Source organism: Protopterus annectens, chromosome 5.part0 (genome assembly GCF_019279795.1).
Source record: "Protopterus annectens isolate FY-2018-M chromosome 5.part0, PAN1.0, whole genome shotgun sequence".
Taxonomy (NCBI): domain Eukaryota; kingdom Metazoa; phylum Chordata; order Ceratodontiformes; family Protopteridae; genus Protopterus; species Protopterus annectens.
The window spans coordinates 411,323,771-411,612,128 of NC_056735.1; the positions used below are offsets into that span (position 1 = coordinate 411,323,771).

At 38.6% G+C, this 288,358-nt stretch overlaps 1 protein-coding gene across 2 annotated transcripts; it reads left to right on the plus strand.

Moving 5' to 3' along the window:
- Positions 1-25,690: 25,690 nt before the first annotated feature.
- DIPK2B (divergent protein kinase domain 2B) lies at positions 25,691-226,208 on the plus strand. Of its 2 annotated transcripts, XM_044072371.1 has the most exons (5): positions 25,691-26,065; positions 65,679-65,943; positions 167,991-168,164; positions 202,963-203,251; positions 224,660-226,208. In XM_044072371.1, the coding sequence occupies exons 1-5, from the start codon at positions 25,770-25,772 to the stop codon at positions 224,998-225,000; spliced, it is 1,365 nt and encodes a 454-aa protein (XP_043928306.1). In that variant the 5' UTR covers positions 25,691-25,769; the 3' UTR covers positions 225,001-226,208. The 2 variants fall into 2 exon arrangements, with proteins under 2 accessions (XP_043928306.1, XP_043928307.1); XM_044072372.1 differs by lacking the exon at positions 167,991-168,164.
- Positions 226,209-288,358: the final 62,150 nt, after the last annotated feature.

Consider the following 288,358-nt stretch of genomic DNA (forward strand, 5'->3'; position numbering starts at 1 on the left):
TAAATATAACCTAATAAAATCAATAACTTCATCCTAAGGTATACAAATAAAAAGGGAAATTATATCAACTGCTAACATGACTAAGTTATCATGTATACCATATGTAAAACTGTCATTAAATTTCTTGATTTGAGACAAAAAGTACCAAGAATCTCATAAATACGAAGACAAACCTTGAACTAATGGATTTAAAATGGTATTGATATATAGGCAAATTCCCGCAGCAAAAGAATTTGGAGCAGAAACTCTCAGTCGAAAAGGGGGGTTATTTTCGTTCTTATGTAGCTTAGGTATTCCAAATAGAACCACTATGTTAGGGAATTCTATATTCATAAACTCATACAAGTTGTAATCCAATTGCCCATTCATTAATAATTCATATAAAAAGGCCTTAATAAAATTATAACCTCTAGTAATATGTCAGTGTGAACTCTTTATATTCATCACTGTTAGTTAATATCTGTTCCATGGTCTTAATATAATCTTTCTGATACATAAGAACCAGTCACCCTTCTTTATCTTTTCTCATAGTTCTCAGTTCTTAATTTCATTTAAAGCTGCTCTTTCTTCAGCCAATAAATTATAATAACAATAATTGTAGTCAATTTGTTCCCAATAATAATCTGATATTTTCACAACTTTTTTCAAAAACTTCTTAACTATTGTGGAGTCCAGGATTATAACTTCACATTGTCAAATAAAAATTGTAAATTCAGTTTCCTAGTAAAACTTTTTAAATCCAGTATAGTGCTAGTCACATCAGCCCTCCTCAAGGGCACAAAATTTAACCTTAACCTCAATACTTTTAACTGGTTGGCATCAAAACAAAAATCAGTCAGGTTAAAAATCTTACAATATGCACATAAATCTACCCCTAACGTTAGCCCTTTTTTCCATGTTCTTTGTTTTTTGGATGAAAAGCGGAGTGAATAAAGTTTAGTATGCTTAAAAGACATTGTTCTCGTATTGTTCCTGCACTGGTTTGGCCTCTGGTGGTGTGAACCTTTGTTTGCCCATCCAAATATCAAAACTTGATTTAAAGACAGCTAAAATAGTACTTTGTTTGAACTGTAGTGGTGACTTATTCCATGGGCTGTTAATATGTTGATTGAGGAACCCTTCAATTCAACAAGTCTTATTTATTCTTAAGTGTACATTTAAGTCCTTAATGCAGGTGTTTCTAGAGTTACTGTTTTTGAAGAAACAGGAATTTTATATAGGATTTGGATGGCTCTAAAAGTGAGACATGAGTAATCTCAGAATACCTAATAGTCTACTAAGTATAAAGACAGTCATTTAAAGGATTTTAATTTTCTTGGTTAGAAATGTTAGGCATTTCCAGTCGTGTGATGTGCTTGGATTTGTGCATACCAAAGATGGCACTGTATTCAATGACAGGTCTGATAAGGGAAGTGTACAACAGTAGGATGACTTCTTTGTTACTTAAAGATATTCCCCTGGACATTAACTGGGCAAGATAAAAGGATTTCTTGACTACAGTGAAATATGACAATCAAATAAGATAGAGATGTCTACATACATACCCAGGTCTTTCATGACCATGTCTGTCTGAAGAAGAGCACCGGTGGAAGCAATTTCTTTTCTGAACACTACTGTGCTGCACTTTTCTGAATTTAGCTTGAGACCATTTTCAGTACATCAGGTATATGCAAATCTCAGCACTTGTCAGAACTGTTTATTATCAGTAGATGAGGTGATAATAGTGCCCAGTTTATACTAATCAGCAATATTGGCCTACCACTTTCCTGGGATATTGATTCAGATATGCAAAATAAATGGCAAACAGGAAAAGGTCCATCACCAATCCCTGTGGCACCCCACTCGTTGTAATTTTACAATTTAGTTCAGAGATGGTGCCAGCAAATTTTACAATTTAGGATCTGTTAGACTGACAGTTTACAATCCAACAGATACTATATGGATATGCATTAAGTTTATCTATTTTTTTTTCAGTAATACCAGGATGGGGACAGTATCAACTTTTAGGCAAGGTTTTTCCAAGATGGCTGTACAGTGATCAACAACTTAACTTCATCTCTACCAGTGTGAAAAAGAAACTGAGGGATAAGGGTCAGGAACTCTTTTACCATTAGTAAGTTCAGTCACTGGCTGGTTAAATACACTGCATGGATGCAAAGAAGAAACTAAGAGAGCCGGAAAGAAAATCAACCAGAAAGGGTGAAGAGAAAACAATGATTGGGAAAAATCCTGTAGCTCTTCAGCAAAAAGGAGTTCAAGCCACAGCTTTGGTGCAAGACATGGCTTCCCGTAACTTAAAGGAAAAAATAATTAAAATGTGCTTAGAGCTGATTAAAATAAACAAAACATTGAAGGAGTATATCATCTCTAATAAAAAAGGCTGGCTGAATATGAGACTGCTTAAAAAGAGATGTTTCAAAAAATGGTAGACTTAGAGGACAGAGCTCACAAGAAAAACCTGAGATATCCTGCTGTAACAAAGAAACTGGAAGTAAGACTGTATTAATTTTATGAAGGCACATATAAGCAACTGGACTGGTATTCCGCAACAAAGTTTGATAATTAAAAGGGTACATTGTGTGTAGGCTCCAAACTGGACTTGAGAAAGCTACCAAGACCTGTATTAGTAAAGATGCAATCCTACCAGCAGAAAGAGTTGATCCTGACAAAACTGTGGCAAAAGGGCAAAGTATTGAAAGTTGGAGACAGTAGAGTGTTTGTGGGAAATTATTATGAACTGTACAGCAGGCAGAAGAGAAGCAAGTGTATTCCAGCAATCAGGGAATGTTGAGCGGTAGGTGTAAGATTCAAGCTGCTGTATCCAGCTAGCTTCAGAATACTTTCTCCTGGAGGATCACAGTCATTTTTAATGCAGAAAAAGCAAAGGAGGAAATGCAAAAGTTTATCCAACAAAAGTTGAGTCATGTAGCAGAAGGGGATTCTGTTTCTCATTCTTCGGATAACAAAGTTCACAGAGAGACTTTGCTAGTGAAACATTTTGCAATGTGAATCGGGAGTACTTTGGAAATGAACCAGAGTCTGTTGTTGGGAAATGGAGATGAACAGGAAGAAGACTAGCAACACAGAAATTATTGAATAAATATGAGATTACAAAGCATCAATAACATTTGTGAAGTACAGCTGTACAAGAAAAAGTGAAAAGAATTGAGTTGTTGACTTTGTTAAACTTCTGCTTTTGCCTCACTTCATATCATTAATGTTTGGATGGACACTGAGAGGAGGGAAAGAGTGAGAAAAAAGGAAACTGTAAGTAAAATTATTTCTGTTCTTAATATTTGTAAAAAGGTTTTCTTGATACTATGCTAAAAGGATACAAGGCCTAAACAATATGTACTACATGGACCGACTCAAAGCCCGCCACTATACTCTGTATCCTACAGACTACTAAAAAGGTGACCTGTGTCTGGAATACAAGGCATCCTCCATCCCATTACTGATGAATTAACTGCACATCAGCAAGTCAAATGGTATCAGAAGTACTTGGTCTATGGATCTAAACCTGTTTTGCAACATCAATAGAATGGTATGGAGAGACAGATATATCTCGCAGAGGATACCACTGCTATGGAACAGACTTCCCATCCACATAAAGCAAAGTTCATTCCTGTCTATTTTTAAGTACAACTTAGATCTATGAATGGGAAATAGAAAATTTAACACAGGACTGCACCGTGTATTACTAATGGACAGAGGTAGCTCCTAAATGGTTTGCCTCATGCATGGGTCCTCTCAAAGTATCTATGGTATGATCCCAGTTTTTCTCATTAGGAATAATATATAATTATCAATCATGGGATGGGTAAGGCCACTCTCTAATGAAATGGGATAAGTAATTTTGAGCACAAAAAGAGAACCTGGCTACTTTTAATACGGCCTACAAGGGCAGATAGTTGGGTCCCTATTAAAAGAACGAAAGACTAAAATGTTGAGCACTATTAACAGCGAAAATGCCGGACATCGATGTGTGTTTTGTGAGATTGCAAATCAGTGAAGATTGGGAAATTTGCCATTTCCTCACTGTAGTGCGATCTCAGAGTTGGTATATATAATTAGCGGGGGGGGGGCACAGCCCCCCACAATAAAGGTTTCGATGTTATGCATTTTCGCTGTTTACAGCGTTCAAGTTTTTGAACTTTCATTCATATAATATAGACCCAGATAGCCTAGTACTTAGCTATGAACATATGAACCTATATCAATTACATGATATATAATAAAGCGTTTTTAGATATGGTTGTATATGATAAAGCTATTAAAGTAAATTGATACATTTTTCCTTTCATTCTTCTTTTTTGATATTAAGAAATGTAGTCATCACAGTGAAAAAAGAAAAAAAAAGACTGGACAAAAGCATGTTTAGGTTACCAGGCTGTAATTTTGGGTTGTTGAGGTGGGGAATGGGATGTAAAAGTACATAGATCCCAATATATGTAGAGATGATATGTTTTCTCTTACTTATGCACAGGTGTATGTCTACATTAAGACCCTTGGCTTAATCAGATAACAAGTTTGCCTTGGTACTTCAGTTCAATAGGGAGATATATTCCTTAAGAAAGATTATTATCATAGTAGGGCTATGGTGAGGGCAGTGTGTGTGCATGGGCCATAACCCATTCATCTAGGGGTTGACACGCCACATGCGGGCACAAACAGGGTCATATTTCACAGGCACATGTATACAGCTGCTAGATGACTACTTCCTTGTGCAGTCATGTCGCACAGCTAGCACGTGCACCACATAGTCTGTAATGTTGACAGATACTAATGGCTAGTATCTGCAGTGAGTGACATCTGACCCTCATGTGGTTGTGGCCCTTTGACTGTGTGCTGAGTGGGACAGGCCTGGATGGCTCCTTGTCACAGTCACCCTCTTCCACACATCTATGTACATCTACCTTTGGCTTATTATAGTGTGTTGTCCTTACATATATGCCTGTATTCCTATCCACTGTGTGTGCAAAGCATGAGTGGTGCATACTGAGGAGTGTCTGCACTAACATCTGCGACTGCCAGATATGTCTGGTCCACTGGTGTTTGCAGACATGGCCTTCATGTGTTTGTGTGTGAGCATGCCCAGTATGCCCATCTGCATTGAATGTGTGGATCGAGTCCAGGTAGTTTGTATTGCAGTGCTGACCTTTGTGTTGTACACCTACAGGTAGCATGCTGTCTCTGCAGGGTAACCATCAATCATTTGGCATTGACTGTTACTACATTTCTGCATAGGATGGGGGGGCACACCTGACTATTTCTATATTTCTATACATGATTAGGGGGCACACCTGACTGTTATTACATTACTACGTAGGATTGGGGGGAACACCTGACTGTTATTACATTACTACGAAGGATGGGTGGGGCACGCTTGACTATTTCTACATTTCTACACAGGATTGGGGGCACACCTGACTGTTACTACATTTCCTACGTAGGATGGGGGGCACACCTGACACTTGTACACATTTGCTAGGACTGTATTGCTATGTCAGGTACTCCATTTCATTCTGTAGTCTTACCTATCATGCTGACTAGAGGCATATCAGTGTACTACAGATTTTAGCTTTTATTTACCTACATATTAGTTTCTGACTTCCTACCCTTCAGAACTGACATCCCACTGCCTGACCTTCTGTGGTCTGTCTGTGTAGGCCTGGGGGGGGTTACCCACAGGCCTCATTCAAAGGCCATAGCACAGCCTTTGTTTGTGTTTGTCTACACCTGTCCTGCTGGCTGTGACTGTTGTTGGATATGTGAACCCCCCTGACTGGCATGTGTGAGTCACTTACCTTGTGGGTGTCCCAGTATTGAGGGTGGTGCTGCAGATCTGCATATGTCAAATGCACATAGTACACTCCCTACACATGGTTGAGCACAGGTAGTGTAATGTCTGGCATCCCTTTTACTGTATGTGAGAGTCAGAGAGAGGTGTTATTCCCTGGGTCCCTCCTGTGTCAATGCATGTGCTATGTCTTGCCTCTTTGCCAAGGCCAGGGCATACTGGGCATGCCTCCTTCTGCCTACTGGGGAAGGCTCAGGTTATTCCTCCTCTGAGTCACTCTGTGCCTGTGCAGGCCTTGGCAATGGTAGGGTGCTGTGTGGCCCTGCCCTGTGCTGTTTCTGCTGCAGCTGTTTCTGCAGGATCATATTGTGTAGCATGGCACATACAAGGACAATTTGGGTACATGTAGCTGGTGAGTACTGCAAGGCTCCACCGGATGTGCCCAGGCAGCGGAACCATGACTTGAGCATCCCAAACACACACTCTACTATAATTCTGGTCTGTGCATGTGCTTCATTATGGAGTTCTTGTTCGGGTGTGTGTGCATTTCTGATGGGTGTCATCAGCCATGACGCTAGTGCGTATCCAGCCTCCCCCACTAGGTGACCATCAGGGATGTCCCCATTGTCAAATCTCTGGTACAGCTGCATCAGATGCCAGATGTGGGAATTGTAATAGCTTCCAGGGAAGCCACCACACATTCATTATTATTCCCTAGGCATCACACATGACCTGGCAGTTGATGGAGGGGAAGCCCTCGCAGTTGATGTAGACCCTACCCCGCTCAACGGGTGGTGCTTTGATGCATATGTGCGTGCAGTCTATAGCACCCACCACCTCAGGGTATTCTGCTATTTGGTGGAACAGTTGCATATGATTGGTCAACACCTCACGGGTGTTGGGGAAATATACGTGCTCACCGACATGTGCAGACATGGCATCCAGGAACTGGTGGAGTACCCTGAATGCTGATGCCTGTAAAATCCAGATCATATCCCCAGTTGGCCTTTGGAAGGTACCTGTAGCTAGTTTTCTTAGGCCTACACATACCTTGGTATCCACTGGGATGGGTTGCCCTCTGTTAGTTCTGTGTGTTAGGTTTGGCTGGCACAGCTCAACAATTTGCTGTAGAAGGTCCCTGTCCAACCTATAGTGCTCCACTATCTCCAGCTCATGTAGCCTTTGTTAGGTTACCCTGGGTGTGTACACTCTTCTCCATCTCCTCACTGTGGGTTGATCAACAGTACTTACATCCTCACCACCCTCAGCCTCTTCCACAAGTTGTTGTATGATAGCTATTGCAGTCCCTATCATTTTGCTGTTGTGAGTGTTAAAAGTTCCCTGCTTGTTTACACCGATGGTGCAGAGTGTGGGAAAAACCAGAGGGGAAGGTGTTTGCATAGTTTATAGTAGTGTTCTGGGCTGGTCTGGTGCCTGTGTAATTGGCTGATTCTGATACATTTCACCTGCCAGCTATGCTAGTTCTCCTTGATTACCTTCCTACTGCTGTTTTCCCTTCCCATTGCCTTTCTGTTTAGGCCCAGGTGCGCTCCGCACAAACAGAGTGCTCAAATGTGCACAGTGCTGCTATTTCCTGGTTTAACTTCTTTTTTCTTCCTTTAACACCCAGTGCGTGGCACGCACATCCGCTTTGGCAATGTAAAGAGTGCTAGGCAGCTTCAGACACACCCCCTAGCATAGCTGTGCTAAGCTAGGAGCAAACCTAAGCTCCAGTCTGCTTACAGTATGGCTGACATACCTCCCCATGATGTCACCTAACTCCTAAGCTTGCACCAAGCTATTCCTACTCTCACACTGTTGGGAACTGACTAGCATTCTGAGGAAAACTGGGATTCACTATCATTCCCCTCATTTGCATATGATTGCCTGCTAATGCATAGTTTCATGTCTCACACTGAGCCTCCCCCCTTAGCAACCACTACTCACTGACCATGTTGTCTTCTGCCTGCCATTGACTTGCATGGCAGACTAGTGATTTTAGTTAAAATGTTTAATTTAGGTTTATTTTGTTATGTTCCCCCCGATCCCGTTTGCACACTGCTGCCCTATGCTTAAACAGCCGAGATTAGCTAAAAAAAATAATAGTTGATTTTTGTATTTTTTTCACTGTTTACAATGTCAATGACCTTATACTTGGCCATTGGCATGCTTACTACATGATATGCAGCCTTTATTTGGAGCTGTCACAGCTCCATTTTGGATTTTGCAGAAATTTACTCGGTTACTAACTGAGTACATTTCTGCAGATTGCACTAGTCCTGCACGACCAGGTGCAAGCTTCCTATATTGCAAAATCACCACATTTGAATAGATTTCTCCTGCAAATGGGGTGATTTGCATACAGGGGCTTAGTCCGTGCAAGATTAGTGCAGGAGCGCTAGTGTACGCCCCTGCAGGCTGTTCCTGGATTACACGGCAGACATATTGCCTGCTAGAGCTCCTGCACCGATCTTGCACGCCATGCAATGTATAGAGAATCCGGGGGAGTATCTTGGACCCTTGCTTAAAAGAACTATTTATGACTTAGATGACACTGCCAGTTATTTATAATTTGCTAATATATTTTTGTTGCTATTTTTGTAACATGACATTCAATCTCTGAAAGTTTATATGGCACTTCCAGTAGTATGCTTTTATTTGTTTTCAATACCAGTTTACTTATCAATGGTTTAACATACATGCTCTGCTCAGTTTGCACATACATAGTATTATCTTTTTTTTTAGATGAGTAACTATGGTGATCAGATCAAGTTCAAAACATTAGATGATACAGTAGAATGTCTTTACATTATATTGTTTTGTATCCACTGAGGTACATAACAGTGGATATAAAAAGTGCACGCACCCCTGTTAAAATGCCAGGTTTTTGTGATATAAAAAAATAAGACCACAATAAATCATTTCAAAACTTTTCCCAGCTTTAATGTGACCTATAACCTGTACAATTCAATTGAAAAACAAACAAATCTGTTAGAGGAAAAATATAAAAAAATAAAAAACACAGAATAAGCTGGTTGCATAAGTATGCTCACCCTTAAACTAATACTTTGTTGAAGCACCTTTTGATTCAATTACAGCATTCAGTCTTACTGCAGTAATAATCATTATAACAGGAATTAGAGAAATGCACATCTGGGGAAGCAGGGGTTGCAACAACAAAATAATTTAAACTTGACTGGCAGTGACAACTGCTGACACTAGCATAATAAATAAAGTCTGCCTGACAGAGGAAACAGTGGTTCCTCTCAAAGACAGAAGCCAAAATCCTTTAAAGCCAAACAATTATCTTTATCTTTCATTTGCAATGTACATTCACACATATATAGAAGGGAATAGTATCTTGGCTGTTATTTTTTATTTATTTTTCTTTTTCTTTTCATTTCTATTACTGAAAATAGCACCCAGCACTTTAGGAATAACATATTGGCCAGTATTCATAGACAGTAAAACTATAACGCAATTCACCCCACAGAGATGAGCTGATTTGTGAATGCAGTGTTATGTACCAATTCATAGTAATCCAAATTCCTTAAAGAGCAATATTTAATTAACTGGGAATTTGCATGTCTATTAATCCCTCCACTCTACAGCTGGACCATGTACATCCTGCGCTGTAATGCAGGTACCAAGAAAAGTACACACATGCAAACACACACACACACACACACATATAAACACACACACACACACAAAATCCCACACACACTCACACTCACAAACATGCACACACATATACACTCACTCAGACCTAAAAGCACTCTAAATAGCCACTCACATACAGACAATGATAAAGTCACAAACACATTGTCCCATTGTTCACACACAGACAATGATAGAGTCACAAACACTTTGTCCCATTGTTCACACACACACACACACACACACACACACACACACACACACACACACACACACACAGAGCACATACAAATGCATAAGCATATAGTATTATTCACACACAGCGTGACTTTCCTCCACCAGCTCACTGTGCAGAGTGAGGTGGTTCAGATTTGGCTTGCACAAATTCCCACCAATGGAAAACATAACTGTATACCACAAGAATGTGGAGCACACTTACACATTTTAAAAACCCTACCTTGCTGCACACTTGCATAGGGTTGTGAAGTTGGAACAACACAAATACAGTAACTAAATGGACACCTTTCCAGTAGAGTAACATATCTGTATATGATGCTCCAAGCCTTGCTGCCTAGAGTGCATAGCAGTGATTTTAGGAAGTGAGAGGGGTTTCTAAATCAGACTTGTATTGCAGCTTCAACTTGTTGCTGAAGTAACATTTTGTAAGCTTTTATCCTTGCAAAATAAGAATCAGTCAAGCAATATTACTCACCTGCTTCATGAGAAATTAATCAACCATTTATTTTTTAAACCATTCCCTGCTCATTAACCACCGAAGAGTTATTTTGGAACATTAAATTTCTGCTTTGGTTCATAAGGATTAGTTCTCACATTTTCACACAAATTTGAATTACATTACAAGACATGTTTAAGTGCTTCTGTAGCAAGAATTTAAACCAGCCAAAGGGGAAGTCATAGAAAAGCAATGAGGGAAGGATCCTGACCATTTTCTTCAAAATATCAAAGTACAGAACAAGCGCAACAAAAGATAGGTGGTAGGTGGGGAAAAAGTAAAGATAATGGCCAGGATTCAGAATCCCATATAGCAATGTGCAGCCCTGTCTTGGATGGCATACAGACATCCTGGTTATCCTAAAAAAAGTAAAATATTTCTGGTACCCTTAAACAGTCTGCCATGAAACAGAACTTGTAGCTCTAATGGGAATTCAGAAACCTGTGCTTCTCACTTGCCCTGTGCCACCTAAGAATCCCCAGATGATGATGGAGAATCTAGAACTTTGGAAAGAATTTTGTCAACTGGGGTATTCTACTCTGACAAAAATGCTCCTTTAAATTTGATTGGACCGCAAATATTAAAGTTGAAGATGGCAGTATCATCATGCAGACAACAAGCCCACATGCACAACAGTACACAGTAACACATTATGATTGTCAAGACCATACAGTTCCAATATCATCAATAATGACTAACCATAACTGACTTCAAAGCCTCTAATAATTAGGGTTCCAGGGAAAAAAAAGACAAACCTACCAGATGGAGAAGCAATAAATGACACCAAAGTTAGTGTCATAGTTTAGAAAGCTGTACTCAAACAATGGATCTATACACAATTAAAGAAGTATTTATGTAAGCTTTTTGCAAGGTGTTAAGTTTGCATTCTTAACAGAGACCTGGCTGGACCTCAGTTTTGGCCCTTTCAATGTAGCTTTTCCTCCAGTAGTCTCTGTTATACACCACTCTAAATGCAACACAATTCCAGTAATGAGTCAGTAGGGTGTTGAGCAGGAAAAACCTGAAACTGAGGACAGTGAGAGCTTAAGAAAACAATATTTCATTTCAATTAATGAATTGTCACAATATCAGAGGACGAAGGCCCTGTGAATAAGTGGCAAGAACAATAGGAAGATACTAGAGGTTTTACTTTCTCAAGAGCTAATAACAAATCAGCCGGCCAGTTGGAAAAATTCTCAATAGGACACAGGGACAATACCAGACAACCAAACACAGGAACCATAATATGCTTACTCATATAAAAATTTAAGAAAATATTCTTGTCACCCTTTCCCTTTACTTAATAGTGCTCGCCTGCCAAACTGTGTAGGATACATGATAACCCTGATATGAATTTTTATAAACCAAAAACCAAAAAATGGCCAAAAGGTGACTGGAAAAAATATAGACCATCCACCAGAGGCCAAACCAATGTAGGAATAATACGAGAACAATTTCTTTTAAGCGTACTAAACTTTATTCATTCCACTTTTCATCCAAAAGGACTTCTTCAGAAACAACAAACCATCACAATACAAACTAAATTAATTACCTTCAGTTATTTGCCTTCAAATTAACTTCTTGAACCATTAATTAACATTTAAAAATATACCATCATATAAAGGCACTTTATAAACCATAATACATAAAACTCTATAAACATTCATAATTACTCAACATTATATTGAGTGTTCAGTCTGACCTTACGTCTCCTATTTTTCAAAAAACATTTAATATCGATGGTTCCATTCAAACCTGGATACTCATCAGCCTTGAACCTAATTTGACACAAAGTCTCTCACCTTTCTACATCATCTTTATACTCCCCACCCCTTTTGCCTTCAGGGACTTGTTCCAAGACATAAAATAAACCTTTTTTGAAATGTTTATATGATATAGTATGTTTATAAAGGGCATTATCTGTGTTAATATGTTCTTTAATTCTCTTATTAGGTGCTCTGATGGTCATCCCAACATAAAATGCCTGACAACCTGTACATACGCTGATGTAAACTACACCAACACTATTGCAGTTGAACCTACCCTTACTGGAAATGATTTTGTCAAGATGACCCAATAAAAGAAATGGCCCCTGATAGATGAACCTGCACATAGGGCAAAAAACACATTTCTGTGTACCCCAGGTATTTTCAGTGGATGTTGGCCCTATCTTAGTATTATCATGTTGCAAAAAGGTTTTCATACATATATTCTTTTTAAAAACAAAAGAGGGATGGTTCCCCAAAATCTTGACCATATCAACATTGCTTTTCAAAATCCACCAATTATTATATATAATTTTCCTAATAGCATAACTATCCACCAACATATCCAAATTGAAAACTATAGTGTTGATAACACTAGAATTAATACCCACTTTCTTCACATCACAATCCTGAAACAATAAAGAGGTGAAACCAGTAGCTCTCTTCTCCATAATTTCTAAGGCACTGGACACCAAACAGGTATCAATATGGCCCCTATCTAAATATAAGGAAATAATAAAAGATACTTCTTCCTTAAAAAACAATTCACTAATCGTGAGTCTAGATGCTTGAATAAATTGTCCCCCTCGGTATATTCTTTTTAATAAAATGGGGATGATTGCTCTTAAAATATAAATATTGGTTGAGAAAAAGTACTTTTTCTATAAATCATACTGTCAAAACATAGATTCATCAAATTCCATTTCAAGGTGATATCTAAAAAATTGGACAGTAAGACCAACATCTCCAACAGAAATTAAAAAAAATTAGTACTGGCATTAAGTCCACTTACAAATAATTGACATTCTTGAACAGTTCCTCTAAAAATAAAAAAAAAATAAAAAATCATCTACAAATCTTTTAAAACATAAAACTCTATCAAACAAGGCAATGGTAGGTAGGACTTCATTCTCCCACCATCCAAAAACTAGATTCGCAAAGGCCGGGCCCATAACGGACCCCATAGAAGCACTTTTTACTTGTTAAAAATACTTATCATTAAATATAAAATAATTATGTTCTAATAAAACTTCCAATAGGGAACAAAATAAATTTATTTCAGAAGTGGACTAAGTAATCATTTTATATATAACCTAATAAAATCAATAACTTCATCCTAAGGTATACAAATAAAAAGGGAAATTATATCAACTGCTAACATGACATATCATGTATACCATATGTAAAACTGTCATTAAATTTCTTGATTTGAGACAAAAAGTACCAAGAATCTCATAAATACGAAGACAAATCTTGAACTAATGGATTTAAAATGGTATTGATATATAGGCAAATTCCCGCAGCAGCAGAATTTGGAGCAGAAACTCTCAGTCGAAAAGGGGGGTTATTTTCGTTCTTATGTAACTTAGTTATTCCAAATAGAACCACTATCTTAGGGAATTCTATATTCATAAACTCATACAAGTTGTAATCCAATTGCCCATTCATTAATAATTCATATAAAAAGGCCTTAATAAAATTATAACCTCTAGTAATATGTCAGTGTGAACTCTTTATATTCATCACTGTTAGTTAATATCTGTTCCATGGCCTTAATATAATCTTTCTGATACATAAGAACCAGTCACCCTCCTTTATCTTCTCTCATAGTTCTCAGTTTTTAATTTCATTTAAAGCTGCCCTTTCTTCAGCCAATAAATTATAATAACAATAATTGTAGTCAATTTGTTCCCCAATAATAATCTGATATCATTTTCACAACTTTTTTCAAAAACTTCTTAACTATTGTGGAGTCCAGGATTATAACTTCACATTGTCAAATAAAAATTGTAAATTCAATTTCCTAGTAAAACTTTTTAAATCCAGTATAGTGCTAGTTACATCAGCCCTCTTCAAGGGCACAAAATGTAACCCTAACTTCAATACTTTTAACTGGTTGGCATCAAAACAAAAATCAGTCAGGTTAAAAATCTTACAACATGCACATAAATCTACCCCTAATGTTAGCCCTTTTTTCTCAAGTTCTTTGTTTTTTGGATGAAAAGTGGAGTGAATAAAGTTTAGTATGCTTAAAAGACATTGTTCTCGTATTGTTCCTGCACTGGTTTGGCCTCTGGTGGTGTGAACTTTTGTTTGCCCATCCAAATATCAAAACTTGATTTAAAGACAGCTAAAATAGTACTTTGTTTGAACTGTAGTGGTGACGTATTCCATGGGCTGTTAATATGTTGATTGAGGAAACCTTCTTTATTCTTAAGTGTACATTTAAGTCCCTAATGCAGGTGTTTCTAGAGTTACTGTTTTTGAAGAAACAGGAATTTTATATAGGATTTGGATGGCTCTAAAAGTGAGACATGAGTAATCTCAGAATACCTAATAGTCTACTAAGTATAAAGACAGTCATTTAAAGGATTTTAATTTTCTTGGTTAGAAATGTTAGGCATTTCCAGTCGTGTGGTGTGCTTGGATTTGTGCATACCAAAGATGGCACTGTATTCAATGACAGGTCTGATAAGGGAAGTGTACAACAGTAGGATGACTTCTTTGTGACTTAAAGATATTCCCCTGGACATTAACTGGGCAAGATAAAAGGATTTCTTGACTACAGTGAAATATGACAATCAAATAAGAGAGAGATGTCTACATACATACCCAGGTCTTTCATGACCATGTCTGTCTGAAGAAGAGCACCGGTGGAAGCAATTTCTTTTCTGAACACTACTGTGCTGCACTTTTCTGAATTTAGCTTGAGACCATTTTCAGTACATCAGGTATATGCATATCTCAGCACTTGTCAGAACTGTTTATTATCAGTAGATGAGGGGATAATAGTGCCCAGTTTATACTAATCAGCAATATTGGCCTACCACTTTTCTGGAATATTGATTCAGATATGCAAAATAAATGGCAAACAGGAAAGGGTCCATCACCAATCCCTGTGGCACCCCACTGGTTATAATTTTACAATTTAGTTCAGAGATGGTGCCAGCAAATTTTACAATTTAGGATCTGTTAGACTGACAGTTTACAATCCAACAGATACTATATGGATATACATTAAGTTTATCTATTTTTTTTCAGTAATACCAGGATGGGGGACAGTATAAAATTTTAGGCAAGGTTTTTCCAAGATGGCTGTACAATGATCAACAACTTAACTTCATCTCTACCAGTGTGAAAAAGAAACTGAGGGATAAGGGTCAGGAACTCTTTTACCATTAGTAAGTTCAGTCACTGGCTGGTTAAATACACTGCATGGATGCTAGCAAAGAAGAAACTAAGACAGCCGGAAAGAAAATCAACCAGAAAGGGTGAAGAGAAAACAATGACTGGGAAAAATCCTGTAGCTCTTCAGCAAAAAGGAGTTTAAGCCACAGCTTTGGTGCAAAACATGGCTTCCCGTAACTTAAAGGAAAAAATAATTAAAATGTGCTTAGAGCTGATTAAAATAAACAAAACATTGAAAGAGTATATCATCTCTAATAAAAAAGGCTGGCTGAATATGAGACTGCTTAAAAAGAGATGTTTCAAAAAATGGTAGACTTAGAGGACAGAGCTCACAAGAAAAACCTGAGATATCCTGCTGTAACAAAGAAACTGGAAGTAACAGACTGTATTAATTTTATGAAGGCACATATAAGCAACTGGACTGGTATTCCGCAACAAAGTTTGATAATTAAAAGGGTACATTGTGTGTAGGCTCCATACTGGAGTTGAGAAAGCTACCAAGACCTGTATTAGTAAAGATGCAATCCTACCGGCAGAAATAGTTGATCCTGACAAAACTGTGGCAAAAGGGCAAAGTATTGAAAGTTGGATACAGTAGAGTGTTTGTGGGAAATTATTATGAACTGTACAGCAGGCAGAAGAGAAGCAAGTGTATTCCAGCAATCAGGGAATGTTGAGAGGTAGGTGTGAGATTCAAGCTGCTGTATCCAGCTAGCTTCAGAATACTTTCTCCTGGAGGATCACAGTCATTTTAATGCAGAAAAAGCAAAGGAGGAAATGCAAAAGTTTATCCAACAAAAGTTGAGTCATGTAGCAGAAGGGGATTCTGCTTCTCCTTCTTCTGATAACAAAGTTCACAGAGAGACTTTGCTAGTGAAACATTTTGCAATGTGAATCGGGAGTACTTTGGAAATGAACCAGAGTCTGTTGTTGGGAAATGGAGATGAACAGGAAGAAGACTAGCAACACAGAAATTATTGAATAAATATGAGATTACAAAGCATCAATAACATTTGTGAAGTACAGCTGTACAAGAAAAACTGAAACTAATTGAGTTGTTGACTTTGTTAAACTTCTGCTTTTGCCTCACTTCATGTCATTAATGTTTGGATGGACACTGAGAGGAGGGAAAGAGTGAGAAAAAAGGCAACTGTAAGTAAAATTATTTCTGTTCTTAATATTTGTAAAAAAGTTTTCTTGATACTATGCTAAAAGGATACAAGGCCTAAACAATATGTACTACATGGACCGACTCAAAGCCCGCCACTAAACTCTGTATCCTACAGACTACTAAAAAGGTGACCTGTGTCTGGAATACAAGGCATCCTCCATCTCATTACTGATGAATTAACTGCACATCAGCAAGTCAAATGGTATCAGAAGTACTTGGTCTATGGATCTAAACCTCTTTTGCAACATCAATAGAATGGTATGGAGAGACAGGTATATCTCGCAGAGGATACCACTGCTATGGAACAGACTTCCCATCCACATAAAGCAAAGTTCATTCCTGTCTATTTTTAAGTACAACTTAGAGCTATGAATGGGAAATAGAAAATTTACCACAGAACTGCACCGTGTATTATTAATGGACAGAGGCAGCTCCTAAATGGTTTGCCTCATGCATGGGTCCTCTCAAAGTATCTATGGTATGATCCCAGTTTTTCTCATTAGGAATAATATATAATTATCAATCATGGGATGGGTAAGGCCACTCTATAATGAAATAGGATAAGTAATTTTGAGCACAAAAAGAGAACCTGGCTACTTTTAATATGGCCTACAAGGGCAGATAGTTGGGTCCCTATTAAAAGAACGAAAGACTAAAATGTTGAGCACTATTAACAGCAAAAATGCCGGACATCGATGTGTGTTTTTTGAGATTGCAAATCAGTGAAGATTGGGAAATTTGCCATTTCCTCACTGTAGTGCGATCTCAGCGTTGGTGTATATAATTAGCGGGGGGGCACAGCCCCTCACAATAAAGGTTTCGATGTTATGCATTTTCGCTGTTTACAGCATTCAAGTTTTTGAACTTTCATTCATATAATATAGACCCAGATAGCCTAGTACTTAGCTATGAACATATAAACCTATATCAATTACATGATATATAATAAAGCGTTTTTAGATATGGTTGTATATGATAAAGCTATTAAAGTAAATAGATACCTTTTTCCTTTCATTCTTCTTTTTTAATATTAAGAAATGTATTCATCACAGTGAAAAAAGAAAAAAAAGACTGGACAAAAGCATGTTTAGGTTACCAGGCTGTAATTTTGGGTTGTTGAGGTGGGGAATGGGATGTAAAAGTACATAGATCCCAATATATGTAGAGATGATATGTTTTTTCTTACTTATGCACAGGTGTATGTCTACATTAAGACCCTTGGCTTAATCAGATAACAAGTTTGCCTTGGTACTTCAGTTCAATAGGGAGATATATTCCTTAAGAAAGATTATTAGTGACCATTGGTGCACTGTTTTTGGTGCGTTTGATCTCTTAAAGAAATTTGGTACTACTCCTAGCTTTGTTTATAAAACAATAGAAATTTAAAATCAATTTTTGAGGCACACCAGAACAGTATTGTTAGCTCCACAAAAAATCAAGGTTTGAGAAGTTGCAGAGCTTGTAAACAATGTAGATATATTTTTCATGGTTTCATGGTACTCATGCCTCTATCCCTGGTCTTTCTAAGCTTATTTCCCTTAAGAATTATTATGATTGTAATGCTAAAGGTGCTGTATACATTGCTTTCTGTTCCACCTGCCTTGCTTTTTATGTAGGAAAGATAGAAAGACCTTTAAAAACAGAATATATCAACATTAATATGTTATTCGTAAAAACATTTCCAATGCTTTGTTTAAGCACAGTACTTCTTGCAATGATTTTAGTAAATTTTCCTTTGTTGTATTGGAATTGTGTTTTAAGGAATAAAGCTAGCTCATTGTGGATTTTAACGAAGTCTGATGGTATTATATTCTAATATATATTATTTATCTTTTAACAATTTTTTAACATGGTTCATTATATGGTTATGTGTTATGTGTTAGGTCTTTTTATTTAATTCTTTATTTTTGGCACCAGAAATTTACATTTATTGAACATGAATGTTGCATTTTTTTTTACCTCTGATGAAGTTTTGTTTCTTGTAGGAATGAAAGCACTTGGGCTTATTAAAGTATTTTTATGCTGTTGATTTTCACAGAGTGGTGTTTACTTTTAGTGTTTTTAAACAGAACACTATTTGCAGAATGGTTCTCTAGTTTTGCGCTGTGGTTACTACTCTCCATGATGTCTTAGCTGGAATTATTTTCTGGAGTTGAAACAGGATGCAAAGTCATAAACTTACCCTACTTTTGCAGTGTATGGAACAAATGAAAAGTCAGGTGGACTACTTGCTCAGTTTGGTAACATTCGACCAGAGTATGTGGCCAGTAATGTGAATGTGAGCGGGTCTGAACCTCTTGCAATTGCAGCCACTTATGCAGAGGTCTGTTCTAAAGGATCATCCAATGCCCACAAAATGGCATTGTTAGTGATTGTTCAGTTAGCCAAGCTGGGGTTAAAGCACTTGACACTAACATAAACCAATGGTTTATGTGGAGATTCAAGTTTGGGAGTTTCGGGAATATTTCTGATGCCCCGGACAAAGGAAAGATAAATCATGAGCAACTTACTTTGAGTGAGCAAATAAAAAATTTTGTGAGACTGCTCAAAAAATATCATGCTCTTCAATTGGATAATACTTGTTTAACTGTTGTATTCACACTAAGCATGTGCCTAAAGGTCTGCTTGTGTACAAGTTTCCCAATGGCCTTATTTCAGGCTCCATCCTGCATTCAGAATTACTTGAACTATTTGACCTAATAGGTCTTGAACTGATGGAGTTAATGGTAAGGGATAACCTGGAGCATATGAAGAAATTTGAGAAAGAGATACAAGTTTTGGATTAATTGATTAATAATGACTCATTATTTCCTGAATATGCTGGTGAGGTTTGTACAGTTTTTGAGTGGGTGGATGATTATAGTTCAACAATTTTTAAGAGGAAGCAAAAGAAGATTGCTAGAGATGAAAGGGATTATACAAATAAGATGGCATATCCTGATCCCCCCCCCCCCAATCTGGTTAGAAAAACAAGAAGCATGTAGGGTTTTGTGAGCCTACTTCCTTTAATAACCATTGTAACCAAAAGGATGCAGACCTTGATTTATTTTTTTCAGAGGAAGGGGTTCTATACAGATTGAGGAGGTTGGATGAGAAGAAACTAAGGGAACACAAGGTAGACGTTTGATCCACCATGAATCAATGTGAGGCAAAATTGCCAGAGGGGGAACTTTGTAAAAAGACAACCCCATTGGTAACATCAACATTAGATCATTTGAATTCTTTGACATCTTCCAACCAGCTGACAGATACTGTTGTAAAATTTGGTGACTTAATGTTTATAACTATTCTTACAAGGAAATTACACCTGTATACGGTTCTCTTTTCAAGAAAGGTTTTAAATATGTTTCTTCTTGTTATCCTAATGTGACTGATGTTTTATTAGAGCTTAAATTATTTGTGAGAAAATTAAATCTCAAATGTATTATGACATCCAGGACATATTTTTTACCCAATGGAATGCATAGAAGGAGTATTTTTAATCCACCGTTACCACCTATTTCTCTTTTTGAAAAATTATGTGAGAATGACATCAGGGCTTGGCGTAATAGAAAAAAAATATATAATCTTACTTGTGAAGAAAAAAGGTTTTGGATCAAATTACCAATGACAGAAATCTAGGAATAATGAAAATTGATAAAGGTGTGGAGGTTGCCAATTATGGACCATTTTATGTATTTTTCTAAAATGTTGGATTATTTGACTAATGGGGAATTTTTTTCAGATGTTACCTTGAATGAGATTAACATTGTATTCCATAAGATAGACTTGATATTAGAAGATATATACATTACACATGACTTACCTGACAAATTAATGGCTTTTTTTTAAGTTTTAAAGTTAGAGATCCCAAAATCCCTTCAGTCTTTTATTTACCAAAAATTCATAGGTTGGTATTAGACCTGCTGGTCAGACCAATAGAGGCTCCAGCAGGGTCTAACACAGAGCTTGTGGCTAAAAATGTTGATTTTAAATTAAAACTTTGTTTTAACAGATAAAGGACATCTTTTAAGGGACTCTTGGCACTTTTTAGAAGTTTTAGCCAAAACTATTTACTTAACTGATGCCCATTTTGTGACTATCTATATTAAAGATTTATTCTTAGTAATACTTCATGAAGAAGGACTTGAAAGGATTTTAGAAGCAATGGTTATTGGTAATAACTTAAAATCAGAGACTAATATTATACATCAATGCATGGGGATGGTTTTAATGTTTAATTTTGTTTATTATGAAGACAAATTTTTTAAACAAATCAAAGGTGTTGCCATGGAAGCGGCATCAGTGCCTATTTTTGCCAACTTAGTTTTATGGCATTGGGAGACTAATGTGTTTTTTCTTCCCCATTTTAGACCAAGATACACATTTATATGACATATTTGGATGATATTTCCATTATATGGAATGGGGGAGTGGATGATTTATTGTTTATTGAGTACATTAACCATTCGACTATGTTTTTGCAATTCACTTACCAAACGGATGAAAAGTCCAAAGGAGTGAGCCACTAAGCCACCAAAGACACGCACCATGCAAAACCAACAAAGAAACAAAAAATAATAATGAAGCACAGTGCTGTCACCACATAAAAGAACATATAACTTTAATAAAACAAAAACACAAGACTGCCACCAAAGCTTTAGAACTCACTTGTCCTACACAAAACAGATACAGAATAAAAAGTGAAACACCAAGACTTGGAGATGGCTGTAGAATCCAGTATAAAACTTTTTATTCGACACAAGCACTTTCGTGGGTAACCCCACTAGTTCAGATGTCTAATACATTTTAAAAACAGCTCTTAGTTTAAATATCCTCTTGAGACACATGATTAAAACCAACCAATACATTGTTCTAGTGTGAGCAAGCAAATTTAAAGCAACATCCTGCAAGGTACATGCCATTAAATGAACTAGAAATCTGAATGTATATATATATATATATATATATATATATATATATATATATATATATATATATATATATATATATATATATATATATATATATATATATGTATATATATATATATATATATATATATATATATATATACACACACTTCTAAAAGCCTATTCATAAAGTATCTAGATTAAAATTTCCATAACATTTCAGTTTACAGTCACAAGCACAGAATATATCTGCACATATTTACATTTTCCACTTCAGTTCTCCAAAACACATACAAGCATGTGAGAAGTCAGTAATTTATCATACAAACAACTCCACAGCACATCTTGCCTAAAAAGCTGACTAAGCTTTCACTTAAGACATTTCAATTCACAAACAAGAAATATATTTGCAAGTTTGCATTTTCCTCTTATGTTTATAACATTTCAATTTGCAATCACAAGCACAGAATATAACTGCACATATTAACATTTTCCACTTCTGTTCTCCAGAACACATACAAACCTGTAACAAGAAGTCAGTAATTTATCATACAAATGACTCCACAACACATCTTGCTTAAAAAACTGCCTAAGCTTTCATTTAGGACATTTCTATTTACAATCACAAGCAAAGAATATATCCGCACATGTTTATATTTTCCTCTGCTGTTCTCCAAAACACATACAAACCTGTAACAAGAAGTCAGTTATTTATCATACGAACAATTCCGCAGCAGATCTTACCTAAAAAGCTGCCTAGACTTTAACTTGGGATGCAAGGGTATATATTCATTTAATCAATGACCTCTATCAGCCCTTAATCTTACTATCCACTTAGCTTCAAGCTCTTCAGTGATGTTCCGTAGACCCCCCCCTTATACTCTCGTATGAAAGGAAAGAATACGTGAACACATTTATGCCATCCATAAAAAGAACAAAGTGACTGCTTTGGCCAGACACACTATTAATAATGTTATGAAACATGTCTTTAAATTTCTAGTTATAGGGAGAACATATGAGAGTATAAGAGGGACATCACTGAAGAGCTTGAAGCTAAATGGATAGTAAGATTAAGGGCTGATAGAGGTCATGGATTATTCCTGAATTTATCATTATATTTATAGCAGATTGATATAGACTTTTCTATGCAGGTATTTAGGTGCTATAGATAAATAGGGATGGAGTAGCTAGAGGTGATCTTTTTAAGGGAAATATGGTTTCTAGCCATGCCATACTAGATTTATGGTAGAATGAGGGGAGTCAAAAGGAATACAGATAGATATTTAATTCAGGAAGTCAGAGGGAGGTGTAGAGCACAGGAGTTCAGCATACTAATGGAGGGAAGAAGAGGTTAGGGGAAGGGGTGATAGAATTAAGGTGACATTGGGGAACATATTGATGGAAAATTGAGGAGTAATGAAGAAAAAAAAGAAGAAACATCTCCTATTTTGGAAAACACAGTTTCAAGATACTAATCAAGGAAAAGGGTAGAGAAACTATAATGAGGTAGCTAACTATATTACAGGAGGAATGGGTGAAAAGTGGATTCAATACCTAACTGCATCATTAATAGAATTAAGTAGGGGCAGGCAAAGGGGAAAACTGGAGGCAAGGTTACTGGGAAATGGTTAAGGTTTCCAAGAGTGGGCAGTATAGTGATAGCGCTAAATGGTATGCAGAGTTGGATGGTGAGAAACAAAGAAGGCACTTTGGGAGCTGTCACCAAATTTTATGAGATGATTCAGTCAAGAAACCATGAAGAATGTTACTAGGTGGCATGTGAGGTAAAGGAAGGGGTTATCACTGAATTAGGAAAAAGTCTTAGAAACATTGCCAGGGAATAGTGAAATATTTGAGAAGACTAAGAATGAACAATCACATTTCTGTATGCTACAGTGCTTTTAGACACCCCACAAAAAAATGTGAAGTATAAAAGTAGGCTCATATTTATGTACACAAGTGCGTGCATGAGTTTAGGCACCTAGGCACTGAGACATTTCCCTGTGGTACATTTGGTTGGGGACACATGGCTGAAGTGACATTTAGCTTCAGAGAAATATGCCCTTTTAGTGAATTCCCTGTGGGCAAAGAGAATACGCACTGCCTTGTCCACAGCTTTAATGACAAAGTGCATGAGGGCAGAAGAAGTGAAGAGTGTTGTGGTCAGTGTACAGTACATACTTATGTAACTACAGCATGAAGAGGTATATTAAAGCATGGAGAAAATCCTGCATGCTACTGTAGTCACATTTATGCTCCAGTATGCATCTTAGGTAATATTCCCTAGACACTGTGCAGGAAATAGTGGTCCACACACACACAGATTATAAAGGCACCGACTATTGTGCACTGCATTTTTACTGCCATTGACATGACCACTGGCCAGACTACTGCTGATGCTTGCCATGCTGCCAGCTGTCTCTGTTGACTTGGGTGCCATGGACATCACTTCCCCCTATGCATTTGGTTATTGATGTTGTGGGCATGGAACCACATTCTTCTCTTTCCCCACAGGGAATTCACAACAGCCATATTTCTCTGCAGCTGAATGTCATTTCAGCCATGTGTCCTCAACTCCTCAACCAAATGTACCACAGGGAAAAGTCACGCTGCCTAGGTGCCTGAACCAGCTTGCGTGCGCGCGCGCGCACACACACACACACACACACACACACACACACACACACACACACACACACACACACACACACACACTCACACAACACAAACACAAAACAAAAGACTAAAATTAATAGGCAATACCTATTAAATTATTCCTTGCACAGCTGATTTGCAATCAGCTTCTTGTATGCTTTGACTATTTTACATCAGTATTTAGCCCAAGCCTCCATAAAAACAGTAGCAAATTAATAATGTTTTAGATGCTCATTTTCATACTCTTCCTGAAACTGAGATGCTGAGGTGCCAGGATTATATTTGCAAGTCTCTGCAGGTCCTTCATTTACTGTCCATCTGTTATTTTAAACGATTGTCCAGGCCTTTTTCAAGGAGATTGGTCTCATCATCTGAGAAATGTTATTGTTAAGTCTGCAGCCTGGGCAAATGCAGGTGACAAAGTGGCATCAAAAAAGGTACATAATTCATAAAACAGGAGTGCAGCATGCACGCTCTTCAATAAAAAAATAAATAATGAAGAGAAGGACATGACAGAAATTTTAAGCACAGAGGCCAAGTGAGTAAGGGGGTAGTATAAAAAATTGGCTATTAATTCAATAATATTTCCAGCTTTGTCAGCAGATGGGAAGAGAACAGATTAGGTTACATAACTGTTTCTTATCTGTTAACAAAATATATGACCTTATGTAAATGTTAGAGTCAGACATAACTACTTTGAATCATTAGTCACTTTAAAGTTGCCTGCCATTATGTGAAACCTTCATGCAAAAAAAAAAAAAAGCAGAACTGATATAGGGTTGAAATGGCATGCTTTAATCTAGCAAAAAAATGTATTTTTTTCTTATCAGGAGTTTACTTTATATTATATGGATAGGCGTAACCTGTTGTTCTGTAATTTCCAGGAACCTCGGTTACTGTAAACTTTCCACCACAGCTGTCTATGACCGACTCTATGCTAAAGCTATGTATATACCTACTGTATCTACAACGTGACATTGCCAAAATTGTCTCCTTTATGTCTGTATTTATATCTACCCACAGATGTATTTAATTATGATCTTATATTTGTTCTTACAAAGGAATGTACCCTCACAAAAAGCTTTACTATCTGCCAAAACTAATAAACTAGAACACATTTCCACTTACCATCCTTCACAAAAATATGGTACGTATTTTTTTACCAATCAACACATTTTAGTGCAAACAGTAAATGTACCCAATAAATATCATGGCATGTAATTTAACACACAAAAAATATGGTGCATATATTTAAGGCACACAAAATTGCTAAATAAATGAATCACAAATTCATCAAATTTAAAATGGCATTTTAAAAGCAGAATAGGTATTTCAGTACATTCATCATGGTAAAAAAAAATTGTATAGATTTAAAATGAGGAACTGCTGAAATCTAAAGTGTAAATGTACATATTTTAAGGCATGTCAGCTGTATAAATATGTCAGGATATCCTACCTCTCTCTCTACAGAAGTTCTGATGAAGGTTGATAGCCTGTAGAAGGGTGGGGTCAGCAACAGTGCCAATTGGAGGAAAGGTAACCATAGCAGCCGTAGTTATCTGCATCCTCCATGTACTTCCTCACTGTAAAACAGAAAATAAGTACAGGATAGGAACTGCTCAAAAGGGATTGTCCACATAAATACAAGCTCAGTGCTGCTTTCAACTCATTTCATGATCTTCACATGATCTTTTGCTGTAACTTTTCCCTCTACAAAGAAGGTATTTCAGGGCACACTTGCACATGGATTAAGGATAGGACAATGGATTATCAACTGAGGTGTTGGCTTTATCATCTGTACATGCTACTATCCCATTTGCTGATCTTGAATTGCAGCTGTCTCCCCAAACCTTCCTTGTCTCTGGAGTCTCCCCCGATCACGGCAAACAGTACTTTTGACAAAAGTTTCTTGGGTCTTGATAAATGCAATGCATGTATTGGCACATCTATCTGCAAGAAGTTCTTTAAAGAAGAAATCAGGTAGGACATTGAGGTGAAAAGTAATAATAAGTTATGTGTTTAATCTGAAATAGTGTTTTTTCCATATTTACAGCTTATTGGAAGGTGTCTATCCAGAAGCTTAATGCATACATCTGGGAACTATGTATTTTTAATGAAATCAGGTTCACATGCTGTTGCAACCTGGCTGTTAAGTCAAACTTAATAAATGTATATTATATGCACACATACAACACAACAAACCAGCACCCAGACACACACACCCCTGCCTGCATGCTTACACACACACACACACACACACACACACACACACACACACACACACACACACACACACACACACACTGCAGATAATGCAGCACATGAAAATGGGTATCTAGACAATATTTACGGATAACATGTGCAATTTGTCAGCATCAACAGTTCAAAGAGTCGATTTCATTGTTTTCATTTATGGCAGCTGTAGGTAAAATATTCAGATTCAAACAGCCAAAACCATAAAAAGGAGTTGCATTGAAGGTATGTTATTCTGCACTGTACTATCTACAAAATGAGTTTCTTTTATTGATAGATGTATTGTCAGAATTTGTAAATTGGTAAAGAAATCTATAAAAGGTAATTACTTTTTATAATTACAACTTTATAGTGAAACAAAATAAAATGATACTGTCTGTGCTGAAGTTGCTCAGCATACACTTATGTAAAAAAGGACTGGCATTTGCCCTCTGTTTTTATATATGGGGGGAAAACACCATAAAATATATTTACTAATTTAGTTAAACAAACATATAATGAACATTTTTTTTTCTCCCTCCTGCATCATCTTACTGCATTCAGTCCAGTGCCCCATATCCATGGCTGGGTCTGCCAGCCATCTCCTTTACCCCCACATACTGTCTCTGGTAGGGATGGGACCAACAGAGAATTTACTGGTGTCCTATGGGTCTGGTTATTCATATCCACTTGGGGGGTCTTATTTTATCCCCTAACCTGTTGCTTCCCTCCTCATGATTCCATATGCTATGATCAAGTAAATGGGCATGCAATGGGGATGTGCAGCATATTGCCCTGCCTCTGTGGCAGCTCAGCCTTATTCACACCCATTTTTTCTATTTGACCCATGCCTCTTGGCATGACATCCCCAGCATCCATCAAGGATTATCAGAGGAGACTCCCACTCACCCAACAATCAGGCTGGTAATGTCATTCCTGCCATGCCTCTCAGACGCCCAAGCCACTAACTGACCTAGGTCAACTGAGCTATAGTCAGAATGCCTCATGTATATGAACAAACTTAAAATAAAAAATTCTAACAATGCAACATAATCAATGCAACATAATGCAAAAGTTATTCCTTACAGGACTAACTATAAAACGAAAATAATCTCTTTCACATAGACCTTTCAGATTATTTTTAATACTTCAAAACAAAAAAGTATACCTATACTTTTTTTTAATAAATGCAGTAAGATTAAATAATATATATATATATATATATATATATATATATATATATATATATGTGTGTGTGTGTGTGTGTGTGTTTATTATTTCTCCATCAAATGGGCTGCTCATCAATGGAGTGTATGACTGTAAAATGTGGCTGACTGTTCTGTTCGTTGAAATTTAATTTTAAGATTTCAGATGAACGGAACATCAGATGTTTGCAGGGAAGGTAAGCATTGGTTTGAGAAACTAATGCTGAAATGTTTGAATACCCTGTAAGGTTAGGATTAGTAGTGTTAAGGAAAGGATTTTTCAAAGGTAAATTGAATTGTTTCAATGCTCTACATAAGTGATGTGCATTTGACATTTGCAGTTCAGAACTGCAAATGTATACGGGAACATGACAACTTTCTGAAGGTAGTTTGTGTAGTCAAAACAGGCAGAAAACTGTGGTGTTAGTGTATGTAACTTAGGGGGGTGTGGGGGGAAGCCCCACCAAGGGGCTTCATATGTGGACTTGGCCCCCAGCAAAAATACTTTGTTTGTGGTTCACTGAAAGTGGCAGACATCTCAACTGTTCCTGTTTTGGAAGAACATTTCTATTTTCAGGCTTGATTTACCCCAGTACAAGATGTACCTATTTTTGGAGGTATGTCCTAATTTTCAGGCTTGATTTACTCTTTAGCACACCTTTCTGAATCTCCTTCATCGCACTTGAATTTTGAAGATGTCTAGTACATGGAAAACCACAGTGAATGACTAACATACTAGTTGCACCAATAAAGAAAAGAAAGGGGGCACATATCTTACATCTCCCTTTTGTCAGAAGCAAAAATAAATGACACTGTGTGGTAGAATTTGCAATATAGATCATTAAAGTCTACAGATGTTTTGCTGTCACTTTGTTTTTTAAACATGGGTTTCTGAGTAGTGTCCCACATTACTACTAGAAGGGGGAAGAAGTATGTGCCATTTGATTGAGAGCTGGTATGATGGTCAGTTTACTTCATAGTCACAAGATATAGAGTTTGATTCTCACATTTGAAAGGAAAATTGGCTGGGTTTAAAATGACCCTCAAGGGCAGCTTGCCTAGTATATGCATACAGTTTTTATGCTAATTAGATGTCCAGATATTTGGATGGCTGTACCTACTTTTCAAGGGTCTTTCTACCTATTTTAAATGTCTGCAGGTTGAGCGGTATGGAAAGTGGTTTTCACTACAACTGCTTCACACTATCAGTGGTCAATGTAATGGAAACTATAGATTAATCAGGAACCCAGTTGATGTATATATGTATCTGACTTACACAGACACACAGACACAGACACACACACACACACACACACACACACACACACACACACACACACACACACACACGCACATACACACACAATATACATACACATACACATAATGTGCACATATGCATGTATTAAGTATAGGTAGCAAAGGTTCAAAAGTTATCATAATTATTTCCCTGACTGTCCTCCATCTGGTCCAGGTCCAGATAGTGCTCAACACAATGGAGAAGCAGCCTGAGGAGCGATGGAAGTAAGCAGCCAATTCTGACTCATATATCAGATGATTAGGTCCCATGACAGCAGCCCCCTCTTGGGGAAGACTAAGAAATTTATTTCATATGAACAGCGACTCAGGAGCACAAAACTAGCTGAGCATAGTAGGTGAGTAGGAGCATGCACCCGTAGTGGGCCTCAGCATAGTGAGCACTGCACTCTGCTTGTCAGCCAATCAGAGTAGAGCTGCAGGACCATGTAAAAATGTCCTTGTTCACCCCCAACAAGATGACATCTGCGATCCTTGGCTCTTAACTCTCCCTCCAGGTATGCTCCAGTGTTTGAAGAAGGGATGAATGAATGAACCTATCTATGAAAAGTCTGAATGATCACAGAGGAGTATGGAGGCCAAAATCAGAATACAAAAAGTTAGCCTAGTACTGGGTGACAGCTGGCAGAGAAACCGTAAATAAACTTCAGATGTATCTCTTCATTTGGAGTTATAAATCACTCATATAACATCATCCAGCTGACATACAGATCCAAATATTCATGTTATCCTAAGTTTTGTAGCACTGTATGCAGGAAATGTCATGATATTAGTGAAGACCTGCAGATCATGATATCATAGGTAGTAGAACAGTGGCTTAATTTAACCTCTGAAAAATACAAAAATGATCAAAATATATGATTAACTCTACAAACAATTGCACCATTTTAACACTGGATCCCTTCAAGCTTTTGGATTCACATTTAGATGACTGGTAGTATTGAAACTGTATGTGGGGGTGGGGGATAATGGCTGAGTATGCAGGAAGACTCTTTTCCTTAAAGGTTAGTTGTTTGCCTGATGACTTGGGGAGTATACTTCTCATGACACACACAGGCAAAATCACAGTGGTAAAGATGCAAGCTAATATTGCATGTAAGTCTTCATGAGGGAATAGAAAACATAACTGCAAAAAATCTCAGCCTACCCAGAACATTAGAGATTCCGGCTATTAGGTATGTTCACTATAAGCATCCAAACTTACATTTTAAAGACATAAAGAAAGTCTAAACATTTGTTGCTTTATTAAACAATGAACACCAAGAAATATGCCATTCAAAAGTTCATGCAAGGGACACAATTGAACTGAAGGAATTTAACTAAAATAAATGGGGCATAACATAAAATATACAAACCATTCAGACTCTTCTAGTAATGTAACATATATTAATAGGTTAATAGTGATCCTTTGATATAATCTTCACATTAGTGATGAAGGTACTTGTTTGCATTAGGTACTCATAACATTATTCAGTAGTTCAAAGTTTTTTTTTTACCAACAAGACTCACATTTAACTGTGCCAACAAAATTCCAGTTATGACCACTCTACATGTATAGCAGAACCAACATAAGCAGAATCCCATGACACCACTCTGCTCTGCATATTCCTTGCATCATTTTTATAAGTCATCCAAGGCAGTTGCAGTTTGGAGAAATGTTATATATACTACTGGCAGGTGTAGACCTGTTTCTATACACAAAGTAGTCACAATCATGACTCTTTAGTGCAGTTCCATGCAAATACAGCATTCTGAAACAGAGAGTTGTGCATTTTTGTAGCACATGTAACAGTCTTTTCTTACCAGTTCAGAGAAAGAGGCTTTATTTACAGTGGATAGTTGAAATGGGTCTGCTTAGTGACGTTATTTACAGGCATTATGTGCAAGCAGTATGTGTCTCAGCTAAGACTGGAATATGTGTTACTAATGGGGTGTATTAGTAATGGGGTAGTATAATTCAATAGGGGCCTAAAGACACTCTGAGACACTGACTCACATCATTATTTATATGGTAACTGAAAACATGATCACCAGTGACCACCTGCAGAGCCAGAGTACAGGAATACAACTAAAGCCGTTGTCTGACTGCCAATTAAACCAGACATGTGCAGTATGTAACATGTAAGATTTGGGGACTGTGTAGACTAAAGCCAAATGTTGTAGACTGCAATAATTCTTATGATGTAAGCCAAGAAGAGAACCATAAAGACATATGCTTTAAGCAGTGTTCTTACTGGCATTGGGTAAATACTGAAGATATCCCTGTAGTCAGGGGGTCTGCGGTAATGAGTTTTGCTGTACTAGTGAGAAAAAGTATTAAAGTTAATGACAGAACTTTAAGACAAATGCAGTGGTGTAATGGCATACGAAAGTAAATCCATTAGCTCAGGAAACACTACAGTTAAATATTAATTTAAAACTATGCCTGGGGCAATGGCTATAAGGAGAAAAGCATCTCCTTTCAGACAGCAGGCTAAAATATGCCACTGCAATACAACCCACAATATCATTTAATAAGAGGGAAAAGTACATTGTTTAGAAGAGCTTGGGACAGGGACACACCCCTTCTTTGTCAAATATGCCTACAGAGATATTCATGTCACTGTGTTCAGTCACACATGACACCTTAAATGTACATTCTCACTAGTAAATTTAAAAAATAAGCATAACTCAAATGTACAGAAAGACAAGAGGTCAATAAACTCAAGATCTGTTAAACAGAAAGGTGTTAAACAAGAGACAATCAGAGGTTAACTCTGAGAAATAAGTGATGTGAGTTTCATAACTATACATGACACAATTAAGGAAGGGACACTGTCCTGACACTGTGATGATATCTGATATTACAATGTGCCTGCTTCATATGCTTTGATGTGTACTTATCGATGGAAGCCATGTTCTATTTTTCGGCCACTTTTTTGTGCCCTCTAGCTGACCATATGCTGTCCTACATGTGCTCCCTTTGCTCCTTTTTCCCCTAATGTCCACAGTACTATCTGTTGGGGTTGGGAGCACTCTATCAGCAGGATGGGAAGGGAAAATGGATCTGAGCAGAGAAGTCTACTCTGTCACATATTCCTACACAGAAGGAATGTTTTTATTTATTTATTTATTTTTTTTTTTTTGCACATCCTAAATGGGCAGAGCTATTGACATCACTTGCATCAATGCATGCAGTGTCAGCTAGGGTTCCTATCAGTTCGTCGAAACTTCAGCAGTTCGAACACCATATGTTCGAACTGTGAAGTTCAAAAACTGATTATCGCGAAGCCACTGAACATCAAATTCTTTCCCAGGGAAAGAATTCGGTGGGCCGTTTCTGTGGCTTTGCTATTTTCAGCACTGTGGTGGAAAGTTACGGCTCGGGTTCAGGTAAGTGTGCAATTGTGCGGATGTTAGGGCGCGGGTTAGGTGAGTTAGGGTTAGGGTGAGGTGTGTGCGCGATAGTGACAGACTTTAGGGTTAGGGCGGGATAGATGAGTTAGGGTTAGGGTGCGGGTCAGGTGAGTGTGCGATAGTGACGAACCTTAGGGTTAGGATTTGGGCTAAGGTAAGTGAATAGATAGTAGTGTATGTACAGTTTAGTGTAGGGTTAGATGTAGGATTTTAAGTGTATGTGTGTGGATTGCTGTTTTTTTTGGTGTGCTTGTGTTGTGTGTGTGTTTCTTGGAACAGCAATTTTTTTTCCCTGGGAAGATGACAAAAAATCTGCTGCTTTCAATCCCCCTGTTTGGTTCTTCCAACACCTAAAACACTATCTGAATCTTGTCATGGAAGCTATACTCTCCCAGTATCATTATTAAACAGAGCACTATTGCAAACTGCATCTGAAGAATTTATTCTTAAATAGTATTTAAAATAGTGTTTCAGAGTAAAGCAGCAAGAAAAAGGGGTGACAATGCAGTGTGCCCTCTTCTGACAAATACCAGTATCACAGCCTTAGAGTAGGACTGAACATTAATTAATTCTGTGAACAATGTTTTTTTTTTTCAGCAGATTTTCAGAAAAGTCTTCATAAAATGTTAGCCTTCAGATGACAGAAAATGTAAAGGAGTGCTTAGGATAAAAGTTTTGTGTGTGTGTGTGTGTGTGTGTGTGTGTGTGTGTGTGTGTGTGTGTGTGTGTGTGTGTGAATGCCAATTCAAGCATTTTATACCCAAGTGCCATTGATAAGTAATTATGAAAGTTAATATTTTGTACTAAAAACATGTTTAAAAGATTTATCACCAGACCTTTTCTCAGAAATACTTCATAGATATTTCCTGTTATTGAAGTGTGAAGTTTGCTTGGCTGTGCAATTGTCTATTTCTGCTTACACAGCTCTTTAACTATTAATAAAAAGCTTTACTCGTATATTTTGTTTCCTGTTAGAACAGAAGAGTCTTGCCTGCATCTGATCTCCCAAAATGCATGCTGATGACCAAAGTACAACAGTCAGACAAGGCTTCTGGGTTTTCTGAGTGTTTTACAGCATTCCAGCTGCAGTTGATTTGAGACAGTCTGCAGGGCTGAAGAATACACAGGATTTGGTGTAGTAGGTACTTATCAGATCTCTAAAGAGTTAATAATCTGATATCAGTGGCAGATAGGTTTTCACATACCTCGACCTTAAAATAAGGCCACAAAACCTTTCTTTACTGAAATGTAAGAACACTAACCCAACACTTTCCCTTTTATCAAGCCATTCACTTCCTGCGAGATTTTAGAGCTACAACAACTGTATAGACTTATAATTGTTGTTGTAAATACTTTACTGTATATAACTACCTTGTAGTTAGATTTTTTTTTCTGAGAAATGTAACTGTTTATTTTTTTCTGAGAACTGACTGAAATTCACTTGTTAATATAAATAAACTGTGGTGGAGCTTTTCTCCCTGGACCTCCACTGAAAATGGCTCTGTCCACTCAGACTTTCCCAGCTAACAAAGAAAAATAAATAAATAAATATCACTGATGCTACACTCCAGCAATGTTTACAGACTTGATCAGTTTTCTGAAGTCTGTTCCTCAAGCGATATTTGAAGCAAACTGCATCATCTGACACTCATTCTGTAGTATTGATTACTTGGCTTCAAGGGCAACAAAGACAAAGTAGTAAATACAGCGTACCCCAACAAGGTTGGGTAATGGTTACTGCCCTAATAGGTGTGCTTCTACCTCAGGCTACTGTGATAAACATGTTTAGTTTCTCCCTTAGTTTGTTGGGTCTAAACTGCATACCTTTAGAAATCCAAGATGTCTGATCTTTCACTCCTTCAAACTCTTACCAGCGAGAGTTACATAACCTGTATGTAGGATATCAGGAAGTCTTACTATGTCCCTTCAAAAGCATAAAATCCATAATAATGAGTCTTGCAATGACAAAACAAAAACAGAGTCTGACTGCTAGGGGGAAATACAGCAAATCTTGAAACGTGCCGTGATGTAGGCTTGATGTCATTAAGGTGCTTTTATAGAAAGGCTCCACCCTTTTGCATTCCCTGATGTGGGTAGCTTCAGCCCTTAACTCCGAGATCACAGTACCTCAGAGTAAGGGGAATAGAATACCCTGAGGTACCACTACCCCAGACTTTATATTAGCCATATTAACACTGTCTTGCTATTCTGAGGATTGCTTCCATAGTTCTCGAAATTTCAACAGGAACCCTATCCTTTTCCACTTGTGTAGTAGTAAATGGATTCCTCATTGACATTTCCTAGCTCATGTCAGAGCTGTAACTTTAAGTTCACTGCACATATCTGCTGTACAGAGTTTTAACATCCAAGTGTATAGTTTTAGTGAGAGAATTGCCAAAAATACTGCTGCAGTCTAAAAGCAGATTTGGAGTCTTTCATGCAATGGGTACTACATTAGGTCATTACCACTTTCTGCTAGTCAGATAGGCAGGCAGTTACTTGTATATGAATGTCTGAGCATTTATAAAAGTATCTTCAAGTGCTTTATGTCCACTGCAGTGTCGAGGAGATGTGCAAAATATTATCTAATGAAGATCAGGTAGTCTAAATATTTGTGTCGCTGAGATTTCACTTACAACAAAAGGCTCAACCTGATTTCTCAGAATTTAGCCTTAATTTGTCATTCTGACTTTGACTGTTTCCTAACTTTGTTCCATTGCCTTTCAGCATTCTCTGTTGTCTTTACACATACCTCTTTCTCATGAAGTCCCGATGCCATTGTGTAAGTATACTGCCCACAAGGAACTTACTACTGAGTAATCTGCTAACATTTGGCCTCCCCACTTCAGTTTATACTCACAGTTAAGGTTTCATGTGGAACTGAAGAAGAGCTGCACATTTATTTTCTTTGTGCTTTTCATGTAAGGTAATGTGTTATTTCTTACACTTTCCTTAGCAGTTTCCTCGTAATAATAGCATGCTTTAGTTATTTTAATCCGTTATTATTTTTCTTTTCCTACTAAATTTTAACTCTTTATATGCCTACTTTAGGACCCCCCCCACACACACACACACACACACACACACAGGCTAATATCCTTTTAAATGTAAACATAGTATGTTATTTGGCAAAGAAATGCACCAGAGATCTATACAGAGAATTTCAGTCTCAAAATAATATCACCTCCAAATAAAGCCAACTATTTTGATTACCATATCAATTATATCCTTTAATTTCTCATTCCCTTATTTTCTTTGCCAATTGCTGTAAAAACAACACAAATAACAAAGGGGAAAGTGGACTGCCTGTCTGGTTCCTCTATTCAGACACAACTAATCAGAGATTAACCTACCCATTTTAATTTTTACCTCTAATTCTTCATATATTCTTCTAATTAATCTTATTATTGTGTCAAGGAATGCAAATGCTTGTATTGCCCTACTCATAAAATCCCAGCCTACTCTGTCAAATGTTTTTTTCTGTGCCAAGATTCACCAACAACAGCAGTATTTTCTTACATTTTGCATTCCCTCTGGATCATCAGTGTGCTGTTAATGTTGTCAAATGTTGGCTCCCTTTCACAAGACCACACTGATCAATATTTATCAATTTTGGCAACACCTTTGACATTCTTGTAGCTATTTTAGATATAAACACTTTATAATCATAGTTTAAAATTGAAATGTGCCTATATGAAGCTGGGTCTGATTGATTTTCACCATCTTTAGGTATTACAGCCACCACAGCTTTCTCCCAGGATATTGCTTCTCCTCCTTTTAAAATACTGCTAAGAAAAACCTTTCATATCTTTATCACATTCATCCATCCTAGCTTCCAAACATCCACAGGAATATCATCTATTCCTGAAGACTCTTTTTCCTCCTATCTTAAAAGTTAATTGTTGAGGCTCATCTACCTGTAAACTTGACATGCTTAGTCTTCCTTAAATATTTCCATTTGTGCTTTTACTTGATTTCCACATTTCTCTGCTTTATAGATATTTTCATAAAATTTCCATAACATCTCTAATACCTCTACAAGATCTCTGGTTATTTTCTTGTTATAGGCTCCCTAGGTTTGGCAACAACCCTTTCTACTTTCTGTTGTCTGCATCTTTGTACTAAAAGTTTTTGTGCTCTGGAGTTATTATCAAAAACCAGTTGCTTAACAACAATCTTTCTAAATTCATGCACATTATCCAAATACTCTTTTATTTTCTCTTTAACGCTATGCAGTTGCACCTCTTCTTTTGTTAGAGTCTCCATATTCTACAATACTTTAAATGTGACTGTCCCTCCAAGTAATTCTTGTTACTTCTTAACCATAGCTCTTTTTCTTTTCTTTCTACCCCATTTTAAACTCCACTTTCATTTTATCCCACTGAGTAGCTAAAACTTCATAGGTTCATAGGTAGGTACTAGGCTATTGGCCCTAGGGCCTTTATAAGCCTAGCCAAAAGGTACCCTGGCTTTCGCCACCCAAGAAAAGTATTTTCCTGTGCCACTGTCGAGCAGAGCCACAGAAGTGATACCCGGGGTGAATTTCCTATCTCCCATCCAATCATCAAGATTTTTCTTGAAGAGTGGTAATGAGGAGCTTTGTTTGATATAGATAGGTAGTTTGTTCCAGAGTATGGGAAGTCTCTGGGACAGGAATCTATCCCTCCAACATGTTCTGTTTATTGTGGTGACAAGGTTTAGGTCCCTAGAGCATGTAGCTCGTAGGGATTGGGATTTCTTTAAGTGGAGCATGTCCAAAAGCTCTGGGTTTGACATAACTTTGTGTGTTAGGCAGAGATCACCTCTGAGTAGGCGATATGTGATGGAGTAAAGCTGCAGTTTTTTGAGACGGTCTGCGTAGAGCATCTGCTTGAGGCAGGTAATCCTCTTTGTGAGGTATTTCTGCAGCCTTTACAGTTGTTGTAGATGTCTTGTGAGGTACATACCAAAAGGGGCATTGTACTCTATAATGGGTCTAATGAGTGATGAGTAGAGGGGAACAATTACCTCTTTTTTCCTGGATGAGAAACCTTTTGTGATGAGGTGTGCCACGTAGAATGATTTCCTGACTACTGTGGCGATGTGATTATCAAAGGAGAGACTACTGTCCACCTGTGTCCCAAGGTCTCTTATCACACTTTCGGTGTTAATTAGACTACCGCCTATGTGGTAGTTCATGGGTACAGAGTTTTTACCAAAAGGGATGACAATGCACTTTTTGGCATTGAGCTTGAGGCCATGGCTTTGACACCAGGTATCTGTCTCAGCAAGGCCCTTTTGTAGGAGGTCCACATTTTTGAAGTTTTGATTATGGCTCCTAGTTTGCAGTCATCTGCGAACTTCGTTAGGCAAAGACCTTCTGTGTTAGCATGTACTTCAGAGAAGTAGATACCAAACAGGAGAAGAACCAGGATGGAACCCTGTGGCACTCCACTTGTCACTGGTCTGAAGTTGGATTTGGAGTCTGCTACTTTCACAGTGTGGATTCTGTCAGTGAGCCAGTTGGCAACCCATCTTGTGACATAGGGATTTATACCTAGTTTAGTGAGTTTATGTATAATTCCAGAGTGGAGGATGGTGTCGAAAGCCTTGGCGAGATCTAGATAGGCTGTGTGAACCACCTTACCCTTATCTACAGCTTTGGTGACTGCTTCAAATAAGTCTATCAGGTTTAGGAGACATGATCTGCCTTTTACAAACCTGAACTGGGTGGGGTCCTGAGTTTGGAGATTACCAGTGTCATTGTTTATAAGTTCCATGACGATACGTTCCATAGCCTTGCAGACCAGGCTCATCAGGCTAATGGGGCAGTAGTTTCCGGGGTCCGTGGTGGCTCCCCCTTTGTGGAGTGGGATAACCATCACTGTGCACCATTTTGTGGGCACATAGCCTGAAGTGAGGCTATGATTGAACATGGTACTTAGGTGGGGTGTCAGTTCATTCTGTAGTTCATGTAGAACACAGCCCGGGATGTTGTCAGGTCCCATGGATGCTGTGTTCTTGGCTTTGGAGAGTGTGTTTTTTACCTGTGCAGCCGTGATTACAGGACCTTTCCATTCTTCTGGTATAGAGATGAGCCCTTTACGGGATGAGAGGTGGGTAAAGTTAGCACAGAACCTATCTGCATGGATGTTGGCAATATCAGTTGGTTCTGTATATTTAGTGCCATTGTGATGTAACTCAGAGCAGATATGAGTGTTGCCATTGAGATTATTGACATAGCTATAGAATGCTTTTTGGTTGTCTTTAGAGTCAGTGGCGATTTTGTTTTCGTAACTAGCTTTGGAAGATTTTATGAGGGATCTCAGCTTCTTACTGAGGCTGACCAGGGATTTTCTCCAATCATGGGATTTTACTCTTTTTTGCAACAGTTTCTTTCTTTTGTTGTAGAGTTTGTTTATGGCAGGGGACCACCAGATTGGCTTCCTTTTTTTAGAGGATAGCATCTTGGTTCTGTTAGGGATTGCACGATCCATGCACTCGTGTAAGTGCTTATAAAGTGCATTTGTGTAGGATTCAGTAGTCATACCTCTATTGTCCGTCAGCATGGGTGTCGTGACGTTTGCCACTTCTGTCTTAAGAAGCGTGAAGTTGGCTTTGGAGAAATATTTTACTGTGGTTTCCCTAATGAGGGGTGGGGGAGGGATGTGGATGTCTAGGGTGATTAGCTTGTGGGCGGATCTGACCAAGGAGGAATTGACCTCTGGTGTGGAGCATCAGTGTCCATGTTGGTAATAACCAGGTCTATCTTCCCTAATAATTTTCACTGTCCATTCCTTAAATTCTTCTCTTTTTAGCAGGTAGGTGGGGAACCACCAGTGCCTCATTTTACTTCATTACCCTGCATTTTTTATCTTAGTTGTTATTGGTGCATGATTTGAAATAGCAATTGGATGTGTTGAAGCTTTCAATTAAATGCACATATTCCTATGAAATATAATTTCTGTTTAGTCTAGCCGAGTTTTTGTACCTTGGGGAAATATTGAAAATTTTCTCTTAGTTCATACTACTGCATTCACTCCTTTCAAACCCAATATTTTCAAAATTTTCTTCAGAAATCTACCCTCTTTTGTTATATTTTCTTTTTTAGGTTCCCCACTGTTGCAAACCAAGTTCCAGTCCCCACCTATAAGTAATATTCCCTGCTAAAAGCTAATTATTTCTCCCTAAAGTTTCTTAAGCTCCACAATAGCAGTTTTAGATGGAATATAAATACATGCCAGTGTAATGCTCCTCCCTTGCTAGTAGCCCATACTACCACAAATCTACCATTACCATCTTTTTTTTCTATTGTTCTATCACTATTAGAGGTCCACTAACAGTTAATATAATTACTCCCTATTTCCTTTGTCCCTGATATTCTGCTGAATATCCATCCAAAAATCCTTTATATATCAAATTCACATGCTCAACTCCTTCCATATACGTCTCCTGCAGCATTGATGGTTGCACTCTGCATTTCTTAATATAATTCAATACATGTACCTTTTTGTCTATACCTGTGAGGTCATTCACATTCCAAAATAATATGAATAGTGCAGCCATTATGATAAGAAGTTATTATTCCCACCTATTATATATGACAGCTTTTAAACATGTTTATTCTCAGCTTTTGTGTTGCATGTTTATATGTTTGGCATGTTGATGCTTTATACAGTTTTTTCTTGTCATCTTCATTTGAAACTATATCACATTTTAAAAGAGTTTTTGTTTTAATGAAGTCCCTCAAACCTCCAAGAATACCCTCATAACCTATTAACATAAAACAAACACATAAAACTTTGAACAAGTTTAATCCTCCTGATAGGAACAGTTTTCCCATATTGACAGCTGCACCCACAGGCCTTACATAATGTAAAATTAAAGTTATCCATGCTAAGTCACATGTTACAGCCTCTGCTCCTAATTAGACTAATGTCTGTTCTTGTCTTATGTTTATCCCCACCCCCACCCACTCCCACCAGATGTGAAAAACCACTTGTATGCCTACAGAAAACATTAACTTTTAGCCTTAAGAAAAAATGCACTGGCTATCCTTAAATAAAACTAAATTATGCACTGTTCTAGTAAATGCGTTGAAATGTTTTAGTACCAGAAAAGCTGCTATCTCTTATTCACTTCCAATAATTTTAAACGTTGTACTTTACTAAGCTGCTTGCCATTGCACCTTTTAATTTTGCTTTTCTATCAGTAAACAATGTCCACATCTCTCAAGAAGTATTGCCTTCACCAGTAGCCAGATTGCTTCCATTGAAACAGAAGGTCAGAATATACAGATGCCCACAGAGGCAGACTTCTGAACTCACACTGAATATCTATTTGCTAAAAGAAATATTGTGGTCTCTTAATTTTAAAGCCCACTTGTTTATACAAGAAGTGTATTATTAGATTAATCCCAGGGCATTAATCTAGTTACTCACTATTGTAAAACTAAAAGAAAACATCTCAGCTTTACATAAATTATAATCAGTGCACTTCTACCCTCCATCTCCCACCCCAACAGCTCAAGACTACAGTCTAGTAACTGAAATGTGCGTTCTTCTCTTTTTATATTCTAATGCCTACATTTCTTAGAACTAAAAAAGAAAAAAGTACTTGTTGACTTTAGTATCTTTACCACATACATGAATCACTGAAAAAGCATATTATATAACATGCAATTTATATCATTAAATGTTTTATAGAAATACTGTTAAGAAAAAAAATGGTTTTACTCACAGTTATGTTTTCTTTTTCCCCTTTTAGTGTCCTTCCAAATGTTAATGACATGAAATGTAATATATGCCTTCAGTCCCCCCACAAGTTTAACAAAGTAAACAAAAACCCAATCGTTCTCAGCTACTTTTTCTTGTAAAGCCAAATTTCTCAAACATGATTGATGTTTTATTGCCTCACATTTATTTACTAATTTCACTGTTGCTGGTCTTCTTCCTGTTCATGTCCATCTCCCAACCCCAGACTCCAGTTCAAGTCCAAGGTACTCCTGATTCTTCTAGTCAAGTCATGTTCTTTTATCTAACTCTCGAGTATTTCTCTTTGAAACACTATAAAAGCTTTGACTGAATAAGTTTCTCTAGAAGATTTTTTATCAGAAGAAATTACTTTGATCCTCCAGGAAATAATATTCTGAAGACAGTGGGATACAATAGCTTCAAACTCACACCTGCTTCTTGACATTCCTGATTGATGGGATAAATTAGCTTCTCGTCTGCCTGGTGTACAGTGGATAATCATTTCCACAAACACTCTACCATCTCCAGTTTTTAATGCTTTGTCATTCTGCTGCAGCTTTGTCAAGATAAACCTCTTCTGCTGGTATGATTACATATTTACTACTATAGGTCTTGGCTGCTTTCTCATGGCCAGGTTTGGAGAATACACCCAATGAGTCATTTCAATTAAGAAATCCTGATGTGTTATACCAGTCCAGTTATTTTTTTGTGTTGTCATAAAATTAATACAGACTGTCCCTTACAATTTCTCTTGTACAGTAGAAAATCACAGGTTTTCTATGTGGGCATGGTCCTCTAACTATCATTTTTTGAAACAGCTCTTCTTGAGCAGTCTCACACTCAGCCAGCCTTTTCTTCATTTTCATCCTGATTTTTGCAGTTTTATCAGTTCATCTGAATAGCTGTTTAACGTTTCTTCCATTTTTTCCAGCCTTTGGTTATTTGAATTGATTGATATACTCCTTTAAGGTTTCATTTATTTTAATTAGCTCTAAGCATATCTGAATTTTTTCCCTCTAAATTACTGGAAGCCATCTCTTGTACCAGAGCTGGAGCTTGATGTGTTTTTTTTGCTGACCAGCTGCAGGATTCTTCCCAGTCAGGTTTTCTCTTCAACTTTTCTTTTTTCAGGCTCTCCATGGTTTTTCTTTGCTGGCATCTAGACAGTGTACTTATTAACTAATAAGTGAATTTTACTGAAACTGACAGAATTACTGGCCCTTATCTATCAGTTTTTTTTTTTCACACTGGCAGAGATGAAATTAAGCTATTTATCAGTGTGCAGTCATCATGGAAATTCTTGTCCAGAATTCCTAGGCAAACAAATTGAGAATTCATTTGGTCTGTTCCTAGAAAAATGTGTGGATTTCTCGCAAATTGTTCTAGAAGAGTCACTAAATGTCAGTCATGTGTTTCAGACTTTAGCTAACGTAACTTTCTAAGTAAATCTGAGAATTTTAAAATCTCTTCCTGATTACTGGGTCTTTGTCTCTGATCCTTAAGTTATGAGTTTGAGAGGCCATGGGAGGTGTGCAAAGGGATGCACTGCATGGTTGTCACAACAGTGAGCAGAAATATACTTCTTGGTCATTATGGATTTGTTCATTCATTTTGTTTTGTAAGCAAACATACGAACTCTCTTTCCACATACCAACACACCACAATTGTTGTCCCCAAGGCTCTGTACTTGGCCCCCTTTTATTCAATACATTTATAAATGACTTAAATAGCTACTCCTGCCAGACTATGCTCATACAATGTGCTGATGACTCAGCTGTCATCTATTCTTCTGACACTCTGTCTCATATTCAACAAACCACCCAAGCTGCCTTTACTTCCATTGAAAACTGGCTTATCAATAATTGACTGCTATTTAACTGCTCAAAAACTAAACTTCTTCTTTTCATCCCTAAACCACACTCTCTAAATAAAAGTAAATTCACTATTTTCTCACAGAATAATACAAAAATTGAAGTTGCTCCCTATACAAACAACTAGGTGTCACCATTGATGAACATCTTAAGTTTGACCTACATATGAAGGAAACACATCATAAACATGGTATTCTCTACCAGCAGAGACAATTTCTAGATATACCCACTAAGCACACTCTGACTACTTCTTACCTTCTGCCCACACTCTTGGATGGTGCCCCAATACTTGCAAACTTACAAACTACTCTAAATCTAAGCTTGAAACTTGCTACAATAAAATTTCAAAATTGTCCACCAATGCAAAAGATTCCACACATCACTGTATACCCCTCCTCACTCTCAAGCGGCTTGAACTCCACCAATACCTTACCTTCCTTCAGCTTAAAATGGCATGCAAAATCATTTATGGAGCCATGGCCTGCCTAGCTCTTAATACTATATTCCATAGCTACATACCAAAGAAATCTCACAGGTCAGAAAATAATCAATTTCTCACTGAGTATCATCCCAGCAAACTACCCGGCCAAAGTCTATACTCTTTCTCCATAGCCAAAATCTGGAATACCCTTCCCTTAGCTATCAGATCAGACCAAAAACACACATCCTTTAAACTCTCACTTAAGGAATATTTTTCCAAATCTTGGATCTGCTCCTGCTTGACCGCAGGATAATATCCCTAATTCTAGATACTTCTACTGCTTACCTCTGTTCCACTCTTTTTGCTCTCTTTCTTCTTTTTTGCTTCTCTTCTTTTTTTCAGTTTTCCTTTTTCTGCCCTCTATTCATTCTGCTCACATCCTACATCGTATCTTTCCAAATAGCTATCATTTTATGCTTTGATAAGTTATCCTATGTTTGTAATGTAAATTTACATTTTCAGCAACTGTTATACCAACTTAGTCCACTTTGTATTTTTTTCTTTACTACAATACTACTTGTATGTTTTCAAGGTCATATGTATACAATTTGTATTAATGGAGCTTCTCTCTCCGGGCCTCCACTGAAAATGGGTTCTTGCTGGCCTCGTTGGACTTTACAGGTAAACAAATGTTAAATAAATAAATTAATGCACTCAGTCCTTCAAGGGCCTGTAACTGATAGTCATGTTTGTGTGTATGTATATTATGCATTCCATAGTTTTATGGTGTAGATGTAAGAAGTGATTGCAGTAAACAGGGGCTTCATTATATGAACCATGTTTTTTGGATATGATCCTTGGTTTTCTTGTTTTGCTAACTGTGACAGTGTGCTTATTTGACTGTGAATCAGCTGCATAGCATGGTGCTTGAGTTTAATGTTAAAACATTAACTGTGAATGCCTTTTTTAATTTAACTTTTTTACAAGCACAAGGGTGTAAAATGCATTGTGTTGGGCTACAGCAGTTTGGTAGTTAGTGTAGATGAGTTAAAGCTATCAGTTGTTAATGACCTGCTTCTGGCAGTTCAGCTTTTGATTCACTCAGCCTTTGTTTGTCTAGGGTGAGCCTGACCAATATATTTCATCAGATAGTGCTCTTTGGCTGTCCTTGAGAAAAGACTTCATGTCCAGTATGCTGTCCCTAGCTGTTAGCAAACTGATTGCAAATTTGTCTTTAGAATTCCTTTACCATTCAGATAGCCCTTGACTATGGCTTCAGTATATGCTGTTTTATTGTGAATCCCTGCATGTTTGTTGTACTTTGCCAGATGCATTTTCAATAAATGTCAGTTTCAAAGGAAGAGAAGTTTACTGTTGCTCATGCTGTCCATTTTCAAAGTGAGGGTCTTTTGCTTTGTTCATTAAATGACTGTCAGTGTTTTTGCTGTAATTTTTTAAATAAAGCTTTTAAAATAAATCCAATTCTCTGTGATCATTGCAAAAGTAAAGATGAAGATAGTATGCACACTGACAGGTGTCATCTGTGTTTTATGGTAACTGAGGAGGGACAGCCAAGTAACAAGATACCGGTACAGCTGCAGAGAATGGGGTCTGGACCATTACTCTGTCTAGGGTCATATTTGACCATGATCTGGCTCTTCTATTATTGTTAAGTAACAGCACATGTGTATTTAGCCTCATACATATGCCCTAAATATTTGTTTTTCTATCTTTTAAACCAGGTAAAGGAACAACCCAGGAGCACTATCTAGTTAAGCAACTTAAAGTCATGCAGTAGAAAAAAATGAGGTAATCAAACTATGTAACTTTGACTACAAAAAGCAGCTTGCCATGAGTTTAAAGCCTTAATCTCTGCAGTAACTGCCAGACCTTCTCTTGTTTCTTCATTTTCTGATAAGCCACTGAAAGTTAAAAATAGTTAAGATTTATAGTCAGTCAGTAATGCCAATTATTAAAATATCACATTTTTTTTGTTCAAATGTTCAGAAAATGCATGTTGCTGGAAAACCCTGTTCTATTAACATTTTAAGTGAATTAGAGTAGTTTGCCTACTATCTGTCTCAAGTTTTGCAGAACATCATTGATTTTGTCTCATACCTATGCCCTGTCTCTCATTAAGGTAGTTAGTGTCAGTAGCATAACAAGTAGCACCCTCACTCTAGGTGCAGAAGAGTCTGGGTTCTATTCAAACACCAGGTCGATGTATTGCTGTCATTATAGGCCAGCTTGAGGGGATGTTGCACTTCTGAGTGTGTTGTCCTTTGGGTGAGATATTAAACAGAGGTTCCATCTGCTTGAGATGATGGTTGCTCAGTTGGATTTGAAAGACCACATGTCAAAATAAGTAATGGAAGTTCCCTGATGCACTGGATAAATTTTGGATAGTAGTATGAATACCATCTCAGGTCTCCCCTGAAAAGAGGGCACTAGCCTAGTAGGGCTCACTGAGGATTGCTATCATTCAATAATCCTAGTCATTACAGTTCCATAGTTTTTATTGTTCAGAGAATTGACATCCATGCAATGCTTATTGTTCAGTTAAAATGTTAAGTGATTTGGAGTTGTCTGGACTTATGTTAATGTACTGCTTCCTGTTGTCAAAGGTACAGGATTTGAAAAGTTTTCACCTCCATTTGCCTATTTTGTGACTTTGAGAAAGTCACTTAACCAGACAGCCCTCTCAAATTACCCCTGAAAAACAACACTTTGTTCATTGGGTTTACCGAGTTGACAAATACATAACATAATAATAAAATAATATTTAAAATTTATCCCTTTTTGTCCCTCATTATTTTTGGCTTTGTCCAGAATTCTTAAGCAAGAACTTGATCATTATAAAATGTGTGGCTTCTGGCAAACTGTTGTAGATAACTTTCAAGCATGTGAGATTTAGATTATGTATTCTTCAGAAAATGCTTGATAATGCAAAGTTTTCTGCTCTATCAACTTTCTAAGTATAAGTGAAATATTTAAAAGCTGCTCCTTGTTTCTGACTCAAACTAAGAATTTGAGAGGGTAGAGAGGAGTTGCACTGTATGGTTCTGATATCAGCAAGCTGAGATATTTTTGGGCTATTATTTATGAATTTATTCATTCACTTCATCTCAAGCAGATATCTGAGGCATACAGTCATACAAGTGGCTGTAATTAATGGGTGGATGTGTACATCTGTGTTTGTGTGCGCACTCATGTGTGTCAGTCAAAGATCAAAGTATTAGCAATGTAATGTGCAGAATTAAATAATAACAATAATAATGACACGCACACAGAGTAATATAGCTGCTCAGGGCTTGCAATATTGCCCTTCCACCCAGTCTCAAAAGTCATCAGTTTTCTCATCTTTCTACATAAAATTATTTCTGTTCAGCTAGGTGGATATGTAGCCTGGGAAAATCATTTTCAGTGCATACAGTATATAAAACTGCCACTAGGCTTGCAAGATTGTCCCTTCTACCCAGCCTCAAAAGCTGTTGGTTCCCTATCTTTCTGCATAAAATTATCTCTGTGGGTATATAAGACTCCCACTAGGTAAGCTGCTAAAACCATCTGTACAACTGAACTTTTAGCCAGTGCTACTACTAAGTAAAAAGTACACTCGTATGTTAATGTACTTCAGGCTTATTAAAGCCATTTTACTTTAATACACTATCCTGTTGAGTTATTCACATTATTTTAGCAAAGCCACTCACAATGCTGTTTAAACCCTCCCTTACCCCCATTGTCACTGATTGTTTTTCTTGGGGTAATACCACCATCTGTGAGGGGTTTTAAACTGCTCCATTCACCCTGTCCACTCTCGGACTCACTATGCTCCCCTACCCACCCCAATTTTCCATCCACCCCCATCTTATGTAAATTTATACTGAACATATCCACTCCCCTTTCTCATTCCTATCTCCCTGTCTTCCTGTGTAGCCTAAACAAGCCCTGCTACTACCTCATTACCAAATAGCATTCCTGCAAACCCTTTACAATCTTATGTCACCTTCCCTCCACACCTATTCGTCTCTACTTCCTCATTTAAGTTTACTCTTCTCTATTGTTCTAACTTTACAATCTATATTTTTATTCTCCTTCCCCCTTTGTACAATAGTCACTTCTTCCTGGTCATGAAGTTCTTCTTCAATACTACCCCTCCTTTATAATTTTGACAGAAAACATAATACCCAAAAACATTTTATTATACACATCACTCACTTAATCACTCAATCATTTTCCTAATATTCCCTTAATTCACAATTTCACCCTACCACACTGTGGTATATGCTACATTTCTCTGACTATACTCTATTAAAATCTTAATCTTTCTCCAGCTCCATAATAAGGGACCACCCTTACCTGGAATCTCTAGAAAACCATTTCTACTTTCATTTATTTTTCCCTCATATTCCTCAATTATTTAATGTCTTTTCCTTTTCATTCAACTACATTCTCCCCTTAACTGCTCCCTAATTCTTACTATCTACCATGTTACCCTTTTGCATCTTTACTTCTCTACTATTCATTTTTGGCCACCTTACTAATTGCCATGGTGTTCTGACATTTTATTCATACTCACACATTCCCAGCTAATCTTCTTATACTCAGGCTAAATCCTCCTTCATATCTATTTTCTCAAATTTATTTAATGCCTAACCTATTCACCTTTTCAGTACAAAACATCTAAGTATTCAGTTCACTTTGGCATAACTTGGAATAAATTCATATACTTTATAAAAAAAAACTAACTAGTCTTAATCCTCTCTTCTCTAAAATCACTCTTTGTGGTGACATCCATCCCAACCCAGGCCCTTCAGCTTCATCCATGCCATTGTTCTCTGCTTGTAACTCCTAAACAACATCCACAAAACTTTTCCTTACTTCCTTTAACTTTCATAGTATTCTAAACAAAGTTACAGGCCTACAAGCATGGTTTCTTCAACACTAACCAGATATTACTGTCATTACTGAAATATGGCTAAAACCCCTAAAGATTCAAAAATTCTATCCCCTGGCTACAATTTAATTCAATGTGACTGACTGCATAAAAAAGGGCAAGGCATTGCAATTGTGTAAAATAACTGTCTAAGTTACTCACCCCTCAAAACTAGCATGCCAGCCTTCCAAAATGCAAAACTAATGTTATCTGTCTTTTCTCAATATTAATAAACATAAGAAGCATTGTATAGTTGCCCTGTACATACCACTAGGTAATAATATTAGCTTATTAGTAGAAATTCTTTGCTGGATAACTACAAATACTACTATTGAAATCATTATTTTAGGCAACTTTAACATTGACTGGTCTTAATGTGTATGGGTTCAACAGCTGATCTCTTCCCCTACTCGACTCAACAAAGCAAATCATAAAAATTCTATCCTTGACTGGGTACTTGTCTCCAACCACAACATATATGTTATTGCAGGAGTACTGCTTGATTCTCTTAGTGTCTGGCACCCTATTTTCACCAATAGAGAAATCAGCCACCTGCTAAAAAAAAGCATAGACACAGAACTACCGGAAATATTTCTACTTTTCATCATGATACACTCAGTAATCTACTAAAACCTGTCAAGTGGAATACTTTAAATACCCTTGCACCTACTAGAAATCAAAGAGTAAAAATACTCAACGTCTGTGTCTGTCTCATTCTACAAGAATTCTTATGCAAAAATGTGACAAAGTATGGAAACAATGATACAAAGCTAAAACCCCCTCAAACCTGACATCTATACAAGGAGTTGTTGAACCTCACTAAGAAGCTAACTCACCTAGACAAAAAAATACATGAGTCTGGCCCACAAGATAATAAAAAAAGCAAAGAAATTCTGGAGCTCAGTTAGGAAAATGTTTCAACTTGGCTCTCCTTCCACACCAAACCCCTATTTAGACTTATCCACCTCTGAAACAGATATCAAATTTAACACTTTCTTCAACATCTTAGCCTATCTTACCTCCAACTCTCCAAAATCATTTAATTTACCTCAAAACTCTACTAGTCCTAATATCAATACCTACAATCTCCAACCCGTCTCCACATCATATGTTACACAGTTATTAAGGAAACTTAAACCCTGCTCTCCTTCTGCTGCTGATCTCACTGCTACGTACCTTAAGCTCACTGCTACGTACCTTAAGCTCACTGCTACGTACCTTAAGCTCACTGCAGACTCTATAGCATACCCAGTCTCAGTTCTCATCAACAGATCTATTCAAGACTCCCATATCCCTGCCGTGTGAAAATAAATTCTTCATTATTCCCCTCCATAAAGGAGGTAACTCCTCAGAATTCTCTAACTTTAGACCATTTGCTGTCTTTTCCACCCTTTCTAAGATCCTGGAAAAGTATATTCATAAACAACTCCTTCAGTACATCATGCAAAATGATACCCTATCCCCAATACAACATGGTTTCTGACCAGACCATCACACCACTACAGCTCTCCTCAGCTTTTCCAACATCATTAATAAGGCTAGAGACCAAGGAAAGGTTATCGCTTATGTTTTTCTAAATCTCTCAAAAGCCTTTGACACAGTGTCACATGAGAGACTTCTAGCTCAAATGTTTGATCTGGGCATTTTCAAACCAACTCTTCCATGGTTCTCTAACCACTTATCTGAAAGATACCAATCTGTCAAAATGGCTCTGTTCTTTCACCCTTTTTCTCCTACTTAAAATAGATGTTTCTCAAGGCTCTATTTTCGATGCACTCGTCTTTAATATTTTCATCAGTAATCTATGTACATCCTCTCAACAAGCTTGCCTTATTTATTAGGCAGATGACTCAACTCTCATCTGGTCATCCAACAGCCCAATACAACTACAATCCATAACACAAAATGCTGTTAACCTAGTCAAACTATGGCTACATCAAAACTAACTTTTACTTAATCCCAAAAAGACTAAACTACTACTTTTTTTTTCCAAAGCCCCATGCCAATGCTAAAAGTAATTTCCATATTACATCTTTAAACATTTTAGTTGGAGTTACCATAGATGACAACCTACAGTTTGATCTTCACATACAAAACTGTATAAAAACAACTCATCAAAAGTTAGGTCTACAATATAGAGCAAAAAAAAAATTCCTTACTCCTAGTGGAATCACCATTTCTAACATTCTTTTACCTCTCTCCTCTATGGCTCCCTGTTTTGACTAACATCCAAATCCCTCTTATATCACAACTGGAGCAATACCATAATAAGAGAGCTAAATTTGCAGCTGAAGCGCCACATAAAACTCATCATTGCTCTGCATTACATGCTCTTAAATGGTTGGAACTCCCACAACAACTAGCCCATAAACATCTTCTTCTAACTCATAAAATACTATATAACCCCTCTACCTACACTTCTGCCTCCTCAGTACTTCATTACTATCTCCCAAATCACCTTTTGTGCTCCCAAGATAAAAATATGTTGAAATCTATAAAAAACAAAAACGAAAAGTATAGGGCAAAGTCTATATTCACACTGCATATCCAAGCTGTGGAATTATATCCTAGAATCAGTCAGAACTATATCTAGCCTCCATGTATTAAAGTCCTCTCTCAAATATGTTCGCACTAACTTATGGCTGTGCCCGTGCATATCACCTGTATGATCTAGATTAACAAATACTTTGCATTCTTACTAACCTCACCTCTCATTATACTATCTATACGTTTCAATACCTGCCCTCTCCTCACTCTTAGGGTGGACTTGTATTACTTTATTTTTTTACCTAGCATTAGTAGTAACACAGCTTCACAGAGTTAGGCAATCAGCCACTGCTCTGCGGTATTCATCTTTGCAATCCAAGGAATCTTTTGCATTCTGATAACCATAAGTACAATTTCATACTGTATTTTGAACATTTAAACTGCATTTTTGTTATATTGCTGATATTTTAAAACTGTTCTTGCTAATTTGTTGCACTTTTTGTCTGCTGCAGTATAGGCTAGATTCAGGCCTGCTGAATCTGGTTCTGTTTGCTAAATTGATGACTAAACCAGGCCATTTTTTGTTGGAGATTTTGCCCCTACACCCTTGTGACAGGAGAGTGCAGTTAAGACTCATATGATTGAAGGCTGCTGGCACAGGGCTCAGTTTTGAGATTTTTTTATTGGTGAAATTGTTTAATTAGTTTGCTCACTGTTTCCCCGTGTTTGTGCAGGTTTGCTTGTTTCAACACAGCTCCACAGAGTTAGGTGACCAGCCACTGCTTTTCTGTATCGCACACTACCGTGTAGTGGGGTTAATCATTGGTGGTTATAGAGGCAAAAACTTCAGTAGGTAACTTTTCCCTTAGTAGCTGCCTGTGATCTAGCCGAGAAGTCCTTAAATTGTACTTATCAGCTGCACTTTTGCCCCTGAAATGGTCCTACATCCACCAAATCTACAATACTACAATACTCTCATGCCATTTAGAGAACCCCCACTAGTATACACCCTTTAAAGAGCACCCCATTAGTACAGACCCCATTTAGAGAACCCAGTTATACCACACCCCTCCATTTTCCCTCCACAATGTGAAAACAGGATTTAACCTAGCATTGTGAATGGTCAGTTTCCCTCCATTTCTCCTACTAGCCTGATTGACATGGGTATCCTGAGGCAGTGTAGCAACTGCCTCATGTACACTTACAACCCTCTACTACTAAATCACCCAAGTACAATTTGTGAGAGATGCATCTACACTAAGAATCTGGAATCCTTGCTCTCTCACTGACAGAACAGTAACACTGAACAGGTTGTCAGCTCACATGCTATATCTCCTATGCAAACCATGCACTCAACACATAAACCATTATATGTGGTGGTACTCACCAAAAGCCTACCTAAACACCAGAGACCTTCCAAACACAAACATGCTACACCTAATACAGCACCTACAGTACTCAATAGACATAAAAACACAAGCACCAGTGTCTCACCAAATAAGCCTCTAAGACAAAGCACATCCAAACCAAATGTTTTAGTCACAAGTGCCTCCATTGTGAGACACACAGATGTCCCACTTACCAGGCTGGAAAAGGTTACAGTCAGCTGTCTATCAGGTGACAGCATCTGTCAGATCACACGTACACTAAAGTTTCTCACCAACAAGTACCATTATGACTCTGTCATAGTCCATGTTGGTGTGAATGACTTGAGACATACCTCAATGGACTATATGAAGAGAGACATGATTGAGCTCTATGAATATGTGTCCCAGGCAGGTATGTCTCTAGCCTTGAGCAGCATTCTACCCTCACCTAGGATGATACCACAATATAAACACAAAAACTCATTGACTTCAACAATTGGCTTACATTCTGATGTCATTCTAAGGGGATCCAGTTCCTGTCAGCCTGGGATGACATGGTCCATAGAGCACACTGCTTTGCCAGACATGGTCTTCATCTGTCACCTCTAGGCTTTTGGTTACTGGCTAAGGCATTTGCCTCCCCCATAGTGCCTTTTTAGGCAAGATCTCAAGAACAAAATTTCTGGTGTAAAAATATCACTCACAAATAAATTAAAGGTTATGCTGCTAAATGCTAGGAATTTAAATCAGAAACTGCACTCTGTGGAAGCACTCCTCTCCCTGGAGGATGTTGACGTCTGTGCAGTTACAGAAACTTGGTTCAGGGCTGCAAAGATTACTCTGGCCTTGCAAGGCTACAATGCCTTCCACACTTTCAGACTGCAAAATGAACATGTGAGAACAAAGGAGGAGGAGTATCTATCTTCATCAAAGAAAAATACACTTATAGACTGATTAGACGGGAAAACTCCAAAGAGTTACCCCAAGTTCAACTAACTGTGGGTAAGACCCTTCCCTTCAAGTCATTGTTACATATAGGCCCCCTTCAATGAACCAAGATACCCACACTGCTTATTTGGACCTACTTGAGTCAATCAAATTACAACTAAACATTCTAGTCATGGGTGATTTTAACTATCCCTCCATTGACTGGGAAACATTTACGAGTACCAACATGCTCACACAAAGGTTCCGGGACTTTGAAAACACTAATGCCCTGGAACAAATAGTATGCAACCCCACAAGGGGCACAAATATTCTCGACGTGGTCCTCACCAACATGGGTGATCATTGCACCACCACAAGTCTAAGACCCTCACTGGTTATATCTGATCACAAATCAATCACATTTGAAGTGACTATAACACCTGAACCCCTCTAAGGTAAAATCAGGCTAAAAAATTTCACCAAAGCTAATTATACCCTCAAATTGGATGGCATAAATAATTTCCAAGCTCCTGTTCCCACAGATGGCATTGACAACTATACTAAGGTATACACAAATGCCCTATACAAACACTTAAACAAACATATTGACACAACTGTACCTAATGGGATGAAAACAAGATCGTCAGAAAAAACAAGCCTCCCTGGTGGACATCTAACATTACTAAGTTATATAACAAGAGGAATAAGTTGTTGTCTAAGAATAAAAAAGAGGTCCCAGCACTGGAAGAACACCCTCCTCTGCTTGAACAAACAAATAAGACATCTTGTAAAATCATCTAAGGGCAACTTCGAAAAGAAATTTAGCAACCATAGCTAAGGATAACCATAAGGCATTCTTCAGCTTTATCTGTAACCTAAAAGGTAGGACCCAGGCATGTGTTGATCTAGCTGTAGAAGGCATCATATACACTGATCCTGTGAAAATAGCTAACATATTAGCCAACAGGTTTGATGAAAATTTCACTGCCTGTCCCCTCCAAACATACCACAAAACATTCCCTCTACATCTCCCTCACCTTGCATCTCCAAAGAGTAAGTCATTAATGCTCTCTCTAAGGCCAAAAACACAGCCTCTATAGAACTGGATGGCATCCCAGGTTGCATTTTAAATGGTCTAAAACATGAGTTAACAACTCTGTTAGGTACTCTCTTCAACCACAGCTGACTGCTGGTTTTGTTTCTGCTGAATGGAAAACAGCAACCGTCATCCCCGTTCATAAAGAAACATACCCTGGGAACTACAGATCCATAAGTTTAACCAGCCTTATCTGTAAGGCCATGGAACAAATCACCATGGACCTTATAAATAAGGATATTAGTGATCTCCAAACCGTTCATCCGACACAGTTTGGTTTTGGCAAAGGTAGGTCATGCCTGTTAAACCTGGTGGACTTCTTCAAAAACATCACCAGAGCCATAGACAAAGGCAAATCTGTGCATACATCCTACCCTGACTTAGCCAAGGTCTTCAACTCAATCCCACATTCAGCCATCATTGATAAAGTCTCCCATTTGAATATCAACCCCTATGTCATCAGGTGGTTTGCTAACTGACTCACCGACAAATAAAGTTGGGGACTTTACCCCGACCAGCAGACCTGTCACCAGTGGGGTTCCACAGGGGTCAGTGCTCAGCCCCCTCTTGTTTAGAATATACTCCTCAGAAGTTCAGGCCAAAACAGAGGGCCTGTGGCTGACTAAGTTTGCTGATGACTGCAAATTAGGTGCAATCACTGAATCCCCAAACGATGTTAATATACATCAAGAGGGACTTATACAAACCAATGAATGGTGTCAAAGCCATGGACTCAAACTCAGTGTTAAAAGATGTATTATCATCTCCTTCAGTAAAAATGATGTCCCTGCAGACTATCATATAAATAATAATACCCTAAGTAACAACTCAGTAATGACAGACTTGAGAACACAAGTTGACTGTAGCCTAAACTTTGACCACCATGTGTCTACTGTGGTAAGGAAGGCATTCTATGTCACACCTCATTAGCAAAGGCATTGCCTCAAGAATGAAAGAGATCATAACACCCCTGTATTCAACCCTCATCAGGCTAATAATTGAGAACAATACTCCCTTTGGTATGGACCTTACCGGGCATCTGCAGCAATTTGAGAGACCTCAGAGATTTCTAACCAAGAAAACTCAGGGTCTCCAGTACATGTCTTACACTGAACTGAATTCACTGTCACTGTACTCAGTAGCATACAGACTACTTAGAGGAGACTTGTGCCTGTTCTACAGAAGAATCCTGGATCCAAACCTAATAGAAATGCTGCACATCTGCAAGTAAAATAGGACAAGGGTCACCCACTCCAGGGACCTTAACCTGGTCTGCGACATAAATAGGACCTACTGGAGAGATAGATATGTCTCTCAGAGGTTACCACTCCTTTGGAATAGGCTACCAATTCACATTAAACAAAGCCCCTCTATGATCCTCTTTAAGTGTAGCCTGGATGACTGGATGGGAAACCATAAATCCCTGCCAGGGTTTCACTTATGACCATCGTAGATATGGACAGTCATTGCTAACTAAGATCTTGAGTTTAAGCAAGATCTTTATACTGGGTTTCTCTAGTATTATATCGGGTACACACGGTTAGGCTTTTAAAACCTTTGGGTCAATATCCCAGTAATCACCTATGAACCTATGATCCTATACGTCTAATATTTTTATATATACTGATTGTCATACTTAATCGTCATTTTTTGTATTTCCTTTTATTTTTACATCACTGGTGTCTCCACATTTTATTGTATCCAGTGTATAATACTACCAAACTACATGCATATAGGTTTTTTTTAAGTACATTTGTACTAGTGTCTTATTTGATGTTATTTAACTCACCAGAGCTTTTCTCCCCAGACCTCTGCTGAAAATGGGTATTTATTACCTAGTCAGATGTTCCCAGTAAACAAATGTCAATAAATGAATAATAAATAAATAAATAAGAAGTTTGTCAATGAGAATGTATAACTAGAAATGCTAAGAACAAATGTGTGTGTGTGTGTGTGTGTGTGTACATGTGTGTGTGTGTGTGTGTGTGTGTGTGTGTGTGTGTGTGTGTGTGTGTGTGTGTGTGTGTGTGTGTGTGTGTGTGTGTGCGCGCGTGCGCTGGGAGGAGTTGTCCTGGACCTTGTTCAACTTACTCTTAAGCTTCTAATGTTTGAAGGAGCTGGCTATGTGATAAAACAATATATTACAAGTGCTGTATAACTTTTTTTGTTTTTTAAACAGTGTAATAGAAAAATTTCGTATTGTAACTAAGTGATTGTTCTGGTAAGCATAGGGAGTATGAAAAGAACTTAAAATATACAGTTTAACCATGGTGTGAGCATCCCTCCTAGTTGTTAATAAATGTGTCAAATTTTGCCCATTTATTCTACATTGTGCAAGACAGTATAGTACTCTGCATTTTGAAGATGGTGGGTTGGCTAAAGCTGTAGTTTCTTTAATTCTTTTATTTGTTGATATTGTGGATGTTATGATATTCATGATGTTGCAAGCCTGTTCTTATTTGTATTGCTTACTTGTTCTATACAGACTGAAGCTGCTTGTGTTTTTTTTTTGTTTTTTTGTTTTGTTTTGGGGGAGTTGCTTGGCTTTCCCATCTGGAGTCTCATTTGCAACTTCAGTTGTTTCTCCCTCGAGTCTGTAATGGATAAAGAAATCGGTATGTGGCAAAGCAGGTATAAAGTAACATTTTAGCCTTGCCGTGAGCTCCCTCCCTAGCTGTTAGTAAATGTTCCACATTTTGTCCATTGTACCACCTTATTTTGAAGATGAAAAGATGACTATGGCTGCACTTTCTTTAATTTTTATGCTTGTTGGTATTGTAAATGTTATTGTAATTTCAAGCCATAATAAACTGCCTGAAAATGTCCATAATAAACTGTCTGAAATTGAAGAAGCCACAGCTTAAGAACTTAAGAATATGTGCTTTTAATTATCTCAGTCAATAAAACTACAAATTCTTAAATTCTTCTGCTGACACTTGTTCGCAGACGGTTATAAATTAAAATAGGGCACATCCAAAAAAGTATTCAAATCCTGGAATGGATTACTGTGACCAGAGATTACCTTTTGAGTGTGACCCATTCGTCTGAACTGTCCATCTTTTGTCAGAATGTCCCTGATATCGCTCCTGATCTTTTTCTTGTCCCTCATAACATCTATGATTTACTGGTAAATTATTCACAATTACAATCAGTCAGCAATACCAGTCATGAGAGTTGTATTTTTGCTAAAAATGCACATTGATGCAAAACTTGTCATTCTTTTAACTTTTAAGTGAATTAGAGCAATGTTTAAAAACTATTCCTAATTTTATCCCTGTCCTCTGTTGTTTTTAGCTTTTTCCAGAATTCTTGTCCAAATAAGATGGAATTTAGGGTTCTACCACAAAACATTCAGATTAAAATTATTTCTATTGGTATTATTTCAACAAACTGAAACAGAGTACTAGGCGGTTCATGTTGCTACATCTGCTTGTTACAGTTTTTGTCTTTTAATGCTGTTTTTCTTGGAGAAGGCTAGAAAACTATCATGTTTATTTGCAGTCTCAGCATAGCAGGTAGCACACTCACCTTTGGTTCAGAAGGTGGTAGGCTCTATTTAGACACCAGCTACTTGGATTAATTTCCCAATACTATCACTGTAGTGGAGCATAAGGGGGGTGCTACACTCCTGGGTTTGCCACTCTTAAGATGAGACTTTAAACAGAGACTCCATCAGCATGAGTTGGTGGTAGCTCATGTGAATGTAAAAGATCCCATGGCACTTATCAAAAAGCGCAGTGGAAGTTCCCCAGTATTGTGGCCAAATTTCTCCCTAGGTGGTATGAATATTACCTTTTGTCTCCCTGAAAAGAGGCCATTGATCTAGTGGGACTAACCCAGTCAACAAAAAGTATAAATAAGTTAATTAAATAATGATTGTCACTATATTTTAACTATTTAATTAGATCTTTGTACTCTGACTATTTTAATGTAGCTGAATCATTTAGTGGTTATGGTTATCACATCTCAATGGACTTGTTGCTGTAAAGTGATTTGGAGTCTTTCCCTAGCATCCATTTCAAGCCCCCTTTTTATGTGAGTCATGCTAGGCATAAGGAAATTATTTTTAACTTCCATGTAAATAGAATGGCAGTAGTGTGAGTCACAGGCATCTTGCACAGCTTCTGGAACCTATTTTTAATTTTCACATTTTTGCTTAAATTACTCTGATTTCTGTTCTCATAGCAGTTAATACCTCTTTAACAGTAGTTGTAAATGCTCAAGAAAATAAATAGCTGAACTGCATGTTTTAAAGCTTCTGATTTCCGGTCCAGCCAGTGACAGATCCTCTCCCACATTGTTTCTCGGGTATCAAAACTGTCATTGTAATCCACTAACTGTTAAATGACCACTCTTGCTTCTACATCAAATAACTTCTAACAGATATATAAATTACTTTTCTGTTTACCAGTGTCTGCAGTATGCTGAATGTTGGCAAAATATGCTGTATTTCTTTTAAAGATATTTTACTTACTATGCAGAACAGGACAAGTCCAACTTTCTGTTCTTGAATTTGGATTCATGATTTTTTTTTCTCTTTCTACTCAGGCACAAACGTCTTTGCACATGACATTTTCCTACCTCTGTTGTACTGGTAGCTACACCCTTGACTTGGTTGTAACATACCAACACTTCATACAAACTATAATCCTTGAGCATGACAAATTATTAGTTTTTCTGTGTCATGACCATTACCAGGATTTGTAAGATTATGGTATTCACATTTTTGGAGGGAAATGGCATTTCATTTTTAACAGTGGATTATGGGCAATTCGTTATCATGTAATCATGTGTTCTATACTTTACTGGTATGGTGTTTTTTCCTTCTTTTTCTTCTTCACATGTCCTATGTGCACCTCCACCTCCCTACTATTCCCCTATTGTACCCTGGTAAAAAAAGGGAACCTGGAGCCACTACTGTGGGGGGGTTATTATAAGCTGTTTAAAGCCAAAATAAATAAATAATGTATCTGTTTTTGTGCATGAGATTATCTTATCAAGTTACTAGCCAAGCTGATGACGAATATTTAAATATCTAGCAGGATTTCTTATTCTCTTGCTTTGAAAAGTAGACAGGGAGCAGAATATCCGGATTTAAGATTCTTTTAGATTAAAAAATGAAGTAAGAAGTTGTCTTCATTGAACTTCTTTCACTGTTAGACACCAAAATAGGTTAGGAATACATCAAGGTCTTTAATGCAGAAATTTCCCTATTCAGTGTAACTGCCATTAGAAATGCTATCTTCTGTGAAACAAATTTAACGTCAACCAAATTTGTAGGTTCAAATGAATGCAAATATGAATTTTGTAATATAAATTTCAAATCACAAAGTAGAATAATATTGATCTCTATTGGCCTTAAATATAAAATGTCTCTGAAGAAGATTTTTACTTGTACCGATGATGTTAGTGGTATGGGCCAATATAAACATGGACAAACTTGTCTCGTAGTGTAATGAATGAGTAGACTAGTCCTGACATGCATGAAGAATGCAAACACTACACAAAAAAGATATAGTGATTCTACTGTCCACACAGAAACTGATGCCCCTCATTATTTAAGATTTTCAACTAGTAGGCTTCCTTGTCTCTTTATGAATAACAAAGCTACATCAGAGCCACTTCAGCTTTTGAAATCAATAATCCAGGCTGCTAATCTGATAGGCAATTGGTCTGAATGAAGGTCTCTGGCTCCAAAGTTTGGATCTGCAGAGTTTCCAGGGATGCTTGTCAATCATTTGTAAGAAAAAGAGCATCTATAGTCTCCCCTTTTTATTTTGGGTGTATCATAATCAGGTGAAAGGTATTTTTTTTTTTTTGCTTTCAGGACTTTGTGGATACAAAAAGTAGGGAGACGCACATAAGGGACCCATTTTTTTGTTCATGTTGTTTCCTGTACAGTTCTTGAGTAGAACTTTGGAAGCTGTACTCTCTGTTGAGAAACAGCCAAGTCTGTCTATGAACAGCCTCACTTCTGGACTGAAGAACAGATCACATACATCCCAGTTTCCACAAAAAAGACAAATTCCAAAACTTGCTTTTAAATCTATAAAACGTGTTTGCAGAAGCTTCACCTCCCTTCAGCTCCAGCCTTCCACACCAGTGCTACATTCACATACTGAACATTTTTATAAAGACAACATACTCTAATTCTATGCTTCATTTTATAAGTTGCCACCCTGGATGTCAAAAGAAGGCCATAGTAAAGTGTCACTTTGTCAAAATGTCCAGAATAGTGTCCAAACGGGAATCCTTTCTACCTGAATGAGACAAACTGACAAAAATGTTTGCCAGTAGAAGATATCCTTTATGGCTTGTAAACCCACTTAGGCATGAAGTGGTTACAAAAAGAAACACTTGGGGTTGTGTGCCCTTAATTTATGGTATGGGCAGGGGATGACAATATGTATAAGACAAACAATGGTGTTACGAGTAAGTATGAAAAAGCTATAGTTATGACTTTCTCACTTGACAGTTTTACTGTTAAGAATATTTTGGAAAAATTCGGGGGCTATTTTATTTTAATAATGATTAGCATGAAAAAGTAGGTTTGAGACCCTCAATTGTTTATGAGGGTCAAATGCTTTAAAGATTTACAGGAGCAGGGCAAGGGAATTCTCAACAAAACTTTAAGGACAAGTGTGGTTCATGTTCCAATGTCCTTTTATTTTGGTGAATGACAGTATCTAGGTACAAGGTCGCAAGGTGACCTCGAAGGGTCGCTTTAACTGTAGTAGTAAAGGTGTGGTGTATATAGCTAAATGCCAACAATGCCCCTCTTTTTATGTGGGTAAAACTGCGAGAAAAATAAAAGAACATATTTAAGAAAATCTACATGATATCTCTAATTGTAAGGATACTAATGTTCTGTATAAACACATATTGAAGTTTACCTCACACTGTTTTCTTATTTTTTATCGTGGAGAGGGTTGATAGACACCTGAAGGAAGGACCATGGAGCCAAATGTTAGAAAAGAGGGAATTGTACTGGCAGATTGTTTTGAATGGGTACAAATTCCCTGGACTTAATGAAATGGTTTTGCTAGCTTGTATTTTAAAATTATGTGCCCTTAATTTCTAACGTGTATGGGTTTAATGTCTGCTGTTTACTATTTTATCTAGTTTGGTATGGGAGTTTTTAAATTGTTTTAAATGCATTTGTGTTCCGGATAGGGTAAATTTGATTTTTATTGGTTGATTTGTATCATGTGCTTCTTGGGGGTGTTATTTAAACAGGATGTGACAAGGAAATGTTTTTTACTTGTTCTGAGGAAGTTCCTGTTCTAGGGATGAAAGCAGTTAACTATGTATATTTGCATATGGATTAAATTTTATTTTTGAACTGACTCAAGTGTGCCTCCAGGGAATAGGTTTTATTTTTGAAGTTTGTTTTTTCACCCTGTTGAACACTGTATTTGTGTGGTTCTTATGCTAGGAAGTTGAGAGAGTGGAGGTGAGTTGCAGTGGTTTTCACTGTATGGTTCCGAGAGAAGTGTTCTGAGCAACATTTCTGGATCATTATTTCTGCACTATATGGTTCTGTCAGCAGTGAGCTGAGAAATATTTCTGAGCCATTATTTATTTATTTTCTCATTCACTTGATTTCAAGCAGATATCTGAGTTGTGCATTCACATATATGGCTGTAGTTGATGGTCATCTTCTGTGTGTGTGTGTGTGTGTGTGTGTGTGTGTGTGTGTGTGTGTGTGTGTGTGTGTGTGTATACACACATGCTCACAGAAGGCAAAGTTCTTAGCTGTCCTTGTAGTTGCCTCATATTTGTGATAGTTTCCTTGTAAAATTTCTGTTTTTTGTGTGTGTTTGTGTGTGTGTGTGTGTGTGTGTGTGTGTGTGTGTGTGTGTGTGTGTGTGTGTGTGTGTGTGTGTGTGTGTATTTACTTGATTCCTATATCCTAAAGTAATTATAGTACAAAGGAAGAAATTTATTGTAGTACATAGGAGCATCATCATATGAACCATGTTATTTGGGTATAGTCCTTGGTTTCCTTGTTTTGCTGACTGATAGCTGTGTGTTTATTATTTGGTTGTGAATAATCTTGACAGCATGAAGTGTACCAGTATAAGATTAATATTTTAACTATGAATACATTTTTAATTTAGCTTGTTTTTGTGGGCACATTGCTGCAAAATATGCTGCTCTTGGCGACAACAGTGCTTTTCTAGGATTTAGTATAGATGAATAAGGTTATAAGCTTATAATCAGCTGCTTCCTGTAGTACAGGGTTTGAAGCCCTCAGCCTTTGTTTGTCTACCTCATGACTATGTCCAGTTTACTCAACCATTCAGTGCTCCTCAGATGCTCCTGAAAAATAAATTTGTGTCCAGTGGGCTATCCAATGCTATTAGTAAATTTATTAATCATCGTCTTTTAAATCCCTGCACCCTTCACATATCTGCTAACTAATGTTTTATTGCTTGCTATTTGACTATGAATCCCAGTACCTCTCTTGTAGATGAATGATTTGCCAGATGCTCTATCAATAAATGTGAGTTTCGAGGGAAGAGAAGATTAGTATAGCTCATGCTAAATGTGTTTTCAGTGCAAGAGTTGTTTGCTTTGTTTAGCAAATGTCTGTCATTGTTTTTGCTGAAACTTAAAAAAAATAAATCCAAATTTTTGTTATCATTGTACAAGTATAAATGAAAATAGTATGCACATTGACATGACTGAACGTTGTTTAATGCTAACTGTGGGGAGATAGTCAAACAATAGGATATTTGTATGGCTTGGGGAGCCCAGATCATTACCCTGCCTATGGTCCCATTTGACTATGATCCATCTCTTACTTAAGCCATTTCTATGCTTTATACTTACAACCAGAGTGTTTGCCAAATAATGATATAGAATGGAGTAATCATATTTGTAATAGCATTATGATCTTAAAATGATATTGCTCATTTCTTTACAGTGAAAGGGGTTGTGTATCCAGTGAGATTTATAGCAATAATCACCATTAAGCCTGTTGGCCATGCTGATTTACTGATATGAGGGTGAGGCCTGAGTGGTTAAATTGCACTGGGACTGGGTAAATCTGCATGACCAGCAGGCTTAACAGTGTTTACTGGCATTTTGCAACAGACTTATTAAAAATAATCTATTACTGCATTCTATAGCTCTTCCCACAGAGATTTCTGATTGGAAATATAGTTGTGATGTGTTGTACATGCATACTTTTATGTGCAGGCATTTGCACATACAGAACAGTGTACAGAGAGTACAGTCTGTGCCATTTAAGCTGTGACTATTTCATGTTGAAATTGGAATTTTAAAATAAAATAAAAGCCCTAGCAAAGGATTTTAGATGGTGAGATACACTGTTTCAAGCATCCAGTACTAAAGTCTGATTTTTGTTTTAATAGCTCTGTTTTTCTAAACTTGCCATTGGTTTGTTAATAGTGACAAGTTAGATTTTTTTTTCAGCAAAATGGATCTTTGTGCAATTCTACACATAATGTGCCACTGCTAAAAAGATACTGTTTAGCCAGTGTTATTTTTAAAAACACTATATAATACCTAGATACTGTACTCGAATGAAGGAATAACTAAAATGAATAGATAAAACAGTTGACTAACTTGAAAAAAATAGAGAAAGATATGGAAGATACCGAATATCTTATTTTTTAAATGTTACAGTCTGCTTAATCCATAACTTAAACCAAGATTTCCATGACTATTCTCTTTCTGTAGACCATGTTTGCAAGTATTTAACAGATTAGTTATCCAATTCATTATGAGTACCAGTCTTATTTATTTACTCAGTCATTCCATTTCTGCTCATAAAATGAGACTCACTGAGCACAAGGATTGTTTATTCAGGATACCCATGAAGAACAATTCTACAGTTTAGATATACTATGTCTATGGTAACAACATCTCTAGACTAGGCTTGAACCCCAGATCCTCAAGCTGAGACACAGTTTCACTTATAGCTGCAACACATGCTTAGTCACCTTGAATGCCTACCTTCATACATCCTGACTTCTCTTTGAAAGTAGAGCTGGAATAGTTGCAGCCCAGTATGAAGTAGCTGGCCAGCTTGTAATACTAAAACTGGCAACACAAAGTACTAGATCAAAATGTGGGCTGAAAAAAAAGTTTCCAATCAAGAGTTGCTTTAGTTAAATCTGTAATGGCATTTATCCACAATGTATTCTAGAAGGTATCACTTTTATAAAAGAACCAGACTTTGTGAGAATGAGGAAGCAACATTAATAAAGTAGAGTAGGATATATGCAATAATACAGAAGCTAAACAAGCTAAACATGCCAGTCTAACATTTGGCAGGAGATACAAAGGAGATTTTGAAAGCAACTGAGGTGTTCCAGTCCTATTCAGCATTTTGGGAAAGAAACTAAAAACTCACATATTGGGAAGTAAAAATTGTCACAACTGAAGAAGTTGAAAAAATCCCATATCACTAATAACATGAATGTCTATCTTAGTCATGGATTAAGTGGTTGATTTGTATTTGTAAAGCAATAATGTATTGTGTATCTTCCATTATCTTCATCATAAGCTATAACACCCAGTAGTTTCAAGGAAATCATTGTAGTACTGCTGAAAGAAGGAAGTACTCCAAACATGTCATGCATGCAAGTAGAATCTACCTTTAGAAGTGTGAAATTTCCATTTTGCAGAGTAAGATGGTTTCAAAACATAGTCACTCTCTTTGCAAGCTTTATGTGTATTATTTAGTTGGTCATGCAATTTTTAGTTTTTTTTAATATGATATTTGCTTAGTTACTTATTAATATATTTTTGTTTATAATTGTTTTTAGTTTTGATATGAGTTCTGTGATATTGTTTTACACTGCAAATCAGTAGGTTCTTAATTCAGTGAAGCCATTTTGTATGGAAAGTTTCTTGAAGTGTGTTATAGCTTTATCTTCATCTTCTTGCTTTCAAAAGGGTATACATTTGTTACAGTATGAAGTAAATAAAACATCACTGGATGAAAACAAACATGGGGCTATTCAGAAACAAATAACATTGTGTATTAAGTGAAATAGCTTGATGAGCATTGACTCACAGGAAGGACATATATACCAAGACCATGCTAGCAAGAAAATCAGCATGGCATGCATCACAGTACAAATGGCTGGATAATGATATGTACATGAATGCCAATATGCTGACAGACATTGTGTATGCAAATGAAAGCAAACTTGGCAGTGCAATTCAGAAACATATAAATTTGCACAATAATCCACAGAGTATAACATGTGCTAAGATGCCAGGAGTAGCTTCTACATTTACTGGTCAACATGTGTTAAGTAGCCACTTTAGAATCCAGTGTCCACAATATTATATGCCTTCACATATCATAGAAAACTCCATCAGTGGTTGACATGTAGTTACCTCCATTGGACATAGTTGACTGCTGTTATGTGGACAAAGGCATCCTATTAGAGCTAGTAAATGTGTCATCCTCATGTGGTATCAAGGAGAATGCATTGACTGCCTATCCCAATGTACACAAATGTTTGTGTAGCATTAACCAACCTTGCTACAGAAACTATTCAGTATCTTCATATGATTTATTTTCTGTATTTGTTGAGTATGACAGTAATTTCTTGTTCTTGCAGGTTTGAAAGCTGGCTTTCCTTTCATTTAAAACTACCTTCCAACTACCAGACATATTATTTGGGCAGCTACACAGATGATGGTAAGAAGTGGAAGCCAATTATTATTTCTAGGCTGCTTTCACAAAAACAAAGTGTGGAGTCGGACAAAAGAATTTGTGATTTTGGTTTAAAAAAGGACACCTGTAGTATTGAAAACATCTTGAGGGGCACTGACCGTGTTTACAAGTGGATGAAAGCAGATCGCCTCACTCCTGATCTTGTGCGGGTATGGCTCATTTTCTGCATCATAAAGTGGGGAATGTATTGCTTTACTTTATCTTATTTTTTTGTTTGGTTGTTTGTTTGTTTGTTCAGAAAACACACCAGCATTTTATTACCTAGTTTACAAGAAGGGATGGGGAACTAAGGAAGATTTGCTGCATAAGTTGAGCAGCAATGATCATGATTTAAGATCAGGGAGAAGGATGGTCTCAGTTTGTAATTCATATCACCTCTCATCAGTGAGTCTTTAATATTAAGAACTAATGGGTGCTAGTTCTACTTTAAGTCATATTAGTATGTCTATCTTGCAGATTTCTGAAAAAAAGATGGAAATAATTCTGTAGGGAAAATCAAAGTAACAAATTAAGAGTTAGAAAACTTCACTATTTAAAAGTTTTACTGTTTAGAATTCTTTGTTCAGTCCTTCAGATAAAACAACTTCAGCTTTAAATCTAATAACATGCTTAATCACCTAAGCACATGAACAACAACTTAATTAGAACAGATAACATAAGTAATAAAACAACACATTAAGCCCCCTGCATGCTTGATGTGAATGAGATGTACCCATATCCCTGCTACTTATATATTCTAAGATTACTGTATTTTGGAGAAAAGGCAGTTTTATTACCTTTAGATGCACTGCAACATTCACACACACACACACACATACATAAAGGAGGTAATAAGTTGGCTATCATTTCTATTAAATTTCATCACGGTTGAACATCAGTATTGTGCATAGTAAGTGGCTTTGGTGGATGTGTGAAATAGCAGCTGATCACTGGCACAGTGGCATAGCAAGCAGCATTGCTCTCACAATGCTTGGTTCTCTTGTTGAGTTCTTGGCTGTGGTTCTTTTGCTGTGGTGTCTGCATGTCCACGCTATCTACAACAGCCCAAAGATATGACATAGGTGAATTCGCATTCCTCTAATTTGCCTGTAGGTATGTAATTAAGCAGTGAGAGAGAGAGAGAGAGAGAGAGTGAGACAGTCTGTGTGTGTGTGTGTGTGTGTGTGTGTGTGTGTGTGTGTGTGTGTGTGTGTGTGTGTGTGTGTGTGTGTAAATATCAATTTTATCTGTGGACATACCTCTCAGCTGTACAGATTTTTGCAGAATGTCCAGATTTTTGCCTTATATTTTTCGTCCATTTTTCATAAAATTGTGGCTTTCTGGCAAATTAGTGACACATCATTAAAGATTGAAGTTAGAAAATAATGACAGACATTTGAGTTTTAGACTTCATACATTTCAGAAAATTCATGCTAATGCAAAACCTGTTATTCTATCAACTTTATGTTTGTAAGAGCAATATTTAAAAATTGCCCCTATCTGAACCACTTTTTTATGGCTTTGTCCAGATTTCTTACTCCAAGAGGTTGAGTGGTACGTCTGTGGATATATGTAGTACTTGAGGCATACACCTAAGCTTCTGACTATCAGTGAAAAAAAAAATAGGTCTATATTATATGCTCGAAGGTTTAAAACTTCGACTCTCATATGATCGGCACCATATGAGCGAAGTTTTAAAACTTAGAACAAATAATAAAAAAATTTAAAAAAAAACACAAAAACTTACCTGAGTGCTTCAGGCAGGGAGGCAAGCCCCCCTGCACCCACAATGCCCCTGCTACTTAAATATACCAACTCTGAGATCGCACTACATTGAAGTAAAGATAAATATTCCCTACGGCGATCTCCATTGAAACTTGCGAGCTTTCAATGGTTTGCTCATATGGTGTCGACCATATGAGGCTTGAACTTTTGAATGTTCGTGATTTCTAATGGAACCCGAAAAAAACAGGTATCAAGTAATTATCTTTCAAAAATGAATGCATAAAGTGTATCACAGAACATGGAGACCCTCAGAACTTCTAGGACCCACCAAAATCTTCAGTTTTATAAGAGGATTTTTGACACAGGCTTAGTAGTGGAAATTATCTTCAATATCTGCCCTGGACCCCACTTATTCTAAAACTAGCCCTATTTCCATAGTGTGCACAGAAGGTCACTATAGTATATGCAGCTAGAAACATTGTCATTATTTATTTGACAAACATCAGACATATGCATAGAAGGTCCCTCTAGCTTGTTTATGAAAAGTCTACAGTCTATTTGTAACACGTTGAAATATGTTAATGCGCTCGTTATTTTTTCACTTTCCTCACAGTCAGAGATTAGACATATACAGGTGACTAATTTTTGTGGATATGGGTAAGGAGGCACGCTGTGTATGCACGTCTCACAGCAGTAAGTTGAATTATTTTGTTATGCCCATTTATATTTCACTTTCATCCCAGTCTAATACCAGAGGGAGTAACAGCAAAAATGACAGCATTTTGAGGTAGGTGTGAAAAGGCATGCTATTCATACATATGACAAACAAACAACTTAAATATATAACTATGGCCATATGGATAGGGCAGTACGTGACTCAAATGAATGCTCAGTAGTTTAGAAACAAAGTAAAAAATAATGGTTGCCTGTTAGAAAAGCTACAATGTATCAATAGCATGTAATATAATACCATTTGCTGGGGCATGACTTGTGTGAGTGCTAAATAGTTTTAAGAGTTATTTAAAGGTTAGCAAATTATTTTTTAATGTCCATACAAGTTCACTACTACTACAATATATAAAGATCAATGTAGTCTTTTTAGGCTGCTTAAAAATGCATGTAAAGTGAAGAAAATATGTAAAACATTCATATACAATTGCATCTGTAAGTTATCCATTTTTTTCTTTCAGCCTCTTAGACTGAAGAGTGTTGTGATTTAAAGGCAAGAAGTGGGTTTTGCTAGAAATCATTGATTTTCAAAGGAGGAGCTATAGATGACCAACAGCAGTAATTAAATCTTAAAAGGCAATGACAGGCAACTTATTTAGCATAAGAAATAAACAAAAAGTAAATGCTAGTGAAATGTCTGTATCTAAAATGGGGCACCATTTTGTAGCAACTGGAAATGGATGAAGTTAAGTTAGGAGTTCAATAAACATATATGTTAAATGTCAGACAGTGAATTGCTTAAATAGCAAACCAAGAAAGTAACATATTTGAACAAATGCAAGTTATTTCCCATGTGTGGGAGGGAACAGAGATAAACTTTAAACAAACTAATATCATCTCTAATGTCTATGCCAATGGCATTGAAGAATAAAGTCCTGACTAGGTCTAGGCTACCCAAATTTGAATACTATCTTGGGCACTTTACAGCACAGGCAGAGAGGATGGGAGTGTCCATCCTTGGGGGAGGAAGGAGGCATGCATGCTTGAAACACACTCAGGTAGTTTGATTTCCTTGATGGAAACTAGGGAAATATTCATGTGGTGCTGTCTTGCAGAAGTGAAGGGCAATTCAGCTTTGATCCCCATTGTACACTCCACTCTTGAGGTGTTACTGTTTATGCACAAGGGTGGAGAAAAATATGTCAAAAAGTACTCCCTTTGGAGTACTACAATACTACAATACTGCCGCAGGACTCCTTGATCTCACTGTAAAAGGATTAGACTGGACAGATGATGAAATAAGCAAGAAAAGAAGAGTAGTATTGTTAGAGCTGAATTCATCTTCAAGTCTTGGTGAGTACCTTGACATTGTAGACCCTGTTTTCACAACATTTCACCTAGATGACATTGATATATAGACTGCATTTTTATACAACATTCATCTTGGAAAACAGTAGATTAAAAATAAAAAAGACAGCTGGGAGCACAGGTCCCAGGACAAAAAAGTACCCAATCATGATGTACACACTGGTGCCAGGACTAGAAAATAAGGCAATGTAGTTTCCTCAAGACATGGAAATATTCCTACAATAGAGTTAGGCCAAGCTTGGGGGATGCCTCCTGTGGTAGAAGGAAGTAGTAGTACACAAAAATCACAAAAACTAACAGTTCAAAAAAGATCCATAAATATGACAAAGTGAACTATTAAGAGTAAGAAAGAAATGTAGTGCTACTATTATGCAAGAAGCCCAGAATTCCCAGACATAAAATATTCAGAAAGATTAAAAAAGAAAAATACTTGCATGTGAAAGATAAAAATTTGAATTCATTAATACAATAGATCCACAAAAACATTACATAGACAACGAAACTTGGGGCCATCTTGAAAAAGAAGCAACAGAGGAAATGTGAAAACATGAAGAGCAAAACCCAGAGATTTGTGAAGGTATAAAAAAATGGGTGTGGGAAAGAAAAATAGACTTGGTATGGTACAATAGTTATGCAAAGGAAAAAGCAAAACTAATCAATAAAAAAGCAGCTCCAAAGATATTTGAAGAGAAATACAGGCAAACGCATGAGATATGAACAATTTCACAACACACTGAATTTACAGATTATCTGCAAAGTGAAGGATTTAGTATGGAGAATCCAACACAGGCAATGTCACCACATGAAAGAATAATGGATCCCCAGATTAAGGAGCAGCAGGTGGAGCAGGAGGCATCTGTGGAACATGATGATGCTCTGAAGACTTGTGTAGGAGATCGGTGGAAAAGTCTAGCTGAAGTTCCACAGTAAAGGAAAGAGCAGGAAAAGCAGGCAACTCTGATGTAGGTAATGTTATGGAGTGATGAGCCAAAGGGTTCCCATATGAAGGAGCAGCAGATGAAGCAGGGTGCATCTGAACAGGATATGTCACAAAAAGATGTTCTGGAACTTTCTGTGAAATACTCATGGGGAGTGGAGTCCAAAGAAGATGCTCTCAGTCCACAAGAAAGTGATTTAAGGAAGACCTTGATTTAATAGAGATGGATAAACATATTAAGACATATGAAAGGAATAGATTATGGAAAGTAAATAAGACACAAAATGTTAGAAGATTGGTAAAACAGATGAATCCGGTAATCAGGACTATTAAGAGAAGTGCATGTTATATAACAGAAGTAAATACAATAAATTACTGTGCAGCTAAATTAATAATGGATAAAGTGTTACTACAAAAACATAGAGTAACAAAGGAAAGGAAGAGAGCAAGAAGAATGCTACCATGGAAGCATCAAACAGAGAAAACTATAAAGGAATTAAGACAAGTAGTATCACTGTTAGAAAAGGAACAGATCATCAGAAAGGCTTAAAAAGATAGATGTGATAAAAGCAACACACAGTACTAAAACATACCAGGACTATTACACACTATTGCCAATAATTAACTAAAAATATCAGTACAGCTAGCCTAGTACTTACCTATGAACCTAATAACCTATGAACCTTATCAAATGATATATAATGGAGAAGATAATACTGGATAAGTTATTGTCAGAACTGGATAGGTTGGGACTTGAAACCATATATCAGCATGCATATGCTGAAAATAGATCTATTACCACCTGTAACATGATGTTCTATAACAATATAATAACAGCTATGAATGAAAATTTGTGCCGTGATGTGATTTATATAGATTTAACTTCAGCATTTGACAGGGTCATACACAAAATACTGATCAATAAATTAGTACAACTAGGTATTGATGTACTGTTGATAAGATGGATAGCTGCATGGCTTACAAATAGGACATGGGAAGTATCACACACCAACTGGTCAGGTGAAATCCTTGGTTACAGTCAAGGTGCCCCACAGGGCTCTGTACTAGGCCCTTACTTGCTTAGATTGTATCTTTCAGACCTTACTTTTTCATTGGAGGTGTTCTACAGTCTATATGCTGATTACCTGAAACTGGGTAAACTGATTACAAGTGTTACAGATAAGGCATGTCTGCAAAATAATTTGACTAAATTGACATTTGGGCACAAGAGAATAATATGTTGATAAATACATCATAAACTAAGCATATGAAATTTGGGAGACATAAACTGAAAGGTGAATATTTAATACAGCACACAGTGATTGAAACTGTAGACTCTTTTAAGGACCTGGGTATATGGGTAGATTCAGCTATGAGTTTTTCTAATCATAATTGGCTAATGATAGTTACAGAACTATAAGTTGTATAAAAAGATTTATAAAGTCTAGGAAACCAGACATAATTAAGTCATTGTTTGTTAGTTACATTAGACCCAAACTTGGGTATGGAATAACAATATGAAAACCCTATAGGAAAACAAGCATGAATAAACTGGAAAGAGTACAGCAGAAATATACTAAGGGCATCCATGGATGTGAAAATATAAGTTATTATGAAAGACTAAAATATCTGAACTTGTCCAGTGTCTCTTATAGATATTTAAGAGGAGATATTATTCAGGTATATAGGGCATTTAGGGGCAACTACCTCTGGGAATGTTTGGGGTTATCAAAACATACTAGAGAATCGTCAGTTGACCTTTTTTTTCCTGCTACTACCTGGGCGACTGTACGATCTATCTAAACTGCAAGTATTTCTGCTTCTTTAACTGTTTTAAACTGTTTAAAGTTGTTTTTGCACCTGCACTTTTAAAGTTTGTCCTGTTTGTTGCATTTACCTGTTGAGGCTACACACTCAAGTGTGCTAGCCTGTGTTACATATTTATTGCATTTTCCTGTTGTTTGTTGCAAAAAAGAAAAAAACAAAACAATTATCCTTGTTTCCCATCTTTCCTGACCTAGAGTAGTCCAAATACAGGCTTTGCTGTATTCTGGACTTTTGAAAAGTTCCTGTGTTGCCCATTTCCTTTCTTGGATAAAGGGAGGCTTCTTTGTTCACCAGTGGCAATAGGGAGCTTAGAGCAGCCTATCTGTCCCTGGAGGAATGTTCCCAGCACAAGAATCTGGTAGTCTATTGGCCATTTTGGGCCATTTTCTAGCTCTTTCAAGTCCCCCTGTATAAAACCTGTTTTGGCACGGTTTTTGTGCTTGTTACTACTCAGCCAAGCTCCTTGTGGTCCTGCAGAGTGGTGTTAGCAGCAGAGAGGCTAAAAGAATGACAGCTAACCTGATAAAAGTGCTTCTTTTTTCCTGCTACTACCTGGGTGACTGTCCAATCTAGATAAACTGCAAGTATTTCTGCTTCTTGAACTGTTTTAAACTGTTTAAAGTTGTTTTTGCACCTGCACTTTTAAAGTTTGTCCTGTTTGTTGCATATACTTGTTGAGGCTACACACTCAAGTGCACTAGCCTGTGTTACATAGTTTTGCATTTTCCTGCTGTTTGTTGCAAAAAAGAAAAAAAAAATGATCCTTGTTTCCCGTCTTTCCTGACCTAGAGTAGTCCAAATACAGGCTTTGCTGTATTCTGGACTTTTGGAAAGTTCCTGTGTTGCCCATTTACTTTCTTGGATAAAGGGAGGCTTCTTTGTTCACCAGTGGTAGTGGGGAGCTTAGAGCAGCCTATCTATCCCTGGAGGAGTGTTTCCAGCACAAGAATCTGGTAGTCTATTGGCTGTTTTGGGCCAATTTCTAGCTCTTTCAAGTCCCCCTGTATAAAACCTGCTTTGGTGCGTTTTTTGCACTTTTTACTACTCAGCCAAGCTCCTCGTGGTCCTGCAGAGTGGTGCTAGCAGCAGAGAGGCTAAAAGAGCGACTGATAACCTGATAAAAGTGTTTTTTTCCTGCTACTACCTGGGCGACTGTCCAATCTAGCTAAACTGCAAGTATTTCTGCTTCTTGAACTGTTTTAAACAGTTTAAAGTTGTTTTTGCACCTGCACTTTTAAAGTTTGTCCTGTTTGCTGCATTTACCTGTTGAGGCTACACACTCAAGTGCGCTAGCCTGTGTTACATATTTATTGCATTTTCCTGCTATTTGTTGCAAAAAAGAAAAAAAAACTAAAAAATTATCCTTGTTTCCCATCTTTCCTGACCTAGAGTAGTCCAAATACAGGCTTTGCTGTATTCTGGACTTTTGGAAAGTTCCTGTGTTGCCCATTTCCTTTCTTGGATAAAGGGAGGCTTCTTTGTTCACCAGTGGCAGTGGGGAGCTTAGAGCAGCCTATCTATCCCTGGAGGAGTGTTCCCAGCGCAAGAATCTGGTAGTCTATTGGCCATTTTGGGCCAATTTCTAGCTCTTTCAAGTCCCCCTGTATAAAACCTGCTTTGGCGCGTCTTTGCGCGATTTTGCGCATAGCGCAGCATCAGGCAGCTCCGTTTAATTGGGTTTAAACCATTGTCGGCTCCACAAAGTCTGCTCTTCACTTTTTCCCTTAGAACTGATCTAGTTCTCATAATAAACACCCTATTCCTACTCTAAAGCCTGGCACTTGCTCACTAAAGCAATTATATAAGTCAGCACTAAAAAATTAAAAGCACTACACCCTCACAAACTCCACTTGAGTACCTTGTTCCCCATTGGCCCTTTTTTTCAATTATAAAGGAATTCCCAATACTATTCTAGCATGTCCAAAGGTCAGTTGTCAATCTCCTCTCCGGTCCAGCTGGTGAATCTGGGAATCTTGAGGCAATGTTACAACTGCCTCATGTACACAGACAACCCTCTCCTCCTCCCAACAAATTCCAACACATGTGAGAGATGTGACCATACAGCCAAACTGGAGGATAAGCTCTCTCAACTCAGTACTGGCGTAACCAGACAGGAGAAGAAGGAAACCACACTCACTACAATTACAGTCTCACATAGACCTACCACGACAGCAAACCAAACACATAAACACGCAAAAACATACTCGGAGGCTCTAAATAAAAATCTGCCTAAGCAGCAGAGACCTCCAAAGCAGACACCCAAGCAACCGCTACCCCAAAACAAAACATGTGCAACACATAGCTCAGTGTGCCGAACAGTCACAGCCCTTAAGGCTAAACAACACACCTGATACACTTGTAATAGGTGACTCTATCGTCAGGCACACTGATGTCCCGCTCACCAGGCTGAACAAGGAGAAGGTCAAGGTGAGCTGCCTGATGGGCACCAGGATTTGCCACATAACACAAACACTCAGGTCACTCCAAGGCAAGTACAAATATGGCTCAGTCATTATCCATGCTGGTGTGAATGACCTGAGACGTACCTCCCTGGACTACATGAAAAGAGACATAGAGGAGCTCTCTGAGCATGTAGCCCAGGCTGGTATGACCCTGACCTTGAGTAGCATCTTACCCTCACCAAGAATGATGCCACAATATGAAGACAAGATGATCAGTTTCAACAATTGGCTTAAGTACTGGTGTCATTCAAAGGGGATCCAATGCCTGTCAGCCTGGGATGACATGCTCGACATGCCATGATGCTTTGCTAGGGACGGCTTGCACATGTCACCCCTGGGCTTTCGGATATTGGCAAAGGCGCTTGCCACCCCCACAGTGCCTTTTTTAGGCAAGGCTCAAAAGACAAACCCACCTCCATAGGTATCACAAGGGATAAGAAACTAAGAGTAATGCTACTCAATGCCAGAAGCCTAAACCTCAAGATGCACGCACTCAAAACTCTCCTTAGCATGGAGAACATCGATATCTGTGCAGTAGCAGAAACCTGGTTCAAGGCTCCCGAGAGCACCCCAGCACTACCAAGTTATACCTCATACCATGCTTTTCGGCCCCAAAACTTGGACCGAACCACAAAAGGAGGGGGAGTATCAATATTCATTAAAGATACCCACACTTCCAGGTTGGTGGTAGTATTAGTGAGGTGGTCACCAAAGGAAGGGGTACAAATTTTGTCCCCCTAGGTAAGGGTTTGAATAGAATGAAATCTAATATGAGAGCTTATCAGGAACCCAGTGTGAACCACACAAGGCTGTTTATACTTGAATACAATACTATAGCACCTGATGTGAAAAATATAGTGATTAAGAATTGGTGTATTTTTAGGGGGACCCCTGAAATGTTTAGAATACTTGTTTGTAAATAGTAAAGGTAGAAATATAAAAATGTTATGCAAAAAGACAGGTGAAAGTAATATGTGCATTGTTGAAAAAGTTAACAGTACTATAAAAAAATTAAGGGGACACACAGATGTGGGCATTGTACCCAATGCCATTTCATTTTTGAGGGAGGACAAATAAATATTGGCAGTAACATTAAAACCTATTCTTCTCCAAAACAGCAATTGTGCTTCTACGTGTTTTGTTTATTTGGTTGTTTACATGGGCTGTAAAGCATTTTACGTTGGCAAAACTGAGTGTATGTTTAGAAGAAGGATTTAGGAGTATACTAGTGATATGAAAACAAAAAATATTAACAACGCCCTTTATAAAACACAGTATTATTTGTCAAAGTCTGAATGTTTTTCAGTTTGCAATTCTGAAAATTATTCCTGTGAGTCCTAGAGGCGGAGCATGAAAACAATGTATTAAGCACAAGGATTAGTATGGCGGTTTCGATTAAATAATAGTGTTAGTATTTCTAGTATTTTAAAATTATGTGCAGCAAAGTTATAATTAATATTTTATATATATATATATATATATATATATATATATATATATATATATATATATATATGGGCCTACTACTGTAGATCGAAATTACACTAGCTCGAAATAGGATAGTAGTGTCCCACTAACGTGAAAGTGCACTTCAATGAAAGTGCACTTTCGCAAAAGTCACTAAGTCGAATGGGACATTTCTTGCACTGTGGTGCGGTAGTGATGGACCTTAGGGTTAGGGTTTGGGTAAAGGATAGTGGATAGCTAGTAGGGCTATCCACTATCCTTAACCCAAGCCCTAACCCTAAGGTCCGTGACTACCACACCACAGTGCAGGAAATAGGTCCATAACTATTGCTCAGTTGAGGAAATACAATTTCCTGCACTGTGGTGCAGTAGTCACGGATCTTAAGGTTAGGGCTTGGGTTAAGGATAGAGGATAGCCCTATTAGCTATCCACTATCCATAACCCAAGCCCTAACCCTTTGTTTGTTCTAGCGACTTTCGCGAAAGTGCACTTTCATTGAAGTGTACTTTCGCGTTAGTGGGATACTACTATCGTATTTCGAAATAGTGTAATTTCAATCTATGGTAGTAGACCCATATATATACATATATATATATATATATATATATATATATATATATATATATATATATAATAGATAGTTATAGATATATAGATATATATATATATATAGAGAGAGAGAGAGAGAGAGAGAGATTATTTAAATTTGGAAATGCTATTGAACACGTGCAGTGAATTTTTATGGAATGTGTAGTGTGTTTAAGATATTCCATTGTATTGCTTGGTTTGTTAGTAATAAGTGGGGCTGATTCATTTAGCCCAATTAAGTGTGAGTAGAAGGGCTAGACGGATATAATTAATTGTCTATGTAAGTTAGTTCTGATGAAGTCTGTGGTAAAGACTGTATGGATGAAAGCGCTTAACTAACTTTTTCTATTAAATCCTTTTGTATATAGAATTTCATCACTCTCTTGTTGATTCTATGTGTTTCTAGTATTTTAAAATTACATGCAGCAAAGTTATAATTAATAGCAACTTATATATATATATATATATATATATATATATATATATATATATATATATATATATATATATACATATGGGTCTACTTTCTTTCGTTGAATCTCATTTCAATGAATTTCATTTCACTCTGACCACATCACTGAAAACACAAATTACTGAAAACTCATTTCAGTGAATCTCATTTCACTGAACTGCAGTTAGTATATATGGCCCTGTATCGAGTACTGTAAGACAAGTAAAAGGTACATGCCCTTTTCCCTACTGTAGTGCGATCATGGAGTCAGTATATATAGTTAGGGGATGTGGGGGGCATAGCCCCTGCCACATTGGGAGGTGTGCAGGGTGAAGCCCCCACCTTGTTTGTTTTATATTGTATTTTACCAAAAACTTCAAAACAATACATTTGAAGCAATAGGCATACATAGTTTCAACAACAATGACTAGCTCTCTCCAGAAGACAATATGTACTCAAACTAAGTGGGGGCTACACCCACCACACCCCCAGTACACCTCCTCCTAACTATATATAGTAACTCCAGGATCACACTACAGTGGGGAAAAGGGCATATATCTTTTACTTGCTTTATAGTACTCTACACAGTGCCATATATACTAACTGCAGTTCAGTGAAATGAGATTCAGTGAAATGAGTTTTCAGTAATTTGAGTTTTCAGCTAAATGGTCGGGGTGAAATGAAATTCAGTGAAATGAGATTCAACAAAACAAAGTAGACCCCCTATATATATATATATATATATATATATATATATATATATATATATATATATACTCTGCTATTTAAATTTTGAAATTCTATCGAACACATGCAATGAATTTTTATGAAATGTGTGGTATGTTTAAGATTTTCTATTGTATTGTTTTGTTTGTTAGTAGTAAGTGGGACTGATTCATTTAGCCCAATTAACTGTGAGTAGAAGGGCTAGACAGATATCATTAATTGTCTATGTAAGTTAGTTCTGATGAAGTCTGTGGCAAAGACTGTATGGACGAAAGCCCTTAACTAACTTTTGCTATTAAATCCTTTTATATATAGAATTTCATCATTCTCTTGTTGATTCTACATGCTTACACTCAGTTTGTGTACTAAGATTTTCATTAAAGGTCAGTAATACACATAATGATAGGTAAGGTTCACAGGCAGCACACATATAGTCTATACAATATCGGTGAAGGATAAATGACAAACAGGGTAGGAATGCATACCAGCCATGATGCACATCAGAAGTACATATGTACCGATGCACAAAGCAGTGATGAGATGTTGCAAACTGTGTGACATTATACCAGAGTGAGTATGACCAATGGTAGGTATATGTCAGAGAACAGTGCACAATGAATATCAAATACCATCATCTACTAAGCTGTCAGCCAAGCAACAGCAAGGATGATCAAATCCAGGCAAGGAAATACCCGAACAGACAAGCAGGGAGCAGAACAGAACCTCCAACCCTGCATGCAAAATGCAAACAATTAAGCACAGTGCCAAATAGTAGTACTACAACAAAAGAAGTGATGAGACTGTGTAATAAATCATTAAGTATACACACCACCAACATGGGAAAAACAGGATTCGTATGTCAAAGAACACATTCCATGTCAGAGGCAACACATATGAGTGTTCAGGTGTACAACTTACATGACATTCACTGATATTACATAAGTGAAACAGAAACAGGGCTCATCACACATACTCGCAGCAATGGCATAGAATATGAAGTAAAAGCTGATACATATATGAATAACAAAAGGTAAGGAAAGCAAGCCTGTGCACAGGCAGAAAACATACCAATGTCTGGGTAAAGCACAATACACAAATACAACATAAACACTGATGTAATATACACAATTGCTACCACCTTGTGTGCATATGCCTTGCATGTGGATGATACCAAACACATGCAAGGCATGTGTTGTGTATGATCTCTAACATGGTGAAACAAGGTCATATTCTATGAGTACACCTACATTACAATTATGATACATTACATGAAGGTGAGCATATGGGTCTACTTTGGAAGCTCGAAGTTTCAAAACTTCAAACTTCATGTAGTCGAGATCATAAGATCAAAGTTTTGAAACTTTAAATGGTTTTAATGGAAATCTCTGTACAGTGCGGAACAGGAAATTTACCGTTCTCTTCACTGTAGTGTGATCTCGGAGTTGGTATATTTAATTATCAGGGGGTGTGGGGTGCAGGGGCATGAATGTAATTTTTTTTTTTTTTTTTTTTTTATTGAAGTTTTAAACTTTAAAAATGTCAATGTTATGATCTCAACCATGTGAAGTTCAATGTTTTGCAAGTTAGAGCTTCCAAAGTAGATCCAAGCATACAAATGTACATATGCCATGTATATGTTAAAAATATAGGCCAACACTAAAAGGGGAAAAGGAGATAGACAACATAAGTCCACATCAGTGAGGAAATGCTAGCAAGAGAAAGTAGGCACAGAATAAAACTGGACAACCATAGCTAAGAAGAGATATTGCACATGTAAGTGTCCACAACACAAGATGGACTGGAAGTCCTTGCAAGCAAATGGCCAATGTCTGACACATATGCATAGTGCAATGGCCATGACTATAAACATGTCTGTGCACAAATGACAAACAACACAGAAACATGCAATACTTAAACAGCAAATGGCACAGGTACACAACAAAAGTAGGTTTGAATATCACATGTCCCTATACACTGCCATGCAAACATAATACAACAGGTTTCACGTTCAAAGTAAGTCATATAAATATCACTGTACATGTGTAAGACTGATCAAAGGATAGTCTTGTATACACAAGTATAGCACAGCAAAATGAAATATTTAAACATAACTAAATATGTATTACAAGGACAATTGTGTCAATCATATTATGTCCATACCCATGTACATCCACGTAAATCAGTGCATATGTACTACAAATGCATGCACAAGGACATGTATTCTAACCTGTGTATACATATCTTAATATAAGCTATGTGCAACAAGACTTGATAGTGCCATAAGCAATATATTGGCAAAAAAGGGAGTCATGAATGATGCTGTATAAAGCTTCATCTCTGTATATTCAACAAGGGGTCACTAAATGCCAATGCAGTACATGAAGGATACATGTGCAGATGTATATCTCACAATACTCTAAAACAACAGAAGTATTAATTTGTATAGTACATTGCACAGTGATTGCCTGTACATGGCACACACAAGGTCATTGTTCTAGTGGGACAGCATGACCCACCAATGTTACATAACATACATAATTATGTCATGTTGTTGAATAAATCTATGATAGCAAAAATCAACGCACAAATTGGTATAATGCATGCACATAGATTCCATGCATATATAAACATACCTGACTGACCACACTGTGTTATCTGAAAGGAATAAAAATAATGTAGTATATGAGTTGTTGTTATCCCTTCTAAGTACATATGTGAACAGCATAAGCAGAACATTTGTGCCCAGTTCGCATTATACTAACTGTGACAGTCATATCTGTCACATACAAGGCTAGAGTGTATTGGAAAGAACAATATTTGCTGCGCTGCATACATAAGGAGTACACACCCACATACAGATTTAAGGAATAGCACCCATGCCCATATGGAGTATGTATGCAGTAATGGGAGTATATGATGATTAAGTAAATAATATTGATAATGCATATACCATTTGCTAATGTATGTCATACTTCAGCAGCAAGATAAAGCCATATATGACCTGATATGGGCAGTGCTCATCATGATGCATGTCTGAAAAGGATGCCAGCAGTATGGGATATATGCATAATTGTGCCTATGCCATACAAATTGGAATACACAAAACACCATGGTAGCAGCATTACGTAAGTGTATAACTCAGATGATAGTTACATCCCTGAGAGACCACCATGATGGGGTCAAACATCACAAAAGATCTCTCTAGCAATCTCCCAGAAGGAGTCAAGCATGCCCCATCCTATGTCCCGAAAAATTTTACCATTAGGTCCCTCATCTGTGTCTGGAATATGTCAGTCTTCACATCCCAGATTTGGCCCCAAAGGTCTTAGCCCTGGTGCAGTGGTGGACTTCTTTGGTGCTGATTTGCAGGAACAATGGCACAAGCAGGTCCTGTTCTGTTGTCATTATCAATGTTATCATCTCTGTTTTGATCCCCATCCTGTTCCTCGGAGTCCATCTTGGCTGTCAGTGGTCTGGAGCATCACTGTTGTTGTCGTTGTCTGATCAGTAAAGCAGCACTGGTCCCATGCTCTGACAAATTACAACACAGGAACAAAATATTATACATACATAAGAAGTAGTAATTTCAAAATAATGAATATCTGCAGACTAATAACCTAGTATTTACCTATGAAGGTTTACCTATCTGAAAATTTTGACAAAAAGTACACAGTCTACATTTTTTAACTGTTATATATGTGATTTTACACTACAGTCTGACCTTATCCAATTATAATCACTTATTTGAGGACAGGCATACATTTAATCCATAATAAATTACAAAAAGGTATGTCACATACATCACATATTTATGCCAAACATATCCAAAATAAAGCACAATCTTTGATAAGGCATGTATAAAAATGCATAACCCCATTAATATACAGATGCATTACCTATGTAAATAAGCAGGTATCACGTACGTTGTGTGACACTCTACAATGTATTGCTGTTACAAAAACTGCTGTTTGTCATATGTGTATGCAGAGATTACACAATGCACAATAAATATTATTACAGCATTATGAAGGGCCTGAAAAGGAGGACACTCTCACAGTAGTGAGCCACAACTAGCTAATGCTTTACATTATGCATTTATGTATCATATAACACAATCAGTCTTTCAGGCAGACATCTGCAACAACTAATTATTACTATAATGTCAGATGGGCACCAGCATAACTTTACAGAGATTATATGATATGCAAGTGACAACATGAAAATGTATTAAACAGGATGTGTAATGCTGCCCAAGTTACATCACAGTACAGTACATTCAAACTGCCAAAGTAACAGTCATCAGATCTAGCCTGTAAGGTTTAATTATACATTATATGACAAATGATACAAAGTTGTAATAATAACAAAGTGTAATATAATCATAAAGCAATATTCTAAATGTAATAATATTCATATATCAATGATATAAATAGAAGACAATGTCTGTGTAAGTGTGCCCATTATATATTTTCATTAAGTTACTCAAGCAATGTATATATTGTACAGAACACAGTTTAGCAAACATACTTCTGTTGTTACATATACCCGTTTGATGTATCAGCCATCCATATGCATGCAAAGCATGCATGAACAGCAGACAAATATTCCATTAATTTGCAAGACACATGCCATGCCACTCTAGCATGCAACAATGAAATGAGGTCCATTTCCAAAACACTTGCTCCAGTGTAAGTGATAACTGACAGCAAGGTGGGACCAGGTCTTTTGGAATGTGGTCCCTGATATATACTTATTTCTAGGTAGGCCTTACACCAATATCGATCATATACACAGAGAGCAATTCTTTAGGAAAATGACCCTTAGGGGTTGGGACAGGCATAATGGTTAAAGTGTGTATTTTACAGACACAAGGTACAGGGTTTGAGTCTCATCTTGGGAAAAATAACTAGGCTTAAATAGGCCCCTAGGATTGTTAGTCTAGTAGTTATCTATAAATCAATGAATCTATTTATTACTCAATGTGTGTCTCACATATTTATGTTGAGTTGCCAATATAACAGTAAAAGTGACACTATAAAGTTGTATTATGTGCAACTATATAGGTATATACATAGCACAAGCAGAAAGCTATAATTGAAAGTGGAAAGGGATGATGATGATGAAATGGGGGCAAGCTCAAGAAATAAGAAGAGATTGGGATTTTAGATGCAGATCCTTAAGAAGAATAGCAATAACAATACAGAATATTATATTCTTAAGGCAGCAGAATGTATTCTAAGAACTAAACTAGCATGGGAATGGAGAAAGGGGATTCTCCAATAGGGATGACTGCAATTAGGGATACAAAGGATAGGCAAGGGGGGATGAAAATTACTATAGAAACCTGGCAAATTAACCAAGGTATTGGGAGCAAATAATTAGGGAGGGAAAGGTAATACAATGGAATGAGACCAATAATTAATTTGGACTGCAGGCTAGATATTGCCTTCCCTATCAAGGTTTGATATCCGAGTATAGGCAAAAAAAAAAAAAAAAAAGAAATAGGGGGATCCTTAGTGAAAGACCAGCAATGTTAGAGTTTTCATTGACTCTAGAATATAAACTGCTGCTAAGAAAGGGATAATCAGTAGGGGGTATAAAATGTTGAATGATATCTATAGGAATCAATCAGAGGACATTAGAATGGATTTGGGAAAAGAGACTGGATAAGCAATTCACAAAGAAATAATGGGAGAATATATATATATATATATATATATATATATATATATATATATATATGTATATATATATATATATATATATATATATATATATATATATATATATATAGATGTATATATATGGGTCCCCTTCACATGGTCGACAGTTCATTTGATCGACATTTATTTGGTCAACAATTCATATGGTCGACAGGCAGATTTGCCCCCTCCCCAATGTTGTGCGACCCTGGAGTTGATATATATAGTTGGGGGGGCACAGCCCCCCACATTGGGGGGTGTGGGGGGCAAAGCCCCCCACATAAAACTGCTTGTCGATCAAATGAATTGTCGACCAAATAAAAGTCGGTCAAATGAACTGTCGACCATGAGAAGTAGACCCATATATATATATATATATATATATATATATATATATATATATATATATATATATGGCTCCCAAATATGCAACAAAGTATAGAAGATTATGATCTTTGCTTGGAAGTGGTTGCATCAGAATTTTTTTACCCCAAGCAGACTCCAAAGAATTTTTCCTCAAGTATATTGCAAATGTTGGAGGTATCACAGGGAAGAAAAAGGTAACTGGGAACACATTTTTTGCGAGTTTAATGAGTTTGCAGACTACAGAAATCAGGATGAGCAAACTGGTGTGACTAAGGAAATGATTTGATTTTTTTTTTTTGAGCTATGATACAAAATCAGAATTTTAAGTGTTTTAGCTAATTAGAACTTGGGCGTGAATATTTAAATGTTAGAAATGCACTTGCATGTTGTCTGATGAAGTTTATATTGATAAACGAAACCGGTAACCTGCTATCTGTTGTGTGCGATGTTGATGGATTGTTTTGTCCTATTAAATAACATTTTTTCTACTTTGGCAAGTGTTTCTGGATTTATTTGCCCCTAGGAACAAGGCACAGTCTGTTTGTCTTTCTGCACTTTGTTTCAGTCGGTTCTTTACAAACATCAGAATTGCATAGACATAGTAAGGCCTTGTTCATTTTAATTCTGGTGGCTGTCAAATAAACAATTACTAGAAAATGGAAATCAAAGTGTAAAGCAAATGTACTAGAAGTAGTGAATATAGTAACATAAATACAAGGATTGAAGTGGGATCTTTAGAAAAAAAGGAGGCACAAATTACATAGAAAACATGGGAATTGTGGGAACAATACAAGCAGAATAATGTTTTGAAGGAGGAATGAGGTTTAAGGGAAGGCAGGGATTGAATGAGCTTTGCTAATGTTTAACTAACAATGACTGTACAGAAGACTTTAAGTGATGTATAATATTTGCAACTGAAAATATGTCAATATGGTTTGTTTTCATTTATATAAATGCATGACTGCCAATGTCATAAGTGATAATACAATGAAGATGTTTCTTGCTTAAAAAATATCAATGTTCAGTTCAAACTGATATGCAAATGAGATGAGCAATGCCATGTGGTTAATAGGTGACATCACAACATGATATAATCAGAATGGAATTTGAATGGTTCAGAACACCTATACACAGAAGCACAGCAACAGCATGTAACAGCTAGAAAGTATGTGCATTATACACGTGCATACATTTCTGTTAACAAATATATCACTGTCTGCATTGGTATGACGCCTACAGATGTACTTGAAGATATGAAAAAAATGTATTGATGATCATGAGCATGCTGTGTAGCACCTCAAAAACATAAAAGGTAGGAATGGTTGTGGCACAATAAAACAGAAAATTGTATGTAAGGTAGTGTTACACAAACGATTAGAGTACAGTTATACAATCTTACAAAACCAGTGGACTTCAAGCAGCACATGCCAATCAAGGTCTGCCAACAGCTCAAAGCCTGCAAGTCAGTAGACAACCATTCAAAAACAGAAAAGGCAATCTATGCACAGCATACAATTCATCAAGAATTACTGCATTACATATAAGTTAGCAACTGTCCACTGTCCAAAGTGCTTAATAGTAGCAAAAGTATTTTATTCTGTGCTAAACAACTAGCAATATAGTCTTGTGTACACACACAAACTATACATATATATATATATATATATATATATATATATATATATATATATATATATATATATATATATATATATATATATACATATATATATATATATATATATATATATATATATATATATATATACACATATATATATATCTCAGAGTAATGACAAAGTCAATATGCCAGTTGACCACAGATGTGTATCATTTAGGTTGTGTCAACAAACAGAACATAACCTCAGTGTAAGAAAAACAGTTAATAACACATGAAACATTTCAAATAAAATTATGTACACATTAATGTTATTCACAATAAAGCAATACATATTACACATACCTCACAGATGTATCATGGGAAGTCTGATATAGTATTAGCAGGCCTGAAAGTCATAGGACTACACATCTAAACCTGCAGAATTAAATATGTTTCTGGAGATATAAAAGTGGAAATTAATAACACATACCTCTTTCTCTGTTCCTCAAGCCTGTGCATTTGTTCTATGCAAAGATCTCGATTTCTGGCATGATCTTCAGCAGCTGCAAACGTAAAAAGGATTGTTTTATTGGTACTTTTCCGTTATTGGAGCAACAGTGTCAACACGATCGTTCAGCTGTAATCCATTTCTTTAACATATGTATTAACCACATGCTCTCTTAATCTGTTTAAATAATAAATTTTAAAATAAAGAAATTAACTGTATTACCTTTCATAGGTTCATAGGTTCATAGGTTGGTACTAGGCTATCAGCCCTAGGGCCTATACAAGCCTAGCCATAACAATTCCCTGGCTATTTCTTCCCACATTATTTACTTTCCTGGACCCCTGTCTAGCAGGGTGACTGACGTGATCCCTGGGGTGAATTTCCTTTCTCCCATCCAATCGTCAAGGTTCCTCTTGAAGAGGTCCAAAGAGGCACTCTGCTTGACATGTCTGGGCAATGTATTCCAGAGTCTGAGGAGTCTCTGGGTCAGGAACCTATCCCTCCAGCATGTTTTGTTTATTGTGATGACAAGGTTTAGATCCCTGGAGCATGTAGCTTTGAGGGATTGGGATTTCTTTAAGTGTAGCATGTCCAACAGCTCTGGGTTTGACATGGCATTGTATGTTAAGCAGAGATCGCCTCTGAGTAGACGATATGCAACAGAGTATAGCTGGAGTTTTTTAAGGCGGTCAGCGTAGGGCATCTGCTTTAGGCCTGTGATTCTTTTAGTGAGGTATTTCTGAGGCCTTTCCAGTTGTTGCAGATGTCTTGAGAGGTACATACCAAATGGGGCATTGTATTCTATAATGGGTCTAATGAGGGATGAGTACAGTGGGACAATGACCTCCTTTTTCTGGATGAAAAGCCCTTCATGATGAGGTGTGCCACATAGAAGGATTTCCTGACTGTTGTGGTGATGTGGTTATCGAAGGTGAGACCACTGTCCACCTGTGTCCCTAAGTCTCTTATCACACTTTCTGTGTTTAGTGTACTGCCACCTATATGGTAATTCATGGATATATGTTTTTTCCAAAAGGGGATAACAATACATTTCTTGGCATTGAGCTTGAGCCCATGGCTCTGGCACCAAGCATCTGTTTCTGTAAGGCCCTTTTGTAGAGTATCCACATCATTTGGGGATTCAATAATGGCTCCCAGTTTGCAGTCATCTGCAAACTTTGTTAGCCAGAGTCCCTTAGTGTTGACCTGTACTTCAGAGAAGTAGATGCCAAACAAGAGCAGCCCCAGGACTGAACCCTGAGGTACTCCACTTGTCACTTGTCTGGAGCTGGATTTGGAGTCGGCTACTTTTACAGTGTGGGTTCTATCAGTAAGCCATTTAGCAACCCATTGGGTGACATAGGGATTAATGCCCAACTTAGTAAGTTTATCTATGATTCCAGAGTGGGGGTGGTGTCAAAGGCCTTGGCAAGGTCTAGATAGGCTGTGTGGACCACCTTACCCTTGTCCATGGCTCTGGAGACTGATTCAAAGAAGTCAATCAGGTTCAGGAGACAAGATCGGCACTTTACAAACCCAAACTGGGTGGGGTCCAGTGTTTGAAGGTTGCCAATGTCTTTGTTTATAAGTTCCATGATAATACGCTCCATGGCCTTGCAGATAAGGCTTGTCAGACTGATGGCACAGTAGTTTCCGGGATCCAAGGTGGATTCCCCCCTTGTGGATTGGGATAACTGTAGCTCTGCACCACTCAGTGGGCACGAAACCTGAGGTGAGGCTATGATTAAACATGACACTTAGGTGAGGTGCCAGTTCATATTGTATTTCATGTAGTACACAGCTCGGGATGTCATCTGGTCCCATGGATGCTGTATTCTTGGCTTTAGAGAGTGTGTTTTGTACCTGTGTGGCCGTTATTACTGGAATTTGGCAATCTTCCGGTATTGAGATGGGCCATTTAGGGGGTGAGAGGGGGGTGAAGTTGGCACTGAATCGATCTGCCAGGATATTGGCAATATCCTTCGGATCAGTATATTTAATGCCATTCTGTTTTAGATCAGAGCAGATCTGAGCATTGCCATTTAGATTCTTGACATAGTTATACAATGCTTTGTGGTTGTCTTTGGAATCTTTGGCAATTTTATTTTCGTAACTAGCTTTGGAGGATTTTATGAGGCATCTCAGTTTCTTACTGAGGCTAGTAAGGGAGTTTTTGCATCCTGGGATTTTCCTCTTTTCTGCAAAAGTTTCTTCCTTTTGTTGTAAAGTTTGTTTATGGCAGGGGACCACCAGATTGGCTTCCTTTTTTTGGATGAGAGCATTTTGGTTCTATTTGGGATGGCATGATTCATGCATGAGTGGATGTGCTCGTACAGTGCCTTAGTGTAGGATTCAGCAGTTGAACTTTCAGTTCCCGTCTGCATGGGTGTCATGAAGTTTGTCACTTCTGACTTGAGTAGCATGAAGTTGGCTTTGGAGATGTTTTTTATGGTGGTTTCTTTACTGGGGGGTGGGGGTGGGATGTGGATGTTAAGGGTGATTATCTTATGGTCAGACCTGACTAACGAGGGAGTAACCATAGGTATGGAGCATTGATTTCCCATGTTGGTAATGACCAGGTCTAGGATATTGGAGCTTAGGATATTTATTCACTTTATTTATATCTGGCTAACAAATATGTGACAGAACTACATTACAGCTGAACGATCATGCTGAAACTGTTCTCCCGATAAGTTACACAGAGAAAAATGCATAAGAAAATGTCTTCAGACAGAATGTTTTAATTATTAATTATTGGTTTCGAAGACATTTGCCACTAAAAATCAGAATGTAGTTAAATGAATGGCAACTTTAAGCTATCATACTTTCTTTATTCAAACGGATTTTTGTTCTCTAAGGAGCTAGTGGAATGTTGTTCATATCACTTGAAAATTTCTATCTACATGTTTTTTCTTTTTTCTGAAGTGCTTAGAAGACACAACATTTAGGATTGGGCTTAGGCTTTCAATTACATGTTTAGTAAGTTTGTAAAATAAAAACATACATGAATTTATATACAACAGTTGTTCCCGTTGTCAAGGAATCCTTTTTCAAGCAGTAGATGACACTTTGCAAAAAAAAACACTTACTACCGAACAGCTGTTTCTAGGATGACGATCGCATCTTTTCATCTGTCTTTATGGCTCAATGACTGTATGTGCGCCCTATTTCTACATTTTTATTTTGTGTGTATGGAGAAAAGGCTTCACCTTATCACGAATGTCTTTTTTTTTTACTGTTATTTTAAGGGGCAAACAATGTAAATGCGGTTGATGAGCTCTGAATACAATGTCTTGCCATGCATTTTTTATGTTAATCAGAACACATATGTCTTTAAAAAAATAAATGTATAATATGTATCCAAAAGAGAAATAACTTTTATATTTTACAATTACCTACTTATATTACCACAGAAATACATGAAAAGACACTACATTCGGAGCTGTCTAACCGCATTTAAAGTGTTGCCCCGATAACAGAAAAGTACCATTTTATTCTAGTACTTAATAACTGCTATGTACGACAAAAGAACAGTGAAAAATGTAGTCATTAATGCATGTCAGCAAGCAGTGCTATACATCATCACATATTGCAGAGTCAGCTATTGATTCTTCATGCTCACTACTGTGCACGCATGAGGAAAACTGCTGACAGACTGGAGGAAGCTAGATTCAAACCTACAACTCTCACTTATGTTCACAGTACATAACTAAACTCTACCTACCTAGCTAATTAATCTTTACTGTAGTTACAAGAAGTGATGGAAGTCAAATACCTTACATCTGTGAATATGCAGCATTACACACACTAACAAGTGTGCTATTCTAAGAAGAAGTTATGGAAATGTACAAATCTACCTAACCATGTAGACAAAGACCTACAAATGGGCACAGTTATGGTATGCTGAACTTAGTGTGGTGTTACATAATAATAAATAAAATGTGTGCACATGTATATAATAAATGTTAGCTCAACCTTGCAATCTCCCTGTATATGCATATGCATGCATACAAATAAATGCATATGTATGAGTACAGCTATATATATATATATATATATATATATATATATATATATATATATATATATATATATATATATATATATATATATCGATAGATATCCCTAGATGTGTAGCTGTACATCTGTTTGTCTATTATGTGGACACTCACATACATATTTTAGCCAAATGTGAATGTGTGTGCGTATATAATATCAGAAATAAAATTAAATTATGGGTATTGCCATGTGCATTACATTAGCTCCTATACATCACAATGTCCATAATAATATATTCAAATTGCATTGTGCGACATGAAATGTTGAAATCCTTAACATAACTGACTAACAGAGTAGAACAAAAACACTACCTCTCATAACACATTTTGTGCAAGTCAATCATGCCATGTAAAAATATTCAAACTGGCAATTCTGTACGTAATGTCTGAGGTGTGATTCGAACACCAAAACTATCCAACTGTGACTGCATCTCATCACATTGCCTACAGCAATATCCCTCAGCGATAACAATTCAGGTATCCAATATATATCATTTAATGTAGTCATTTGTAATATCATCATTCTCAGAAAGGACAGGCATTTTATTATGCAGTATTGTCATTTATACCCAACTAGTTTTTACATTATGCTAACCTCAAGAGTAAAAGTTTACATTTAATTTTAAGTACACCTAGCCATAAATCATATCTATATGTAAACAAAAATAAATACACCATTCTACATATATATCATAACAGGTCTATATCATATAATTGAAAAACCTATTTGTCAAACGCTTATTAGTTGAATACTAATAAGCGAAAACTCTAAATATCGAACGTACGTTTAAGCAAAAACTTTCACTGGGTTAAAAAACAGTTGGCCAATCCAGCAAACTACATAAAAACATCACCAAGTAAAACCTATTCTAGTGGGGGTTGAATGACCCCCCCACACACACACCCCCCACTGTGGGGGGGGGGTGCCCTTCATACCCCCAACCTAACTAAATATACCAACTCTGAGATCTCACTACAGTGGGGAAAAGGGCAAATCCCCAATGATGGACAACTGGTTGTTTTCCCCAGCAAAACTTTTCATTTAAACAGAAGTTCGATGTTTTGCAGTTCACTGATTAGTGCTCGACTAATAAGCGTTTGACAAATAGGTTTTTTGATTTTATGATATAGACCCTATAATAACATGCAATAATCCAGAAAATCTACAAATATTGACAAAATGTGCATTTATCCGTGATATAAAAGTAATATGTCAGCACACTGAGTTTAACTTTTTTTTTTCCTTAGTTTGCAAGAAAACATTTGTCTGTACTTGAAACACATAAATAGCCATTAAATGAATTAGTATAAACCTGTGGAATCCAAACCTACACATATAAAGTAGGTAGAAGGGTAGTCAATGATTCCACATACAGTGCTAACCCTACAGCTATAATACAGTATAAGGATTATGGATCCACACTTCTTGTACTTGCATTGTGTTTACAAGACTCACACATATTTCAGCCATGATGACATGCATTGTTCTTAAATTCATTAAACAGATGAAAAAAACTTTTGTGAATTTTACACTTTAGAATACACTAATGTATGTAGCACTCAGCATTCACACATACAATAGTATTAACAGAAGTATATTGCATGATGCTTCTAGAAGCTTTACGGGTAACAGAGAAATGCAGGTTATATTATATGCTCGAAGGTGTAAAACTTTGACTCTCATATGATCGACACCATATAAGCAAAGTTTTAAAACTTTGAACAAATAATAAAAAATTAAAAAAAAACAAAAAAATTACCTGAACGCTCTGGGTAGGGGGGCAAGACCCCTGCACCCCCCACACCCCCTGCTACTTAAATATACCAACTCCGAGATCGCACTACATTGAAGTAAAGGAAAATATTCCCTATGGTGATCTCCATTGAAACTTGCGAGCTTTCAAAAGTTTGCTCATACAGTGTCGACCATATGAGGCTCGAATTTTTGAATGTTCGCGATTTCTAATGGAACCCAAGAAATACATACTCATCTGCTGCCTAAGTACTATAGGCATCAGTGCACCATGACCGTGCTAAATATGTAAAAATCTGTAATGTTTATGTTACTAAACAACTATAGATCTTTCATATTTGATATGCAATATCAAATTAATTGCTGCTATGAATTCATCTAAAATTTGAACCCACACATAGCTGAACAATAGTAACCTTCTTACTGTAGGCATCAGATGACTGGCATTGGACCTATGTGACCTTCTGGTGATGATCCTCCATGCTCCTCCAGTGCAGATCATCATAGCAGTGGTGGACCTTCATGCAAGTCTGGTATATTCCAGTCCGTCCCTCAATATCCAGTTCTAGATGCTGATCATCGCAAAGTTCCTAGGGAGTGCTTGCATCATCTTCTCATATCCAGCATAGATAGTGAGCATCTGCATTGTCTCTTCTGTGTAGTTCAGCACCCAGACTTGCAGAAACCTCCTTTCAGTTGACATCCTCAGTATGGTAGTGGATGCCTTTTTTCGAAAGTGTTCTAAAATATGCTAACTGAAGTCCCACTCAGTTTGCAAGGAACAATGGCATGCTAAGAATATGTATTAGTATTACATTTTAAAGTTGGCACACATAGGATGGTGGCAGATTATTGGAGAGCATCAGGCAGGTGTTACTGATAATACTGTTTATTGATACCTATTGGACAATTGTACTCAGCACTGTACACTTATGCCAAGCTATTGGTTAATGTGCCGATATTCAAGAACTTGTTGCCTGGGTCTGTGCCTTGCTGGCTGCCTTCTGGAATGCCTCTGCAGACTGTCCTCTGTTATGGCTTACAGTACCCCAGCCTGCTGTAGTGCATTATATGTCAGTAGTATTTTTTCCTAGGAATTTGTAGGATATAGTAGCGTGAAAATTAAGTTCACATGGCCTCCACTAAAGTTGTTGAAGTACTGTGTTACATTTAAATTGAGCTGGGTGCACCTGTTGGGTTTTGGAACCTGTCTGGCATGCAGAGAGTCTGAAATTATCACATGTTAAATAGATAATTACTTGGTCTTGTTTTACTTATGCTATGAAATCGCATCTGCCGCTGATGCACTGACGTCTTCCTTCAGCATGTTGTGCTGTCGAGAACTTTCTTTTGGAATCACGCCCTATGTGTTATTAATCAAAGGTGACTAGCTTCACACTTCAGATAGATAGCATGGCTTGGATCTACATTTCCCAACTTGAAAAAATGCAAATGTTTCAAGTTTATCATTCCAGTGTACCTTGAAAGGACAACTCCACCCACATATACGTGTTTCTCATCACAAAGGGCTTTTCTTCCCTTTTAATCCAACCCAAGAAAGCCACATATACTGAAAAACATGAATTACATATTACTCTTATGGTTTCTTGTCTGCATCTAAGTTTGAGGTCTTGACACACCATTTTCATAGGTTCATAGGAGGTTAGCTAGCAGCTATCCAGCCCTTACAAGCCTAGCCATGTTAATCCCAAGTTGCCCCAGTTGTCCTTGGTTAGCTGCACATAATCCATAGAGTGAATCTATGATCAACACCAACTATCCCTGTCAATGAGGGACATGGGTGCCACTCATGGCATGAATTTTCAATCTCCCATCCATTTGTCTAAGTTGCACTTGAATAGGGTAAGTGAAGAGCTCTGTTTCATGTGAACTGGAAGTTTATTCCAGAAAAGCAGCAATCACTGAGAGATATATCTGTCTCTCCAGCAGGTTCTGTTTATCTCACAGGCTAGGTTAAGATCCCTAGAGTGAGTGACTCCTGTGCCATTTGACTTGCGGATGTGCAACATTTCCATCAGGGCAGGGTTGGAGACTGCCCTGTATGCCAGGCACAGGTCGCCTCTCAACAGCCTATACAATACAGAGTGCAGTGATAAGGCTTTCAGTCTACCCACATAAGTCATGGTTTGGAGGCCCTGTACTTTCTTGGTGAGAAACCTCCGTGGTCTCTCCAGCTGCTGCAAGTGTCTGGTGAGGTACATGCAAAAGGGAGCATTGTACTCCATTAATGGTCTGATGAGGGTCAAGTACACTGCAGTAATAACATCCTTAGACCTGGATGTGATGCCCTTACTTATGAGATGTGCAATGTAGAAGGCTTTCAAACTTGGTGGTCGAAGTTCAGATTGCTGTCTATCTGTGTTCCCAGATCTTGCACCACTGGGTTTGAACTTTGGGGGGGGGGGTGCTGCCAATATTGTAATTAGCAGGGAATTCCACTTTGCAAAGGGGATAATAATGCACTTTTTTTCATTTAGTTTTAGACCACGGCTTTGGCACCAGTCATTTGTTTGTGTTATTCCCTCCTGTAACATGTTACCATCATTGGGGGACTCAGTGATTGCACCCAATTTGCTATCATCAAGAAAACTTGGTAAGCCAAAGGCCATCTACTTTAGCCTGGACTTTTGAGAAATTGATTCCAAACAGTAAAGAGAACAGCACAGATCCTTGTGGTATGCCACTGGAGATGGGTCTAGTGGTAGAAGTGGAGTCACCAACTTTGACAGTATGTCCTTCTGTCAGTGTACCAATTGGCTACCCATCTAATAATGTAAGGGTTAATCTCCAGCTGGGAGAGTTTCTCAATGATACCTGAGTGGGAGTTTGTCTCAAAAGCCTTGGCTAGATCAAGATACGCAGTATACACTGTGATACCTTCATCCAGGGCTTTGGTAACTTTCTCAAAGAAGTCTGCTAGGTTTAATAAACATGATTTACCCTTAATGAAGCCAAACTGGATTAGGCCTAGAGTTTGAAGGTCACCTATGTCCTTGTTGATAAGGTCCATGATGATTCTTTCCATGACCTTGCAGATGAGGCTGGTTAGACTTATGGGTCTGTAGTTCCCAGGATCAGTTGATGGTCCCCCTTTATGCAAGGGGAGTACTGTTGCTGTCCTCCACTCCGCTGGAACAAAACAAGTTCTCAGGCTATAGTTAAAAAGAATGCCAAGTGGGTCCACTAGGTCCTGTTTTAGATTGCTTAGTAAGCAACCTGGGATTTTATCTGGTCCCATTGAAGCCGTGGTTTTGGCCTTGAAGAGCACAGATATGACCTGATCTCTAGAGATACTAAACAGAGGATTGGTGTCAGGTATGCTTTGGGGTATGGCTGGTGGTTACAGCGAGCTGAAGTTTTCATCAAATCTGTCAGCCAGCAGGTTGGCAATTTCCTCTGGTATAGTATGAGTGGTACCATCTACTACCCCTTCAACACATAGCTGGGCATTCTCGTTTAGATTCCGGATATAGTTAAAGAATGCTTTATTATTATACTTAGCTAGGGATGCTATTTTAGCTTTATAATTAGCTTTAGAGGACTTTACAAAATTTCTGATTTGCTTGCTCAAGCTGTGGAGGGAATTCTTCCTCTGCTGAGTCAGTCCCCTCTTGTTTTCAGTAAAATGTCATGTTATTTCCTTCTGGTATTTGTTGCAGCTTCTATTATTTATACAGACATTCTTTTGTTGAGTCACTTCACTGGTTATGGGAGGTATTGCTATGTCTGAAAAACTAATTCAAGCTTCAGGGCCAAGAAAAACCTATAACAAAGTATGACAATAGCTAGCTCAATCCAAATATAACCTAGTAGCCAGAGATGAGCAACTTCACATTTCAGCTAGAAATTGTGGTTATGAGGTACAGTTCTGAATTAAAAAATACATAGATAAATAACTCAGTTACTGTTTCAAGCCAACCAGTGAAATGTACCTGAGAATACTATGTAAGAGATGACTACTGACAAAAGTCAAAGGAAATGATGTTGAGAAAGTAAAGTGATTCTATTCCCTTTGACTGAGAAAAAAGCAGGAAATCATATACCCTTATTATAAGCCAGAGGACAGACCCACAGTTAATATTTCTCTCAGGATATCTATCTATCTATATATATATATATATATATATATATATATATATATATATATATATATATATATATATATATATATATTTATAAATACTAGGAGGTGACTTTTAAGTACCTCGATCGCAACTACCCATATACAAAAGTCATGGAATGGTTTTGAATGAATTCACTAAACTGTAAGCCATTTTTCCACCTTTGCATAATATTTCACTATTTCCCAAGATGGTATGACCATGGAGTTAGTATTTGTGTCTTTCGGCTTTTCCTGGTTAGGGGTCGCCACAGCGGAACTCCGGTCCACTAATGATTGGTAGTTGATTTTTACGTGCCGAGTTACCAGCCCTGATGCACAACCTTCAATGAAGGTACACCCATTCACGCATGTCTCCATGCAGAAGATGCTCTAGCTGAGAATCACACCAGACAGCATCTTACTGTGAGGTGACAACGCTACCGCAGCACCACCACCGCGGGTTTATATAAATAAAAAATTTAGGGGGGTTAAAGCCCTCTTCCCCAGATTGTTACAGAAATAAAAAAAAAAAAAAAGATTTACTATCAATGTCGCCTTCAGTTTTAACATTTGTGTTATCAAAAGATTATAGACTGACCTCACAGAGGACCCTGATCCTCTCAATGAAATGTACTTCATGGCCCCTTAAAATTCCATCAGTGATACAAAACACTTAACAGTATAATCACATTAGAGTGGCAGCCCCCATCATCCCTTTTTGGGGTACAACAAATTTGAAAATAATAATAAGCACTCAGAGTGATGCGAAGATATTAGTGCTGCAAAACAAAGTCAAGATATGATAAAAATATAATATTTTATAGTTTTTTTGGGTATGGTTGTCCAGGACTATTACTGTTTTGTCAGTCAAGCATAATAACTAGGCAAGATGTACTGTGACCTGACTATTTAAAAATTGAATATCTTGAAAGTGTTAGAATAATCTTTGTATAGATTCTAGACAGTCTGTTACACAGATTATATGTGTGCTATGTATTTATACCAAATATTTTGCTTAAACATCTAACCCAGTTGAGTCATTTCAACAGTTATCTACATATTTATTCACCTTAGGTAGAGCTCCTTCCCCATTGAAGCTCATACTGTTAGAGCTCTATCTAGTTTCAGATCTGCTGTCAAAGACTTTCACCATCCTACGGTGTAATGAGTGCTGCTGATGAGTGATAAGAAAGCAGCTTCCTCTTACGCTTTCTTTTCTGATTCTTTTTCTTTCATTAACTAATTTTAGCTCAGCTCGTAATCTGTTACAGCACGAGCATCATGATTATTAAAATAACATATTACTGAAATATAGTAAGGCTTTCTTTTGAAATATTGGCACTCAAAATGCATGCCGATTGCAGAAAAGCCAGAAAAAAAGACCAAAAACCCAGAGAAGAATGAATCTTAAACATTTCTCTTCTCCTTAAAACTTCTTTTTGCGGGAGGGGCTGCACCCTCACTATGTGGGAACAAGCCTCCCACACACCACAGACGTATATATATACACCAACTCCAAGATCGCCATACCTAGGAGAAAAGATTAAAACAATATTTAGAAAGCTAAAACAATGTTTAAAAAGGTCACACAGGAAAACCAATTGGTTAAAAACACAAAAAGACAAATCTAGCAAAGTTAAAATTTCCACTGTGTGATACCTTAAACCTCTCAAATCAGAGGCAACATGGGATATATATAAATTACCCTTTAAGGATATCAGGTGTTTCAGCTAAAGGACAATTCTAAATGTCCATGACTTTTTTATTTTACTTTTACTTTTAAGTCTTTTTATGGACAATTTCAGGCCAATAAAGCCAAACCCCTCTAGCTGTGCTGATGATGTCATAAGAAGGCAGAAACATGCATGTCCATGTTAAAGGGCAATTTACATATATCCCATGTTGCCTCTGATTCAAGAGGTTTAAGGTATCAGACAGTGGAAATTTTAGCTTTGCTAGATACCTAGGAGAAAAGGGCATATTCTGAGAAAAGGCATCCCAGATTTGGTATGTGTAAGTCCAATCTTTTGGTCATTCAGTCTCCCTGTTTCTGGACTCACTCCAGTGGGTATTGACATTTTAATGGTTACCTATAGGGCACTAAGTTTCCAGTATTTGCCTTATAAATCCTATTTTGTGTTTTTGTTTGTTTTCATCTGTAATTTGTTCTATCTACAGTTCCAGCAACACTTCTCTTCATTTTGTTATTATATTTTACAATATCCCACTGTCATGTTTATAATCATGTTATTGTGTTCACAGTCCGGGGCTCATCTGCAAAAAGGCCTTTGTTGATTTCATAACAGTCTTGAAACATAGAATATATACGTATTTTGAAATGCTACATCAGATTTTACATAGTTTATGTTGTTTACACCTAAAAATAATCACACTGTAACAGTCTGAGGTAAAGGAAAATCTAAGCTACTTGATTTGCACTACAGGAAGGGGTTCAGCAAGAGTTCTTTAAGGGAAATCTCAGTCTCAGCAAGAGGCATATTATTTATATTTTGAAGCATTTACTGTGCTTCACAACCATAACTCTCAACCTCAAAGCACAAGAAATCTAGACAAAGCCAAAAAAATAATGGAGGACAAAGGCTCAAAGTCATGGACAGATTTTAATTATTCCTCTTATATACATTGTAAGTTGCTAGAATACGAGGATTTACATTAGCATGCATTTTCTGAAGGATATGATGTGTGAAACCCAAACGCATGTAATTATTTAACTACTTCAGTTCTCAGTAATTTGCCAGAAAAACACAAATGTTTTGAGGAACAGACCAACAATTTGTGGCAAAATCTGGACATTCTGCAAAAATCTGGACTGTTGAGAGAGGTATTCATAATTGCCTAATCTTACATGAACCTCACTTTTTTCAGTTGTGACGTTTACTCAAGGACCACTTGTGGGATATTCATTAAAATAAAAAAAAATGAAAGGCATGCAGTTTACTTCATTAGGAATGGGTGGAGTGTTACATTACTTTACATTTTTAAGTGAATCTCTAGAGTTTTTACCTGTTGAAGTTTAGAGCAGAACCTCAACATGTTTACCTAAATTCATATTATCACGCACCAATATATACAGCAGTATTCAATGAAAACTTAAATTATGTACATTATGAGCTAGATTCTAAAATATTTAGCATGACATTGGAGAGATACTCTGGCATCCTGCTTCACTACCACAAACCTGCAGTCCTTCCCTACTCCCAGGAATGACATAATCCAAGGGGGGGGGGGGGTACACCCAAATCAGTACCTCTCAACACCAAGGTAATGAATGAACTGGATTTCCCAGGAGCAGGAAATGAGATTCTGAAACAGTCTCTGGTAGCAAACCTCTATACCCATTCCTTGCATAACAGGAATCTACCCAAGCACTATCAATCTGACAATCTGACCATAGTTGCCTGAAGCCACAGCTGTATGTCAGCTGTAGTACTGCAGGCAGACCAGAGCTGCATGGCCAAGAGGCTGCCTGCACAGCAGCACCAACTAAATGACTGGCGGGAGAACATGCATCCAAGACAAGTGAAATGCCCTTTATGCATACATAGGAATGGGGTCACTAACCAACCAGGGACATTTTTCTCTGTTTAACTGTACTATATGTGCAAACTGTCATCAGTGAATTTTAATGACAACTGCCATACCACCTAACTATGCATAAGTGTAACCCTCACCCCAATGGCCTTCACACAGTATCAGATCAGCTCCACTTGTATGTAAAACTCGCTGCTACCACAGTTTAGAGTTCCATTATTTACTGCCTGCAGTATTAAGTCCCTCATAAGGGTGAGCTGCTGCTTTACCGAAACAGCCCATTGACTTCAATGAGCTACTCTGCTGCTTCATGCTGTACACTGGCAGACAGTGACACCACTTTTCTATTGTGGCTGGCATTGGTTGCTGTAGTGCTTTAGCATAACATTAGGACTTAACTGTGCTGAGAGGTGCTTAGCAAAATTTTGTTAAGCTCTAAAATTTGGAGCACAAACATGGAACACTCCATGTATGTTCACACACACACACACACACACACACACACACACACACACACACACACACACACACACACACACACTGACTCATGTGTGTGCAGCTTTATTTCTTCGCAACCTACACCACTTTTCTGTTGTGGCTGACAAAGGTTGCTGTCATGCTGTAACATAAGGCTAGAGCTTAACCATACTGAGATGTGCATAGTAAAATTTCATTAACCTCCCAGATTTGGAGCATAATCATGGAGCACCCCATGGACTACACACCTACACCCCACACACATACATACATGCATGCATGCGCAAACACACTTGTGACTTTTTCTCTTAATATGCCAACATGCCAAGTGTCGCAACAACCCCATTATTGACAATACCAAAATGTCCATGCTGTTTCAGAATGGGGTAGTTCATTTGTGTTTCAAACATGAAATTCCAGTTTAAGGGTAATCATTAGCAGATTACCCAGTGAAAATCCATTACAATGTTTTTGATGGATATATCTGTGTAGTCTGATAAATACTACAGCTAGTCTGTGCCATCTGGTATAAAAGACAAATACAAAGCTCCACAATGAATTAATGTGGCCACTGTTAATGGTACTGAATTTCCCAGATAGCATATTAGAGTTCTGATGGATGGGGCCAGACAGCCTTGTGACTCAATCATTTACTCAAGGAAAGGCTACAAGTTTCCATTGTGTCCATCCAGCTGCCTACCCACCTTGGTCATGACCAGGCACCACACCTGCCACTGGGAGACCCAGGAGGACCCCTCTGGGTCAATATCAGAAGATGAAACCCTGCCCTCCCCTTCTGAGAGGTAACCATGGAAGCCCCCAGTGATTCCTTTGGATCACCTTCCACAGGGTGACCTTCATAGGTTCATAGATTCTTATTATGCTTTTGAGTTGTGAGAACCTTAAGAAGCCTAGCATTACATTTCCATGGTAGGGTTTAGCCCTTATATATCATATATGAATAACCCAGAAAAGGACAGAACAATGATACATTGGGACATTTACTTGTTACCCCTATCTATGAGGGACATGGTTGCTAAATCAGGGATGAATCTTCAGTTTCACCATCTACTTATCCAAATTACATTTCAATAGAATAAGAGAAGAACTCTGCTGTATGTGGAGTGGAAGATAGTTCAATAGAAGGTGCATTTTCTGTGTTACATACCTGTCCCTTCAACATGCTACGCTTATGTTGCAAAAGTGATTGATATATTTTGAGCAGGTTTTCATGCTACAATTAAACCTGTAAATGTGTAATAGGGCTGATAGGATCTGTTGAGACCCTATACGCAAAACAGAGGCTGCCCCTCAGTAGCCTGTATGATACCAAAAAAGAGGTAAGGCTTTGAGATGGTCTGCATACTTTTTTGTGATTTAGACCCATTTTTTTTAGTGTGAAAGCATTGTAGTCACTCCATTTATGACAAATGTTTGGGCAGGTATACACCGAAAGGTGCTTTATATTCAATAATCAGCCTGATGGGAGCCAAGTACTGCGGAATGATTACATCCCTGAACCTGGATACCATACTTTAGATATAAGATGTGCACTGAAAAAGGGCTTCCTTACAATAGTGGATACATGCTGATCAAAAGATAGTTTGTCGACACAGGATCCCAGATCCATGACTACAGGATCTACTTTGAGGGGTGTGTTGTCACGGACAGTTTCCACAGTCATTCTACTGAGGTTCACCCCAGTACCAATGTGGAGAGGGAAATTCATGTATCAAATTTCATAACTAATTTCAGCATGGATAGTTATGAAATTAGGTCTATTATTTATAAGAACTGGGAACTAGTAAAATCTGATTATAGTCTGTCTACTATTTGGAGAGAGTTACCTAGAGTCACCTTTAGAAGAGGTGCCAACTTAAAAAGTATAATACAAAAAAGTTAGAAACCTATAAATCTAACGAGTAGAAATGGAATGTGGAAATATAACATGTGTCTACACTGTCCTCAGGTAGAAACTGGCCAAAATTTTACAATTAGAGATGTTAGCTACAAAATCAATAAAAAGTTTGACTGTAATTCAAAGGGAGTAGTCTATCTTGCTCAGTGTAATTCCTGTCCTGCCTTTTACATAGGCAAAATGAACAGGAAACTGAGGGAGAGAATTTATGAACATCTGTATAGTATCAGAATGTTATAAAAGGAGAATGCATTGGCCAGACATGTGGAAAGTTTTCCGCAGCATTCCTTTAAATTTAAAGCTATAGACGATCAAACCTGGGACTTGAGGGGTGGTCCAACCTCTTTACTGTTGGAGAAAAGGGAGTTGTTATGGCAACTCCAAACTAGAGCCTGTTGTTATCCAGGCTTGAAAGAAATTTACTCTATTTCTTGTAAACTGAAACTTAAAAGCCTCATGAGGTAAACAGTGGAGTCAAGCTTAAAAGCAGACATGGGTCATGGAATCTTTATATATTTGTATATTAGGCAATTTCACGAGTGATGTTTCTCAGAATTTTATACAAGCAGGAGAAGCTGCTCAGTATAACTTTATACGGAAGACCACTGAAGAGTCTTTTGAGGTGAACAAGTAAATTTATTTAAAACATTTTTAATAAATTTATTTAATATATTAGGAACAGGAAAAAAGGAGGTAAATAAATACACAGTCAGGGACTAAGTGTTGTTTCTGCACTTTTTGTATGTTGGAACCTTATTTTTGACAATTTGTCAATATAGAAGGGAATATTTAATGTTGTTATTTTTTGTTTCATTACTATTACTTTTATGTTTTATTTACTGAGAATGACAAATAATATTGAAAGTATCAAATGTGCAGTGTCTTTTACCGGGGGGGTGGATTTTTAAATCCAGTTGCAGGGAATTAAGTTTTTTAATTGAAACGTGATTTCCACTGTAATTGAAATGTGATTTTATTTTTAAAAAGTGGAAGGTTGTGATTCTTGTTGTTTGTCTGAAGAAGTCCCGCTAAGAGCAGGACGAAAAGCGAAAATTAAAAATGAAGGCTTAACTTTTTAAATTTCAGTGTGTTGCGTGGTCCATTGAAGGTGGATATCGATACCATTTGGATTGTTTTAATAGAAGTGGCGCAGTGAGGGCGTGCCCATCTGTCTCCGTTTTTCCTTGGAATGTTAAGAAATTCCACAGAGAATAACAAATGCAAAAAATAGCTGTATCCTGACATACACTTTGGATTATCACAGTATCAAAAATGTTATCAAAGAAAACTGGGCCATTGTCACAGGAAACCCTTTTCTGATTAACATCTTAGGTGAAGCCCCATCCTTTGTATACAGGAAGGCCAGGAAGATTAGAAGTTTGGTTGAATTCAAACCTAGACTATATGAGAGAAACACTAAAAGATGTGAAGCTAATTGTACATTTTGTATATTTATTTAAAGAAAAACATTAAGACCATTGCAGGGGGGTGACTGTAACACTACAAAAGTAATTTACAGAGCACAGTGCAATGAATGTGATGTATTTTATGAGGTCAACACTGCAAATAAAGGTAAGCATAGGAGTTAATGTCATCTGGCAGAAATCCACTCTGAATGTAAAAATAATGCACTAGCCAAGCACCTTGTTCTTCATAAAAGACACACCAGTTTTAAGTTCCAGATACTGGATGGCATAGATATGAGATGTCTTGAAGGAGACATCCTGAATATGCTAGGGAAATGTGAACTCATGAGGCAATTAAAGCTGAACACTTTTAGGAAGCCTGGACTAAACTACTACTGTTCACATAAAAACAATTGCCACATTGTTTACGTGACTAATTTTATTTTGTTTTATTTTATTTTATTTTAGTCTTCCAGATGGTTTTAAATACCATGTTAAATCACTTTTAGTTGAAGTGTGTATTTTGTTTCTATCATCATGCATATTTTTCTTTTTCTTATTCTTTTTTCCACTTTATTCGAAATTATGGGTAATAACAATACTAGCTAATTATACAATAATATTTTTTGTAAATAGTTTTTAGGGTTCTTGTACATAGACCTGAAGAAGTCTAGAAGGACGAAAGCGATCTTTGTTAAGAATAGGTTATGGAAATAGAATATGATTTGTACAATGGATTCATAGAATATGATTTGTACAATGGATTTTTTGCATGCAAAATGTACATGTATATATTTATATATTTTTTAGACTGTCAAATGGTCTAAGGTTTATATATTTCCAGCCATGCAGTATATCGTCTTGAATAAAATCACAGACTTAATAATATTGTTAAATAAGAGGTATTACATCATTATTAATTTCATTTAAAGTACATAAGGGTTATATTATTATGACAGCTACTAAGTAGGGCAGGACCAGTTCAAATGTCACATTGATAGGGAAGGGATGTGAATTTAACATGTATACCAATACACTGCATTTTAGAACACAATAAACCACTCCCTTGTCTGATAAAAAGTATATATATATAGTTGGAAAGCTTGTGAGGAAGCCATTATTTTTGTTTTACTTTGATCGTTTGTCTGTGTACTTAATAAAGGATTTTCGACTAGAAACAGTGTCTACCCTGCTTGGATAACTTTTAAATACTTAGTAATTCTGTATAATATTTCAGATTATATATTTTTTATTATTTTTTGACTTAGGATGAGTTTAAGTTTGTTACTTCTACTGCCATTATCTGATTAATATACAGTGATTAGATATATATGGGTTGAAAATCTTTCACACAGAGAAGTTTCTTACACTGTTTTATTTAAATTTATATTTGCATGAAATTGTTTTTTTTTTCTTTTATTACAGAGCCTTTTTATATTAGGTTCCACCATTGGGGTTCACTTTTAAATATGGCATTGTATTTACTTCTAAGCGAGACAGATGTGTCTATGCAGCTATCCATGCGTGGATATAATTTGATGGTAAAAGATTCTTAATAAGAAGTGGTGTTGTCAGTATGGAAACAGAAGGAGATTTTGAATTTATCTGATCATCACTCATTTTAGTGATTATCCCTGGCATAATCACTGAATACTGAGGTACTGGAAGATGCTTCTGGATGAGTCTTAAGGTAAATGTGACTGACTTCTGGTCCAACTTGACCAGGGAGGAAATTACAACTGATGGGGAGCAAAGCTGCCCCATGTTGGTAAGGACATAATCCAGGATTTTATCACCACTGGTTGGGGTATGATCTAATTGGTCCAGAGAGTTTGTTTTGAGGAATTCCAGAAATTTCTGGGCATATGTATTTGAGAATATATAGGTTTCACAGTTAATGGAGAGGTAGAAAAGGGCATTTGGCTTAATGTATAGGGACTCCATACGGGTTAGATATGATGTATGGGCTGTGGGGTACATACAGGAGGTCCTATAGTTAACTAGTTCCCAGAAGGTGAGAAGCCAAGGTACTAGAATAAACTTAATGCTGTGATACATCCTTGGGTGTTCATTGTTCCTGTGTTGAAGCTATTTGGTTTTGTGCTTTCATGCTCTCTCCTTACTCCCCAGTCACCACTGGTGTACCACAAGGCTCTATCCTTGGTCCCCTCCTCTTTGACATTTTCACCAACACCCTCTATACATCCACACAACAGGCCACCCTAATACAGTGCACAATTGATTCCACTCTCATTTGCATATCTGAAAACATGATACACTCCAGCAAATTACTCAGGAAGCTTTAACAGCCACTGAAACATGGCTTCATAACTCACTACTCATGCTCAACCCAAAAAAGACCAAACTACTACTTTTTCCCCCAAATCCCTCTCTCATCAAAACACAGAATTTAAAGTCCTCTCTCTTGATAATACAAACATCGAAATCACTTCCCATAGCAAATTATTAGGGGTGATAGTGGATGATAAACATACATTGCATGAGAAGTACCTCATCAAAAAATAGGGATGCTTTACAGAGCCAAACTCTTTCTCACCAAGGCAACTAAAACTACACTTGCCACTAGTTATCTTCTCTCTACACTTCTTTATGGTGTTCCCATCCTTACTAACATCCAGGCTTCACAAAAATAAATAAATAAATAAAACTTGAACAATACTACAACAAAGTTGCCATATTTGCAGCAAATATCCCTTCCAAAACCCAACACTGTATAGCACTAAAAAGTATAAATTGGTTAGAACTGTCTAATCAACTAACATATATACAGCTTCTTACCACCTATAAAATTATCCAGCATCCATCTGCCTGCCCAGCACATTCTACACTACTATGTCCCCAGTCGGTCATTGCGATCCAGTGACCAAAAACTCCTGTCTATAAACCTATCAAATCTGCTGGCCATTGTTTGTACTTGTGCAAGGTTGCTAAGGCCTGGAACTCCTTACCTGCATCCAACAGGTCAATAGCCTTCCATCTTTCAAAACCACTCTGAAAGACTTCCTATCTAAAATCTGGCTCTGTTCTTGCTCAAAGGCAGGATAAGCTATATCCTTAAAAGTGAACAAGTACTTTTTCATTCCTTATAACTCCTCACTCTTGATTATTCACTTGCTTCCTTCCTTTTATCAAATTCTCTTCCTGACATTCTCTTTAAATATACCATAAGCCTGTTTTTCTCTCACTTCATATTGCAATTCAGTGGTGGATCCTGGAATTTGCAAGGGGGGGGGTGCAGTCTGGTTAGTTGATTATTGGGGTGGAAGTGGGAAAGTGGGACACTAGATTTGGTGGTTGTGAAAAGATCACTTTAAGAAGCTCTGGCATGTATGGAAAGACATCAGTTTATATTCAGTTGCACATGATCTCGCTGTGTATATGGTAGTAAAAACAGGTAATTCCTGTGCAGCACACAGTACATGTACAGATGGGATAATCTCTGGGATACATAGCTGTCTCTCCAGCAGGTCCTATTTATATCACAGGCAAAGTTTAAGTCTTTAGAACCAGTAATTCTGGTGCTGTTTTTTTGTATATATGCATGAGCCAGAGTGGGGTCTGACAATGACCAATATGCCAGGCATAGATCTCCCCTCAAAAGCCTATAGGAGACAGAATACAGGGACAGAGCCTTGAGATGGTCTGCATAGCACATTTCACTTAAACCCTGTATTCTTTTAGTGAAAACCTCTGTGGATGTTCCAGTTGTTGAATATACCTGGTTAGGTACATACCAAAGGGGGCACTGTAGTCAATTGGTCTTGTGAATGATGAATACAGTGGAACAATGACTTCCTTGGACTTGGATGCCATACCGTTGTTTATAAGTTGTGCAACATAGAAGGATTTCCTCACTACTATAGACATGTGATAGTCAAAGGCTAGATTACTATCTGTGTGTGTCCCTAAGTCCCTGACTACTGGGGTCAGCTCTAAGGAGTATGTTGTCAATATGATAGTTACTAAGGGTGGATGACTTCCCAAAGGCTATTATTATGCATTTCTTAGCATTTAGTTTTAGTTTGTGGCTCTGACACCAGCTGTTTGCCTGTGTCAGTCCCTCCTGGAGAACATTTGTGTCAATGTGGGATTCGATGACAGCTCCTGATTTACAGTCATCTGCAAATTTAGTCAGCCAGAGACCACTGACATTGGCCTCGACTTCAGAGAAGTAAATGCCAAAAAGGAGTGGTCCAGTTGTGACTGGCATCTTCGTAGAAGTGGACTCCCCAATTCTAACTTCCTGAGTCCTGTCTGTGAGTCAGTTGGCTATCCACCGAGTGACATACGGGTTTGTACCTAACTTTTTGAGTTTATGAACAATGCCTGAGTGAGGTATTGTGTCAAATGCCTTGGTCAGGTCAAGGTAGGTAGTGTGAACCATTTTGTCCTCATCCATTGCTCTGGTGACCTTATCAAAGAAGTCCACCAGGTTGAGTAGGCATAATCTGCCCTTGATGAAACCAAACTCAGTTGGATCCAGTGTCTGGAGGTTTACTATATCATTATTAATCATTTCCATGATAATTCTTCCCATTGCTTTACATACAAGACTAGTGAGATTTATGGGTCTAGTTTCCAGGGTCTGTAGATGGTCCACCTTTGTGCAGAGAGATGACTGTTGCTGTTTTCCATTCATACGGCACAAAGCCTGTGTGGAAGCTATAGCTAAATAGCAATTCCAGAGGCCCTGATAGGTCACGTTTCATGCTATTTAGAAGACATTCTGGGATATTGTCTGGACCCATTGATGCAGTGTTTTGGCCTTAGAGAGAGCACTGAAGACCTGTTCCCTAGTGATAACAGGGGGAGTTATGTTAGATAGTATTTTTGAGGGAAGGCTGAGGGAGAGAGAGGGGTAAAGCTGGAGCTGAATTTATCAGCCAGTACGTTTGCTATATCTTCTGGCTCAGTAACCTAATAAATCAACAAACAAAAGCAGGCTACACCATAAAACATGTTTTTAGCCAAGAAAGCAAAATAAAATTACTGCCCAATGTGTAATGCTATCAAACCTTTCCCTGGCTCATTCTCTCTGCTGCACATTCCAATAGGTGGCCTTAAACAGTTCAGAACTGAATCTCTTACCCTGTCCTTTAAATGCACTTGAAAATGCTTAACAACTATAAAATGAATACCAATCACTGATTAAGCTCTTATATATGCAAACCCCCTGTTCCATAACTATCACTCAGCTCTTTCCTCTGCACTATCATAAAAAGGTTAGAAACTCACCTAAAGCCACAGCACATTCACCTCAGACATACCATTCATCACATAAGCTCTATACTACTACTGAAGCATTCTGTATTTCTTACTTTGTATGGTAAATGTACTCCCAGATGCTTAAGCACCATAAATGATTAGCAGTCACTGGTTAAGCTCCTATCAACTCACATATACAACCACCTTTTCCTTAACTACTACCCAGCACTCATTTCTGCATTATCCAAAAACACATCCAAGCACTCAAAGGCACAACATATTCACCTCACATGTGGCATCCATCACAGAATCTCCATACCAATACAGAAGCATTCTGGAACTACTACACAGGACAAAATCCATGCCAGTGATGATATCAACCACCTCATTTTCCAAAGCAATAAAACTTTGTCCTTACTTCCACATCTCCCTTCATCTATTCTTCCATCTCTGCCTTTGTCACTATCCCAAAACATCTACAAATCCGAATCAGCTACTCGACTTCAATTTTCACCTACTGTGTAATGAAAATCTCATTCCCTTTCCAGTCTCACCTCCTCCCATCACTACCATTTAATCTGAACCTAACCTCCAACAGCTAATAGATGTACATACATCAGCCTCGCAAATGTACTTCATTTAAACTGCATGTTCCACATTAAAAGCGTGTGTCACACATTTAATAATGACATTTTTAACACATATCAATTGTAAATACAGAATCATGTCAATTTCTCAATATACTCTTTTAATTATGACATTATTAATCATAGGTTCATAGGTTCATAGGTAGGTACTAGGCTGCTGACCACCCTAGGGCCTATATAAGCTTAGCCAAAAGGTACCCTGGCTTTCGCTACCCAAGAAAATTATTTTCCTGTACCACTGTCGAGCAGAGCCACAGAAGTGATTTCTGGGGTGAATTTCCTATCTCCCATCCAATCATCAAGATTTTTCTTGAAGAGTGCTAATGAGGAGCTTTGTTTGATATATATAGGTAGTTTGTTCCAGAGTATGGGAAGTCTCTGGGACAGGAATCTATCCCTCCAGCATGTTCTGTTTATTGTGGTGACGAGGTTTAGGTCCCTAGAGCGTGTCGCTCATAGGGATTGGGATTTCTTTAAGTGGAGCATGTCTAAAAGCTCTGGGTTTGACATAGCTTTGTGTGTTAGGCAGAGATCGCCTCTGAGTAGCCGATATGCGATGGAGTAAAGCTGCAGTTTTTTGAGACAGTCTGCGTAGGGCATCTGTTTGAGGCTGGTAATCCTCTTTGTGAGGTATTTCTGCAGCCTTTCCAGTTGTTTGTGAGGTACATACCAAAAGGGGCGTTGTACTCTATAATGGGTCTAATGAGTGATGAGTAGAGGGGAACAATGACCTCTTTTTTTCCTGGATGAGAAACCTTTTGTGATGAGGTGTGCCACGTAGAAGGATTTCCTGACTACTGTGGCGATGTGATTATCAAAGGAGAGACTACTGTCCACCTGTGTGCCAAGGTCTCTTATCACAGTTTCGGTGTTAAGTAGACTACCGCCTATGTGGTAGTTCATGGGTAAAGAGTTTTTACCAAAAGAGATGGCAATGCACTTTTTGGCATTGAGCTTGAGGCCATGGCTTTGACACCAGGCATCTGTCTCAGTGAGGCCCTTTTGTAGGATGTCCACATCTTTTGGAGTTTTGATTATGGCTCCTAGTTTGCAGTCATCTGTGAACTTCGTTAGCCAAAGACCTTCTGTGTTAGCCTGTACTTCAGAGAAGTAGATAGCAAACAGGAGAGGACCCAGGACTGACCCCTGTGGTACTCCACTTGTCACTGGTCTGAAGTTGGATTTGGAGTCTGCTACTTTCAAAATGTGGGTTCTGTCAGTGAGCCAGTTGGCAACCCATCTTGTGACATAGGGATTTATACCTAGGTAAGTGAGTTTATAATTCCAGAGTGGGGGATGGTGTTGAAAGCCTTGGCAAGATCTAGATAGGCTGTGTGAACCACCTCACCCGCATCTACGGCTTTGGTGACTGCTTCAAAGAAGTCTATTAGATTTAACAGACATGATCTGCCTTTTACAAACCCAAACTGGGTGAGGTCCTGAGTTTGGAGATTACTAATGTCATTGTTTATGAGTTCCATAATGATAAGTTCCATAGCCTTGCAGACCAGGCTCGTCAGGCTAATGGGGCGGTAGTTTCTGGGGTCTGTGGTGGCTCCCCCTTTGTGGAGTGGAATAACCATCGCTGTGTGCCATTCAGTAGGCACATAGCCTGAGGTGAGGCTATGATTGAACATGGTACTTGGGTGGGGTGTCAGTTCATTCTGTAGTTCATGTAGAACACAGCCTGGGATGTTGTCAGGTCCCATGGATGCTGTGTTCTTGGCTTTGGAGAGTTTGTTTTTTACCTGTGCAGCCGTGATTACAAGAACTTTGCATTCTTCCAGTATAGAGATGGGCCCTTTAGGGGATGAGAGGGGGTAAAGTTAACACTGAACCTATCTGCCAGGATGTTGGCAATATCAGTTAGTTCTGTATATTTAGTGCCATTGTGCTGTAACTCAGCGCAGATCTGACTGTTGCCATTGAGATTCTTGACATAGCTATAGAATGCTTTGTGGTTGTCTTTAGAGTCAGTGAAGATTTTGTTTTCGTAACTAGCTTTGGAGGATTTTATGAGAGATCTCAGTTTCTTACTGAGGCTGACCAGGGAGTTTCTCCAATCATGGGATTTTACTCTTTTTTTGCAACAGTTTATTTCTTCTGTTGTAGAGTTTGTTTATGGCAGGGGACCACCAGATGGGCTTCCTTTTTTGGAGGATAGCATCTTGGTTCTGTTAGGGATTGCACAATCCATGCACTCGTGTAAGTGCTTATAAAGTGCGTTTGTGTAGTATTCAGCAGTCATACCTCTATTGTCCATCAGCATGGGTGTTGTGAAGTTTGCCACTTCTGTCTTAAGAAGCGTGAAGTTGGCTTTGGAGAAATTTTTTATGGTGGTTTCCCTACTGGGTGGTGGGGGTGGGATGTGGATGTCTAGGGTGATTAGCTTGTGGTCGAATCTGACCAACAAGGAATTGACCTATGATGTGGAGCACCGGTTACTCATGTTGGTAATAACCAGGTCTAGGATATTGCTGCCCCTGGTGGGGGTGTGGATAAGTTGATGCAAGGCATTGGAATTTATGAATTCCAGAAAATGTTGAGCACAAGAGTTGGTAAATGAGTAGTTTTCCCAGTTAATCGTGGGGTAGTTGAAATCGCCCATTATTAGGGTGTTAGGTTGTACCCCAATATTTTCCAGTGTATCAAGAAATGAAGAGTGGGAATCCTGGGGCATGGTGGGGGATCTATAGCAAGCTAAAATTTGGATTGCGGTCTTGCCCAAAGTTAGTTGCACTTGGATAATCTCGGATGCATTATGCTGAGCAACTAGCCTGGAGGTGTGGATATCCTTAATGAATATGGACACACCTCCGCCTTTAGTTTTTTGGTCCAGGTTAGGTGGCCGAAAGGTGTGGTATGAATTATAGCCTGGTAATGCAGGGGTACTCTCTGGAGCCCTGAACCAGGTCTCTGTCACTGCACAGATGTCGATGTTCTCCATTTTAAGGAGTGCCTCGAGTGAGTGCATTTTGAGGTTTAGACTTCTAGCATTGAGCAGCAATACCCTCAGATTCTGCTTGCTTGTACCTGTCACGGTGGTGAATTTGTCATTTGAACCTTGCCTAAAAAAGGCACTATAGGGGTGGCTAGAGCCTTAGCCAGTATCCGGAATCCCAAGGGCGACAGGTGTAGGCCATCTCTGGCAAAGCATCGTGGTTTGTTGATCATGTCATCCCAGGCAGACAGATACTGGATCCCCTTAGAATGACACCAGAAGCTTAACCAATTGTTGAAGTCAATCATTTTGTCCTTGTACTGTGGTATCATTCTGGGTGATGGCAGGATGCTACTCAGGGCTAGGGTGATACCTGCCTGGGCTACAAGATCAGACAGCTCCTCCATGTCCCTTTTCATGTAGTCCAGGGAGGTACGTCTCAGGTCATTCACACCAACGTGGACAATGACAGAGTCATATTTGTAGTTGTTGTGGAGTGACCTGAGTGCATGCATTATGTGGCAGATCCTGGCACCCAACAGGCAGCTGACAGTAACTTTCTCCTTGTTTAGCCTGGTGAGTGGAACATCAGTGTGACTGACTATAGAGTCACCTATGACAGGAGTGTTGGGTATGTTGTTATGCCTTATGGGCTGTGGTTGAGTGGCACACTGAGTTTGTGGGCTATGTGTCTTTTGGGTTATGTTGGGGGTGGAGGTTGCTTGTGTTTCTGCTTTGGAGGTCACTGTTGCTTGGGCAGGTTTTTACTGAGAGCCTCCACAAATGTAGGTGTGTGTTTTGTGTTTCTATGTGTGTGTTTTGGTGGTGTAGGTTTTGAGGGACTATGTGATGAGTGTGGTGTGATGACGTGAGCTTTCTAGATGCAGCTGTTAGTAAAACATTCACATTATGGGGAGCTACACAGGTATGTACATAAACAACATTCTTGAATTATTTAGAAACTTTAAACCAAACACCACCCATTGAAAATACATATTCACTATCACTTGTTACTGGCTACTGTGCATACCGCTCTTGTAAAATTAGTTAATCATTTATTATTATTTCTCAAGTGTTGTCTCTTTTCCTTACATCTCTTTCAATTATATATTTTTCTTTTATATTTCAATTATATTTTTAATCATCATTTCATTTTACTAAGAACTGACATCCTGATGCCATGTGCACAAGTGGGGAAAAAAGAGATTTGTGAATGTATGGATCAGGGCTGTTGGTTGAAAAGTCAGAAGATCTGTGTGTCTTGTAACCTATTTTGGCTCTAAATAAAAATGAATTTAATTGACACTGTGGCCAGTTTTTGACTGCAGTTACGAAGTCTCTCAATAGGTACTTCAGCCCAAGTCAAACTTAGCATCACTGTAAACAGTATTAAGTGGAGTATGCCATCATTCATGCTGTTTCTCTATACCTCATGGTCTCAGTTACGTGTTTAATTTGAGCTTTGTGCTTGCTTGTCAGTATCGCTACTGCTCTTAACCCAAAACGATTAAGAGCTTCTACGACTTGAATGTTTTATTATATTACTATACATTATTAAGAGCAATGCATGAGTTTGTGCTGCATACTTTGGTAGGACACCAACTCATGTTAAAAGTTAATATCTGGATATATCATCCTGTTAATATCAAAATTTAATGTTATCAGTACAGTACTAAAAATACACATTTGCAATGTACTTCTGACAGCCACACTGTTTTACGATACAAAACATAGCTGAAAATGACAAAATAAATCTAACACTTCGTGTTACTTAATAGTAAAACAGTCAAACAGCAGCTTGCTAAACACTGACAAAACAGAAAGTACCGCTTGAAGTTCAAGAGAGGATGAGATAATCATAATTAATTGCTTTAGCCTGGTTGTAAGTTTACATCTCTAGTACAGAGAATGTGGGTAAATGACCTGTAGTGTAAGTTTTTCTCTATAACACAGCTTGTGCATGCCTGCATTTGTAACACATGCTTTTAGAAAGGACATTAAAAAGCTAAGTTAGGGAGTCTGAGGATGCATGTCCACTGCGTCTTTGGTCCTTTACAATTATGAAACTATTTAATCTCCCACAAGAGGGACCCCAAATGCATATGTTGACAGATGCAATGCGGTGGAAACCGAAGAAACTTAATTCAACATCATCTTGTGGTTTACAATGAGTGGAGACAAATCATAAACCTCATGACAATCATGATTCATGTTGTTTTATCATGCATGGGTGGGTAAGAAAACAACCATAATTTAAACGCGAGCCAAGAACATGACCTGACTTTACCAGCCAAAATTACAGTAACAGTTCATAGGTTCATAGGTTTATACTAGGCTATCTGCCCTAAGGCATTTATAAGCCTAGCCCAAAGTTTTGTGGCTTACACCACCCCTTATGTTAAAAAATACTGTGCCCATTAGTTTGTTGTGCCTCTGTCCAGCAGTGACACAGAGATGATTCCCAGGGTAAACCTATGATCTCCCATCCACTGGTCAAGATTTCTCTTGAACAGAGCCAGCGAGGTGCTCTGCCTCACATGGACCGGGATTTTATTCCACAGCATAGGGAGTCTCTGGGTGACAAATCTATCCCTCCAGCATGTCCTATTTATATCCGTGCTAAGGTTTAAGTCGCTTGCTCTAGTGGATCTGGTAGGTTTGGATTTTTTGGGGTGGAGCATGTCCATTAATTCCGGGTTGGACATGGCCTTGTATGTCAGGCACAGGTCACCTCTGAGCAGGCGGTATGTGACTGAATAGAGCTGGAGTTTCTTCAGTCTGGCAGCATATGACAGATTTTGGAGTCCCTTTATCCTTTTGGTGAGGAACTTTTGGGGTCTCTCCAATTGCTGCAGGTGTCGGGTGAGATACATCCCGAATGGGGCATTGTACTCTATCATTGGTCTGATAAGTGAAGAGTACAGGGGAACAATGACCTCACTTGATCTGGATGTGAATCCCTTCATGATTAGGTGGGCAATGTAGAAGGTCTTTCTAACCACTTTAGCAATGTGAGTGTCAAAAGAAAGGCCACTGTCAACCTGGGTCCCTAGATCCCTGATAACCTCTTCTGTGCTTAATGGATTGCCACCTATATGGTAGCTTGGGGTTACCTTGTTTTTCCCGAAGGGTATGACTATACATTTTTTGGCATTTAACTTCAGGCCATGGCTCTGGCACCAGCTATCAGTTTCCGTGAGACCCCTCTGAAGGATATCTGTGTCCAATGTACTTTCCACTATGGCGCCCAGTTTGCAGTCATCTGCAAACTTTGTCAGCCATAGTCCTCCTATGTTTGCCTGTACTTCTGAGAAGTAGATGCTGAACAACAGGGGGCCAAGGACTGAGCCCTGTGGGACACCACTTGTGACCGGCTTGGAGTCTGACATGGCACCAGCAACTCTAACCCTGTGGGTTCTGTCCTTTAGCCAGTTTGCAACCCATCTTGTGACTTATGGGTTTACATTTAAGCTGGTAAGTTTCTCTATAATACCCGAGTGGGGTATTGTGTCGAAGCTTTGCAAGGTCAAGGTAGGCTGTATGGACTGCCTTTCCCTCATCAATGGCCTTGGTGACTGTTTCAAAGAAGTCGACCAAGTTCAAAAGGCATGATCTGCCCTTGACAAAGCCAAACTGGGTCGGGTCCAATGTCTGCAAGTCCCCTATGTCTTTGTTTATGAGTTCCATTATGATCCTCTCCATAGCTTTGCAGACCAGGCTTGTTAAGCTTATGGGGCGGTAATTACCAGGGTCCGTAGAGGCACCGCCTTTGTGGAGTGGGACCAGAGTTGCCGTACGCCACTCCTTGGGCATGTATCCTGTGGTAAGGCTAAGATTAAACAGCTGCCTTATATGCGGGTTTAGTTCCTCGTTGAGTTCATGTAGCACACAGCTGGGGACACCATCCGGTCCCATTGATGCTGTGTTTTTAGCTTTAGAGAGAGCAGCTTTCACCTGCGCATTTGAGATGTCTGGGAGGCTACACTCCACTGGGATAGTTATCTCTCCTTTTGGGGGGGGGTGAAGTTTGCACTGAATCTGTCTGCCAGTATGTTGGCAATGTCTGTGGGTTCAGTGATTTTTGTATCATTTTGGACTAATTCTGCACATATCTGGGAGTTTCCACCCAGGTTTCTAACATAGCTGAAGAAGGCCTTATGATTGTCTTTTGAATCTATTGCAATTTTTCTCTCAAAGTTGGCCTTGGATGATTTTATGAGTGCTCGTATTTTTTTACTAATAATGATCAAGGGTGTCTTCTCTTTTATGGATTTTGCTCTATCATGTAACAGCTTTCTCCTCTTATTGTAAAGTTTGTTTATGGCTGGGGTCCACCAGATTGGACGTTTGCCCTTGGTGGAAAGAGTCTTGGTTTTATTAGTGGATTGCCTGATCCATGCAGTCCTGGAGGTGTTCGTAGAAGGCATTTGTAAGGGCTTCCACAGCTTGTGTTGTGGTTTCCACTGGCTCAGGGGCCTTGAAGGATACCACACCAGTCTTGAGTAGTGTGAAGTTTGCTTTAGAGAAGTTCTTCACTGTGGTCTTTTTTGTTTGGGGTGGGGGCGGGATGTGGATTTCCAGTGAGATAAGTTTGTGATCTGATCTCACCAATGAGGGATATACTTCCGGTGTGGAGCATTTTGTCCCCATGTTTGTGATGATGAGATCTAGTATATTTTCTCCTCTTGTGGGAACGGTGACTAGTTGTTCCATGGCATTTGAATTTATGAACTCCAGGAACCTTTGGGCTAGAAAGTTGGGGCTTGAGTAATCTTCCCAGTCTATATTCGGGTAGTTGAAGTCACCCAATATAATGGTGTTTGGAGATACATTTATACCCTCCAGTGTCTTCAGGAAGGCTGTGCAGGGTTCCTGAGTTTGAGAGGGTGGCCTGTAGCATGCTACAATTGTAGAGCAGTTTTGCCTATGGTTAATTGCACCTGGATGGTTTCCGATGCTTTGTGCGTTGCCACCAACCTGGAGGTGTGGGTATCCTTGATGAATATGGATACACCCCCTCCTTTTGTGGTGTGGTCCGGGTGTTGGGGCCGGAACGCATGATATGAGGTAAAACCTGATAGTGCCAGGGTGATCTCAGGAGCCTTGAACCAGGTTTCAGTCACAGCACAGACATCGATGTTCTCCATACTGAGAAGGGCCTCGAGTGTGTGCATTTTGAGATTTAGACTTCTGGCATTGAGCAGCATTACCCTTAGTTTCTTCCCATTTTGTTTTCTAGGGTGGTAGGTTTAGAATTTGAGCCTTGCCTAAAAAGGCACTATGGGGTGGCAAGAGCCTTAGCCAATATCCGAATCCCAGGGTGACAGGTGCAAGCCGTCCCTTGCGAAGCAGCGTGGCTTGTCAAGCATGTCATCCCAGGCAGACAGACACTGGATCCCCTTTGAATGACACCAGAAATTAAGCCAATTGTTAAAGCTGATCATCTTGTCTCTATGTTGTGGCATCATTCTTGGTGAAGGAAGGATACTGCTCAGGCTCAGGGTCATACCTGCCTGGGCTACATAATCAGAGAGCTCCTCTATGTCTCTTTTCATGTAGTCCAGGGAGGTACGTCTCAGGTCGTTCACATCAGCATGGACAATGACTGTGTCATATTTGTACTTGCTGTGGAGTGACCCAAGTGCTTGTGTTATGTGGCAGATTCTAGCACCCGATAGGCAGCTTACTGTGACCCTCTCCTTGTTCAGCCTGGTGAGTGGGACGTCAGTGTGTCTGACTATGAAGGCACCTATGACAAGTATGTTTGGTGTTGTATTTGGCCTTAAGGGCTGTGACTGCTTTGCACACTGATTTTGTGGTTTATGTGTTGCCTGTGGTGTGTCATGAGGTGGCAGTTGCTTGTATGTCTGCTTTGGAGGCCTCTGCTGTTTAGGTAAATTTTTGCTCAGAGCCTCCGAGTATGACTTTGTGTGTTTATGTGTTTGATTCATTGTTGTGATAGCTTTATGTGAGACTGGTTTTGTAGTGTGTGTAGTTGCCTTCTCCTCCTGTCTGGTCTTGCCAGTCCTGAGTTGAGAGAGTTCAGCCTCCAGTTTGGCTAAATAGCTGCATCTCTCGCAAGTATTTGTGTTATGTGGGAGGAGGAGAGGGTTGTCAGTGTACATGAGGCAATTGTAACATTGCCTCAATATTCCCAAATTCACCAACTGGACAGGAGAGGACGCCAGCATCTGGCCCTTCGACATGCTAGAGAAATTTAGAAGTTAGGAGTGTAACTGAATAAGAGAGGACTTAGTAAGGAAGTGGGTACTCCTGGGGGGGGTTGCTAGTGAGGGACTTTGTATAATACAGAAGTGCTAAACCTGAAAAGAAGATGCTTTTAAGACAAGTAAAAGCTTTTAGGAACAAGTGTGCTTTTTAGTTAAGGGATATACTGTTTAGATTACTAGTAGAGCAGTTCTAAGGGAAAAAATGAAGAACAGACTTTATGGAGCCAGAAAAAGTTTAACCTTGTTAAACCAGCTGCCCGAAGCTGCTCTAGTGGCAACTCCAGCTAAATCAGCTAAAGCACTCTAAAGCGTGCTTGATAGCAGGGGCTGGAAAGAGCCAGGAATTGACCCAAAACAGCCAATAAAACTACAGTTTCAAGTCAGTAACCACTCCCACGGGGGGGGGGGGCAGGGAAGCAGCTCAATGTTTTTCACTGCCACTGATCAACAGAGAGACTTTCCTTTAGCCCAAGCAAAAATGGCCTCACAGAAACTTACAAAACAGTTCAAGAACAGCAGGCCTGTAACTTGAACTTTTTTAAATCTCAGAAAAGTGGGAAAAAAGCAAGATTTTTTTTTTGTTTTTGTTTTTTCAGAGATAGCAGAGGTTCACAAGTAATATCAAGTTATAACAGTGCAGTAAATGACCCCACACAAGAGTGCTAGGTCAAAGACAGAAAATATGCAAGTTTTGAGAAAAAAACGATTTTAAAATTAAGTGCAAACAGGAAATTCAGTAAACAGCTCAGGCTGTTAACCATTTGGATAGCTACCTGACGGATAGAATTCAAAATGGATATGTAACATTATTTAAGGGGGAGAACTAAGAAAATCACTATCCATGGTCATTTAAAGAATACTGAGAACTGCACATAATACTCTGCCGGAGAAAATTGTACCGCTTTTTTGGCACCATGAAAATTGGTAAGTCAATAAAATACAAGAATTAACATTACCTCAATGCAGATCACTCCCACACTGTTGAAGAGCAGTTTCAAAGTTGTTAGACCCCACTGTATTTCTATTTTAAAATTAAATTTCTGGCAAAGGGTTAACTTTTACTCAATGATATCACAGTTCTCACCAACGTGGCTAAAATTACAACAGAGATGCAGCTGGAAGAGGATCGTTATAAAAAAATCATCTGACCAAAACCTCCAATCACATCTCTGATGTATTTGGCACGGTTGGTGACAGGGTTCTTTGGGAAGATGCTTTTTTTTTTAATCAGGCACAAGTGTAAAAATGCCCATGCCTAAATCCGCCACTACAATTCCTCCCCCTGGATTCTGCAAGCCTTGCACAGAGTGCAGGATTAGTGCAGGGGCTCCAGCAGGCAATATGTCTGCCGTGCGATCCAGGAATAACCTGTAGGGGCGTGCACGAGCGCTCCTGCACTAGTCCTCCATAGTCTCAGCCCCTGTATGCAAATTACCCCATTTGCGGGGGAAATCCATGCAAATGAGGTGCATTTGCAATCCAGGACGCTGGAAACCAGCTGTGCAGTACTAGTGTAATCTGCAGAAATGTACTCCACCAGTAATGGAGTACATTTCTGCAAATTACAAAACGGAGCCATGACAGCTCCCAATAAAGTGTGGATATCATGTAGAAAGCATGCCAAAGGCTAAGTATAAGGCCGCTGGCATGAAAAACACTTGAAAAAAAATCAACTTTTAGTTTTCTTTAGCCAGTCTCGGCTGTTTAAGCATAGGGCAGCAGAGCACAAATGGGATTGGGGGAAAATAAGAAAATAAACCTACAATAAGCATTCACTATTCTGCCATTATACCCAATGGCAGGCAGAAAACAACATGGCCAGTGAATAGTGGTTGCTAAGGGGGGAGGCTCAGTGTGGGACATGTAACTATGCATTAGCAGTCATCCTATCATTCCCCTCATTTGCATAGGATTGCCTGCTATGCATAGCAAGCAATCCTATGCAAATGAGGGGAATGATAGTGAATCCCAGATTTCTCCTGCATGCTAGGCAGCTCCCAACAGTGTAAGAGCAGTAATAGCTTGGTGCAAGCTTAGTAGTTAGCTGACATCATAGGGGGAGTGTCGGGCATACAGTAAGTGGACTGGAGACCTGCGGCTTGGGTTTGCTCCTAGCTTAGCACAGCTAAGCAAAGGGGTGTGTCTGAGGCTGCCTAGCACTCTTTACATTGCCTAAGCAGGTATGCATGCCGCGCACCAGGTTTTAAAGGGAAAAAAAGTAAACCAGGAAATAGCAGGTCTGTGCACATTTGAGCACTGTGTTTGCGCGGCACACCCCCAGGCTTAAACAGGAAGGCAATGGGAAGGTAATCTAGGAGAACTATCATAGCTGGCAGGTGAAATGTATTAGAATCAGCCAATTACACAGGCAGCAGACCAGCCCAGCCCAGAACACTACTATAAGCCATGCAAACACCTTTCCCTCTAGTTATTTCCTTACTCTACACACTCTATACAAGCGAGGACATTTTAACAAACAAAACAACAAAATGATAGGGTCTGCAACAGCTATCATACAACAACATGTGGAAGAGGCTGAGGGTGGTGAGGATGTGAATGCTGTTGACCAACCCACAGTGAGGAGATGGAGAAGAGTGTACAGACCCAGGATAACCGGGTCTATATTACGTTATCGAATACTCATGTATTCAAAAACGTAATAGTCGGCCCCTAAATGTCGAAACCGTCAAACATCAAACAACTAAAAAAAATACAAAAACTCACCCAAGCAAACCACCCAAGCAAACCACCTAAGCAAACCATTTAGACACTGTAAGCAGAGGGCCAAGCCTCCCAGCACCCCCTCATGGGGGGCAGCACCCCGCCACACCCCAGCTACTTAAGTATACCAACTCCATGATCGCCATACAGTGCAGACAATGGAAAACTTCCATTTCCGCATTTGTATGGAGATCTCCATTGAAATGTTCGACTTTTGACGTTTTCGACATTTATGCGTTGACTATTACGTTTTCGAATACATGAGTATTCAATAATGTAATATAGACCTGGGTAACCTACCAGGGGCTACATGAGCTGATGATAGTGGAGCACTATAGGGTGGACAGGGACCTCTTACAGCAAATTGTTGAGCTGTGCCAGCCACGCCTGACACACCGAACCAACAGAGGGGAACCCATCCCAGTGGATACCAAGGTATGTGTAGGCCTAAGAATACTAGCTACAGGTTCCTTCCAAAGGCCAACTGAGGATATGATGGAGATCTCATAGGCATCAGCATCCAGGGTACTTCACCAGTTCCTGGATGCCATGTCAGCACATGCCGGTGAGCTCGTATATTTCTCCAACACCCATGAGGAGTTGGCCAGCAATATGCAACAGTTCCACCAAATAGCAGAATACCCTAAGGTAGTGGGTGCTATAGACTGCACACACATATGCATCAAAGCACCACCCGGTGAGTAGGGTACGGTCTACATCAACCACAAGGGCTTCCCCTCCATCAACTGCCAGGTCATGTGTGATGCCCAGGTCATAATAATGAATGCCCTAGAAGCTATCATGATTCCCACATCTGGCATCTGATGCAGCTGTACCAGAGATTTGCCAATGGAGACATCCCTTACGGTCACCTAGTGGGAGATGCTGGTTTACACACTGGAGCCATGGCTGATGGCACCCATAATGCACACACAACCAAACAAGAACTCCATAATGAGGCACATGCACAAACCAGAATTATAATAGAGCATGTGTTTGGGATGCTCAAGTCATGGTTCTAGTGCCTGGACACATCCAGTGGAGCCTTGCAGTACTCACCAGCTACATGTACCCAAATTGTCATCGTATGTGCCATGCAACACAATATGATCCTGCGGAAACAGCTGCAGCAGGAACAGCATGGGGCAGGGCCACACAGCCCCCCACCATTGTCAAGGCCTGCACAGGCACAGAGTGACTCAGAGGAGGAACAACCTGAGCTTGCCCTAGTAGGCAGAAGGAGGTGTGCCCAGTATGCCCTGGCCTTGGTAAAGAGGCAATGCATAACACATACACTAACACAGGAGAGACCCATGGAATGACACCTCTCTCTGCCTCGCACATACAGTAAAAGGGATGCCAAACATGACACTACCTGTGTTCAACCATGTGTAGGGAGTGTACTATGTGTATCCTACATAGGCAGCCATGCAGCACCACCCTCAGTACTGGGACACCCACAAGGTAAGTCACTCAACCTGCCAATTGCTGAATTGAATAGAATGTGTTGTTATCTGTATCTATGGTATGGATGTGAGCATGCATGGGAATCAGGTGGCTGAATGGTATGCCAGCAGATAGTAGGCACCTATAGTGGCACCATGAGATCTGTAACAAATACTGGTGTCACCATAGTAGCCAGTACTGCACAGGGTGACAAAACCCACTGCAGGAAATGTGCTGGGCCACATGTGTGTCCATATGACTCGCACATGCCAGTCTGGGAGGTTCACATACCCAACAACAGTCACGGCCAGCAGGACAGGTGTAGACAAACAGAAACAGAGGCTGTGCTATGGCCTCTGAATGATGCCTTTGGGTAACCTCCCCCCCAGGCCTACACAGACAGACAGACAACAGCAGGTCAGGCAGTGGGATGTTAGTTCTGTACAAAGCTAAGAAACAGTCAGGTGTCCCCCCAATCCTGTGTAGAAATTTAGAACCAGTCAGGTGTCCCCCCCCACAATCCTATGTACAAATCTAGTAACAGTCAGGTGTGCCCCCCACTCTTATGTAGACATGTAGAAACAGTTAGGTGTGCCCCTTCCCCCAATCGAGCATAGAAATGTAGTAACAGTCAGGTGTGCCCCCCAATCCTGTGTGGAAATGTAGAAACAGTCAGGTGTGTCCCCCACAATCCTATGTAGAAATGTAGCAACAGTCAGGTGTGCCCCCCACTCCAATGTAGACATTTAGGAACAGTTAGGTGTGCCCCTTCCCCCAATCCAGTGTACAAATGTAGTAACAGTCAGGTGTGCCTCCCCCAATCCTGTGCTAAAATGTAGAAACAGTCAGGTGTGTCCCTCCACAATCTTATGTAGAAATGTAGTAACAGTCATGTGTGGCCCCCCACTCCTATGTAGACATGTAGAAACAGTCAGGTGTGCCCCTTCCCCCAGTCCAGCATACAAATGTAGTAACAGTCAGGTGTGCCCTCTCCCAACCACTGTGTAGAAAAGTAGAAACAGACAGGTGTGTCCTCTCCCCCAATCCACTGTAGACATGTAGTAACAGTCAGGTGTGCCCCCTCCCCCAATCCTGTGTAGGAATGTACACACAGTCAGGTGTACTCCCCCCAACCCAACCTAGACATGTAGTAACAGTCAGGTGTGCCCCCCAAACCTATTTAGAAATGTAGTAATGGTCTGGTGTGCCTCCCCCAATCCAATGTACACACATCGTAACAGTCACGTGTGTGCCCCCACAATCCTATGTAGAAATGTAGTAACATGTATGTATAGGTATAATACCAGTGGAGCACAGATGCCCAGAGGTGGCCTAGGTAGCAGGATAGGTTGTAGCATTTGCACAATATGCAGGTCTGTGTGTGTGTTAGGTTGGTGTGTGTTTCATATTGTGTGAGAGTGGTCAGTATGTATGCATGTTGAGGTAAGACCTGGTGGCCATTGCCCACTAATGCTGATGCCAGGGACAAGCCCTCACAACTGCAGTGCCAAAGACAATTTCCACCAGTATAACACATGCTAGCAGTAAGCCACTGTAAATGTATGGTGGCAATATGTGTCACCATCTGAAAGACTGACATGGTATGACTGTTGGGCTAGATATACAAGCAGTACACAGGGGAAAGTACCCCAGACATACAGTATATATCGTGTCACTGTGAAATGGAGACACCCTTGGAATTGTACATACAGGTATGCATCACATTAACTGGTCCTGTAGTAGGAGATACCGGTGATGCCTGCTGGAACACTTGCAGATCGCAAAGGAGGTAGGACTGATGTATTGGGAAACAGCTGATGTACCTGCACATGCCGGCATAACTGGAATGCCCCATGCATATCTGTGTGTCAGATGCAAGTAGTGTCTATAGCACACATGCACCCAGCTCACGCAAATAACACCCACAGGTACCTCTCTGGTCATATCCCTGCTGTGGGGAATGGGTACAATATGACCCCAACTGTATATGGCAATAGTGGAAGAATGCAGCATGCAGTGCAGGTGTCCCATGCAGGTGTGTCCCTAGCTGTAGGTAGCACCCAGCCAGCATCCACACCACCTGATAAAGACTGATAGAAGGTATTGGCATAAACACTTATCACACCTATCCTGTCACCTCAGGGGAATATACTGTATGGTGGTCTGACAGAATTCAGCGGCCTGCTACATCTGGCCTGCAGCAACACCTTATGGCCCATAGGCCCCTGCCATGGACATCCAAATAACAACATAGCACACTCCACATAAGCCATATGCAAGGCCATGTGGACAAACCACAGTAACATGTCCACCATGTCCGACTGCATAAACTGTAGACCAACACTAAGAAACACCTGTGATGGGGTGATACCCTTAGGGAAAGTATCAGAGAATGTATGCATAATGTATGGAAAAGGTTAGAATAATAAAGGGGGGTGAGAGCATGGGCAGCATGGAATGTGCAGTGTCCGACACCAAGCTGTGTGCACATGCTATCCCTGGCTGCAAACACATAAATGGGTGGCTACACACCTTCCCGTACACCAAAATAGGGGTAATGTCTTGACCCATGGTCCCTGCCTCTGGGTAACCTGTGCAAATCTGTACAGCTGTGAGGCATTGTCATAGCAATATAAGGCCATACTTTCATGTCGATGGATGTACAAATATGGGATTCTCTGCCAGCACTGTACCAAGGTGCTGAACCAGATACACAGACCCAGCAGCAAGTGTCTGCAGCTCCCCCTCCAGAACAGAATAACTTACAATCTGCCCACAATACTGGACACAGCTGCAGTCACCGTTGTCCACCAAGACATCACTGTGAGCAAGAATGTCCACCTGACAGTACATGAGGACAAAAAACATCACAGAGTATAACAGTACACATGTCTGAATATCCCTGCTAACAGCAGTACCATGCAGCTAAAGCAGCACAGACACAATCAGCTAAAGTACACACTATTCCCTTCACAGTTTGTCCCCATATTGCCAAATTGATTGACGGATACCCTGCAGAAACAGTTTGCTACCTGTAGGTGTAAAACACAAAGGTCTGCACTGGAGTACAAACTACCTGGAATTGATTCACACATTCAGTACTGAAGGGCATACTGGCCATGCTCACACACTTAGAGAAGTGAAGGCAATGTCAGACAACAACATACTGAAAGGTCATACTGGGTATGCTCACACACTTAAACAAATGAAGCCCATGTCTGTAAACAACAGTGGACCATACATATCTGACATTTGCAGATGTTAGTGCATACACTCCCCAGTATGCACCAGTCATGCCTTGCACACACAGTGGATAGGAATAAAGACACATATCCAAGGACAACACACTATAATAAGCCAAAACTAGACATACATAGATGAGTAGAAGAGAGTGACTGTGACAAGGAGCCATCCATTATGAGGCCTGTCCCACCCAGAACACAGCCAAATGGACACAACCACATGAGGTGTAAATGTCACTCACTGTAGACATTAGCCACCAGTATCCATCAGCATTACAGACTATGTGGTACAAGTGCTAGCTGTGCAACATGACTGTACAAGGAAGTAGTCATCTAGCAGTTGTATACACGCACCTGTGGAATATAACCCTGCATGTGCCCACATGTGGTGTGTCAACCTCCAGATGAATGGGTTATGGCCCATGCACACACACTGCCCTCTCCATAGTCCTACTATGACAAGCCTGCTGATGTCATCCACTTTGAAATACACCTTTGGGAAAGGTGTAGCCCAGTAATCTCCATGACATGGCCTGTAACTGTGTACTGCTGTAGTGTGATAAACTAGTTAGGTAGGAGTTCTAATCCCAGCCATGGCAACTGTGTGTGTCTCTGTGTAGGCAGCAATGCTTTTTAGGCTAGTCACACTCACTACAATTCAAATGCCCTACTTTGGCAAGGCTGCTGATGTCATTCACTGTGAAATACACCTTTCGGAAAGCTATAGCCCAGTAATCTCCATGGTGTGTCCTGTAACTGCGTACTGCTGTAGTGTGATAAACTAGTTAGGTAGGAGTTCTAATCCCAAACATGGCAACTCTGTATGTCTCTGTCTGTGTAGAAAGCAATGCTTTTTAGGCTAGTCACACTCACTACAATTCAAATGCCCTACTTTGGCAAGGCTGCTGATGTCATTCACTGTGAAATACACCGTTTGGAAAGCTGTAGCCCAGTAAACTCCATGAGTGGGTTGGGAGGGTGGTGTAATGGTTAAGGTGTTTGCCTTACAAACACAAGGTGCAGGGTTGGAGTCTCAAAAGGGATAATTGGCTAAGCTTAAAATGGTTCGCAAGGGCAGTTAGCCTAGTACTAATTTATGAACCTATAACCTATGAGCATCCTATAACTGCATACTGCTGTAGTGGGATAAACTAGCTAGGTAGGAGTTATATTCCCAGACATGGCAACTGTGTGTGTGTTTGTGTGTGTGTCTCTGTCTGTGTAGAGAGCAATGCTTTTTAGGCTAGTCACACACACTATAATTCAAATGCCCTACTTTGGCAAGGCTGCTGATGTCATTCACTGTGAAATACACCTTTGGGAAAGGTGTAGCCCAGTAATCTCTGTGGTGCATCCCATAACTGTGTACTGCTATAGTGTGATAAACTAATTAGGTAGGAGTTCTAATTCCAGACATGGTAACTGTGTGCATGTGTCTCTGTTTAGAGATCAATGCTTTTTAGTCTAGTCACACTCACTACAATTCAAATGCCCTACTTTGGCAAGGCCACTGATGTCATTCACTGTGAAATATACATTTTGGAAAGCTCTATCCCAGTAATCTCCATGGTGCATCCTACAATTGTGAACTGCTGTAGTGTGATAAACTAGTTAGGCAGGAGTTCTAATCCCAAACATGGCAACTGTGTGTGTGTGTGTGTGTGTGTGTGTGTGTGTGTGTGTGTGTGTGTGTGTGTGTGTGTGTGTGTGTGTGTGTGTGTGTGTGTGTGTGTGTGTGTGTGTGTGTGTGTGTGTGTGTGTGTGTGTGTGTGTGTGTGTGTGTGTGTGTGTGTGTGTGTGTGTGTGTGTGTGTGTGTGTGTGTGTGTGTGTGTGTGTGTGTGTGTGTGTGTGTGTGTGTGTGTGTGTGTCTGTGTAGGGAGCAATGCATTTTAGGCTAATCACACTCTCTACAATTCAAATTGCCTACTTTGGCAATCCTGCTGATGTCATTCACTGTGAAATACACCTTTAGGGAAGTAGTACTCCAGTAATCCCTGTGGCACGTCCTATAGAACATAATGCTGTAGTGTGATATAGAACTCTGGTAGGGATCCTATTCCCACACATGGTAGTTGTGGATGTTTTTGTGTGTGTTTCTATATCTGTGTAGGGAGCAATGCATTTTAAGTTAGTCATACTCACTACAATTCATATGCCCTACTTTGGCAATCCTGCTGATGTCATTCACTGTGAAATACACCTTTGGGGAAAGAGTACTCCAGTAATCCCCGTGGTGCATCCTATAACAGCTTAATGTTATATTGTGATATAGAACCATGGTAGGGGTTTTATTCCCACACCTGGCAGTTGTGGATGTTTTGTATGTGTGTTTCTATGTCCGTTTCGGGAGCAATGCATTATAGGCTAGTCACACTCAGTACTATTCAAAGGCCCTACTTTGGCAATCCTGCTGATATCATTCCCTGTAAAATACACCTTTGGGGAAAGTGTACTCCAGTAATCCCTGTGGTGCATCCTATAACAGCTTAATGCTGTAGTGTGGTATAGAACTCTGGTAGGGGTTCTGTTCCCACACATGGCAGTTGTGGATGTTTTTGTGTGTGTTTCTATGTCTGTCTAGGGAGCAATGCATTCTAGGCTAGTCACACTCACTTCAATTCATATGCCCTACTTTGGCAATCCTGCTGATGTAATTCGCTGTCAAATACACCTTTGGGGAAAGAATACTCTAGTAATCCCTGTGGTGCGTCTTATAATAGCTTAATGCTGTAGTGTGATATAGAACCCTGGTAGGGGTTCTATTCCCACACATGGCAGTTGTGGATGTTTTTCTGTGTGTTTCTATGTCTGTGTAGGGAGCAATGCATTCTAGGCTTGTCACACTCACTACAATTCATATGCCCTACTTTGGCAATCATGCCAATGTCATTCACTGTGAAATACACCTTTGGGAAAGAGTACTCTAGTAATCCCTGTGGCATGTCCTATAACAGCTTCATGCTGTAGTGTGATATAGAACCATAGTAGGGGTTCTATTCCCACACATGGCAGTTGTGGATTTTTTTGTGTGTATATATGTTTGTGTAGGGAGCAATGCATTCTAGGCTAGTCACACTCACTACAATTCAAATGCCCTACTTTGGCAATCCTGCTCATGTCATTCATTGTGAAATACATCTTTGGGGAAAGAGTACTCCAGTAATCTCCATGGCACATCCTATAACTGCATACTGCTGTAGTGTAATAAACTAGTTAGATAGGAGTTCTAATCCCAGACATGACAGGTGTGTGTGCGTGTGTGTGTGTGTGTGTGTGTGTGTGTGTGTGTGTGTGTGTGTGTGTGTGTGTGTGTGTGTGTGTCTGTCATTCGTATCCTGTGTAGAGGTGGTGTGGGTGTGCAACAACTGGGCTCAGTGTGGAGTGGGTTTTTCAAATTCCTTATATGGTGGCCCTAATATATATCGCAATGTCCACCGTACAGGGATAACAGGTATAAAATAGCCAAGAGGCTGGGGTGCAAATCCATACCCCTACATGTGATATCAAGGCCAGGTGTACAAAGTTAGCAACCCTGGTATTACCCAGAGAACACTCTCAACCCATGTCTCGTACACACACACACACACACACACACACACACACACACACACACACACACACACACACATACTTCCCTAGGCAACAGCCGCTATGTTGGTAGTACCCTGCATATTTCCCACTGATAGTAACCATGGTGTGATTGCAGTAGACTACAGAGGGCATGACACCTTGTCCATCAGTCCAATAGTCACGTACATGCCGATAGTGCACCTTCCCTATGTTCCCCACTGAACACCGGTGGTGCTATCAAATATGACCCACAAAGGACATACCATGGCAGAAAAACATGCCCTGTATGGACAGATGCCACTGACACCAGGGAATACCAGTATCATGCTAACAATGTAGGTGCAGGGTCAACCTGCTGTCCATTAACAGTTCCCGCCACATAAGGCCAAGACTGACACATCTGATGATAACAATCTCTGTACACAACGTGGGCCATACACCCCATGCACAGTTCCACATGTCACTGTACATGCATGTGGGAGTTGTGCACATCCCAGACATGATCCATGTCATAGACTAAGGAACACATACATGGCAAGCAATGCACAATATTGGCCACACGCAATAGTTACCCAGGTGACTGGATAGTGAATACAATACCCACCTGTGTGGGCAAATCCAGACACTACACCCCTGAGCCACACTGCAGACCATTGTCATGTGGCCTGATGCCAAGGTATACCCATCACTGAGCCTTGTATAGCCATCTGGCACAGTCAACCACTACACACCCATGAAGCAATGCACCCATGCATGTCAGTACTGGCACCCTGTGTCTGTGTGTGTGTTGTATAATGGCTATGACCACATTCACACTCACTACAACCCCCATTGCCATACTGAAGCATGCTGTCTGATGTCAGGCACCTCCACATAACCTTTGCCCATATAACCTCCATATAACCCCTGTAGTGCATGTGATACCTGCACAGTACTGTGTTGTGGCAATTTCACTAGCTATGAGTTGTATTCCTGGCCCTGCCAAGTGTGTCAATGTGTGTGCGTCCCTGTGAGAGTGTGGCTGTGTTGACACTGACACCTGTTCATGCAGACAGGCACGTGTACTGCACCTACCGTATAGCTACCATATCATTGTTGCAGATGTCACTCACCATCACATATACGTTTGGAGGGCTCCTCAACATGTAACCTATGTGGCACATCCAATAACTGCATAGACATGTGATACCACTACATAGTCATCAGGGGGCTGATACCCTGTACTGGTAGGTGTGTGACACAAACATGCTTAAGTTTTACTCTCCCACCCCTGCCTGACTTATCTTTGCCTCTGTCTGCCTCTCTCACTCCCTCTCTGGTGGATGTGGAGACTTACACCTGCTTTGCTTAGGCAGCAGCATGTGTATTTTAAGTGATGCTCATGATCACCTGATGGTCTCTGCACAAATTGCAGCCCTCCTCTAGCTGATTGCATGTGGAACACACTTCAATATCTAGGAACATCATGTTGGTGTTGGGCCTTTTCATTCACTGTGAGCAGGAACTCAATCTGTTGTTTGGCAAACAGCATCACAGATGGATTGGGGATTTACCTCTAAAAACATACACTTTGGAAACAGGCCAACACACAGGAGGGGATGTGCCTGACCTGACTACAGACTGTAAGTGCTGCTATACTGCATTTGGACTAATGTTGGTTTAACAAGGTGTGTGTGGATATGGCTGTCCTACATGTTTTAATACCTGTCATGTCAGTGCTATGTTTATGAGGAAACCCCCATCTGTAGGGTCACAACTCTGTCAACCTCTGTACATATGTCATGCAGTAAGACATGCATATGTGCTGTACACCATATTTAGTGATATCATATATGATAACAAGCCAGTGAGATAGAATGCTACATATGTTATGTATAGAAGGGGTTATATGTGATGACATAACCTGGACATTCTGTGGTTGTATGTACAGTACAGAGGTCTGTGTACTTCTGGTGATTGTCAACAGTATGTGTATTGTTAATATGTACCTTGGCCTGTGTACAGACTGTGGTAGATGTCATTGTTCTTGGGCCTGTTACATGCTGCTCCACTGTATGTTACCCTATCGGCTTACATGTTTATAGGGCCAAACACACACATGTCCCATACCACAGACAGGCATCAGACCAGACTGTGTAGTGGCCCAGTATCTGTAGGGTTAGTGTGTGAGTGGCACATATGAGGATGGTGTTGAACAAATAGTCCATATACTGTAATATTATGTTAGCTTACCATATGTGGCTGTAGCTGTGTTCACATTGGTTGCGGTTATGCACTTTCACACAGGTGTCTGTTACTCTGTGCTGTGACATGCCTGTAGAGCCTACTATATATGCAGGTACATGTGTATTCCCCCATAGGAAATGTAGGCCAGTGTTGAGCCAGTCTGCCTGTAGCCTGCACAGTACTTTGCTACACGCCTAGCAGCTTAGCGCACTTACCCAGTGAGATGTCATGTCCAGATACTTGCAAGATGTATGGCTGCTGGGCCACCATAAAAGTCATGCAAGTCAGACAAAGCAGTCGGATGCTGTACAGATGTATGTCAATAACTAGTTGGTAGTATGTGGCTATGACACCTCTGTACCAGCAGTTATTATGTTTCAGGACAGACAGAGGTGTGTGAATGCATAACCTATGGGGGAAAATGTATACCAGTAGTTACATGTTATGCCCATCTACATGGCTGTTAACATCCACATTGTCAGGCTTGGTCCACATGTCTTGCACTAAGGCATTCTGTGTATACCTCTGGACTGTCCAGAGTGTGTCAGACTGTCCACATATATTGACCATATCTCTGCTTTAGTCCGCATGAGCATTACTGTGCTAGCAGTGGTACTGTGCTATGATGTCCTTAGGATGTCTGTCAGTAGCCAATGGTGCACATGTTAAAAGCAGAGATGATCTCCCACACACACCATGTCTGTGAAGACAATCCCAATTACAGTAGCAATAGTCTACAAATATACCTGCAATACATACCTGACATCCCCTTGTACTACGAAGTTGGGACTATAGGGGCTGAGGTAGAGCTCCACTCCATGTTCAGGACATATGGTGAACATATATGTATATATAATTATCCAGATATCTATATAGATATATACACATATCAACATACATAGATGGATATGTATATGTACATAGATATACATACAAACACTCAGATATATACATATACAGAGCAATATATATCTACACATATACAGATAGAAATACATATGCACATACACGTATGGATATCTACATATATATTGACAGTAGTAGGTATATCAGAATAGATATGTATGCACATATAGTTATAGATATCTACATATATACCAACCTAACTCGACATATCTGTACACAAAGGATGTGCATACATATATAGCTATATATACATATATGTATATATATATATATATATATATATATATATATATATATATATATATATATATATTTATCTATATAAACATATATCTATCTATATATATATGTATATATATATATATATATATATATATATATATATATATACATATACATATATCTATATATACATATAGCTACATATATATATATATATATATACGAAGAGATGTACACATAGCCATATATATGTTGCACTATACAGATGTGTATACAGACATATGTATGGGTGTGCATGTGTATGCACATGTAGACATATATAAACCTATTATATGTATATAACCATATTCCTGTCATGTGTAAACCTCACAGTTGTGTATACCCTCCCAGATGTATCTCACTGTATGTATCTGCTATGTGTACATTATGATAAAACAACATATGTGATGCAACAGTCATATTAATAACAAGGAATACACAATTTAGGAAGTAAAGGCAATTGATCAATACTACTCAATATGTGTATTGACAGCTATATTGGTAAAACAATAGCTGTCTTCACAGTGGTCATGATGTAGTGGTTAAGTGTTGTGACTTTAGTGTACAGGGTCCTGGGTTCAAGACCTGCAAGGGCTGTTCATTTTGTTGCTGGGCAGAACAAGGGCTGTCAGATACAGAGTGGTTAAGGCAGTTTTGAGCAGCTTTAAGCAGGTTTGCTCAGGTTTGCATGAAAATAAGTGATGCTAAGCTATGGGGAAACATATGGGCACTTACACAGTGTAGGCCAAGCTTACCAGTGTGCAAATCAGCTCAGCTGTTATATTGCAGCTTTGTTGATACTTGCTAAGCATGGCTTAGCCCTGGTAACCAGGTCATACCACCCAGTCTGATAACATAGCAGGGTAATGACATCTGTAATATGTGTATGTAATGCCATGTACAATACATGCACCTATGTGCTGTCATTACAGTAGCAAGGGGTGTGAGTGTCATGTGTGGGATACAGATGTATATGAGGCCTGTACAGCACTGTTATCCATTTGAATGTGTTACATACAGGGGTATTAGGCCAGAGTATGTGCTGTCACACTGGCATGTAGTGTATCATGGCAATACTACTGTTGACAGTGCTTACCCAGGCAAGAGCAGAGTGCTAAATGTAGTACTGACAACAGGCACACCTGCAGGCATAGCTGGACACTGAGGCTTCCCTGTTGTATCCCTGGTGTGTGAGCTGTGTCACAGTATATACCCCTTACTGGGTAATGATCCCACATGTGGAATGTAACTGTAGACTACCGTCTGTACAGCACATGTTAGTGAGGGCTTCTGACATGTAGTTATGGCATACATATTGTTGTCAAACATCTATCTGTCAGTACACACTCATCCTACTGCATAGCTACTTGCCAAGCTGATGACAGTCCCTGTATGGATGTGCAGATGACAGGTATCCAGCTAGGATATGTACTGGCAATGGCAACCTAAGCTTGATTGACACTGACATTTCTGCCCAGCTTTGTAAGAACTGGCACATATAGGAGATGTCACCCTGTATGCACCACATGCCATGGGTACTTCAGCTACACTACCACAGTCAACACAACATGCTTGGGTACAGGTCTCCATCACAGACACTAACCATGTGTTGTAATGCATGTTGCATACATGTCAACTTGATCACCTCAGTGGCCATGTGCAGGAGGCACCTGGAGGATTGGCTGATGCATGTCATTCTCACCCTGAGGGTCACCACAGTAGTGTCTGTCAATAGATTGCCTGCTGCCACCTGGCAGGTGGCAGGATACCACTGTACACACAACCCCTACACAACCCATCTCTCCTTGGACAATAGCTAGGTACACAGCTATGACCACCTGCAGCAATGCACCCTGTACTGACACATGTGTATGTGTGCATGACTGAGTATAGCAGTGTCTGTGTGTTAGCACACCTGTACTTGGGAATTCCATGAGGGCCTTCACAACCAATGCAACACCCATTGCCATAGTCAGTTGTGGCTGCTGCTGTATGGGACATTACATGTACCCTGTTAAGCTCCTCCCCATACCGGCTACACAAGCCTTGCAGTACCAGCACAACAGTGTTTTACAAATGGGTTGATAGTCATGGGATACCCATTGTGTTCTGGCATGTGTGTGTAGTTGTGCATGTCTGTATATCTGTAGGGTACAGCATTCCGAGGCCACATACTCCTATTACAATACCCATTGCCACACAGTAGTACAGATAGTGTTGTTGCTGCCCATAGGTGAGACATGACAATGCAGCACCCTACTACGCATGTGACATGTGCATTAGATGCATATCCCTGTAGTACCACTGTTGGGGTATACTATGGGTTGTATTGCAGTCACAGCCAATGTGTGATGGTGGGTATGGCAAGAGTGTCATCATGGGTTTCAGGGAGTACAATATCCACTGAGGGATGTGGGTGCTGTGTACACCGTCATTGCACCAAGGTACCCCCTAGTATATGCCCCATGTACCATGTTATGGTTACCATTGTCACCATCAACCATACAGGTAACTGATACCACAATCCAGACCAGTTATTCATGTGCTGTGTGCTGCCTACCTGTAATACATTGGACACACGGTCAAGTTAGTTAGCAGCAATAGGCCCTGGTATCTTAGATGTGTGTCTGTCTGTTATGTGTTTGTTAATGTGTATATGAAGGTATGTCACACTACATATTGTTCATATACACCCATTACATCCCCCGTTAGCATACTGTACATGTCTGGGAATGTTCTGCATGTAACATAACCTGGGACACACCTCACCCTAACCGCTGTGTGGAGTGTGCAATGTAAGCCACACACTTTAGTATCACTACATAGCTAGGTAGGGGTCTAGTCCCAGTGTTGCCAAGTAACAGTGTGCATGTATGTGGATGGGTCTACATCAAGTTGCAGGGTATACATGTATCAATGGGTCACCTGTCCATGTGACACAGGCAATAACCATTTTAGTAACCTGCGACATGTGTTCAACTGTGCCACAGATATGTCACAGCCATTGTGTCACCTCAGTGCCATACCCATTGTGGAATATGACTGCAGACCATCCTCATGCTGACACATGTACACCTACAACACAAATGGATAACATTATGGAGACCACAACCAACCAGTGTTACTAACAGCTATAATGCATCATTGCTGGATGGCTATACTACCTGCCATATATGCATTACACTTTACTCCTTACAACATGTTACACTGCAGTACTGTGGTACACTGTAGTACAGTCACCATGTGCATCAGAACCATATTAGCCTGTCCCTGCATTGATGGTATGGATGACAGGGATGTGGCACAGGTATCATCATATGCACAGGGTGTGATGTTGGTTTGCCAGAGGCTGAGGGTGGGCCATACATTTGACACCATGTGTGTGGTTGAGGAGTGTACTGTGGTGAGCTGGTCATGGTGCTGTGGTGTGTGTAGGTATGGGGTTGCCCTAGGTGTGTTTGTATAGTGTGTGGGTATGCATGCACACAGTTCTGCCATGTGGCTGCCCTACACAGGTGTTTATGGACAGCTGCAGACCATACCTGGCAGGGTGTGCAGTTCACTGCCTCCGGCCATGGACACATGGACTGTGCCTGCCAGGGGTTCCATGGGCATGTCCAGGTACAGGCCTCGATGTGCTACTCTCACCTGCTGATGACAAATGTCCGCTGGTACCAGGCCCCTTCTGGGACTGGCCAGGACCACGTGCATGTGGCCTGCTGTGATGTGGACAGCACCCCCCAGCTGGGGCTGGTGCTGCCACTATGGGAGCCCCTTGGTGTCCTAGCATGTCCACATTGACTGCCAGCTGTTGGTGTTGCTGGCCTACATCCATGCAGCCATCGCCACACTCCCACCACATGTTCAAGCATGGACAGACCACGGTTGATGAGGGCCATCATCTCACCTGACCATCTATCCATGAACTCAGTTAACACATGGATGGCACCTGCCAGTTCATGGGCATTGTCACTTGCAGATGTGAGAGCAGCCCTCTGCAGCCTCAGGCCCTGTCTGGTGTAACATTCTATATGTGCCTGCACCTCCATGACAGCCTGAAACATGCACCTGCTGGTACCAGCTATGTTGCCTCTGCCAGGGTCATGATGTCAAGTGACCCTACCACTAGCACCCTGGGACATCTGCCTATGTGATGCCCTGTTGGACATCTGGCTATGCCTGCTGCAACCAGACACAGTACGCATGGTTACCACACTTTCCTGTGCACAGCCACCAAACGCCAGCTGTCTCTCCGCTATGGCCACTGGTGATGGGGTATGTATAGCCACTGAAACTGTGTGTGGGGGTGGCATGGTTAAAAGGGGGATGTCAAATGATGGCGCTGGTTCAGCACCTGACAACCCCACCTGTGCCTCAACAGTACTATCATCTTTGGTGTCAGTATGGACACCAACATCAGATTGCATGCAGGAGGGACTCTGACCCACCTCACCACATATGGGGGAAAACAATAAACACACTTTAAAACCTGTACAGCATTGCCTAACAGTATATATACACATACACACACACACACACACACACACACACACACACAGACACACACACACCACCTTAATACCTGCCTATTTGTGACTTTACAGACAGTCCCACATATATTTCCATGGTTCCCCATCCTGCATCACACTTGGTAACATACACACATTGATACCACTCATTAACATATCAGTCCTCTAAATGCCTAGACAAGTGAGCACAACACAAGACCTGTTACTACATTACCTGCCTGACCTGTGTGTAGCGGTGTTAGATGGCCTCACTGCTGTCATTCAGTGTTCACCCTGTGTATGTCCGGACATCATGAGCATGGCCCCTATATGTGTGGGCTACTATGTTCACTCCATAATATCACACACTGGTGTGTCATGTGTATGTATTGCTCAGTACATGCCAGATATGCTGCTCAATCAGCCTATCATGTGACAACTGTAATTTATGGATACACTCCCTGGTGTTGACTAGTACTTCCCAATGCATCTGTAGTGCTGCATATGTGGGTTGTAGGTCACCTCTCTGCTGAATGCAATATTAAGGGTATACCTGGTGTCTACCTTCCCTCTCAATGCCTGTTCCATGCTACAGACCTTATTATACTATCAGCTGTCCTGTGATTACATACATGACAAGTATTCCTGGTGTGTAATGTGGCAGTCCATGTACATGTACTGCATGGTCCCAAAGGGAGGTACTGCTGTATGAACACCCCACAATCACACATGTGCATACATGGCCACCCACACAAACACACATACATGCACACATGCATACGATATGCATCAACCTCCCTCCACCTCACTAGAGTGACCTACAGACAAACTAACTAACCACCAGGATGCACACACACACACACACACACACACACACACACACACACACACACACACACACACATATAAAGGTGAGGTTGCACAATGATAGTACACACAGTCCTCCTATTACCCATCTGTCAACATGCAGAACATATGGTACACAACAGCATGCAGTGCAGCTATAGTCAATCCATGCTAGTAACAGTATACATGTGTGTGATGCATGTGCTGTGTCACTAGGTGATGCCCCTTCCCCTGGATACCACTGCACCCATGTACACAGTATTGCTGTGCACCTGTTCTGCACCCTGCCATGTACTGTGCACCACACCTCACAGGTGTACAACCCATTGCAGAATGTGTAGTACTGTGTCAGTTATGTCAGCTTTAATGCTCACAGCCCCTATGTTTTTCAGCAACACATACCTGGGATGATATGTGGACAGATGTCATTTGTGAATGCCTGATGTCTGATTTACAGCTCTCAACAGCAGCAGACCATGTATGACCAATCCAATACTCTTACACTAACAACCATCAGAGCATACTGTGGCTATGGGGAGTGTACACACCCTTCTTGATATGATGCACCCATCTGTGATTTGCAATGGGATCACATCACTGCATATCTTAACAGTACATGAGCCTGATATGTGACATATGTCCTGTACTTTCACATGGATTATCTACAGAATGTGTTAGGTGTGCAGATGCAGACCACGATGCATACACTCCTTGTGGGGCATATGTGTGCTATGACAGTTTGTTGCACTTCTTGTTGTGTGTACTACCACAGTCACTACTCCTGGTGGAGGTATACCAGTGTGGGCCATCTGCAATTGCCAGTGTATGTTCAGTCTGCCCTACACATGTCCCCCTAATCTGCATGATTGCAAGGTCTACTCATGTGCATATCCCTTGGTGTTCACACACTGCCATCACTATTGCTGTGAGGGTAGGGTTACATCTGCCACAGGTCCTGAACCTGACTATGTGCAGATACAGCCATTCTTAGCATCCTTAGGATCCCTGCTGCAGTGCACTGGTGTATCATGCTGACACTCCTCCTCCTTCGGCCTTTTTCCAGATGCATGACAAGTAAGCCCTACACATGTGTCACTTTGCAGTGTCCCATACACTAAACACCACATGTTACAGCCTAGTCCCAGCCGATAATGTGGATTATTGTAATGCCTTATGCCATAGTGTATCTCTGCAGCAGTTGCCATTGTCCTACAGGTATATACACTGATGTTGCACTGTATATGGGTGTTGTTCCAAACATGTCCCTACTGTAGGCCATGTCTCTCACCATTATGTTACTCTCTGTGGACACATTCTGCAATGACAGGATGTTAGTTATCATGCAGGTGTCTGACATACCCTTCCAATAGCCCATCATGGTCACCCCTGTGATGCTGTGCATTTCACAGCAACAATATGTGCACATGTGCAGCATGCATTCTGGGTAGGTGTGTTAGATGTGTGCATGAAATATACCATTGCCATTACATGCCCAGTGTGTTGGCAAGCATCTACATAAACCATACTCACCAGCTACAGGCTGCTGCCTTGGTGGTATCCCAGAGGGACCTACATAAGAGGGTGAGAGATGCAATGTCAGTGGCCACACCTGTGGCAGTGCTACAGGGTGGGTGCAGTATTACAATACATCAATGGTACATTTCCACAATACTACCACATATGGACATCTGTTTATCACTACTATGCAGCAACACAATATATCTATGACATGTCAGATATGCATGATCTACCTGTACTGATATGGATGTATATGCAACAGTGGTCTACTGATGTGCCCTGTGGCCTTACCTGCATGCTCCTCAGCCAGTGTGTGGGTGGCACCCACCTCCACAAAGGTGTCTGGCGGTTGGTGGCTGGCCAGATGGGCAGGTGCCACAAGGCTGGCCACGAGCTCCTCCACATCTGTCAGGGGGGAATGGATGGCATGGCCCCCCCGTGGTGAGGTGATCCCCCCAAACTGCAGTAGCACACCAACGGGCATTGTGAAGCAGGTCAGAACAATGATGCCGGACCTGCTCATAACTGCAGTTGTGCAGTCCGACATCATTGACCCTGTGGACTAGGTCATTCCACAGGGTGGTCCACTCCTGCTGCTCATGGGTGGCCTGGCCAAACAGGACAGGGTAGTGCTGGATTAAATAGGTGAGCAGTACTTCATTTTTGTCAGCTGAATAAGATGGTAGCCGTGCATGTGACATCTTTGCTGAAAGACATAAAGATGGAAACAGGTCTGAGCAACTCATACAGCAAGGTTACCACAGTTCTTAATACACATCTCTGTCACCCCCTACCATATCAGTGACAACAAACTGTACGCACAACTCATTAAGTATGGCTACAGCTTATCTACCAATGGGACAGATATTGTATTGTACCACACTTTGTGCTATGTATTTGTAGCCATGTTCCCTGTGTGGACACTATCATTGCTGGCTTGTTACAGACTATTCACCTGCATGCCATTTTCAGGGTCACTATGGTTCCATATATGCCTGTGGTATGGCTGCTCTGTAATTGCTGCACATCTGACATTCTGTGTTATTAGGGATATCTATGCATGCTGTTAGACATGTTCTGGGATTGTGTAGACTATTACTACCAACATATGTTCTATAACAGTGACACAATAGCATGTATATGTACTATTGCCCAGCAGAACCACCTCTCCAAACCCATCTGCCCATGTTACCCGGCCACATCACATGTGTGTCCCACCCTGTGGCCTCCTCATGTACTGGTCGAATAATACTGTCAGGTGGAACCAACCCAGGAGATGTTGTCACCCCCCGGAGGCACACACAGATATGTTCCTGTCCCCTGAGGTCAGGTCCAGGGTCTGTTCCATAACGGGCTCCACAGACACATGTGGGATGTGCTACATCACTCTGAGGCACCCAGTACACATTCACAGGGCCGACATGCTCCTCCTGCTCAGCCTCCAGGCCAGGCACCTTCAGGACGTGGACTGCTGTTGTGAGTAGCAGTGGGTGGGAGGCTTGTTCCCATTGTGTCCATATTGGGGCCCATGGGGCATCCACATCACAGACCACACACACCATCCAGGGTATTTACCCACCACATGTGTCACATACCACCCCTGTAGACTGTCTTCTATATCTACCAACCTTAACCACCTCCACAACTATACCTGCCATACTTTCCCATATTCCCATTCCATACCTCACAGACAAGGGCAATGTTGTCACAACAAGGGGTTCACATGTGACATACCCATCCATGTTGCACACACTGCCAGCTGCAGATATCTGTGTCTATTACTTTGTGAGCTGTTTCCTCACACATAGCATGCAGCACTGTGGTAGTAATATAGGGGACATGTATTTACATACATATATGTTTGTGTGTGTGTTTGTATATATGTAGACATGTGCATATAGGTATATATCTATATATGTGTAGATATATGTGAAGTATATATATATATATATATATATATATATATATATATGTGCTCATATATATAAGTCTACACATGGGTATCTGTATATTTGTGGACATACACACACACACACACACACACACACACACACATATATATATATATATATATATATATATATATATATATATAGTTTTATATATTATATATGTGTACATATGTACACATATGCATACCTATATGTGGGGTACATTAAGACATCAGGTCCACAATCTCACAACACCTTCCTGCACAGCTGCACTGTTCTGCCTTGCTACAACACAGACAGGTGCCACATATGGACACAGCCTGACATTAGGGGAGGTATATGTAGGACCAGATTGCAGGTAACCCTAATACACACCTATGGCATTCTTACATGCTACATTACAGATTAATCTGAGCATCCTGCAAGGGGTGGGCTGTGGATCCTAAGTGTCCATCATAATGGCATTACTTCCACCACCAGCTATTGGCCATGTAATATACATACTTCCTATTACACAACACACACTATGATGGCTTACATCTTGTCAGTCATTGCTGATCTGCACAGTTGATGGCTATGGCCCACTACCCACAGGGAAAGACACTATTGTCCATAGCAATTGTTCAGCTGGGCATCATTACAACAACATCTGATGGCACATATAAATCCTTCCACATCCTCTATCCCATTATTATGGACCAAGTACTACATTCAATTACATGCATATATACTTTACATACCTGTTGTGGGAATGATGTCTGTTCTGGATAGTTTGCTGGATGTATTTATTGTCTTTGTTTTTTTATTTTTTTTTTTTGCTTTGGCTTTGCCTTTGACTTTCACTCTCTCTCTCTCTCTCTCTCTCTCTCTATCTCCAGTAAATGGATTGAGCTGCTTTGAATAGATTGCAGCATGGATTTTGTAGGTGATGCACATGATCAGGTGATGGCCTCTGCACCAATCAGTGTCCTCCACTTGCTACCTGCATGCAGCATGCTGTGCAGTACTTCCAATTACCACTGTCATGGCAACCACCTACTATAAATCCCTACATCATGTGGGCATGATCCCTTTAGCTTTCCTGTATGATGGACATCCTTCCTGTGTGTGGGCATCAGTGTTACAGACAAAAGGTAGCAATACCTCTTACAGGAGAACCTGCACACTCAGGCCAACTACATATTTGTAGGAAGTTTCAGAACTACAGACAGACTGTGAGTAGAGTTGTTGTATGCATTGTATAGCACTGGTGTTACAGGGTTTGTGTGTACATACTAGTTTAACTTGGAATGCAGTCTGTCTGCATAGCTCTCAACTGTGGGCCTATCCTCTTGATGGCCAGAGGTGTGCCTATTATGTTTTGTCTGTCCACCACACAGGTCTTGTGTCAGATATATCACTGGCAGTGTGTGTGTGTTGAGTGCTATCAGTACATGGCTACATCCATTTCTGTTTCTAACTTCATATTCCTGACTAAGGGTATGTTGCAGACTATCCTGTAACACCAGTAACTTGCCTAGTGTATGACAACAGTTTTACACATATGGGCCTGTGTTCCAGCCTCTATCTTCCACCTACATACCAGGCTTTGCACATATGACATGCTGTCAGGGGTTGTTCTGTAGTGGGCTTTGAGTATGTCATGATGCCATTCCTGCCATTAGTCCACTGCTGTTGTGTCCCATGTCATACTGTGGAGTTGGGGCCATATATGTGTGGGCTTCACCTACACAATACATGTGTGCCCTTATGCACTCCAGAGGCCAGTGTATGTAACAGTGGTATATGGCCCTGTATTATTGAGTCTGGGGGGAGCATGCACCATAACTACCCTAGGCTGTTACAATATGTGGGGGTATCAGGGGTAAGCTGCCTTAAAGTATCTGGATGTACATTACCATACAATCCACCTTGGGTAAATGCAGGCCTACTGCCTCCTACCATACAGACTGTTCTGTTTGCCAGTGTGATTGTGATGGTGTCAGTTATGCCTTGTTATGTAACGGTTGTATCCCATTGTGTCATCTGAGGTCCTTACCCCCTAGGGATTGTGTACAGAGTGTAGATAGAGGCTGCTGACCTATACATCTGCATTACTTATTGTTGATTGTTTGGTATCCTGTGGCCCAGTCTGTGTTTGCTATTGTACTACTTGAAGGCCTTGGCCAGGAAAGCAACATATGTAAACCTTTCCAGACTACAGCATTAGTATAACTGTTTCACAGTTGCATTACTCTGTTGATATGGATGTCAGTGTCTAAACAACTATATGACATGGCATATACAACTGTAATAGTACACAAATAATGCTTTCCCATGTATGCAAACCTGTATGTGGTGCTATATCCTTTGACCTCTCTGTGGGTATATGTTCCAGGCAATGATTGTCATTTGTATGGTTGGCTGATATAGTGTCCAGTTGGTAACGTGGTAACTGTAGGCATAGTGGCTGCTCCATATTGTGTGCACCTTCTACATATGTATCTTCCTATACATATCTTTGTGCGTATATGTGTAGTTACATATATATATATATATATATATATATATATATGTATTTGCATATATGTGTCTGTGTATATGTATCCTAGGGATGTTGATTGCTTCCACATTGTACATTCCCTATGGGAGCCAGACTGTACTGCATGATATGTTTCTGATACCAGCCTGACATAATACAGGTAGGATGGAATACTGTTTCCTGGTTATGGGATCTGCAACAGTTGGTAGTGTATTGCAGGGCAGACATGTTTGGCTGTGGGGGGGGGCCTATTCATACAAGACAAATGTTGTTTGGGGCTTCTCAACCCCATTAATGGTGCATGTGGACATATATGTTTTTGTTATGTTCCCATTTTTATCTACAGATGTATATCTGTATATACCTATATATATATATATATATATATATATATATATATATATATATATATATATATATATATATATATATATATATATATATATATATATATATATATATATATATATATATAAATTGCTGTATATATATATATATATATATATATATATATATATAGATGTAAACATATATATCTATAGATGTATGCATATGTATGTATATATGTTTATATATATATATATATATAATGTATATATTTATGTATATATCTATATCTACATATATAGCTATGTTATATCTAGATATTAAAATATATACACATACATACACACACACACACACACACACACACACACACACACACACACACACACACACACACACACACACACACACACACACACACATGTTGAAATACATTCCCTGTACTGTTGAATGCCTGGGCTGGATGATATGTTTGTGGAAACATCAGGGTGGTGTATATCTGACATGACTTAGTGGTAAATCACTTTAGATATGGTGTGCAGGGTCCTGGGTTCAAGCCTTGTAAAGGCTGTTTATTTTGTTGCTGGGCAGAACAAGGGTCGATGGATACAGAGTGATTAAGGCACTTTTCAGCAGTTGTAAGAGGGTTTGCATGGATTTGTGCAGAGGTAAGCACTGCAAACGTCCAGTTACAGTTTCTTATACTCAGCTTTTCAATTGCTTAACCTGTGTAGGTACTGTTTACCCCCATGTAAACAGGCTTAAACCCGCTTACTCCTTTTTAAAAGTGCTTACTCCCGCTTACCCCGCGCTACTTTTTTTAAAAGAAAAAAGGGTTGATAGGAAAGTGGTGAAAAAGGGGCACAAAGAGGGAAAGACAGTAGGGAATATAGTTAAGGATGTGCAGGAAGGGTGTAGGGAAGGTCCATAGCTGCCCATTTCTTCTACAGCAACAGCTGTGCATATACACTGACTATGGAGGTAGATTTGGGCACTCAAACCCCTGAGAGAAGGGTGAGGACAACAATAATACGTTGTGATGCCAGTTAGACCAGATCACATGTGTACAGTGGACACGTGCGAAATGGACAGCTATATGTGAGGCGAGAATTTTTTTTGGGAATAGACTGACCTTTTTTTTTCAGGTGAGAGTGGGATGTTGGGTAGGGATAGTAGGTATATTTGGGGAGGTAGATTGGGTAGGTTAACAGACAAGACAAACAAGACGCATGCAGGGGCAGTATATGACATATATGGGGGTAGACACCTTGATGGGGAGGGGTGTTGGGACATTGGAAGCCCATGAACCCCCTATTGGAAACAGTGAGACTGAGATCTCCACCCATGGGCAGTCACCACTGCAACTTCACAGCCCCAAAGGTGGCTGTGCTGGGGGCTGAGTCGCAGAGCCAGGCCTACCCTCTAGTTGCAAAACATGGCCCTCAAGTTGGCGTAGCAGATCTCCGACCTCCCTGCGGAGCTTGCTATGCACCACGACCCAGACCTGGTGACAGGTTCCTGTCTGCACCCGCTCCCAGGGGGGGGGGTGAGCCCCATCCCCTAAGGCAGTTCCACCTGAAGGTGGTGCAGGACCAATGCCCCCAGATGTGCTGGTGCCCGGTGCCACGGCCAGCTGAGGTGGGACAGGTGGGTCTGGTGGGACCGACCTTCCCAAACATGCTACAGTGTTATTATCATATGTGGGTTAGTAATAGTCAACACATTCCAGAGTTAGGTATAACAGCATGCATAGATATTCCCATTAACTCAGACACCATATGGAACATTTGCATAGCAAATGGAACACATGCATATATGCGACCACAGTGGTTTTAACAACAGCATGCAGGTACATTGATGGCAGCATGCCACCAATGTTAGAATATTTCAATATACCACATGCATGGAAACAGATTTAAATTATTATCAACCAATAGGACATATTCAGAACAGTGAAGTCATTACATACCTGTTGAGGTGGGTATGTAGTTTATTGTTGGAGATATAGTGGGGGGGAGAAAGATGTCAATTAACAACTAGTGTATTCCTGTAGTCCACATTACTTTCCTAGTCAGTGCTGTTATCTGTACCTTACAAGTATTACTACAGTACCCTATACCCTTAGTTTGGACAGTGATATGGCTGTCATCATTGTTATACATGAACTGGTTTTACATGCAGTATACACCTCTTACCTGGTATATCTGTGGAGGAAATGTTTGTTAACACTAACTGTTTCTGCACATACTCACAGATTCCAGGTTGATGTGCACATAGCTGTCCATCTCTTTCTGTGCAGACTCTGGCCATGTCTTGACCTCATGCAGGTGAACCGGGACATATCTAAACTATTTCTCTTTTCAACTTTTAGTGACTTACCACACTCTTATACAGGCTTTCCTACACAGTTATATTATGTAGCACAGTGTGGGCGACAGTGATCAGTGATATCTTATTATTCAGAGCAACTGCAGCACTCACAATTCCATACAATACTAGAGTAAACAGTACCAGTACAGTGTATCAATCTTTTTTTTTATTGGCACAGTGTTCGTATCCGACGTGCCTGTGAGAGCAATGTTTGTTAGCACTATCTGATTGTTGCAACACAAAGTACCAGATTACACATTAGTATTATGCACATACATTTCACTCTGTTACTGTACACAGTCTGGTCACAGCTTGACAACATGGGGGTGTAGATACGGCATACTTGGCTTATTACTCTCATAACAGTTTTGGGAGTTGCTAGAGTGACAGGTTTGTTCTCATAGATGTGTGACAATCAGTTGTATTCCCTGTTTGCTGCCTAGACATCTGGGATCATCCCACAGACTTCCCAGGGGGATAGGGTAACAGGCAGCAGATATGGGCACATATACTGGACATTCTCATCTTATCTGTACAGTTGTGGGGTATGATTCTGTATGCAGCCTACTTCCACTCCCAGGATTCAGACCATGGCTGTGTCTGCTACAACTTGAACACTGTCCATCACAGTTGTGTGTGCTATATAGATATTACTGTATATCTCCTATCTGCTTTTGTCTTATAATTCTCCTGTGGTTTTGCATTCTGACCTTGTATTACAACACTCTTATACAGGATTTCCTAGACAGTTATATTTTGTAGGACAATGTGGGCAACAGTGATGAGTAATACCTGATTTTTCAGAGCAACTGCATCAGTCACAATGCCATACAATTCCAAAGTACACAGTACCAGTACAGGGTATCATTCTTGTATTTCTGGGCACAGTGTAGGTATCTGACAGACCTATGGGAGAAATGTTTGTTAGCACTACCTGAATGTTGCCACACACAGTACCAGATTCCTCATCTCACTCTGTTACTGTACACACTATGGCCACAGCTTGACAACATGGGGGTGTAAATGGGACATACATGGCTTCTTACTCTCATAAGGCTTTGGGGAGTTGCTAGTGTGCCAGCTTTGTTCTCATAGATGTGTGTCAATCAGTTGTATTTCCTGTTTGCTGCCTATACGTCTGGGATAATCCCACTGATTTCCCAGAGGGACAGGTTTATAGGCAGCAGATATGGGCCACTTTACTAGACATTCTGGACATATCTGTACAGTTGTGGGGTATGATTTTCTATGCAGACTACTACCACTGCCAGGATTCGAACCATGGCTGTGTGTGTTAAAAAACAGCAGTTCACTTCTCAGTTGCATGTGCTATTCGGATTTTGTTGTCTGCCTTTTCACTGTTTTCTGTCTATGTGTCTCTCAGTTGTACTAATTGGCCTCTGGGGAGTATACCAGTCATATACAGACATTCCTACACATTCTATTTATGGTGCACAGTGTGGGTAACAGTGCTTAATACAACAGTACTATTACCTAATTGCAAATCTACATTACCATATGATACCAGAGTATACACATGCAGTCAAGCAGTTAGACCTTTATTGTCAGGCTATTACGCTTTTATTTACATAGAAACTATATGAGACTCTTCCTGCCATATTCTCCAGTGTATGCAGTACTTGCCTTAAACAATACAAGTTTTATACAAGCAATTAATTTACTAATACTTTTAGATTTATTTCCTATGACAGTACATGCAAGAGTATTACTGATCTGCCTCGCACTGCAACCTCTCCAGGTGACTTCCGTGGGCCTCCTGGTTTGTGGCCCACTCACTTGCAGCTGTGGAGGACATAAGTGGAATATTTAGCCATACCTATCCATGATATGCATGAGCTGGCAATTATTACACACATAGTGGAATGATACTTACACACAACTGGGACAGCCCCTGCTGTTCTAGCCTCTTGGATCCACTGCTCCAAGAGGTTCTCCTTACTCTACTTCAGGTTGGCATAGTGATGCCTGACCTGCTCACCAGTTCAGGGTATGCCAGTGGCACTGGTGAGGTCATGGGCGAGACGATCCCAGGCTTCCGCCTTGTATTGGGAACCCTGGTACTGGCCCTGCAGCAGTCCCTGCTTATGGTCTTTGACAAGGAGTCCTGCCATGACTCTGGACTCCTGGATGCACCGGCACTGTGCCCGGATATGCACACCTTCTCCTCTTTCTGTCATAGTGCCTGCAAGGGGAAGCTTCAACCAGTTATGAGATATATTCCCATCTGTTGGGTTTAAGTAGGGCCGATTTCCCACACTTTTATGTGATTGGCCTGTTTTTAAAAGGCTAGGCTTTGGGCAAATCTGCTTACCTAAGGTTGGCATTGTTTAAAGGGGTATAACACTGGGCACATTGAGTTAGCTGGCCTACATATTGCTTACACCACCTAAGCTGGCCTGTGCAATACTTAGCATTGCTTACATTAGTCTTTGCATTATATTTTCTTTTTTGCATTGATTTCTTATTCATTACATCTTATATATATGCCTGGTATCCATGATTCATGTGTACATACACTGTATGGTGTCCTTGTGTTTTATTGGGGACTTCAACACTCTATTACAATTACACCTTACATCTGGGCTTACTGCTGTATTCCACTTCACATATTTATGTTATGTAGTGGGTTATAGAACATATGACGTATACTGATTCCTTTCACAGGTTCAGTTTGATTTTACTATAGTGAGGACTTATTTGCTGATACCTCATTTTTTTGTACTGCTGTGATGGCTTGGTGGATAACTACTGTGACTATAGTGTATAGGGTCCTGGGTTCAAGACCTGCAAGGATATTTATTTTGTTGCTGGGCAGAACAAGGACCATTGGATACAAAGTTATTAAGGCACTTTTGAGCAGCTGTAAGCAGGTTTGCACAGGTTTGTGCGTGGGTAAGCAATGCTAATCTCCAGTTAAATATGCTTACAGAGAGTTAGCTTCAAAATTGCTTAACTTGTGTGTGCATTGCTTACCCCCATGCAAACGGGCTTAAACTCACTTACTAGTGCTTAAATATGCTTACTATTGCTTATCGGTGCTTACACTTGCTTACTAGTGCTTACTCCTGCTTACAATTGCACTGATTTAGACAGTAATATCTAATGGTTCTTGGGAAGGTGGGGGATTTGGAAGCTGTAAGGAGTTGTCATTCATTACACATTTTACCTTCCATTTGTATCCATGATTCCTGTGTACATATACTGTATGGGGCACATGTGCTTATCTGGGGACTTTGCAACATTATGACACTGACACCTCACATGTGCATTTAATGCAGGTTCATAGGTTTATAGATTAGTACTAAGCTAACTGCCCTTGCGAGCCATTTTAAGCCTAGCCAATTATCCCTTGTAAGACTCAAACCCTGTACCTTGTGCTTGCAAGGCAAACACCTTAACCATTAGGCCACCCTCCCACCCTATCAACTCCAGTACTCCAGTTCACAAATATATGTTATTTAGTGGGTTATGCAACTAATATATTGGTCATAACGTGATTTGCCATGGAAAATGGAATGTGCTGCAGTGGGACTCAAACCGGGAATGCCTGTTTGTAAGGTGAATGCGCTGCCCACTTCACTATCATTATACTGCTTCATTTGCATATATCTTCATTGTTATCCTCTTCAGCCATTTAAGCTGCATTAACCGTAGCTAAGTGATGGGCACACCCACGCACCTATGGTTAGCTTTACTCGGATTCTTAATAAAAAAAGGTTTGCTTATTTGATTTGTATTTACTATTGCTGTTGTACATGTGGGGAAATGTTGCTGGGGATATGCCGACACCTATGAGCGGTCTCACTCATTCCTTTGGCCTTTCTGCAGTTCTTCATTGAGGGGACGTGTATATTCTGAGAGCTCTGCTCTCAGACAACCCCCTGCACTCTTACATGTTCTGTGTAAGAGTAGGAGCTCAGGCAGCGTGCCTTCATTAATATGCATGGCGAGCTGCCATCCTGCTCCTACATGGCCGATTCCATGCAGGACTAAGCTAGTTTATATTAGAATAATTTACTTTTAATTTCTCTGCAAATTGTCTAAAATTTCTCTAAATATTAAATGCTTGTCTTAACCAATGTTTTATATTGTGCCCAATTTGTTATGATTATTTAAACTGCAAATGTTTTTTCTTTTATTTTTAAAGATTGTAAAATTATTATTCTTAAAATATTTTATAATAATTTGGAGCTTTTCTCCCTGGGCCTCCTCTGAAAATGGGCTTCTACCCATTCAGACTTTCCTGGTAATCAAATGTCAATAAATAAATAAATTATTTATGTCTTTGTCCAGATTTATTACACTAAGAGGTTGAAATCTATGATGTCTACATGTGGTAGACATTGAAACCTTACACTGATGAAGTGCTCTCATTAATCTTAAACCATGTCTCTGCGACAATGCATATATTGATGGTTTCCAGGCTAAGGAGTGCTTGTTGTGAGTTGATTTTTTTTGTGAGGGTCCTAGTATTGAGCAGCAACATCTTTATGCTGGTCAGATTCTATTTGTTATGCTGGAAGCTTTAGATGACTGATGTTGCCTAAATAAGGCACTATGGGGGTGGACAAGGATTTACTCAGTATATGAAAGCCTTTGGAGTATAGGTGCAAGCCATCCCTGGCCAAACAGTTTTGTCTACCTACTGTCTCCTCCTAGGCTGACAGATATTGAGCCCCATTAGAATGACTCAAGAAGCAAAGCAAACTGTTAAAGTCAATAATCTTTTGCTTGTTGATGGTTGAATGTTGCTCAAGGCTATTTTCATACATGCCTCAGACACAAATTCCAAGAGCTCCATCATGTTTGTCTTCTCATAGTCTAGGGACATTTGTCTCAATGTGTACTTGTGTACAAGGACTTGAGTGCAAGTATGATGTTATAAATCCTGACAACCTGACAGGCAACTGACCATGACCATCTACTTGTACAGCCTGGGGAGTAATGGATCAGTGCGTGTGACTATGGTGACCATGACCATCTACTTGTACAGCCTGGGGAGTGATGCATCAGTGCATGTGACTATGGTGACCATGACCATCTACTTGTACAGCCTGGGGAGTGATGCATCAGTGCGTGTGACTATGGTGACCATGACCATCTACTTGCACAGCCTGGGGAGTGATGCATCAGTGCATATGACTATGGCTACCATTACCATCTACTTGTACAGCCTGGGGAGTGAAGCATCATTTTGTGTGACTATGGTGACCATAACCATCTACTTGTACAGCCTGGGGAATGATGCATCAGTGTGTGTGACTATGGTAACCATGACCATCTACTTGTACAGCCTGGGAAGTGATGCATCAGTGTGTGTGACTATAGTGACCATGACCATCTACTTGTACAGCCTGGGAAGTGATGCATCAGTGTGTGTGACTATGGTGACCATGACCATCTACTTGTACAGCCTGGGGAGTGATGCATCAGTGTGTGTGACTATGGTGACCATGACCATCTACTTGTACAGCCTGGGGAATGATGCATCAGTTTGATTACGGTGACCATGACCTTCTACTTGTACAGCCTGGGGAGTGATGCATCAGTGCATGTGACTATGGTGACCATGACCATCTACTTGTACAGCCTGGGGAGTGATGCATCAGTGTGTGTGACTATGGAGTCACCTATGACTAGGATATTGGAATGCATGGAGGTTTGCCTTACTGGAATTTGAATTTAGTCAGTGTGACTCTTAGATGCATGTTTCATGGTTGGTACTGCCTGTGTTGTGTGTGTGTGTGAGGTTGCTGAGGGTACTTGTTTCTTAAGTTACATTTAGGAGGACTTTGTGGTTTAGGTAGGTTACTTTTTAAGAGCCTCAGCATATGTAGTCTTGTGTGTTTTGTCTGAACTGTGTATGATTGGTGTAGTGTGGTGTTCTGTGGTACTGACAGCCTGTATGTTATTTGTCGTGGATTTGAATAAGGGCTTTGTCTCTGATAACATTATAGAACTACATCTCAAACACTGTGTCAGGTTGCCATTAAACATTAGTCAATTGCTACATTGATTCAGGATGCTCATTCAGCCAAGCTGGCTACAGAGATGGTTGGAAAGAGCAAATCCATAGTCCCAGGTGTTTACTAGTATGGGCTAAAGGGGAGTAGCATCTATGAGGTTTGGAGTTGATAATCGGTGGTACTATCACTGTGGTAGCCTAGTGTTGGCATCAACACAGCAAGGATGATCCTTTGCTCTGAAGTGGAGAAGTTCCTGGTAACCTGCCCAGGGTAGGCAAGAGAAGCCTTTTACCTGGTGATGGCTTAGATGAGTGAGCTGGGCTGGTGACAACTGCATCAAGTTAGTACTAACATATTCCATTATGTTACACACATTTTAAGGGGTTATTCAGCAGAACTCATATACATGTCTGTTCTACAGCCTTGACAATTTGTACCATAGGATAGGGATATGCCCATATGCTATGCAAATAATTGCCGTAGCAGTATGTGTGCCATGGGTTGGGGGAAATGGCACATATGTTCCAGAACTGCCACAGCTATGTTATCCTTATTTATTTTATTTTATTTATTTAACATTTGTTTACCATGAAAGTCTGACTTGGAACAAAGCCAATTTTCAGCGGAGGCCTGAGGAGAAATGCTCCAGATGTATGTCTTTATATCTCTATGCTTTCACAGGTCCAACTGGTGAAGGGTCCAAAACAATAGGTCAGCACATGACTGATGTCAGTGCTTCATGTGTGACTGACAGTGATGACACCATGCACATGGTACAGTCCAATGACACAGTAGCATTCTCAGCAATGCTATCACTGTAGGGCATGCACACATCTCCCATATATGAGATGACTATGGATGGGCAGGCTAAACTTCTGACATTACCTGTGGTTTAGCACTGGACCTAACTACACAGATGCCACTACCTCAGACAGCATCTGTGAGGCACACTACATATGAGTTGTATGCATTCACCATAGTGGAGAGTCCTGTAGGTGGCCATCACAGCCATGACTCCAAGACATTCCCTGACCTGTGTACAACCTTTAACATCAGTCAGTGGATGTGCAGGTCTGCATCATGCACCACATGCAGAGTGACATGTCATACAGGACCTGGGGCAAACATGCCTGCTGAGGGCAGAGGTGGCCCAACTGACATCCATAGTTAAAAATCCATGATAACATGATGATAACAGGAAAATGCCCAAGGGTTCAGATATAAAATGCATGATCATAAGTCAGGAATACATAGACAGCACACAGTCTCCCAGTGACTGCATCCCTGTCACTTCTTGGCCTTGGCAGCCTTCACCCCTAGGAGTGGGCACTCCCATTCTCATGATTCATACTCTTCTGGTGCCAACATGATGACTCCTCACTGGGCCATTCTTTCTTGGTCCTGCAGTTCCATTCCCATCTCCAATTGGCTTACTGAGTATATTGCCTAAAAGTAATATTTATGTCTCAGAATTACATTTTTTTCATTTTAAATGCAGCAAAGCACACAACTTTGATAGCTGCTTAAATGAAATACATATTCACGATGCAGCCATTTCCTTAGTAATAATGAGGTTAAGAAAAGTAAGTAAATACATTCCTATCATCAAATGTAAACACATATGCCTTTTACAGTGCATAGCTAATATCTAAGTGTTGTTTTCAGCATTATTCAGGATGGCAATATAAACATGATCAAAAACTATGGTGCAGTATTCAGAAATATTCACATTATGTGAAGTAGGTGATGCATTATGTGAAGTGCTAATAATGCAAGCCTGTGTTTTTTAGTTTTTTTTTATCTTTATCTAGTTTCATAGCATGTGCCTAAATATGTGTCTTAAATGCATGTTTTCCACTTAAACTCAAAACATGTATTTAAGATGCATAACTAGCCAATCTAACAACATTCCGTGAAACTAGGTAAAAAATAAAAAAATACCGGCTCACATTAATTATCCATTTGGATAAATACCACATATTTCTGAATATTCCTCTCTCTCTCTCTCTCTCCATATATATACACACACACACACATATATATATATATATATATATATATATATATATATATATATATATATATATATATATACATCTATATGATTACCTAATGAAAAAGCAGATGCTTGGACAAAGGTTTTGGCCCTTATGGAATTGTCATCTTCATCGATGGACTGTTGTTAAAATTGTTTTGTGTCAATTAGTGTCTTGTTGGTCTCAGGTATTTGCATATATTGTAAATGGTTACAATTTTACTTATTCTTTAATACTATGTTGTTGTTGTGTCTTTCGGCTTTTCCCGGTTAGGGGTCGCCACAGCAGAACTCTGGTCCGCTAATGATTGGCAGTAGATTTTTACGTGCTGGCTGGCAAACACGCACAACCTTCAACGAAGGAACGCCCATTCACGCATGTCGCCACACAGAAAACGCTCTTACTGAGAATCGAACGGGCAACGTCTAACTGTGAGGCGACAATGGATTCATCATATTTCTGCATTTTATTGTATTTTAATGTTTATGTTTTGTGTAAGCTTTGCTTTTTTTCAAAATTTTAATAAAAATACTTCAGCAAAAAAAAAGCAAATGCTCATATATGACAAAAAATGTATCTAAAAAGACTGAATCAGAAAACAACTAAAAATATTCCCTAATATTTATATGCTAGATCTCCAAAATCACACAACAAAAGGCAAATTCCCAATCCCTGCTGTATCACAATCTCACACATATAAGAGCCAGCATTAAGCAAGGGAGACTTCAGTCTCTTAAGCTGTCAAACAAGCAAAAAAGAATGTTCAGACTTTCAAATGTTGATACTATGAACTAAAACTGTGTGTGTGTGTGTGTGTGTGTGTGTGTGTGTGTGTGTGTGTGAGTGTGTGTGTGTGTGTGTGTGTGTGTGTGTGTAGTGTGTGTGTGTGTGTGTGTGTGTGTGTGTGTGTGTGTGTGTGTGTGTGTGTGTGTATAAATATGCATGCACATTTACTAACATATATATGTATATATATATATATATATATATATATATATATATATATATATCTATGTTGTATTATCAAAAATATGGTTCACTGGACCGTATTTCCGATAACACACTTCTGCGAAAGTGCATTGTATCAAAAATGCACTTTCGCAGAACAAAACCAGGAAAATGTAAAAAAAACATAAACTAAGCAGCATTATGCAGGGGGCCCCCCTGCACCCCCCCCCACACCCCCTACTTTATTATTCTCGCTCCGAGATCGCACTACAGTGGAGAGAAGGGAATATTCCCTTATCCCCACTGTACCATGATCTCAACAGGAGTTTTCTTAGTTGTACATCAACAGTATACGTTGATGTACAACTAACGGTACATGCAAACTGCATGGGTTTTTTTTTTTTTTTTTTTTTAGAGAAAGTACATTTTTGATAAAATGCACTTTCACTATAGTATGTTCGATAAAGTATGGTTCGATGAACCGTACTTTCGACAACACAAATAGGACCCATATATATATATATATATATATATATATATATATATATATATATATATATATATATATATATATATATCAACAAGAAACCAACCAAGCCCAAAAGATGACAAGAAACCAGATAACCCAGAGGAGCCGAGAGGCTTAAACCACAATGAGACGGTTCTAAAAACGAGCAAAACCTCCCAATAAATCCAACCATTCGTTCCAATAAAATCTTTTATTATCGTGGAGCTTTTTCACGCCCAAAAATAGTAGCTTTCAGACAAACAAACAGATTTGAACAGTCTCATTGTGGTTTAGAAGCCTACGCTCCTCTGGGTTATCTGGTTTCTTGTCATATATATATATATATATATATATATATATATATAGTAAATTGTGAGATACATTTTTGTTTATCTATATATCGGCACACAACCAGAATTTATCTACACTTTTGGTATATCAACAACAGTTTATTTACTCACTTGGCATGTTAATAAAACTGCTCAAAATTCTCATAAACATTTTGCCAATATGGATGACTGCAAGTAGGTGTATGGAAAATAGACAAGAAGGGGGTAGAATTTACTGGAGAAAACTGGCAAAGTAACCAAGATATTAGGAGCAAGGAACTAGAGAGGGAGACGTAATAGAGAGGGATGAGGCCAAAAAGAAGTTTGGACTGCAGGTTAGAGACTGCCTTCCCTATCAGGCATTGATATCAAAGTATAGTCAAAGAGAAAGGGCCAGGGGAGTCCTAAGTGAAAGACCCGCTCTGGTAGAGTTTTGTTGACTATAGAACAGAAGCTGTTGCGAAAAAAAGGATAATTAGTAGGGCATATAAACTATCACATGATAACTATAAGTATCAATCAGAAGAGAATGGAAAAGACTGGGAAAAGAGACTGGAAAAGCAATTCACAAGGGAACAATGGGAGGCCTTGTGTATGCCTCACAAGTATGTAATAAAGTCAGTTCAGAGGTTTTAGGATTTTTGTTTGGAAATGTATGTATAAGCATTTTCAGACCCCAAGCAGACTTCAAAGAATTTATCCTAAGGTGAATAGTAAATGTTGGAGGTATGATGGGGAAGAAAGAGGTAACAGGAAATATGTTTTTGGGAGTATAATGAGATGGCAGATTCCCTACAGAATACACTGTCAGAAGTACTGGTGAAGCAAATGACTGTGATGAAGGAAATGTTTCTTTTGAGCCGGAATGCAGGATCTGAATTGTCTAGATATAGTAAGGCCTTTGTAAGTCTAACTGTATTGACTACCAAAAAAGCAATTACAAGGAAATGGCAATCAAAATCTAAACCAACTGTATTTTAGTACTGGTTATTGTAAAAGATGTAAAAGAACTGGAAATGGATCTTATGAAATGGAAGGAGTAAATTGCATAGAAATAAATGGAATTTGTCAGAACATCACATGCAGAATAATAAACAGGGGAAGGAGTAAGGTTTAAGGGAAAGCAGGAAATGAATAATTTGTGTAATGTTGAACTAAATGAGAGTTGTAAAGAAAGAAAACATACATGCAATGTATAATGTATGTAAATGAAAAAACTGTTAATATGATTTGTTTTCTTTTCTATTTATATATTTGTGTCTATGTCTTAAGTGATAATTTAATAAAGATGTTTTAAAAAATCCCCTTAAACATAATATATTTACATTACATGCTAAAAACTAAGGCAAATGTTTATTCACTGTGCATGTACAAAGTCCAATGATACCTTTAAAAATTGTCTGTGCCACATAAAATAACCCCAAACCTACTCTTAGTTAATTTACAAATGCTATATAAAATAAAAAACTAAAGCATGGGCTGGATTTCCATTTCATTAGAATGTAAAAAAAGTAAGTTTACATGCTACATGCATAAATAAAGAGAAATAAACAAACCCAAAAGCATGCTAGCACACTTAAAACAGACCCCTAAACCCAAAGCTATACTTAGACACAGATCTGAAGATGTGCTGGGCAGCATAGTGGAGAGTCTGCACCATCCTGCTTCACTGTCCTGATTCTGATTTATATTCCTGTTCTGCCAGGCATGACATCACCCCAGGGGGTGGTGTACACCATAAACTGTTCCTCACAGCACCAAACAAGGAACTGCAATATATTCCTACTATACCAGGTACAGGTAACAAGATAAAGCATTCTATGTTAAGGAATTTCATTAGTCATTCCTGGGGCAGTACAATCCCTGCCATATCCCTGCAGACCTGCTGAATTTGTCAAAATCTGTATGGCAGCACAGTTCTGTAAGGCAATACATGTACTCATGTACTGAGCCTGCCTGCAGCACCAGACCTGCCATACAGATAAGGCTGTATGTTTGAGAGGTCATCCTGTACTGCAGAGCCACCTGCATGACAGATGAGAGAATGGATGCATAATAGGTAGCTTGCCCATCATGCATGCAAAATCCAGCCAACAGGAAGGTCATGCTGGGAGTTCAAAATGGCCGCTGTTCTGTGAGCACTGCTATCACCTAGGTCTCTGATATACCCTGGATTAAAACAAACCCAGAAGGCAACGCAGAATTAATAATACAGAAATAACTGTAGATATTTACTGCTAATATCATCCAGCAAACAAAAGAGGAAGAAAAAGTGACAGATTCAGCTCAGAAACAGCAGGATTAACTAAGAATTCTGAATAACAGCTTAAGCCATGTGCTACTAAGGCCCTGCATCTGACTGCAAAATTGGTAAAACACTATACAGCAAGATGTCAAAAGAGGAAAATAATATGGAAACAACAATAACTAAGACCAAATTCTCAGTACTAGCCTCACCTGAGAAAGACACAACTTCAAAAAGATGAAAGACAACTAAACAAACTGACAGCTCTAAAACTACAAATAAATCCAAGTCAGACCAGCCAGCTAATCTGGAAGACATAAAATCTGCCTTATTACCTAGCTAGCAAGCAATAAAGGACTTAACATTACAATTTCAAACCTTTGGTGACTCATTTAGCCAAATAATATCCAGAATGGAAAAATCTGAGTCCAAAATAATAGAAAATGAAATAAAAATAGACTCTATTTCTCAAAGAACTGATGCCCATGACAAAGAAATACAAAACTTGCAAGCAAAAATAACAGACCTGGAAGCAAAATCTCGAAGGAACAATATCATCATCAGAGGAATACCTGAAACTGTACTTCATAGCAATCTAATACCAACAATCAAGCAAATAATAAATTCCCTGCTAGAGGAACCTGAAGAAATGCAGCAAATAACAATAGAGAGAGCCCACAGAGCCCTGAGGTAAATGCAAACACCACTGAAACCAAGACCTGTCTATATTAAAATATTAAACTACCAAGATGTAAATAAAATCATACTGGCAGTAAAGAAAAAAGGCACACTCACCTGGAATAATAATAAAATCTCCTTTGCTCAAGACCTCCCAATACAAATAAGACAAGCAAGACAACTAATATCTCCATACTGCAGGCTCCTAATAGAAAAAAAATCAAATTCCAGATGAAATATCCAAATCAGTTAATCTTCTACATCAAAGAGGTTAAATACATGGTCACTAACCCCAAAGAGGCAAAAGAGACATTTCTGTCTGTTTTCAAGCAAATTCCACCTTCAGAAGTGAAATAAATCCACAAAAAATGATAAAGGACCCTTGGGTGAAAAAAATGACCCCATTCACGAGCACTCTAGCTGGGATCCAACTCTGAAAGCTTCCCCTTGCTGTCTAGGCCCTTAAATCCATGATGTGAGCTATGAGGAACACAGGAAAAGGAAGTGCAGCCTGGGTAGGAACCAAAAAATCAACTGCCGTTTCCGATTCGCGAATATAGGAAGGAGCCTCCTTCTGGAACACTGGTCTGCAAATTCAGTCCCTCTACAATTTTGAGGACTCCATTAAGAACAATCAGACAAAATGGATTTCATCAAGCTCCAAAAGATTTTACTGCCTGAAAAATGAAAATTGATCTGCACCAGCTAAAAGAAGAAAGCTGCACCATAGATGTCAACCAACTTAAGCAAAACCTTGAAGAAATAAGGTACTGTTGAAGTGAACCATTCACTAAAACAGTATACCAGTACTGTGTAGGTGAATGAAAATCCAGCCTTAAATAATAGGCAAGAAATAAACTGTCAGAAACAGGCTAGCTCATAGATTAATATTGGGAAAAAAGGGAAAAAAATGTTAAATGTTTTATATAAATACTAGAAATGTGTTAAAAGATTCTGGAGAGAAGTAATCTCAGGAAAAATAGTAAAATAACCTAACAATCTTGGGGTAATGTAAATATAGCCTTAATATGTTAACTATAGCAGAAGGACTGTTTGGCTAAGCTGTTTTTTTTTTTTCTTTTTATGTCTCTCTATACTTCCTACCTCTGATAAATAGGTGCCAAGTATATATTTTACAACCCACACAGATTGATGTGGAAAAACATTACAGGCACCAAAGAAGGCCGAAATCTGAATAAATAAAGGGGAGGAAAAAGAAGTCAAATGAAAGAAAAATGTAAAAATGACAAGATTGATTGTTTAACAATATAACTATGGTACATATATTGTTATAATTTACTGAGGAATGTATATTAATATGCTGTTTTAAAAATACTATTAGAAAGAATTAGTCACAATACAAAAACAATACATGCTGTACCTTAAATGCCATGCCATAATTGTATAAATAATATGTTGGAAGAGGCTAGGGATATTAAGTAGCAGTGTTTGTTGAGGGAACTAGTTTGTTCAGCTTTGTCCACATTGTTTATAGTAACACAGGGGGGATAATATGGGTTAAATCTATATCTAAAAAGAAAACACATTCCAAGATTAGACGTAAAGGCAAACCATATAATGAACCTTCGTCGTCGTCCCCCTGATTATTCCTGGTCCAGGGATATAGTGGTTAGGCACAGAGTAGGGACGGGGATAAATAGATGCTTTCCTAAACCATCACACAGTAATACATACGAAGATAACAAAACGAAACTAATATACATGGCATATCTACGGAATACACCTAATAAATAAATGTGGGAAATAGAATCATGGAATGTTAAAGGGCTCCAAAACAAGAAGAAAAGAAAACTATTCTTACACCTTACATTAAAAACCACAGCCAACCTCATACTAATACAAGAAACACACTTGACTGCAGAGCAATGGGCAGAAATTAGCAGAAAGAAATGGAAAAGTCAAATTATAGCTTCAGAGGGGAAAACAAACAGTGCTGGGGCTGCCATAATAATTAAAAACCAATTTAAGGAAAAAATACTTAAAACCAAAGCTGACAAGGAGGGAAGATGGTGTTAAGTAACATTTAGTAGTCCTACAATACCAAAACCTATAATGGTACTTAATGTTTACGCACCCTGTAATAGCCAACAACACTTTTTTATGTCATTATACCCAACCTTAAACCAATTTAAAGATCACTACCTAGTGACTGGAGGTGACTGGAACATATATCAAAACCCAGAAAAGGATAAATCTAATCTGACCAAATCACATAATAAACAAGCCACATTAGCCCTTAATGAACTCAAACAAGATTTCAAACTATATGACCCTTTTAAATATGGGAACAGTGCAGATAAAACAGGGAAATTCACATTCTATTCGCAATGCCACAAAATGTGGTCAAGGATAGACTTCTTCTTAATCTCTGACATATTCATTAACATGGACCCAACAATAACTATACATACCAGGTTCTTTTCAGATCACTCCAAAATCACACTGAACATTAACTGGGACAAAAAGATATATTTAGAGAATATAGGTAATTGGCCATTAAACCCTAATTTACTTTCCAAAATGGATGTAATAAAAGAAACAGAAGCAATACTAAAAATAGCTCTTACAAATATCACTAACTCCCAAGTACCAACTGACATAGAATGGGCTGCAACCAAAGTACAAATTAGAGGATTGTTTATCAAAAAAGCAGCATACTATAAAAAAATGCAACTAAAAGAGGAGCATATACTGAAAGGGAAAATAGAGCATCTTGAAAAAGAACTAATAAATAACCCTAAGAACCAAACAGAAGCAGAACTTTTAAAACTGCAAAGGGATTTATATATGTTAGAAACCAGGAACCTATCTTTTTAGGAAGCGAGAATGTTAGCCACTTACGCAGAAGAAGCTCAGATACCATCTAGAGCTCTGGCCAGAATTATCTGCCAACACAAAAATGCCTCCAGTATATCAGAAATAAACTACAGAGACAAAAACTACACAAAAAATTAAGACATTATTAAAACATCTGAACAAATATACTCTCAAATATATGGAGCGCAAATACTACAAACCTCAAAGGAAGATAGAACTCTTTTCCTTCAAAAACTGAAATTCCCTAAACTTAATTTAGACCAACAAAAAAAACTAACTGAACCGATATCCATCAGTGAAATTATTACAACAATCAAACACTTAAAAGCGCATAAGGCTCCTGGTCCGGATGGACTCACATCCAAATTTTCCAAGCATTTTCCCCCTTGATAGCCAAACTACTATACTATACACTGAATTACATAATAAACTATAAAATAAATTATATCCACTTTATTGCCTCTAAAACCATCTTTATATTAAAAGAACACGCAGACCCACCCAAACCCCAACAGCTACAGACCCATCTCCCTCTTAAATATAGATACTAAAATATTTACCTCTATACTTGCAAACAGAATGAAAAATCTGATAGAGAAAATCATTTCCCCAGAACAATCCAGTTTTACACCACATAGACAGACTAGTGACAATACATTAACATTAGATGCACTAATATCCTATGCTAACCAATACAATATCAACATCTACACAATGGTAGTGGATACCCACAAGGCATTTGATAGGCTTAATCTAAAATTCTTACTCCAAACACTACCCTACTTTAATATAGCCAATAACTTCATTCAGATCATCCAAGCTCTCTATAGCAACCCATACACATCTCTATATATAAATAAAACTTGGTCAAATAGGATCCTAATAAAAAATGGAACAAGACAAGGATGCCCATTATCACCCTTCCTGTTTAACCTATACCTAGAGCCAATCTTTCTATACATTAAACAAAATACATACCACAATCCTCCATCAATACACAACTTCAAAATATATCTCACTGCATTTGCGAATGATCTGAACATATACTGCACTACACTAAATTCAGATATAAACAAAATAATAGCTGCAATTGAACATTTCTCAACTATGTCTAACTACAAACTAAACCTTAATAAAACTAATATTTTCCCCCTAAAAACACCCAAACTCATCGCATTAATACCATTGTTAAACACAATAAAAATAAAAGAAGAAACTAAATACCTGGGAATCACCTTTTTCCAGAATAACAAAGACTTCTACCAACACAATGTAAACCTTAAATAGCAAAATATAATGCAAGTCTGTAAAAGATGGAACAACCTAAAACTCCCATTCTTGGCCAAAGTATCAATAATCAAAATGAACATTTTACCTAGACTAATGTATATATTCATAACATCACAGACAACAATACATAATAAATTCTTCAAACAAATTCATACCTTCCTAGCAAAATTTATATGGGAACCCAAAAAAAAAAACAGAATCTCCTATCCAAAATTAACACTCCCAAAAAGCAAAGGAGGACTAAATTTGCCAGATTTTAAAATGTACTACTCGATTATTAACACTAACAGAATATTAAGAACAGCTGAACATAACCCGTCAATGGAAAATTGGTCTCCTCTTTGGGTGACAATCTATTATAGATATATTAAAGCTCTAGGTTTCAATCCCAAAGCACTTCCATTCATGAAGAAGAAAGAAATACAAACATATAACATTACAGAGCCCTTAAAACATTCTATCAACTTAGCGCAAAAACTCTTTCAATTCTTGAACCTTAGACAAGCCATGACAATACTGCAACCCCTTCATGAAAACCCAAATTTAAAAATAAACAATAAGATGCTGGACTTAGCTCCTTTTCCCAGACTGAAAGATGAAACAATCCAAGATATTTAGCCCTACCTTAACTGTTCAATACAAGAAATGAGGGCCAACTTAAACCTCCCTAAATCACACATAATAATCCTAAGACAAATCAAAGAACTGTGTTCCAGTTACTTCCAAAATGTTACTATGACCAATAGTGACATAGAAACTTGTAGCAGGTTTTGAAACACTATTATCACAACAAAGAAAACTATTACTAATTCATATAAAATGATAAATGAAATCAAATACCAGAAAGACCTCCTCTTCTCTGACTACTGGAGAAAAATTAAACCATCCATAGATGATCAGCAAATAAGCCAGGCAATCAATCTAACACTGAAGATTATACCCCTCAAAAAGTTAGCATACACTCAGCTCATGATCAATAATAATGCTTATTTTACACCTGTAATCCTACACAAATTTAACACATCAAAATCACCTTTCTGCCCACACTGTAAGGACCAGATAGCTGACTTAATCCATGTATTTTGGACCTGTAAATGTGTCTATAAGCTCTGGAACTCTCTCAAGGTACAATTACAAAAAACAGGTTATCAAACATCAACATTAACTTGGGAATTCACTCTATTACACATTCTCCCACCCAACATACCAAGAAAACAAGCAAATACACTTTTAACAATTTTCCCACTAATGAAACTGTATATAGCGTTTAAATGGCTAGATACGATAAATATCTCTTGGGATGGGTTTAAACAAGTAGCTATACAACACCTTTTAGGTCATAAAATAGTAATAGATAAAACAAACAAAAACATGAAATCCAGAGAGATTTAGGAACAAACCTTTAATATCATATTAGCATAATTCATCACACAGCAACTTAGAAATACACTATAATGGAACCAAAGAACACATACAAGTTTGGATATTAAATAATAACTTGGATATTACGAATGTATATACTGTCTATATAACTGTGGAACTAACAGTGAAAGCATCTATGTACATAGTGTAAATAGATATGCTGTATGACCTGTATCCTGTGGTATTTGATATCAATGTATAACATATGTATATATATATATATATATATATATATATATATATATATATATATATATATATACAGTCATGTTGTAAGATAGTTTTTATTTGTGACATTTATTAATGTAAAAATAAAAATAAAAATTATTAAAAAAAAAAAGGAAGGTCATGCTGATAGGTTTCTTTCTAATGCAGACTTGGAACATAATTTATGCATGTAATCTAGAGTTATATCCATTGAAAATATAGGATAGCTCACATAACACTACCATGCATGTGTGCGGTCCTTGGATGCCCCCAGCCCCATCCTCACCTCAGTTGACTCCCTTCGATCTGCAGTATCAGTTCACCTGCATGTAGGACTAGTACTCCAGGCAATGTGGTTTTTCACCATGTACTTATCTACTAATTCCCTCTTACAGGTGGATCTGTACCAATGACAAAACTGACAAGTATCTTCAGTGAGCTACTTTACTGCTTTAATGGTTTTACATTGCATTCTGAAGTGTTTTAGCAGTACAAGCTCAATTCCAGTTTTTTAATCAGAAAAAGGGCTCCATCAGTCTTCATTAGCATATGCCAGTTCAGGATTGATAGAGCATTTGTTTCTATATTTGGGAATGGGGTAACTATTTGGTGTAGCGTTTTACTCCGTACAAAAAAAACCTTCAGAATTCCAGCCTTAGTTTAATTTAAAAATGGCACATAAACTGAAATAGATATCACATTTCCAAATCACTACAATGCAAAAAAAGAACAGTGTGCACACTACACATACAAAATCCAAACAGAAAACCTCTCAAAAAACACTGCCCACCCCAAATCAACTCTCTGATATTAAATTCATTCTTATTAGAACAAAAACAAATAAATAAATAAATAAAACAGAAGAATACAACACTAAAGAGAGCAGTAACTGCAACTTGTTAATCAAAAAATGACATTTCCAGGAAAATGGGCCTGATGCTAATTGTCTGAACTAACTAAAAATAAACTAAGTAAAAAGCAGAGATAAATTACAAAACTAACAAATCTTAATACAAATCTTCACTGAGCCACTAAAGGACAATAACATTTACTGCAGCAACTATAGGAGAAAACCTTTCACAAGAATCCAGTAGCATAACTAAGGTGGGAGGGAGGGGAGCAGTCACTCTGGTGTAAGATGTTAGGGTAGCACAATTGGGAGATGCCAATTGATCAGTAGTGCACTACTGGCATAGATTCTGTACCAGCAGTTCAGTACATAAATAAATCCCCGTACTGCTTCTACAGACTGCATGTTGAGCAAGGGGTCTGTATTATAACAACGAAAAGACAAAACCGCAGTCACATGCAAAAATGCTGGTAATCAAGCTTGCTATTGTGGGAGGCTGTGCCCCCCCCCCCCCTGCTAACTATATATTCCAACTCCAAGGTCACACTGCAGTCAGGAAAGGGCAAATATCCCACTCTTTACTGTAACACCACCCCACAATCACACTTTCGATTCCTGGCATTTTCGCTCATGTGGGCGTTCGCGTTCTTGTCTTTTCATTGTTATAATATAGACCCTTGAGCAAGTCATTTACTACAAATGAAGCAAGTAAATGGGTGGCTATTGTTTTGAAAATAGAATGACAGGAATTTTTTTTACTCTCTCTGAGAGAATGGACCTGGACTTAAGAACTGAGTGTCAGAAAGAAAGGACCTCTTTTTTTTCTCCTCAGCTTACAGTTCAGTGGTGCCTGATAAGGAAATACTCTGGATGCTTGATGAGTCAGCTACAGCTCTGCAAGAATCTCCCTTCATAAAATCCTCTGCAAGCTACCTAAACTCTTGTGGCTTCACCATTTATCATGAATCTTGTTCCTTCAACCCATAGTAGACACAGGAAAAGAGTTTTCATCTATTGCACACCAGATCCCCATGTTTTCCATATCTATATATCTACAGCTAGAGAGATATAGAGATAACAACAACACAGAAATTGATATGTAGTGCTATTATTATAATTTCAAACCTAAAAACAAAAAAAATGTTAAGGCAGAAAACATGACTTCAAAAAGAAAATGTCCACATTAAAATTCAGAATCCAGCTGCTGTATTGTCTCTAGAGGTGGGAGCACAAGCTAATGGTATTTAATGAGCAACACAATATCATTCTCTCTAAGAATTTCTTTAGAATATGCCAAGTCATTTCAGAGATGTAGTCCTTATAGCTGGAGCAAAAATAGCCAGAAGTGGTCATAAACAGGCACAGAAACTTTTGGGAAACAATGAACTGTAAAATGGTTAAAGTAAATCAGACCCACAGATCTAGCTGGGATTTTTATATTACTGAGGTATCCTACCTCACAAAGCATTTTCTGAAACCTAAAACTGCAACAGCTATACAACACTGCAAATTCTTGCAAGACAGATGGCAAGTTTAGAAACAGCCTAGACAGCAAGGATTAAGGAAATAGTTGTGCTCAACAAAATAACGTCTGACTCAGACTTTTAATCAAGAAACAAATTCTAAAGTTAAAATCAATCATGACATTATTTTCTAAGTTACATATAAAATGTAATATTAATTAACACTGTGCAAATAATTGTGCTGTCCAGTATGATGTTATTCTGATTGTCACATTACCACTTTTTTCCCCTTAGGGTCTCTCCAGTCCTATGCTTTGGTGTCCATCTCAGCGACTTTTGGACAGGATAGTGCGTCGCTATGTAGAAGTACTGGATGCCGGTAGTATTCTCATGAAACATTTTACTGAGAAAGACAAATTACGCCTTTTATACACTCTTTCTGTTAACACACACCCTATTATACTGCAGGTAAGATTCCCAATCTAAATTTGTCGTAACTTAACAAAGAACAATCCATGAGAAATAAATTCCTGTTCCTAGCTAACTTTCTATTTAGTCAGAGATTATTAATCTGCTATAGCTATATGATTCTTTGCATCTGTGGTTGTTACACTGATATTCTACTGTCTGATAGTTTAGCAAGCAGGGTTAAGTCTATGAATTACTAATGAGTTGTACCCCATAGTTCAGGATATCATTTCCCCCCTTCCTTCTCTTGCACAGTAAGTCACTTAATCAGGCAGCATTCTGAAATTCCTCCTGAAGGCTGACCCTTTCATGTGGTAATCCTACCCAGGTAACACATGAATAACCAAAAAAATCTGAAAGAAGATAGTCGAGATTTTGAATCCCATTTTCACTGCATATAATGTTTACTGCAGACCGTGACTCACACACTAACCTGAATACTAACTTGGTAGTTGTCTGTTTTTGATAGCTGTCTCTCAGTTTATGCTCAATCTATACCAGGTAGTGGAATGAATGGCACAACTAGAGCAGCATTATACACTGCTCATTCCAAAAGTAACCTAGGCACTACAGCTAGAGGGCAGTGTTCCTTGATGTGCAGTAGGACAAGAAAGATGCACAAGATGGCAGTAATATTATGATACAACTGCATTTAATATTTACTTATGTAGCGACTTATAGCACTATATAACTACATTATTTACCTATGCAGATACTTATAGCACTGTAGAACTACATTTAATATTTACTTATGTAGCTACTTATAGCACTGTACAACTCCATTTAATATTTACATATGTATCTACTTATAGCAATGTGCAACTACATTTAATATTTACTTATGGAGCTACTTATAGCACTGTAAAACTACATTTAATATTTACTTATGTAGCTACTTATAGCACTGTACAACTACATTTAATATTTACTTATGTATCTAGTTATAGCACTGTACAACTACATTTAATATCTATTTATGTAGCTAAATATAACACTGTACACCTACATTTAATACCTACTTATGTAGGTACTTTTAGCACTGTACAGCTACAGTTAATATTTACTTATGTAGCAACTTATAGCACTGTACAACTACATTTTAATATTTACTTATGTAGCTACTTAGAGCACTGTACAACTACATTTAATATTTATTTATGTAGCTACTTATAGCACTGTACAACTATATTTAATATTTACTTTTGTAGCTACTTATAGCACTGCACAACTACATTTAATATTTATTTATGTAACTACTTATAGCACTGTACAACTACATTTAATATTTATTTAGGTAGCTACTTATAGCACTGTACTACATTTAATACTTACTTATGTAGCTACTTATTGAACTATACAACTACAATTAATATTTACTTATGTAGCTACTTATAGCACTATAAAACTACACTTAATATTTACTTCTGTAACTACTTATAGCACTATAGAACTACATTTAATATTTGCTTATGTAGCCCATTGTAGCACTATATAACTATATTTAATATTACTTATGTAGCCACTTATAGCACTATACAACTACATATGATACTCATTTATGTAGCTACTTTTAGCACTATACAAATACATTTAACATTCACTTATATAGCTACTTATAGTACTATATAACTACATTTAATATTTAATTATGTAGCTACTTATAGCTCTATATAACTACATTTAATATCTACTTATGTAGCTACTTATAGCACTATATAACTACATTTAATATTTACTTGTGTAGCTGCCTATAGCACTGTGCAACTACATTTATATAGCTACTTATAGCACTGTACAACTATATTTAATATTTATTTATGTTACTTATAGCACTGTACAACTACATTTAATATTTACTTATGTAGCTACTTATAGCACTGTGCAACTACATTTAATATTTACTTATGTAGCTACTTATAGCACTGTACAACTACATTTAATATTTATGTAGCTACTTATAGCACTGCACAACTACATTTAATATTTATTTATGTAGCTACTTATAGCACTGTACAACTACATTTAATATTTACTTATGTACCTACTTATATCACTGTAAAATTACATGTAATATTTATTTATGTAGCTACTTATAGCACTGTACAACTACATTTAATATTTACTTATTTAGCTACTTATAGCACTGTACAACTACATTTAATATTTACTTATGTAGCTACTTATAGCACTGTACAACTACATTTAATATTTACTTATGTAGCTACTTATAGCACTGTACAACTACATTTAATATTTATTTATGTAGCTACTTATTGCACTGTATAACTACATTTAATATTTACTTATGTAGCTACATATAGCACTGTATGCCTACATTTAATACATAATTATGTAGGTACTTTTAGCACTGTACAACTACAGTTAATATTTACTTATTTAGCTACTTATAGCACTGTACAACTATATTTATTTACTTATGTAGCTACTTATAGCACTGTACAACTACATTTAATATTTACTTATGTAGCTACTTATAGCACTGCACAACTACATTTAATATCTATTTATGTAGCTACTTATAGCACTGTACAACTACATTTAATATTTACTTATGTAGCTACATATAGCACTAAGCATAAGGATAAGGCGTATGTTGAGTTGTATAAAAGGTTGGACACTAAGGAGGAAGAAAAGAACCTGTACCGATTGGCTAGACAGACGGACCAATATAGTAAAGATGTGCTGCAGGTAAGGGTGATAAAGGATAATGAGGGAAACGTACTCACAAGCAAGGAGAGTGTGTTGAGCAGATGGAAAGAGTACTTTGAGGGGCTGATGAATGAAGAGAATGAGAGGGAGAGAAGGTTGGATGATGTGCGCATAGTAAATCATGAAGTGCAGTGGATTAGCAAGGAGGAAGTAAGGATAGCTATGAAGAGGATGAAGAACAGAAAGGCTGTTGGTCCAGATGACATACCTGTGGAAGCATGGAGGTGTTTAGGTGAAATGGCAGTGGAGTATTTAACTAGATTGTTTAATGAAATCTTGGAAAGTGAGAGGATGCCTGAGGAATGGAGAAAAAGTGTTTTGGTACCGATTTTTAAGAATAAGGGTGATGTGCAGAGCTGTAGTAACTACAGAGGGATTTAATTGATCAGTCACAGCATGAAGTTATAGGAAAGAGAAGTGGAAGCTAGGCTAAGAAGGGGAGGTGATTGTTAGTGATCAGCAGTATGGTTTCATGCCAGGAAAGAGCACTACAGATGTGATGTTTGCTTTGAGAGTGTTGATGGAGAAGTACAGAGAATGTCAGAAGGAGTTGCACTGTGTCTTTGCGGATTTAGAGAAAGCATATGACAGGGTGCCTAGAGAGGAGTTCTGGTATTGTATGAGGAAGTCGGGAGTATCAGAGAAGTATGTAAGAGTGGTACAGGATATGTACATGGGTAGTGTGACATCGGTGAGGTCTGCGGTGGGAGTGACAGATGCGTTTAAGGTGGAGGTGGGATTACATCAAGTTTCAGCTCTGAGCCATTTCTTATTTGTAATGGTGATGGACAGGTTGACAGACGAGATCAGTCAGGAGTCCCCGTGGACTATGATGTTTGCAGATGACATTGTGATCTGTAGTGAGAGTAGGGAACTGGTGGAGGAGACCCTGGAGAGGTGGAGATATGCTCTAGAGAGAAGAGGAATGAAGGTCAGCAGGACTAAGACAGAATATATGTGTGTGAATGAGAGGGAGGATAAAGGAATGGTGAGGATGCAGGAAGTAGAGGTGGAAAAGGTGGATGAGTTTAAATACTTGGGATCAACAGTTCAGAGTAATGGTGAGTGTGGAAGAGAGGTGAAGAAGAGAGTACAGGCAGGATGGAGTGGGTGGAGAAGAGTGCCAGGAGTGATTTGTGTCAGACGAGTACCAGTAAGAGTGAAAGGGAAGGTCTACAAGAGGGTAGTTAGACCATCTATGTTATATGGGTTGGAGACAGTGGCATTGACAAAAAGGCAGGAGTCAGAGCTTGATGTGGCAGAGTTGAAGATGTTAAGATTTGCATTGGGTGTGATGAGGATGGACAGGATTAGGAATAAGCATATTAGAGGGTCAGCCCACGTTGGAAGGTTTGGAGACAAAGCCAGAGAGGCAAGATTACATTGGTTTGGACATGTGCTGAGGATGGATGCAGAGTATATTGGGAAAAAGATGCTAAGGATGAAGCTGCCAGGTAACAGGAAAAGAGGAAGGCCTAAGATAAGGTTTATGGATATGGTGAGAGAGGACATGCAGGTGGTTGGTGTGACAGAGCAAGATGCAGAGGACAGGAAAAAAATGGAAACATTTGATCTGCTGTGGCAACCCCTGATGGGAGCAGCAGAAAGAAGAAGAAGAAGAATGTAAGTACTTATAGCACTGTACAACTACAGTTAATAATTACTTATGTAGCTACTTATTGCCCTATACAACTACATTTAATACTTACTTATGTAGCAATTTATTGCACTATACAACTACATTTAATATTTAGTTATGTAGCTACGTATAGCACTATACAACTACACTTAATATTTACTTATGTAGCTACTTATAGCACTATACAACTACATTTAATATTCACTTATGTAGCGACCTATATCACTCTATAACTACATTTAATATTTACTTACATAGGTACTTATAGCACTATACAACTACATTTAACATTTACTTATATAGCTACTTATAGTACTATATAACTACATTTAATATTTAATTATGTAGATACTTATAGCTCTATATAATTACATTTAACATCTACTTATGTAGCTACTTATAGCACTATATAACTACATTTAATACTTATGTAGCTACTTATAGCACAATATAACTACATTTAATATTTACTTATGTAGCTACCTATAGCACTGTACAGCTTCATTTAATACTTACTTATGTAGCTACTTATAGCACTGTACAACTACATTTAATACTTAGGTAGTTACTTATAGCACTGTACAACTACATTTAATACTTACTTATGTAGCTACTTATAGCACTGTACACCTACATTTAATATTTGCTTATGTAGCCACCTATAGCACTGTATAACTACATTTAATATTTACTTATGTAGCTACTTATAGCACTATATAACTACATTTAATACTTACTTATGTAGCTACTTATAGCACTATATGACTACATTCAATATTTATTTATGTAACTACTTAAAGCACCAAGCTTAACATATTTAAAAGACAAATAGCATAGTGTATGAAAGCAGAATGATGAATGAATGAATAAATTTGAAACTCTGTGATATCTTCTTCTTCTTCTTTCAGCTGCTCCCTTTAGGGGCGCCACAGCGGATCAACTGTTTCCATTTCTTCCTGTCCTCTGCATCTTGCTCTGTCACACCAACCACCTGCATGTCCTCTCTTACCACATCCATAAACCTTATCTTAGGCCTTCCTCTTTTCCTGTTACCTGGCAGTTTCATCCTTAGCATCTTTTTCCCAATATACTCTGCATCCCACCTCAGCACATGTCCAAACCAACGTAATCTTGCCTCTCTGGCTTTGTCTCCAAACCTTCCAACCTGGGCTGACCCTCTAATATACTTATTCCTAATCCTATCCATCCTCATCACACCCAGTGCAAATCTTAACATCTTCAGCTCTGCCATGTCAATCTCTGACTCCTGCCTTTCTGTCAATGCCACTGTCTCCAACCATATAACATAGCTCATCTCACTACCCTCTTTTAGACCTTCCCTTTCACTCTTACTGGTACTCGTCTGTCACAAATCACTCCTGACACTCTTCTCCACCCACTCCATCCTGCCTGTACTCTCTTCTTCACCTCTCTTCCACACTCACCATTACTCTGAACTGTTGATCCCAAGTATTTAAACTCATCATCCTTCGCCACCTCTACTCCCTGCATCCTCACCATTCCTCTATCCCCCCTCTCATTCACACACATATATTGTCTTAGTCCTGCTGACGTTCATTCCTCTTCTCTCTAGAGCATATCTCCTCCACTCCAGTGTTTCCTCCACTCCTCCCTACTCTCACTACAGATCACAATGTCATCTGCAAACATCATAGTCCACGGGGACTCCTGTCCCATCTCGTCTGTCAACCTGTCCATCACCATTGCAAATAAGAAAGAGCTCAGAGCTGATCCTTGATGTAATCCCACCTCCACCTTAAACGCATCTGTCACTCCCACCGCAGACCTCACTGCTGTCACACTACCTTTGTACATATCCTGTACCACTCTTATATACTTCTCTGACACTCCGACTTCCTCATACAATACCAGAACTCCTCTCTAGGCACCCTGTCATATGCTTTCTCTAAGTCGACAAAGACACAATGCAACTCCTTCTGACCTTCTGTTCACTTCTCCATCAACACTCTCCGAGCAATCATCGCATCTGTAGTGCTCTTTCCTGGCATGAAACCATACTGCTGATTGGTAATCATCACCTCCCTTCTTAACCTAGCTTCCACTACTCTTTCCCATAACTTCATGCTGTGACTGATCAGTTTAATCCCTCTGTAGTTACTACAGCTCTACACATCACCTTTATTCTTAAAAATCGGTACCAAAACACTTTTTCTCCATTCCTCAGGCATCCTCTCACTTTCCAAGATTTCATTAAACAATCTAGTTAAACACCCCACTGCCATTTCACCTAAATACCTCCATGCTTCCACAGGTATGTCATCTGGACCAACAGCCTTTCCATTCTTCATCCTCTTCATAGCTATCCTTACTTCCTCCTTGCTAATCCACTGCACTTCATGATTCACTCTCCGCACATCATTCAAACTTCTCTCCCTCTCATTCTCTTCATTCATCAGCCCCTCAAAGTACTCTTTCCATCTGCTCAACACACTCTCCTCGCTTGTGAGTACATTTCCCTCATTATCCCTTATCACCCTTACCTGCTGCACATCTTTACTATATTGGTCCTTCTGTCTAGCCAATCGGTACAAGTTCTTTTCTCCCTCCTTAGTGTCCAACCTTTCATACAACTCTTCATACGCCTTATCCTTAGCCTTCGCCACCTCTGTCTTTGCCATGCACCTCATCTCCTTATACTCTTGTCTACTTTCTTCATCTCTCTGACAGTTCCACTTCTTCTTCGCCAACCTCTTTCTCTGTATACTCTCCTGTACTTCTTCATTCCACCACCAGGTCTCCTTGTCCTCCTTCCTCTTTCCAGATGTCACACCAAGCTCCATTCTAGCCATCTCCCTTACTACTTCTGCTGTAGTTACCCAGCTATTCTGTAACTCTTCACTGCCACCCATTGCCTGTCTTAACTCTTCCCTGAACTCCACCTCACAATTACCCTTTTTCAATTTCCACCATTTGATCTTTGGTGCTGCCCTCACACTCATCCTCCTCTTCTTGATCACCAATGTCATCCTACAAACCACCATCCTATGCTGTCTAACTACACTTTCCCCTGCCACCACTTTACAGTCTCCAATCTTCTTCAGACTGGCCCTTCTACATAAGATATAATCCACCTGTGTGCATCTTCCTCCACTCTTGTATGTCACCCTATGCTCCTCCCTCTTGTTAAAATACGTATTCACCACAGCCATGTCCATCCTTTTCGCAAAAGCTACTACCATCTGACCTTCTGCATTCCTTTGCTTTACACCATACCTACTCATCACTTCCTCATCCCCTCTGTGCCCTTCACCAATATGCCCATTGAAATCTGCTCCAATCACCAGTCTCTCACCCTTGGGTACAGTCATCATCACTTCGTCCAACTCACTCCAAAATTTTTCTTTCTCATCTATTGCACACCCAACTTGTGGAGCATATGCACTAACAACATTCATCATTACACCATCAGTTTCCAGCTTCATAAACATCACTCTATCCGATACTCTTTTCACCTCCAAAACGCTCTTAGCATACTGTTCCTTCAGGATAGCCCCTATGCCATTTCTCCTCCCATCCACACCATGATAAAACAATTTGAACCCACCTTCAATACACCTAGCCTTGCTCCCCTTCCATCTTGTCTCTTGCACACACAATATACCAACCTTCCGTCGGTCCATCATATCAGCTAACTCTCTCGCTATGCCAGTCATACTGCCAAAATTCAAAGTTCCGACCCTCAATATAACAGTACTAGCCTTTACCTGCCTTTGGGCATGCCTTCCCCCTCTTCTCCTCCTTTAGCCAACAGTAGCCCAATTTCCGCCAGCACCCTGTCTTTGTTAACCCGGGCCACGACCGATCTGGTATGTATATCTGTACTGTTGTCCACATGTATGATTTGGCAAAATTTTATGCCGGATGCCCTTCCTGATGCAACCCTCCCCATTTATTCGGGCTCAGGACCAGCACAAAGAAATGCACTGGCTTGTACATCCCCATTGGCTGGGTTCTATGATATATGCATTACAAAAGACTAACAACATTATAAAATACTGATAAAACAAAACTAATACAAAACATGAACTAATTCTCAATGAGGATTTAAAAAAACTCATAAGGCATATAGTTAAGAAACTTCCAAAAGAAAGTTTGTAATCTGCATGCCCAAAATTATGAAATCTGTAAGATAAGTACTGTGCTAGTAGACAATCAAATGGCTGCCAGGTGTTTCAGGCCATATCCTATGAATTACTAGCAGCTCCCTAACAGCAGATCAGAGTAAATATGAAAAAACATAAAAGAGGCGTTCAAGTCAAGTAGGACTCTATATCTAAACAGTGAGATTTTAAAAATGGATCTAGCTATAATAGGAAGTTAGTGCTGATTCTGCAGGAGTATTGTTGCAAAGAATGAGCATCTGTTAAACCTTTAGTTGTAGAACTCTGCACTCTTTGAGCTAAGCTACATCACTGCAGTAGTCAGTTCTAGAAGGTGCAAGTGCATGAGTGACTGCCATGAAATCTGAGTGAAGATAAGGTGTTTTATTCTGAAGATGTTTCTGAGATGGAAATACAAAGATATTACACCAGTTGAACCTGGTCCTTGAGTGTCAGTGTATTATCCTGGTGCACTCCAACACCTGCAGACCTGAAATAAACTTCAGCCTATTCCCACATAAAAAATGAGGGGGGATTATCAGGCATTTCTGAGGATCTGATGGTCTCGTGCATCATGGATTTACCCTAAAATGACTATTGTTCATACTATCTAGGAAGGAGTCCAAACAATACAGTACTCAAGAACAGAAAATCTAATGTTTGCCGGTGAGTAAAGGAAAGGTAAAGAGGCACATTATAAGCATATCTGTTTATAATGATATTTAAATAGTATTTTTTAAAGGCAGACTGGAACCCATACATAATGAATGACTCAAAAGTAAATGCTGCAGAAGTCTGCAGCTTGATAGGTATGGTGAAGCTGAAAGTAATCGCACCCTGAGATTAAGAGGCAAATCACTTTAGGAGTGTGGAAGCAAGACCACAGTCAATAAGGATCCTTTAGCTGAAAGATTAGACAGGGCCAAGGTGGAATCAAAGCTTTGAACTCTCACTATCAGAGGTTCACTTGCTACTCACAAAATTTCACACTTAATGCTATGTCTTCATCCAAACCAAAAATAGAAAATGTGGTCAATAGGCAATAAGCTCTTTTGGTAGAGTGATAAAGGCTCTAGGTGAAAGTGTTTGCCACTATGAGTTTTGAATAAAAGGAGCTTATTATGCATTGATTGTGTTTGCTCTTTTTTTTCTTATTTCTTATTACTTTTATTACTGTGGTCTCATAATTTTACTGTTTTTTGAGATCTATATCAGAAATATGATCTAAACCAACACTGACAAACATTGCAGAAACTACAAAAATGGACCGCTTAAACCTTACCCAAAATGTAAGGTTTGAAATAGAGCAGTACGTTTTAAGGTCATGCTAATACATACTTAAGTATGACTGGAAAAAATATCTTCAAGAAAGAACAGATAGTCAGATCAGAACAGTAATTGGACCTAAGTATTTCAGTTAAGGTGGAATTAAATAACTAGGCCTGGATTCAGCTCACAAGTGGTAGAACATGAAGTTGAAACCAGTCTAGTTGTCTCAGAGCTGAAATAAGAAAAGGTTGGCCAAGATGGAACTCACAGCAACCTCAATGGAAGTATGTACATAAAGAAGACACTTAATTGAATCAACATTATCATAAAAAAGCTGTGCTACATTCTCACAATCTGAAGATATAAAAGTTCTTTGACCTACCAAACAGGCTGCTATGAATCATCACAATGAATCATCACAATTATGACACTTTGACACTTAAACACAGCCACAAAGAAAAATAGTAATAGCAGACTTAACAGTCATGTCCCTGACTACTGGAAATTATTTGTGGCCGTCCCTTTTGATAAGGGTAGCAATTCAGATTATGTTCATAACTACAGACCTATCAGCTTAACTTTTACATTAGAAATGTTTTGTTCACTTTATTATAAATTTATTAAAACAAATCAAAAATGACGTAATACTATTTGATATAGCTCAACAAAGTTTTGCCTCTTGAAGGTCTATTTTAATCAGTATGACAGATTACTACGATTGAAATTGTATGACCCTTGATTATGAATTCACAGTACTTTTGGTTTATTTGAACCTGGCATAAGCATTTGATATGGTAAGATCCACTTTACTGAATATGAGGTGTTATAGGTAGTAAAGAAGATGAAATATCTTGGAATAACTATTGGTAATAAATTTTCTTTTAAGGAGAATGCTCTGGCCATTAAATCCAGGGCACTGAAACAAGCAGGATTGTTTTACAAATCTATAATATTTAAAGATCCTAAAAGCTTAACAAGTCTATTTAAACTGTGTCTATCCATTACTAGTGTATATAATGCCCTTATCTGTGTAACAGAATTACGTATGTTTAAGCTGGGCAAAGGAAATTCACAAGAATGACCCTTTCCTCTAATAACCTGTGTGACAATATGAGGTAGTGCCATCTGTGCCAGGGAGAGTAGGGCAGTGCATGTGTAACATATCCAGCATAGCTAGCTGGAGTTTCGTAAATAATTTTATATCATTTGACTATCACACTGATTTATACAGATGCTTGTGTTAAAATGTATTTGTAAAGTTGCTTGTGTTAAAAATTCATCAACAGTGGGTCCTACTAGACAAAAAAAAGAGATATACATGTATGTCAGACAGTATTATTATAACTGATTAAATGTATATGTTTTAACAGAGAATTCTGGAAGGGAAGAGGTTAATCTTAGTCCAACTAATTTTGAAAAATAGGTTGAAAATTAAATGGGCTGGTTTAGGCCATAAAGATTTTATCTTACAGGTCTGATTGCAGCCAGAGACAAAAATGTTTGGGAAAACCAGGGATAGGAATCTTACTGTATTGTCCTTAGGAGTAAACTAATTGCTACTCTGGATGGATGGAAGTTTTTGAAATTGTTTTATAGCTTTTAGATGCTGCAACAGATCTTAGCAAAGCTCTGGGTGTGCATTGTGCCAGAGTCAGGTGACCAGATGTGATTGCTGAATGATGAGTGGAGCCAGTAAATGGAAGTTATCAGTGATTTACTGTACACCCAACATAAATCCATCTGCATGCACATCCAGGACTTGCTTAGTACCATCCACATGTACTGCCTTAACTACAGTGGCTGCCGAGGCACAAAACAACAATACATAGTCACTGTTCTACAGCCTCCCTCTTTAACTTTGTTCCTTATTTCAAATATATGAACAAATTTTGCTTTAATATTTTCTTTGAACACATTCAAGAATTAAACATTATATTAACAGTTCAACATAGCTTGGCTGATTTCAGGTCCACTTCACTGTTTATATTTAGGATTAGGTTTGCAGACTCTTCCACCCCATGGCACATATAAATTTTGATTTGAATTAGAAACATAAACTGTCTTTAGAGGTTTATTCAGTACTGAAACATTAATTTGTACTTCAGAACTGTTTGAATAAGGCTATCAGTCTTGTTGGAATTGATTGGTTGGTGATTTAAACAAGGAACTGGAATCACTAGCACACACAGTTTGTTTGGCTCTGGGACAGGCAAATTGTGTTTGCATTTTCTTCTGTAGTCTACTCCTTATGACTGAATTATGTAGGATCCTGGTTCAACACAACTGTCCCGCACAATTCCTACATGAGCATAACCTTTAGAAGTATGCATTCTAACAACTTCACCATGCAACAATGATCAAAGAGGTCTGCTGGTTTTCCACAAACTGTTTATTGAATTGAGCGCTTTTGTCAGGCGTTCGGCCCAAGATTTCTTCAGAATAAAAACAGCTGTAACCAACTTCCGTTTAAAATAGCAACCAGTCAAGTCACATGTATGAACAGTGCTAGAGTTTTGTTTAAAAAACAAGAGATAAAACGTCATAAATTGAATAACAAATACATATAAAGCTTATTTTTGAAAACTTTAAAAATCAAAATTGATCAACGCTAATCAAACAATGTTTAAAATCTGTCAACATATGTAGACTAAAATTGAAAAATATTGTCAACATGATACTATATGTGAAATTCAGACTTTAATTTTAAATAACTTGAAATCGACACTGTTTCATTTAAACCAGGTTTGCTTGTAGCATTGCTTCTGAGCTGTCAGAGTAGTTCTTTATAGTCAAGAAATAACTCCATTGGCCCAGCCCTATTATTTTCATTGCAAACCTGTTCTAAAACAGCAAACTTAAAATTGTGATTTGGGTGATCCGCTATGTGCTTGGCTAATGCATTGTTGTCATTGCCCTTCCTAATATCATAAAAGTGTTGGTAAATACATTTATTTAATGTAGTGATAGTCTTACCATTGTAAAAACATTGACAGTCCTGGCAAATAGCAATATATTCAAGTTGCTTACTTTGCCAGTTGAACTATATGCAAGTACACTTTCCCGTATCCACTAATAAAAATAACATTTGTCTCCAAAATAAAGGGGCATTGTGTACAACGTCCACATTTACGCATATAACCCTCCTTTTTGGCAGTGCAATTATGTTCCAAAAGACTCTTTAAACATGTATCCCTCCTGTGTATAATACAAGGTTTGTCCTGAAATCTTGATTTACAAGTGTCATCAGTAGTGAGAATTGTCCAATTGTTAAAGAAGATGTCTCTAATGCTGTAAAAAAGGGGGTTAAAAGTAAGAATCATGGCATTATTATAGGTAACCCCCTCCCTAGTGTTTAAAGCCGAGGTCCTAATGATGTTGGTCGGACCAGAATCCAAGGCAAAACCCAAAAGTGGAAAAAAGTGACCATTGTTTCTGTTTTCCTTTACTTCATTTAAAATACATTTAACAAAGGTACCGGGGTACCCCCTTCTAGTAAGCATATCCCTAAGCTTGTCAATCTCCTGTAAAAATAGTGTCCAATCACTGACCATCCTTGCTAACCATACCCCCTGTCCTTTAACTAAAGATTTTTTCTGATGGACGGGGTGAAAGCTATCAAAATGTAGCAAGGTGTTGGAATATGTGGGTTTTCTGTACAACGTAGAAATAAATCTATGATTCTGTAAATCCTTACTTATAGTAATGTCCAAAAAATTGATAAATTCCCTATTTTGTACTTTAGTGAATCTAAGAAAATCAGTACTTGAATATAGGAAACAAAAAAAAACTGCTCAAGCTGTTCTTCATTTCCATCCCAAAAAATTAACAGATCATCAAGGTATCTCCCGTAAAATCTGCAGTGCCTAAAAAGTGCATTCTCAAATACTGTGGTCAGTTCCCATTGGGTCAATATAGTGTTCACAACTAGGGGGGCACAAGCCGCCCCCATTGCCACTCCTGTTTTTTGTTTAAATAACTGATTATCAAAGGTAATGAAGTTATGTAACACTCACTCCAATAAGAGTCCTGAACATCAAAATCCTAGTCTGCCCTAAAGAAGTGAAAGAACACAAATATTCGTAAAACAATTCAATGCCTGCCTGATGAGGTATAACTGTAAAAAGATCTTTGATATCCATAGTGATGAATATCAAGTTATCACTATACAGATTACCTTGTATTTTTTAAGGCAGTCCCAAGAGTCTTTTAACACGTGGTTGTGTTGGTCCAGAATATGTTTTAAATTATGGTGAATTAATTTGGCCAAGTTAAATGTTTTTGAAGCCTTTACATCCACAATCAGTCTAAAAGGGGGATTTCCAATACTTTTATGCATCTTGGGAATGCCAAAAATTGTGGGAATTCGTGGATGTTTTTGTGTAAGGAAGTTGTGCTCACTCAGTGAAATTTTTTCATTTAAAAGCAGATCATTTAAACAAATGTCTTTATTTCTGTAGCAGATGTTGAGTTCATTTGTTGAAATCTCATCATAAGAATCAATGAACAAATGTGTTAGCATTGTTTCAGCATACCTAGCCTGATTCATAATGACCAGTCCCCCACCCTTATCCGGTTTCATAACTCTGATAGAAGTACTCTCTCTGATGGTTTTTAACAAATCAATTTCAGTATCTGTCAAATTGTGCATAACTACATTGTTTTTACCATGGTGTAGTTTACGGATTTGTTCCATACAAAGGTTTTCATATACATGCAGAGTTGGATGTAAGGGGGGGTTAAAAGTGCTGTTTTTTCTACATTCTCCTATATTCCTATAGGAAGGATGTTCATCGTTGTTGAAATCCATTTTGAAATTAAGTTTCCTTATGAACAACTTAAGTAAGAAATAAAGAACTATCTACCCTGGGTGTACTAGTAGGGACAAAGTTAAGTCCCTTTTGAAAAATGTTATCCCATGGTGCATCAACTTCCAATTCACTATAGTTGTAAATCTTAAAATCACCAGTCTCATTGGCAATGATCTCACATGTTGTAATTATTTTGTCCCCTACCAATTGTTCGGCATTCCTCTCACCCTCCCCCTGTAGGTTCTCCCTCCATTGTAGTTGTTCTGAAAGTTGCCATTCCCAGCTCTCTCTTGATAAAGCTGTTGTTGCCAGTTCTGGAGACGCTCTGATCTCCTCAAAGGTGCCTCTAAAGGGATAACCTGCTCATTCATATCACCTAAATTGTCATCAACCATGTTAGGGTCCCCTAAAGGGTGGATAGTCCCCTCCCTTACTTCAAAACCTATGCTGTTGTTGTTAGATAAGGGATAAGCCCTTTCCTGCTCATATTCTAACCTGTCCCTTTCCAATTTTTTACCTTTTTTATTTTTAAGTACAACCATAGCTTTATTAATGTTCACTAACACAGCACTGTATTCATTAACTTTAGTCTGGAACAACAAATCGTGTAAACCTTCATTAATGGCATCTATTTTAATTTTTAAATAATTCATTTTCTTGTTATTGTCTCTAATAAGAACATCAAGTAACTCGCAACCATGATTGTTAAACAAAGTAAGCAGTTCCTTGTGCAATTCTGAACCAGCAACAGTACCTGTGGGAAATTTCCAAGTTCTAAGTCCCTTTGGAATCTGTTGCCGACGAACACATTCCTTAAGATAACAGTTCTCCACTTGTAGCTTACGTAGCTTTGTGACTTCCTTCTCAAAACCCTTAATTTGTTGGTACACAGTCCCTCGACCTGTTCTAATGTGATCAGGTCCAAAATCACACTATAATACACTAGTAATCCATTCAGAAAAAGAAAGTACCGGAGTAGAATTCATGACATTGCCTCTGCCTCTTAAAACTTTGATCTTTTTACAGTTATACCTCATCAGGCAGGCATTGAATTGTTTTACGAATATTTGTGTTCGTTCACTTCTTTAGGGCACTCTAGGATTTTGATGTTCAGGACTCTTATGGAATTAGTGTTACATAACTTCATTACCTTTGATAATCAGTTATTTAAACAGAAAACAGGAGTGGCAATGGGGGCGGCTTGCGCCCCCCTATTTGTGAACACTATATTGACCCAATGGGAACTGACCACAGTATTTGAGAATGCACTTTTTAGGCACTGCAGATTTTACGGGAGATACCTTAATGATCTGTTAATTTTTTGGGATGGAAATGAAGAACAGCTTGAGCAGTTTTTTTTTGTTTCCTATATTCAAGTACTGATTTTCTTAGATTCACTAAAGTACAAAATAGGGAATTTATCAATTTTTTGGACATTACTATAAGTAAGGATTTACAGAATCATAGATTTATTTCTACGTTGTACAGAAAACCCACATATTCCAACACCTTGCTACATTTTGATAGCTTTCACCCCGTCCATCAGAAAAAATCTTTAGTTAAAGGACAGTGGGTACGGTTAGCAAGGATGGTCAGTGATTGGACACTATTTTTACAGGAGATTGACAAGCTTAAGGATATGCTTACTAGAAGCGGGTACCCCCGTACCTTTGTTAACTCTATTTTAAATGAAGTAAAGGAAAACAGAAACAATGGTCACTTTTTTCCACTTTTGGGTTTTGCCTTGGATTTTGGTCCGACCAACATCATTAGGACCTTGGGTTTAAACACTAGGGAGTGGGTTACCTATACTGATGCCATGATTCTTACTTTTAACCCCCTTTTTTACAGTATTAGAGACATCTTGTTTAACAATTGGACAATTCTCACTACTGATGACACTTGTAAATCAAGATTTCAGGACAAACCTTGTATTATATACAGGAGGGATACATGTTTAAAGAGTCTTTTGGAACATAATTGCACTGCCAAAAAGGAGGGTTATATGCGTAAATGTGGACATTGTACGCAATGCCCCTTTATTTTGGAGACCAATGTTATTTTTATTAGTGGATACGGTAAAGTGTACTTGCATAAAAAGTTCAACTGTCAAAGTACGCACCTTGTATATATTGCTATTTGCCAGGACTGTCAATGTTTTTACATTGGTAAAACTATCAATACATTAAATAAACATATTTACCAACACTTTTATGATATTAGGAAGGGCAATAGCAACAATGCATTAGCCAAGCACATAGCGGATCACCCAAATCACAATTTTAAGTTTGCTGTTTTAGAATAGGTTTGCAATGAAAATAGTAGAGGTGGGCCAATGGAGTTATTTCTTGAATATAAAGAACTACTCTGGCAGCTCAGAAGCAATGCTACAAGCAAACCTGGTTTAAATGAAACAGTGTCGATTTCAAGTTATTTAAAATTAAAGTCTGAATTTCACATATAGTATCATGTTGACAATATTTTTAAATTTTAGTCTACATGTGTTGACAGATTTTAAACATTGTTTGATTAGGGTTGATCAATTTTGATTTTTAAAGTTTTTAAAAATAGGCTTTATATGTATTTGTTATTCAGTTTATGATGTTTTGCCTCTTGTTTTAACCACTACTCTAGCACTGTTCATACATGTGACTTGAATGGTTGTTATTTTAAATGGAAGTTGGTTACAGCTGTTTTATTCTGAAGAAGTCTTGGGGCAAACGCCAGACTAAAGAGCTCAATTCAATAAACAGTTTGTGGTTGGCAGGCCAGTTACTTGCTTTTTTTTCTTCTTAGTTTGTGTACAGCTGTTTCAGTAGGTCTGCTGGTTTTGTTACAGAATGACTTCTGTTAGTGGAGCTTTTTGATAGTTGAGCTTTGACTACATTATTATTCTTTGAGGTTGGCACTAACAGCAGTCTACTGATTGGAAAAGTTGTTTGTGTTTGCCTTGACATCAGTCTTTGAGCTGGTGAACCAAGTGTCTGGTCATGGCGAATGTTTTGAAGGTTTAGTAAATCGAGGAATACATTAGTTCCATCTCTTTTGGACTTTTCCATTAAATGTCTTGCACTGCAGACTGCATGTTCAGCCAGACCATTAGCTTGTGGGTCTTCTCGGCTACTGATTACATGAATAAAATCCCAAGATGCAGCAAATTCTTTAAAACATTGACTAGTGAATTTTGCTCCATTATCTGAGATGACTTTATGTTGGCTTCCATGGACTGAGAAGTGCCTCTTTAGTTTTGTAATTACTGAAATAAATGTCAAATTGCTGAGTAAATCAACTTCAAACCATTCAGAGTATGAATCAATAAGTACCATGTAATGCTGCCCGTTCCATTCGAAAATATCTACTGCAACTGTTGACCATGGTATATCAGGGATTGGGTGTAGGTGAAGAGATTCTTTTTGCTGATGTGATTTGTTACTGTTGCAAACTGAACATGAAAATGTATCTTTTTCAATATCTTTACACAATGAGGGCCAGAAGCATCTATATTACCAAATCAACAGGGCAAAACAGCGAATTCCCTCAGGACGCCACATATTACACGAAATGTCAATATCTCAAATGGCCAGAACAGTGATTTTTTTCCTAGGGAAAAAAAAATGACTGGGCCAACAACAAAAAAAAAAAGCAAACTGGCAGACAAAATAAAGTGGGGGCTTCTCCTCCCACACACACCCCCCCGATGTGGGGGGCTGTGTTCCCCACACCCCCTACTTCAAAATACCAACATCAAGATCACACTACAGTGGAGGAAACAGCAATTCCGATATGGCCAGCAATTTTTTTCCCTGGGGAAAAAATCGCTGTTCTGACCATTTGAGATTTAAGCATTTCGTGTAAACTGTTTCGACGTAAGAGCATTCGCTGGTCTGCTCTGTTGACATCCTAATATAGACCTGGGCCAGAACACAATGCCCTACTTTTAGATGATTCAGTGCCTGGGTGGCTCCTGTGCAGAATTTATATATAATCCTTTCGTAATGATTTAGGAGCTTCTACTTTTGGGCTTTTCATAATTATGAAAATATTCCACCATGAACTCATCCCTGAATGGGAAATGCTGCTCAATTTCAAGTGGCAGACTTGTTTGATGTGTTGGCCAGCATTGGTTGATAATATTACTCATTTTTTGAAGAACTGGGTCTATAGCACTGTGGTTTATTAACTCATCAAGCCTTGATGATAAAATGTGTTTGACTTCCATGACTTCAAAATTAGCTGTTTCATTTTCATGTTGTTCTGTCATCTTTCTGGATGCACATGACAAGACATCAGCAAGATACATGTGTTCACCTTTTGTGTAGACAATACTAAAGTTGTACTTTTGCAGCTTTAACATCATGTGTTGCAGTCTTGCTGGGGCTGTATGTATTGGCTTGTTCAAAATCACTGGTGATCTGTTTCAATTTGAATTGGCCTTCCATATATATAGTCATTGAATTTGGAGCATGCAAACACAACATCAAGAAGTTCTTTTTCTATTTGCACATAGTGCATTTCTGTTTGAGTCAGGATACGGGATGTATATGCAACTGGAATGCCCTCTTGAAGACATGCTGCACTAAGTCCATACTGAAAGGTGTCACAAATAAGTGTTACAGGCTTATGGACATCATAGTATCTCAGTGTGGGTGGACTGGCAATTCTCTTTTTTTAAAGTATCAAATGCCTCTTGGTGCTGTTCAGACCAAGACCATTTTATATCCTTATGTGTCAGCTCACACACTGGTGCAGAAAGCTCACTAAGGTTTGGGATAAATTTTCATACATAGTTAATCATATCCAGGAAATGCAGTAAAGATGTAATATTCTCTGGACATGGCATTTCATTGATTGCTGTTATCTTTGACGGATCTGGCTGTGAACTTGTGAACTGATGACCAACATAGGTGACTTCTTTCAGTTTAAATTTACATTTTAAAGGATTTAGCTTGAGGTTGACCTCACATGCACCGTAAAGAACTTTCCTGAGATTTCTGTTATGTTCCTTTTCTCCATTGCCTCCAGCAACAATGTCATCCACTATAATGGCACAAAGATATCCAGCAAATATCTGTTCCATGGCATGCTGGAATATCTCACTGGCAGAACTGATCCCAAACACCATCCCCAAAACCTGAATCTCCCAAATGGTGTGCTGAATGTTGTTAACAAAGAAGATCTGTAATCTAGCGAGATTTGTCAAAAGGAGTTCTTGGCATCTAAAACTGAGAAAACAGTCAGATTTGGTGTTAGTGCTGCTACCTCCTCAACTGTGTGCATTTGGTGATGAGGATATTTAAGAGCTTTATTTAAGTCTCTAGGATCAATGCATATCCAAATGTCATCTGAGCTTTTCTTATGGGTAGCAACCATAGATGATACCCAATCAGTAGGCTCTGCCACAGGAGAAAGAACACCTAAATTCACCATCCCGCCTTATTCTGCTTTTACTTTACTTTGCATTGCTACAGGGATCTTATGTACAGGTCTAACAACTGGGTTTATTCTATGGTTCAGATTAATGGAATATGTAACTGGAAGCTTATCAATTTTACCTTTGAAGATGTCATAATATTCTTTAAAAATATGTTGTGAAACATTGTCATTTTAATTTGCATATAGATGGTGAACTTCTTTATTGAGCGAAATCAATCCCATTCTTAAGCTGTCTTCTAGGCCTAGTAATGACTGTACATTCTTCCAGCTACATAGAATTGCAAATCATAGGTGTTATCTGCAGAATGACAAGAAAGAACTATGGTGCTATCTGTCTGAATTTCTTCGCCACCGTAGCAACTAGTTTTGTGCTCTTCTTGAGTCAAGGTTCTCCCCAGCTTTTACTTTTGTATAAGCCTTTACTGACTTGACATTACATTTGGATCCAGTGTCTACTTTAAGCTCTACTGGTTTCCCATTAATTTGTACAGTGCAAAATATTTCCCATCCACATGTACTGCCTTAACTACAGTGGCTGCCGAGGCACAAAACAACAATACATAGTCACTGCTCTACAGCCTCCTCTTTAACTTTGTTCCTTATTTCAAATATATGAACAAATTTTGCTTTAATATTTTCTTTGAACACATTCAAGAATTAAACATCATATTAACAGTTCAGCATAGCTTGGCTGATTTCAGGTCCACCTCACTGTTTATATTTAGGATTAGGTTTGCAGACTCTTCCACCCCATGGCACATATAAATTTTGATTTGAATTAGAAACATAAACTGTCTTTAGAGGTTTATTCAGTACTGAAACATTAATTTGTACTTCAGAACTGTTTGAATAAGGCTATCAGTCTTGTTGGAATTGATTGGTTGGTGATTTAAACAAGGAACTGGAATCACTAGCACACACAGTTTGTTTGGCTCTGGGACAGGCAAATTGTGTTTGCATTTTCTTCTGTAGTCTACTCCTTATGACTGAATTATGTAGGATCCTGGTTCAACACAACTGTCCCGAATTCCTACATTAGCATAACCTTTAGAAGTCTGCATTCTAACAACTTCACCATGCAACAATGATCAAAGAGGTCTGCTGGTTTTCCACAAACTGTTTATTGAATTGAACGCTTTTGTCAGGCGTTCGGCCCAAGATTTCTTCAGAATAAAAACAGCTGTAACCAACTTCCGTTTAAAATAGCAACCAGTCAAGTCACATGTATGAACAGTGCTAGAGTTTTGTTTAAAAAACAAGAGATAAAACGTCATAAATTGAATAACAAATACATATAAAGCTTATTTTTGAAAACTTTAAAAATCAAAATTGATCAACGCTAATCAAACAATGTTTAAAATCTGTCAACATATGTAGACTAAAAATTGAAAAATATTGTCAACATGATACTATATGTGAAATTCAGACTTTAATTTTAAATAACTTGAAATCGACACTGTTTCATTTAAACCAGGTTTGCTTGTAGCATTGCTTCTGAGCTGTCAGAGTAGTTCTTTATAGTCAAGAAATAACTCCATTGGCCCAGCCCTACTATTTTCATTGCAAACCTGTTCTAAAACAGCAAACTTAAAATTGTGATTTGGGTGATCCGCTATGTGCTTGGCTAATGCATTGTTGTCATTGCCCTTCCTAATATCATAAAAGTGTTGGTAAATATGTTTATTTAATGTATTGATAGTCTTACCAATGTAAAAACATTGACAGTCCTGGCAAATAGCAATATATACAAGGTGCTTACTTTGACAGTTGAACTTTTTATGCAAGTACACTTTACCGTATCCACTAATAAAAATAACATTGGTCTCCAAAATAAAGGGGCATTGCGTACAATGTCCACATTTACGCATATAACCCTCCTTTTTGGCAGTGCAATTATGTTCCAAAAGACTCTTTAAACATGTATCCCTCCTGTATATAATACAAGGTTTGTCCTGAAATCTTGATTTACAAGTGTCATCAGTAGTGAGAATTGTCCAATTGTTAAATAAGATGTCTCTAATGCTGTAAAAAGGTTAAAAGTAAGAATCATGGCATTATTATAGGTAACCCCCTCCCTAGTGTTTAAAGCCGAGGTCCTAATGATGTTGGTCGGACCAGAATCCAAGGCAAAACCCAAAAGTGGAAAAAAGTGACCATTGTTTCTGTTTTCCTTTACTTAATTTAAAATACATTTAACAAAGGTACCGGGGTACCCCCTTCTAGTAAGCATATCCCTAAGCTTGTCAATCTCCTGTAAAAATAGTGTCCAATCACTGACCATCCTTGCTAACCATATCCCCTGTCCTTTAACTAAAGATTTTTTCTGATGGACGGGGTGAAAGCTATCAAAATGTAGCAAGGTGTTGGAATATGTGGGTTTTCTGTACAACGCAGAAATAAATCTATGATTCTGTAAATCCTTACTTATAGTAATATCCAAAAAATTGATAAATTCCCTATTTTGTACTTTAGTGAATCTAAGAAAATCAGTACTTGAATATAGGAAACAAAAAAAAAAAACTGCTCAAGCTGTTCTTCATTTCCATCCCAAAAAATTAACAGATCATCAAGGTATCTCCCGTAAAATCTGCAGTGCCTAAAAGTGCATTCTCAAATACTGTGGTCAGTTCCCATTGGGTCAATATAGTGTTCACAACTAGGGGCAAGCCCATTGCCACTCCTGTTTTTTTGTTTAAATAACTGATTATCAAAGGTAATGAAGTTATGTAACACTAACTCCATAAGAGTCCTGAACATCAAAATCCTAGAGTGCCCTAAAGAAGTGAAAGAACACAAATATTTGTAAAACAATTCAATGCCTACCTGATGAGGTATAACTGTAAAAAGATCTTTGATATCCATAGTGATGAATATCAAGTTATCACTATACAGGTTACCTTGTATTTTTTAAGGCAGTCCCAAGAGTCTTTTAACACGTGGTTGTGTTGGTCCAGAATGTGTTTTAAATTATGGTGAATGAATTTGGCCAAGTTAAATGTTTTTGAAGCCTTTGCATCCACAATCAGTCTAAAAGGGGGATTTTCAATACTTTTATGTATCTTGGGAATGCCAAAAATTGTGGGAATTCGTGGATGTTTTTGTGTAAGGAAGTTGTGCTCACTCAGTGAAATTTTTTCATTTAAAAGCAGATCATTTAAACAAATGTCTTTATTTCTGTAGCAGATATTGAGTTCATTTGTTAAAATCTCATCATAAGAATCAATGAACAAATGTGTTAGCATTGTTTCAGCATACCTAGCCTGATTCATAATGACCAGTCCCCCACCCTTATCCGGTTTCATAACTCTGATAGAAGTACTCTCTCTGATGGTTTTTAACAAATCAATTTCAGTATCTGTCAAATTGTGCATAACTACATTGTTTTTACCATGGTGTAGTTTACGGATTTGTTCCATACAAAGGTTTTCATATACATGCAGAGTTGGATGTAAGGGGGGGTTAAAAGTGCTGTTTTTTCTACATTCTCCTATATTCCTATAGGAAGGATGTTCATCGTTGTTGAAATCCATTTTGAAATTAAGTTTCCTTATGAACAACTTAAGTAAGAAATAAAGAACTATCTACCCTGGGTGTACTAGTAGGGACAAAGTTAAGTCCCTTTTGAAAAATGTTAGCCCATGGTGCATCAACTTCCAATTCACTATAGTTGTAGATCTTAAAATCACCAGTCTCATTGGCAATGATCTCACATGTTGTAATTATTTTTTCCCCTACCAATTGTTCAGCATTCCTCTCACCCTCCCCCTGTAGGTTCTCCCTCCATTGTAGTTGTTCTGAAAGTTGCCATTCCCAGCTCTCTCTTGATAAAGCTGTTGTTGCCAGTTCTGGAGACGCTCTGATCTCCTCAAAGGTGCCTCTAAAGGGATAACCTGCTCATTCATATCACCTAAATTGTCATCAACCATGTTAGGGTCCCCTAAAGGATGGGTAGTCACCTCCCTTACTTCAAAACCTATGCTGTTGTTGTTAGATAAGGGATAAGCCCTTTCCTGCTCATATTCTAACCTGTCCCTTTCCAATTTTTTACCTTTTTTATTTTTAAGTACAACCATAGCTTTATTAATGTTCACTAACACAGCACTGTATTCATTAACTTTAGTCTGGAACAACAAATTGTTGTGTAAACCTTCATTAATGGCATCTATTTTAATTTTTAAATAATTCATTTTCTTGTTATTGTCTCTAATAAGAACATCAAGTAACTCGCAACCATGATTGTTAAACAAAGTAAGCAGTTCCTTGTGCAATTCTGAACCAGCAACAGTACCTGTGGGAAATTTCCAAGTTCTAAGTCCCTTTGGAATCTGTTGCCGACGAACACATTCCTTAAGATAACAGTTCTCCACTTGTAGCTTACGTAGCTTTGTGACTTCCTTCTCAAAACCCTTAATTTGTTGGTACACAGTCCCTCGACCTGTTCTAATGTGATCAGGCCCAAAATCACACTATAATACACTAGTAATCCATTCAGAAAAAGAAAGTACCGGAGTAGAATTCATGACATTGCCTCTGCCTCTTAAAACTTTGATCTTTTTACAGTTATACCTCATCAGGCAGGCATTGAATTGTTTTACGAATATTTGTGTTCGTTCACTTCTTTAGGGCACTCTAGGATTTTGATGTTCAGGACTCTTATGGAGTTAGTGTTACATAACTTCATTACCTTTGATAATCAGTTATTTAAACAGAAAACAGGAGTGGCAATGGGGGTGGCTTGTGCCCCCCTATTTGTGAACACTATATTGACCCAATGGGAACTGACCACAGTATTTGAGAATGCACTTTTTAGGCACTGCAGATTTTACGGAGATACCTTAATGATCTGTTAATTTTTGGGATGGAAATGAAGAACAGCTTGAGCAGTTTTTTTTTTTGTTTCCTATATTCAAGTACTGATTTTCTTAGATTCACTAAAGTACAAAATAGGGAATTTATCAATTTTTTGGACATTACTATAAGTAAGGATTTACAGAATCATAGATTTATTTCTACGTTGTACAGAAAACCCACATATTCCAACACCTTGCTACATTTTGATAGCTTTCACCCCGCCCATCAGAAAAAATCTTTAGTTAAAGGACAGGGGGTACGGTTAGCAAGGATGGTCAGTGATTGGACACTATTTTTACAGGAGATTGACAAGCTTAAGGATATGCTTACTAGAAGCGGGTACCCCAGTACCTTTGTTAACTCTATTTTAAATGAAGTAAAGGAAAACAGAAACAATGGTCACTTTTTTCCACTTTTGGGTTTTGCCTTGGATTTTGGTCCGACCAACATCATTAGGACCTTGGGTTTAAACACTAGGGAGTGGGTTACCCATACTGATGCCATGATTCTTACTTTTAACACCCTTTTTTACAGTATTAGAGACATCTTGTTTAACAATTGGACAATTCTCACTACTGATGACACTTGTAAATCAAGATTTCAGGACAAACCTTGTATTATATACAGGAGGGATACATGTTTAAAGAGTCTTTTGGAACATAATTGCACTGCCAAAAAGGAGGGTTATATGCGTAAATGTGGACATTGTACGCAATGCCCCTTTATTTTGGAGACCAATGTTATTTTTATTAGTGGATACGGTAAAGTGTACTTGCATAAAAAGTTCAACTGTCAAAGTAAGCACCTTGTATATATTGCTATTTGCCAGGACTGTCAATGTTTTTACATTGGTAAAACTATCAATACATTAAATAAACGTATTTACCAACATGTTTATGATATTAGGAAGGGCAATAGCAACAATGCATTAGCCAAGCACATAGCGGATCACCCAAATCACAATTTTAAGTTTGCTGTTTTAGAACAGGTTTGCAATGAAAATAGTAGAGGTGGGCCAATGGAGTTATTTCTTGAATATAAAGAACTACTCTGGCAGCTCAGAAGCAATGCTACAAGCAAACCTGGTTTAAATGAAACAGTGTCGATTTCAAGTTATTTAAAATTAAAGTCTGAATTTCACATATAGTATCATGTTGACAATATTTTTAAATTTTAGTCTACATGTGTTGACAGATTTTAAACATTGTTTGATTAGGGTTGATCAATTTTGATTTTTAAAGTTTTTAAAAATAGGCTTTATATGTATTTTTTATTCAGTTTATGATGTTTTGCCTCTTGTTTTTTAACCACTACTCTAGCACTGTTCATACATGTGACTTGAATGGTTGTTATTTTAAATGGAAGTTGGTTACAGCTGTTTTTATTCTGAAGAAGTCTTGGGGCAAACGCCAGACGAAAGAGCTCAATTCAATAAACAGTTTGTGGTTGGCAGGCCAGTTACTTGCTTTTTTTTCTTCTTAGTTTGTGTACAGCTGTTTCAGTAGGTCTGCTGGTTTTGTTACAGAATGACTTCTGTTAGTGGAGCTTTTTGATAGTTGAGCTTTGACTACATTATTATTCTTTGAGGTTGGCACTAACAGCAGTCTACTGATTGGAAAAGTTGTTTGTGTTTGCCTTGACATCAGTCTTTGAGCTGGTGAACCAAGTGTCTGGTCATGGCGAATGTTTTGAAGGTTTAGTAAATCGAGGAATACATTAGTTCCATCTCTTTTGGACTTTTCCATTAAATGTCTTGCACTGCAGACTGCATGTTCAGCCAGACCATTAGCTTGTGGGTCTTCTCGGCTACTGATTACATGAATAAAATCCCAAGATGCAGCAAATTCTTTAAAACATTGACTAGTGAATTTTGCTCCATTATCTGAGATGACTTTATGTTGGCTTCCATGGACTGAGAAGTGCCTCTTTAGTTTTGTAATTACTGAAATAAATGTCAAATTGCTGAGTAAATCAACTTCAAACCATTCAGAGTATGAATCAATAAGTACCATGTAATGCTGCCCGTTCCATTCGAAAATATCTACTGCAACTGTTGACCATGGTATATCAGGGATTGGGTGTAGGTGAAGAGATTCTTTTTGCTGATGTGATTTGTTACTGTTGCAAACTGAACATGAAAATGTATCTTTTTCAATATCTTTACACAATGAGGGCCAGAAGCATCTATATTACCAAATCAACAGGGCAAAACAGCGAATTCCCTAAGGTCGACACATATTACACGAAATGTCAATATCTCAAATGGCCAGAACAGTGATTTTTTTCCTAGGGAAAAAAAAATGACTGGGCCAACAACAAAAAAAAAAAGCAAACTGGCAGACAAAATAAAGTGGGGGCTTCTCCTCCCACACACACCCCCCCGATGTGGGGGACTGTGCTCCCCACACCCCCTACTTAAATATACCAACATCAAGATCACACTACAGTGGAGGAAACAGCAAATTCCCGATAATGGCCCAGCAATTTTTTTCCCTGGGGAAAAAAAATCGCTGTTCTGACCATTTGAGATTTAAGCATTTCGTGTAAACTGTTTCGACGTAAGAGCATTCGCTGGTCTGCTCTGTTGACATCCTAATATAGACCTGGGCCAGAACACAATGCCCTACTTTTAGATGATTCAGTGCCTGGGTGGCTCCTGTGCAGAATTTATATATAATCCTTTCGTAATGATTTAGGAGCTTCTACTTTTGGGCTTTTCATAATTATGAAAATATTCCACCATGAACTCATCCCTGAATGGGAAATGCTGCTCAATTTCAAGTGGCAGACTTGTTTGATGTGTTGGCCAGCATTGGTTGATAATATTACTCATTTTTTGAAGAACTGGGTCTATAGCACTGTGGTTTATTAACTCATCAAGCCTTGATGATAAAATGTGTTTGACTTCCATGACTTCAAAATTAGCTGTTTCATTTTCATGTTGTTCTGTCATCTTTCTGGATGCACATGACAAGACATCAGCAAGATACATGTGTTCACCTTTTGTGTAGACAATACTAAAGTTGTACTTTTGCAGCTTTAACATCATGTGTTGCAGTCTTGCTGGGGCTGTATGTATTGGCTTGTTCAAAATCACTGGTGATCTGTTTCAATTTGAATTGGCCTTCCATATATATAGTCATTGAATTTGGAGCATGCAAACACAACATCAAGAAGTTCTTTTTCTATTTGCACATAGTGCATTTCTGTTTGAGTCAGGATACGGGATGTATATGCAACTGGAATGCCCTCTTGAAGACATGCTGCACTAAGTCCATACTGAAAGGTGTCACAAATAAGTGTTACAGGCTTATGGACATCATAGTATCTCAGTGTGGGTGGACTGGCAATTCTCTTTTTTAAAGTATCAAATGCCTCTTGGTGCTGTTCAGACCAAGACCATTTTATATCCTTATGTGTCAGCTCACACACTGGTGCAGAAAGCTCACTAAGGTTTGGGATAAATTTTCATACATAGTTAATCATATCCAGGAAATGCAGTAAAGATGTAATATTCTCTGGACATGGCATTTCATTGATTGCTGTTATCTTTGACGGATCTGGCTGTGAACTTGTGAACTGATGACCAACATAGGTGACTTCTTTCAGTTTAAATTTACATTTTAAAGGATTTAGCTTGAGGTTGACCTCACATGCACCGTAAAGAACTTTCCTGAGATTTCTGTTATGTTCCTTTTCTCCATTGCCTCCAGCAACAATGTCATCCACTATAATGGCACAAAGATATCCAGCAAATATCTGTTCCATGGCATGCTGGAATATCTCACTGGCAGAACTGATCCCAAACACCATCCCCAAAAACCTGAATCTCCCAAATGGTGTGCTGAATGTTGTTAACAAAGAAGATCTGTAATCTAGCGAGATTTGTCAAAAGGAGTTCTTGGCATCTAAAACTGAGAAAACAGTCAGATTTGGTGTTAGTGCTGCTACCTCCTCAACTGTGTGCATTTGGTGATGAGGATATTTAAGAGCTTTATTTAAGTCTCTAGGATCAATGCATATCCAAATGTCATCTGAGCTTTTCTTATGGGTAGCAACCATAGATGATACCCAATCAGTAGGCTCTGCCACAGGAGAAAGAACACCTAAATTCACCATCCCGTCTTATTCTGCTTTTACTTTACTTTGCATTGCTACAGGGATCTTATGTACAGGTCTAACAACTGGGTTTATTCTATGGTTCAGATTAATGGAATATGTAACTGGAAGCTTATCAATTTTACCTTTGAAGATGTCATAATATTCTTTAAAAATATGTTGTGAAACATTGTCATTTTAATTTGCATATAGATGGTGAACTTCTTTATTGAGCGAAATCAATCCCATTCTTAAGCTGTCTTCTAGGCCTAGTAATGACTGTACATTCTTCCAGCTACATAGAATTGCAAATCATAGGTGTTATCTGCAGAATGACAAGAAAGAACTATGGTGCTATCTGTCTGAATTTCTTCGCCACCGTAAGCAACTAGTTTTGTGCTCTTCTTGAGTCAAGGTTCTCCCCAGCTTTTACTTTTGTATAAGCCTTTACTGACTTGACATTACATTTGGATCCAGTGTCTACTTTAAGCTCTACTGGTTTCCCATTAATTTGTACAGTGCAAAATATTTCACTCTTTGCTGACAAGTGGGAATGCACTTTGACAACAGTTTCGCCAACCACAGAAATACCATTGATATAAAAGGTTTTATCACTGTCGTCAGGGTCTGCTACAGTCTCAATTTGATCCATGGTCTTCTTTGGATAAAATTTATTATGAGTCTGTGTTGATTTGCAGAACTTTTTGAAATGATGCCACTTTTTGCATTTGTGACACTGCTGATCATAGGCTAAGCACTTTTCTCATTTAGGTTTGTGACTGCCTCCACAGCTGTGACAATTAATAACAGGAGGTGGTGTGCATAACTCCTCAGTTTACACTTATGATGCTGTATTATCTTAGTTTTTTGCTGCACACTGTCAACATTTGCAACAGCAGATACAACAAACATACTAGTATATTTTTCTGTGATTTCATGTATCTGCCCAATTTCAATAGCTTTGCTCAATATTAATTCACAATCACATAGTAGAATTTTCCACACTATCATTATTATGCCACATACAAGGAGTCCTTTATTAAATTGTTTTGTAGATTCCAAATCTGCATGTCTTTGCTTTATTTCTTAAGTCAGTAACATATGCTTCAATAGTTTCTCCAGGCTTTTGATTTCTTGTATTGAATTTGTGTCTCTCCATCATTATATTCATCTGGGGGTTACACAGTTCTTGAAATTTGTGCTTTAAGCATTCCAGATCTTTGCTTGTTTCAGAGTGAGCAATGACACTGTGGTTTTCTCCCTCTCCTGGATAAACAGTAGGTGCATGTATAAAAGAATGATCTCACTCAATAGCCTCCGAATCTGCCAAATTGTGCGTGCATCTTTGTCTGAATGTGCAGCTGCTATGAAAATATCACATTCTTATGCAAATACACACCAGCTCTCTGTGACATTACCATCAAACACCAATGGTTTGGGTCTACAAAATCCTTCTGCCATGCCATCAGTGTATATGCAATTAATATGCCATTACCTTTTGTGCTTCAGTCACTCATTACACTTTGATGACATTTAGTTACTAACGACTTCTGACACCATGTTGAATGATGAGTGGAGCTAGTGAATGGAAGTTATCAGCAGTTTATTGCATACCCAACATAAATTCATCTTCATGCACATCCAGGACTTGCTTAGTGCCACCCGCTACTGGGAGCTTACCAATTTAATCTTTGTTCTACAGTGATTTCATTCTGTAACCAGCACAGAATTGATTTTTTTAGATATTACTGAGAGATATGATGGAACTGTCGCACCAGCACTTTACCTTGCAGAACCTGAACAGAAAGATCTCTCACAACCACATACCTCATCTTGTCTTGTTCTAGTAAACAACTCAGCACTCATCTTGAGTTGCCGTAGTAAGTAACTTAACTAAGGAACAGTAATTCTTTAGTCAGTCAGGAAAATATAGTAAGATTAGATAGGTGTTGTTTTTTTGCATCTGTGTGAATCTATCCATAGTGGTGCAGAAAGCTATTTTTTATAACTCCTGTGTCTGAAACTCTGGTGTTTATTGTAACTAGATATTCAGTAGTCTCATGTTTTCTATTTTGTTATTTATTATTAAATATTTCTATACCTTTCATTGTGGCAGGTCTTTTAGAGAATACTTTTAACATCTTAAGAGTACTTATGCTTATTTTAGTGACCCTGTGGCCGCTCCTGAAAGCCTTGCTGCATTGCTCAAACTCTACCATTTGTATTAGTATTAATTTTACTCAGTATAATTAGGTACCCTTGTAAGATCCTTAGAGTAGCTGGCTGGTGGCACTGTAATTACCTTATAGTGTGGGAAGAGGACGCAAAGCTAGTAAATCTGTGCCATCCTTTCCCAGGTGTGTGTGTGTGTGTGTGTGTGTGTGTGTGTGTGTGTGTGTGTGTGTGTGTGTGTGTGTGTGTGTGTGTATGTGTATGTGTGTGTGTGTGTGTGTGTATATATGTGTGTAAAAATCAAATATCCAAGTGTATGTGTCAGCTACACAGAACAGGGACACAGAGCTCCAAAGTGGTCAGAGTGTATTCTAGTTTTGGGCTTGGAGAGAGAAAGAGAATCCAGCCCCATGTCTGAAATGTGCTCCCTGCATGCTCTTAAGGGAATTTGTGTTTGGTGCAGAGAGTTGCATCTGAAAATACTGTGTGTATCCATTTTTGTTCCTAGTGGCTGTCCCTGACTGGTGTCAGTTGTGAGGATTAAGGCTCCTTGATTACTGTCCCAGAGTAGGTACCATCACAACCTGTTATATGGTAATAAGTTAAAACAAAACTCATTTGTTTAGTATTAATTATCATATAAAAGGGATAAACTTTACTTGGCCTATAAATCTTTCCAGGATGACTCATTGAGGCCATTGTTCAGCCTGGACTTAAGACAGACTTATTGAACACATAAACGGGGCAATGCACAATTTAAGATACTGTTTCATAGTACTGTGGAAAATGACATTACTTATATCAAAACTTTGGAACAAGCTATCATTTACTGCAAAACTTGATAATAATATTTCTCAGTTAGGACCTGAATATAAGAAGAAAATATTGTGATCTGTGACACTATGGTTTATCAACCTTTTCAAAGAGGACCATTAACTGAACCAAGTAATTATCAGCCCATTGCAATACTAAATATTCTTTCAAAACATTGGAACACAGCTCACTTCTTATAAGCTCAAAATAATTAGATAATTGAAAACTATAATCTGCTATAAAACAGTCAAGTATTTAGGGACCATTCTTTTGAAAACAATAAGTTTCAAGGGGCAAATTCTGACTACAACAAATACTAATATTGCATGAGGTCCATGCTTCAGAGTCAAATGCGATCTTACCTCCACTACTAAAACAGAACTAGTCACCTCCCTTGTATAATCCAACCAGTTCTATGGCAGCATAGTCTGCATCAGAATTAATATCCCCCGAATCTACAAAGTAGAACAGAAGCACCATAAATCAACCAAATGTACCATAACTACTGACAAAAAAACTCTGCACCATACTACAAAAAAATTCTACATCCCTCATTTTATTAACAAATTGCTTTACTTTTAATTATGTAATGCATACAAATTCCTAAATCAGAATTCAATACAACCTGCACTCCAGCCTGGTGAACACACATATCCATTTTGTCTATTATGCTCATAACAAAGTCACAGTTAAGACCCCAAAGAGCATTAGACTATCATGGTGATTCTCTCTTCAAGAAATATTCAGACAATATTTGGAACAGGTGTCCATCTTAAAACACCAGGTTTCAAAAATTTCAGTTCCTTTAAGGGGAGAAAAATATTTTCCTTGATGAGATTAAGTGTAACTTTTTTGCTATACCTACTGATCATCTTTAAATGTATGGAGCATTAATATAATTGTTTTACTGAAGAATCATCAGCTGTTTCAAATGTAATTTATTCTTTGCACAGATGTACATATAAGCACACTCAGATAATTTGTTTTTGTCTGTTTCGTCTTTCTTTTTTTCTTTCTGTGCCCAAACATTCTTCTATCCCTTCCCTTCCTCTTTTACTGTAATACTTTTAAAGCTTTACCAGTCTAATCTTTCAGCTTATAGCTTCTATCATTATGATGTTGCATTATATATGGTAGTAGGTACAGTTTTTAACAAATTTCTTTTCTGTTTATTTCTCCCAAGTTTAAATGATTATTAGTATTTTCCATAGTATAAATGTATTATCGGTTATGTTAACCTTGCGAGTGTGTTCTCTACTACTTGAAATGGTTTTGCAAATTCAGTTACTGTGTGTGTAATACTGAATTAGATGTATATGTTACTTAACTATGATTTTGTATTGTTTTTCTTTATTCTTTCTTGTTGCATTATATGTCTCTGGAGCTTTTTTTTCCCCTGGGTTTCCACTGATAAAAAGGCTTAAACCCACCTGGATAACTTGGTAATCAAATAATCAATAATTAATTGCTTTATACAAAAACACATACATATATTATGTACACATTTTATGTCAATTATGTTATATATTATTGTGCCATTTGCAAACCTACAATATTTTTTCTTATAGACTATTTCCAAAGTTATTTACAATAACAGAGAGAAGCAAACATAATAATGAATACAGCATGTCTCATTTGTAACTGTCCTATCATCCATGTGGAGTCCATTTGCAAGTAACCTGTGTGTCACTTATTCAGCCAATGTTTTACCAAGGTTACCATCCTGGGACTTTATTGTATACTACATTGCCTATCAGTCTTTGATATAAGCTACTATGCTTACTTTACTAATGTTTAACTATATTTCTGAAGGAGCGCTATTGCTGTTTCCGTTTTGGTCTACTTTCCTCAGGTTCCCCTTGTGTCATTTTCCCTAATTATCTTAAATATTCTCCAACGTAGCCATAGGATTCCACCCTCGCCCTAGTTTATCTGTTCTAAACAGAAAGCCATCACCTTTAAACAGTTTCCGCTTAGAAGATGCACTTCAGCTATTGCCCATTTCAATATACTTTTTATTAATTTATTTGATTTTCTACATCTCAAGCAGGAAGTAACTCAGAGAAGTTAGGGATTCCACACACGCCTTTAAACTGCCCCCACTCATGACTTTGCAAACTGCTTCGTTCACTTTAATGGTACCCAGGATTTGTCAGTAAGAAAATACTTCTACACTGGTGTTGTAACTGATTTGTGCATGTCCTAAATTGCTGATATACTTTCATTCTTGACTCTGTAATCCCACTGTATTTCTTCTATTCTTCTCCACCTTCCTGGAGTCACCCACTTCCGTCTGCCCCTACTACTACCATGATATTCCATTTTGTTGGTTGAGATCATTCCACAAAAGACATTGACTGCCATCAATTCCAGACTGTTAAGGAAGATTATTATATTTAACAATATACCTCTCCCATCTCCCAAAGGAGAAATATTGCATGGATATGGTTGAGAATACTTCCTTTCCCAGACCATTCTAGCATGTGCATATTCTCTTCCCCTGACCATTATAGGATGAGAATGCTCCTACTTGCTCTTAAAGTAATATCCATGATGTAGCTAAGGATAACTTTACAAGTGTACACCAAATCAAGAGCTTTGCACTGTATAAATATACTTGATGGTTTCTGCTTTTGAAGCCCTGATATTTGTCTATCTGCATTATAGCCCTATTCACCTATCTTTTTCTAACAAAAAGCAGAATGGTCTGTGAATTTCCTTAGGGAAAATGAATAGATGTTTTAGGGAAAAAAATTAAAAGATTTTCTGTTTTGATGTATTTCAAAAAAAGTATAACTACTTGCTCAGAATCTTACCTGAAAATAGTTGTTTTGTCTCTGCAGGTGTTTCCAGGAAGTGAGGGATGGCCTTTTCCTAAATACATTGGCTCTTGTGGTCGGACGATAGTAATTGCAAGTACACAGCCTATAAAGACATTCTACAATTCTACTCCTGATGTAGTAGCAGATATTGCTTACCAAGTACTTCACATCACTAACTTCCTGAGAAACAATGACTTCAACTACTCTCTTTTCTACACACATGTCCACAGTGATATGTTTGGTCTAGTTAAGGATGGGCGTGTGCTTGTTACAGATGCCAGCACAATAGGTGTTCTAGACAAGCAGGGAGGTATAAAATATGCACTTTTCCTATTAAATTATGATTTTAAGGGATGGAAACACTGCATAACCTAGAAATGTTTTATTTATTGTATTTATTTACTTGTTAACCAAGTTTGGGGGCTGATCCATGGACCCCTTTTTTGGGCATGACTAGAGCCAGATTACAATGACACTGTAGTGATAATACATGTGTTCATGATAGAAACATACAAAGCAGAGAATTATTAAAGAATGCACTAAATTGCTTTAAAAAGTCAATAACATTTTGTCAAACAGGAAATCAAAGTTGTTGAGAGTGTGGATCAGAGTTTTGCTAGTTTTAAAAAATCTCTCCAACAGGGCTAGTTAGTGTTGCATCATGTTACTGCATGAAACTGCATCAGAAATTAAGATTACATTCTGCAGTCCTTGATTCATGCAGTCACATGTCAGGTGAAAACTGTCAAGATTGTGGAACATGCCAGATTTGCACATTCTAGTCTTCTAAGCTGAAGTTGCCATTGGAATGCTACATGGCTCAGGTCCTTGTCCATTACTCTTTAGCATCCTTTCAGACATACAGGTTGATAAAAATAATCTCTGGCTCATTCTGTTTGCAGATAACTGCAGAGTAAGCAGCACTGTTCTTGTCCTACTGGGTGAAATACTGACCTGATGTTGTCCATTTCATTTTTCCTCACTGATGGGTCCTAGGATCTGATATCGGATCCAATTCGGCCGCTTTTTAAGATTATGATCCAAGTCTTGAGCTCCTTCCTCTCCCATAATGCCTCACATCTACCCTAACTCCTCAGATCTTGTTTGCTTCCATTCAGCACAGATGTGGTCTGCAGTTCTTAAGCCTTTTTTTCTCTGGAAAGTGAGATAAGTGCTGTTTCCTACTCTATCATCTAATAGCTAGAGAAACTTTTTTTACTTATATATTTCCTCCCCTCCCATTTGTTTTTCATACATTGGGCATTAGGGACCTTCCCCTCCCCCTTCTGTTTCACTTATTTTACAGCTAAGTGCTTTAGCGCTACTTTTCTCTATTTGCTTCTTAAAAAAACTTGGTTTTACTTATCTAGATAATCTCCTTTCTTTTCCTGCTCTATAGCTTATTCTTGTGTAGATTGTTTAAGCTAATTAGAGTGTATCTGTGAGTGTGTGTGTGTGTGTGTGTGTGTGTGTGTGTGTGTGTGTGTGTGTGTGTGTGTGTGTGTGTGTGTGTGTGTGTGTGTGTGCGCGTGTATATGTAATTTTGTTGGCTGGCTTGCCGACATTATGTCAGACAAACCAACTGGATTTACAACTTGCACTTCTTGTGGGCATAAAATTCCAAATTCTGATGCCCACAATAAGCGCATCTGCTACCTTGGATATGAACACCTTCTGGCTGATTGTACTATTTGTGCAGCCTTTAACCTGCTCACCCTCGCAGACAGGAGGAACAAACTGATTCTGAGAGGAATCTTGCCTGCTTCTGAGGCTCAATCCCCCTCAAAGCCATCTAGTTCCAAAGACCTTAAAAGAAGAGCCTCATCAGCTTCCCTGGGGGGCTTCTTCCTCTACTGAAAAGAGACAAAGACTGTTGGATCCACAGCCTTTGGATCTAAGTATCAGGGCAAGATCATGGATCCAATAACCATAACAGATCTGACAGACACATTATTGGCTATGGACTCTCCCATAAGAAGGTCCTCCTTGGATCCAACCATTATGGATCCGAGGTCTAGGATCCAAATGCCAGTGCCCATGCTGAAGCAAGAATCTACAGGTCCTGCCTCTAAGATTGCATTCCCAGCCAACTCAAGACACTCCTCAGCTTCCTCTAGATCTTCTCAAAGCCTCTCCCAATCAAACATGGACAGGTTGATGCAGAGTTTTTTCATGGCACAAATACAGATGGGGCTTTTACCATCATTATCCCATCCAGGATCTGTGAGACACCAGCCTTGCATGCTCCTCTTCTGATCCAACCTATTGCTTCGGAACTCCAGAATCTGGGTTTTCTAATGGACTCATCAACAGATCCAAGGAAAGTGCTTTTCTCTACTCCATCAGGGTCACAGACCAGCTCAGCTCTGATGCAGTCGGATCACAGCGGGTCTCATATTCAAGATGTCTGCAAAGACTCCAGGGGGGTTGGCTTCGGGTCTGACCTTGTTGGATCCATCCCTTCCCCTAGGAACCACAGCCTTTGATAGCTTAGGTCCAATGCTATCTTGAGGCTTTGGATCCATTGTAGGCTCCATTCATTCTCCCAGGAATCTTCAGCTCCAACAGAGAGGGAGGGGTCTCCTCGAGTCCGTCAGCCTTTCAGATGGTAGAGAGGACTTTCTCTAGGCCTAGAGCTGCATCCCCTCAGCCCTCAGTCCTAATCAGTCCACATCTCTTCTGAGCCTTGATCCCATACATCCTGTCCTGAGTCAGCCACCTCAAATGAGCTTCCAGGTTACTGATACCCATCAGGGGGTTCCCCACTCTTCCAAGTCCTCCTGGGAACACCCCACAGAGGAGGTACATTGCAAGAAAAAGTGCAAGAACAGGTACTTAAACTCCCCACTGGAGTCTTTAATTGAAGATACCAAATTCAATGAGGGAGAGAGATCCCCAAGATCTCCACCTAGAGATGTCTCCTTCAGAGACATTCTAGAAATTTTCAAGCAGAAAGGTGGATTGTCCTCCCATCCTCCTTCTTCTGAGAAGTCGGTGTTTCTGGAAACCTTCACAGTGGGCCCATCTATGTCCTGAGTGACCCCCCCCCCTCTGGTGGATGAGCTCATTCATCTAGTCTTCTGTCAGGCATGAAAGGAACCTGACACTGTGGAGCCCATGCCAAAGTGGGCTGATAAATACCTAATTCCTCCTACTGACAGACTTCATTGGAGCAAGGGCGTGCCCATTGATGCTATTGTGGTGTCAGCAGCCACAAAAAAGATGCTGGCTTAGCAAAGATCCACTGTCCATCCCTCAAGCAGAGAATCCCAGGCTTTGGACAGGCATAGAAAGCTTGTTTATGCCTCAGATACCTTTGGACTGAGAGCATTAAACTACCTGACACATTTTACCCAACTACAAAGGGACTTGGTAAAAGAGCTCAACAACTCTCTTACAGAGACCTTGTCAGAGGAGGACCTCAAGAATGTATCTCCCCAACTGACCACTCTCTCTTTTCTAGCTAATTCTTTTATGAGGTTAATCTTGAATGCTGCAGACAGCAACTCTCGAGCAGCTGGAATAGGCATAGCCATCAGGAGACATGACTGGATGAGGCTGTGTGGGTTTGCAGAATGCTTTAAGGCCTCTTTCATCAATACTCCCTTTGAGAGTTCTTCTCTTTTTTTGGACCATCTGTCAATGAGACACTCACCCACAGTGAACAGGAGGGAAAGACCTTGTCTGCAGTAGGGATCAAATTATCTACCCCACAGAGGTCCTTTTCAAGGAACCAGTGAGGTGCTAAGAAACATTGGTTCAAAAAACCCAAGGTCCTTTCCAGGATCCTAAGGAAGATTCCTCCTCCAGAGGCAGAGGAAGAGGATTTAATAACATGCACCACCCAAGAGGCAGAGGAGGACTGGAAAATCAGGGCTCCAGAGAACTCTTTTCTGATAAGCAGTATCAGCACTCCTGAAGCATTGTCCAGCTGCCCTTCTCTGAAGGCAGTTGAGAGACATCTATCATTGCACCTAGATGCCTGGACAAACTTAACAATTGACTGCTGGGTGCCAAATATAATTTCCAGAGGTTACTATATTCCCTTTTTCCTTCCACCTCTAAGTCCCAGGAGGAATCTCCCCAATGTGCCACCCAGTCAGAGGGAGTCCACCATCCACGAAGTTCATAAACGTCTAGAAAAAAAGTCATCCAAAAGGTCCCAACCAAGCAACAATGATCTAGAACTTATTCATGCTTCTTCTTGGTGCCAAAAAAGACAGGGGACCTGTGACTGATCTTAGATCTAAACAAACTAAACCTATATGTCAAGAAGTCAAGGTTCCGGATGGTTATGGTCCAGTCCATTTTGCATCTCCTTCACAAGGACAAATTAATGTGCTCTCTGGATCTCCAGTATTGGTCCAAGGCACGTGGTCCCTGACAGACAACAAACTGCATATAAATATCCTAGAGATGACAGCAGTTCTCCTGACACTGCAAGCATTCTACAACTGTCTCTTTCTGGGGATAATAGCGGTTCATACAGATAACATGTCAGCTATCTGGTACCTCAGCAAACATGGTGGAACCTATTCATATCCCTTGTGCAGAGAGGCCATTAGAGTGTGAAAATGGGCAATCTTTTCAAACTGCTTTCTCCTTGCAATGCATATTTCTGGAGAGACCCACATACTAGCAGACAGACTCAGCAGGTCCATTCTGAGCCCACATGAGTGGTCCCTCAATCAATCAGTGGTAAACCAGATTTTCAGTCGATGGGATCAACCTTGCTGCAATCTGTTCACCTCTCCCCTAAACAAGTGCAGCAAGTATTTTGCTCTGACCCCCCCAGACAGGGAGTCACTGAGGGATCCTCTAGTCAATGATTGTTCCCCGAGTCTCCTATATGCTTCCCCCCACACATTCCATTGATCCAGAAAGTGCTACAGAAAGCCAGCAGGCTGAAGAGCACTCTGATCCTCATTGCCCATTTCTGGCCTCGTCTGGTCTGGCTCTCCTTCATATGGTCTCACATCAAATATCCCCATGGATATTGAATCCCAGTCAGGATCTTATTTCTCACCCATCAGAACATCAGCATCCCAATATACAATCCCTGTGGTTAACCGCTTAGTTTATCTACTTCTAATGATATTAAGAAAGTACAGACTAGCTTCACCAGTCTGACATATTATCCTTGCTTCTCAAAAACCTTCCACAAAAAGGTTTATAATAGCAAGTGGAAGAGATTTTCAATTTGGGCCTCAAAACAAAATATCAATCCATTTTCATATCCTATATTGGCTATATTTCTGTTCCTAGCTTCACTTTTTCAAGATGGTGTCAGTTTCTCAACCATAAAAATTTAAACTGGCAGCAATTACCAATTTTCACATGGGAAAAGATTCTGAGTCTGCATCCAAACTATGTAAAGCCTTTATGAAAGGTGTTTTCTTACTTAGGCCTCCAATCAAGGGACCCCTCTCCCCCTTGTGATCTAACTATTGTCCTCCAAGGCCTCACTCAGAAACCTTTTGAACTAGATGACTCTTGTGAAATAAAATTTCTATCTTGGAAAACGATTTTGCTTGTAGCTGTAACCTCCACAAAAAGGGTATCTGAATTGCATGCATTATCTTCCAAGCCACCCTATATCCTTTTTCATAAAGACAGGGTGTCTCTAAGCACTAACCCTACTTTTATTCCTAAAGTGGCTATAGAGAATAATATCAGCCAGATAATTCAATTGCCAGTCTTTTTCCCAAGCCATTCTAACAAAGGTGAGTGCATGATACATCTTCTGGATGTTCATAGACAATTGCATTTCTATCTGCACTGGACAAAGAAACACTGAAGATCTGAACAACTATTTATATCCTTTTCATCAAATTGTTTAGGCCAGGTAGTGTCAAAGATCATGCTATCGACATGGATTACTGATTACATTTATACTATCTACTCATTAAAAGGTATGGAATTATCATGCCCTCCAAAAGCACACCTGACTAGGTCTATGTCCACTTCATCTGCCTTTCCTTCGAGAACTTCTACTAATGAAATTTATGCTGCAGCAACTTGGTCCAAACCTCATACCTTTGTGTCTCACTATAAGTTAGACATTGTATCCAGGAGTAGAGCCATACCTCTCAACCTGGAAACATCAAAAATCTGGACAATGGCCCATGAAAAGTAGGTACAACTGGCCAAAAATCGTGGTCCTGATTAACATAAAATGCGACTACATATATAATGTAGCCCTGCCCACTCAAATGGAATCATGGGATACCAACATGAATAATGACGTTACAAAATAATAACAACGGTAGACATTTGAATTTCAGACTTCATATGCCTCTGAGCATACATAACAATGCAAAATCTGTTATTCTAGGAACTATCTGAGTTTACAGGAGAAATATTTAAAAATCTATTTTTTGGCCTTTATCCCACCATTATTTTTGGCTTTGTCCAGATTTCTTGCTCTGAGAGATTAAGAAGTATGAAGGGAACATACAAAGCTCAGAAAGAAATCTGAACACTTCAGAAGCCCTTTAAGCCTTCTTCCTTTGATCAATGCTGAAGGCATCAGGAACTGGCCACAGTAAATGCTCTTACGTACAACCAAAAGTTGATGTTAACAGACTGAAACACATTTATGTATGTAATTATTCAAGCTACATCAGCAGTTAACTCTTATGTGGTGCTACAGGTAGTGACATGCAGATTACCAGTAGACAAGTCAGTGGTACCAAGTTCATTTCAGAAGTAAAATGCATACAGGGTTGGGAGGGTGGCCTAATGGTTAAGGTGTTTGCCTTACAAACACAAGGTGCAGGGTTTGAGTCTCACAAGGGATAATTGGCTAAGCTTAAAATGACTCGCAAGGGCAGTTAGCTTAGTACTAATCTATGAACCTATGAACCTACAATGTCTAACCCAAGTAGCTCTTCAACCAGAACCTATATTCAGCTAATAGTCCTCAAACACAACAGCTTCCCCAAAAGACAAAACTGTATTGTTTGCCAGTGTTTATTCAGCATTGTTGGCTTTCTTGTGGTGTGCTACATACAGTGCAGTTCAAATAATACTAAACATGCATGCAGGCTGAGGAACTAACCGTTGTATCAAAGGAAACAAACTGGGTTCAAGTCATTCTACTTTTCAAGCAAAATAAAGTGCAGGTAGTGGGCATGAAAAACAATCAATGCAGAAACATGTTAAAAGAGAAGAGTGATCACCACCCCTCATCGTCACTGTAATGAGATTATGTACAACATGCATGTGTTTTCCAAACACGTACATTGGAGATGTTGACTTTGACCTCCAAGATAAGATAACAAATGCATTTTTTCCTAAATGAAACTACACATTCAGATGGGAACACCCTTACAGGAAGAACACGGATTAATATGAACCAATGTATGTGTAAACTGACACAGCAATTTTTAATTATTACAGCCACCATATACTGGAACTGAATGTTTAGCAGACAGCATCTCCCACCCTCAGCAATTAAAACAAATTAAAGATATAATCAGGATAGATGGTGTTTTAGCTCAGAAAGTTAAATCCACAGGCTATTAAAGAGCTTCATTCACCCTGTAGTCTTGGGTTTAATTCTTTTAAATTCAATTTGCAAACTGTACAACTCTGGGCAAGTCACTTAACCAAAGGTCCTGGGTCAGGGTCATCCCTGAAAAGGGGCATCTATGTCAAGTGGGCTTACTTGGTTAATAAATAATGACAAAAAGTACTGTGGCTACTGCTAATAATAAAGGCCAAAAGCATATACTGAAATGTTACACACAATGCATTCTCCCTCCTGGCACAATTTAAACCAAAAGCAGTCAGTTAAAACAAATGTTGAAAGTCGGAGAGCGCACATTTTAATGTCCAACCAATGCACTTCCAGAATTCTTTTTTGATGCACAGTGTAGAGATCAGAAAAAAAATCCCAAGTTTAGTACATTCTGTAACTTTTCATTATGCAGAATAAACAGCTCTACTCAGGTCTAAAATCATAGTTAAGTTAACAAGTAAATACATGACCTGTTCCACTCCTGCAAGACATAATAACACAAACAATATGGCAAAAGGATGCAAGAAAACATCTATGTTTTTCTTCATGCTTATACCAATTCAGTTATCTAAATAACAGTTTTCCTAACTTAAAGACCGGTCCGACTCTGCAGCTTGACTACTGCGCTAACCTTAAGTAGTAACAGCTCGAATGTTCAAGACTCGAAAGACTCATTCTCCACCGCTCAGTAACTGACTGCTGCTGATAATAACTTAATTAAACCCAGCCAGGCAGCCAGGATTCTTGATTCCACAACATTCAACAATAAATGAATAATCCACTGTTATTGCATCTTGCAAGCGTGGACAACCATGACGCTACGTTACAGCCGTCAGCCAGAGCCAGGTAAACAAAGAGAGTATACACTCCCTCCAGCTCTCAGCCAAATTCTGACAGGCTGGCATTTGCCTCATGAAGCCGATGTTATCGTGCTCAACCCTGCACGTGATGGCATCAGCAACAGCTTTGCCCCCCCCCCCCAAAAAAAAATACAAAAAACAAACCTGAGAAATTCTTGAATTAAAGGGACCACTTGGTAATTTGTGGCATCCCATTATTTTGCCCTCAAAGCTGGTAAATACAGAGGAATTCAGTACAGTTGAGAGGTATGAGTAGAGCATCCTTGGCTCCACTGTGCTTCGGCATATCCTTCCATATGGGCCACCCAAGGATAACTCTGATCCATCAGTGAGGAACAATGAAATGGACAACATCAGATTTGGAAGTTACGTACTTACCATAACTTGTTATCTGTGTTGTCCAGTTTCTTTTTTCCTCACATCCCACCCATCCATCCCCAGCCTAATCTGCTTAGAAAGATCTAGAGGAATTAGGAACACAAAAGTTCTTCATTTGAGCACCAGATTGTGGCTATTTTTCCATTGTATTACTATCTAAGTGTGTACATTTATATATAAATGGAGATAAATTTCTATGATAAACTTCTTATAAAGCAGAAAACTCGATCTGAGGAATTCAGGCAGATGTGAGGCATCATGGGACAGGGAGGAGCTCAAGACTCAGATCATAGTCTTAAAAAGCAGCCAAATTGGATCTGATATTAGATCCTAGGACCCATCAGTGAGGAAGAATGAAGATGCCAAGTTATGGTAAGTACATAATTTCCAGTTTCTGGAAAATGTCAAATGTAATGTACACCCAGTGCAATAACAATATCTTGGCCTTTTTCCTGCTATCTACTGCACTGAGAGTAAACCATTTAAGAGAGATTTTGTTATTAAGGGCATAAAATCAGAGATGACGATTTCATCTTTGACCAACATGCTGCCACAATGGTAAGCAAGTCCTTCAATGTAACCCATATGGGGAATTTCTGGCAAGGACATAAAGGTTTCTAATTAAGAGGACAGATAGATGGCTTAAAAACCTAGATTTAAGTACTCTCTCTCTCTGTCTTCTCAGAATCACCTACAACAGATGGATCTATGACATATTTTCTAGGGCATGAAACGTACACTCCTGTTCAAGGTTTTTTTTTTCTAGGGAGTACCAAACCGAAGGCTAACGTGTATACAAAGGTAATCAACCTTAAACTATCCATTAATAGTAGTGGTAAATGTGAAATACATTACTTACTGGCCCTCTCACCACATTTAGAACAAACTTTCACTGCTAATTCAATAATGCCACTCCATTTACACTTTAAAAGGGACTTTGATGAAAACATGAGTGCAGTTAAACTTTCAACATACTACAACAGCCATCAAGCTTCTAGAAGGTTATAAACTTGTTACTGAAATTATGCATCTATAAGTGCCCTCTGACTACTAGAGTTATGCATCCAGTTAATAGTATTCCTTTATATATCATCCCTGCATTTTAAATGCTCACTCTTTTTGCATGTTTACCACTTATTTACTGTGATGGAACCCTTTAGCATCCTCTGAGATAAATCATACATCTCTCTTGATGCTTTGACCAAGGGAGGTTTGCAAATGTTTTTACACTGGTATTTCTCTGTTTAGTCAGGGTCTGTCTATGTATCTGTTATGGTTCTTTTTCTTTTACTGTTTTTTATCACTTAATTATAGAAATTTGTTTTATCTTTCCACCATCAGTTTTGTTAGGAATGGTTTCCATTGGAGTAGACCAGGAAGATGGGAGTAGATTAAACTGTGTGATTCATACCCTTGGAAAGTTATGAGTGCTTATTAATGCAAATAAAGCTTTTTTGAAATGATAATCTTGTCACTACAGCCGTAAAACTGCAATATCTGAGATGAACCATGAAACTCCAGTTGCACCTGTGCAAATAATTATGGAAAATCAGCAGCTTCTTTCTAAAATTTGACACATTGTGGTTGAGGCTGCTACAAAACACCCAAATGTGGATTTGGAAGCTAAATTAGTTTCAGTAGCAATCTTATTAAAGCCCTTGCAGATCATACCAAGATAAAGACGCTGACATCCAAACATTCCAGTGATATTCAGAACTGTACAGTGAAAACTGTTTCTTTTTTAATTTTATTTTTTATTTATTTTTGAGTTTGTCACCACTATCAATGCAATACAGTCAAAGGAGGTATAGGGCATAGTAAGACAATATCATTCCTCAAGTCTGCATGTTGAAAACAAATTAGATGATTTGGAAAACTTTTATCAGTGAAGTAATTTAAGACTGACAAGGTTGCCTGAAGGTATGGAAGTAGGAAATTTCACTGAATTCTTGAAAGTACACCAGCGCAAAGTACTAAAGCTACCATATACAGTTGTAGTTGAGAGTGCAAATTGCCACATTATTTACATGATTAATTTTATTTTATTTTATTCTACCAGTTGGTTTTAAATACTATTTTAAATCAGTTGTAATTTAAGTGTATATTTTGTTTCCATCATCATACATTTTTTCTTATTTTTTCTTATTTTTTCTTTTTCTGGTTCTCTTTTTTCCACTTTATTCAAAATGATGTGTAATAACAATAATAATTATACAATAATATTTTTTATAGATAGTTTTTAGGGTTCTTTTACACAGGACTGAAGAAGTCTAGAAGGATGAAGGCGATCTTTGTTAACAACAGGTTATGAAAATAGAATATGATTTTTACAATTGATATTTTGCATGCAAAGTGTAAATGTATATATTTATATATATTTTTTGATTGCCAAATGGACTAAGGCTGATATATTTCCAGCCATTCAATATATTGCCTTGGATAAAATCACAGACTTAATAATCTACTTAATAATCTGGTTAAATAAGAGGTACCACATCATTATAAATTTTATTTAAAGTACATAAGGGTTATATTACTATGACAGCTATTAAGTAGGGCAGGACCAGCTCAAATGTCACACTGTTGAGGGAAGGGATGTGAATTTTACGTGTTCCAATAACACTTTGTTTTACTGCACAATAAACCACTCCCTTGCCTGATAAAAAGTATATATATATATATATATATATATATATATATATATATATATATATATATATATATGTATATTTAGAAAGCTTGTGAAGAAACTATTACTCTTATTTTTTTTACTTGGATCGCTTGTCTGTGTACTTAATAAAGGATTTTCGACGGGAAACAGACTGCCTGCCTTGCTTGGATTACTTTCAAATACTTAGTAATTCTGTACAATTATATATTTTTTATTTATTTATTTTTACTTAAGACGAGTTTAAGTTCGCTAGAGATATATGGACTGAAACTCTTCCACACAGAGAAGTTTCTTGCACTGTTTTTTAATACAACATTTCCTGCCTTAGTAAGTCATTTTCCAGATATCCATCAAAAATAGGAAGAGAGTTTATGCTTTTGGGTCAAAGAGTCAAGATATTCCAGGATTAGTCTGAAGATGTTATACAAAATCAGACAGCAACCACAAAGGTGAGTTCTCTCTGTAACAAAACTTCAGTTTTTATAATCTGTAAGTACTCAAGGTGATGCTTATTAAGTGACGACTATCCATCACAGCTCCAGACTCTACCATGTTTTTTTCCCAAAGTAAGTTTCCTGGCCTGGATTAGACCAGGTAATATATCAACTCACTATCTTCAACCAAATCACTACCCATGCTGCTGTCAATACCTCACATAGATCCAAAATTCTTACAGGTCCTGTGAAATTTCAGCCATATCTTCACAAAACAGGGCCCTTCTCTGAAAATCCCAATAATGCATAAGACATAAGTGAAATAAGAAGCCTAAATAAGTTACCAAGGTATGCAGACAGAAATAGGCTTTTTGGGATCCCTACCAGCAATATATGTAAGTCATTAGAAAAGGTGGCAACCTTCAAGATGCATACCCCAAGCCAGTTCCACCTTCAGATACAGGAGAGAGTGTCTTTCCTACCCCACAGCCTGCACAAAACCTGCCCATCATTCCTTTACTGGATTGGCAGTGAAAAAGGGCTTTGAACAGTTGAGCAACCCTAAGCAGGTCAAGGCCATGGACTAGAAAAGCAAAGCCTAAGTTTTCAAAGTCCAGTCATTATGTATTAAATCTCAGGGTATAGTCCCTCCTGGTAGCTAAAGGTAAGCATTCATTTGGTCAATCAGTGCTTTAGACTAAGCATTGCATGTTGCTTAAGTAGTGTAGCTACTGTTGTTTGCATTTTTCCATCCATTTCATTTTTTTTACTTCACTTCCACTATCTTCACTTGTGGTGCTCATTTTTCCCACTCTCGAGGGCTGCTAGGTGACAACCTTGCAGCTGTACTTTTACTGGATATATGCTCACTAGTTACAACAATTGTGTGCACCATTTCATTTCTTTTATTTGTTCATTTGTTCATTTCAGTTCATTAGGTTGTAATAATTTTAGTCACTCTTTAATGCCATTATTTGAGGTTATAACATTCAATACTCAAGGGATGAATTCAAAAACTAAGCACAATACCATTCAAAACTGATTAAAGAAAAAAGTATTTTACATCGTTATGCTACAAAAGCTTATGATAACTCACAACCACAGGATGTGTTGTCCGAATCTTATGAGTCAAACAGTTGTTGAAGAAAGGAATTGCCATATATTATTTATCGATATGAATAATTAATTGAATTGGTCACTAATTAACAAGTTAAAATATACAAAATGGAGGTGGTGCCTGGTGCAGATGCAAAGGAATTCAAATACCTTAATATTCAGGATGACCTATGGTCCTAGCTTGACTTTTGTGATTTTTTTTTTGCATCATTTCTTCTCAGGTTTTTGCATTTTACTTTGCTGCCTTTAGGGATTTCTGTAGCATTTACCATCCTAAAATGCTTGATGGTGACTTTAACATGGTTCTAACCTCAGGTTTTGATAGATTGACCCCTGGCCAAAACACCATATTAAATCATAAAAAGTACTACTACACAACATCTCCTTAAACCTCCTAGAGGCTGATTAACATTTCAGATCCTGGTGCTCCTTTCCAGCACCTACTAGTTTCTCACTCAGCAGGTTGCATTTCTTCCTTACTTCTTCCTCCTCAATCACCTCAGTTTCTGATCTATGAATTTTCCCATGTATCCTCTCAGACAGCCAGGGTGTATAGCTTATAGTTTAGCTAAATGGTACACAGATCGCTCTAACCAAGGAACAAGACTTTCTCTTTTTGAAAGACCCTTCTTCAGTAGCTTACATCAAAAAGGACCCATCTAAAGAGAACCCTAAACACTTCTGTCCTATCATCCTGTGGTGGAAATCGGGTCTATATTATATTATTGAAAAGACAGGTCAGCGAACAGCACTTACATTGAAAATGCTGTTCAGCGAACTGTTCATAGTGAGAGTGCAATACAGCGAAGATCGGAAAATTTGCCCTTTCCTCACTGTAGTGAGATCTCGGAGTTGGTATATATAATTAGTAAGGGGTGTGCTCCCCACAAGAGTGAATTCACTGAACAGCATTTTTGATATATAGGTTCATAGGTTCATACTAGGCTATCTGCCCGAGGGCATTTACAAGCCCCTTTAGTATGGGGAACTATACCCATTATTTTGCTGTGCCTCTGTCGAGCAGTGACACTGAGGTAATCCCTGGGGTATATCTGCGATCTCCCATCCATTGGTCAAGATTTCTCTTGAACAAGGCCAGCGAGGTGCTCTGCCTCACATGTACCGGGATTTTGTTCCACAGCATAGGAGTCTTTGGGTGATGAATCTATCCCTCCAGGTTTAAGTCTCCGCCCTTGTGGCTCTGATGGATCTAGATTTTTGAGGTGAAGCATATTCATCAAATCTGGGTTTGACATGGCCTTGTATGTTAGGCAAAGGTCACCTCTGAGCACTGAATAGAGCTGGAGTTCTTTCAGTCGGGCAGCATAGGACAGATTTTTGAGACCCTTTATCCTTTTGGTGAGGAACTTTTGTGGCCTCTCCAGCTGCTGCAAGTGTCGGGTCAGATACATTCGAATGGGGCATTGTACTCAATCATTGGTCTGATGAGTGATGAGTAAAGGGAGACTATGACCTCCCTTGATCTAGATGAGAATCCCTTCATGATAAGGTGGGCAATGTAGAAGGTCTTCCTAACTACTTTAGCTACATGGGTGTCGAATGACAGACTACTATCAACCTGGGTCCCCAGGTCCCTGATAACTTCTTCTGTACTCAGTGGATTGCCACCTATTTGGTAGCTAGGGGTAACCTTGTTTTTCCCAAGGGTATGACTATGCATTTTTGGCATTTAACTTTAGGCCATGGCTCTGGCACCAGTTATCCGTTTCTGTGAGACCCTTCTGAAGGATATCTGTGTCAGATGTGTTTTCTACTATGGCGCCCCAGTTTGCAGTCATCTGCAAACTTTGTCAGCCATAACCCTCCTGTGTTTGCTTGTACTTCGGAAAAGTAGATGCCAAACAAGAGTGGGCCCAGGACTGAGCCCTGTGGGACACCACTTGTGACAGGCGCTCTGACCCTGTGGGTTCTGTCTTGCAACCCATCTTGTGATGTATGGGTTGACATTTAAGCTGATGAGTTTTTCAATGATACCCGAATGGGGTATTGTATCTAGCCAGATCGAGGTAGGCTGTATGGACTGCCTTTCCCTCATCAATGGCTTTGGTGACTGTTTCAAAAAGTCAACCAAGTTTAAAAGGCATGATCTGCCTTTGACAAAGCCAAACTGGGTTGGATCCAAAGTCTGCAAATTCCTATGTCTTTATTTATGAGGTCCATTATGATCCTCTCCATGGCTTTGCAGATAAGGCTTGTCAAGCTAATGGGCGGTAATTTCCAGGGTCGGTGGAGGCACCGCCTTTGTGAAGTGGTACCACAGTTGCAGTGCGCCACCCCCTGCATCATCCAGAGGTAAGACTTTGATTAAACAGCTGTCCTAGCTGTGGGTTTAATTCCTCATTGAGTTCATGGAGCACACAGCCGGGGACACCATCAGGTCCCATGGATGCTGTGTTTTTGCTTTGGAGAGAGCAGTTCTCACTTGGGCTGGAGATGTTTGGGGGCTGCAATCGCTTGGTATAGATATCTCTCCTTTTGGGGGGGGAGAAGTTTGCACTGAACCTGTCAGCCAGTATGTTGGCAATGTCTGTAGGATCAGTAATCTTCACATCATTTTGAACTAGCTCTGAGCATATCTGGGAGTTTCCTCCCAGGTTTCTTAGCTAAAGAAGGCCTTATGATTGTCTTTTGAGTCTTTAGCTATTTTCTCTCGAAATTTGCTTTGGATGATTTTATGAGAGCTCTTAGTTTTTACTTATAGTGATCAAGGGGGTCTTACCTTTTAAGGATTTTGCTCTATCTTGTAGTAGCTTCCTCCTTTTGTTGTAGAGTTTGTTTATGGCTAGGGTCCACCAGACTTTGGTACAAAGAGTCTTTGTTTTGCATGGGATTGCCTTATCCATGCAGTCCTGCAGGTGCTGGTAGAAGGCATTTGTAAGTGATTCAGCGGCTTGAGTACTGTTTCCGCCGGCCTGGGGCCTTAAAGGAGACCACACTAGTCTTTAGAAGTGTGAAGTCGGCTTTTGAGAAGTTCTTTACTGTGGTCTTTTTATTTCAGGTGGGGGTGGGATGAGGACCTCCAGCGAGATTAGTTTGTGGTCTGATCTCACCAGTGAGGGTACACCCTCGTGTTGAACATTGTGCTCCCATGTTCGTGATGATGAGATCAAGTATGTTATCTCCTCTTGTGGGGATGGTGACTAGTTGTTCCATGGCATTTGAGTTTATGAATTCCAGGAACTTTTGGGCTAGGGTGTTTGGGCTTGAGTAGTGTACCCAGTCTATATTAGGGTAATTGAAGTCACCTAGTATGATGGTGTTTGGTGATACATTTATCTCTAGTGTTTTCAGGAAGGCCATGTGAGGTTCCTGAGTTTGTGAGGGTGGCCTGTAACATGCTACAATTTGCAGAGCAGTCTTGCCTATGGTTAATTGCACCTGGATGGTCTCCGATGCATCGCGTTGCCACCAGTCTTGAGGTGTGGGTGTCCTTGATGAATATGGATACCCCCTCCTTTCTTGTTATTGTCCAGATTTTGGGGAACGGGCATGATATGAGGTAAAACCTGATAGCGCTGGGGTGCTCTCAGGAGCCTTGAACCAGGTTTCTGTCACAGCACAGACATCGATGTTCTCCATACTGAGAAGGGCCTCGTGCATTTTGAGATTTAGACTTCTGGCATTGAGCAGCATTACCCTTAGTTTTTTTCCTTTTTGTGTTCTAGGGTGGTAGGTTTAGAATTTGAGCCTTGCCTAAAAAGGCACTATGGGGTGGCAAGAGCCTTTGCCAATATCCGAATCCCAGGGTGACAGGTGCAAGCCGTCCCTTGGGCAGCGTGGCTTGTCCAGCATGTCATCCCAGGCAGACAGACACTGGATCCCCTTTGAATGACACCAGTGTTTAAGCCAATTGTTAAAGCTGATCATCTTATCTCTGTATTGTGGCATCATTCTTGGTGAAGGTAGGATACTGCTCAAGGTCAGGGTCATACCTGTCTGGGCTACATAATCAGAGAGCTCCTCAATGTCTCTTTTCATGTAGTCCCTCAGGTCGTTTACACCAGCGTGGACAATGACTGAATCATATTTGTACCTGCTGTTGAGAGACCTGAGTGCTTGCGTTATGTGGCGGATTCTAGCGCCCGACATGCAGCTTACTGTGACCTTCTCCTTACTCAGTCTGGTGAGCGGGACGTCAGTGTGTCTGACTATGGAGTCACCAATGACTAGTGTGTCTGGCATTGTGTTTGGCCTTAAGGGCTGTGACTGTTTGACACTCTGACTGTGAGGTCTATGTGTTGCAGGTGTTGTGTTCTGAGGTGGTGGTTGTTTGGGTGTCTGCTTTGGTGGCCTCTGCTGTTTTGGTAGATTTTTGATCAGAGCCTCCGAGCATGTCTTTGTGTGTTTATGTGTATGATTTGAGGTTGTAATGGTAATATGTGAGACTGGGTCTATAGTGTGTGTGGTAACCTTCTCCTCCTGACTGGTCTTGCCAGTCCTATGTTGAGAGAGCCCAGCCTCCAGTTTGGAGTTGCATCTCTCGCATGTATTTGTGTTTTTGGGAGGAGGAGAGGGTTGTACATGAGGCAATTGTAACATTGCCTCAATATTCCCAGGTTCACCAGCTGAGCAGGAGAGGACACTAGCAACTGATCCCTCGACATGCTAGAAGGAATAGACAAAAAACTTTAAAAAGATTCGGGGACGTGGGTGACCGAGAAATGGGGGTTGCCTTTTGGGGTACTATCTATGACAAGAGTGCCGTATCAAGGTAATAAGTACTGTAGGAGCAAGTGCTACGTTTAACAGATAGAGAATAGTCTACTTGGAGTCAAATAGAGATGATCTTTTTAATTATAGGATACGCTGATTAGATCAGTAGTATAGTTCGAGGAAGGTAGTTTTAAGGGAAAATTTGAAGAGTGGACTTTAGGTCGCGTAAATAGTTTAAACCTGCTTAACGGCTGCCCTAGTGTGCAACAGTAGCAACTGTGCAACAGTAGCAACTCCGCTAAATCGGCTAAAGCGTGCTTTATAGCAGGGGCTGGAAAAGACAGGAAATGACCCAAATTGGCCAACAAACCACAAGTCACTGCCCTAAACCACTCCTCTGAGGACAAATGAAGGAGTTATGGAAATGACCCTAGTGGCCAATAAAACTACAGTTTCAAGTCAGTAACCACCTCTCCGCCGGCCAGGGAAGCTGCTCAATGTTAGTCACTGCCACTGATAAACACAGAGACCCTCCTTCAGCCCAAGCAAAAATGGCCTCACAGAAACTTTCAAACAGTTCAGGAACAGCAAGCCTGTAACTGAACTTTTTTAACTCTCAGAAAAGTGGGAAAAAAGCAAGATTTTTTTTTTTTTTGTTTTTTACAGAGATAGCAGAGGTTCACAAGTAATATCAAGTTATAACAGTGCAGTAAATGACCCCACACAAGAGTGCTAGGTCAAGGACAGAAAATATGCAAGTTTTAAGAAAAAAAGATTTAAAATTAAGTGCAAACAGGAAATTCAGCAAACAGCTTTTGGTTGTGCTCTAAATACAGCTACTAATACAGAAATCAAGTTTAACAAGCCAGAAAATGCTCAAGCTAGGCAGCTATGCAGAAAAACTTAGCAAATAAACAGAGAAAAATACTTAAAATCTCAAAAGTGGCTCCCTTCTTCTCTCTTCCTCTTGGAGGGTGCTTCACCAACAGCCAACAAGCCTGAAAAGACGCTCAAACCACGAGGCAACTAGGTTTTAAGAGAGGAAGATGAAGGAGTTATGGAAATGACCCCTAGTGGCCAATAAAACTACAGTTTCAAGTCAGTAACCACCTCTCCGGGGGGCAGGGAAGCTGCTCAATGTTAGTCACTGCCACTGATAAACACAGAGACCCTCCTTCAGCCCAAGCAAAAATGGCCTCACAGAAACTTTCAAACAGTTCAGGAACAGCAAGCCTGTAACTGAACTTTGCCGTTCCCTGACCTGTCTTTTCAATAATATAATATAGACCCATGGAAATCTTCTAAGTTGAAGTTGAAAGATAGTTGCTCAGCTACCAAACTCAATTTTTAAATAAATGAGACAATGAATTTGGGAGACTGAAATCCCTAATTTCACACCTTTTTCAACTCTGTAAAGATACTTGTTTCAAGAAAAAGTCTTAATTACTCAATATAAGCTTGGTAAACCCAGTATGAATAGTGTGCCTTAAGAGAAAGCTGAGTAATACTTTAAAAGACCTGTTCTCTAGTCATGGACCCTCTTATACAAACCAAGTAACATTTTAACTTTTAGGTTAGAAAAAGTGACAAGCCAAGACCAGTAGCATAGTCTAGACATAAAAGGTAATTCTTCTCCCCAATGACATAATGAAATTCTACTACTCCCTAAATCGCAGCCTCTCACTTTCCTCCAGGTAAGATAAAGTCATCACTGACAAACCTTCTCTCAAATGTCTACATTTAGCCAATGTCCAACCCCAACTTGCTCAGACTCTTTATAATATTGTTATGTTACAGAATAAGAAATCCCAAGGCTATAAATTAATCTCCACATGGCAAGACACCTGGAATGGATGGCCTCATAGAATGGATATTCAAACTACTAAAGTACTCTCTTTCAGAACCACTGAATCTACTACATAATATTTACCATGAGTGATTCTCTTATCTCATTAAGAAAATTACAAATTATAGTAATCCATAAGCCTAGAAAATGACCCCCATAATGTATAAAACTACCATCCAATCTCATTAATTAACATATAAGCTATAATATATATATATATATATATATATATATATATATATATATATATATATATATATATATATATATATACAAGCTACATATAAATTATATGCTAGGAGGGCTGGATAACAAAAGTTATTACCATCTATCTTCCATCATTCACAGTTGGAGATTGTCAATAAAGGTCTACCTTAATCACCTCTAGATCCTTGTTACATACATGCAGGCATAACAAAGGTTTGCACAATGTGCAGTAGCAGAGCTTGTACATTATGAAAAGGCCATTGAATCCATCCATCCACAACCCCTTTTTCCCTATTTTTGCACATGGGGTCAGGGTGTCACTTCAACAGTGACAATCATCCAGAGCCAAGGTTTACATCTGAAAATACATATAGGAGTCCATAGTGAAGTATGGTTTTCTACTAGGGTTTATTAAGGTGACCCAAGCTTTATATTGCAGACCTTCTGCAAGAGTACCAACAAATTCACACATCTCAGTACCCTTCAGGCTTACGAGTAGCATGAATCATGGATGTCTACTATCCCCTTCTCTATTCCTACTAATAATAGAACCTTTGGCCCACCTGATAACACATATTCCAATGTTACAGGACTGGAAGTTATTAGTAAAGAGGTTAGAGTTTTCATGTTTGCTGATGACTGCTACCGAAAGCTCATAATAAGACCTTATATCACTTGTCTGTCTGCTTGATGATTTCTGTCCCTTAACAAGTCTAAAAGTAAATCAGTCAAAACAGAGCTTTTTCTTGTAAATAATTACGAAAATGCTGGCACAAGACCAGTAACATTTTACACTTCAGCGATGGCTTTTACCTCCCAAGTATATGGGAAAAGATTCCACCCAGATCCCAAGACTGTGCTAGCACTGAATTTAAAACTCCTGTAAGAATTGTTATACATTTCAACTCATACATGATACAGACTCACCCTGTCCTGATAAGAAAATATTGTCCATTAAAATTATGCTCTTTATAAATCTGTACTATATACCTTACCACATTTGTACTCCCTACATGCTGCACTTGGCTTGTTAAGTTTATTTTGGATGATCACCACTGCAGAATCCCTAATCAAATTTTAACTCTTCCAGGCATACCTCTCAACTATCCAGATTTTTGCCTCATATATTTTTTACTTGTTCCTCATAAAATTTGTGGTTGTCTGGCAATCATCTGAGATTGAAGTCACTATATAATAACAAACATTTGAGTTTCAGGCTTCATACCTGCCAGAAAGTGTGTGCTAATGCAAAGCCTGTTAGTGTATCAACTTTTGATGTTAATAAGAGCAATATTTAAAAATTGTTCCTATTTTTGGGCTTTTGACCCCACCCTCTGTTTAGATTTCTTGTGCTAAGCGGTTGAGAGGCATACTTCCAGGTATTCCTGGAAACTTGGATTGTGTAAATCTAAATGACATGTCTACAGACACAGTACTTTTAAAGAGTATCATACTGTTGAGCTTTCAGCGTCAGGTTTCTTTGGCTGCATTAAGTTTACAAATTATAAGTTCACTGCACAATGGCAACAAGAAAATATTCTCTTACCTTCATGATTCAGAGCCTTTGGAGATTTTATATCTAGAGTTGCAGGAGTGTGAGGACAAAGCCCCCCACCACAACCACCATCCCCCACACATGCACACACACTTATAGGGCTGGGGCTTATCCTCCTGCAAAATGCCTTTTTTGTTGTTTTTTAAACTGTTGTCACTGTTTTATTTTCCCATGTTGATTAACCCACAGTATACTAAGAATATTCAAGGATTTCTAGAAAGTATACCTTCTCAGCCAAACAGCATTCATTGTAAGCTTGCATTACAAGGTCAGCAAGTGACTAGCAGACATAATTAACTATTTAGGTTTCCACAAACCATGGTAAGTGCACCCTAAAGATAAATTTAGAAAGTATTACTTAGTATTTTAGTGAAATGCATGCTCTTATTGTATAGGAAAAAGCTCACTTTCATAAAAATATAATGCTTATCATTTTCTATGAAATCTCTCCTTAGGTCAATTGATGCCTAACGAATTTCAACCAAACAAAGATGTCTTCACATGTTTGACCTCAGATTGCAATACTACTTTGCCTACTTGCAGTTCAATCCATGATGTGCAGAGTTTAGAAATGGTGTGCAAACACATCCTACCTAAGCTTATAACAAACAAATTTCCAGTGATGATGCAACAAAAAATTGATACACAACTAAAGATTTGTGGCAACAGCTCATTTTCTGATCATACTATTTTAAAATCTGCTTTAACGTTGCTGGAGCTGTTAAAACAGTTACGTTCTTGTGACACTCGTTTCTTCTACCGCTACCCTGAATGCAAATACAGTGACAAGTATTAATATCACTTGATATTTCCATGCATGTGCATAAAGCTAATATCAACTAAAGTACCTGTTAACACAGCTGCAGCTGAAAGTTTAAGCCCTTGATTTGCATCATTGTTTTAATTACTGTGAATGGTAACTGGACAGTTTTTCTCCTAAGGACTGTGTCCATACCTCTCAGCTCCTCAGCTCTTTCACATTATAAAATGTATCACTTATTTTAGCTTTCTAAAACATTCCACTTCATGTCACTCTTCCGCCAGGAGAAGACATTATGCCACACTACCGAACAGGAATTTGAAGTATATAAGCAATAATGCCCAAGAGTGTAGGCATTTAAAGGAAATATTGCACTACTGAAGAGTGTTGTGATACCCAATGCTGCAAACAGATGACCTTTTCACCCCGGAAAAGTTTATTTCCCTATAATACTAGTCTTTATGGGCATTACTGTGTTTAGAATATGAGTTTGTAAGTATTTTCTTGAACTTAAGTGTCGCATACTGTATGTTTAGCTGTCATTTGCAAAATTTCTGTGTAGGTCTAGTTTATGAAAAAAGTTCTTTGCATTACTTATTAACAAGATGTATTTTATTGTTTGTTCTGTATTGTACATTGTTTATTAGTAATATGAATTTTACTGTTATTCTGTATTGTACAGTTACTTCTCAATTTATGTAGGAGTTTTTATTGATGTTTAAGTGTTCCTTTAAGTGACACGATATGCAAATATTTTGCTGTCTTCTGTATGTCTTGGAAATTACATATATATAAATATATATATATATATATATATATATATATATATATATATATATTTAACTTTATTCAGCTGATAATTTTCTGTGCTATCTCTAACTTCATTGTGTAATTAATTTTATAGATTAACATAGTCTTCATACATTCTAGTCCAGTGGAATATTGTCTGTGTGAATTTGTGTATGAATGTTTTTTTATGTCTGTGGGTCTTGCTGCTGTGACTGTCAGCCATTGCAATAACTAAGATGAAACTTATTGTGAATCACAGAGAAGAAATAATGAAAATTGCAAACAATGTAAACTAAAAAAGTGGTTTAGTGGAGTTGTAAATTAGAATATATTCTAATGTGACTTTTTTTCATGGTGATACTATTTTCTTACTGATTTATTTATTCTTTTTTTGATCCTCATTTCTGTTTACCATCACAATAAATGCAGACACACACAATGAATCTATAAGCAGACATGTGAGAGTTACTTGAGTGGCACTTTAAGTGATAGCATGTACTTGTGACTCCCATTTTAATTGACAGAATACATTGATTCTGTGGTAGTACAAACTTTGTGCACTGGCATGAGCAGTGTATTTAGTGCTGACCTATGATTACATATTTATGCAGCACATTCTGGGAGACATATATGCACAGAATGGGGTCTTGTGTGCTACAGTGCACACAGTTACTGTTGGATGTGACTCTGATGTTGGGGTTGCCATTGTATGCTTTCATTGTTATCACATCCTGTATTTGGTCCTGGACTGAGGGGGAAGGGAAATGTTTTGTTTTATACAATAACAATTTTAAATAAGTGTTGTTTGTGTTATCCAATTGCACTGGACCAAGGTGACTTATATATGGATAGTAAAAGAGTATCTTAGTAACAAAGGTTTCAGCTCAGTTTTAAGTGGTGGACTTTTTTTCTTTTTTTGATTAGTCTGAGGAATTCTGAGAAGTATAAATGTTAACAGGTAATTTCTCATTAGCAGCTATCAGTCTCAGGAATACCCACAAGTATTAGTGCAAGGGGTCATGTCTCATTGGCAGCTATAACAATATAAGTGGAATCCTGAATGTTGCCACAAAATTATGCTAAAGTGGATCAGAGGCTGAGTGGATATTTGGTATTTTTATTATTTTATTTTATTTATTTGCAGTTTGTTTGCCAGGTTAGTCCATTGGGCTGCACAGAGCCTGTTTTCAATGGAGTCCTGAGGAGAAAAGCTCCAGAAAAATACATATACACATACACATACACATTACAAAAAGATTTACAGGAATACAGAGTAAATATAGAACTTAACAAGAATTTATCAAATACATTTCAATAGAGAGCAAATAAAAAAAAATTTTTCATTGTGCTTCGTGAAATGATTTAGGGAATTCATTAGACCACCAATTCAGGTTATCAGTGGGCTATACGCAGAATTATTGTACCATTCATTCTGTTGATTGTGTCAATCAGCTACTTGAGTTTGTGGAATCCTCTTTGTAAAATTCATAGCAATCCGTGATACTCTATAATCAGCACACTTTATAAACCTATATTACTTGATTTTATTGTTATTTATTTCTAATCAAAGGTTAGATCCTGCCATCACACATTTTGCTCATTAATTACAAACTGTCACACATCTGGATAAGAAAAGGTCAAGCAGTATGATTTTGCTCAGCTAACTACTTAAATGTGTTATAAAGTATTGTGACTGCAGTTCAAAACCAGATGGTCATTGAATGAACAGAATAATAGTTATCCTGCAGTCAAACAGCCAGCAATATAAACAAAGTATGAGAAGAACGGTGAAAACCAAAGATATCATTGCTTCAGACCTCCAGAATAAAAGTTTGTCCTTGGTTTGCGATAACCATTACAAAACAGTACAAATCAGCAAATATTGTAACTTATAAAGCCATGACTCACAAGATTTCAATAATTTTACAGTATGAGATATTGCATGTACTGACCACACAATTCCAAAATATTCATCTTGTTTTAAGTCTGGGAAGGTAGGATTTTTTTAATTATTTTTCACAGGAAAATAATGTGCATATGTAAAAAAAGAAAGTGCAAAATATGGCAATTATTTGTCTTCTATTTTGCTTAATTGTGTGTATGTATGTATATGTGTGTGTGTGTGTGTGTGTGTGTGTGTGTGTGTGTGTGTGTGTGTGTGTGTATGTGTGTGCGTGTGTGTGTGTGTATAGATATTGATATAGATATAGATATAAATACAGATATGGGTGTCATTCAAATGCTTGAACTCTCAGGCAGTCACGTGGTGCAAAGACAATCAAATGAGTTTGAAACTGTACTACTCGCATTTTGCCAGTCTTTGCATGAGAGAGATCACAAAACAGTAGAGATTTGGAATTTGTTCTTTCCTCCCACTGCAGCACTATTTCAGACTTCATATATATAATTTGCTGGAGATGTGAGGGTGCAAGGAGATTGACCTCTGCAAAAAATTGTTTAAATATTTTGATTTTTTTTTTGATTGGGTGAGTTTCGAGAATTTTTTTTTTTAGTAATTGTGTGGTTGAACTTTTGATAGTTTGACCACTTGTCATGCACTCTTTTAGATATAATTCTAGAATGACCAAATGTGAAAACTGCATAGTCAAAAAAAGGTAACAAAATGGTTAAATGGTCAAAACTTTTCAATATTCAATCTTTTCAAATATAATAAAAAGGATAGCATCCTCCAACAAAAACAAAACAAAATACTCCATAAAATGTTAGCCAAAAAAATGTCATTAACCCTCAACAAAAATATGCAGAGCCATCCATCCATCCATCCATCCATCCATCCATCCATTCATCCATCCATCCATAACTCTTTTTTCCCATTTTTGCACATGAGGTCAGGGAATCACTTCAGCAGTGAAAATCATCTATTGCTAAGGTTTACAGTGCCAGGTGGCTAGCCCTGCCATGATACTTCTTCTGCACCACACTCACACCTATGGCCAATTTATAATGCCTAATCCACTTACTGCATGTCTTTGCAATGTGGGAGGAAGCAGAGCACCCACGCAAACATGAGGAGGACATGCAGACTCTGTATAGAAGGCAACCCAGCCGGGAATCGAACTGGGGAACCAAAAATGCTCCTCTCCAAACACCTTAATTAAATATACCAATTCCAAAATCACACAACCTCCATGAAAGGGCAATCAGCTCTAATACAGCAACCCATTCAAAACAACTTTAGAACACCCAAAGAATCCACCAAATATGCACTTTTACTTCATGGTCAATCATTTCAACAATTGATCAGACACACTGTGTACAGATCTATCTATCTATATACAAACACACACACACACACACACACACAAATATATATATATATATATATATATATATATATATATATATATATGAGAAAGCAAAACCACAATCTTCCAGATGAATGCCTGGTTCACTAAAATACACAGTCCATCCAAAACAAAAGTAACCAGGCAATGCAAATGGCAGCATTCCACTTCAGAAAATATTTAATGCGAAAAAAACAGACACACAAGTAAGCGCTTTCACAGTGAATCCCACTGCTTCCTCAGATGTTTAAACCTGCACTGCAGCAACTGTCATTAAATAGAACACCTTAATTAGGAACCAATTAAATAAAAAAAAACTTAAAGGCATAGACATATCTAACAATCATCAATTAGTCAAATACAAATATAAAAGATTTGTCTTAAAAATGCCATATAAAACATGTATAAAATATACATATATGAATAAAATAATGATAAAAAGGAAAGGCAAAAAACAGTATATATTCATTCATTTTCTGAGAAGTCTAGCTTTAAGTATAGGCTTAATAGGAACTTTATCAAGTCCCTTGCCTACATGAGCTCTTAACTTTACTATCCATCTTGTTTCATTAGCTTCTGTTAAATTCTTGATGTCCCCCATTCTATTACTAATTCAAGTACTTTCCACTATCAACAATTTAAAATTATATGAACCTGCACTATTCATAATGTGTTTTACAAGAGCATTCATTGTAACTTGTCTTTGAATATCAAACAAATGTTAAGAGCTGATGTAGGCAAGGGACTTCATGATAAAGTTATCTTGTATGCAGCGTAAGAGGAATTTACTTTAACCTCCACTGCACTTAATCTTTCCCATCCCCTTCCCTCTAATTAATGAACTATGCCCCACTCTTGCTGGCAGCCTGCACTTTCTTAATTGCTCTTTCCAGATACTGCTTTTTTGTAACTCTCCTTCTTTGCCCATATAGGCAGTTCTGTGTTGGTTTGCTTCTTCCCTTTTCCATACCCTGAAGTTTTCACTAACTAATGAGCAAACAACTTCTACTTTGAGCATTAAATGTGATTAGCTTTACAAGTAGTTAAGAAAAAATGATTTTTAATTTTTCCAAAGTTCCTTTTTCCTAACTACCTTAGTCTACTGCCTATCTCACAAACCTTTGTAGTTTGCATACTCATAATACACTTAAATATATTCTGAAATCTTAGTAATTCAATGCAGTTTTACTGCCCATTCTTATATAACTTTCAGGTTTACAGATATTTTTTTTCATCCATGGCAGCTATACCACCTTCTCAGCTTGGTCTGTTTACCCTCACCACATTCGGCTCACTCTGCTCCCCTAGCCTACCCCCTATTCCCCCCCACCCCCACTTCATCTAAATTTATACCATTATATCCCCTACCTCTACAACAAAACAACCAACCAATTTCACTGAGGCATCCAACTGGCCTACCTCCCCAACTTGCAAACTCATATCACAGGTCCACCTAACTTTCTTCTCCCCAAATACTCCAACAAAATAGTATATAACTTCTGCCCAGCTAACTCTGTCTTCCATAACTTATGTATAATTAGGGGCGGCTCGTGCTATAGGGCTGCAGGACTGCAGCCCTCCCACCTGTAAAAAGAAAAAAAAAACGGCAAACATAAAATCAAAACAGAAAAAAAAAAACTCAAAAAAACCTCCATGCACGCTCATAGCACAGACTTCTGGGTTGCAGGGCAGATATGTCTTTCTCCCTTATCCAGACTGCCTGTTAGGCAGTCTGGATAAGGGAAAAAGGCATCTCTGCCCTGCAACCTAGAAGTCTGTGTGGTTATCGTCACCCGCACACAGAGAAGACTGGACTGCATCACCCGCAAGCTGGAGCCTTCAGCCTATCACAGGAAACAGAAACCAGCCACCAGCCACCAGCCAAACCGGAAACTAAAGGTAAGCTGTGTGTGGAAAGCAGCCATGAGGGAAGTTGTACAGAGCCGGTAAGTGTAATTTTATTTAGCAGGGAAAGTGTAATATGTAATTTTATTCAGGTTAGCTTTAGCCATTGGTTTTTCTTATGCCGCCGATGTGTATTTGGGTTTCTTATGCTGCCACCGATGTGTGTTTGGTTTTATTAAGCTGCCGCCGATGTGTATTTGGTTTTATTATGCTGCTGCCGATGTGTATTTGGTTTTATTATGCTGCTGCCGCCAATGTGTATTTGGTTTTATTATGCTGCTGCCGCCGATGTGTATTTGGTTTTATTATGCTGCTGCCGCCAATGTGTAGTGTGTGTGTGTGTGTGTGTGTGTGTGTGTGTGTGTGTGTGTGTGTGTGTGTGTGTGACAGAGTTCACCTTTCTGTCTGTCTGTCTGGTGGGAACTGCTGAAGAGGTCACACTAGCTCCATGTTTTGTTTTGTTTGATTTTTAAACAACATGAGGCAAAAAACAAGAACTCCAGGGGAGATAGTCTTCAAAGAGAAGTTACAAAGTAACAGTTGTATAAGAATCTGTTGTGAGTGCAGCAGTCTCAAGCCTCAGATAGCTGATATTGAGTACATATTGTGAACCTTGTAATGTAAGGACTGTTGATAGCTGTAGAGCATTATGACTGTTCAGACTAAGGTTAGCCATTCATGGTGTGAGTCGCTTAATACCTTTACATGGGAGGGTGGCCTAATGGTTAAGGTGTTTGCCTTACAAACACAAGGTGCAGGGTTTGAGTCTCACAAGAGATACCTGGCTAGGCTTAAAATGGCTCACAAGGGCAGTTAGCTTAGTACTAACCTATGAACTTATCTCTTTTTTTCACTGTTATCTTTTGCATTGTATATACTTTATGTATTTATGTATATATAAAGTTCACTTCTTTAGTACGTAAACGGGTTTTCTTTGACCTCACTCTGTATCTGTGGTGCCCAGAGAATAAAGAAAATTCTTCCTTGGGAATTATTATCTTATGTATTATATTATTTTTCTCTGCCACCAGTCTGCCTAAACAGTCTTTAATATATTGAATTATTTTACTACAACCATACTTTGCCACCTTGTGCTGTGTAGTGCTGTTACTTATCATTGGCTTAATTTTATCTGTGTAGACTGGCCATTTCTGTAAATCCTCCATACTTCAGGCATTATTGGTGCCAGTTCCTGATATCTCTTCCTCTCTGGCTTTATTTAACAGGTGTCCAATACTGATTGCTTTACTGTTGATTATTCTTCCAACGTTCCTCATAACATTATACTTTATCTCATCGAGATTCAGCTGCTAATGTTGCATTTACTATGCTGGGCTACTTGCTTCCTGCTATCTTTTCGGAACGTTCATCCTTCTAAGTGGTCCTTGCTCCCTTTCCCCATTTCTCAGTAGTGTTAATTTTTTACAGTTAAATTTCCATTTTGTTACCAAGCTAAAACTTTGACTTGATGCTAGATGAGGTTTGGGGAAGCCTGACAGCTAAACAAAGTTTGTTTCAGCAGGTGCCATTTGTGAGAAGTAAAATCACAAAAAAAAAAAAAAAAAAACATTTTCAGCACTAATGGACTTTGCACTTTTTCTCAAAGTTCTTTAACTATACGTTGGTATATGTAGGTTTGGGGTACCCCCTTCACATGAGGAATGTAGGAGACTTGCCTCCATGCAAAAAATATATAGGTTTTTACATTCATGTAAGTAGTTTTTAGTGATTTTTGTTTTGTATAATCAGCATTCACTGAAACTACCTTTGGCATGTAGAGATACAAGCAAGGCTTGACTCTGCTGTATGCTCTGATAGCCAGCAACGTTGTTAATTATACACACTAGTACTGGTGGATTGCACTGTGTGCTTCTCCATATACATCCATCTCTGCCTGTTGTTATATTTCTACCCACTATTCCATATTTATGTGAGGTACCACTGGAATCTTTTTTTATGTTCATTTTCTTGCCCTGTGTCTACTGACTATCAGTACCACCCCCCGTAGCCATGTGCATTTATTTCTCATCACCAGGACAAGGGCCCGTCGTAGTGCAGATATCATCCAGGCAGCCATGAAGAATTTTTGTTTAATTTGTTCTGCCCTAACTCCTCCAACAGCAGTTGACATATGAGCATGCAGATACAAAAGCTTGTTATACCTTCCCCAGTGAGTATGAGTGTTAATGCAAATGCTCCATTAAGGCTACATCCTAAATATTGCATGGCAGAGACAAGAACATGTATCCAGCCCATGTACTGTGTGCTGTGCACCTTTTTGCAGTGCTGCTAATCTAACCTAGGTTGTCTTAAGTCACAGATGGGGCATTATTTACCTATTCCATGAAACTGACAGTCACTATTGTGTTGCTTTCCTTTGTTGAGTTGGGCAGCTCTGCCCTGGCGATTCACTTATTTATATTGTTAAGTTGGTACCTGTCTTTTGCTCTAAGAGCATTGTAGCCCTTACATAAAGCTGAAGGTAAATGTACACCAGCTCGTTAATAGTAAACACCCCTCAGTGTCCTCTATCTGAACTCACCTTCATAGGAAGCCATGCCTTGGTGGACAGACACTGCACCTACTTTTTTGTTATTGCTTATTGAGGTACTTGACATCAGAATTTGCAAGTTGCACCTGAACTTCAGCTGATGTATCAATACTGAGATACTTCTTAAAAATTTTCATCTGTATTACTAAACCCATGTCACTTTGAACATTAGATTCAATTACAGATGCCCTACTAGGACTGCATTGCAATATCAATCCCTGTGTTATAATGCAGGGTTTTAGTCTTTACCCTTTGTATTCCATTTTAGCCATTGCAACAGCTGATCAGCTGGTGCTCTTCTTCCATTCCTTTTATCCGCTCACCAAAGATCTGCCCATTGTTCAACACTGGTAATGTTATGTCTGGTACCTTGAGAACTGCTTTATACAGGTTTGTGCCTTCTTTGGTGTGCTGCATACCTCTGACTTGCTTTCCTATAAATGTAGCATCTAACCCCTATTTTTGCCATCCAACTCCAACCTCAAGTAATCTCACCAGCCTTTCATGAACCTTCCAACTGTTTCCCTTCAGTACGACAAACCTGCTCCCTCTGAATCGTCTAATACCTTCATTCTAATTCTCCCCCTGTCATGCTTTTGTGGCTTGCTTATCCTTTACTATGTCCTCGTATGCATCTGGCACCAACATATGTATTGCTCCTATAGCCCTATTTTCTCAGCTTCACACAAGCAAACCATAGCCTACATGCTCCCTTTCTGTGCCTGTGGACATTTATGATAAGGTTAACTACAAATGGTTACATGCTAGGACTCTACTTCCCAAATCCAACCAATTACTACCTCTCAATGTAAATATTTTTTGTTCTATAGGCTTGGTCTCCTACTATGTTTCTACAGAGATATCCATCCCATTGCTGAACCTCATACTTGCTCAACCCCATCCCATTGATTATCCCAGGATTCCCAATATAAGCCTGATTTGCCACTAATTTGCCAGAAAACCACAATTTTATGAAAAACGGACCAAAAATGTGATGCAAAAATATAAAATTGCCACATAATACAGCTGTTAACCTGTCAAAGAAGGGAGACCTTTTTAATATTAGTACTGTTAACTTGAGCTACTGACATTAATGACTGAAGTTAGAAAAATAATGGTAGACATTTGAGTTTCAGATTTCATACCCTTCAGAAAATTCATACTAATGCAGGACCTACTACTATTCTGTTATGTTTCTAAGTTTATAGGAGCAATATTTAAAAAATGTCCTTATTTTTGGGCCTGTGTCCCACTTCTATGTATAGCTTTGTCCAGATTTCTTGCTCTGAGGTTGAGAGGTATGAGTGTCAGAGCCATCACCGTCAGCCAGAGGCATTTCAAATTGTGACATACTTGTTGCACCCCACTCCCCCATGTAGTGACTCTGGATGTATCCAGGCAAGGCAAGGAGCAGTTATGCAGTGTAAGTGTGTGAAGTATTCCCCCATCCAAGGTAGACACAAGTACGGCAGTGGCTTTTCATCTGTCCCTCATTTTGCAGAATGTTCTCGTTTTCTGTCATATTTTTATACTGTTGATTTATGCTTCTTCAGAAAATGCATGCTGTTGCAGTGCCCTGTTGCTCTGTGTTCAAGTAGCAATGCTTTAATGACCATCTGGTAGGCTTGTCTGAGATTGTAAGATGCAAGGCAGCTTTAATAAGCATACTGTTAAAGAATTACCGACATTGAAAGCCTTTTTTGTTGTTGCCATGCAGAGAATATTTACATAACTAGATAACATATAAGCCTTAGGTAATGAAATGCATATGACAGTATTTGTAATAAAGACAGGATTACAGTATTTTAAGAAGCTCATTACATTTGCTGGAGACTTGCAGTCATCTCTGCAGGATTTACATGTAAACTAAACAGAATGCCAATCTATCATGTGTGGTCCATAACCTGTGCAGTAATCCTTTAAGGAATTTATCTTGAGCTTGTTTCTTGTTTGCTGTTCATGTTTTACATTGATCATGTCTTCCCCATGAAACAAGTAGATTGTTGTCAGGTAGCAGGTCTTTTTGGATAAGAAACATTTTTACAAGTGGGGGTATCACAGAGATTGCTACTTGCAGCATGTTACTTGGTAATTTTATAAAGCTGAATAGAAATTATAATTGGAATTGCACTACAAGGAGAAGTGGTTTGAGTTGAGTGCTGCTTGTTTTTTTTAATATTTGATTTTGACTGGCATTCCAGTAATCTATTTAAAAAGTAATTTATTTTTTCATGCCTCACAATGTGTTTCCATCTAGATATTAAGTAAGCTGTCATGTAGCCAATGCATTGAAATATTTTTTTCTTCTACACTTCATTTTGTCTTGATTGGACTATTGTAATGATGGTTTAACACCCAGGGCAGCGTATTTAATTAATGTTCCAGTTGTTGTGGTTTTGAGCATAGCTCCACCCCTTTCTAGTTGGCCACACCCCATTCCCATTGGCCCCACCCATTTGTCTGTCTTCTGCAGCCCCCCTTTAATTTGAAGTCACCGGCCACCACTGTGTATAATATGCTGCCACTCCACTCTAATCTCACAATTATTCTAAGCTTGCTCACTATTGTCACATCCTACCACCCCTCCCTTCCTCATCACTCTAGTTTCCCCAACTCTATACTCCTAGTCAACAAACACCTGTCCATCAACTACAAAAATGCACAAAGTCTCTACACTTTAGGAACTCAGGCCCTATTTAGTTACAGCCACATCAAAAAGATCAACCAGACCCATTTATCAGTATCAGTATCAGACCTAAGAGATAAATTTAAAAAATGGTACAACTTCTCTCATCACACTCTCACTCTCTGGAGACATCCAACCAAACCCTGGACAATCCCTTCAAATCAAATCTAACCCATCATCTCCCACCATTACCAAAACAGAACCCACTAACTATAACCACAACCTACTATTAATGCACATAAACCTCATAAGCATCTCCATGCATGCATTGCAGCACATAAGCCAGACATTCTAATCATCAATGAAACTTGGCTAAAACCAAACACTAAAGATGAAGACATCCATCTCCCAGGATTTCTAAAACTACATAAAACATCACCAGATACCCACTGAGTCACCCAAACTATTCCATTACAGAATATATATTTTCCTCCTACACCTCAACAAGCACAAAACTATTTGCATTGCCGCCTTATATACACACACACACACACACACACACATATATATATATATATATATATATATATATATATATATATATATATAGATATATATATATATATATATATATATATATCCCCAGGAAACAACATTTACATTCTAGAAGACCTCATTCAATGGTTTTCCATTAATGTAAATAAAGAAGTTATTATACTCAGGGATATGAATATGGACTATTTACCTGTAAACACTGACTCCCCTACCTTCTCTATTAACCTTTTCATTTTCCCTCAAGTAATAACCTCACCTACTAGAATCAACAAATACAGCAACAGGCACTCCCTACTAGAATGGATCCTTATCACCTCAAACATAAACACTGTTGGCTATCTCCTAGACATCAGTGACCATCTCCACATAATTATTACAAGAAAAACTAATCATCCCTCCAAACATACAGTATTAAAATAAGTGTGTATGCTTTCCTCTTTTAACAAAGACACCTTTATAAACAACCTCTTCCCAATACAACAGGAATACTCTAAAAACATGCCACTAGAAGATGGTGTTACCCATTTCAATAAAACATTCCTTAACATACTAAATGAGTTAGCTCCCATAAGAACATAAAGAATCAAAATTAACCCTGCTCCATAGCTCAACAAAGAAATCATCTCATGCTAAATATAGATAAAGCCTTGAAGACATGGTATAAAGACAGAGCACAACAAAAGTGGCAAATTTTAGACAACTTTGAAATTGATATAAACAACAGACCAAACTAGACAAAATTGCATTCTTTCACTCACTTCAAGGTAAACATCACCACAATCGCAAGGAATTCTGGACAACCATAACAATCCTACTCTACCCCATTCAAACCACCATTCCATCTCCTACCACAAACAATGACATAGACCCCACAGTCACCCATTTCAACACACACTTCATTCAATCTGTCCTCTCTCATTACTAGAATCTATTCACCCTCACATCTCTCTCTCCCCATCAACAATACTCATTTATTTTATTTCCAAATACCTACCTCAACTATCAAAATTTACCATCAAAAACTGAAAACCACTGTATCAGCTGCTGCCAAACTCCCACACAAGTACCTTAAGTTAGTAGCCAATGTCCTAGCATACCCAAACTCAATCCTCATAAATAGATCTATTACAGAAAACTATATACTCACTATCTGGAAAAAAATCACATATTATACCACTTCACAATTGTGGATCAGTCACAGATCTCTCCAGCTACTGCCCCATTGCAATTCTCTCCCATTTGTCTAAAAATCTTAGAAAGATGCATACACTTCCAACTCCTAACCCATCTTATCAACAATAAACTGTTCTCCCCCACACAACATGTCTTTCAACCACACCACAGCACAACAACAGCTCTGCTTAGCTTCACTGAAACAATAAATCAAAAAGAAACAGTGGTAACCTAATATCCTCACTGTTCTTAGATCTGTCAAAAGCATTTGACACAGTATCCTATCAAGTCCTAATCAATTAACTATCTTCACTATCATTGTCTCATTCAGCTCTTACTTGGCTCTGTAGCTCTCTTTACAATAGACAACAGACCAGAAAATGGAATCAGGACCAGACAGTGGAATTCTCTGGTATCCTATAAAAACAGGAAAAATGTGAATCTATCTTTAGGTACAATCTAAAACAACAGCTACAATCCTCATAGCTCTGTTCTTGACCACACCCTGACTGAATAACTCTCCCTCTCTCAAATCTCTAGACTATCACCAACTTCTATCTTTCTAGATCTCCCAACTTATCCTGTAAATGTAAATAAATCCTATATATATTTATAACAGTATACTGCTTTTCATCACTCCTCTGTATATGAAACTTGTATATTACTCTATATGTAAATGCAACCTATTTATTATTGTATAGCACTCCTACAGAAAACAAAATGTATTAACCTCTGTCTTGATTGGATGATTCTACTACCCCATTTCTACTCTTAAGAAATTGATTCTTTTTCTCTGTAAATTCTTTGTAATTATTGTATTTTTTCTGACTCTAATGGAGCTTTTCTCTCGGGCCTCTGCTGAAAATGGGCCTGAGTGCCCAGTTGGACCATCCAAATAAACAAGAGGCAATATATTAATTAATTAATTAATTAATTAATAGAGCTAAGAAAAGAAAGCAATCAGTATAATTGGCAATATAGGCTGTAACCCGTTAGCAGAGGTAACCTTAGTTTTAGATTGGGTACTGCCTGTTGGTACAGCTGTCAACTTGTGGTAACTGTTCTTATCTGGAGGGTTAAAGTTCATTTGTTGAAAATGTACATAGTTTTATGTGTTTGTTCTAAGTTAAGAGGGGATGGAGGTGTTCTTAAAATGTATTTTTTCTTTCAAATATTTTTTTTATTTTCCAAATAATATAATGTTTAACAATACAATCATCAATAAACAAGTATTATAAACCTTTATATAGACTATGTACAATTGACCTGAACAAAGGAGGGAAAAAATTAATAAAATATATGAAATTAGTGACAAAAATTTATAATATTCAATTAATAAAGTTACACATTAATTATTTAAGGTTCATTTTTAATGTCTCAATAAGAGTTAAATTTTTTCCCAAGGATTGTTTGTCCATGTTTTAGGTGAAATTCTCAATTCATTCACCTTGATTTCTAATGTTGCTGTTTCTTCCATCAATTTCAAGAATTCTTCCAGAGTAGGTTCTTGTGGAGACTTCCATTTTCTAGTTATACATTTCCTTCCCACAGCTATTATGGACCAAAGTAGGTATAGATCTTTTTTATTCATTCCAATAGTATCATTAACATTTAAGAGGACTACAGATTTGGTTAAAATAAAGGTATCTGTGAATATAGCTTGGAGAAAAATAGTAATTTCTTCCCAGAATTTTTTTATATTAATACAATCAAAAAATATATGAGACCAATCAGCTTTACAGTTTAAAGAACATCTCCAACAAATGGATTTATCAAGTGAATTGAATTTGGCTAGTTTATCAGGTGTAATAAATCCCCTGTGAATATATTTCCATGTAAATATTTTCCATACTTGTAAATTAAATGGTAAGTTAATAGAACATAAAAGATTTGTTTTGACAGATGCTTACAAAACTATCAGACATGTCATTTTACTAGATCACCATAGTATAGTGTGTTGTGATGTCATGCAACATGCATATAACAGAAGCCGTTGGACTATATATATTAATCTAGGATGAATGTGGCACCAGGGAGCTTACTATGCCACTTTGTATTAAGTGTTCCTGTGTGTTATTCATAAAAAATGAGTGTCTGTTGTACCCCAACTGCAATCCATGTTAGCGAGAGATGGCTGTGAATGTCAGCATACTAAACATAGTATGGAACTGTGCACTATGTTTATGAATGCCAGGATCTGCTCACAATGTATACTGCTGTTATGTAGAGAAAATATGTTTACTAAGTAGAGATATGGAGGCAGGAAATGCAGAATGAATGATGCAAGCCAGATATATGTGGTGCTTGCTAATAAGTGCAGAGGTGTCTGCACAGACTCAGACACATACAATGCAAATCACAGTTTGCAGATGTTAGGTCATGTACTAGAGCAAAAATGAGTTTTACAACATGCATCAGTTCAATATCAGTTACAAGAACATACCAACTTGAAAAGATCTTCAGAAAAAAATACTTGGTCTGATGTAAGGAAAAAGAAACAAAGAACTGATTCTAAAACTACACAGTCTTCCAAATCTCTCAAAGAATCAACAAAGATATAGACTTCTGGACTTTACCTCAAAATGTATGTATTTTATCCATTACATTGCCTATTATACTCTGAGACATTTATACTTTTTCTTAAACTTATACTTTATGCAACATACTCATCACAAGTCTAGTAGTTGTGTCTGATAATGTTAAATGGTTTTATAACTTAGAGTGACTTCTAGTTACTTATCTCATTCATAGGCAATGAGGAAAACCGGATTCAAATGTTATCTTTCACTTTAGTATAATTAGTTATATGTAAAGGAAGAAGAGAGATAACATATACACAAATGTTTTTTCTCATCTCCATTATTAATAGTATATTTAGTTCACCTCACTGTTGCATAATAGGAACTGAAAAAATTTAATCATAGTTTCTGTGGCTTACTGACTTCACTACACTTCAAATTCCCATTTTAAAAGTAACATAGATATCCATATTTTTAAATGTGGAAAAAAAGTTAGAGTCACTATAAGCAGAGTTCCGTTACTGGGTTCTGACAATGCTGTTATTTGAAACATTCTCATGCACTAGTTAGAGCTTCCCTTGTCTGCTATGAAAGATTTTAGGTGGAAATAGTCAGTTATGGTAGCGCTTGTAGTGTGATATCAGTTGCACAAGCAGTGTATATTTTAAGCTCATTAAAATGTATTTTATTGGGTGATTTTCATTAAAGCAAAAAGTCTAAAAAAATGTGACATTGGTTCAAACACAGATGAGAAGAAACAATGTATAAAAGATCAGCCTGCCAAACAGTGTGTGCATGTAAGACAAAAGTCAGTAATACACATAAAAAAAATTGTCGTATATAACTGGTGTAACTTTTAAAAATAATGGTCACTCTATCAATACTATCTTGGAATGAAAATGGTAAACATATAGACAAATGCAGAGAAAATTTTAGGACAAATAATCAGCTTTCAGCAGCTAATATTACTTATATGTGGAGACTGGACCTTGATTTACAATAATGAGGATGTATCCAGGGGAACCTAAAAGGGAAAATATAACAAAAGAGGGTACATTTCTGAATAAATTTATGAAAATATTTAGTGTGAATTTAGTAGTAGGAACTCAGACAGCATTTACATATTATTTCACAAGGAACAATAACTGGGCTGCACTGGATAGAAATTATATTTCCAAACAAAAACAAAATAGATGAAAAAAATGCTCAAACTCCATTTATTCATATAAGACAGGATAAAGCTTTCGGGAAGCAAATGAAAGCTTTATCCTGTCTTCTATTAATAAATTGAGTTTGAGCATTTTTTTCATCTGTTTTGTTTTTGTTTGGGAGTGTAATAATTCAACAGTGAGAACTTTCTGCAGTTGGTTGTTGTATCTAATAGAAATTATATTTTACAGGAGCATGTGTATTTAATTGAAAGCTCTCACATATCCAATAACTGCTTCAGATCATGCACCATTAAAAAACTAAGATGTAAATGCATGGTAATGAAGTAAAAATGAGACACTGATACTTTCCACCTACCTAGTAACAAAACAAGAATTCAACAAATGGATAGTAGAAATTAGCAGTTATTAGGAGTATAGAAATTTCTTCAGAATATAGATGAGTGGGATTATATGAAAATTAAGTTGAAAGATAGGATAGGAATAAAAGAGATATATGGTTAAGAAGTAAATGGATTTATTTAGTAGGTCTGACAAAGGTTAAAGTATTGAAGAATAAGGGGAAATCTCACAGAGCAACAAGAAAAGCAAATGCGGAATGCTAAAGAGAAAACAAGGGAATGTTTGGATAATATTGCTGTTAAGCAATTATTTTTGATAACATCTCTTAAGAATAAAACCTTTTAGCATAATAATTTAGGCACAGCAAGTAGAAAGGGTTGTCACCAAACTTAGAAAGCCTGTGACAAGAAAAATAGCCTGAGACCCTGTAGCAGTATTGCAGATGTTTCTGAAATTTTTTTCAAAATTTGTATGAAGCAAAGGAATGTGGAAACCAAGAAAGAGCACAAACAGAAATATTTATGGAAGGCTTAATTATGTTAACCTTAGAGCACGATGAAGCTCACAACTAATAGTTAAGATAGGAGGAGATGAGATAAAAAGGTGGTGTACAATCAATATACAGGAAAGACTACCAAAACAGATAGCATTCCAATGGAAATTTGGAAGTTAGGAGGGAAGAAGGCGATAAAGATCTGGAAGATTTTATTTAATAGCATTTTAAAAAGAGGAGAAGTGCCAGCATCTTGGGGGAAAAAACTGTGCTTGCTGTATTCCCCAAAGAGGGTAAAGACCCATTAAACTCAGACTCACATAGTCCAATTGCAATTTTAAACAATGATTATAAACTATTTATGTCTATACTACCTAAAATAATGGCAAAGGTATTGATAAAATTGATAGATATGGATTAACATGGTTTTGCAGAGGGGAGGCAAACATTTGACACCATTAATAGAAAAATGATGATCCAGAGGGAAGTAGAATGTAAGAAAATACCACTGCTACTGGTGGGTCATGATGCAGAAAAAAAACATTCAACGTATTAAGGTGAGATTTTATGAGTACGACAATGGAAGCATTTGCATTCCCTGATACAATACTACAGTCAATTAGGAGGATATATGAAGGACTGGAGGCAAGAATGAAAGTGAGAGGGTTTGTCTCTGATAAGTTGTTGTTGAACAGAGGATCCAGGCAGGGATATCCTGCTTCCCCTTTGTTATTTGCTTTATATTTAGAGCCACTGGCAAAGAAAATAAGGGACTCAGAAATTCAAGGATATATTTGGTATGGTAATCAAGGAAAGTTAGCTTTATTAACAGAAGATATTATCTGGTACTTGATAACTCCAGAAAAGGAAATATTGGTGTGGAACATTTTAAGAGAATTTCAAGTCCTTTCAAGATAAAAAAATATTAAAGATAAAACAAATGCTATAGCCACAAAATAAGTACCCACACACAAACTGGTTCAGCAACCCCATATTTATGGGGACACAATAAGATAAGATATTTAGAAGTACAGATCTGTTATGGCAGCTAAGGTTATGTGGGAAGAAACAAAATAAAAGATAATAACAAACCTGAGAAATTGGCTGCTCTTGTTTATGGTTATGGATATTAAGATACAAGCATTAAAATGTTTTTAGTTCCTTTAGTTTTTATATACAGGTCAAATATATTTTTTTATCAACTATAGGAGAAGTTATGGATGATAATAAAGAGATGAAGGAATTTATCCAGGAGGGGACGAAAGCATGTATTTGTTTGTGTCTTTCGGCTTTTCCTGGTTAGGGGTCGCCACAGCGGAACTCCGGTCCACTAATGATTGGTAGTGGATTTTTACATACTGGGTTACCAGCCCTGATGCACAACCTTCAACGTAGGCATGCCCCATTCATGTATGCCTCCACACAGAAGACGCTCTAGCTGAGAATCGAATGGGACGTCTTGCTATGAGGCGACAATGCTACCGCAGCACCACCACCATATTGCATGAAAATAATGGAAATGGTGTTATGGACTATTTTCTTTTTTACTGTATGCATACTCTTGTCACTGTTTAAAAGTGTCATGTTTAATAACCATGTTTAAAAAAGTATGTGTCCATGCTGGTTTCCATAGCGTATCATTTTTGTCAAACATACTTAGATTTAAAAATCCTCAATTTAATAAGATAGTAAGTGTAAAAATCTAGTAGGCTAACACCTCCATGTTTCTTTAGTGGCAATAATTATGAAATTCAAACTAATGGGACCAAATAAATTTAAATAATAATTTAAATAGATTCAAATAATATGATTTATATGATAACAAGTAAACATAATATGGAGTAGAATTTTTGGGAGTGTATTGTTTTGTTTATAGCTACTTCAGATAAGAAAGAAAATTTCTTCTTTGCCCATTTTATTTATATCTCACTCTACGGAGGACTGACATTTAATAATATTACTTTGGTAATTTCATACAATATTTTGATGGAAGTTTGTCTAATAAATAAGGATTTAAGGACCAATTCCTTCCACTGTTTATTGAGATATGAACTGTTTAAAATCTAGATGTAAACAAATTTTTGTCACCAGTAAGAAAAGTGACAGGGTTTTATTAAAGTACCTCCTATGGCAGTTACTAACTTGCTGGAAATTAAAACAGTTAACCTTAAACCAAGGTTTGTAAAACAATGATTAGAAAGTAAATGTATTTCTGAATGAACAAAACTAGTAGGGTTTGAAAGACTGTATTCAGTTTGTAAATCTAGAACAGGAAATGATGCATTCATATTATAATATTTGCACTTATTAAATTTATCCTTTTTGTGATCAGTAATATTTTATCATTTACCACTATAATTAAATAATTATTCTGGAATGTTGTTAGCAAACTAAAGCTAGATAAAATCTAATTGATTAGAGCATGCAAAATATATGTTTAACAATACCACTGGTTTGTTGATCATATAATTTTTTGCATTTAATGTAACAAACTCTTCCTTTAGGGACAGTTTCAATATATTAATTTAAAATACTTTTAACTACTATAGCTAACTTTTAGATTGTTTGTAGAATACTCTGCTGTGTTAATTCTATATAACCATTTTTATTAAGGTGTGCCCATACCGGATAAAAACTAGATCTCAATCTGCAAAACAAACATACCAGACGCTTAGTAACAAGACAAAGAGACTAGTCAAACAGGACAAGATAAATTGCTATCATCATATCCAAATCAAATACCAAAATAACCTGCAAATGTTTTGGTCAGCTATTAATAACATCTTCTTACCAGGCAATGGTGGAACACCCCCCCCCCCCATCTACTAATAACAATAAGGATAACATTGCCACCCAATTCAATAAATACTTCACTGAAACAACTCTGGCTCTTTCTAACAATTATGGCACCACCTCCACCCCAGTTTTTCCCATACCATGTAATAACAACACTTTCTCCGTACAATCTGTCTCAACTGTCATAATAAAAAAAAAACTTCTTAATAAACTAAAACCCACAACCCTAGCAGCTAATAACCTACCTGCTGACTATCTTAAAACTGCTGCAGATGCAATTGCCTACTCTGTGTCCATCCTTATTAACAGAGCCATCTCCAAACACCAAGTCCCTGCTATTTGGACAACACAAAGGAGGCAATTCAACAGAGCTTTCTAACTGTCGGCCAACTGCTGTCCTATCGCCCTTGTCTAAGATTCTTGAGAGATGTATACACACACAAATTATGGACTTCTTACTTACTAACAGTCTAATGTCCAATACTCAACATGTATTTCATCCCTACCACAGTACTACCTCTGCTGTAATGACCTTCACTAAAACAGTTAATCTTGACAGAAATAATAGCAAATTTGTATCCACTATCTTTCTCAGTCTATCAAAAGCTTTTGATATGGTCTTTCATAGTAAACTTATAAATGTTCTGATCCGAATCTAAGCCAATCTACTACCACATAGTTCCAAGACTACCTAACTAGATGCCAGCAAGCAGTACAATGGCAACAACACATCTCTCCTTTTCTACCTGTCACACTTGGAGTTCCTCAAGGATCTATACTTGATCCCCTACTTTTTACACTATTTACTATTAATCTCTACACTTCAGCCCTGCATGCTGCTTCACTTGTTCAGTATGCAGACGATTCCATGCTAACACATGCTGTTCCTTCATTACAACAATTGCAAGTAATAGCACAATACTCTTTCTCAGCAGTTGAAACATGGCTAAATAATTTCCAACTAACTCTGAACCCTAAAAAAACAAGCTCATGCTCTTCTAACCCACAAGGCCCTCTGTGCCTCCCACTTTCAATATTGTGTCCATGAATAATATCATAATTTCACCCGAAGACGAAACAAAGCTTTTGGGGGTAGAGATTGATGACATGAGATTTGACATCCACATTGCCCAAACCATAAAGAAGGTGCACAAAAAACTTGGTACACTATATAGAAACAAGCAGTACCTTAGTAACAACACTAAAGCCACCACTTGAAAAAGTATCTTATCTCAACTCTTCTCTACACATCATCAATACTCACCAACCTAAGGAAATCAGATTTAGCAAAATTAGACTCCTGTTACAACAAAATTGCCAGGTTTACTACTGACACTCATTTCAGGTCTCAACGCTGTATTGTACTCAAGTAACTTAACTGGTTAGAACTTCCTCAACTCCTACTTTACAACTTACCATGGCGCATAAAATTCTTAACCAACCAAACAAAATTCCTGCCCTTCAAAATCTCCTACGACCTTACTCTAGTAATTGCATTCTACAGTCCAACAATAAATCCCTAATAAATGTAACCAAGGTCAACAGTGCTGCAGGAGAATCCCTCTTCTCAAATTGTATAACTAAAATCTGGAACACATTGCCAACAGATATAGTATCTTCTACAAACTTATTTCAAAAACACTTAATCTCACTTATCTAAAACAAGGCTATGTTCATGTACTAGTCCAGGATAGATTGTTTTCCTATTTGACAAGCATAATATTCCTGTGTCTCAAACTCTGCTACTAAGGTCCAAGTAGTTGAAAAGTATTGATGTCAGCATACTATCTGAGCCTGCCACCTACATCTATATACATGCTATATATTGATTTTGAGCTAGCAATATGATAAAACACACCTGCTTTGACTGTGTGCATATGCTAATAACTCAAGATTTAAATGTATACATTTCTCTGTGACATAAGTGGTACCTGTATATGTGAAAGTGTACATAATATTATTACTCTATGTTGTATATGTAAATGAGTTTGATTTCTCTGAGTTATATGCTGTGCTTGTATATGCAAGAATTTATATTCCTCTGTGTTATATGTGGAGCTTTTCTCCCTGGGCCTCTGCTGAAAAATGACTTGTGTCCAGTTTGACTTTCCCAGTAAACAAATGTAAAATAAATAGCGTAAAATAAATAAATATCTCTCTGAAAATTGATCCAGTAGTCTGAGCTCTGGAAACCCATGACAGCAATGATCTGTCCTTCAAGCACCATATATCCACTATTGTAAGGATGTCCTTTTTCATCAGACATTTTATATGTAAAGGTATGCATCCAAATCCAGAGATGTCATTGTTCTACTGTACTCAGCATCCATCAGGCTGATCATTGAATATAATGCCCCTTTTGGCATGTACTTGTCCAAACACTTGTCACAACTGGAGTGACCACAATGTTTTCTCAATAAAACAAATTAAGGGCCTAAATTATAAAAAAACTATTCAGACAATCGCAAAGCCCTGTCTCTCTTCTCGGTATCATACAGGCTAGTGACAGACAGCTCTCTGCCTTGTATAAAGAGCCTCAACAGACCCTATTCTACCTATTTACAAATTCAGTGATGTCATAAACACTTGCTCAATGTACCTAAATCTTTTTTTTTTTTTGCAAAATTAATAGAAAGTGCTGGAAGGATACATGCGTATCACAGCGAATACCATTCCTATAGAACCGGAACTGTCTTCCACTCCATATGAAGCAGAGTAGTTTTCTTAGTATTCAAATGTAATTAATGGATGGATAAGTATAAATTTATCCCCACTTTAACACCACTGGTTATTATAGATTGGGGAACATGTAAATACCCCAACATATACTTGCTCTACCCATCTTTAGATATTGGTTTTGCAAAATATAAAGGCTAATTACCAAGGGAATGCAAGGATAGGTGCCTTAAGGTCCTCAAAGTTCAATAGTATAGCAAGTGCCTATGAACCTATAAAAGATATATTAGTCCTTAGACACCCTGTACTGATGGATAACTGCCCAAGGTTCAACTGTCATTAGGGCTTTCAGCTCAAGATTCTGCAGAGAAATGGGATAGCCACTAAAACTAGTGTCATCTAAGACAATAACTTCATGAAACAGGAAATGGTGGTAACCATTTGAATTGTCAAGACTCTTAATGCCAATTCTCATAATGAGGAGAATGAATGACCAAAAATCCAGACTTACATAACTCATTACATCTGAGTGATGCCTCCAGGTACATCTGCAATTAACTCCTACTGATGCCTCTAGGTGACAAATATTGCTTGTTCATATTTACATCTGTAATTCCAAAACTATGCTATGTACAAGGTTGTAAAAGATTTCATCTTAAAGATTACTCGGTGGCAGACTTAACTACATTAATACTTGACCTCTGTCTAGTGCAGATAAATAGAAAGTAACTGTTGTTTTTATGATATTAATTTATGTAGATATAATTTTATCATTTTTCTAAATATCTCAACAACCAAGTAACACAGACAGAAAGTACAGTTTTGTACCTACCATAAATGTAGATGTTCGAGTGTTCACCCTGCTGCAGTCATCACACTTGGGTTATCCTGTTGTCAGGCGGTCCCGCAGTCGGCCGGAATTCCACAGTCTTGGTCCGGCATTGGTTGCTGTCGCCTCTTCCCTGACGTCAGTGACGTCACCGACGTCTTTTGTAGCAATGTCGTCGGAAGGGCCTTAACTAAATGGCTGCGTCGGCCTGGTGCATTCCGCCAAAAATTCCGTAGCAGTCTTGGGTTCTAGATCTGCGTTAGTCAGGGGCTGCATCAGAGCCTCACTGTGGTCCAGAGAACTGGAGACCAGATCAGCCGAGGCCTCGGAATCTGGCTTAGGCCTGGGCTGTCTGTCCTTATCCTTGCATTTTTTTGTGCACGCCGGTAGTCGGTTGCTCCGACGGCATAGTGTAGTTAAATTTCCTACCGAAGTAGTGTCATGCGAAATCAGAGCGTCTTTTAATAGTACGCTTATTAAACCTAGCACAAAACCGACAAGAAGTGAAGTCGTGGTCTGGGACTAGGCAAGGTATGCAATAAGAATGAAAATCCTTATGAGGTATTTGCTTCCCACAAGAAATACAATTGTTAACTTTTTCTGACATCGGTCTGAGGCAAGAAAAGTACTTAGCTTTATAGAAGACTTCGGTCTGAAATTCGAATTCAAAAATCTCAGGAGTCGGCCGACCGGCACTTGCGAACTGCTTCTGCTTTGGGCACCGCGTGGCAAGAAAGACTGAAGAAAATGGCGTTGGTTGCACTATATATACCCCTGGCGCACTGACGTCAGGGTAGAGGCGACAGCAACTGACGCTGGACCAAGACTTTGGAATTCCAGCCGACTGCAGGACCGCCTGACGACAGGATAACCCAAGTGTGATGACTGCAGCAGGGTAACACGATGAACATCTCCTTAGCTTCAAAAGAACGCGCTCAGTTACGTGAATAAAATGTTGCTGACAGTATGTGTGTAACTTGAGTGGTTGCTGAGATATTATAAGTTATTTACAAAATATTACAAATGTAATAATTACTGTGTTTACTGTGATGTATAAAATTTGATTTAAGACCTAGAACCTAAATAATACTACCACTGCAAAAATAGTTTGTGCTGAAGAATTTGGCATTTATGCTTCTTTCATAACCCCTATGATTCTATAGATATGAACATTTGTTTGAAATGTTAGGACATAATTTGATTCTGTCAAAAGGCTTTCAAGGCCTATTGAAAGTTACAGTGCAAATTTCCTGAGCTCCTTTGGAATGAATGAGCTAAGTCCAAGATTACAGTTTCTCAGAATATTCCCTTTTCTCCAAGGTATGGTGATTTTGGAGTTATTATATATACATTCAGGGTGTGTGGGTGGTGCAGGGGGGTTGCCCTCTGCAAAAAAACAAGATTAAAGAAGAAAAGCAATGTTCAATGTTCTCATTTCTCCTGTATTTTTTAACTTTTTTGGGGGGAGGGGGGCATTTTGGATCTCAGCAATAGCAAATCCCAAGATTTTAATAGGGAGCAAGAATGTCTGGTTCAAAAGATGGCAAGGGTAGGCTTTCATTGATAAAGAGGAGTGACAGTAAGAGTCATAGGTAAATCACCCCTTTCAGGGAATATCAAGGGGGTTCACTGGATGGGTCTATATCAGTTCAGAAACAGCACATCACCGAATGCAACAACCTTGAACTTCTAACCATGAAATCTAAAAACATCGAAAGCTCAGAACAGCTAATTTTTTCCCTGGGAAAAAAATCACTGTTCCGAGAAACACACTCACAACACAAGCACACCAAAAAAATCAGCAATCCACACACATACACTTAAAATCCTACATCTAACCCTACACTAAACTGTACATACAGTACTATCTATCCACTATCCTTAACCCAAACCCTAAGGTCCATCACTATCGCACACTAACCTCACCAGCGCCCTAACTCTAACTCACATACCTTGCCCTAACCCTAAAGTCTATCACTATCGCACACTCATGTCACCCATACCCTAACCCTAACTCACATACCTCACCCTAACCCTAAAGTCTGTCACTATCGCACACTCATCTCACGCGCGCCCTAACCCTAACTCACATACCCCGCCCTAACCCTAAAGTCTCTCCCTATCGTGCACTCACCTCACCCGCACCCTAACCCTAACTCACATACCCCGCCCTAACCCTAAAGTCTCTCCCTATCATGCACTCACCTCACCCGTGCCCTAACCCTAACTCACATACCCCACCCTAACCCTAACATCCACACAATCGCAGACTTACCTGAACCCAACCCGTAACTTTCCACCACAGTGCTGAAAATAGCAAAGCCACAGAAACAAACAACCAAATTCTTTCCCTAGGAAAAAATTTGGCTATCTGCAGCTTTGCTATTTTCACCGTTCGCTGTTTTTGGGTCAGTATTAGACCATTCGAAGTATTTTTCATTCGAACTATGAATCGAAGTATTAACACTTCAGTGATCTAATATAGACCCCACTGGATAACTAGAAGAAGTGGCAGAGGGTTACATTTTCATCACGCCATATGCTAGGTCAGAATTATAGAAAGAGGTCAGGTAGCTAAGGACTTGCAGCACTGAAGTTGCCTCCAGTGTGATGAGAGAAGATGCACAGCATGACTAGTCATAGACTAGCTACTTCAGATAGATACCTTTGGCAGTGAGGCCTTCTGGCTGCTCACTTGAAGCTCCTGAGGTTTGGATGTAGTGATATGCCTCGATGATGGGTCAGTAGGGTGCAGGTAGTAGTATGAGAGGCCCCCCCTTCTTCAAATGATGAAGCTGCAAGACTTGGGACTTCTTGGTCTGAAAGTAAGTAAAAAGTCAGATTTGCCTCATCTTTCCATGCCCAAACATTTGACAAGAGAGGAATATTAGAAAAGGTATGCATTAGTTATTTACTCCAAGCTTGTGAGAAAACATCTGTTACCCCAGCTTACTTGCAAGTGTAAATTAACTTTTTTGCCTGGTGTTTTAGAGAAGATGTGAAAAGATCCACTCTGGGAAACACAAAGAAGATGAAGAAGGCCAGAAAGAGGAAAGTCTTCTAGACTGCTGGGTTCCAAACTTTCACTGCAAGCCTGTAAAGTTGGTTAGTGTGTGTTGCCTGCTTGTTCATAAAAAGTATAGCTGTTATAATGTTCATTATGACCTTGGGAATGTATAGCACCCATGCACTACTGAAGACTTTAAAAGCACAGATTAAGGTCACCATCTCTTTAATGTTAATATACTTGGTTCTGCCTTTGCCAGTCTATGTTTCTTGGCCTTTTAGAGGCCCCTCCAAGTGATCCCCTAGCCAGATCTGATTCATATGCCATCAGGGTTGGGATTGCCTAACTTGAGCAAAGGGCATCCATGGGTTGTGGAGGATCTGTTCCTCCCATTAAGGGAATTCTTTTTGAATGGCTAGGATGATTGGCAAAACTTACTGCAGAGGCCATCTGATGTAGAAGGAAAAAGCCTTGTCTATGAACCAAGTGACCCATTTTTGATTAGCAGTATGAGTACATGCTGGAGCTGTCTTGGGGAGCAAAGGCATGCCTATGCTTCCTGTGTTCTGAAAAAGAAGGCAGCATAGGACCATCCAATGCCTCAAATCCACAAAGGAGTGGAAGCGAAGTTTGGGCAGTGATACAGGATTTACATTTGGATCATCAAAACATGAACACTGTATCCTTCTTCAACAGGTGCACAGAAGCTTGCTTGTCCATGAGGAGTCAAAGTGACCCTATAGTGACGTGGATCACATGTCCCACACCCAAGGGGAAGGGTCAGAACTTGAAAGAAATTTTTTCTCATTACCAGGATGCCAGTGCGGGCACAAACAACCACTATAGCTGCCTGGATAAAGGTCCCTCCAGAGTTGGGGGTTGATGGCAGGCAGACATGGGGGAAAAGATACAAAAAAAATGCTCCAGTGGTTGCTTGTGCTGTTGCCACAAGTTCCTCAGGTACCACTGAATTTCCCTCACACACAGCATAGTCAATGGAGCCACATTTATTAAGGGTGACATGCAGACCAGTACCCTTGATAATTCCCAGACTGTTAGACTAGTCTTCAATGCTGTTATCAGAAATCTATCGTTCAAGAGAACATTTTTTTTCTTGAGGAAGGAATACTTTGGATTCTGTAGTGTCCGACACTACTCATAGAAACTCCTTCCTTTGTAAGGACACAGTTTCGGTTTCTGGTATTTGACAGATTGTCCCTGTCCAGGGATACATTCGTTATTTACCCATTCACATCCTCAGTTAGTGTTGTACCTTGGGCCATGCATGTTTTATAAGGCTGTGGCAGTCTCCATAGTATGTATCTTCTGCTTCATAGCTTAATGGAGTGCTTCCTCACTCTGGCAGCAGTCAGGGCTGGCCTGATTACCCTTTCCCTAAAAGAGGTCTCAGAAGTCTCCTTACCCATTTCCTCATTCTGCTTTGAAATGTTACATCAGTATTAGATTGTGTGCAGTATCCATAGTCCCTCCTTTACTGCAGCTCCCTCAGAAAGTGAAAGGCTGAAGCACTAGGAGCCATGTTCTACAATGAAATAAGTATTGGCATAAAGTAGTTATTTATTTAGATAGTGGCAATTTTTGCAGGTATTGTTAGTTTGGTTTCAATAAAGTGATTCTAAAAACACCCCTGAAAACTTGCACTATTAGTGGAATAGTAGAAGGTTTTGATTATTCAACCATACAGGCTTTGAACTACTTTCTTGAGTGGTAAAAAAATTCCCCTGACTCCCAGTTTGTTGACTCCTAGCAGGAAACATATTCTGGAGGGAAACCTGAAGAAATAGTATCAATGCCATTGGCACCATATCCTATAGGACAGTATATCTGGTTATTGTAAACCAAGTCCTTTTCTACAAATTCTGAATCAAATAACCCTTCAAAGAAGGGTCCATTTTTCTTTTCAGCTAAGCAGTAATCCCTAAAGTGAAATGAAGAGATGGTTGTGGCAATGATAGTGTGGCCATTTGCCACGCCACTATATAATCCCCTACAAATGTTTAATAGTCAAACTGTTTAGGGGCTAAGGTAGACCTCTTGGGATCAGGTATCAGGGACTTGGACATCAGTAGAGATGAAGGCCCAGTGATCATGGCTAAAAGCATAAACATAGGAGCAAACGCAACTTTCAATGGAAATGCTGTAAGAATGTAAAAATGTCACGTGTAAGAGTCTGGTTGTGAAGGAAGGGACTCCCTAGGATTATATCAAGACAGCACAATTATGTCTTGATGTGACTCTCAAAAGGCCTTGCTTTTCAAGAAAGTAACTTTTCTGCTGCCAGGAAGGGCTACTGCAGGTGGGCTAACAATACAAGTAAGCACCTGGGTTTGTCCAGAAACATCTTTTATAGCCACTTCCTCTCCAAACACACATAATCTCACTTTGACCTTCCTTTGCCTGTCCATTTTATAGTGTGCTTTCTGGGTGAATCCTTCAACTTTTTCATGTGTCTGGAATTGGTAGATAGTTAATTTACTGGGGGGTTGCTAGGAATCCATTACCCTAGGAATTACAATTCCCTATATTCTACAAAGGTTCTAAGAGTTCTTTCTCATCTAAGCAGAGTTTTCTTTATCAAGTTTTACAATACTAACAGTTACATCATAACTTTCCCCAAGATGAAGTAAACACTGGAAATAATAAAGCTGTGGGGGAATCAGTCTCCCAAAGTCACATTTACTGATGACATTTTCTATGGTAATCATAAACCACTGAAATACTTACCAAAAAATCAAATTTAGTGTAAACCAGCTACACAGTGCAAAACTACAGCAGCAAGGCCAGCACCAGTAACATTCAGGGATAAAGCATTGAGTATTGCCCAGGTGCCCCTCATCTGAATAGTGGATCTGGCACTTGATGGAGTTGACAGGGGAGGGTGAGTATATACACCTCTTCATGGGAGCAAGGTGAGGCAGAGCAGGAAACACATTTATTCAACCCCTTCAGGGAGGGTTGGTATTGTACAGTCATCATGGGTGCAGGCATTTGACTCACCAAACCATTATCTGGAGATAGCCCACATTAGGTAGTAATATGTATTTTAGTTGTGGTAAATTTTGTAGTGGTTGATAGTTTAGTTTCAATAAAGTGATGCCAAAAACACTCCCAAAAGCTTGCACCATAGGTGGAAAAGTAGAAGGTTTGGTTTATTCAATCACAGGGAGATTGAAGTACTCCCTTGAGTGGCATAAAGTTCCTAGATTCCCTAGATGAAATGTTGTCTTATGAGGTTTGTTGACTTCTAGGAGGAGACACCTTCTGGAAGGAAGCCTGAAAGACAAAGTTTGCATAATGACTAAGGTCTTTGCCTCCCATGCTTAATGTACAAGGTTCGATCCTGAACTTTGTATAATGCCTATATGGGGTTTACATGCTCTCCCTGTCTCTCTGTGGGGTTCCTCCCACCTCCCAAAAACATACTGGGTGTTCCCATCTCAAAGTCATCCAAGAATAGAGTTGTGGGCAGCAGCACAGTCTCCAGATCGTGCCTATGGGGGAGGGGTTGCTTGGTGCACAGTATCCTCTAAATAGGAGAACACAGATTACAGACTGCACTCCATGTCAGGGCTAGCCACTCAAGGGTATAAAAAAGTTTGCAATCATGGGGGGGTATTGTCAGACCTGCAGTGATGCGAGTAGCTCATAAACTGAGCTCTGTTCAGGAACTTAGGTTAGGTGATTCAAAATATCATCACAGATGGGATGCTAGTAAGGACAAAAGCAGCATGTGTGGCTGCTTGAATGACAGCTTTTCTGGACAGCTCTTGCCTCATTCTAGGTACTCCCCATCATGAAGGAATGAATGGGTTCAAGTCCAGCTGGAGCAAGGCTTAATGTTCAGAAAGTACAGGGACAAAAAAAAGATAGAGCAAGAACTACATCAGCAAGGAAAAGGCAAACATCCCTGTATAAAAAACAAAGTACTCAGGACTCTTCAAGCTTTTCCTGGAAGTGACAGGTTCAAATAAGACAGAACTGTTAACTGCTGCAGGAAATAAAATGCCAGTGCCTAATGTGGAGCTACACAACATTGGGAGTACTTTATTAAAATGCAATGACAGTGAATGCTCTGTGCGGCATTTTGACATATATTTTTACTTAATATCTTGATTCATTTGAAAAAAATGGAAAAGTGTAAGACTCAGATAACAGAATAGTAATTATTTTTTAACTGTATGATTAAACAGTCAAGCAGTGGATGAATGAAAAAGACATTTCAAAGACACTATTCATTTCCTTGAGTTGTGGAGCTAAATTTGCAGCACATTGGATTCTTTAGTAATGACTTATGCCCTACACTGAGTGGGTTACCCTGCCTTGTGCAAAGAGTACTAAGGTAGCACGGGTATGAAGAAAAAAAACTGCAGCATACTGGAAGAGAATAAAAAATAATTTAATAAGTCAGTCAGAGCAATGGATCTAGTTTTATGCTGTCATGCCATGCTGAATTTCAACAGCTGAAAATAAATAATTAATATCAATATTAATTAATCGTACCATAGCAGAGGCAAAAATTCCCACCATTTGGAAAACATCCTATATTATTCTACTACATAAAGGAGGCTCCTCCACTGAATTCTCCAATTACAGACCCATAGCTATACTTTCACCACTTGCAAAAATATTGGAAAAATGTATACACAAACAACTCATGTACCACCTAATCCAAAATCACCTCATGACCAATATCCAACACAGCTTTTGACCACACCACAGTACTACCTCAGCCCTACTTGCCGTTACCAACACAATAAACAGCAACCACAATAATAATCACATCTCCTCAGCCCTCTTCTTGGATCTCTCCAAGGCATTTGACATGGTAGATCACCAACTTTTGTTACACACTATGCAAACATTCAATCTAGACTCTAATGCCCTATCATGGTTTAATTCCTACCTGACTGAGAGGCAACAGGCTGTTCTCTGGCAGAACAAGCTTTCTATACTACTACCAAACACCCTTGGAGTACCACAGGGCTCCATATTAGGGCACATACTGTTCTCAATTTTTATTAATGACTTATATACTATCATCCCAAACGTCAGCTGTATCCAATAAGCTGACAACTCCACTCTGGTTTGCTCAGCCACATCTCCCTCAGATTTGAAGTTTGCTACCCAGTCCACCTTTAATATTGTACAAAACTGGCTCACTGGTCGCCGGCTATTATTAAATCCCCAAAAAAAACTAAAATGTTGCTATTCTCACCTACTCAAAGGTCTGCAACTTTCTCTTTCACCATTAATGCAAAAGATGGTAGTGTTATCTCCCCAGACCCCTCTACAAAACTGCTCGGTGTTATTATTGACAATAACCTAAAATTTGAACTTCATGTTAATCAAATAATAAAGAACACCAATAAAAACTTGGATCATTGTATAGAATTAAAGTCTTTCTAACCCCTCCAGCTAGGATTGCCATTGCCCGCTCTCACCTAATTTCAACACTTACATATGCTTCCCTCCTTCTGTCTAATCTAAACAAGTCACTACTAAACAGACTGTCTATCTGTTACAATCACATTGCCAGGTTTGCGCTGACCCGCCATGCAGAACCCACCACTGCATCAACCTCAAACAGCTTGGGTGGCTAGAATTCCCCAGTCTCATACAATATAACCTTCTGATCATAGCTAACAAAATTCTCTATAATCCAGATAACACACCAGCTCTTAGAAATATTATCACCACCCAAACTAATCAGAGACTGCTTAGATCCTCTAATAAACTTCAAATTCTTACAATCAAAACCAACAATACAGCAGGAAAAGCTCTCTTGGCAAACTCTGCAGGTAGAACCTGGAATCAACTCCCAGCTGACATTACTATGCTCTCCTCCCTAAGTCAATTTAAGACCAAACTCAAACAACTTCTGGCGCTAAACTGGCTCTGCCACTGCCACTATAACAAACCTGGCTAGCCAGCTTTAATGAATGTGCAAAAAAATCTAATAGATGTCAATCCTAATGTGTTTTCATTTCTCCTGACTGTAACTAGTGCTTACTGATGTCGTGAACCTGTCTACTTTTGACTGTCAAAGTATTAATGGCAATAGCATACTTGTATTTTTCTGCATTGCTATGTTCACCTTTGTCTCTATTATATTGTCCTTATTACTATGTTTTATTATATATACCCTGGAGCTTTTCTCCCCAGGCCTCCGCTGAAAATGGACATGAATCCAGTCGGTCTATCCCGGTCAACAAATGTAAAATAAATAAATAAAATAAATAAATAAAAGCTGTACAGTTTAACAAATTCAGTTTTATAGTGCCACCAGGTGCTTCACTTTGTACAGGCTGAAGAAAAAATGAATACATTAGACTCCATTTCAGAAAAAAAAATACAGCACATTGGATACTAAGGCAGGATGGCTCAGCTGAAGAGAAAAGAAAAAATACAGTATCACCCTAGAAAAGACAAAATAAAACTAAACAAGTTAGCTAAAAAATTGATTCAGTTTTATATTGTCATGCAACTATGTATGAGGGGAAAAAAATATGTATTGCATTGATTTCACTTTTAGACTGGCACAGCTTGGAATGCCTGAAAAAAAAATAGTTTGTGCTGTTTTGTTGCTGTGCTAACAGAAAAATGTACAAGGTTAAACAGACTTTTTTCATGACAAAAACTATAAAATGTTAATGCCAAGTAAAATATTAATATTATGTAAAGGGCTACTGTTTAGATGCCCTTTGCAGTGGTGTACTAGTAGAACGATTTTTTTAAATGGCATTCAGCTGCAGTAAGCAGATGTTGAGGAAAGAATCATAAGGCAGCATGTTAAATGAGGCAAGAAGTGACAAATAAATACAAGACAAATTATTTATTTAAGCATCAACAGCTACTTTTACCCTCTGTTCTCACCTGCTGCTTAACTTCCATATTTACTCCTAAATGAAACCACATTTGTTATTCTTGCCTGGTAATATTTGCTCATTGTTTCAATTGTTTGCTGGACATTGGGGGATAATGGAAAACACTGGACCGCAACAGTATATTTGCATAATGCTCAAAATGTTATAGCATTAGCATAGTTCAACAGCTGCGTGCTGTTGTCATAACATTCTAAACCTTATCTCAAACAGTATTTTAGAAAAAGTCACACACAAACCCCAACAAACAAGTTAAAAAATTAGTGGCCAACCCTAATTGATCCTTCACTTGAAGCACTTTCATAAAACATTTCTGCTGTGTGATTTTTCTGAATATCTTTGGTTTTGCCTCGTATTTTTGCCCTGTCCTTCCTAAAATATTTGATTTTCTGGTAAACCACTGAAAATTAAGTTAGTCAATGTCAGCCATTACAGCATCATAGTTCTTATCATTCAGAAAATGTGTGCTGATGCAAAACACGTTGGTCTATTCACTTTTACAGGCATTGATTTTACCTCCTATTTTTGCCCTGTTTTTCATGAAATTTTTGGTTTTCTGGTAAATAGCTGAGGATCACAGTCAGTCAGTAATCACAGGCATTAGGGTTTCATATTTTTTAATACAGCCCCCAAAGAAGCTGAAACAGTCCCAGTTAGGATAATCACGCACTGGCACACAAAAACGTTGAATTTCTTCTTTAATACCAACTGTTAAAACCATACGAATTCACAAACAGGTTAAGCGCTTTCATCTACACCCGTAGATTTCTTCAGAACCATTTGTGAAAGCTTTACATCATAATTTATACTCTCCCTGATCCAATAAAAACGTCACATTAATTACATAATTAAAAAACACTTAATGGCTGATCTAAGAACAAATTCTTAAAGTGCACAGTGCTGAATTCCCTCAATAATACTAATATAATTCTATCCACTTGTGAATTGATTCAGAAACGTATGTATAATAATATTGACCTAAACTATAATATGATCATGTTTGAATATTATATATTTGATTGCAACAATATGAATACAGTAATGACTGTTAAAAACTGTTAAAAAACTGTTAAAAAGCTTCAAGGCAAATACATACTTCCCCATCTCCTTTACCTTACATATTGACACAAGGACCAAATAAATCCTATTAACCAGGACAATTCTTTATTATTTGTCCAACATAGGTTTTATAGATATACAATATGCCCCACAGGTCGGTAAAGTTAAGGATGTAATTGAAAGGAACTGGAATATATTAAAAACTGATGACAATATATACAATATAGTGGGTACTCGACCCACATTTGTATATAGGAATGGGTTTAATTTAAAATCTAGGTTAAACAAAATGATGGGCATGAAAAAAAGTATGTATGGCACAACTAAATGTGGTAGATGTAATCAGTGTCGATTTATAATAGGGGTTACAAGCTTGACTTTGGGTAATATACACAAGACCACTATTACCTTTTGTAAGGGGAATTGTAGAACTAAAAATGTTATATATCTAGCGAAGTGTCAGACATGCCCCAGTTATTATGTAGGAATGACTACCCGATGCTTGAGAAATAGAATTTATGAGCATTGTTATAAGATGAGAAAACATGATGGAAATAATGCCTTATGGAGGCATTGTGAAGCTCATAAAGAATGCAAGTCCTTTGAATTTGGTATACTGGAACAGATTCAACCGAACCCCAGGGGAGGGAATATTAAGAAAAAATTAATGGAAAAGGAGACACGCTGGCAAATCAAATTGAACACATCAGAAAGTCCAGGGCTCAATGACAACATATCTATAAAACCTATGTTGGACAAATAATAAAGAATTGTCCTGGTTAATAGGATTTATTTGGTCCTTGTGTCAATATGTAAGGCAAAGGAGATGGGGACGTATGTATTTGCCTTGAAGCTTTTTAACAGTTTTTTAACAGTTTTTAACAGTCATTACTGTATTCATATTGTTGCAATCAAATATATAATATTCAAACATGATCATATTATAGTTTAGGTCAATATTATTATACATACGTTTCTGAATCAATTCACAAGTGGATAGAATTATATTAGTATTATTGAGGGAATTCAGCACTGTGCACTTTAAGAATTTGTTCTTAGATCAGCCATTAAGTGTTTTTTAATTATGTAATTAATGTGACGTTTTTATTGGATCAGGGAGAGTATAAATTATGATGTAAAGCTTTCACAAATGGTTCTGAAGAAATCTACGGGTGTAGATGAAAGCGCTTAACCTGTTTGTGAATTCGTATGGTTTTAACAGTTGGTATTAAAGAAGAAATTCAACTTTTTTGTGTGCCAGTGCGTGATTATCCTAACTGGGACTGTTTCAAATTCTTTGGGGGCTGTGTTGTGTTACATAGTTGGACTGACCAGTTAATTTTGTTCGTTTCTTCATATTTTTTAATGTTTATAAAATGCATGTTGATATTCTACTACCTTTAAAAGTGGAATAAAGAAAAGGCTAACAAGCATTATATCGGTATTGGCAGTGGCACAGGCAATACTGGCACATTAATTCTTGGACACAACTTATACATGGTCCAGTGTTCTCTATAATTGCCAAACATGTACCTTTTCTCATTAGGCTGTGTTTGTAAATCAGATCTGTTTTATTGTTTTTGAATTTCTTCACCCCCAGCTGTGCCTGCAATTGATCCTTTGGGATCAAAGTACTACTCCAGTAAACAAAATTAAATAAATAAATAAAGCACAATATGGAGACCTGCTGATATTATACCTGAAAGTACTCTTTTGATAAAAAACCTGGAGTATGTCCTGAAAAACAAAAACAGCTGAACTCTACTTTTCAGAATTAAAAGCTGGAAAACCCTGCAACGAACTTATTACCCTATTTGGTAAAAGAACTATGAAACTCATGGAGTGATCAAAAGTACATAGGTATATGAAGCATAAAATATGGCTAGCTTGTGTGAGAAGACAGTACATGCGATGTTCTTGTGTGGAACAGAAGTAGGACAATCAGAAGGAAAAAAACGGAGTGGATAATAACAGTCTGTAACTTACTGGTGCTACCTTACTTTGTGCACTGTTTGCAGTTCTGAATACTGTATCTCTGCAAGAAAATTTATAGCATTCTATAGCATTCTATAGTACTGAAACAAACTGACCACTACAAACATACCATGACATGAAGCTAGAAAGCTTCTCCATACATATAATATATATATATATATATATATATATATATATATATATATATATATATATATATATATAGATATATACTGCAGAACATCAGACACCCGGAACATTAAAACTAACCTGGGAAAACAACCACTAACCCAACATTATAAAAACTAAAACTGAAGCAAATCAATCCCACTGCCTCCCACACCCCCTTCCCTAACTACATATAACAACTCCGTGATCGTACTGCAGTGGGGAAAGGGCAAACTTCATCATGGTGGCCAAGTGGTTCTTTTCCCATGGAAAGTTTTCAGTGTTCCAGGTGTTCGATGTTCTGCAGTTTCGGTGATGTCATCTCGATGATTTGGGATTTGATGAAGTGGTAAATTTTAAGTAGACCCATATATATATATATATATATATATATATATATATATATATATATAGACACACACACACATACACACACACACACACACACACACACACACACACACACACACTACACACACATATAGATAGATTGATGATACACACACACACACACACACACACACACACACACACACACACACACATATATATATATATATATATATATATATATATATATATATATATATATATATATATAAAATGTATATATAAAACTATCAGAGAAAAACTAAAATATTTTAGTGAGGCAAAGCTGAAAAATATCAGGAATATCTGAAGCACTTTCAGTGAGGCAAAATAATAAAATTTTTAAAGATGCCCAAAATGCTAGAGAGTTCATTCAGATGCCACACAAACAAAAAAGGATATTATCATAGATGGAAAAATGCCAACATGGAACAACCTGAGCAAAAGGGAAAAATTTTCAAAATGTGTATGATATAATGTTAAAAAATGCCTGGTAATTAATTTAGGATGGGATGGTAATGCTTATGATCAAGTATGTTACAAGGTTTCTTATTGCCATCCATCTTCAATAAAGCCACTAAAACATGAAAGCAGTTTTAATCAAAACATTTATTTTTCAGAACAGAATGACAGCAAGCTGAAATTACACAATGTGAAAACGTGAAATCTACCTCTAGCTAGTATGATAGATTTAGGCACATGAAACAAGGTACAGACTTGTCTCATGAGATACCTTCTGGAAAATTCTTCCAATCATAACTCACATCCTTAATTGACAGTAGAATAGTGCAGTCATTATTCAGAATCTAAAATAAAAATAAAATTAGGCGAACACCACAGCTGAAAACAAGAAACTTTTAATAAATGCAAACAATAGAAGGTACAAACCATAAGTGCTTTCACAGTCATCAGACATAACAATAAGCGAACACTACAGCTGAAAACAATGACCTTTTAATAAACGCAAACAATAAAAGGTACAAACCATAAGTGCTTTCACAGTCATCAGACATAACAATAAACACTTACTGCAACCTATGTAAAACCTAAGTTAACCAATCAGAAAGTACATTTAATATAATAGTTCAACAAATTGTTAAATCACTCTCAAAAAACACTACAATCTATATAAAAAATACAAACTATAATCATAACCCAAGTCAACACCCCTCTTGTACTAAATACATATACAAATATCTAAATAAATACAATAATTAAAAAAAACTATACTTAAAAAATCAATGTGGGAGTGGCTGAGACCTCAGTATAGGTTTTAAAGAGACACACTCATTAATGACTGGGAACCTATCTGCATTCAGGCGTACTATCCATTCTTGTTTTCTTTTCTCTGTGTAATTCCTGAAATCGCCACCTCTCATACTCATAACTAGAATTTGTAGAACAAAAAATGTAAAACTGTTTCTCTCACCAAATTCAGAGACATGTTGAGTTAGACCATTTTTTTTTAATTTCCTATGTCTAACATCATTCACATGTTCAGAAATCCTATCTTTGAACAATCTATTTGTCTTCCCTACATAAAACACAAAACACTCAGTGCAAAAGGCAAAATAGACAAAATCCTTGATCATACAGTCAGCATAAAATCAAGTTTCTATAACAAATCCTTGTGTAGGATGTGTGAATAGGTGACCAGGGTGAATGAAACTCCACACTTTACATCGCCTGCATTGAAATGTCCCCTCACATTGTGAAGGTGGTTCCTCATACTCTTATAACTGAGTTGCCTCTTCAAAGACATAATGTTTCTAAAACTAAACTTCGGTCCTCCATCGGCCAATTTACTTAATCTGTCATCTGCATATAGAATTGCCCAGTTCTTCTTAACAATATCACAGATGACACTAACATTACTAGTATAGGTCAATGTCATTCTGGCACCTCCCTTCTGTGTTTGCCTGTTTCTCTTGCTCTTATCTTGTCCAGAAGTATCAGAAAAATATGGTTTACCCATAGTGCATCTTTCAGATTGCAACCTACTAATACAGTCCTCTAACTCACTCTCATTATATCCCCTTTGCAAAAAGACATTTATTTTTCAGAACAGAATGGCAGTAAGCTGAAATTACACAATGTGAAAACATATGAAATCTAACTTTAGCTAATATGACAAATTTAGGCACATAAAACAAGGTACAGACTAGTCTCATAAGATACCTTCTGGAAAATTCTTCCACTCATAACTCACATCCTTAATTGACAGTAGAATAGTGCAGTTATTATTCAGAATCTTATCAGTGCTGTTACATCTCTGCATATTTTACTGTTTCTCGTGACTTCATCTGCGCAGTAATTTTTACTTTATGCACAAAACACAGTATTTATTAGAGAAACTCTAACAAAGCACAGACAACCATATAGAGACATATTATTCATGTTTCTTACTGCTTCTCTCAGGCAAGCAATGTTCCATAATATTATTTTGTCTCAGAAAAAAGCAGAATTATGAGTTTAAGCTATATTTGCAACATACAGCTGCTTTACCCATGCCTCACAGAACACAGACATGTTTTCTGGTTTGAAATACAGAAAATTACTGCTGATACATATTTTTTATATTTCAATAAATACTCAACCATTCCTTCTATAATTCATCCTTTATCAAAGAATTTAGCTTTTATCTGCTTAAAAAAGTGAGTATAAGAAATATGAGTTTGAGGGTGGTATTCATAGCCATTATTAGCACTGCCCGTGCATTTCCTCAGCAATGGCACAATTCATAGAGGCAAGTTACGCTAATGTGTGATGGCTGAAAATAAGCTTAAGCAAATTAAGTCATAATGAGATGTGAATGAGAACTGATGAAACATAGTGTATGATAATGAGGCCTCCTTCCTTCTATTTGCAATTCATAGTCAGAGTTTTACACATCTCCTCACTGCTCAAGAAGAAAACAGAGATATAGGCAGAAAATAACTCACTATAATTTTGACAATTAAGAAGATAACGTGATAGGTTCAGAAGGGTCTTGAGTGAGTATGTGGGGCCCCCACAGGGGCAAGGGGGATGTGTGAACTTTCTACTTCTGTGGATAAAAAGGTATGTATAACCCCCTTTATAATTGCCACTGGGACCTTCCAGAGCCAGAATGGGGACACAGTATCTCACAGACTTCTGCCTTAAGGATACTTTAGTAGTTCTTGGATATACTCTCGGAACATGTGGATCATTACATCTTAAAATGTTCACTTGCATTTCATTTCCTACATTTACTACTGCGTGTTAGTAGCCTGATTACATAGACACTGTTATTCTAAGCCTCTTAGTTCTGATTTAAGCACGTGGGCTCCAAACTACCTAGCTTACATTAGGAAGGTTTATGGTCTGCACTCCTGTGGCAGGAAAGGTAGTTTACACCCTTCTGAATTGTGAATTGCTAGTTGAAGCCTTATTGCATCTGATATTTTAAAATTGCCTTTGTTCAGGTTTCAGCACTTGGACTCCAAACTAGTTATGTTACATTAAGAAAGTTTGTGGTCTACACTCTTGTGGAGGAGAGGGTAACCTACGCCCTTCTGAGCTGGGAATTGCAGGTGTAAGTCATATTATGCCTTTATTTTATTGTCTAGAGGGGTAGCTTATTTAAAATTTGAATCTCTGCATCTGAGACATTTAGTGACATTTGGAAACCATGCTGTTTGAGAAGAAGAGTGTTGCTGGTTTCTGATAAACTTTACAAAAGCTAAGGTTTACATTACCATATCCAACATTTTGGAACTTGTTATTTTCTGCTTTAATTGAGTGTTTCTTTGCTGAATATCGGCACTTTTTGATGTTTTTTAGATAGAACTGCCTTGGTTCCACTTTAGTGACAGTAGAGGGGAACCTAAGTCAATTTCTGGCCCGGGATTGTGTAAAAGAAAAAAAGAGTGTGCCATTTTTGATTGGCCGCACGGTCTTGTTTGTGTTTCTTTTTATAGACTCTGCTGCTATTTAAGCATTGCAGTTGCACAATGCTTGGCTCATAACCTATGAGCTCTGGGGCATTTGTTGATGTTTAGTGACCAAACTACTTGAAAAAACAGTGTTGCTGGTTTCTACTATACTCTACAAACACTAAGACCTACACTGCTGTATCCATGTTTTGGCACAAGTTTTCACATTGTTTTTGTCACAGCTGCATTAATTGTATCCTTGTTGAATATTTGCACTTTTTTACCTTTTTTAACTGCCTTGGTTTCACTTTAGTGAGGGTAGAGGAGATCTGAGTCATTTTCTGGCCCAGTATTGTGTAAAGGAAAGAAGAGTGTACTGTTTTTGATTGACCACAAGGCGTTTTTTTTTTTTTAATTGACTCTCCTGTGCTATTAAAGCATCACAGTTGCACAATGTTTGGCTCATAACCTATGAGCAAGTTAAAACTTATATTACCATATCCACTGTTTTTGCATTTGGTTTTCATATTGCTTTATAAGGGATCCACAAACCCCACACATGAATCTCCTGCATATTCGTAAGTCACACAGTACCAGAAATAGAAGGTCTAAGGATCTGAAGTTTGTCTGTGACTTAAACAGAACATGCTGGAGAGACAGATATGTATCTCAGAGACTGTGCCTCCTATGGAATATGCTTTCCACCTATGTGAAGCTGAGTTTGTCTGTTACCCAATTTAAGTGCAACCTAGACCAGTGGATGGGAATTAGGAAAGTTATACTGAGCCTGGCACCCACTCTCATATGGACAGAGGTAGCTGATAAATGCCTGGCCCTCAATATCCTGTTTGGATACATGATGTCATTATTCCTTCAGGAAAACTTGGCTAGGCTTGGAAAGGTCCCCTGAGTTGTTAGCCTAGTAACAATCCATGAATCTATGAATCTGTTTCTTGGTGTCACCTCAGGATTGAGCCTGGATAATGTCTTTTATGGAATGGGACATCTCCCTTAGATACTAGGTATGACAGATTGCATGTTGGAATTAGGGCTCCATCTGTTCCATGGGGGACCAGTACTGCAATAGAAAAGACTACCACTCCATCAACTGTCAGGTAGTATGTTATGTGATGCATGAGGTGCATCACCAACATCTGAGCTCAGCATCCTGGCAGTGTAGACATTTCCCATATCTGGAAAACTAGCTTACTCCATTGTCTCTTCCTGTATTGTAGCATGCCCAGTGGTCATCTTGTTGCTAAGTGGAAAAATATATTTTTTTCTTTTTTATTATATTTAAGTACCTAAGTAATGTATTGCTGAATACTAAACCACTTTTTCTTTGTTTTGCCCCCATCTCTGCCTCACAGTCTTTTTTTGTTTGTTTCTTTTAGGCAGTGTTGGATATCCACTGTAGCCATGGTTCATGACACCAGTGAAAAATTCAAGTGGATCTGCCGAAGACAATTACAACACAGCTCTGTCTTCGATCCGTATTGTCATCAAGTTAGACTTTGGCCTCTTAGAGAGCCATTTTAGGTGCCTCAATGACTCTGTGAGTGCCTTTCATTGTAACCTAACTACTGTATGCAGGATGTTTACTGCATTTTGCATCCTGCGCAACATAATCATGCTATAGTCTAGTGGTGAAGTGACCCATGCAATCACTGCAGCTCCCAGTTTCAGTCCTACTACGACTAATGTTTTTTAGCCAGCAGCAGTAGTAAGGGACCCCACTGCCAGGTTCATACACAGCATGCAGCTGCACAGGTAAAGAGGCAGCACCTACTCCAGAATTATGGACCATGATATTCAGATTAGTGTTTCTTTTTTTATGAAAAAACACATGGAATATAATTGATGCATGCAGTGATATATGTGGGCTATGCTGTGTGGTGCATGGTCTACAGCCACTGTTCATCTGGCATACCCTCTCATCTCTAAATAATATATTTTTTTGTTTCAGAACAGGTAGGTTCATAGGTACTCATATTATTGTTTGCAAAAGTCATGCCTGAGTGCTCTCTGACTACCATTTAGTGATGTCATAAGGCAGCATATAAGGAATAATCACATTTTAACTGTTTTGCACATTAAAAATTTGCTGGGGTGGTATTCCTAAGTATGCACATACTAAATATCCTCAATTGGTACAGTGACTAGAAAATGTTATTTTAGTATTTAACATCAGTTTATACGTTGCAATTCAATGAAAACATATTTTTTATATTAATTACATAATGTTTCCTCAGTTTGAACTATTACATAATTCAACTGACTTAATGTTTTTTGTTAAGGTACTGCACATCATATTATTTAATTTTGTCATACGTAATTACTTTCTAGATTCAGAGGCAAAAAACATAATTTGTTTATATCATTTATTTGCATAAAAAACTAATGAAAACTAGGGTGCTTTACAAAGCCAAAAACATTCTCACCAATGCAACTAAAACTATATTTGCTACTACTTATGTCCTCCCTTACTACTTTATGGTGCTACCATCCTTACATACCTCTAGGCATCACAAAAAGCAAAACTTGAATAATGTTATAATAAAGTGGCTAAATTGCAGCAAAATACGCCTTTCAGAACCCACCACTCTATAATACTAAAAAGCCTAAACTGGTTAGAACTACCCCATCAACTCACATATATACAGCTTCTTACCACTTATGAAATTATCCAACATCCATTTGCTTGTCCGGCTCTAAATAACCATTATATGCAAATATGATCCCAATCAGTCATTATAATACAATGACCAAAAACTCCTGCCTGTCCACAAACCTATCAAATCTGCCAAGCATGTTCTGTACTCATATTATGTTATTAAGGCCTGGAACTCCATACTTGTATCCATCAGGTCAAAACCCTCCATCCATTCCTTAAAACGATCCTGAAAGATTTCCTAGCCAAAATCTGGCTCTGCTCTTGGTTAACCCAGGATAAACTATATCTCTAAATATTAACAAGTACAGATTCATACCTTAAACTACCTTACTCCCCTTTTTCACTTTTTCACTCACTTCCTTACTTCAATCAGTTTATCTCCCCAATCTAAATATGTCATAATCCTGTTTTTTCTCTCACTTCATATTGCAGTTCCTGTTTGTATTATACTAACTTACATTTAATCTATCTAACCTGCTAAAATTTCTCTAAATATTAAATCATGTTCATATAAGCTGTATCTGTTGTTAACCAATGTTTTAACACTGGTGGGAATTCAATAAAGCCTACACTTTTTTATGTGTGTGTAGGCATTGCAACACAGTGCCTATATGTCCACGAACATTTTTAGATTTAGTAAGCACTGCTAAGCGGTGCAAACACACACACACACACACACACACACACACACACACACACACACACACACACACACACACACACACATGCAAATACAGAAAATTCTGCAGCATGCAAATCGCCTCATAAGCAGGTGAATGTCATGCAAATGAGGCAGGTTGAGCGATCCAACAAGCAGAAAGTTTATTGTTCAGACTCCATGTCAGTGTCCGTAGTGTATGCAGAAAAATTTCCACTCACAGGAGTCTAGACAGACAAAAGGGGATGAAAAACTGCAGAAATGTGGACATAAACCCCCTAAAAATGTTATGCTACATACACATATGACCAAAACTATTACTGTGGATGTCAGGAAGAGGAAGGGAATAAGTTAAATTAATATTTTTTTTAATAATCTCAGCATGTTTGCACTACGTGCTGCAGAGCACAAATATGCTTAATAGAAAAATAAAAAATAGGAAAAAAAGGATTTTATAATATCTGACAGAAATGTATTATAGGACCTTGTGTCTGGTCCATACAATGGTGCATTGCTGCTTTTGATAAGGTCATAGGGCTATTAAGTGTGTAGTTTCCAGGCTGTCAGCACAGATATGTATGCAAATGAGGTGGATTTATTGAATAGCAAAAAGGAGTAATCGTGTCCATATATCTCTTTCATGTAGACTCTTAGAGCATGTTGATGTTTACGCAGGATGTGTCTGACATCGGGGAGGTGTGTCCTATCACTTTTACGTTCTTTTAAGCTCAGGTGACCGTGCTTGGTTAGGGCGCCTCATCATGCACTTAAATAGGGCCATTACATGATGTCAATTACATTGTAGGCAGGTGGAATATATCATAGTTAGCCAATCAGACATTCTGGACCTACAGCAGACCTGTATAAAGTATGCATACACCCTACATTCTGATTTTCCCCCAGTACTCTGAACCATTGGAGTACGGACATGAGAATTTTAACAGAGATATTATTATTATTGGCTGTTGCAGGTCTCCTACATCTGTATGTGCTAGATGCTGACTTCAGTGCTGCAGGTACTGCTGACAATAGGCCTAGGCAGAGAAGGAGAAGAGTGTTCAGACCCAGGTTAACCTTCCAGGAGCTACATCAGCTGGAGATTGTAGAGCACTGCAGGGTGGACATGGACATACTACAAGAACTCACTGAGCTGAGCCGGCCTCAACTCAGACCCAGAGCCTACAGAGCAGAATCCATCTCAGTGGAAACAAAGGTATCCTTAGAATACTAGCTACATGTACTTTCCAAAGACCACCTGGGGACACGATGGAGATCTCACAGGCATCTGCATCCAGGATACTCCACCAGTTCCTGGATGCTATGCTACCATGTGCCAGTGAGCACATATTTTTTTCCCTCTCCCCTGAGGTGAGGGCTGGCAATATGCAACAGTTCTACCATTTAGCACACTACCCTGAGGTACTGGGTGCCATAGATTACACTCGTACACATCAAATCACCACCTGCTGAGCAGGGTAGAGTCTACGTTAACTGCAAGGGGTACCACTCCATCAACCTCCAGGTCATATGCAATGCCCAGAGGATTATCCTGAATGTGTGTGCTGGCAGCCCTGGCAGTTATCATGACTCCCATATCTGGTGCACATTGCAGCTGTACCAGATGTTTGTTAGGGGGGACATCCCACACGGCCATTTACTGGGGGATGCTGGCTATGCCCTGGAACGATGGATGATGACACCCATCAGAAATGCACACACACCCACAGAAGAAAGCCATAATGAGGCACATGCAAAAACTAGGAACATCATAGAGCATGTGTTTGGGCTTCGGAAGTCATGTTTCTGGTGCCTAGATATATCTGGTGCAACTCTGCAGTACTCTCCAGCCACATGTGCACATATATTCACAGTATATGCTATGCTACACAATCTGATCCTGTGTAAACAGCTGCAGCCCTCCACCAGTGCCTAGGTCACCAAAGCCACAGTCACAGGAGGATTCAGAGGAGGAGGAGGAACCCCCTGCCGATGTCCATGTAGGCAGACGTACGCATGCTCAGTATGCCCTGGCTTTGGCTAAGAGACAACACATAGCACATTCACTGATAACCTAGGGACTGACACCTTATTCCTACTCACATACAGTAATTAAAATTTATGCCAGGCAACCCACACAACCTATACCTACCTATCCATGTATTGACTATGTACTGCTTGCATCAGACAGAGTCAGCTCTGAGCTACAGTTCTGTCAACTGCTGCATCTGCAAGGTACATTTCTAACCTACACAGTACTTGTAAGGATTATTATGATATGGCTTTGTATGTATGGATCTGCTACATTTATGCAAGTAAATATACTGGGCTATTTGGACAGCAGTAGCATCCACATGGGACTAGAGATACCCAGTCCACTATCATGTGCCCTTTAATATTCACTAGGCCTCATGCATGGAATATACAATACAGCAGTCAAGGAAGATGTTAGACAGTGGGATGACAAGATATTTGCAGTACTGTGTATCCCAGCAGAACATGCAGTGTTGTTCCCCCACCCCCAATACAGCAGTGTTCCCATGTAACTGTTTTAAAAATAACTCATCAATAGTATATAAGCAGTCCAGGCAATCTCAGGGCAGTAACATAGAAACTGGTCATACATTTTATGTCTCACTTAATGCAGGAATAATAACATACATATTTACGCTGCTGAGTGTGTGATGAAGGACCCCATTTCTGTTAGGCAGCTTGTGTGGCTCAGTGGACTAGGGAAGTTAGCATATGTGATGGCACTGATGTTTCTAATCTAGAAGTATCCACATCTTCTGGATGTCAGGTATTATTAAGTAGTTTTTACAAACTGTCACTCTGTGTGTGGTGTAACATTATTAACTTCTGTCACATATTAATTACATCAGACAGCTGAAGAATGCCTTTTGAGTGAAGTACAGTACTCCAAAAACAGGGACAGATGTCATTGTCTGCAACTCACAAAATCCTGGACTGGAGTACAGGTAGGTGTGGGCTGGAGTCAGTTTATAAGTACTGAGAATCCCACTGGGCATGCTCATAGACTTAAACAGAGAGCAATTATGTTGCCCATTGCTCAAAATGACTTGTTATATATAAATATGTCTATACACACACACACACACACACACACACACATATATATATATATATATATATATATATATATATATATATATATATATATACATATCTCCTATTAACCTGGTGAATTTGGGCATTCTGAGGTAGTGTAGCAACTGCCTCATGTACACAGACAACCCTCTCCTCTTACCTCCCAACACTCAGACTTGTGAGAGATGCACTTATATATCCAAACTTGAAGACATGCACTCGCCAGCCAAGACTGGAATAGCTGGTCAAGGGAGAAGGTCAACACCTGCACCACACCACATGGAACACATAGCCCTCCAGAATACCCACCATCACAGCTCCCGCATAAAAACACAAACTACACACCCACCTTCACAGAGGCTCAGAATAGAAATCTACTCAAACAGCAGAGACCTCCAAATTAGAAACGCACTCTACCACCACAACACAGCACAAATCAAAAGACACATAGCTCACCTACAAATTCTGCCCCTCAACCTAAGCCCCTAAGACAAAACAGCTTGCCCAATACACTAATCATAGGTGACTCAATAGTGAGGCACACTGATGTCCCACTCACTAGGTTGAATAGGGAGAAGGCAACAGTCAACTGTCTGCCGGGTGCCAGGATCCAACACATAACACATGCACTCAGGTCACTCCACAGCAAGTGTAAGTATGACTCTGTCATTGTCCATGTGGGTGTGAACGACCTGAGACATACCTCCTGGACTACATGAAAAGAGACATGGAGGAGCTCTCAGATTATGTGGCCCAGGCAGCTATGACCCTACCCCTGAGCAGCATCCTACCATCACCCAGAATGATACCGCAGAACAAGCAGAAAATGACTGACTTCAACAATTGGCTAAGTTTCTGGTGTCATTCTAAGGGGATCCAGTATCTGTCTGCTTGGGATAACATGATTGGCAGACCTCGATGCTTTGCCAGAGATGGCCTGCATCTGTCATCCCTAGGTTTCAAGAAATTGACTAAGGCTCTTGCCACTCCTATAGTGCCTTTTTTAGGTGGTGTTCCAAAGACCAAATTACCACCATAACAGCTATAAATAAATGCAATCTGAGGGTCATGCTGCTCAACACTAGAAGTCTAAATGTCAAGATGCACTCACTCAAAGCATTCTTCAAAATGGAAAACATCGACATTTGTGCTGTAATGGAGACCTGGTTTAAAGCAACAGAAAGCACCCCTGTGCTACCAGGCTATAACTCATTCCACACCTTTCAGCCCGAGAAAATGGACTGAAGCTCCAAAGGCGGTGGTGTCTCCATATTCATAAAGGATATGCACACCTCCAGACTAGTAGCCCAGCATAACGCATCAGAGATACTTCAGGTACAACTAACAGTGGGTAGGATGGCGATTCAGGTTGTAGCCTGCTATCGGTCCCCAACCATGTCCCAAAACTCTCATTCCACATTCCAAAGCACCCTGGAAACAATTAGGGTCCAACCCAACATTCTCATACTGGGTGACTTCAAGTACCCCTGCATCAAATGGGAAAACTACTCATGCACTAATACATTTGCCCAACGCTTCCTGGAATTCATTAATTCCAATGTGCTGAACCAGCTCATTCTTACCCCCACTAGAGGAAGCAACAATCTTGACCTGGTTATTACTAACATGGGCAACCGTTGCTCAACACCAATAGTCAATTCCTCCCTGGTTAGATCCGACCACAAACTAATTACCATGGAAATCCACATCTCACCCACACCACCAGCAAAGGTAACCACCATAAAAATCTTCTCCAAAGCTGACTTTGGGCTCCTAAAACCAGAGGTGGATAACTTCATGGCCATGCAAATGGAAAATAGGTGCATGACCACCGAATCATACACCAATGCACTGTATGAACACGTACATAAATGCATGGAACTAGCCGTATCCAACAGAACCAAGACGCTCTCCTCTAAAAAATGGAAGCTAATCTGGTGGTCCCCTGGCATTAACAGACTCTACAACAGAAGGAAGAACTGTTTCAGAAAAAAGTGAAAACCCAAGAATGGAAAAACTCCCTTATTAGCCTCAACAAAAAGTTGATATCCCTCATCAAAACCTCTAAAACTAGCTATGAAGGCAGAATTGCAGCAGACATTAAAAACAACAACAAAGTCTTTTACAGTTATATCAAGAATCTCCACAGCAATACCCAGATTAGCTCTGAGTTACTACACAATGGTACCTCCTATACTGTGCCAACAGATATTGCCACATACTGGCCGACAGATTCAGTGCCAAGTTTACCACTCCCCCCCCCATAAAGAACCAGCCACAATACTGGAAGAATGCCAGGCACCCAGCATTACTGCCGCACAGTTTAAAGCTGCATTGTCCAAGGCCAAGAATACAGCTTCCATGGGACCTGACAATATCCCTGGCTGTATTCTACATGAACTACAAAGTGAACTGACACCACACCTGTGTGCCCTGTTCAATCACACTCTCATCTCAGGCTTTGTCCCTACAGAATGGTGCACTGCTACAGTCATCCCTGTCCATAAAGGGGAAGTGACTACAGACCCTAGGAATTATTGCCCCATTAGCCTGATGAGTCTGATATGTAAGGCTATGGAGCGCATCATCATGGACCTAATTAACAATGATATAGGGAATCTCCAAACTCTGGATCCCACACAATTTGGTTTTGTGAAGGGTAGCTCATGCCTGCTCAACCTGGTTGACTTCTTTGAGTCAGTCACCAGAGCTGTGGATGAGGGCAAGGCAGTTCATACAGCCTACCTTGATTTGGCCAAGGCCTTTGATACTATTCCCCACTCAAGAATTATTGATAGACTCACTAAACTAGCCATCAACTCCTATATCACTAGGTGGGTTGCAAACTGGCTCACAGACAGAACCCACAGTGTGACAAGTCAGACTGTTGACCACTCACGAGTGGAGTCCCACAGGGATCAGTCCTTGGTCCTCTCCTGTTTGGCATCTACTTCTCAGAAGTCCAGGCCAACACGGAGGGACTCTGGCTAACCAAGTTCAATGATGATTGCAAGCTGAGAGCCATTATTAACTCTCCAAGTGATGTAGACATCTTACAGAAAGGCCTCACTGAGACCAACGACTGGTGTCGAAACAATGGCCTTAAGCTTAATGCCAAAAAATGCATCATTATTTACTTTGGGAAAAATTCAGTTCCCACTAATTACCACATTGATAGTAGCCCAGTGAACACTGAAGGCATTATAAGAGATCTGGGAACACAGGTTGACAGCAACCTCTCCTTCGACCACCACATTGCCACTGTGGTCGGAAAGTCCTTCTATGTGGGACATCTCATTACCAAGGGTTTTGCATCCAGGAAGAAAGAGGTCATAATCTCTCTCTACTCTTCTCTTCTCTCATTAGACCAATCATCAAGTATAATGCCCCATTTGGCATGTACCTCACCTGCAACAGCTGGAAAGACCACAAAAGTACCTCATGAAGAGGATCCCAGGCCTTAAACACATGTCCTTCATGAACAGACTAAAAACCTGCAGCTTTTCTTTGTCTCATATCATCTATTAAGAGGCAATCTCTGCTTGACTTACAAAGCCATGTCTGACCCAGCCCTGTTAGAAATGTTACACCTAAAGAAATCCCAATTCCTCTGCACCACATGCTCCAGGGAACTCAACCTCATTACCACAATCAACAGAACATGCTGGAGGGACAGGTTCATAACCCAGAGACTGCCCATGCTCTGGAATAGACTTTCCATACATGTCAAGCAGAGCACCTCACTGGCCCTTTTCAAGAGAAGTCTTGATGAGTGGATGGCCTGGGGATCACTCCAGTGGCTCTATTTGATAGAGGCACTGGGAACTAATGGGGGCATGATGCCAGGGCATTTCTATGGGCTAGGCTTGTAAAGGCTCAAGGGCCATTGGCCTAGTACACACCTACGAACCTATGAACCTATAATCTGTCTGTCACTATCTCTCTCTCCCATAGATGTATATTTATATATAGATATAAAAACACATCTCAGTCTCTCCCCATATATCTACATAACACATATATGTAGCATACACACACAGCTACATTTATATATACATCCCTGTTATATACATAAATATGTGTGCGGATGTCTGTATTGTCCTACATACCCTGATAATGGTGAGTAAAGCTGCACTATGACACATCTATAATGTTACTCAAAGGATCCAAAGTAAGGCTCAGCAGCACATAATGGAGTTACCCACAGGCCCCTGTGCCTGCTGGATGTCATCACGCATACAGCAAAAGGTGAACAGGTAGTATAATGTATAATGTTGTCTATGCACACATGGACAGGGCACATTGTTCCTGCCCACAGGCTTACCCATCCAAATGCAAACAGCCACATATGGCCAAACGGGTAACAGTAGCTGCATAGCTAGGATAAATAACAGTTAATTAACTGCTAGGCTACTAGACGCAGATAACAGTTAGGAAGCAATATCACTCTGCAGGCCACAGACATTGCTCAACACAAGCTTAGTTTATGTAATCCACAAGTAGTTTGCATGCAGTTATTTATAAAATAAACATCAACCATGCTGCGTGCAATAAATACTGTGATCTATAGCATGTAAGACTAGATAGTTAGGGGTTCTAATCTCACTGCAGACCTCTTATTATGTGTGTGTGCATGCAATCCTCTGCAAAACAACTGCGAATCCCTTATTGACTTCCAATCTGCATTGGTTCTGCACTTTTTGTCCCTGTAGGTTGATGCCAGCCTCCAAACTGCCCTCTTCTACAAAGCCTGCTGAATGTCATCTACCTTAACACAACCAGATGCCATTGCAAAATCAGACTTAAGCTGCGGCATGTGTGATAAGTAATGTGAACTACAGTGTATAAGACTAGATAGGTAGGGGTTCTAATCTTACTCCAGCCCACTTGGTGTGTGTGTGTGTGTGTGTGTGTGTGTGTGTGTGTGTGTGTGTGTGTGTGTGTGTGTGTGTGTGTGTGTGTGTGTGTGTGTGTGTGTGTGTGTGTGTGTGTGTGTGTGTGTGTGTGTGTGTGTGTGTGTGTGTGTGTGTCTCTATATGACATAAATATGATCACCTCAGTGACTAAGAATGGGGTAGGGTTTTGCAGTATTTTGGTTGTAGCAGGTGATGTGGGCCTCCAAATGCCTGACCACAATGATGTCATTAAACATAAGATGCCCTAAAGAGATAGTAATAGTACACGAGGTGTGGCAAGTATGTTATGTACTGTAATGTGCTGTGTCTACCATTAGATAGGTATGTGTTCTAATTTACTTGCAGACAATGTAGACTGTGTGTGTGCTGTGCAGTGTCCTGCAAACATCAGTTGGAACTGTTGCTATCCTCAGTGTAACTAGGTTTGTGTGTGTGGCTGATAAAGGATATTACATCAACTTATGGAACCATAAGATCTTTGAACTTTAGTAGCCTAATGGCCCTAGAGCCCTTACAATCCTAGCTAAGTTTTTACCCTTATTTACACTATCAGTAAATATTGCCCCTGTCCATACGGGACACAGACAGAAGACCTGTGGTGAAATGACAGTCACCCAGCCAATCATACAGATGGCATCTGATGAGACCCAATGAGATGCTCTGTTTGCCATTAGGCAGGAGTCTGTTTCAATGGTTTGTGAAAGTCTGGAAGACAGATCTCTCCCACCAGCATGTATTACTAATGTCACATACCAGGTTAATGTCCTGATAATTAGTAATCCATGTACCATACCATAGGTTCATAGGTTCATAGGTAGGTACTAGGCTATCTGCCTGAAGTCATTTATAAGCCTAGCCAGAATGTGTTGGTTTTTGTCAGCCCCTTAGATTAGATCCCTGTGCCTCTGTCCAGCAGAGCCACTGAAGTGATCCCTGGGGTAAACTTTCTGTTTCCCATCCACTCATCAAGGTTTCTCTTGAAGAGGGTTAATGAGGATATCTGCCTAATGTAGATTGGAATCTTGTTCTAGAGCATGAAAAGTCTCTGGGACAGGACTCTATACCTCCAGCATGTCCTATTTATTTTTGTAGTGAGGTTTAGATCCCTGGAGTGTGTGGCACGAGGGGATATGGTTTTCTTTGGGTGGAGCATGTCCATCAATTCTGGGTTGGACATGGCCTTGTATGTCAGGCAGAGATCACCTCTGAGTAGGCGCTATGCAACCGAGAACAGCTGGAGTTTCTTCAGTTGAGCTGCATAGGGCATCTGCTTGAGGCCAGTGATCCTCTTGGTGAGGTACTTCTATGGTCTTTCCAGTTGTTGCGGGTGTCTTGTAAGGTACATCCCAAATGGGGCATTGTACTCTATGATGGGTCTGATGAGTGATGCATAGAGGGGCCCAATGGCCTCTTTCGATCTGGATGCAAACCATTTTGTGATTAGGTAGGCCACACAGAAGGATTTTCTAACCACTTTGGCAATGTGATTATCAAAGGAGAGGTTATTATCTACTTGGGTCCCCAGATCCCTTATTATGTCCTCCATATTTAGAGGGCTACCACCTATGTGGTCATTTGTGGGTACTTTATTTTTTCCAAAGGGGATGACTATGCACTTTTTGGCATTTAGCTTGAGGCCATGGTTTTGACACCAGGTATCTGTCTCATTGAGACCCTTTTGAAGGATGTCTGTGTCAGCCGGAGAGTCAATTATAATCCTTAGTTTGCAGTCATCTGCGTACTTAGTCAGCCATAGTTCTCCAGTGCTTGCCTGTACCTCTGAGAAGTATATGCCGAACAGGAGGGGTCCTAGGACTGAGCCCTGGGGAACGCCACTTGTAACCGGTTTAGAGTCAGACCTAGCTCCTGCAATTCTTACCATGTGGGTTCTGTCTGTGAGCCAGTTGGCAACCCATCTCATGATGTAGGGGTTTATGTTCAGGCTGGTGAGCTTGTGTATAATACCTGAGTGGAGAATGGTGTCGAAGGCCTTTGCAAGGTCTAGGTAGGCTGTGTGGACCACCTTTCCCTCATCTATAGCCTTGGTAACTGTCTCAAAGAAGTCCACCAGATTTAGGAGGCATGATCTGTCCTTAACAAAGATGAACTGGGTAAGGTCCAGCGTTTGGAGGTTCCCAATGTCTCTGTTAATGAGATCCATGATGAGGCGCTCCATAGCTTTGCAGACCAAGCTAGTCAGGCTTATAGAGTGAGAGTTCCCAAGGTCCGTTGTGACTTCACCTTTGTGGAGCGGAATAAATGTTGCTGTGTGCCACTCTGTGGGCATGTAGCCTGTGGAGAGGCAGAGTTTGAATAGTGTGTTTAGGTGAGGGGTTAGTTCATCTTCAAGCTCGTGTAGGACGCAGCCTAGGACACTGTACGGTCCCATTGATGCTGTGTTTTTGTCTTTGGAGAGGGCTGTTTTAACCTGAGTGTCTGTGATTTCAGGGGCACTACATTCTTCTGGTATAGTTATGGGCCCTTTTGGGGGTGAGAGGGGGGTGAAGTTTGCACTGAACCTGTCTGCCAGGATGTTGGCTATATTGGTCGGTTCAGTGTATTTTGTGCCATTTTGCATTAACTTCGAGCAGATCTGAGAACTGCCACTTAGATTCTTGACATAGCTAAAGAATACCTTGTGGTTATCTTTGGAGTCCATGGCAATTTTTCTTTCAAAGATAGCCTTGGATGATTTTATGATGGAATGTAGTTTCTTGCTGATACTGATCAGGGATGTCTTCCCTTCTTGGGATTTTACTCTTTTATGTACTGGTTTCCTCCTTCTATTGTATAGCTTGTTTATGGCAGGAGTCCACCAGACTGGTTTCCTTTACTTGGAGGAGTGAGTCTTGGTTTTGTTTGGGATAGCACAATCCATGCATTATTGTAGTTGCCTGTAATTTGCATTAGTAAAGGATTTTGCAGCTTGGACAGCGTTATCCTTTAGCATGGATGCTTTGAAACTTCCCACCTCAGTCTTAAGTAACTTGAAGTTTGCTTCTGAAAAGTTTTTCACGGTAGTTTCTTTGACCAGGGGTGGTGGCAGAATGTGGATATCCAGAGTGATTAGTTTATGGTCAGATCTAACCAGCGAGGGATTAATCTCTGGTGTGGAACACCGGTCACCCATGTTGGTGATGACCAGGTCCAATATGTTGTCACCTCTGGTTGGGAGTGTTGGCCAGTTGATCCAGGACATTTGAGTTTATAAATTCTAAGAAATGTTGGGCAAGGGATTTTGTACTTGAGTAGTTCTCCCAGTTAATGTAAGGGTAAATGAAATCACCCGATATCAGGGTGTTTGGTAGGACCTTTATGTTTCCCAGTGTTCCCAGGAATGTGGAGTGGGGGTCCTGGGACATGGTGGGTGATCTGTAGCAAGCTATAATTTGAATAGCAGTTTTGCCCATTGTTAGTTGCACGTGGATTATCTCTGAAGCATCGTGCTGTGTCACTAACCTGGAGGTGTGGGTATCCTTGATGAATATGGATACTCCCTCACCTTTTGTATTTCGGTCCGGGTTTTGTGGCCGAAATGTATGGTATGAGTTGTAGCCTGGTAGTGCTGGGGTGCTCTCTGGGGCCTTAAACCAGGTTTCTGTTACTGCACATTTATCGATTTTCTCCATACTGAGGAGTGCCTTGAGTGCGTGCATTTTGAGGTTTAGACTTCTGGCATTGAGTAGCATTACCCTCAGTTTTTTGTTACTTGTGCTATTTACGGTGGTGGGTTTGCCTTTTGAGCTTTGCCTAAAAAAAGGCACTATGGGGGTGGCAAGAGCCTTGGCCAGTATTTGAAAGCCTAAGGGTGACAGGTGCAAGTCATCTCTAATGAAGCAGAGTGGCTTGTCGAGCATGTCATCCCAGGCAGACAGACACTGGATCCCCTTTGAATGACACCAGAAGCTAAGCCAATTGTTGAAATTGATATTTTTTTCTCTATACTGTGGTATCATTTTTGGTGAGGGCAGGATGCTACTCAGGGTCAGGGTCATACCGGCCTGGGCTACGTGATCGGAGAGCTCCTCCATGTCTCTTTTCATGTAGTCCAGGGAGGTATGGCTCAGGTCATTTACACCAAAATGGACAATGACACAGTCATATTTGTACTTGTTCAGGAGTGACCTGAGTGCTTGTGTTATGTGGCGGATGCTGGCACCCAACAGGCAGCTAACAGTAACCTTCTCCTTATTCAGCCTAGTGAGTGGGGCATCTGTGTACCTGACTATAGAGTCACCTATTACTAGTGTGTTGGGTATGTTATTTTGCCTTAAGAGCTGTGATTGTGTGGCACACTGGTTTTGTGAAGTATGTGTTTCATGGTTTGTGTTGGGGGGTGGAGGTTGCTTGGATGTCTTTTTTGGAGGCCTCTGCTGCTTTTGCAGATTTTTATTTAGAGCCTCCGAGTATGTTTTCTTGTATTTATGTGTGTTTTTGCCAGTGCTGGATTCATAGGTCTATGTGAGGCTGATGGTGTGATGCAAGTAATTCCCTTCTCCTCTTGACTGCCTGGTCCAGTCTTGGGTTGAGAGAGCTTAGCCTACAGTTTGGCTATATAATTGCATCTCTCACATGTATTAGTGTTTGGTGGAAGGAGGAGAGGGCTGTTTGTGTACATGATGCAATTGTAACATTGCCTCTAAATGCCCAGATTCATAAGTTAGACCAGAGAGCACACCTGAAAATGCCCTTTGGACATGCCAGGATAGGTACAGTGAACTGTTTTACTGATTGGCTGGTAAGGTCGAATAGAGAGACTTGTCATTCTGTACAGTATAGGGGGGTTTAGTGCTAAAGTTTATTAGTGCTTGCTAGGAGTTTTAAAAAAGTGCTGGGAGGAGAAGTGAATGGTTTGAGTGCTTAAGTTGAAAGTTTGTCTAGTTCCAAGGGAAAAATTGAGAGGAGACATTGTGGAGCCGGGAACAGTTATACCCTAGCTAACCGGTGCTGCCCGGCATGCAAAACTGCACAAATGTGGGTTTTATACCAGGGAAATGAAAGAGATAGAAACTAGCCCAAAATTGCCAATAAACCACTAACTTCTAGGCTGAAACCACCCTTCCAGAGACAGATAGGCTGCTCAAAGCTCCCTCTCTCACAGTGAACAGAGAAACTTCCTTCTATCCAAGTAAGGTATGGGCAAACACAGAAACTTGTAACACAGCCCTGAATTCAGCACTAACCTGAAAAGTGGACTATACTAGCTTAGAAAGGTGGGAAAACAAGTATTTTTTTTTTTTTTTTTCAGAAAATAAAGCAGATACAATCAAAAAACACTTTAAATGCACAGAAATGGCTATCACACTTGAGTGTGTAGCCTACAACAGTTAAACAGGTAATTTAAACACAAAAATGACTTTGTTAAAGTGCAGGCAGTAAAATAAGCACAATATATAGCTGAAACAAGCTTTTTAAATCACAGAAACTCTAGAAAATTGGCATATTTGGCGGAATTAGCTAAAGGCAGCAAGAAAATGCAGAAAAATTATACTTAATCACTCCAAAGTCTCTCTTTTTTCTCTCTGCTGTTGTAGAACTCTGCAGGCCACCAGGCAGAAGTTGCTGAGCTGTGTACTAGCACAAAAACCTCACAAATGTGGGTTTTATAGCAGGGAAATGAAAGAGATAGAAATTAGGCCAAAATTGCCAATAAACTACTAATTTCTGGGCTGAAACCACTCCTCCAGGGACAGATAGGCTGCTCAAAGCTCCCTCTCTCACAGTGAACAGAGAAACTTCCTTCTATCCTAGTAAGGTATGGGCAAAAACAGAAACTTGTAACACAGCCCTGAATTCAGCACTAACCTGAAAAGTGGACTATACTAGCTTAGAAAGGTGGGAAAACAAGTATTTTTTTTTCATTTTTTTTGTTTTTTCTTCAAGAAAATAAAGCAGATACAATAAAAAAAACACTCTAAATGCACAGAAATGGCTATCACGCTTGAGTGTGTAGCCTACAACAGTAAAAATGGTAATTTAAACACAAAAATGACTTTGTTAAAGTGCAGGCAGTAAGATAAGCACAATATGTAGGTGAAACAAACTTTTTAAATCACAGAAATTCTAGAAAATTGGTGTTTTAGGCAGAATTAGCTAAAGGCAGCAAGAAAATGCAGAAAATTATACTTAATCACTCCAAAGTCTTTCTTGTGTCTCTCTGCTGCTGTAGAACTCTGCAGGGCACAGGCCAAGAGATTGCTGAGCTGTATACAAGCACAAAAACCTCACAAATGTGGGTTTTATAGCAAGGAAATGCAAGAGAAAAAAACTAGCCCAAAATAGCTAATAAACTACTAATTTCTGGCCTGAAACCACTCCTCCAGGGACAGATAGGCTGCTCAAAGCTGCTCTCTCTCACAGGTGAACAGAGAAACTTCCTTCTATCCAAGTAAGGTATAGGCAAAAACAGAAACTTGTAACACAGCCCTGAATTCTTACTAACCTGAAAAGTGGACTATACTAGCTTAGAAAGGTGGGAAAACAATTATTTTTTTGTTTTTTTAAGAAAATAAAGCAGATACAATCAAATAAACACTTTAAATGCACAGAAATTGCTATCACACTTGAGTGTGTAGCCTACAACAGTTAAACAGGTAATTTAAACACAAAAATGACTTTGTTAAAGTGCAGGCAGTAAAATAAGCACAATATGTAGCTGAAACAAACTTTTTAAATCACAGAAACTCTAGAAAATTGGTGTTTTAGGTGGAATTAGCTAAAGGCAGCAAGAAAATGCAGAAAAATGATACTTAATCACTCCAAAGTCTCTCTTTTGTCTCTCTGCTGCTGTAGAACTCTGCAGGGCACCAGGCAGGAGCTTGCTGAGCTGTATACTAGCACAAAAACCTCGCAAATGTGGGTTTTGCAGCAGGGAAATGAAAGAGATAGAAATTAGCCCAAAATAGCCAATAAACTACTAATTTCAGGCCTGAAACCACTCCTCCAGGGACAGATAGGCTGCTCAAAGCTCCCTCTCTCACAGTGAACAGAGAAACTTCCTTCTATCCAAGTAAGGTATGGGCAAACACAGAAACTTGTAACACAGCCCTGAATTCAGCACTAACCTGAAAAGTGGACTATACTAGCTTAGAAAAGTGGGAAAACAAGTATTTTTTTTTGTTTTTTTTTCAGAAAATAAAGCAGATACAATCAAAAAAACACTTTAAATGCACAGAAATGGCTATCACACTTGAGTGTGTAGCCTACAACAGTTAAACAGGTAATTCAAACACAAAAATGACTTTGTTAAAGTGCAGGCAGTAAAATAAGCACAATATGTAGCTGAAACAAGCTTTTTAAATCACAGAAACTCTAGAAAATTGGTGTTTTAGGTGGAATTAGCTAAAGGCAGCAAGAAAATGCAGAAAAATGATACTTAATCACTCCAAAGTCTCTCTTTTGTCTCTCTGCTGCTGTAGAACTCTGCAGGGCACCAGGCAGGAGCTTGCTGAGCTGTATACTAGCACAAAAACCTCACAAATGTGGGTTTTACAGCAGGGAAATGAAAGAGATAGAAATTAGCCCAAAATAGCCAATAAACTACTAATTTCTGGCCTGAAACCACTCCTCCAGGGACAGATAGGCTGCTCAAAGCTCCCTCTCTCACAGTGAACAGAGAAACTTCCTTCTATCCAAGTAAGGTATGGGCAAACACAGAAACTTGTAACACAGCCCTGAATTCAGCACTAACCTGAAAACTGGACTATACTAGCTTAGAAAGGTGGGAAAACAAGTATTTTTTTTTTTTTTCAGAAAATAAAGCAGATATAATCAAACACTTTAAATGCACAGAAATGGCTATTACACTTAAGTGTGTAGTCTACAACAGTTAAACAGGTAATTTAAACACAAAAATGACTTTGTTAAAGTGCAGGCAGTAAAATAAGTACAATATGTAGCTGAAACAAACTTTTTAAATCACAGAAGCACTAGAAAATTAGTGTTTTAGGTGGAATTAGCTAAAGGCAGCAAGAAAATGCAGAAAAATGATAATCACTCCAAAGTCTCCCTTATGTCTCTCTGCTGCTGTAGAACTCTGCAGAGCACCAGGCAGGAGCTTGCTGAGCTGTATACTAGCACAAAAACCTCGCAAATGTGGGTTTTACAGCAGGGAAATGAAAGAGATAGAAATTAGCCCAAAATGGCCAATAAACTACTAATTTATGGACTGAAACCACTCCTCCAGGGACAGATAGGCTGCTCAAAGCTTCCTCTCTCACAGTGAACAGAGAACTTCCTTCTATCCAAGTAAGGTATGGGCAAACACAGAAACTTGTAACACAACCATAAATTCAGCACTAACCTGAAAACTGGATTATACTAGCTTAGAAAGGTGGGAAAACAAGTATTTTTTTTTTTTTTTGTTTTTTGCAGAAAATAAAGCATATACAATAAAAAAAAACACTTTACATGCACAGAAATGGCTATCACGCGTGAATGTAAAGCCTACAACAGTTAAACAGGTAATTCATTTAAACATAAAATGACTTTGTTAAAGTGCAGGCAGTAAAATAAGTGCAATATGTAGCTGAAACAAGCTTTTAAAATCCCAGAAACTGTAGATAATCGGCATTTTAGGTGGAATTAGCTAAAGGCAGCAAGAAAATGCAGAAAAATGATCATTAATCACTCCACAATCTCTCTTTTGTCTCTCTGCTGCTGTAGACCTCTGCAGGGCACCAGGCAGGAGTAGCTTGCTGAGCTGTATACTAGCAGAAAACCTCACAAATGTGGGTTTTATAACAGGGAAATGAAAGAGATAGAAATTAGCCCAAAATGGCCAATAAACTACTAATTTCTGGGCTGAAACCACTCCTCCAGGGACAGATAGGCTGCTCAAAGTTCCCTCTCTCACAGTGAACAGAGAAACTTCCTTCTATCCAAGTATGGTATGAGCAAACACAGACATTTGTAACACAGCCCTGAAATCAGCACTAACCTGAAAACTGGAATATACTAGCTTAGAAAGGTGGGAAAACAAGAATTTTTTTTTTTTTTTAGAAAATAAAGGAGATACAATAAAAAAATCACTTTAAATGCAAATAAATGGCTATCACACTTGAGTGTGTAGCCTACAACAGTTAAACAGGTAATTTAAACACAAAAATGACTTTGTTAAAGTGCAGGCAGTAAGATAAGCACAATATGCAGCTGAAACAAGCTTTTTAAATCACAGAAATTCTAGAAAATTGGTGTTTTAGGCGGAATTAGCTAAAGGCAGCAAAAAAATGCACAAAAATGATAATCACTCCAAAGTCTCTCTTTTGTCTCTCTGCTGCTGTAGAACTCTGCAGAGCACCAGGCAGGAGCTTGCTGAGCTGTATACTAGCACAAAAACCTCGCAAATGTGGGTTTTGCAGCAGGGAAATGAAAGAGATAGAAATTAGCCCAAAATAGCCAATAAACTACTAATTTCAGGCCTGAAACCACTCCTCCAGGGACAGATAGGCTGCTCAAAGCTCCCTCTCTCACAGTGAACAGAGAAACTTCCTTCTATCCAAGTAAGGTATGGGCAAACACAGAAACTTGTAACACAGCCCTGAATTCAGCACTAACCTGAAAAGTGGACTATACTAGCTTAGAAAGGTGGGAAAACAATTATTTTTTTTGTTTTTTTAAGAAAATAAAGCAGATACAATCAAATAAACACTTTAAATGCACAGAAATGGCTATCACACTTGAGTGTGTAGCCTACAACAGTTAAACAGGTAATTCAAACACAAAAATGACTTTGTTAAAGTGCAGGCAGTAAAATAAGCACAATATATAGCTGAAACAAGCTTTTTAAATCACAGAAACTCTAGAAAATTGGCATTTTAGGCGGAATTAGCAAAAGGCAGCAAGAAAATGCAGAAAAATGATACTTAATCTCTCCAAAGTTTCTCTTTTGTCTCTCTGCTAATGTAGAACTCTGCAGGGCACCAGGCAGGAGCTTGCTGAGCTGTATACTAGCACAAAAACCTCACAAATGTGGGTATTAAAGCAGGGAAATGAAAGAGATAGAAATTAGCCCAAAATAGCCAATAAACTACTAATTTCTGGCCTGAAACCACTCCTCCAGGGACAGATAGGCTGCTCAAAGCTCCCTCTCTCACAGTGAACAGAGAAACTTCCTTTTATCCAAGTTAGATATGGGCAAAAACAGAAACTTGTAACACAGCCCTGAAATCAGCACTAACCTGAAAACTGGAATATACTAGCTTAGAAAGGTGGGAAAACAAGTATTTTTTTTTTTTTTTTTCTTCAGAAAATAAAGCAGATACAATAAAAAAAATGCTCTAAATGCACAGAAATGGCTATCACGCTTGAGTGTGTAGCCTACAACAGTAAAAATGGTAATTTAAACACAAAAATGACTTTGTTAAAGTGCAGGCAGTAAGATAAGCACAATATGTAGGTGAAACAAACTTTTTAAATCACAGGAACTCTAGAAAATTGGTGTTTTAGGTGGAATTAGCTAAAGGCAGCAAGAAAATGCACAAAAATGATAATCACTCCAAAGTCTCTCTTTTGTCTCTCTGCTGCTGTAGAACTCTGCAGAGCACCAGGCAGGAGCTTGCTGAGCTGTATACTAGCACAAAAACCTCGCAAATGTGGGTTTTGCAGCAGGGAAATGAAAGAGATAGAAATTAGCCCAAAATAGCCAATAAACTACTAATTTCAGGCCTGAAACCACTCCTCCAGGGACAGATAGGCTGCTCAAAGCTCCCTCTCTCACAGTGAACAGAGAAACTTCCTTCTATCCAAGTAAGGTATGGGCAAACACAGAAACTTGTAACACAGCCCTGAATTCAGCACTAACCTGAAAAGTGGACTATACTAGCTTAGAAAAGTGGGAAAACAAGTATTTTTTTTTTTTTTCAGAAAATAAAGCAGATACAATCAAAAAACACTTTACATGCATAGAAATGGCTATCACACTTGAGTGTGTAGCCTACA

What these genes read in the sequence shown, in the direction of transcription:
- DIPK2B (XM_044072371.1), top strand. Translation starts at nt 25,770, where the DNA reads ATGATCTTTTGCTGTAACTTTTCCCTCTACAAAGAAGGTATTTCAGGG. An exon ending in TTCTTTAAAGAAGAAATCAG is followed by an intron (nt 26,066 to 65,678) that starts GTAGGACATTGA and finishes TTGTTCTTGCAG; the next exon opens with GTTTGAAAGCTGGCTTTCCT. An exon ending in TGTTCTAGACAAGCAGGGAG is followed by an intron (nt 203,252 to 224,659) that starts GTATAAAATATG and finishes ATCTCTCCTTAG; the next exon opens with GTCAATTGATGCCTAACGAA.